Here is a 263,996-nt window from a genome sequence, read left to right as displayed (position 1 = left end):
AGCCTTGACTATATGGACCTTTGTTGGCAAACTGATGTCTTTGCTTTTTAATATACTGTCTAGGTTTGTCGTAGCTTTCCTGCCAAGAAGCAACTGTCTTCTAATTTCTTAATTGCAGTCACCATCCACAGCGATTTTAGAGCCCAAGAAGAGGAAATCTGTCAATGCTTCCACCTTTCCCCCTTCTATTTGCTATGAAGTGATGGGACCAGATGCCATGAGCTTAGTTTTTTTAAGATTGAGTTTTAAGCCGGCTTTTTTACCCTCCTCTTTCACCTTCATCAAGAGGCTCTTTAGTTCCTCTTTGCTTTCTGCTATAAAGATATGCAGATATCACCTGCATATCTGAGGTTGCTGATATTTCTCCTGGCAATCTTGATTCCAGCTTGTAACTCATCCAGTCTAACATCTCGCGTGATGTACTCTGCATTTAAGTTAAATAAACAGGGTGACACTATACAGCCTTGTTGTACTCCTTTCTCAATTTTGAACCAGCCAGTGGTTCCATATAAGGTTCTAATTGTTGCTTCTTGACCCGAAAACAGGTTTCTCAGGATGCAGATAAAAGTGGTCTGGTATTCCCATTTCTTTAAGAGTTTTCCACAGTTTGTTATGATCCACACAGTCAAAGGCTTTAGCTAGTTAATGAAACAGAAATAGATATTTTTCTGGAACTCCCTTGCTTTCTCTGATCCAGCAGATGTTGGCAATTTGATCTCTGAGGTTCCTCTGCCTTTTCTAAACCCAGCTTGAACATCTGGAAGCTCTCAGTTCATGTACTTCTGAAGCCTAGCTTGAAGGATTTTTGAGCATAACCTTACTAGCATGAGCTGCTGCTGCTGCTAAGTCGCTTCAGTTGTGTCTGACTCTGTGCAACCCCATAGACGGCAGCCCACCAGGCTCCCCCGTCCCTGGGATTCTCCAGGCAAGAATACTGGAGTGGGTTGCCATTTCCTCCTCCAATGCATGAAAGTGAAAAGTGAAAGTGAAGTCGCTCAGTCCTGTCTGACTTGTAGCAACCCCATGGACTGCAGTCCACCAGGTTCCTCCGTCCATGGAATTTTCCAGGCAAGAGTACTGGAGTGGGGTGCTGTTGCCTTCTCCGACTAGCATGGGAGATGAGTGCAGTTTTACAGTAGTTTGAACATTCTTTAATACTGCCTTTCTTGGGAATTGGGATGAAGATTGACCTTTTCCAGTCCTGTGGCCACTGGCTGGATTTTCCAAATTTGCTGACATGTTGAGTGCAGTACTTTGATAGCTTCATCTTTTAGGATTTGAAATAGCTCTGCGGAATTCCATCTCCTCCACTAGCTTTATTGGCAGCAGTGCTTCCTAAGGCCCACTTGACTTCGCATTCCAGGATGTCTGGCTCTGGGTGAGTGACCATACCATCATGATTATCTGGGTCATTAAGATCTTTGTTGTATAGTTCTTCTGTGTATTCTTGCCGTCTCTTCTTGAGCTCTTCTGCTTCTATTATGTCTTTACCATTTCTGTCCTTTATTGTGCCCATCTTTGGATGAAGTATTCCTTTGACATTTCCAGTTTTTTTGAAGAGATTGCTAGTCTTTCCCCTTCTGTTGTTTTCCTGTATTTCTTTGCATTGTTCATTGAAGAAGGCCTTCTCATCTCTCCTTGCTATTCTCTGAAACTCTGAATTTAGTTGAGTGTACCTTTCCCTTTTTCCTTTGCTTTACACTTCTCCTTTCCTCAGCTATTTCTAAAGCCTCCTCAGACAACCACTTTTGCATTTCTTTTCCTTTGGGATGATTTTGTTCACTGCCACCTGTACAATAAATATTACGAACTTCTGTCATTGTTCTTCAGGCACGCTGTTTACTAGATCTAATCGCTTGAATCTATTTGTTGCCTCCACTGTATATTCATAGGGGATTTAATTTAAGTCATACCTGACTGGCCTAATGGTTTTCCCCACTTTTGTTAGTTTAAGCCTGAATTCTGTTATAAGGAACTCATGATCTGAGCCACAGTCAACTCCAGATCTTGTTTTTGCTGACTGTATACAACTTCCCCATCTTCAGCTACAAAGAATATAATCAACCTGGTTTTGGTGATGTCCATGTGTAAAGTCATCTCTTGTGTTGTTGAAAAATGGTGTTATGCTATGACCAGTGCATTCTCTTGGCAGAATTCTGTTAGCCTTTGCCCTGCTTCATTTTGTACTCCAAGGCCAAATTTGCCTGTTACTCCAAGTATCTCTTGACTTCCTATTTTTGCATTCCAATCCCATTGATGAATAGGGTATCTTTTTTTGGTGTTAGTTCTAGGAGGTCTTGTAGGTCTTCATAGAACTGATCAACTTCAGCTTCTTCAGCCTTGGTGATTGGGGCATAGACTTGGATTACTGTGATGTTGAGTGGTTTGCCTTGGAAATGAACAGAAATCATTCTGTCATTTTTGATGTTGCACCCAAGTACTGCATTTCTGACTCTTTTATTGATTATGAGAGCTATTCCATTTCTTCTACATGATTCTTGTCCACAGTAGTAGATATAATGGTTATCTGAATTAAATTCACCCATTCCCATCCATTTTAATTCACTGATTCCTAAGATGTCAGTGTTTACTCTTGCCATTTCCTGCTTGACCACATCCAATTTACCTTGATTTGTGGACCTAACATTCCAGGTTCCTATGCAATACTGTTCTTTTCAGCATTCAGTTTTTCTTTCATCACCAGACACCCACAACTGAGCATCATTTCCTTTTTGGCCCAGCTGCTTCATTCTTTTTGGAACTATTAGTGGTTGTCCTCTGCTCTTCCCCATTACATATTGGACACCCTCCAACCTTGGGGGCTCATCTTTCAGTGTCATATCTTTTTGCCTTTTTCTGCCATTCATGGGGTTTTCACGGCAAATATACAGGAGTGGTTTGCCATTCCCTTCTCCAGTGGATCACATTCTGTCAGAGCTCTCCACTATGACCTGTCTGTCTTGGGTGGCCCTACACGGCATGGCTCATAGCTTCACTGAGTTATGCAAGCCCCTTTGCCACAACAAGGCAGTGATCCATGAAGGGGGAATATACCTACTGCAACTAGAAGTAGGCTGTTATCAGAGGCTGCAGATGGGTGACCTGAAAATATATTGTTTATCTTTTTTTGGTTAATTTTTTCCAAATTATTTGACAACAGTAACAGTATCACATTTTCTGTAATATAAATTTTGGGATATATTGGATAGGCAAACTGGTTGGATGAAGGAGCTTGGAGCTGTTTTGTAACACTTGACTTGACATAAATGTGAGAAAATGACAGTTGTGCATATCCAGGAGGCATGATAAAGATGATGAGGAAGGAGTGGACCTCTCTCCCTGAAGAACACTATCTTAGACAAGCACTCATAGATATGAGAGGTTTTGTGGAAGTCCAGGTTTACAGAAGAGAAATTCCTGCACATAGTTGGAGCATAAAAATATACATTTGAACACACTGGAGAGCTAAGAGGAACAGTTTGACTGTACCTGCATCACTTTTCCTCCAAACTGACATACCTCAGTGCCAAGGAATCATTTTCTTGGCCAGTGATTTCTCCTGCAGGGTAAAGTTAGAGTGTGTGAATGAGCACCTAACTTCCCCAGCTCTGTGGGATCGTGCCAAAGAAGCCATTTCTCTCTTGTTCCATCCAGAGTACTGAGTTGTGAGCTACATGACTGGGGGTGGAAAGAGGCTGGGAGAGAGCAGAGCAGAGGACATTAAAGGGACATGGATCCTACTGAATGTCACAAACTCCATTTAGAAGTCTGCCCACAAGCTGCTGAGGACACACTCCCCCCAAATGACTTACAGGTACTGCCAATGCTCCATGCGCCTCATCTACACACCTCCACCCTGTGTCTTACCTCCCTGCATGCACTCCTGATGGTGATGAGAATAAGCTCAGGCAGAAAATGGTAGGCATATGTAGAAAGCTGGCCTAAATCTGCTGGCCAGGGAGAGATCACAAACTTGAGCTTTAGCTCTACCCTTCAGAAAGCAAAAGGGAGTCTGTCAGCCTCTGGTCTGGTACCTTGCAGGACGGAGAGAAGCTTAAGGTTTCTGCCACAAGAGTGAACAAGGAATGTTCCCTATGGACTAGGCATATCCACAGTAGGTCTGAGGAAACCTCAGAATTCCCAGCAGGGCTGACAGAAGGTATTTCTCTCCCCAAGTCAATGTATAAAGACTGGAGGAAGTGACTGTTACTTCAAAGGTGAAGACAGCATCATGAGACTTCAAGGAATATGAAAATTCAAGGACATATCATACCACTAAAGGATCCCAATAATCTGGTAACTGATACCAAAGACATGAAGACCTAAAATTTACCCAATAAAGAAGTCAAAATAGTTGTTTTAAGGAAGCTCAATGAGCTGCAAGAAAACATAGAAAGATAACTGAACAAATCAGGAAAATGATGCACAAACAAAATGAGAACTTTAACAAAGAGAAATCATACAAAAGAACCAAACCAAAATTCAATACAAAGAATACAAATGAGTGAAATGAAAAGTGCAGTAGAGAGTATCAACATCAGAATGGATCAAGAAGAAAGAATCTGGAGTTAGAAGACAAGACCTTTGAAATTATACAGTCAGAGGAAACAAAGAAAAAATAACATAAAAGAGTGAAGAAAGCATGTGTCATCCATGGGATAATATAAAAAGAAACAATCTGCAAATTATTGAAACCTCAGAATGAGAAGGTGTGGGCAGAGCAGAAAACTTACTTTAAAAAAATAATGGCTAAGAACTTCCTAAATCTGGAGAGAGATTTAGCTATACAGGTTCATGAAGCTCATAGGTTACCAAACAATTTAATGAGATCTTCTCTAGGACATATTATAGTAAAATTGTCAAAACTCAATTTTTTTTAGACAAAAAAAAATTATAAGGTGCAAAAAAAAAAAAAAAAGCTTGTAATTTATAAAGGAATCCTCATAAGACTCTCAGAGGATTTCTCAGTAGAACCCTAGCAGGTCAGAAGAGAGGGAGGTGATATTTTCAAAGGGCTGGAAGGATGAAACTGCCAAATGAGAATACTCAATATGGCAAAGTTGTCCTTCAGAGATGAAGAAGAGGTAAAGACCTTCCCAGACAAAGTTGAGGGAGTTTATCACCACTAGACCTGTCTTGCAAGAAATGCTGAGATGAATTCTTCAAGTAAAATGAAAGGACACTAATTAGCAACATGAACATATACAACATACTGATAAAGACAAGTATATAGTGATGGGATCTCCCTGGTGGTCCAGTGGTTAAGACTCTGCTCTTCCAATGCAGGGGGTGTGGTTCTGATCTCTGGTTGGGGAACTAAACTCCCACATGGTGCAAAGTGCAGCCAAAAATTTTTTAAGTACATAGTCAAACTCAGAATACTCTAATACTGTAATATGGTGATATAGTAACCACTTTACTATACAGGTTAAAGGACAAAAAATTAAAATAACTGTAGTTATAATAACTTATTAATGAATATGTAGTATTAAAACATTTAAATTATGACATCAAAAACATAAAAGGAGGGGAGAAAAATAGAGTAGAATTTTTATATGTGATTTAAGTTATTATCAGCATAAAATAGACTGTAACATCTATAAGATGTTTTATGTAAGGTTAATGGTAACCACAAAGCAAAATCTATAGTAGATATATGAAAGGTAAGTATAAGGAAATCAAAGCATATCAGTACAAAAATTTAATTCACAAAGAAAGGCAGCAAGAGAGGAATAAGGAAACAACAAAACATTTAGAAAACAATAAGATGGCATTAGTATTAAATTCTCCAATCAAAAGGCATAGACCAGCTAATGGATAAAAAGACTCAAACACATGCTGCCTATCGGAGGTTCATATCAGCTTTAAGGACATACACAGCCTCAAAGGCAAGAAATGGAAAAAGACACTCCTTGAAAGTGGAAATGAAAAGATAGCAGAAGTAGGTATACTTATATAATACAAAATATACTTTAAAACAAAAACTATAACAAAAGATGAAGAAAGTCATTATATAATGGTCAAGGTGTTAGTTAATCAAGAACATATAACAACAATAAATATATATGCATCCATCACTGAAGCACCTAAATATATTCAGCAACCACTGATAGGTCTGAAGGGACAGATAGACAACAGTACAATAAAAGTAGGGGACTTCAATATCCTACTTTCAATGATGGATAGATCATCTAGACAGAAAATCAACAAGGAAATATAGGACTTGAACTACACTTTAGACCATATGAACCTAAGAGACATATATAGAACATTCTACCCAACAGAAAAGAATACACATTCTTCTCAAATGCACATGGAACCTTCTTCAAGATAGATCAGGGTAGGCCACAAAACAAGTCTTAGTGATATAAAAAAATTTAAATAACACCAAGTACCTTTTTCCTTGAAGCTTACAATGGAATGAAACTAGAAATCAAAAATAGGAGGAAAGCTGGAAAATTAACAGATATGTAAAAGTGAAACAACACACTCCTGAACAACCAATGAATTAAAGAAGAAAACAAAAGGGAAGTTGTAAAAAGAAATCTTGAAATAAATAAAAATGGAAAAACAGTATACTGAAACTTATAGGATCAACAAAAGCATTTCTAGGAGGAAGGTCTATAGTGACAAACACCTATATTTAAAAAAAGAAAAATCTCAAATAAACCACCTAACTTTACACCTCAAGGATCTGGAAAAAGAAAAGACTAAGCCCAAAGTTAGCAGAAGTTAGAAAATAACAGAGATCAGAGATGAAATAGAGACCAGAACAATAAAAAGATCAACAAAACTAAGAGCTGTTTGTTTTTAAAAGATGAATAAAATTAACAAAGCTTTTGCTAAACTAAAAAGAAAGATAAAAATAGATGAAATCAGTAATATAATGAAAGAAGAGACATTACAACTGATACCACAGAAATACAGAGGATCGAGGAGGCTACTATGAACATTTACATGTGAAAAATTGGACAATCTAGAAGAAATGGTTAACAGCAAGAAACATACAGCCTACCAAGATAAAATCTTATGAAAGTAGAAAATCTGAACAGAATGATAACAAGTAAGGAGAGTGAATCAGAATCAAAATTCTCCTAACAAAGTAAAGCTCAGGACCAGATGGTTTCCCTGGCAAATTCTACCAAACATTTAGGGAAGAGTTGATATCAATCCTTCAAAATTCTTCCAATAAATTGAAACGGAAGAGGAGGGAACACTTCCAAGTTCAATTTACGAGGCCAGCATTACCCTCATACCAAAGCGAGATAAGGACACTGCAAGAAACCAGCATCCTTCATGAATACAGATGCAAAATTCCCCCCAAAAATATTAAAAAATTGAATTCAACAGCTCATTAAAAGAATCATGCATCAAGTTCAAGTGGGGGATGCAAGGAAGGTTCATCATATGCAAATCAACAAATATGATACACCACGTTAATAGGATGAAAGGTAAAAATCATATGATTACCTCAATAGATGCAGAAAAATTTTACAAAATATAACATTCTTTCATGATAAAAACTCTCAATTAAAAAAATTCTCAATAAATTGGGTATAGAAGGAGCATATCTCAACATAATAAAGTCTCTATAGGAGAAGCCCAGGGTCAACATCACACTCAGTGGTCACAGGCTGAAAGCTTTTCCTCTAAGATCAGGAATAAGACAAGGGTTCCCTACTCACTTGGAAAAGGAAATGGCAACCCACTCCAGTATTCTTGCTTGGAGAATCCCATGAACAGAGGAGCCTGGCAGGCTACAGTCCATAGGGTCACAAAGAGTAGGACATGACTGAGCGACAGTACACACACACGCCCCTCTCACTACTCTTGTTCAACATAGTACTGGAAGTCTTAGCCAGAGCAATCAGGCAAGAAAAAGAAAAGGCGTCCACACTGAAAAGGAAGGAGTAAAATCACCTTTGTTTGCAAATAATATGATCATGCATGCATGCATGCTCATTGCTCAGTCAAGTCCAACTCTTTGAACCCCACGGACTATAGCCTGTTGGGCTCCTCTGTCCATGGCATTCTCCAGGCAAGAATACTGGAGTGGGTTGCCACACCATTCTCCAGGAGATCTTCCTGACCCAGGGATCGAAACCAGGTCTCCTGCATTGGAGGCAAATTCTTTACCATCTGAACCATGAGAGAAGCCCTGATATAATCATATATATATATGCTAAAGATTTCACACACATGCATACAAACTGTTAGAACTAACTGATGATTTAGTACAACTGCAGGATACAAAGTTCACATACAGAAATCAGTTGTCTTTCTATACACTAACAGTGAAATATCGAAAAAGAAATAAAGAAAACAATCCCACTCACAATAAAATAAAATATTTAGGAGTAAATTTAACCAAGAAGGTAAAATATCTGTACACCAAAAACTATAAGACTGATGGAAGAAATTGAGGAAGACACAAATAAATGGAAAACTTCCCCAAGTTCATGGATCAGAAAAATTAATTTTGTTAAAATTTTCATACTACCCAAAGCCATTTATAGATTCAATACAACATCTATCAAAATTCCAAAGACATCACAGAAATGGGGAAAAAAATCCTGAAATTTGTATGGAACTACAAAAGACTGAATAATCTAAGCAATTCTGAGAAAGAAGGACAAAGCTAGAGGTATCACACATCCTGGTTTTAAACTATAACTACAAAGCTATAGTAACCAAAACAGTATGATACTCTCATAGACCAGTGGAACATAACTCAGACACACACCCTCACATATACATTCATCTAATATTTGACAAGAGAGCCAGGAATACTCAATGGGAAAAAAGCTGTCTTTTCAATAAATAGTGATAGAAAAACTGGACAGTCACAAGCAGAAGAATGAAACTGCAACACTGCTTTATACCATTCAGAAAAATTAACTTGAAATGGACTAAAGATTTAAACATAAGACCTGAAACTGTAACACTCCTAGAAGGAAAAAGTTCTTGACATTGGTCTTAACATTTTTTTTTAATATCACTTCAAAAGCATATGCAATAGAAACAAAAATGAATAAGTAGGAGTACATAAAACTAAAAATCTCCTGCACAGCAAAAGAATCAATCAACAAAATGAAAAAGCAATTCATGGAATGGGAGAAAGTATTTGTAAGTCATGCATCTGATAAGGAATTAATATAAAAATATATAATAAATTCAAACAACTCAAGAAAAATTGGATTTAAAAATAGGCAGAGGACCTGAAAAGACATTTTTTGAAGCCAACAGATACATGAAAAGATGCTCAACATCACTAATTATCACAGAAATGAAAATCAAAACCATGATGTGATATTACCTCACACCTGTTAGAATGACTACAATTAAAAAGATAAAAGATAACAAGTGTTGGAGAGGATGTGGAGAAAAAGGATCTTTATGCACTGTTGGTAGGAATGTAAACTGGTACAGTAACTATTCGAAAGAATATTGAGGTTCCTCAAAAAATTAAAAATAGAAATACCATATGATCCAGCAATTCCACCTTTGGATACATATTTAAAGGGAATAGAATTACCATCTTGAAAAGATATACACACACACCCCTTCCATGTACACTGCAGCATTATTCACAAAATCAAACACATGGAAACAATCTTAAATGTCAGTCTCCAGATGAATGGATAAAGAAGGTGATAAAGACTGACACTGGTGGCTCAGTCAGTAAAGAGTCTGCCTGCAATGTTGGAGACCAAGGTTCAATCCCTAGGTTGGAAAGATCCCCCTGCAGGAGGAAACAGCAATCCATTCCAGTATTCTTGCCTGGAGAATTCCATGGACAGAGGAGCCTGGTGAGCTACAGTCCATGGGGTTGCAAAGAGTCGGACATGCCTGAGCAACTAACACTAGATGGATTGACACAAATACTATTTACTCATAAAAAATAAAGGAATTCTGTCATTTGCAACAACATGGATGAACTTGAGGTACTATGCTAAGTGAATTAAGTCATACAGAGAAAGACAAATACTGTATGATCTTACTAAAATGTGGAATCGAAAAACACTGAACTTACTGAAACAGAGTAACCAGAGATTGTGGAATGAGGAGATTTGACATGTTGGTCAAATGATACAAATTTGCAGTTAGAAGAAGAAAAAGTTCTGGGGATCTAATGTATAGCATAGCTACAATAATTTACAATACTATATTGTGTACTTGAAATTTGCTAAGAGAATAGACCCTTAAATGTTCTCACCATACACAAACACACACCCACAAAAAAATGATAGGTATATGAGGTGATGGATGTGTTAACTAACAGTAATATGGTTACCATTTCATAACATATATATATATCAAATCATCACACTTGCACTTTAAACTTATACAATATTACACAATGTTATCTGTCAATATATCTCAATAGGTGGGATTGGAGGTGTTTTTAACTTTTATACATCAAAGGATACCATTAAGACAGCCTGGAGTCTAGTCTGGATAGAACTTATAAAGAATTCTTACAATTCCACAACAAAGAACAAGCAATTCAATAAAAATTAAAATGAGCAAAGGATCTGAGTAGAAATTTCTCCAAAGATATACAATAGCCGATAAGCACATGAAAAGAGGTCCAATATTATTAGCATTGCTGCTGCTGCTAAGTCACTTCAATCGTGTCCGAATCCGTGCGACCCCATAGACGGCAGCCCACCAGGCTCCCCCATCCCTGGGATTCTCCAGGCAAGAACACTGGAGTGGGTTGCCATTTCCTTCTCCAATGCTTCAAAGTGGAAAGTGAAAGTGAAGTCACTCAGTCGTGTCTGACTCTTAGCGACCCCATAGACTGCAGCCTACCAGGCTCCTCTGTCCATGGGATTTTCCAGGCGAGAGTACTGGAGTGGGCTGCCATTGCCTTCTCCCAGGGACATGCAAATCATAACCACATGAGATACCACTTACACTCATCAGAGTGGCGATAATTTTTTAAATGGTAAAGCAACAAATGTTGATGAAGGTGTGGAGAAACTGGAACCCTCAACATTGCTGGTGAAAATGTAAACAGAGCAGAGGCTGTGGAAAACATCTTACAAAGGTAACATAGAGGGAAAAAAAAAAGGTAACATAGAGTTACCATATGGCCAAAAATTCTACTTCTAGACAATTTAAAAGACATGTTCACACAGAAACTTGTACCTCAATGTTCATAGCAGAATTATCCCTAATAAGCAAAAATAATAGGAAACAACCCAAATATCCATCACCTGATTAACGGATAAACAAAATGTGAAATATCTGTACCGTGTAATATTAGTCAGTAGTGAATGAATAATAATGAAGAACTGATACATGTTACCACATGGATGAAATTTGAAAACATTAAGCCAGGGAAAGAAGCCAGACACAAAAGGCCACATATTGTATGATTCCATTTATGTGAAATGTCCAGAATAAGCAAATTCATAGAAACAGGAAGTAGATTGATGGTTTCCAGGCGCTGGGGCTGAGGAGTCATGAGGACTAATGGCTTAATGGGTGGGGTTGCTTTTAGGTAATAAAATGTTCTAGAATTAGATAGTGATGATGGTTGCACAATTTTGTGAATATACTAAAAACCTTTGAATTGCATTCTTTTAAAAGTTTTAAATGGTTACTTTTATCTTATATGAATTTTATCTCAATCTTTAAAAACCTACACGTTTTTATGGTACTGGAATACACAATGACATGAGTAATAATGGTAATAGAATCAGGAAACAAAGGACATCACCTCTTTACTGAGCATTGGTAATCATCAGGAAAGAAACTAATCTTTCCTGAATAAATTGCATTCCAGGACAACCAAATAGCTTTCATTGATAAAGGAAAGTTCTTCCCTATAGAAATGTTGCAGGTAATAAATGTGGAAGAAAGGAATTAGAAAAAGAATTAGAAAAGCTACCTCCTTGCCACCCCTACTGCAGTAACTGAATAAGGGAATAACTGATGGATGAAGCATTTGGTTGAGAGATTGATGGGTAACTTCACAATGGAGGGATCAGACTGAACACATTGATTCCCTATGCCTCCAGGTTACAATATGCTGACCAGACCTCTGATGAGGTTATCTTGCTATAAAGAGTCGAACCTGGTTCTAATTAGGCTTTAAGAGGGTATTTCCATTTGTAGGTATTCAAGAAATCAAAGTAAAAGTTAAGTCACACTCTAAGGAAGAAAATAGGTCTCCCAGGAGCAGAGTTTGACCCTCGGATTCTCTTTTTGAGAGCAAGTGCTCTCGAAAGAAACCTGCAGGGAAGTGAGGGAGGCAGAGGAGAACAGGGGAAGAAAGGGCTTCCCTGGTGGCTCAGATGGTAAAGCGTCTGCCCACAATGCGGGCAACCTGGGTTCGATCCCCGGGTCTGGAAGATCCCCTGGCGAAGGAAATGGCAACCCACTCCAGTACTCTTGCCTAGAAAATTCCATGGATGGAGGAGCCTGGTGGGCCACAGTCCATGGGGTCGCAAAGAGTCAGACACGACTGAGCGACTTTTCAATTCACTTCACTTCAACCAAGGAAACCAGAATTGAAGGAGACACATGTACTTCAGGGCTCATTGCAGCACTGTTTACAGTAGCTAGGACATGGAAGCAACCTAGATGTCCCTTGGCAGACGAATGGATAAGGAAGTTGTGGCACATACACACAATGGAGTATTACTCAGCTAAGAAAAGGAACACATTTGAGTCAATTCTAATGAGGTGGATGAAACTGGAGTCTACTATACAGAGTGAAGTAAGTCAGAAAGAGAAACGCCAATACAATATATGAACACATATGTATGGAATTTAGAAAGACGTTAGTGATGACCCTATATGCGAGACAGCAAAAGAGACACAGATGTAAAGAATGGATTTGGTCTGTGTGGGAGAAGGTGAGGGTGGGATGATTTGAGGGAACAGCATTGAAACATGTATATTACCATACGTGAAATAGATGACCAGTGCAAGTTCGATGTATGAAGCAGGCACTGAGAGCCGGTGCTCTGGGACAACCCAGGGGGATGGGGTGGAGAGGGAGGTGGGAGGGGGATCCAGGGTGGGGACACACATGTGTACCCATGGCTGATTCACGTCGATGTATGGCAAAAACCACCACAGTGTTGTAAAGTAATTATCCTCCAATTAAAATAAATTGATTTTTTAGAAAAAGCAAAAGTGCTTTCAGCTGAAGCCAAGGCTCTGCCTAGTCCCCTGGAAAGCTCTAGAACATGAGCACCACTACAGTACTGTCCCACCTCGGGTCAGGAAGTTAGGTTTCAGTTGTTGCTGTTCCTTTGCCGCTAAGTCCTTTCCAGGTCTTTTGCAAACCCATGGACTGTAGCTCGCCAGGCTCCTCTGTCCACGGGACTTCCCATGCAAAAACACTGGCGTGGGTTGCTGTTTCCCCAAGGGATCTTCCTGACCCAGGAAGAGAACCCGTGTCTCCTGCATTGGCAGGTGGATTCTATACCACTGAGCTACCTAGGAAGCCCAGGCTTCAGTACCCCCGTCAGTCGTTGTCTGCGAGCCATGTGGAGAGTGAGCTCAGGTTGACCAATTTCTAGAAGCAGTTCCCTTGAGTAGAAGGCACCTGTGAGCCCTTAGCATCCCACATTCACTGTAGCCCTGTAGCCAAAAGTTGGGTGTGCCAGTAAAGAGAATCTGGGCGAGGCAGCAAAACCATCAACTATACAGACAAACAGATTGAGAGCCATGGACAGGGTCGTGGCGGTACAGGACAGCCAGTGTCAGCAGCACTGGCCACCGACCCAGAATAAAAGCGAGAGCACTGTCCATCAAAACAGACTTACAGAGATATCACAACCAAATGGTGGGCTTTACACACCAAACAGTAGCAAAAGTACACCAAGGAGATTCAACTATGAACTAATACTCGTTGATACCAAAGAACCATTGTTAATTTTGTTAAGTATGATAATGGCACTATGGTATGGAAGTAACTGTCATATTTTTGACATACCAAGGTACTTAGAGGTAAGATGACAAAAATGTCTGAGATTCACCTTAAAATACTTCAGCAAAAAAAAAAATAGTGACAGAGTAAATACAGCACAAATTAGTAATTATTAGTAATTATTCACTCTAGAGAATGGGTACATGTGAGTCTGAAGGAGGAAACCGAACAGGCTCTATCTTGAAAGCAGGAGTCCATCTTGGGCCAGACTGTGAACTTTGAGCGATATGCCCAGTATCTATGGAAACGACATACCAACTGGAAAAGCAGGCACTTTTCCTGGGAAAGCAGGAAGGAAGAGCCCCAGGGCTCTCTGTTGCTAAAAGAATACTCTAATGATCTGTATAGCTGAATAGAATCATACAGTTCTATTATGCTTATTGGTGTATGACCACAGGCCTATTGATAATTGTCCACTGTTAACTACCTAGGCTTAAGGCATATGCTGCTGCTGCTGCTAAGTCATGTCAGTCGTGTCCGATTCTGTGCGACCCCATAGACGGCAGCTCACCAGGCTCCTCTGTCCCTGGGATTTCCCAGGCAAGAGTACTGGAGTGGGTTGCCATTGCCTTCCCCATAAGGCATATGAATCATGGGTTAACTTTGATTGTCAGGGAATTTGGGGAGGTGGGTTTGTGCGTGTACACTTAGGGTATATAAGGTTCTCACAAAAACTGGTCGGGGTCCTTGGCTAAGAGGAGACTCTGCCTTGGGCCCGCCGGTGTAATAAACTGCACTCCACCATCTGCATTGTCCTTCTGAATGAGTTTGTTTCCCAGAACGTGTGGCTACAAGTCCACTGTTATATGTCTTTACTTGTGTATGTTTTCAGGGATAAATGAATCAGACCTGATTAAACACAACTCTTCGACCACCACCCACTCTTTTCCAGTTCCAGGAAAATTCCCAGATAATCTGCTCCCTCTGTCTGTGACTTTGGGACTGGAAGAACTGACAGCAGGCAGTCACGAACCCCTGCATAGAGGGAATCCCAACCTGGGCTCCCAAGGCTCCCTCTCCTGCTCTTCCCAGGCCCCTGCTTGGCCTCCTTCCTCATTGGGCCCCAAAGAGCCTCTCGCCAAAGGAAAGGCAAGACACCTCACTACCTCAGGAGCCTCATCCCTTCCCTGCCCACCTGAGGCTTCCTTCGCACAGCAGGTACCTACCTTGAGTCAATAGTCAAATCCTTTGCTGAAGGCTGCAGAGCAAGGCTCAGGGCTCAGCACCAAGGCACCCTTACCTAATCTCACCTAAGCCTCCCAGACCCACCTAGGCACTGAGGGAGGCAAGAACACCCTGCCCAGCTCAGAGGGAGTCTGTCCTCGACCTGCCACAGGCCATGCAGGCCTCCGGTCTCCATCCCTGAACAGAAAGGAAAAGTAGAACTGGAAGCAGGCCTGGAGGACTAGTCCTGGAAGTTGAGGGTTATGGAGGGAGGAAGGAGGAGAAAGGAAGTGGGATGGGCAGATGGAGAAAGGCTTCCAGCTTGGAGAAAAGGCACGATGAACTACAAGAGAGGAAAGCAGAGCCTGTGCTTCCTTCTCTATGTTCCTACCTTCCAGTCTTTTGTTTATGCTTAAAACAGACTAGCGCTGAACAAGAAGCTGCCCCTAATTTTGACAATGGGGTACAGATGACTAAGACTCTCTCTTAGGAGAAGAGCTTCTGGGGGCTTGGAGAGACAATCACATAAAGAGAACTATGCCCAGGAGTCAGTGCCATATTGGGAGGTGACTGGTGTGCTCTGGGCACCCAGAGGAGGCACGAAAGTAACCCTTCACTGTAGGGTGGGCCTGGAAATTTCCCAGGCATACAGCAGAAGGTAAAAGCCACAGCCCTAGAACTTCCAAAGTGATGGTGAGTGGTGATAAGCCCAAACAGGATTGCCACGGGGCAACATGGCAGAGTTGCACGGTGGGACAGAAGCACTAGGACATGCCGATGTAAGCTCTGCACCGAGGCTCAGGCTAAGGGAGAATGAAGAGCAAAAGGGGAGGGGAGCCAGGTTACAGCGAAGCAGGGGGCAGGGGGAGGCTGTGAAAAGGCTGCGGTGAGGACAGCAGTAGCTGTTTCACAGGTGCAGGTAGGTGGACACCAAACAGGAGACCAGACGGCCTGGAGAACTGGCTCTGCTGAACTGGAAAACACAAGGCTGAGAGCCCTGGGCATTGTGACTTCAGGTATTATTGTTGCAGAGAAGCCAATTCTGACTCCGTGTTGGAACTGTTTCTTTGACTTGCTTTTCATTGCTTTTGTTACCATAATCATACAGAATGGTTTGCCTCAGATAATTCTGCCCCTCTGCCTGACTCTTGACTAAAGTGCCTTTGTTCAGAATCCTGTCCACCTGTGGCAGGAAGGCAGAAATGAACACATCCCCTGCCTGAGGCTTGCCATTCTAGGAGATGTTTGCAAGATTAATGGCCTTTTTACTTGGCTTCCTCACCTCCTGGCCATCTCTGATCTATAAAAGAACCTGGCATCCAGCCCCCATAAGGTGGGTTATTTTGGAGCTTCCCTGGTGGCTCAGACAGTAAAGAATTTGCCAGCAAAGAGGGAGACCTGGGTTCAATTCCTGGGTTGGGAAGATCCTGTGGAGAAGGGAACAGTTACCCACCCCAGTATTCTTGCCTGGAGAATTCCATGGGTAGAGGAGCCTGGCAGGCTACAGTCCCTGGGGTTGCAAAGAGTCGGAGATGACGGAATGACTTTCACTTCACTTTAGCCTGCCATCTGCTTGGTCAGCCAGCTCCCCGAATTGTCTCTTTCTTGCCCCAACCCCTCGTATCTTGGATTCATTGGCCTGTTGTGCGGCGAACAGACGACCTTGGACTCGTAACATTACCAGCCTCTAGCAGCCTCTCAAAGAACTCTGGTCCCCTCCAGGTCATAGTGCTCCAGAGAGAGGGGCCCAGGCCACCGGCAGTTAGACAGACCTGCAGGGACCAACAACAGCAGCACCAGGTGGGAGATGAGTGTTCCAGTGACTAAGGGCCCAGTCCTGATGAAGAGCTCCGTTCCTCCCACAACAGTATCACCCCAGTTATAACTGAGAAGGAGATGAGGCAGAGAGAAGAACCCAGTGTTGATTTCAGATAGGTGCAAACACTGTGACAAGTGTTTTACACCCATTGCTCTTTTATGTAAAGTAGTATTTCTGCCTTGCTGTAAGATAACTGTTTGCTACCACGTTATGGAGATGGCTGACTTTTCTCCAAATGCAGAGCAATGTTTGGCATAGTTTGACTTGAAATACGAGCTATAGAATACAGTTAAAATTTGGTTTTAGAGGCATCAAGACATTTATTTTTACTATCATAAGAGTGGGTGGGTGGGGGATACCTCTGTAAAGATTTTGAGCTGAATACAGAAATTTACATGTATTTGAGTTTGCCTGCATTTTATAGTAAGGAAGGGTGTGCTAATCTTCATTATTTTTTCCCAAGCATTTACTTTGGGTCATTCTTTTATCAAAATTACATATAAGAAATTATTCCTCGACTTCCTATCTGCCTCTTTCTCCCAAACCCATCAAAAGTAGCAAAGAAAATGAGAAACAGCAGTTTTCTGTCTTTGATTAAATGAGGAAAACCTCAAACTCCAAACTCTAAAATAACTGAGAAAAATTGCCGAGGGCAGAGAACAGTGGGCCATCCAGGGAGACCTTTATAGCAGGGCCAGTGTGGGACTGACCCATGCAGGTGGGTGGCCTGCCTGGGGTGGGGGTTGGGACAAAACAAGGACACTGGATACAGTAAAGTAGAAGGAGAAGGTGCTTAGAGAAATAGGAGGTTACATGAAGGACCTGGCAAAGGGCTGCCTCGGCGACATGGGGAGCAGGAAGGGCTCAAGGGGAGACAGTAGCCTGGCAGCTGCCATTCTTGGTCAGCTCAGCGGGGAAAAGGTCAGCAGCCTCAGTCACACGCACTTGTCTTATGAGACATTCCATGAAATAATGCAAATACCCTGGGCCCTCCCCAACACCACCCTTATGAAAACAGCTCATCCAAGAAGTCAACCACAAAATGAATAGGCAAAGAGTCTATACTGCAGGGGAAAACAGAAAAAAAGTGGAAAAATAAAGAAACAAGTGAAGAACATCTCTCAGGCCTACTGAACCTGAGTCTTACGATTTCCAGGTGAATCTTAAGAACATAAAAGTTGGAAAAGCTCTGTTCTTAGAAGACCATTTTCAGCCAAAGAGGAACAGAAAAACTAGTAACGACAGCAACAAAGTGACTGCTGAATGCATTCACATGTACAACTGAGCCACAAACAACTGCAGCAATTTTAGTTCCAGAAAATAGAAATAATCGAAGAAATTGTCTTCAGTAGAGTCGGTAAAGGAGAAGCAGAAATGGTAACAGATAGTACAAATATGTTGATTTTCTCATCTTTCCCAACACAATAGTAACTAGATACTATCTTAAGCTAATAAACAATAAAGAGTATATTTAAAGGAATAAGATAGGGTGGCAATACCAAAAACATATAAACGCTGAAGGCAGGAGCCTAGAGGGCTCCTCACTGGGGAATCTGACCCCCAACAATTGGCTCATGTCATCACCCACTCTGAACCTCCCATTTGGCAAGGCCCACCATTATCTCAAAGACCCTAGTTAGTCCCCATTCTTAATCATGAGCAGAGAGTCATAAATTGCTAGACATCTGAGAAAAATGTTGAACACACTTAAGAGAAAAAAAGCAATCTGGAGGAAACACACTATACAGGGAGAATATTTTATGTGTGTGTTAAAACTCTTCAGGGGACTTCCCTGGTGGTTCAGGGGTTAAGACTTCACCTTCCAATGCAGGGGGTGCAGGTTCCATCCCCAGTCAGGGAGCTAAGATCTCACATGCCTCCCAGCCAAAACACCAAAACATAAAACAGAAGCAATTTTGTAATATATTCAATAAAGACTTCAAAAAAAACCTTCAAATTACACACCCCAAATAGTGAATACTACCACACGTAAATTTTTAAATTAAGATTTTTAAAACTATCACTGAAATCTTTAAAAAAAATTAAATACCCTTAAAACGGTAAAAATGCTATTTCTAAAAAGAAGGATGGAAGGAAAGGAGGGAGAGAGGGATGGAGGAAAAAAAAGAAGGAAGGAATAAAGATTCAGAAGAACACAAAAATAGGTCTTGGAAATTAAAAATCTGATAGCATAAATGGAAAATATGTAAAGTAAGAGTTGGAGGGTAATTTGAGAAACTTTCCCAACAAGCAGGGCAAAGAAAAGGGATGGAAAAGATGGGGAAAATAAGAGAAATTTTCCAGGAGTTCAACCATCTAAATGAGAAAATAGAGGGGAAAAACAGTCAATGAGCCCCCAAAGTAATTTTAGAAATGTTGCCAGAACTGAAGACCTTGACTTTTAAACGTTGGAAGAACCCTTGAAAAAACCTATAGACCCACAATAAGGAAAGTTACTGTGAAATTCCAGAACACTGAGGACAAATAAAAAATTCCATAGGCTAGAAAAGAGGAAAAAAACAAGACACAGAGCGATCAAGGATTACGATGGCTTTAGATTTATCAACAACCATTCCGGAGGCAAGTGGACAAGAGAGTAATCATTTCAAAATATTGAAAGAAAATTATTCCCATCCTAGAATTTCATATTCAAGACAAACCAGTAACCAAGTAAGACTTCCCTGGTAGCTCAGATGGTAAAGAATCTGCCTGCAATGCAGAACTGGGTCCAATCCCTAGGTTAGGAAGACCCCTGGAGAAGGAAATGGCAACCCACTCCAGCATTCTTGCCTGAAGAATTCCATGGACAGACCATGAGGTGAGAAAAAGTCGGACATGACTGAGTGAATAACACTTTCAACACTTCAGTAATTAAGTGGGAAGGTTGAATAGGGATATTTTCAGGCATGCGAAGTCTGAAAAATTGACCCCTAAGTACCTTTCCTTGAAAGGTTACCACAATGTTCTCCACAAAAACAAAAGAGATAAACAAGAAAGGGGAAGAGATGGGTGAGAAGAACCAGAAGATCCAACAATGAGAGAAGTGATGGAAATCCCCAAGAGAACATTGAAAGAGAATCCCTGGGTGCCTCTCATTGCACCACCTTTATAACTGGAAGACACGCGGCCTGCTGAGCTGGTCGTGAGTCTCATCTGTACTTGTTTACATAGGAGGCACTCCTGCTCTTTTCCATGCCCTGCTGCTTGCATCAGTGGCGGATGCTCAGCCCACCACACAGAAACAGCCCCTTCCTCCTATCCAATGCTGCCAGATGTGCAGCTCCTGCAAACCCCAGAGACCTGTGGGATTTCCCAGCTGGGATTTCTCTCTCTGGGAAATTCTACCCATGATCTTGCCCACCAACTTCCCTGAGTGGGGCCCCAGAGACTCTTAAGGAAACTGAAGCCAAGGGTATGCCTCAGAACCTCTGTTCAGTATATCCTCTGGAGCTTCATCAAACAGTGGCCATACTGCCCTTTCTTCCCACAGATGGGTTTCAGTTCAGATCGGTTCGGTTGCTCAGTTGTGTCTGACTCTTTGTGACCCCATGGACTGTAGCACGCCAGGCCTCCCTGTCCATCACCAACTCCCAGAGTTTACTCAAACTCATGTCCATCAAGTTGGTGATGCCATCCAAGCATCTCATCGTCTGTCATCCCCTTCTTCTCCCTCCTTCAATCTTTCCCAGCATCAGGGTCTTTTCCAATGAGTCAGTTCTTTGCATCAGGTAGCCAAAGTATTGGAGTTTCAGCTTCAGCATCAGTCCTTCCAATGAATATTCAGGACTCAGTTCCTTTAGGATGGACTGGTTGGATCTCCTTGCTGTCCAAGGGACTCACAAGAGTCTTCGCTAACGTCACAGTTCAAAAGCATCAACTCTTAGGCACTCAGCTTTCTTTACAGTCCAGCTCTCATATCCATACATGACTACTGGAAAAACCATAGCCTTGACTAGACAGATCTTTGTTGGCAAAGTAATGTCTCTGTTTTTTAATAGAGACATTAAAATGCAGAGACCTAGATTGGTCATAATTTTTCTTCCAAGGAGCAAGCATCTTTTAATTTCATGGTTGCAGTCACCATGTGCAGTGATTTTGGAGCCCAAAAAAATAAAGTCTGACACTGTTTCCACTGTTTCCCCATCTATTTGCCATAAAGAGATGGGACCGGATGCCATGGTCTTAGTTTTCTGAATGTTGAGTTTTAAGCCAATTTTTTCACTCTCCTCTTTCACTTTCATGAAGAGGCTCTTTAGTTCTTCTTCATTTTCTGCCATAAGGGTGGTGTCATCTGCATATCTGAGGTTATTTATATTTCTCCCAGAAATCTTGATTCTAGCTTGTGCTTCATCCAGTCCAGCATTTCTCATGATGTACTCTGCATATAAGTTAAATAAGTAGGGTGACAATATACAGCCTTGATGTACTCCTTTCCCAATTTGGAACCAGTCTGTTGTTCCATGTCCAGTTCTAACTGTTGCTTCTTGACCTGCATACAGATTTCTCAAGAGGCAGATCAGGTGGTCTGGTATTCCCATCTCTTTAAGAATTTCCCACAGTTTGTTGTGATCCACACAGTCAAAGTTTTGGCATAGTCAATAAAGCAGAAGTAGATGTTTTTCTGGAACTCTCTTGCTTTTTCGATGATCCAGTGGATGTTGGCAATTTGATCTCTGGTTCGTCTGGTTTTCAAAGCTGTACAATGCATTCTTTAGGAGTACATAAGTAAGGAGTAAAACCACAAAGGAAAGCAAGGAGGACATATGTAAGTGAGGCTAGGAGGAGGTTAGGGACCTTGAGTGGTTTGTGGGGGAGGACACACGGAAGAGTAGTTATGGTTCTGGTAACAGTCTATTTCCCAACCTGAGAGATGAGTATGTGGCTATTTATTATTTCCTCTTTCAACTGAAAATGTACCTTTGCTATATTCTTCTCTATGTATGTTGCATTTCACAATAAAGTGTTTTAATTTTTACATACATGTATACAGATATTCCTTGCATATTTTTGCCCCAAAATTATAACTCAAAAATTAAAAAAGGCACCTGGCAGATGATAGCTGTTGTTTCCTTGTAAAAGGCTACGCAAATAAGCAGACACTGCTCTTAACTTTCAAATACAAGCGCCCATTGCAGTTGATGGGGAGTTTGGAGCTCAAAAAGAATTAGAGCCCAAGCCTCCAGATGTTGAGTTTGCACTCCCTGATGAAATGAAAGCAACAAACTGGACAAGGATCAATTCCACCATAATACCTCCCAATCCAGAGCCTCATTTCAAACCCCGTACTCTCATACTACCTGCCAGCTAGACTCACACCCTTCAGTCACTCACCATAAACAGTGGAAGAAAGCACACACCTCTCCTACAAGACCATTCTCATCTCCATGCTCAGACTTCATGGGGCTTTATAGTGAGATATTATTCAAAAAACATCAAATACCCTTTCAAACTTTGAACACCCTTTCAAGCTTTTCCAGTGGTAATTCCCTCTGACTGAAGAGTTATCCAGCCCCCACCCCCATCAGTATGACAAAATCCTACACACCCTTGAAAGTGAGAAGTGAAGGTGTTAGTTGCTCAGTCATGTCCAACTCTTTGCAACCCCATGGACTGTAGCCTGCCAAGTTCCTCTGTCCATGGAATTCTCCAGGCAAAAATACCGGAGTGAGTACCCATTCTCTTCTCCAGGGGATCTTCCCAACCCAGGGATCGAACCTGGGTCTGCTACATGGCAGGCATATTCTTTACCATCTGAGCCACTAAGGAAGCCCACACACCCTTGAAGGCTCACTTTGAAGTTCTCTCCCTCACAGAATCTTCCCAGGCCCTCTGGACTCCCACATCAACAAGTGATCTGAATGTCAGCCTCTATCACACTGCACTCAATGGCCTTGTCTCTCTGTGCTCCCTTTTCTAAACCAAGAGCTCCTCAACCAAGAACAGTATCTTTTTCTTCTAAATTTTTACCCATCACCAAGTCAAGCTATGACATGGAGTGCTAACAAAGGCCTAATGAATAAACAAATTATTTTTCAATAGGACAAATTGGAAACACACAGATGCTCTCTTATCTGAGTGATCCATTTAAATCAAAGAAAATCAAGTGGAAGCTGGAAGAACCCTCATGGGGAACCTAATATCCCCGGTGAAGCCAGTTCTATAGATAAGCTTGGCCCAGGAAATGTCAAACACCCGTTATGCGATGGTCTAGGGCTATGGCTTCCAAAAGGGCAGTATTACATTTCCAGGAAGAATACTCTTTCCTTCAAGGAGACAGTTTTGTCAACTGCAAGAAAATTAATGCTTCCTTAGCAAGGTGAGCTTCCTTTTCAGGTAAATTACTAAAAAAAAGACTGTGATCCACACAGTCAAAGGCTTTGGCGTAGTCAATAAAGCAAAAGTAGACCTTGCTTTTTCTATGATCCAGCAGATATTGGCAATTTGATCTCTGGTTCCTCTGCTTTTTGAGGAGATGCAAAGAATGGGATCAAGAAATCCGTTCCTGAAAATACCTAACTATCTAAAGACCTGTTCCAGCAGTTTCCGTGGAGCACAGAGTGCCTCACTCTCCACCCTGAATCTCCTTTAGGGGTTGCTGAAGGTCAACAACTGCAGCAGCACAAGGTTCAATCTCTGCAGAGGCAGATGGCAAATGCCCTTGTTGTTCAGTTGCTCAGCGTCTGACTCTTTGTGACCCAATGGACTGCACCACGCCAGCCTTCCCAGTCTTCACCATCTCCCAGAGCTTGCTCAAACTCATGTCTATTGAGTCAGTGATGCTATCCAACCATCTCTGTCATCCCCTTCTCTTCCTGTCTTCGATTTTCCCAGCATCACGGTCTTTTCTAATGAGTCAGTTCTCTGCATCAGGTGGCCAAAGTATTGGAGCTTCAGCCTCAGCATCAGTCCTTCCAATGAATATTCAGGGTTGATTTCCTTTAGGATTGACTGGTTTGATCTCCTTGTAGTCCAAGGGGCTCTCAAGAGTCTTCTCCAACACTACAGTTAAAAAGTACCAATTCTTCAGTGTTCAGCTTTCTTTATGGTCCAACTCTCATGTCCGTACATGACTACTGGAAAAACCATAGCTTTGACTATATGGACCTTTGTCAGCAAAGTGATGTGTCTGCTTTTTAATATGCAGTCTAGGTTTGTCATAGCTTTTCTTCCAAGGAGCAAGTCTCTTTTAATTTCATGGCTGTAGTCACCATCTGCAGTGATTTTGGAGCCCAAGAAAATAAAGCCCATCCCTGTTTCCACATTTATTTGCCATGAAGTGATGGGACCAGATGCCATGATCTTAGTTTTTAGAATATTGAGTTTTAAGCCAGCTTTTTCACTCTCCTCCTTCACTTTCATCAGGAGGCTCTTTAATTCTTCTTCGCTTTCTGCTGTAAGGGTGGTGTCATCTGCATATCTGAGGGTATTGATATTTCTCCCAGCAATCTTGATTCCAGCTTGTGCCTCATCCAGCCCGGCATTTCACATGATGGACTCTGCATATAAGTGAAATAAGCAGGATGACAATATTACAGCCTTGACATACTCCTCTCCCAATTTTAAACTAGTCTGTTGTTCCATGTCCGGTTCTAACTGTTGCTTCTGGACCTGCATACAGGTTTCGCAGGAGGCAGGTAAGGTGGTCTGGTATTCCCATCTCTTTAAGAATTTTCCACAGTTTGTCGGCAAGCCCCAGTTTGTAATTGACAGGTCCTTAACAGACATGTGAGTGAGAACAAGCAGCCAAAGGGGATCAATGACACCACCATGAGCACCTGCGTGAATGGATGCCCTGGAGAAGTAGGTTCAACCCACAACCATGCATGCACACACACTCTCTCTCTCACTCACAACTGAGTACTAAATAAGGCTCCAGGGCCTTAAACACAACCCAAGGGAAAGGGTAAAACCCTCAATTAGCCAAGCTTAGGTTTTGCCACTCCAGCAGAATGGGAGTTCAAAGCAGAAATTGAGTTATAGAAAACTTTAATTACTTTTTTTTGGCTATGCTGGGTCTTCGTTGGCTGTGCACAGGCTTTCTCTAGTTGTCACGAGTGGGGCTACTCTCTTGTTGTGGCGCGTGGACTTCTCATTGCAGCGTCTCCTCTTGTTGCCCAGCACTGGCCCTAAGGCAACACGGGCCCTAGGGCAGCAAAGTCTCAGTTGCCTCACGGCATGTTGGATCAGAGTTCCTGGACCAGGGATCAAACCCATGTTTGCTGAATTGGCAGGTGGATTCTTAACCACTGGACTACCAAGGAAGTCCATATTTCTTGCACAGATGAATTTATGAACAGTTTCCTCCTTGCTGCAGTAAATATTTTGGAGGCAGAATCAACAAGACTTGGAAGCCTGATGTATGATGCAGTGGTGGGGAAGAAATCTCTGTCCCCTCTGAGATACCTGTCTCTCAAATGCCCCAGGCAAATTCAGGTCTTCAATTCTGTCTGCAAAGTCTTCCTTCCTTGCTTTGATGTTCTTCTCTCACAGCCTATAACATAGGTTCCACTGCTCTTGCCCAGTTAATTAATGATCAGGAGCTATTACTGGTTACTCTAATAAAGCAATGTATTTACTAGCAATTTACTATTTACTTCCTAGAAAAAGTATCTGAAAATTGCCCCATTCAGACTTTTGCACAATAGTCACTTAAATTAGTCCATAGGGCTTGGAAGAGGTCAGGGCAAATTCTCAAATGCTCTGCCTCCATGAGTATCTCATCTGGACCTTTCTGTTTCATTCTTTTCCTGTGCTTAAGCTCCACTACCCTCACAGAAGGTCCAGTCCTCACCCTGGTATTTGAGATTATTTCCCACTGGATCCCATCTCTCGTCCTCTCAGCCTTATGTCCTTTCCTCTAAACCTCTCTTCCTCTCTGGGGAGGTGGGAAGGGTTTGTCCCAGGCCTTCCTGCCCAAGAGTGAAAAGGCACTTCTCAAGTGAAGAGGGAGGAGAATTGAAGGAAGGGAAAGGAGAATTAGTTACCTCCCTCAAAAAGGGTTCATAAATTCCTTAGGTGAGCAAGGCCCAACTCCAGGACTCAAGGAGAGGAAGGCACCCTGATCTGACAAATTCCTCCCAGAATACAGCCCCAGAATGAGGGTGGCAAGCTGGATGGGGCTCAGGAACTGCACTGGGGCTGCCTGAAGCACACACCTGTGTGAGGCCCATGATGCCCAACCTCACCTGTGCAGACGGGACACTATGCTGAGACGGTAATCTGGTTGGCATCATCCTTATCATTTCCCCTTTCCTCCTCTCCACTCAAGCAGCTGGTTCTGTAACTATTGCCTTGAAGTAGGAATAAAGTACTACTTTATTGGAAAGTGGAAAGTAGAACTTATAAACCATCCTGGATTTTGTGTTTCGAAAGTCCAAGCTCTTACAGACTTGATGGTTGAGGTTAGTGGCCTGCAAACTTTTGCTTCCTGCTTGCTTCCTGCTCTACATGCCTTTTCACACGCCTTTTCACACAGGACTAGCTACATAAACTGGAGTACCTAGAACAAAATGAGAATGTGGGCCCCTTGCTTAAACATTATTAGGAATTTCAAAGGACTTCCCTGGTGGTCTAGTGTTTACTTACAACTCTGTGCTTCCACTGCAGGGAGCCCAGGATCCATCCCTGATCAGAGAACTGAGATCCCACATGCCCCGCAATGTGGCTGGGGGAGGGGAGGGAGGGATAGGAAGCAATTCAAGAAGTGATGGCAGACTGCTAAGCCAAGCTCAGAGTCCTTCTGAATTAGCAGTCTTGAGTGACTGTGCAGGTTACACCTCCAAGAAGCTGGCTCTGCTCTCAAACATTCTTAAGTTAGTGTATAAAGACATATATATAACTTTAAGCAGTTGCAAAAGATGTGATTTTAGTATCCTGCATACTTGCTTTAAAAATATTTTCTTCCTGGGACTTCCCTGGTGGTCCAGTGGTTAAGACTCTGTCTCGCCAATCCTGCCGACTATGCCAATTGTCTTGCTGTATCTCACTGTGTACACGGTTCGTTGAACCCATGGTAGGTAAAGCATGAGTGGGGAAGCTGGAAGAAAACTCAAGGAGCCATAGGAACTGCAGACATGTTTATTCTCTCCAGACTGGCACAGCAGCCATAGCAGCACCAGACATGCTGTAATCTGCATTCTCATGCTTGACCCGGTGGACACAACCATAACACGACCTTACCACCATAACACAGCCATAAGGTAGCTGCAAGGGCTTTTTCAGGTGGAATTTATGTGTGCTTACAGAACAAAAGTAGCTTGTGGCCAAGGGAGTATCTTGTGAGGCACATGCGCAGTGCTATAAGTGACCTCAGCTGTTACATAATCATTATTTACAAAACAGGGGTGAGAGCCAGAAGGCATGGGGTCAGAGAGCCTGACCACCACCATCTTGGCTGATTTGCTGTTTCCCTACAGACTCTGTGCTCCCAATACAAAGGATGCAGGTTTGATACCCGGCTCGGGAAGACTCCCATATGCCATATGGGGCAGTCAAAAAAAAAAAGGAATAAAAAATTTTTTCTTTCAGTTCTCAGAGCAGTATAATAAGTTAATTCAATGTATGAGAAAGATCTGTCATGACTATTTATCGATGTTGAATGAATAAACAAACTGCAGTACTTCTATACAAGGGAGTACTACTTAGTATTAAGAAGGAATGAGCTATGGATACATGCTACAACATGGTTAATTTGCAAAATAATTATGCTGAGGGAAAGAGGTCAAACAAAACAAAGTGTATGCTATATGAAAATGCAAAACACGCATTAGAGACACATCGTGGTTGCCTGGGGAGAGGGAAGGAGTGGGAGGGAAAGATTACAGTTAGGTGGAGCCATGTGGCTGAAATCTCCCCAACAGAATGAGTGAAAGTGATATATAGTCATTAATGGGTATTGCTCATAAAAACAGCCCATGCAACTGTTGTTCTACCTTCTTTCCCATCCTCTCATTGAATGGAGAGAACCTAGATGAGGGCAGAGCCACAAGACAGAGAGAGTAGACCCCTAAACGACAGCCTGAAGCAAAGTCTCCTTCATCCAGCATTGGACTGTGACATGAACAAGAACTAAGTTATTATGGTATTAAACCCCTGACATGTTGGAGTCTGTTGTTACAGCAGTTAGCCAACACTCACTAATACAGAGTCTAATGTAAGCTCCCTGCCAGGAGATAGCAAGCTGGTTCCCTCAAAGTAAGGTTCTGCCTGGGGGCTCAGGTTGGTTCCCCAAGGCTTGCAAATTGGGCTCAGCACTGAGAGTAGGTCAGCTGAGGGAGGGAGCATTTCTTAATACTCGGCCAGTTTGCTCATAAACCCATTGAGCCAGTCCTGATATGGCTAGGGAAGGAGCCAAACTGCCCACCAACCTGCTAAGAAGTTCTTCTGTAGTAAGACCCTTTGGTGACTATTCATCTGGCATACAAATAACCCTAGGCTCTGAAGCCATTCTGGGCAGTTTATCCACATTTATCTTCCTCAAAACTTCTCATCACTAAGCCTTTAGTCTGGTTCCTTTCAAGTCCCTGACCAACAGACCATACCATTAACCAATGGCCAGGAATCAGTGCATCTTCACTTTGGGGCCTCTGGGCACACTTCCCTTTTCTAGGTCCCTCAGGCCTTCTCAGAGGAGAACTAGAAGACCCTAACAATCCACTTTAGCAGGAGCCAAAATAATGTACAAAGCCATTTATAAACAAGGCTTTAGGTTTTTCTTCCTTAATCAACCCATCACAAACAACTCTTTAGGAGCAGAACATCAGTTGCAGAAGAGGAAACAACTTGCTCGGGCAACTTACTTGTGCCTTTAAAGGCTGCAGGATCCCAGCCATATATGTCATGTCCTCTTCATGAAGGAGTGAGGCCTGGTCATCCCTAGTTCTATATCTAGGTAGATCAGATACCACAGTAGCTCAGGTCATGTGGTCACCTGCTGTGCCATGATCAGGCATCCAATTTCTACAGACTCCCTGGAGCAAGGCAGAAGATGTTTCTCAAAAGGAAAATAACTGTTGCAGGAGGTCATAACTTTGCTCCAAAATCCAATGCCCAAACATAATAGGTCAAAGGCAGAACCATCTCCCCTACAGCCTGATCCAGTAAGAAAACCATCTCTACTTGTATGGCCCCCCTTAAAGTTGATAGTTTTCAAGTGATCCAGTAATAGGTAAAAATAATATACCTAAATTTGGTATATTTTATACTGAAGTCTAAAGCTAAAGAAATCCACAAAGTAGTATACCTCTTTTTAATAGTCAGGAGTGTGGTGTTCAGCAACTTGTCCTTTATTTGGCACAGAATATTACAATACACCCCAGAACCCGAGACAGTTCACTGAGTAGACAGACCCCTATGTATTTATGGGATTTGTTATCTGCCCTCCGGCACACATTTGTGTGCTTACCAAATTATCTAGGGTGTCCGCCACTTCCTGTTCTCAAGCTCCATCTGGATACTGTCATCAGTATCGCAGTACATTAGCCTGATATCCCCTGGAATGGTGATCTGTTCAAAAATTCCTGTAAACTGAGTATATCCAGACAGTGACACACCCCTGAAGCGAGACAGTAAAGGTCTATTGCTGTCCCTGCTGCTGCTACTGCTGCTGCTAAGTCACCTCAGTAGTATCCAACTCTGTGCGACCCCACAGACATCAGCCCATCATGCTGCCCCTGATAGAGGAATACAAACTATTCCCGAGCTTTGGTATGGAATAAAAAGTATTGACCTGACCTATCACTGTGGGCCAACAACTGTGCTGGTTTGCTCCAAGAATGACTACTCTGAAAAAGTCCCTCAGTCGGGTTCCCTACCAGAATGAGTTTATCATAATGCTCAATCATTTTTTTTCTTTTTTTTTTTTTTTAAGTCCTACCACTTTATTGCTACCAACCTATCTCCCTCCACCCTCGTGCACACATGCTCAGTCATGTAACCCCATGGACTGCAGCCCGCCAGGCTCCTCTGTCCATGGACTTTTCCAAGCAAGAATACTGGAGTGGGTTGCCATTTCCTTCTCCATCGATCAGTTTTTAAGACCATCTATCTTCTCTGTTGAAGTATGAATGGATAAAGAAAATGTGATATAGACAGACAGGTGTCTTATATAAAGAAATATATAAGTATATGCTATATATATATGAGTATATATATAAGGAATATACAAAAAGTATATATAATAAATATAAAAGAATATTATTTGGCCTTAAAAAAAGAAGAGAATTCTGCCATTTGCACATGTATGAAACTTGAAAGACATTTTAAATGAAACAAGCCAGTCACAAAAAGACAAACACTGCATGATCTCACTTACATGTGGAATACTTTTTTTAAAAAAAGCTAAACTCATAGGGCTTCCCTGGTGGCTCAGTGGTAAAGAATCTGCCTGCTAATGCAAGAGTCAGGGGTTAAATCCCTGGTCTTCGAAGATCGCACATGCCTCGGAGCAACTAAGCCCTTGTGCTACAACCATTGAGCCTATGCTCTAGAGTCCAGGAGCTGCAACTACTGAAGCCTGCACGCTGGAGAGCCCGTGCTCTGGAACAAGAGAAGCCACTGCAATGAGATGCTCACACAGCAGCGAAGACCCAGCACAGCCAAATAAATAAACAAATATTTTTTTAAAAAGCTAAACTCATTAAAAAGAGAGTAGAACAATGGTTACCAGATGCAGCAGTGTAGGGCAAAGGGAAAGGTTTTTTGTGTTTTTTTTAAAGCAGAATGCTGGTTGCCAAGGGCTGTAAGGATAGGAGAATGGGACCTTATTTAATGAGTATAGAGTTTCAGTTTAGCAAGAAAAGAGTTTTGGCGCTGGAGGGTGGTGATGGCTGCACAATCATTTGAGTGTATTTAATACAAATGAACTGTACACTTAAAAATGGTTAACACAGTAAGTTTTATGTTACACATATTTTACCACAATGAAAATAAATGGAGAAAAAATGCCATCTATCTTCTGTTCTGGCCAAACTGAAGAGTTAATGTTGATATAGTGGGAATCACCCTGAATCTTTCAAATCTTTGACGGTGGTGCTAATCCCTATAACGGACATGAAGTATTATTTTTTCATTCCGTAGTTAGGGAGAGCTCCAGGGCCTTCCATTTAGCCCTTCTCAAAATAGCCCTTACTCCCTGAGTTAGACCAATGTCAAAATTGTGCCCTTGATGGAACAGCAGCAGCTCTACATATAACCACCATAAGGTTTCAGGATACCACTGACCCTTGCATGAGACAAGTCGCACTCAAAGCTATTTTTTAAAAATTTGTTCTACGAGCATGTCACATATTCAAAAAAGAGTAAATATTCCATTTTTAACAATTAAATACATAATCATTACACTTTTTTAATGTTCTTTTGTGTATCACTCAGAATCCTCTCACATACACATATATATACTTTTTTGAAAACACTGACCCAGTATGTGCCCCAGTCATCCCATCTTTAATCACACTTGTAATTGTGTATTTCAGAGTCCACTCTTCCCACCAGGCTGAGGAGCTGAGTCTCCCTGCCCCAAGCACCAAACGCTGGACTCCCCGTGGACCATACACTGAAAATAAGCATCTAGACAATCCCTTCGCCCCATTCAGCACAGGCTGTCCACAAGCCCATGAGTTCTGGCTGGCTGATGCTGAGCAACCGTTTCACCTTTTGTAGCCCCCGTTTTCTCCGCTGCAAAATAGAAGCTCTCGCACCTGTCAGGTCGTGCAGGTACGAGAAGTCAAGTCACGGCTGTGAAAGTAGCGGAGCACTACAGAAATTATTAATATTACTAACATTCACTCATCCATTTAACAGCCAGTTTTGAAGCTCCCAGGACCGTGCAGCACGGTTACAACAGCGCACACCCACTCCTTGCGCACGTCTCCTCCCCGGAATCCCGAAATGAGGAGGGCGTTTCCTCACCAGGTTTACTCTCCGGCGGAACTCCGGGTAGTGACCTTATGCAAAATGGCGCAGGCGGCCTCGGGGGCTAGTGCGGCGGCGCGGACTCCGCGTGCCCTCTGACCTGCTGGCAGCGGCGGAGGGGGAGCCGGGCGCCGCCATATTGGCTGTTGTCCTGTGTGGGGAGCGGCGGTGGCGGTGCGAGGGAAGCAAGGGAGCGGCGCGAGAAGCAGCATGACTCGGAGGCGGAGCAGGCCGAGCGGCGGCGCGGGCCGGCGCGAGCGGGCGCGGGCCACGGGGCCGCAGAAGCCCCAGGCGCCGGAGCCCCCACCGCCGCCGAGCCTGGAAGCGGGAGCGGGTGCAGGGCCCCCGGAGGCGCCGGCGGAGCCCTACCGCGACGGCCCCAGGGAGGAGGACGAGCCCAAGCTGGCGCCCGGCCCCCAGGTAGGAGCGAGCGAGGCGAGTCTGGCTGCTCGGGTGCTTTTATCTCCCCGGAATGGCGCTGGGACGGGCTTGGGGATGGACCATCCCCGGCTGGGACCAGAACCTTAACCCTCAGGGCCAGGGCTGAGGCTTTCTCCCCCAAGGCGGGAGTGAGCCTGGACCCTTTGGTCCAAAGCCGAGGCACGGCCCGTCCGGTTCTGAGTGAGACCAGCCTCCCTGCCCTCTCCCGCCGGCTCTGGGATACATTCTGGTCGCACACCCACTAGGACCGCTCTCCAGTCTTAGGGCCACAGCTTAGCTCTGTGCCGTTCACCTTCCCTGGGCCCACCTGCTCCCCTCCCTCCCACCCACCCACAGGCCACGTCGGGGCTCTGGGGCCTGGAAAGCTGCAGCCTGTTCCCTCTCCACCCCCTCGGGAGCAGCTCCACCCCTTCCCTTCGCTGCTCCCTCAGCAGCTGTGCCCCCAGCATCTGTCTCCCGGGCGCCCTCCCCCTCACCCCCCGCCTTGCCCAGCTGAGCAGTGGAAGCAGACAGCCAGGCTGCCTAGAAGACTTATTTGGTGGGGCTTCTGACTGAGCTGGAAACCCAGCAAAGCCTGCCCTTTCTCCCCGCTACACCCCCGACCTACGGGGCAGCCCACCCAGATCCTCAGATCCCTGGGTTTGGCAAATCCTGCTGAAAGTGAGCAGTAGGAGGACTCTCCAAGGCTTCCAGCTTGCCACCTGGAAGAAGGTCACTTTCTTTTGAGCAAAGGAGATAATAGGAGGTACCCTGCCAGTGTTCACTGTGACGCTGGGGTGGCATGAGCCACAGTTGCTCTGGGAGGGTTGTGGCACCTGGGGCTGGGTGGCTCGCCCTAAGCTTGCTCTGACAAAAGAGTTTTGAGTTGGTTTTTTGGATGAGTCTGCCGAGGAAGGCAGGCTCCTGCAGGAGTCTTGGAGGGTCGGATGCAGCGCCGGATGAGGATGAGGCGTGGCGGAAGATGCGTTTGGCTCTGCAGACACTGCATCGGGCAGCAGGGGACTCTGGGAGGCTGGTGCAGCCAGAAGGCATGGCTCTTGACAGCCTTCTAGTAGAATCTCTGGAATTGTGCATGTGAGTGGGGATGCTGTTTGGGGTACCATTCCCAGAAAGCCTTTCCTGACCTCCCCAGCTGTGTCAGGTGCCCCCTCTGTCCCACAGCCCCCATGCTCTCCTCTGGTAGCACTCCCTGTTCTACAATGACATAGTCTGTTGATGTGTCTGTTTCCCCCACTGAACTGTGAACTCCTCAGGGCCACAAATCATGCTGTCTGGCTCCAGCCCTCCACACCTAGCCCTGGGCCTTGCTGACACAGAGTAGGAATAATTAGGTGAATGAGAGAGAATGAATCCTTTGAGAACCTGAAATTACTGTAACCCAGTTTTTATACTGTCTCCTTTGTATCTTAGATCATAGTAAGATATTTAATTAATGAAGATGTCACCACTTAGTGTGACAAGTGCCCCCTTCATCCCTATCCCCTACCCTGGGCTGAGACTGTTTCCAAAGGACTCCTCAAGTTGAGAACACAAGTTGGACCCCGCCCTTGCCTAGTCTAACTTCTCACCCTGAAGCTGTTTCCCCCTCTAGCCTCCTCTGGACCCCTGGGAGTGCTGTTCTCCCGAAGAGGAAGGTAGGGAAAGGGAGGGTCAGGGAGCTGTTGTCTTCTCTGGTTTACCATTCGGGTTTCCCTGCCACTTAACCAGCCTGTAGTACTCATGGCGAGAAAGTTTGGCTGATGGCATAACCATTCAGCTTTTATTTAGGTCGCAGTTTTAGCATGATAGATTCCTACCTACTCCACTGCTTGACCTTTCAGTTCATTCATTCATTCATGCTAGGCATTTTACATACCTTCCCACCACCCTGTGTTCTCCTCAGCATTTAGCGTGAATGTGATGAGTTAACCATTGATATAATTATTTGTCTGCTTTTGCTTTGTAAACTCTTGAGAGTGTAGGAACCAAGTTAGTCACTATTGTACCACTAAGCCTGGTGATTGATAAATTCTAATGAATGAAGATATAAATACTATTAATCCCATTTTTCAGATGAAGAAACGGAAACTCAGAGAAACTAAACATTTGCCCAAATAACTCCTACTATAGGTACACCTACCACCACCCCATAAAGTACCTTCAAACTCTAGCTGTAATAGGTGAAACAAATGGACAAACTTCTGATTGATCCCCATTTTTGCTGGGGAAGGGGGTTCTGGGTGCCAGAAGCAGGCCTTTGTGCCTTGGTGAAAAGCACCTGCTGAAAGAATTGGGATCAGTCCTTGCTCTGCCCGCAGGAATACCTTTGGCGAGGACCTCTGGCTCCCACCACCACTTAGTCCCCTGTCTTAAGTACTTAGAGTGGGTAAGTAAGGTGAAAGTCAGTGTCGAATACCACACTGAAGCCAAAGCTGGAGAATGGGATCACTTTCAGTCCACACACAGGGTTTAATGCCCCAAGTCACATGTTTTGTTTCTTTTTTTGTTTTCATTTGAGCCAGTATTTTTAAAAGTCAATTTCCCACAAAACTGGATTTGTGCCATCTGCTGCTAAAAATCTGGTGCTGCTAGGCCCACATTTCCAGAAGGTAGTCATCTGCAGTCTCTGGGAAGTGTCTGCCCTCTTCATCATATGAAGGACACCTGATCTGTGCCAGTCCCTGGGCTAGCTGGAATACAGAAGTGAATCAACTGTGGACCCTCTTCACAAGGGGCTCATTTGGTCTAGAAAACATGTACATAGTAGTCATGGTAAGGCTAGAAGAGCATTGCTTTCTCTGAGTTAAGGCTCATAGGCCTCTCTGGTTCCATCCAATCTCCTTTGCTTGACCTTGAATTTAATTGGAATCCCAAAAGCCCTTTCTTCTAATTGTTTAGGCCCCTAAACAACATTGATACATTCACTAAAAACCCAAATCCTTGTTTGTTTGGGTTTTTCCCCCCACGAGAAGACTAAAACAGTTGTAGCCGCCTTAGTGAAGGGTGGGGGGTGGGGGGTCGACGAATTACAAAGCAGTTGAAGGAGGCAGAGAGACATAGTATTTAATCTTACAGACTTGGGGTGAACTTCCTGCTCAGTCCCCTAGCTCTAGGCATGTCTGTTCCCATCTTTAAGACTCTATGCAGCTTCACAAGAGAATGTGGAGCAACCCACAAGGCATCTAGTGCTCCTCATGCCAGAGCTAGAATTGGATGTGGCATGTGGCAGGAGCCATTTGGCCATCCAAAGCCTGAGTGTTCTCACCTGCCAACTCCGCTGGCTATTTCTAGTTCTCTTGGACCACTCAGCTGGTAGTCCAGGTGCACACACACTCAGTAAACCCCCAGGAGACTCGCTAGACTGTAAACTGGCATTGGTAGGGGTTGAGCGCATCCTGTCCTTCCCGTCTCTCCTCTGCAGCTTCCCATGGGACTTTGCCCAGCCTAGTTTAAAGGAACTCTAGAGACCTGGCTCTATCACTGCTCAGAGTTAAACCTACTCCCTCATGGGACAGGAGCAGATGACAGTCAGTATCTTTATTAAAATCATCTCATTATATTTAATCCACTCAGCAAGTATTAATAACCTCTGTTCCAAGGCCTTTATTCAGAGCACACAGATGAATGAGATAATCCCTGTACCCTGACACTTCCCCCTTAAAATCACTGCCCACCTAGCCATTTTAAATGCAGGTAGGAGGAGATAATGCTGAGTAGAGATCCCTGTCACCTCTGGTCCTTTGTAAACCAGTAGGGCTTCACCATGTAGAAATGCCAAAAGACCTTTGAAGATTAAAACTTAATTCCTAAAATTTTAAATTTCCTTAAAATTTCCCAGAACTATTAAGTTTAATATATGTTAGATGTACTATTAATATCCTAACACCTTCACTTACTAAGCCTAGAATCTTGTGAGCTTGGGCTATGTTTTTAATTCATTTCTGGAGTATTTATTGCACATTGTCCTTATGTGCTCAATGAGTGGCTCTTAAACTATAATAAAAGAAAAGTTAGGTTTCTGGCACCTTATTCTTACTGCCTGCACTGCTAGGCCAGGCTGGCAGTCACTCATTCATTCAGGCCCATTACACACGCACTATGCCCAGCCTTCCTTTCAGCTAACCTGGTGTTCACTTATTCTACCAACACTAACAGACTCCTGATCTATGCTGGGTCCTGGGCTAGCTGGTAATATGGAAGTGAATCAGACATGGTCTCTGCCCACAGGGGCTCATGGTCTAAAGAGCATGCATGTAATAATTACAGTTAAGCTAGAGGAGCATCACTTCCTCTAAGCTGAGTCAAATTCTAGTTCCTGGTACACACCTTGAGAAGTGTTTCAGCCTTTTGTTTGGCTTTCTGTGTATAAAATGACAGTGATACTGGACTCAAACTAGGGTTCAACAGGCACTGCGTGTCAAGCACTGAACACATGTAGTAGCTATGATTAGTATAGATGCTTTGTTTTGAGGATGCACAGATTTAATAGCCTAGAAAAGGCTTCTTGGAGCTGAGGCTTCAAGGTCAAGTAGAAAGTCCTCCAGAGAAGGTGAGGCAAAGCATCTGGGCAAAGCAAGCAGTGTAGACAAAGATCCAGAGTCCAGAACTGCCCAACTCATGGAGAGTGGCGAGAAGTCTGATAGGAGAGTTTAGTAGGTTTGGACTTTATCCTGTAGGCTATGAGGTGTCAACAAAAGATGTGGAAAAGTGAATGAGAGTGTGGGAGGAAGTAATTTTCAGTAGAAGAAGCAACTGTGATTGCTTGATTCTACCTCTCTCTCACCCCAACCTAACTAATGATCAGATCCCCTGTGCCTTGCTAGACCCTATCCCAGACCTAGAGTCTCTAGATCTGGAGACCAGGAACCTGTTCTTAAATTGCCCTAGATGATTTCTGATGTGTGGCTGGGTCTGGGAACTATTTAACTGAGGGTGCCATGGGGATCTCTGTAGAGGCCTAGAGTATTCTTTAAAGAATGGAGCTTCCTGGGGAAGGAGAGAGCTTTTCCCTAAGCAGAAGAAGAAGCAGCCTTAGTTTTTAAAGAAAAAAAAAAAGCAAACTTTTTCAGGTTTGCCATTTGTCCATATTTTCCAACTGCTAATCTTTCTTTGTGTATCAAAACACGTGCTGCCATCTCTGCTGAACAACTGGGATGCAGTGACTCATGGGAGACAGGCCCTGCCCTTGAAAAGCTCACAGTGCTATGGAGAAGACAGATTTTGACAATCAGGGTACACGTGATAACCTCTGTGCAGGAGACATGTAAAAAAAGTGTTAGGGCATCCCCTAACACAGAGCAAAGTACAGTTTATTTAGCCTGTAGACTTAGGAGAATGTAATACCCAAACTGAGCCTCAGTAGGGAGAGGCAGAGAGGACAGTGTGAGTGGAGATACGCTTTATGAATTGGGGAAAGGGAATGAATATTGTGGAAAGGAGTGGTTCATGGTTCTTCGTGGCGGAATATGCAGAGCAGAAAAGAACTGAGGAGAAGAATGCTTGTGTCCTCGGGAGGACCCTGTGTTTGCACCTTTCAGTTCTGTGCCCATGTTCCCACCCTCATCCTTCCAAGTGCAAGATGGATGAACATGGTGCTGTCCTATAGGCAACCTCTCCTTTATTCCCTCCCCAAGACTCTTAGCTACCCAGCTCCCTTCATGGTTTCTCCCGCCATTCTGAAGTGAGTAGATATAGAGTAATTAAGGCAGAAAGAAGGGCCTGGAAATATTGAAGGTTCTTATTGTGAAGTTGCAGCCAGAGAACATGGGCTGGGGGGTTAGAGGCCTTGAAGGTCATCTGTCTAGTCTTCTGTCCAGTGCTTCAAGTCATAACTTTGGATTGGGCAAGTCTCACTTAGTAAGTTTCCCTGTCATTTCTTCCAGGACAGAAGAGGAAAGAAACTAACGGGTATTGAGCACCTACTGTGTGCCAGGCCCAGGCCAGGTACTTTACATAATTTATTTCCTTCTGTCCTCACGACTCTGTGAAGTATGGTTTTATTCTCATTTCATAAATGAGGAAATTGAGGCTCAAAGAAATTCAGTAATCATCCAAGATCATACTGAAAATGGCAAAACTTGGATTTGAACTCAACAGTCTGTCTTCAAAGGTCATTCTCTTCCACCCGTGAGAACTCCGTTGCCATTACAGAGTCATAAGGTTTGCCTGAGGTTCCAGGTAAATAAGCAGGAGCTTAGGCCTTCCCATGACTGATTGCACCCAGGAAACAGGTTCAACAGGTGAACTAGCTTTCGCAGGTAGAGGGCCACTGGGGTCAGAGAGACTCACTGCTCTATCCCTGACTCAGCCTGTACAGCCAGAGAGAATTCTCCACAGACTGACTTTATGTTGTGAAACTACCGTCCTATCTCCTGGAGGGACCTGAGCCAACAGCCTGAGTGGGAGTTTGGGTGAAAACTCAGGGTGCAGAGGTGTGGTTGTATTGGCTCCCTAAGAATTAACTACACCTCTGATGGCCAGCATTAGAATGGTCTGAGATTCTTAGCACTGATGCCTTTCCATTAGTGACCTGGAGTGACGCAGCCATTTCTTTTCAGCCTAGTATGTTGGGCTAGTTGGGCTGTGTTTTAGTTCCTATCCTTTGTGTAGAGCATCTGAGACATAAGCCAGATGGCTTAAACATTCATTCATTTATTCAGTGAATGCCTGCTATGTGCCAGGCCCAAGCCCAGCCTAGTTCCTGGACTCATTTAAATGGCCAGGGTCCACTCCCTGCCCCCAAAGAGCTCCCATTCTACAGGGGTTTGGGAGTGGGCAGAGGATATGTGTCTATGGCACAATGCGATAGACGCTATACTAAAGGAATTCTGCTTAGCCTGGTCCAGCAAAAGCTTCATCAACCTTTGACCAAGATCTTAGGGGATAAGTAGGAATTTCCTGAGGAGCAAAGCTGAGGTTTGATGGGGCATGGTGTATCTGAGGGATAGTACAAATAGAACCTATGGCTCAGCGTGTTAAGAGTGGAAATGGAGTATGGAGAGATCAGCTGGGGCCATGTTATGAATGCCACAGGCCAAAGAGTGTCATAGTGAGAGTAGTGAGCTCCACCCAGAAGGAGCCTAGAGATGAAAAGAGACCAAGGTAGGAAAGAGGAGGTAAACAAAAGAAATCCTCAGACTGGATAGATCGGTGAGAAGGCACGTTATCAGCTTAACCTTAAGGAGAGAATCCCACTGTCCTAATTGGTTGTTTTAAATTTATATTTATTATTTTGTTTATGGATTATAATTGTATATTATTTTAATACGTGTTCCTGCCTGATTCTCCAAAATGAATATGTGGCATCCTGGGAGTTTGGGAGCATTGACAGCCCGAGCATGAACCTGCCTGCTTTTACGCGTGTGTTAAGGCAGGAACTCTTGTTTCCCAGCACCTAGCACAATGGTTGGCACCAGGTAGAGGCTCTGAGAATGTTTGTTGAATGAGGGAATGAATGGGTGAACGGAAGAGTGAGTGGTCATGACTGGGCTGACTAAGTTTTTCTAGGCTGGGGAACTAATCACTTTCTCTGCTTTTGGAAGGGAATTTTAACTGTTGCCCTCTGCCTGCCTCGGTGACAAGGAGGCTTTTGGAGTTGGGCCATTTCTGAATAGAATTTAGAAACTTTCACAGGGCTCCTGGGTAGATACAGCACTATGTCTTGGGGGAATCCTCTATAAACATACACTAACTCTTGGGGATAAAAGGATCCCATGAAAGAAATGAGAGCAGGTTTGGTTTTGGAAATTAGATCCAGCTTCAGGAGCAGTCCTTAATAGCCATCTGGCCTGGTGACACGTAATTCCCAAACTGTGGCCAGAAAGGCTGTGGTGCAGCTTTTTCTCATGACCCCAAACGGCTCTTCAGGTACACCGTGAACTGCTCTGTGATTGCGAATGGTCACTGTTGCTGACAGCACACCCACTGGCTGACAGGCACTGTTAGATACTGTACATCAGCTGTTCTCAAAGGGTTTGGTCTTGGGACCCTTTTACATTTCCAAAAATTTTTGAGAACCCAGAAGGGCTTTGTTGGTTAAACTATTGAAATTTACCAAGTTAAGTATTAAATTTGAGAAAGTTTAAAAATAATTTGGTCACTCATTTCAGAATAACAGTATTAGATTTATCTATCATATTAACATAAATAACAATTTTTAAATTAGAGATAACAGTTTTCCCAAAAAGTGAGAAAAATGGTCTTGTTTTCACTTTTGCAAATTTATGTCTATCTTAATAGAAAAAGTTTAGATTCTCTTACATGCTTCTGGGGCTTCCCAGGTGGTGCCCGTGTAAAGAATCTACTTGCTAATGCAGGAGACACAAGGGACGTGGGTTCAATCCCTGGATCAGGAAGATCCCCTGGAGAAGGAAACAGCAACCCACTCCAGTATTTCTTGCCTGGAAAATTCCATGGCTAGAAAAGCCTGGTGGGCTACAGTCCATGGGATCGCAAAGAGTCGGACACAGCTGAGTATGTACACACACGTGTGCTTCTGTATTCAGTCTGTTGGCAGTACATTATTTTGATGGAATTATGTTTTTTAAAAAAAATCAACTTCACACAGATACATAGTTGGAAAAGAGAAAGGTATTTTGATAGCCTTTTCAGATGATTTGTTGGTATTATTCTTTGCAATATGGAATCTGAGAACATACCAATAAAGTCTTTATACTCATTTACGTTAAAATCTGTTGGTTCATCTAATACTTTGGGTGGACTTTATACCAGTGCATGACTCTGTGGCATCATGCTTTGATCATTTGGAAAAATAGGTTCACTGAGTTACATAGATCTTCCAGATGTTTTCCTGTTTCATTTTATAATATCAAAAAATAACATTTGTTAATATCACTGTCAGTTTCATCATAAAGTCTTTTAAGTATTGGGAAGCTGTCAAGCTCATGGTTGTGGATGCAGCTTTTTCAAAATTCTAATTTTCGCCTAAAACTTGAATTTTTATCATTGACCACAAATACAGAATAGTTTTCCTTGGGGGTGATAGGCTTGTTTTGTTCATTTTCTGAGAAAATGTCTGCCAATACCCAAGTTTGAATAACCATAGTTTGTCAGTTAGTCATTCTTTGAAGTAAAAATGCTCCGTGAAAAATTGGCTTTCCCTTTCTTTGACTTTATCTCTTTTTTCCCAGGAGAAACTAGAAAGTCCTAGCATAATGCTCTCAGACAAAAACAGAAAAGTCTTGGGCCTGGTCAGATGAGGGCTCAGGTACTAGTTTTAATGGGTGTGTATGGCAGCCCCCTGGGCTGGGAGTGGCCACAGTCTAGGGTCTTGGCTCCTTGAGAGCTCTGGGGATGTGCCTATAGTACAAATACCCTGTGTGAGTAATTCCACACGTCCAGAGATTTGGGGTTTGCCCAGAGAATGAAGCAGAACTATCTTGGAGCTTTTTTAGCAGATCCCAAATCTAGAGAACCGCTAGAACCTTTCCATTCACTCCTCCATCTTTTACCTAAGGCTAAACTGGAATCTGGAGAGGCTCTGAATTTAACCTGAGGTAAGAAGGAATAATTAGCTGCTGCCCAGGGTCGCTGGGTTGAAGTATCAGTTCCAACAGCCTTTCTGATGAAGAAACATGGTTGGAATTTTCATTCATTCGGTAAACATGTATTGATCATGTTCTTCATGTGAGATTACTGTAAAATTGTGCTAGCTGCTAAAAAGTACAGCTTGAGAGCAGCTAGTTGAAAGCCTGAATTGACTACAGGGCATACAAGGTCACGATTTCCAATAATTTGGAAAGTGGCAGGAGATTGCAGTCAAAGGGAACTATAAACCAAGAGCTTTTCTGCCAAAGCAAAAATTTGATAGTATTAACTGTATATAATATCGCCAGGGCTTGGGATTCTCAACACCCTCTGGCAGTTAAAGTAGAGATGAAAATGTCAGAGAGAACAGTCCACAGGCTCCACTGGGAATTTTACCCAGAGGTAGGCACCAAGGCTTAGAGTTAACTTTGAGGATGGCCCCCTAAAACTTCCTGGGCCTAGAAATAAAGAATCTAATATACCAAACTCAAGACAGCTAGTTTCCAGTGTAGACTTACTTAAGAACAGACCAAAAAAAATAAAGACCAGCCCAGGAGCCTAGATAATAGATTGAGCACATCCTGTATGGATCCTTTGAGCTAAGTGCTTTGCATCTCTAATGTCACTTAATCCTCTGGGCAACCTTATGCAACATAGGTGGTATCATCCCTGCTTCAGTTTGTACTTAATTAGCTTCCCAGGCCTTGTGTTTCTTCCTTTAACTAGAAAGACAGCCTGCCCTGTAAATTCACTTCCTTTGATGGCTAATCTTATTTATCATGTGTACCATTTCAGCTCTAGGGAAAGTCACATTATTTCCGTTAATAAGCAGTCTCATAATCCCTGAGGAATACAGTCTTCCAACCATCTTCCACTGTTCCACACTTGGGATTGGAACCATTTGGTTGGAGGTCCAGGGTGGGAAGACGACCTTTTTCTATGGGAAACAACAATTTCAAGCCATGTCTCACCAAACTGCCTGCCAGGTGTATTGCCATGGGGGTACTTAACAAGTCTGACTTGGCCACTGGATGCCCAGCTGAGCCCATGCCCTGTGCTGTACTGTGAGGGGTCCAGACAAGAATCAGACCTGGTACTTGCCCTCTAGGAGCACAACCTAGTAGAAGGGACAGACGATACAGGTAAATAAGTTAAGGAGAAGGCACAAATCTTGTCACCAAGGCCCAATGTGCTGTGGGGGTATGGAAATGGGAAAGAGAGGTGAATTGTAAGGGGAATCTCTAGGAAAGCTTTGGTGAGATTGGATCTAGGCTGGGCTTTAAGCCCTGCTCATCTACCTATTGGTAAAGGTGGGGAGGTAGAGCGGTTTAGGCAGAGGATCCCCTTTAGCAAAGGTGTGACTTAGGAGAGCACAAGAAGTATTTGGGGAACTTAAGGAGTTCCTTAGTGGAGTGGGGGATTAAGACGTCAGGCGTCAGGGATTAAGACGCCTGAATGTCACCTTCACTTCATTATATATGAGAGACTCGCATTCTCATAAAACACAGTGACTGTATATTCTATGTTTTCAACCCTAGTCCCGATTTTAAATATTTTTCCTATTGCTCCCATCATGTTCATAGTTAGTGCCATCTGTTGAGTAGCATATATGCCTGGCACTGGGCTAGGTGCTTTATCACAGTGCTCACAGCCAACTCTACAGGTCAGAACTTAACCCCATTTTATAGATGGGGAGGCACAGAATAAGTAGAACTTGCCCAACATTATACAGTTGGTAAGTGATGGAGGCCCAGGATTAATGCCAAAGCCAGTATTGTTTCTTCTACACCCCAGCACCTCCCACAAGTATTTTAGCATCAAGTACAGTCACACAGGTCATATATTTACCTTATAAGAATTGTTTCACTTTTAAAAGAAAACAGCAAATAACACTACACATTGTCATTTACATTGTACATTTGCGTTCTTGGTTGTTCCTATAAAACCATATATACTGTACTTTACAGGCCACATTAAAAATTTCAAGAATTATTTTACTCACCCAAGATTTTTGTCTTCTATAATAACTCTAGAACCTAACACTGGAAAATGAAGCTCCCTTGTAGTAAAATTGCACATCCTGGTGTTTGCCTAAAAAATACAGTCACTTTACTCTTTCTCACAGGGAAAAGGACTTGGGCATTGGTCTCACCTCCTCCTCCTGGAGTTATTAATACTATGGCATCTTGTAGCTATGGAAAGTTTCCTGGGTGCATGTCTCCTTTACCTTAACTTCTCTATCAGCCTTTCACCCTTACCATGAGATACTCACCATAAATGGGTTCTAGAATGCAATTTTCTTTTGTAGCTGCCACTAAGCAGCTGACTTGCTCACTGAACTGTCCTCTTGGCACAGACTTTAGGCAGCATCTCACATGAGTTCCATATGTAAGATTTCTCTCTCTTTCTCTCTGATATTCTTTCCCAAGGTCCTTGTAATTCCCCACATGTTTCAGTATGCTACTGGTGGCACTAGTGATAACGAATCTCCCTGCCAGTGCGGGAGATGCAGGAGACCCAAGAGATGTGGTTCAATCCCTGGGTCAGGAAGATCTCCTAGAGGAGGAAATGGCAACCCACTCCAGTATTCTTGCCTGGAAAATTCCATGGACAGAGGAGCCTGGTGGGCTACAGTCCATGGGGTCGCACAGAGTCGGACACGACTGAGTGGCTGAGCACCCATGCACAGGCTCAAACACGCATGCTTCTGGTGCTGCTGTGTGTTTTCTTTCTTTTTCTGGAAACCAGGGACCCAGGTCAGTTTAATTGTAACATTACAAATTTAAGGATACCCTGATGCCAACTTATTGTGAGAAGGTGATTTTATTTGAAAAAGATGACCCATTTATTTTATTGGTAGGATGAAAGTGATACTTGTATTATTCCTTTGCTTAGGTCTCTGCAAATATGTCTTGCCTAGTGGTGGGTAAGTTTGGAAGGTATATCAGTTAACTATTATGTGCAACAAACCACCCCAAAACTTAGTGGCTTAAAACAATACCATTTATTATTTGTCATGAGTCTCTCGGTTGACTGGGTGTTTCTGCTGATTGGGGCCTACTTGGCTGATCTCAGGAATCCTCATGTATCTGATCTACTGGCCAGTCAGCTAGGAAGACTCAGATTTCCCCACAGGTCTCTCACATCCCTCCAGCAGCTAGCCTGGTCATGCTTATGTGGCATGGCAGAGGTGCAGGAGCGAGCAAGTCCAGCCATGCAAGGGAGCAAGTAGAAATGCATACACACTTTTCAAGCTCATGCTGGCAGCATGTTTGCTGACATTCCGTTGGCCAAAGAAAGTGACCTGACTGTCAGAGTGAGAATGGACTGCAGTGCAAAGTTGCAGGATATAGGAAAGCCATTGATGGGGTCATTAGACACAATCAGTCTCTCAAGTCACTACCCCTCAGTGTGGCAGAAAACCTATAGACTTATATTTCTAGGTCAGGTTTGTCCTAGAAGGAAAAGGAAAAAAATAATAGCAATAATGGCTGTATGCTAGGACTGTACTATGGACATGCACAGGGCTAGGCACTTGCCTTGTTTATGCACCCCCTCATAACAGCTCTGCGCAGTAGGTAGGAAAGCAGAAGTTTAATAACTTGCTCAAGGTCACCCAGCTCATGTGTGGTCAAGGAGGGATTAGAACTCATGTCAGTCTGACACCTGAAACCCAGTGGTTTTTCACCACACCTCCCTGCCTCTCAGAAGCCCCTGGGTCTGCCTTACTCTCCAGCTTGAGACGTTGGGGCACTAGGGTATTTGAGCATGAGCTTTGGAGTCAGCCTCACTGTGGTTCAAATCCTATAGGGTTCAACCACTCACTAACTCTGTAACCTTGGGCAACTTATTTGACTTCTTGAAATGTTTCTTCTTTTAAAAAAAAAAGATGAGAATAATAACACATTTTGCAGAGCTGTTTACAAGGACTAAAATTGGGTAAATAAAGTGCCTAACCCAGTGCCTGGCACATAATATGTGATGTCATCAGTATTGTTAATATTGTTTCTAAGCAGAGCCTTTCCCCTTCTGGGAAACCCTGTTTCTGTCTGTTGGACAGGTTCCCCCTACCACCAGCCAGTCTGTGCAGACTTGCTGCCTGCTGTGTCACCGGGAACGCAAAGGCTGGGAAGAAGGCCCTTCCCAGAACGGACTGGTGTTGCAGGGTGAGAAGCTGCCCCCTGACTTCATGCCAAAGCTCGTCAAGAATCTCCTAGGCGAGATGCCTCTGTGGGTCTGCCAGAGTTGCCGAAAGAGCATGGAGGAAGATGAAAGGCAGACAGGTCGAGAACATGCAGTGGCGGTAGGTAACCGCTGAGAAGGGGTCCCCGAATGCAGGAGCGCTGCCTGCCCAGAGAAGTCAGGCTGTTGAGCTGTGGCTGCCTTGTGCTCAAGTGGCTGTCCTCAGGTAGCACCTCCGCCCAGGTGCCAAAGAGGCTGCACCTATGCAGCATTAGCAGCTTGTGGCCCACATTTGGGGGAAGAAAAGAGAGGTTTCAGGCAGCCCACCAGCCCCCAAGGACAGTGCACCGTGTGATGGCCGGCTTGGAGGCACTGGTAGATCGAGATCCTGACCCTCCCTGTGACTGTGCTGCCTTCAGCTCTGTGGCAGCTCAAAAACCAACCAGTGTGACATGGAAGGCAAAGGTCAGTTTGAGGGTCTGCAATGCCTCTGTTAGAAGGCTTCCAAGATGCCCGGGAGCCATCTAACTGCCATCTCCTGAATCACAGAGGTCAGACTCCTCATTTCTCATTCCCCTCAGTCCCTCTCTGTAACCCAGAATCAGTTCAGCTTTGGGATTCCTGACTTAAAGACCTTTTTCCTCTCCTTGGCAGCTCTCAGGACTCCCCAAAGGCCACAGTTGACAGACAGTCTCTGCCACTACCAGAATCTCTCATCACATCCACATATTTCACTTCATGGGGAGCATCACAGCCCCTCTTGGCAAAGGCCTGGCCCATGTTTGCCCTTGCACCTGGAGTTGTGGGAACTGTGCCATGGCATGGGGACCTGGAGGAGGAGGTGCCCCTGGGGAAGCCAAGGCAGCAGCGGGTCAGCCCTGATGTTTACTGTTTTACCATGAGCCTTTTTCTCCCCCAGATCTCCTTGTCACACACATCCTGCAAATCACAGTCTTGTGGGGGTGATTCTCATTCCTCTTCGTCCTCCTCTTCGTCGTCCTCTTCCTCATCCTCCTCCTGCCACGGGAACTCAGGGGACTGGGATCCTAGTTCGTTCCTGTCAGCACATAAGCTCTCGGGCCTCTGGAACTCCCCGCACTCCAGCGGGGCCCTGCCAGGTGGCTCGCTCGGGAGCCCTCCTACAATCCCTGGTGAGTCTCCAAGCTCAGAAGAGAGCTCTCTCCATAAATGGAGAGAGTTGTGTTTTCCTAACCATTTTGTTCAAACAAATCAGATCGGTTATTAAATAAAAGTGGAGCTGTTCTGGTGGAAGCCAAATAGGGAATCTAGCCCTTGACTATCTTGGTAGAAATCCTTTCCCCAAAACTCTGAACTTGAAAAATACTGCTGGCATTGGCTCTGATAACTGTTCCCATTGGATCCAAGAGGGGACCTGGTAAGCATTGGCTGAAGAGAAAGTAAAGTCTGCAAGGGCCTTGAAGGAATTAGGACTCAGATCACCTGACTGCTGCAGCAGCACAGAGGGCCTGGGTGTCTCCTCTTCTCTATCCAAGGGATGGGTGCTTTTATAAAAGCACTGCCCTTCCATCTGCAGTTGGCAGTGTGAGCTGCATTGATTATTAGCCAGTTATGCAGCTGTGTAAGCCTTTTTTAGACCTTGGGATAATGTTTAGCAACCCAAAGAAAAAATCTTGAGTTATTGCTGTACTTTGTAAATATGAATTACTGTCTACTTTTAAATGGAGGACCCGAGTTCTTCAAAGGGGTGCTACCCCCAGAATTGTGAGTGGAGCGATACATAATTCCAGTTACTTTGGTGCATGAATCAGAGAGAGTCATCAAAGTGCTTTCCCACTTGTCCTCTGAAATTTGGGGCCACCCGAAAGTCTGGCATATCCTGGCTGCCTTGATGCATGTGGCCCAGAAGCAGAGCCTTGTCAGACAGGTTCTACAAAAGCACTCAGAGATAGAACATACAACCCCTGTTTATGCCCAGCAGAGGTTTTATGACCTTGCATGGGGCTGGCCTTCCTGGTGCCTTCTCCCTCAGGCCTGGCCATCTTCAGCCTGTCCAGCTGCTGCCTGCAGAGAAATCTCTCCAGCCCAAGGTACTGCTAGGCTTTTCCAAAAGCTCATGGGTCCACCATGCTGAGAGACTGTGCCCAGGCATGTTGCCTCTGGTCACAGTAAGCAGGCTGCTGCAGCAGCGAGCCCTTGGGCCTCCTTCCCAGGATCTGGGCTCCCACTCTGACACCTCTCTCCCCCATCCGCCCACAGGTGAGGTTTTCCCCATCTCGGAGCACCACCGGCACTCAGACCTCACTGCTCCACCTAACAGCCCCACCGGCCACCACCCCCAGCCAGCGCCGCTGATCCCATCTCACCCCGGATCCTTTGGCTCACCACCCCACCCGCACCTGCTGCCCACCACCCCAGCAGTGCATTTCCCTGCCCAGGTTTCAGAATGCCCTGTTGCTGTGGCTGCTGCCCCCCACACCCCAGGGCCATGTCAGAGCCCCCACCTTCCCTCCACCAGCATGCCGCTCCTGAAGATGCCTCCTCCATTCTCGGGTTGCAGCCACCCATGTAGTGGTCACTGCAGCGGGCACTGCAGCGGGCCCCTCCTCCCACCACCCAGCTCTCAGCAGCTCCCTAGCACGCACAGGTGAGTGGCACAAAGAGCAAACTCCCTGACAACTTGAACTTAAGAGTTTGGGGAAAACTTTGGGGTGAAAATTAAAGGGTATACTCTGTTTATGTTTTTTCTATAGTTTTTCCAGATATGAAAGAAATATGTTTGTTTGTTTTTTTAAAAACTTGGGAAAATTTATAAATGTATAAAAATTTTAAATACATAAAAAAAGAAAAAAATTCCTGGCAACCTAAAGATAAACTTTAGCACAACAGCATATTTTCTTTTTTTGATGTTTCTCTATATCCATAACAAAATGAGGTCCGCATCCTGTATCATTTTTGTGTGGTTACTTTTTAACATTATACCATCATCATTTCCCTAGTTAAAATTCTTCAAAAACTTTGTCAGTGGCCACATGTTTTATTATACAGCTGTGGCATAATTTATTTTATTATTACCTATTCCTGGATATTCAGGCATTTGTAGATTTTTTTGTAGACTGTAATAAGCATCCTTGCACCTAAATGTCAGGAGTTCTGTCCTTAAAGTAGATTCCTAGAATTAACTCTTAAGTACTGAGAAAGTTTGTTTTAATATATATTTGAAAGATACAGTGTTTTGGAGAAGATCTGTCTGTTTATAAATCAGTTGTGTGTTGATGATGTGTTTCTATTTGCCCACTCTAAAATCCCACCACCCCGATACAGCGCTCCTAGCAGTGTTCTCTTGAGTAGCTTTCCCGTGTGGTAGTGGTGGTGTCCGTGTGGTTTTTCGTCATCTAGTTTCACTTAGCGCTGTTAGGTTCCCACATGGCTTCTGAACCTCAGCTTTAAAGGCTGGGAAATGCTTCGCTCTTCTCCAGTTGCTGAACATTTAGGTCATCCCAACATTTTAACATTATAAATAATGTCTCTTAACGGTGTCTTTGCCTAAAGCTTTTCACTCTTTTGGATTTTTCTCCTTGGATAGATCTCTCAGGGTGAAAAAAGTTCTCAGTTTAAAAGATATGAGGGATTTTTTTGCTTTTATTTTATTGAGAAGGACTGTTAATACATACTGATAAATTGCTTTCCAAAGGGGTCTCCAAATTGATGTAACCACCAGTATTAAAGCACTAGGAATTTTTAACTGGGCCAATATAGTAGATGAATAATGGTCAGTTGGGGTTAAGCTTCTCTAAGCACTTTCTTATTTTGCACCACCCAATATGCAGGATTTTAGTTCCCAACCTGGGACTGAATCCATGCCCCTTGTAGTGGAAGTGTGAAGTCTTAACCACTGGGCCACCAGGAAAAGTCCTCTAAGCATTTTGATAATGATTCCTGCCCCAGGAAACCTCCTTGGCTGCTCCTTGCCCTGCCCTTCCTCCTGGCTCCCTCTGACTTCAGCCCTGGAGCACTCCCACTGCTGATGGCCAACCCAGGACTCTTGACTCCTCTAGTGTGAATTCTGGGACCTTTCAGACCTGTCTCTTCCTTACCCTGGGAAATTAGTCCATATTACAGGATGCTTCCTGAAATCCAGAGGCAGAGCAGTGCAGTGGGAGGGTGAGTCCTAGCTGCTCCTTGGGCAAAACAGTGAAGCACCCTGAGCCTCAGTCTCTTCTGTTGCAGCATGGGGATGGCAAAACATGTTTTGCAGGATTTGGGGGATTGTTAGAAATAATTTGCTGTATACAATACCTGGCACAAACAGTAGCTCAAAATATGGCCCACAAGGCACATTTGCTTTCCTAACCTCAAGACACCATGGCTAAGGCAGCTCTGTGCAGTGGTGCGATCTCAATCTGAAGGACCTTTAAGCATGATCCACTGTCACTTCCACTGTCAGGGGCCCAGATTCAATCCCTGGTCAGGGAACTAAGATCCCAGAAGCCACACGGTATGGGCAAAAACAAAACCATAGTGTCAGGGTGAGGGGAACTGATAGAGAATGAAAGGACATTGACCTCCTTTAGATGTTCCAAGGAGCCATCAGCCCACTAATCTGTTCAGACACCTACTTCCTGAGCACTTACTGTGTATAGGCTTGTGATGGTACACACTGGGACCCAAAAATAGAAGTGGCATAGTCCATATCTTCAGGGAATGCACACTCTGGTCTGGAAGACAGATGGTAAACAGACCGTCACTGTAGTGTGTGATAGAGGAATACTTGGTGTCCTCAGAGTCCAGAAGGCTCACATGGTAGACATGGGGAGGGGAGGCACGGGGAACTTTCCAGAACAGTGCCATTGAGGGGGGCCCTGAGGAACAGCGAGGTTTGCCTTGTTCTTACAAGGGGCTCATTCTGTCTGTCTGCCTTGGTCTTTGTGGGATGAGGCAGATGAAGGCGATGGTGCGGCTGCTCCCCAGGCTCCTCACAGCATGCTCCTGCCCTGCCTTTCCTCACCTTTGGGCCTGTCTTTTCTCCCAATTCAGCAGGGACCCTGGGTGCAAGGGGCACAAGTTTACCCACAGTGGCCTGACGTGCCAGCTTCCCCAGCCATGCGAGGCAGACGAGGGGCTGGGCGAGGAAGAGGACAGCAGCTCGGAGCGTAGCTCCTGCACCTCATCCTCCACCCACCAGCGAGATGGGAAGTTCTGTGACTGCTGCTACTGTGAGTTCTTCGGCCACAATGCGGTGAGTGAGCCTTCCCAGGCCAGAGCAGGCTGGGGGCCAGCCGAGGGGAGCCAGGGGAACACCTTGCTCTTCCCAGGGCCCCCCTTGCTCATGGAGCTAATAATTGTGCTTGGACCCTGTGAGTCCTCACCAGCGTCTGCTTGCTAGATCCTCACGGCATATGGGTGAGGTAGAGATTTTTCAACAATTTGCTACCTTTGCTCTTCTCATGGTTTCTCTTAAGATTGACTTTTTTTCCTTAGGCAAAAAGAAAGGAAGTGGCAGAGGAAAGCTATGACTCTGATGAGTATGTATACGTAACGTGCGTAATCACAGAGAAGTGAAGGCTTGTGCGTGAGGAAGGCAATGGAGGCCAAGGCTCTCAGTCCTCAGTGTGGGAGCCAGCCACGGGACAGGCCGTGAGCACAGATGGCACCAGGAAGGAGGCTCAGAGCAGAGTTCAGGCTGTCTCTGGACAGGGGGAGAAAGCAGTTCAGAAGTCTCATAAGGTGAAGAGGAAAGGGCTTCTGGCTAGGGGAGAGCAGTTGAGGACAGAAGAAATTCAAGCAGTTATGTTGCTGGTCACCTTTGAGCTAGAAGTTGTTATCCTCATTTTAGAGATGACAAAATCGAGGCTCACAAAGACTCAGTGAACCTGCCCAAGGTCATACAGCTTCCGAGTGACGAAGCCTGGGCTCAGACCTGCGCTCCTGGCTCCCAAGTCAGCATGCTCGCAGCACTGCTGCATACCTCCCACTCCTCCGCCCCCCCGCTGCCTTGGCTCCGAGCCTGGCTGAGGGTGAAGCCATTTGGCCTCTGTGGCTGTGGTAGAAAGAACAGTTGTCTTGCTTCTCACCACATGCTTGGTGCCCGCGGGTGGGAGTGCTCCGGGCTTCCCAGGCCCAGGGTGTAACGTCAGCACCTCCCCTCCCCCAGCCACCCGCTGCCCCGACGAGTCGGAATTATACCGAGATCCGAGAGAAGCTTCGCTCAAGGCTGACCAGGCGCAAAGAGGAGCTGCCCATGAAGGGGGGCGCCCTGGGCGGGATCCCTGGGGAGCCCGCCGTGGACCATCGAGATGTGGATGAGCTGCTGGAATTCATCAACAGCACGGAGCCCAAAGTCCCCAACAGCGCCAGGGCTGCCAAGCGGGCCCGGCACAAGCTGAAAAAGAAGGTGGGTGTGGGGGGAGCACAGCTCTACCACCTCTTTTCCCCCGAGGAATCCCTCACCCCCAACCCCCAGGACTTCTCGGGCATGAATAGTACTGGCTGCCAAAGGCCTTGGCAGGGCTCTCTTCTCTGAGAAGGTCTGAATGAGTTTGGGAGGCATCGGGGTAAGGGAGCCAGGGGACCAGTGATTGGAGGAAAAACAAGTCCTGGTGTCAGAAGCCGCTTGCTGGATTCCTCAAATCTTAGGACTTGCTTCAGTCAGTCAGTCATATGTTCATTCAGCAAACACTTCTGCAAATACTTGGAGCCAAATATGATGCAGTTAGGTTCTTACCCTAGAAAAGCTTGGTCCAGTGGAGAAACAACACTGGACAAGCACATTAGTGTGCAACAAGTGCTGGGGTGAGGGAAGCCCCCATCCTGCCTGAGGCACTGGAAATGGCTGGACCCCCAGGCTGCCTGGGGATCCGTGTTGTAGAGAGTGAGTACAGATTCATCAGGAGGACCCTCCTGGCGACGGGCATAGCACATCCACAGCAGTTTTTGAAGTCAGAGCTCACACCCAGGAGAAGGCAGACAAATAGAAGTGAGGGAATGGTACTGCTCAAGAGCTCTGACTTGATCCTACAGCTGAGGGGGGCTCACCCAAGGGCCTTAATCACACAAGGCACTCACCAGATGTGCTTCCCAAGATGACTGTGTAGCAATATGGAAGGCAGCCTGAAGGAGTGATACTCCGGGCCAGAGAACCAAGAGCCAGGGGAGAGGTGATCGATAATGGGCCTGGAGCAGTTTTCAGAAGAGGCAGGTGATCTCTTCATTACAGGACAAGGAGATCATAGAGTCAGGGATACCTCCTAGGAGTTTGCCAGGGTGGCTGGCAGGATGGGATACCTTACTGAGCACAGGTGGAATTGGCAGAAGACAGGAAATTCAGTTGGGGCACAGTGACTCGGAGATTCTCATGAGAGGTCCGAGTGGAGATGGCGATGTGGGGCTGGGAGTTGCTGGCATGGAGATGTAATTGAAGCCATGGGAATGACCCATCCTGAGGACTGAGTGAACTCCTCCCAGAAGGCCGAGGACAGAACCAGGGGAACTGTTCCCGGCAGCCCTGCCACCAGGCAAGCAGCAGAGCTTGATGGCTCGTCCCCTGCCACCTCATTACCTCTTAGCCTGCCTGCCCCCAACTGTGTCTGCACAGTTCCACACTCGGGAGCTCAGCAGCTGAAGAGAATGGGTTTGACAGCCAGCTAGCTCCAGGTCCTGGGTGGTCAAACAGCCCTGGTGCTCTGGAAAACAGCAGTGCTTCTCCATCTTTTTCCAGCCCAAAGGACAAATCAGGACCCCTTCCCTGCACCTGAAGTAGTAAACCAAAGGGTCTCACCGCTGCCTTCAGAAAATGGTCGGCATTTGCTGTCTCCCTGCCAGCATTGCCTGGCCAGGAGTGTGCAGTGGGCAGAAGTGGTCTCTCTGACCTTTCCTGGCCTCCCAAGGCTGTGGTTCCCAGTTAGGTACCAGGGAACACACTCACCGTTCCCAGGCCTGGTATGTTTTTCATAAATTTCTGCCTGGATATACTTTCTCCTCAACCTCTGCCCCCTCGTTTTCCTTCTAAAAACCTCCTCCCAAGCCCAGTTCAGATGTTTCCTCCTCCACAGTCTTCCTCGGTGACATCCAGTGTGCTGTGGCTGCACCTCACACGTCTCTCTGGTCTGCCATTTATCATTCTCTGCTCGCAGTTCAGAAATTGCCTGCATACTCCCACCTGCCCCACCCAGGACAGAGGCCAGGATACAACACAGAGTAGGCAGTTCTGATGTCCTGTAACTAGCGATCATGTCATTATCTGTTTATACATCAGCCTCCTCCACAGTACCCCTCCGTCACCTCCCAGGCTTAACTACAATCCACCAAAAACACAGCTTCCACCACGAAAGCCATCTACCTACTGCCTACCTGGGGAGACAGATAAAGCTGGGTATTTTTCTGTTCCCTCATACCATTTCTGGACCCTGACTCTTTAATGTCCTAACCCTTGCTCCTTTGAAACCGACCCTGGGTCTGTCATCTGTAACCTCCCACCACTACTCCTCTTCATCCACTGAAGACTGTCACCTGTCTTCCTTCTTTTCTCAGACCAGTTGAGATCCCTTGAGTATCATTCGTTCACTCTCCTACCAATCCTCTCAGTTCCTCATTGTCCTTCCATTATACCCACTTAGAAAAACCACAGTCCTGGCTTCAGCCCGAGCCTGCCTCTCTCCTACACCTTGAGGAAGGTGCTAGATTGAATCTGTCTTTGGCACCCCGGCCAAATGGTCTCCCACCTGCCTGAGCCCCCACTTTGCTGTTCTCTAGTCTTCTGACTCCTCATCATTTCCATTCACCCCAGCCCCTTTGTTAGACCTCCATTCTGCTCCAGCTGCCAGACTCTCCCCACTCCCACCTTACTTTTTGGCAGATAACTCACTTCCTGTTTCAACAAGGATTAAAAACCAGTGGAGAGGCACTGTCCTGCAGAGTTCCTTCTTGCATGAAGGAGGAGTTAGTCCTTTTCCTACCTAAAGCCTGTGCTGTCCTTCCTGCCTCCTCAGTCTAATACCACTTCCTGCTGGGTGGCTCCAGCCTCTCACTGTGCCCAGTACTCTGTTTTTTGAAAGCAAACTGTCATTTGAGTGTACAGCCTCTTTTAACCACCCTGGTCTCGTTCCTGACCACACAAAAATGTCAGCTGCATTTACTCCTGTCAGCTCACTGCAGATTGTCTTCTACCTCCACTCCTCCGTAGAGCCACTAGTGACTTCTTTGTTGCCAAATCATTTTCTCCTGTTCCATCTTCTTTTCCACTAGGCAGCATCTCACCCTTTGTTCTCTTTTTCAAACACTGTTTTCTTTGGCCCCTCCAACCTTATTCAAGTGGGGGCAGGGAAGGGGAAAGGGGAGGCCACATTCTCTACATTTCTCACTTCCTCTCTGCCCTCTGTCCTGTCTCCTTTGTGAGCACCTCTTCCTCTGCCTGGCCCTCCCCCTTCAAGACAGCTGCCTGGGAGAGAGCCATCTAGATAGTGTTTCCTCCCAGGTCATTATGTCTCCCTGTTTCCCCCTGTGCTTCACAGTAACATATCCTACCACTGGTGGGTACCTCCTCACAGACATTCTACAGGTAGCCAAACTCAGCGTATCCCAAACTGAGCTTGTCACCTTTCTCCAAAAGAGCCCACTCTTGCTTCTCCGTTGTCTGTCTAGTTAATAACACCACCATTCACCCAGTTGCCTCAACCAGAACCCCAGATGCCATCTGGGGAGGACCGCATCATGGTGATGGAGAGCAGCAGGCCTTGCAATTGGACCAGTTTGAAACCCGGCTCTGCTGTACTTGCTGTATGACCTTGGGCAAATCACTTAACCTCTAAGCCTCAGTTTCTTCCTCCATAAAATGAGAATAACGTAGAAGCTAATTCATGGCTTTCGCAAGAATGAAATGGAGTGATGCACAGAAAGGTTGGGCAGAGTGAACAGAGTAGCTGCTGCAGAAACAGTAGTGATGGTTGATGATGTTTTCATGACTCATCTTGTTCTCTCCACCACCCGTCACCGAACAGTCCTGGTCATGTGACACCCTCCAGCAGCTCACACCATCCACTTCTTTCCCCCCTACTGACACTGTTTAAAAAGCCTTCAGTGACTGAACATTGCCTGTAGGCGCAAATCTAGGATCAGATATGGCCTGTGGGGCTCTTGAGGATCTAGCCCCTGCTTAGGTTGCCAACTTCATCTCTCAGTCTGCCCCTGTGGCTTCCCTGCCCACTCTGCTCCACCCAGAAGAGATCTGTGCTCCAGCTGTCCTTCTAAGTATTTGCATTCCCTAAATATTCTACATTTTCCCATTTCCCAGCCTTTCTTCTACTTTTTGTCTAGAATATGTTTGTCTCACACTTCCCAGGATAATCCCACTTACCCTTCAGTGCTCAGTGAGATACTGCCTCCTCTGGGAAGCACCTCCTGATGGCCCAGTCTGGGTCCCCAGAGCACCCCGTGCTTTTTCCCCTGTTGCTTTTCACACTGTCACTCAGAATTAAACAGCCTGTTTGCACATCCATCTCCCTCAGCAGACTCAAGTCAGTGAACAGAGACTGTCTATGCACAGCTGAGTTCCCAGAGCCCAGCCCAGTGCCTCATATAAGAGTCACAGGTCAAGAAATGATTGTCAAATGATACTTAAAAACATGAAGATCACCCCTGGGTATGCCGTCCTGACTCACCACTTAACTAGCACGTAATCTTGGGTCAGTTCCTTAACTCTTTCCAAAGTCAAGTTTCCTCATCTATAAACTGAGGATAATGACACAGCAAGGGCAGTTGTGGGGATTAAATGAGGCAACGTGGGAAGGTACCAGGCTTATGGTACATAGCAAAAATGTGTGGTTCCATGCTTTTTCCTTCTCTCATTACAAAATTATACACGATTCCACATCATTCCCTCTACACCAGTCGTTTCACACTTGTATAGCAGAAGTCCTTTCTGCAATTGAAACTGTCCTCAGGCCCTCAATTCCTAACAAATGAAAGCAGAGCTGTTCTGACACAGAGGAAGAGCAGAGTGAAGGGCCTTCCGGTTCTTTGTCCATCACCATGGCCTCAGCTCTGCCTGTAGCCTTGAACTCCACGGCTTACAGCTGCTCCAGACCTGAGTTCCTTTCTCACCTGAGCACCACTGTGCCAGGGCACAGCCTGATTATTGCCCAGGGAAGGGGACACACACCCACTGAGGTGTCCTCATGGTGGCCTGTGACATATATAGGTTGGTTGTTTTTCTCCCAAATTTATAAATGGAGATCATAAGGTTCAGGGAGAGTAAGTGATTTGTCCAAGGTCCCACAGTTGTGGTCCTAGTCAGCTATAGAACCAGCCTGTTAAAAAGATGAGAGAATAAATGTATGCCCCCTGGGGCAGAGGGTCGCCCTCTTAAGTTGACATTGTGGTGGCAAGCCCTCTTCTCACATAACTTTTCCTGTTCCTCCCCCTCCATTCCCAAATCAGCTGTAAACAGGTGAGATAGTGAAGTCAACTGGCCCCTAGCACATCACTACCACCTCATTCCCATTGGCTTTTGAAAACTGTATCCTGTCTCCCTCTAAAGACCTCCTCAACCTGCTGGTGCCTTGAGGCTGGGACAGAGCTGGTGCCAGAGATTAGGGGTGGGGTGACTCAGAGCCCACAGACTTGCTTTCACTCTCCCGATCTGACTGTCAATGCTGAGTGGCAGAGTCCAGCCTTCCTCAGCCTCCTGGTCCTCACCTGGGCAAAGGGGCTGCTTTTACCTCTTGCTGTGGGGCCTCTTGTCTGCCACTGGGCATGCTTTAGGTGTGCCTTTGATTCCTTGAGGCCATCTAAGCAGTGAGTGGCCTTCCTATGGGAACTTGGCCCTCTCCAATAGCACCCATAGGCAGCCTCAGGAGGGCACACACATTTCCCAGCCACCCAGAACAGTCTGATCTACCATGGTATCTCACAGCCCCACATCTTCCTTCTTGGAAGACCTACATGTTGTCATGGCTTTTTTTCTCCTGCCACCTGCAGAATTGAAGAGAATGCCTCCATAATACTAATCTTCCTTACACATATCCCCACTTTGGTCTTCACTCCAGAATTACTGTCCCCATTTTGCAGATGAGTCCACTGCTACTCAGCAAGTGAGTGAATTGCTTAAGCTTATGCCTGGGAGGGAGATCCTATAACCCTTTTAGGCCCTAGGACTGATTCTAGGGCCCTGGACGAACAAGATGTAAAAACCCTACCCTCTGTTGGTGTAAATGCCTCCATCCCCACACATGTACCTGTTGGATTGCATTTCATCCTTGTTACTGTAGGGTGAGCAGGCCAGGATTGCCAGGCCCTGCTTCTAGCCAGTTAGTGGCAAAGCTGGGCTGGAAGCAGACGTGTCGGGTGTCACACTGTGCCTGGCAGCTGCCAAGCCCCTGCTGAAACTGCCTCTTGTCTTGGCAGGAAAAGGAGAAGGCCCAGTTGGCAGCGGAAGCTCTGAAGCAAGCAAATCGTAGTGTTTCTGGAAGCCGGGAGCTGAGGCCTGCCAGGGAGAGTCTTTTGGGGTGGCCCGACCGGGAGCTGGATCGGGTCAACAGCTTTCTGAACAGCCGTCTACAGGAGATCAAGAACACTGTCAAGGACTCCATCTGTGCCAGCTTCAGTATGTGTGAGCTCAGCGTGGACAGCAATGGCTTCTCTAAGGAAGGGGCCACTGAGCCAAAACCTCAGAGTCTAGCCCCCTCAAACCCCAGTGGCTCCTCAGAACAAAGGCCTGACATTAACCTTGACCTGTCCCCTTTGACTTTGGGCTCCCCTCAGAACCATATGTTGCAAGCTCCAGGAGAGCCAGCCCCACCATGGGCAGAAATGAGAAGTCCCCACCCACCATGGACAGAAGTGAAGGGCCCCCCTCCTGGTATCCCTGAGAATGGGCTAGTGAGGAGGCTCAACACCGTGCCCAACCTGTCGCGGATGATCTGGGTCAAGACACCCAAGCCAGGTAACCCTGGCTCTGAGGAGCCAAGCATAAAGGAGGCCCCTGGTTGCAAGCAGGAGCTGTCTGAGCCTGTGGCCTCAGGTGGGAAGCCACGGAAGGGCAGGAGACAGGGTAGTCAGGCCAAGAAGAACGAGGTGAGCCCAGCTTCCCAGCCCCCAGCCTGCCTTGAGACTCCCAGTGCCAAGGGCCAGGCCCCTAGCCCCAAGCAGCCAAGCAAGGCCCCAGAGCCTCCCAGAGTGGACAGCGGTGCTGAAGCTGGAGAAGGGAGCCAGGGGGCCCAACCAGGACCAGGCTGGGCTGACAGCCCCAAAGCTGACAAGGAGAAGGGCAGCTCCTGGCGAAACTGGCCAGGTGAAGCCAAGGCACGGCCTCTGGAGCAGGAGTCTGGACACCCCCCAGGCCCAGCAAGGCCGCAGAGCTTGCAACAGGGCAAGGGCCGCAGCCGCCGGAGCCGCAACAAGCAGGAGAAGTCCGCCGCCTCCTTGGGTGAGTGCACCAGGAACTGACTGACTGATCGGCCCCCACCCAGCCAGGCCACGGGGTGGAGGGCAGCCCTTACCTGTGAGCAGCAGTGCCCCAGGAGCATGACTCAGAGGCTGCTGTGAGCACTGAGCCCTCCTGGCTATGTCTTCCTAGACGATGTGTTCCTGCCCAAGGACATGGATGGGGTGGAGATGGATGAGACTGACCGGGAGGTGGAGTACTTCAAGAGGTAGGTGTGAGGCTGCCTGCTCTCCCACTCATCTCCCCCGCCCCAGGTAGGGACACAGGTAGCCAGGATGGATCATCTGGGAAGGTGCAAGGGACTGGGAGCAGGAGGGATGTCAGGCCCCAAGAACAAGGGCTTTCTCCAGTTTTATTCACCTGCATTTCTCTGCTCTTGCCTGGGTTGAGTTTTGGGGGCAGTCTTATCTAGGTTGGAGGAGAAAGCCATATACATACAATCCAGTGATAAGAGCTATTAGAGGAGTAAAGACATGGGGCTAGAGCCTAGAAATGGCCAAGCTGAAGGATGGGGTGGCCAGGGCAGCCCTCCCCAAAGAGGTGGTAACCAGACTGAAACCTGAGGAATAGGAATCAGTGGGCCAGGCAAAATGAAAAGGGTTTGAGGGCAGGAGAAATACATCATCCTGGGAGAAACAGAAGGCATCCCAGTTTAGCTAGAGTAAAATCCAGGGTGAGGAGGCTGGCTGTATGCTAAGGCAGGTCACTCTGTTCACACACTGCCCCTTAGGCGTGTGGGTACCTCACCCGGACAGCCCCTTACTGTTAGACCGAAACACCTGGGTCCGAGGGGTTGTACAGAGCTGACCTGGTTTCCCTAGTGGCCAGGGCTCACAGGTCTGGAAGCAGGTCCAGTGGGGAGAAGAGAGAACCTCTGGATTGTTCCCCCACCCCACCCCCTGCCTGGGCATCTCCCAAACCCAACAGGTTCTGTCTGGATTCTGCAAAGCAGACGCGTCAGAAAGTTGCTGTGAATTGGACCAACTTCAGCCTCAAGAAAACCACTCCCAGCACAGCTCAGTGAGGTATCGAGACCCCTCGAGTGTTTGTGCACCCCTCCCTCCCATGCTCTGCCACCTTTTGTGCCGCTGCCAGGCCATTTCATGCTCTGGAGCACAGGGAGTTGGACTAGGTGCTTTGGCGGCCCCATCTCCTCTCCTGAGGGCCCTCCTGTCGGGCCCTTCCAACACTGCCATCCCCTGGGGTGTCGCTGCCAGGCCTCTAGCTTTCCTCACCAGCTGCCTGCCAAAGTGCCCAGGGGGCCATGGGCCTTAGAGGGCAGCGCCCACCCCTGACATTATCAGCCTCTGGGTTGAATCTCATTGGCCTGGCCTGGCTCCTCCATGCAGGCACCAAGGTGCTTCCCAGCTGAAGCCATGCAAAATGGACCCAGCCCCAAGAGAACAGTGAGAGGGCAGTCCCGCTAGACCAAGGCCTTGGAGGTCATTTAGGCGTAGAGGCTAGGTCGGCCCTCTTCCTCAAACAGGATGGGTTCCATGAGGAAACCGGTACTGAAGCTCCCTCCTGGAAGAAGAGTCTGGCCCCCAGCTGGGCTCTGGTCTCCCCTCCCAGCCACCTGCATAGGTCTTTTTATCTGAAATATTGACACATCAGATGTTGTTCCAGGCTAAAAACAGAAAACTGAGAAGGCAGTGGGCTGGGAACCCCCAGGGCATAAGAGAAGACTGACTGGCAGGCCTTTGTCCTGGGCTTGGGGCTTAATAGCTGTAGAGTGCCATAGTTCACCCTAAGATGTCTGCCCGTGGCCGGGCCTCTTCAGGCTGGCAAGCATACAGCTGCCTTTGAGGCAGTAGGGAGCTGGGGCAGGTGGGCTGAGCTCACCCCTCAGGAGAAGGTCCTCTCTTGTCTCTTCCTCCTTTTCCCAGTGCCAGGGCAGCAGACTTCTTGGACCCTTGACTGAGTCCCCGAGTCCCCTTTTGAGTCAGGATCCTTGACACTAGTCTCTGCTTCCCGGGGGCAGCCTTCAGGGCTGGGCTTCCTGTAGGCTGGTCACGTTGGCACTAACCCAGGGTCAGGGCAGTCCTCGGGCTCGCCTCAGCTCCGCTGCTCTGTGGGCCTGAGCTCCCTGGTCCTTTGGCATGGTATGTCCGCACCCCCCAGGAGCTGCTGCCAGGGTCAGGGTGCCATCCTGCCTTTCTTCACCACCTCCACAGGAGCCAGGGGCTACCAGAACCCCAGGCACCTTCATCTGTTGCCCCTTTTGAGAGAAAACAAGTCACACTGCCTCCCCCAGCCCAGTGCCTCTGTTACGTAGGAAACCTCATCCATCTAAACCCCATCCATCCACCAGCCATCTTCTGTCTCTCCCTCTTGACTGGTCTCTTTCTCAAGACGGGGGTGCTCCCAACCAATAAATGCCCTCCAACTTTGACCTTCTCCACCCTTCTCGTAGCCTTGCTTGTGAGCCCGAGTGTGTGAGGGAGCATTGCTGGTGCAGGCTGGGGGCCCAGCCTGGGCCAGGCACCTGGAGCCTGAGGCAGGAGTCAGAGCACAGGTGACCTCTCCACGGTCAACGGGAGAGGCCGGGCTCTTCCTCCACCCTCGCCTACAGCAGGGGGCTCTGCGTTCCTCTAGTGTTGTCCTCAAGTCCTTGAGATTTAGGATGATGTTCAATGGGGCGGGGGTTCTGTCTTAACCTTCGTCCTCTGCTGGAGGTGATGGGGAAAGTCTGTTCACTGTTTTCAGCCCAGCGGACAGAAATAGCAGGCAACTATTCCTGCCTCCATGGGGACCTGTGGAGACTCGGAGCCAGCACAGGGAGGCTGCCTTGGGGCTATTTCTCACCATGTGGCCGTACTCTTCTGTTTTCTCAGCCCCTGCCAGAACCAGCTTCTTAAGGGTGTCCTGAGACCCCAACTGCCAGCCGAAGGTCTACAGTTTTCTCCATCACATCCCCACCTACCTGCCCAAGACCCCACTCCCCGGGGCTCCACCATCCTGGACCAACCAAAAGCTGAATAGATGCTGTTCATGCTGGGGCCCCTCAGGACCTCTGCAGAGCCGCTTCCTGGTGCTACGCAGCCCCCACACTCAGAGCCCGGGGGCTGGGCTGGCCTGTGGGCTTGGGGGCTGATGGTACTGCTGGCCCAACACTGCTCTTTTTGTGTTTGGTTGTTTTGTTTTTGTTTTACTTGTTTTTCAATTCTTTACTTTTGATACTGTGAAAATCTTTCCTGCCGAAAGATAAAGCAACATTTGGACACAGAGTCGGTGTGTTGATTGATGGTTTACTCATCTGGGTGGGGCGTGAGGGTGAAGGATGTACTCTGAGGCATTGCAGTCTGCCTTAGTCATTAACCTTCCTAAGCACATGCTACCACAAGAGGTTGGCATCGATTCCACTTAATTCTGTCAGCAATGCTAAGTGGAACTATTAGCCCATTTTATGGATGACGAATTAAAGCCAAGACAGCAAAGAGACTCCACTGAGCTCAGTTTGGCCAACTAGGATCCCAGGTGGTGCAGTGGTAAAGACTCTGCCTGCCGATGCAGGAGATGCAAGAGACTCAAGTTCGATCCCTGGGTCAGGAAGATCCCTGGAGTAGGAAGTGGCAACCTGCTCCAGGATTCTTTTTTTTTAATCGAAGGATAATTGCTTTACAGACTTTTGTTGTTTTCTGTCAAACAGCGACATGATCCAGCATTCTATAACTGGAAAATTCCATGGATAGAGGAGCCTGGTGGGTTACAGTCCATTGGGTCTCAAAGAGTCAGACATGACAGCACACACACACAGGATTAAAGCGTAGGTCTGTATGACAGTAGCATCTGTGCCATGCCCTCCTGTTAACAGGATGCCAGTGTGGAAACCCAGAGCAACCCCTTCCCCACACTGTGTCTCAGTTTCCCTGCCTCCAAGATGGGTGAGTTGGAGGGGGAGAACTTGGTCTCTGTGCAGCTGATGTGAGAAGCTATCAGGAAGTCTTGAGGCCTTTGTGGATTGTGTGTGTACCTATAGCCTGGATGACAGAAGTTGTCGGGGAATGTGGGTAAAAGTAAAGGTGGAGTTTTATCAGTTGGATCTGAGTTTACAGTGGGTATGGATGTGTTGCCAAAGTACTTGAGTGTTAAGAATGAATTCTTGTGTAAAGCAAACTACCTCATCCCCTGCTCCCCACCACAGATCATGTTTGTGAATTCAGATTTTAATGTAACAGTTTTGCCAGAAATGCCTCACACACACTTTTGCCCCAAATCCTCACCTCCAATGCCATTTTCTCTGCTAGAACAGTTCTTAGCTTGTGCTCATGTGGGGAGTGACAATGGCAGCAGCTACACCCTCACTAACAGGTCTCTGTGGAGTGTTGGGACCAGGATCCAAAACCACTCCCTCCTTCCCCACCAGGTTGAACCCTTCCCCACCCCACAACACACACGCACACACTGGGCTAGCAGTACCACTTCTTCCAAAGAGGTGAAACAGCACTGACCACAGGCTCACAATTCTTGATCCCTTGGCCAATCCTCAAGGAAGTGTGGCCACTTTTCTCTGAAACCTTTCTCTGTATATTTATTAACCTGTGCTTCTCGCCTTCAACTCTTACACTGGGATCCTGCTCAGCAATTGAATTGTCACAGCTATGAAAAATTCTGCTTCATCTGCAGAGTTGCAGATCTGATCAAGCAGCTGCTTTACCCACAGAAAGTGAAAGTCAGTCATTTCCGACTCTTTCCGACCCCATGGACTATACAGTCCATGGAATTCTCCAGGCCAGAATACTGGAGTGGGTAGCCTTTCCTTTCTCCAGGGTATCTTCCCAACCCAGGTCTCCCACATTGCAGGCAGATTCTTTACCAGCTGAGCCACAAGGGAAGTCCAAGAATACCGGAGTGGGTAGCCTATCCACCGGATCTTCCCGACTCAGGAATTGAACCGGGGTCTCCTGCATTGCAGGTAGACTCTTTACCAACTGAGCTATCAGAGAAGCCCTTTCCCACAGAAAAAGAGCTCTATGAATGGTGTTCAGGGTCGTTCAAGTCTGGTTCCTGCCTCTGGCACACTCCAGCCACACCTGATGACCTGTCTCCAGCTAGGTCTGGCACCCTCAGGGCTCCTGACTTTTGTTCACTTGTTTCCCTCTTCTGAAATAACACTTTCTTACGAATACCACCTAATCCTTCACATTCCAGCTGAGAAGCCACTTTTTTACAGTTTACCCTGTGTGTGTTAGTTGCTCAGTCGTGTCCAACTCTGCGACCCCATGGACTGTAGCCTGACAGGTTCTGTTTATGAAATTCTCCAGGCAAGAATACTGGAGTGGGTTGCCATTTCCTTGCCTTTATGCTAATTCCAAAAGGGATACTTTGTGTGTCTTAGGAGAGTTCTTAAACTCAAGATCAGTTTATCTCCACCTAATCTCTTTGGGCTTAGATGGTAAAGAATCTGCCTGTAATACAGGAGACCTGGGTTCAATCCCTGGGTCGGGAAGCTCCCCGAAGAAAATGGCAATCCACTCCATATTCTTGCCTGGAGAATTGCGCGGACAGAGGAGCGTGGAGGGTTACAGCCCGCGATATTGCAAAGAGGCGGATATGACTGAGCGACTAACACATTCTCACTGTGCACAATGTCCAGTACACACTCTATCATACAAAGGAAGAAAAAAAACAGCACTAACCTATCCTCTTTAAAAGTTGAAATTATCCTGACAGTCAGCCCTGCACATTCATTCTGGGTCTACCTTTCCAGCCTTAACTCTGCATTATCCTATCCTACACAGGCCACATCTCTTTGTTCACTAAGAAACTTGGGCATGGCCAGAACTTAACTCCTGCTAGACCCTCTATCTAGTTGAATGGTTATCAGGCCTGAGTGGTCTGGCTGTCCAGACAGGGCACCTTTCTTTTTGTTTTTAAACTCATGTATGCAGAGTACATCATGAGAAACGCTGGGCTGGAAGAAGCACAAGCTGGAATCAAAATTGCCAGGAGAAATATTAATAACCTCAGATATGCAGATGACACCACCCTTATGGCAGAGAGTGAAGAGGAACTAAAAAGCCTCTTGATGAAAGTGAAAGAGGAGAGTGAAAAAGTTGGTTTAAAGCTTAACATTCAGAAAACTAAGATCATGGCATCTGGTCCCATCACCTCATGGGAAATAGATGGGGAGACAGTGGAAACAGTGTCAGACTTTATTTTTTTGGGCTCCAAAATCACTGCGGATGGTGACTGCAGCCATGAAATTAAAATACGCTTACTCCTTGGAAGGAAAGTTATGACCAACCTAGATAGCATATTAAAAAGCAGAGACATTACTTTGCCAACAAAGGTCCGTCTGGTCTAGGCTATGGTTTTTCCAGTGGTCCTGTATGGATGTGAGAGTTGGACTGTGAAGAAAGCTGAGCACCGAAAAATTGATGCTTTTGAACTGTGGTGTTGGAGAAGACTTGATAGTCCCTTGGACTGCAAGGAGATCCAACCAGTCCATCCTGAAGGAGATAAGTCCTGGGTGTTCATTGGAAGGACTGATGCTGAAGCTGAAACTCCAATACTTTGACCACCTGATGCAAAGAGTTGACTCATTGGAAAAGATCCTGATGCTGGGAGGGATTGGGGGCAGGAGGAGAAGGGGAAGACAGAGGATGAGATGGCTGGATGGCATCACCAACTCGGTGGGCATGAGTTTGAGTAAACTCTGGGAGTTGGTGATGGACAGGGAGGCCTGGCGTGCTGCGATTCATGGGGTCGCAAAGAGTCGGACACGACTGAGTGACTGAACTGAACTGAACTGACTGAGACCCTCTATCAGGAAGCCTCTCCCTCTCCTGCTCTCCCAGCAGCTCTGAGATTCCTCACTTCCCTATAACTTCAGATCCAGGTCTCCTCAAAGTCTTCTTTGGTTCCCCAGTTACTCTCGCAGCTCTATTATGGCATTTAGAATGAAAACCGTTTGCGTACATATACAGGCCCTCAGTTTAAAACCACAGTCATCATTTTGTTTATCCCTCGCCACTCTGAACATAGGTGTTTCACACAGATAACACCACCAGTATTCTCACCAGTCAGCGGCAGCGTGTGTGTTGAGTCACTTACTCTGCAAGCCCCATCCTGCCCTGCCTGCCTTGGCCGGTGCGGGTTAATAGGAGCCGGATAGAGTCCAGGCCGGCATTCCAGCTAGCCTGGTCTCTGAGCTCCCCGGCCACGAGAGGGCGCAGTGTCCACGAGCGAGGGCGTGCCGAGTGACGTCACGCCCTGGGCGAGGCTGGGCCGCCGGCAGGCCGCCCTCTTCGGGAACGGCGGTTTCCACGCTTCTACCCGGCTCGGTTTGAGCTTTTAGCGCGTGCTCGAAATCCTACAGAGTCACACAATGCCTTGCCTGACGCTTTCGCCCTCAGCCCCGGCAACAGCTGCGTAGCCGCCTACAGTGGGCGGGGACACCGTACCGCACGACCGACGCTTAGGAGAAAGTTTGTCCTTCTGCGCGATCCGGCACTCAGAGGTCGTTGCTAGGTGCCGACGTCCGCTTCCTTATATCTGATTGGGTCTCATCATAGGTGGGGCGGAGCTTTACTGTGGTGCGCATGCGTGCAGCAAAGGATGGCGGAATCGGAACCTGAGCGGAAGGTGGGAGAGAGGTTGGGGTCCGCGCGGGTGGAGAGCGAAGGTAAAGGCTGGGGGTCCGGGTCTGACTCGTGTGTGTCTGCAGCGGGCTCGCACCGACGAGGCGACTGCCACAGGAAGCCGCTCCGAGGCAGAGGATGAGGACGACGAGGACTATGTGCCGTACGTGCCGTTGCGACAGCGCCGGCAACTACTGGTGAGGGCCCTGGGTCGCGGGAGGAGTGAGGGCAGGAGATGGTGGTTTAGCGATGCGATAGAGGGTGGCCCTGGGTCCGCGGAGTGAGGTGTCAGTACGCGGGAGCGTGGTCCCTAGGCAGACGAGGAACTGGCAATCTCATCTGAGGAGTGGGGCAGCTCTGCGCCTCCGAGCACAGGACACTCTCCCAAAAGCCAGGATCCTGACGCAGGCCCCCGGGCCCGATGCCCCACTTTGCGTTGGGCTTGGCTCTGAGGGGCACTGGTGGAACCTCAGCTCCAGAAGCTGCTGCAGCGAAGGCGCAAGGGAGCTGCGGAAGAGGAGCAGCAGGACAGCGGCAGTGAGCCCCGAGGAGATGAGGACGACATCCCGTTGGGTCCTCAATCCAAAGTCAGCCTCTTGGATCAGCACCAGCATCTCAAAGAGAAGGCTGAAGGTGGGCTGGGCAGCAGGCCGGAGGCTCAGGATGGCGCCCGGCTTTGGTGTCTCTCTGACACCTCCTGCTTCTTTTGTCAGCCCGTAAGGAGTCTGCCAAAGAGAAGCAGCTGAAGGAAGAGGAGAAGATCCTAGAGAGTGTGGCCGAAGGTCGAGGTATGACTGTAGCCAGGGCAGAGAGGAGGTGAACTGAGCCTCCTCCCTCAACCCCAGGCATGTTCCATTTCAAGGGGCCTGGCCTCTGGGAAGCAGGAGCCAACCTTGAGCCACATCTGTTTCCTCAGCTTTGATGTCAGTGAAGGAGATGGCTAAGGGAATCACATACGACGATCCAATCAAAACTAGGTACGTCTTTCCCGTCTGCAGTTGGTTCCTCTTACTTGGGATGGTAGGTGGCTGAGACTGGAAGGGACACCCCAAAGCCAGGTGTGCCCAGGGGCTGTCTTGACCCTTGTCACCCACCCACAGTTGGACACCACCCCGTTACGTCCTGAGTATGTCTGAAGAGCGGCATGAACGTGTCCGGAAGAAGTACCACATCTTGGTGGAAGGCGATAGCATCCCACCGCCCATTAAGAGCTTCAAGGAAATGAAATTTCCTGCAGGTACCTGGGAGCCGGAAGCACCAGCACATTATATGCAACAGGCTGTGCTGGGTCTTTTGTTCTGTGCACAGGCTTTCTCTGGTTGGAGCTCGCAGGGGCTACTCTTTGTTGCAATGCACAGGTTTCTCATTGTGGAGCTTCTCTTGTTGTGGAGCATAGGCTCTAGGCACTCAGGCTTCAGTAGTTGCAGCACACAGGCTCAGAAGTTGCGGCGTGCGGGCTTCACTGGTTGTGGCATGCAGGCTCAGTAGTTGTGGCACACAGGCTTTAGTTGTTCCACAGCATGTGGAATCTTCCCACACCAGGGGTTGAACCCGCGTCCCCTGCATCGGCAGGCAGATTTTTATCCACTGTACCCCCAGGGAAGTCTGCAGTACCACATTGTGATCATGAAACATGCACCACATTTTGATAGTGAAGCATCTGTGAGGTTGCATCCTAGGCCCCCACCGAAATCCAGAAGCTGCTGCATCAGGTCTAGTCAGTGGAGAAGGAGGAATTCGTCTTTATGCTTCTTTTTCAGTCATTCAGCTGTTCATATTTTGTAACCTCTGCCATTAGGGAGCTTTGGTGGGCAAGTGATGATGGCCTTAAACAGAACTGGGTGTGAATCCTACCTCCACTTAGCCTAGAAGCCTTGGACAAGTTTGTGTGTCTGTCTTTCTGTCTGTCTTAGTTTCATCGTTTGTAACCTGAGGGGCATAGTATCAATTTTATAGGCATTAGGGGCCTGTGTCGCTTATCCTGTGAAACACAAAAATGAAGCCAGGTTGTTTTCTGTAGCCATCCTGAGAGGCCTGAAGAAGAAGGGCATCCACCACCCAACACCCATTCAGATCCAGGGAATTCCCACCATGTGAGTACGAACCTGACAGTCCTGGGGAGGAGCAGTCACTGGATGAGAAGCAGTCTTTGTTTTCCACCAAGCCTGACCCTCTGGCCTCTCTTCTCTCACCAGTCTGTCTGGCCGTGACATGATAGGCATAGCCTTTACCGGTTCAGGCAAGACACTGGTATTCACTTTGCCTGTCATCATGTTCTGCCTGGAACAAGAGAAAAGGTTACCTTTCTCTAAGCGTGAAGGGCCCTATGGACTCATTATCTGCCCTTCGGTAAGAGAGGCTGGCCTGGAGGGCAGGGTGCAAGAGGGAGGGAGGCACCTTCTGGTGCCAGCCACTGCCCCTGTACCTGCAGCGGGAGCTGGCCCGACAGACCCACGGCATCCTGGAGTACTACTGCCGCCTGCTGCAGGAAGACAGCTCGCCGCTCCTGCGCTGCGCCCTCTGCATCGGGGGCATGTCCGTCAAAGAGCAGATGGAGACCATCCGACAGTGAGTCTAAGTAATCCTGCCCCAAGGGTTTCCTCGGAACCCCTTGACACGCCAAAAGACCCTTTGCTTTAGCTACTCAGCAGAGCCTTGCAGAGGCCGCCCATGGGCTCAGCCCTCAAGGAGCCCCCAGTCTAATGGGGAGGTGGGTTGGGACAGAGGAAGGTGCTAAAGTACTCTGGGACCACAGCAGATGGAACAGGGGCATCTGGGAGGTAAGGGAGTCAGGGCATTCCAGGCGGAAGGCAGAGAGGTGGAGGGCCTGGGGTGTCCAGGACGATCAGGTTGTCCAGTGTGATCTATGAAGGAGGCTGAGGCTCTGGGGTGTGGCTAGGCCTGTGCCCTTTACACACAGTGCAGTTCCCGACAGACAGCACATCACTACCTGTCCAGGGTTGCAGACAGACCAAACCCAGTCCCTGTTTCATAGGCATTGTTAGTCAGGGAAGATGCAACCATGGAAAAGATGAGTTCAGTGTACCAGGAAGGTGATCCCGCTGAGGCCTACAGAGGGAGCTGTGGATGCACAACTGAAACTATCTGAAGATTCAGCCCTCCTAGGGGCAGAGGGGTGATCAGGGGACGGGCGTGCGAGGCAGAGGTGACCACATGGCTGGGGTCTAGCAAAGAAGGCTGTAGTGCTCTCCAGGAGAGCCTTGTTCTGTTCAGAGAGCAAGGTGGTGGCAGTGACAAGGAGGGACAAGCAAGGAGAAACAGGAAGGAAACTGGAAGGCAGAACAAGGCGGGCTGCTGGCCTCTAGGTAAGGTCGAGCAGGTGGCTCTGCCTTAGTGTCTCTCCTTGGTCCCCAGTGGTGTGCACATGATGGTGGCCACCCCTGGGCGCCTCATGGATCTGCTGCAGAAGAAGATGGTCAGCCTGGACATCTGTCGTTATCTGGCCCTGGATGAGGCTGACCGCATGATCGACATGGGCTTCGAGGGCGACATCCGCACCATCTTCTCCTACTTCAAGGTGCCCTTCCCCACCTGGCCAGGACGTTCCCCCACCGTTCCCCCCACCACACACACCACATTCAACTCCGAAGGGCCCTGAGGCCCACCCACTGTCCCAGCTGCTCAGCCTCCCTCCCCACCCCCACATGTCCTCTTCTTTCTCAGGGCCAGCGACAGACCCTCCTCTTCAGTGCCACCATGCCCAAGAAGATTCAGAACTTTGCCAAAAGTGCCCTGGTAAAGCCTGTCACGATCAACGTGGGGCGTGCCGGGGCCGCCAGCCTGGATGTCATCCAGGTACCTGCTAGGCAGTCTCGCCTGGGAGGGCGGGGTCTTCCAAGGCTCCCGGGAACTGATCAGGGCCGGGTGGGTACCAGGGGTTTCATTCACAGCCTTGGCCCTTAGCAGGAAGCCTTCTTATAGTGCCCCGCCCTTGGCAAGAGGCTTCTGGTCACCTCCCAGCCAGGACTGGGGACCCATTCTCTGTGGCAGGGCCAGGGCTGGTGAGCCTGTTCTCAGGACCACCTGACCTGATCCCGGTGGTGACAGGAAGTGGAGTACGTGAAGGAGGAAGCCAAGATGGTGTACCTGCTTGAGTGCCTGCAGAAGACACCACCGCCCGTGAGTGCTGCCAGCCACGCTGGCCCGGGGGCAGCATGCAGGGGGAAGGTCACAGGGGGCACCCAGGAGTCAGCCCCTGTGACCAGAGTTGGCTTTTTCCGGACAGGTGCTCATCTTTGCAGAGAAGAAAGCGGATGTGGACGCCATCCATGAGTACTTGCTGCTCAAGGGAGTGGAGGCTGTTGCCATCCATGGGGGCAAAGGTCAGGGTGGGATGTCCTAGGCAGGGACCCCACTGCCATAGCAGCCCCTCATCTTATCCCTTCCCCACCTGGACAGCCTGCCACTCCTCCCCAGACCACTGCTCTCGCCCTAACAGTTCCTGCCTGACCCTTTCCAGACCAGGAGGAACGGACCAAGGCTATCGAGGCATTCCGGGAGGGCAAGAAGGATGTCCTTGTGGCCACGGATGTAGCCTCCAAGGGCTTGGACTTCCCTGCCATCCAGCACGTCATCAATTATGACATGCCTGAGGAGATCGAGAACTATGGTGGGGTATTTGGGAGGCTGGGGTTGAGGGCTCAGCCCTAGCCCCTGGAGAGGGGGCCACATGCTCTGTTCCCTCTCTCTGCAGTGCACCGTATTGGCCGAACTGGGCGCTCAGGAAACACGGGCATCGCCACCACCTTCATCAACAAGGCCTGTGGTGAGTCTGCCACCGAGGCCACCAAGGCCGTTCCTGGGTCCTCCACCTGTGACCTCTCAGGTTCTGGCTGCAGGGCCCAGGGTTGGACCTGAAGGCTCCCCACTATCCCCACAGATGAGTCAGTGCTGATGGATCTCAAAGCCCTGCTGCTGGAGGCCAAGCAGAAGGTTCCACCCGTCCTGCAAGTCCTGCACTGTGGGGACGAGTCCATGCTGGTCATTGGAGGTGACGCGGGGTGGAAGGACCCTAGTCCAGTGGGGACAGTCGAGAGCCCCATGGAACAAGTGCATGCTGCCCCTTGGTGGACTGGGAGTCTGATGGGGGGGGCCACGGTCTGGGGTATGGAGGCTGGCCCCATCAGCGTGCTGACCACCCCTCCCCTGGTCCCCTATTCCCACAGAAGAGCGTGGCTGCGCCTTCTGTGGGGGCCTGGGCCATCGGATCACGGACTGCCCCAAGCTCGAAGCCATGCAGACAAAGCAGGTTAGCAACATCGGCCGCAAGGACTACCTGGCCCACAGCTCCATGGACTTCTGAGCTGGCTGCCACCCCTCCTTCTTGCGAGGGGCCTCTGTCCCTGGAACTCCAACCATCACCACCACCCCCTCCCCCCCGCCAACACACAAACACACACACCTGCCCCGTGGACAAGAAGACAGCAACCTCGGCTCAGCTGGTCTGGGTTGGGCCAGGCTGGACCTGGCTGCCTGCTCGCTGTGCCCCCCAGAATTACTATTTTTGCTCCCCTTTACCCTAGCTGCCATTAAAGCACAAGCCTTTCTGGTCTCAGCCTCTGTGTTTCACCTTGTCTGCCCCGAGCTCCCTGGGCAGGCCTCACCCTCTGACCTCCAGCGCCCCTTCTGAGGTGGGACCTTGGTATCTCCCACCACCACTGCCAAAACCTGCTGGTACTGAGTTGTGGAAGGAGCTGATTGCCTAGGGCCTCCTGTGGAGGCTTAGGGTAAATTTCCTCTATTGTGACTCAGAGAAGGACCACCCCGATAGACCAGAGGGAAATGTTTGGTTGGGGTTTCCGGTCTTTCTGGTTGGCTGTTAGAACCTCCAGCCCTGCCCCAGCCTCCCTCTTCCTGTCAGTGGGTAAAGTTCCCCGGGGCTTCTCCTAAGGCCCTTTGGAGACATCCTGCCTCAGGCCCCCTGCCCACACAGGCTCTCAGTAGGGAGGCCTCTGCTGTTTGCCAAGCGGGCAGCAAATGCCATAGGACTGCCACATGCATCCAGGCCACATGCACCCACTGACCCAGCTATGTGCTGGGCTCAGGACCTAGGTGAGTCAGACAAATGCCCTCTGGGAAGTTCACAAGTGAGTGGGACAGAAGATTAGCCGTGAATAAATGCAGGCCGCAGTCACGGGACTGCTAGCAAATGGGCCAGGATTTCGGCATCTTGCTATGGGTAGAAAGAAAAGCCCAGGTGGCAGCTCCTCTGTGCCAGGCACTGCCTGTACAAGGCCACATGCTTATCCCAGCAGGACAGCAGTTGTTTGAGTCATGCTTGTCACTTGGTGTGTGGCCTTGGGCAAGTTACTTAATGTTTCTGAGTCTTGATTTCCTCATCGGTGAAATGGCAATGAGAATGCAAAGGACATGGTGTCAGGCTGCTGGGGCCATAACGGGCCCAAAGCCGGGTGAACGAGGCCCTGGATTTCCTGCCTGAGAAGCTGCACAGCCCACATGTGGCCCCCAAACAGTATTTGGCCTGTTCACACATTCCTTCGTAGAAGTGGCACGGGATAAGTGACACGAGGCTGTCTCCAGAATTCAGATTCATAAGCAGAGCTCAGATAACTGGCCTCCAGCAAGGAAAGGCTTAGAAAGAGCCCCAGCAAGAAGCAAAGCTTAAGAAAAAAAAAGCATGTGAGCTCTCCAGGGAACCCGGCAGGGGCGTGCCACCCTCACTCACGTGGCTGGGGCTGTGCTGTGAGGGCTGGGGCCTTTGTGCTCTCAAGATAGCGTGGGGTGGTCCAGGGAGACCTGAAGGAAGAAGGCCAGAGGAAGGAGGCCCAGTGCCCTGAGGAGCACGGTGAGAGGCGCCCTGAAGGGGCCAGGCGTGGGGAGGTGGAGGAGAGAATACTCCTCGAGTGCTGGGCCCAGGAGTCCAAGCTAGACCTGAGGGCACTGGAAGCCAGGCAGCGTTTCGGAAGGGGAGGGATGGGTTGGTGTGGGGATGGCAGAAAGGGCCGGATGGGCCCAGGTGGGGCCATGGTTCAATGGGAAGATGCCAAGGCTGGCAATAGACAGGAGCTGTGAAATGGAGAGGATCAAGTGATTGTTAGAACTGTTTTCCAGCATGAAGACAGGCCGACCAACTAGGACTCTTGAATGGGAAAGCAAGGAGTTTGCCCATCTGGCTAAAGGTCCTGGGGTGGGACCAGGCTGTGGGCATGCCAGGCCCCAGGGTACACAACTGCCCCAGGATGGGGGAGGAGTCAGAGCTCATGACTCGGGAGCCAGCCTGCGGTCAGAGGCTCACACCCAGCTGGCCGGGACAGGCAGGGATCATCTGCCCTCAGGTGGTCTGAGGCCCCTGCCTGGCCCTAGTGGGGTACCTGGAACCCCAAGGGAGAAATGTGGGATGCCCTCCCCACCCCATTCTATCTCTTTTATGGTAGGCAGGGCTCCCCTCCCCCAGGCCTTGCAGCTGCCTCTCTGGACAGAGGGAGGGGGAAGTGGCCAGAAGGGGAAGTGTGAGGAGTTCCCCTCCTGCCCGTCATCAGTCTCCTCAGGTCCTCGGAGTGGCGGCCCTGGGGCCCGGCCGCGGCCATGGAGCCTCTGGAGACCCCCGTCAAGGACGGCATCCTCTACCAGCAGCACATCAAGTTCGGCAAGGTGGGGACCCTGGCTGCCAGGCGGCCGCCTAGGACAGGTGGTGGGCCTCTGCCCCAGACTCGGACAGGTCACTAGGACTGGGAGAAAGCGGGTAGGCATCAGGGTGGGGAATCCAACCTGGGTGTGGAGAAGTTCAGCCTCAGCGAGACCCTGCCTCATTTACAGGTGGGAAGCCAAGAGCAGGGAGCCGGTAATGCCACCCTTGGGGCAGAGCAGAGGTGAGGGACCGGCTAATCCAACAGCCTTCCATCCCATCTCCTAGTGGCACTGTGGTCCCTGAGAGAGCTGGGGGCTGAGCTGGAGGAGCCCCTAAAAGTGGAGCTCCATCCTGCCAAAGAAGGCTCGACTCTTCCCAGGCCTGTCCTGAGATCCCTGGCCCTGCACACCCATAGCTCAGCTGCAGCTGCTGCCCAGGCAGATAAACCGTCTGTTTCCTTTGCTCGGAATTATTTGCATGTTTCCTTCCTTGCCATCATGAGACCGAGGCCTCCCTCCCACCCCAGCCCTTGCCCTAGCCTAACTGACCTTTTCTTTGCAGGTGGTGGGGGCACTGACAAAGCAGGGGTGTCGGGTGGTCTGCTCCAGCCACTAGATATTATCCAGTAGAAGCCCCAACCTCATGCGGTCTCACAACCTTTTGTTTTTTAAGTATTTTATTTTATTATTTATCTGGCCATGCTGGGTCTCAGTGGTGGCGTGCAGGATGTTTTGCTTGCCACATGTGGGATCCAGTTCCCTGACCAGGGATCAGACCCAGGCCCCTGCATTGGGAGCATGGAGTCCTAGCCGCCGGACCACCAGGGAAGTCCCCCCTCATGACCTTTGAGAGACAAAGCTACTAGTGCTTATGGGGGTCACAGTTGGGAAAGCGTGGGGGTAGATGTGAACCTAGGGCTGACTGACTCCAAATACAGACTGTCCCCCTTGCCAGGCCAGCTCTGGCAATGTGTCCTGGGCTTCCCTGGTGGCTCAGACGGTAAAGAATCTGCCTGCAGTGCAGGAGACCCGGGTTCAATCCCTAGGCCAGGAAGATCCCCTGGAGAAGGAAAGTATTCTTGCCTAGAAAATCCCATGGCCAGAGGAGGCTGGTGGGCTACAGTCCATAGGGTCACAGAGTCAGACACAACTGGGCGACACTTCGCTTTCACATGGCCTGAAGAGTAGGAAGGTGGAGTGGCCAGGAGCACTGGCTGACTGGCTTGTGTGGGGTTGAGCTGCAGGTTGAGAACTGCCAGTTGAGGGTCATCTCCCCCATTTTTATCATCTGCAGAAGTGCTGGCGGAAGGTATGGGGTCTACTCTATGCAGGAGGCCCCTCGGGTGTGGCCCGGCTAGAGAGCTGGGAGGTCCGGGATGGTGGCCTGGGGCCAGTAGGTGACAGGTCGGCGGGGCCTGGCCGGCGGGGAGAACGGCGGATCATCCGCCTGGCTGACTGCGTGTCCGTGCTACCGGCTGATGGCGAGAGCTGCCCCCGGGACACTGGTGCCTTCCTGCTCACCACCACGGAGCGAAGCCACCTGCTGGCTGCAGAGCACCGCCAGGCATGGATAGGCCCCATCTGTCAGCTGGCCTTCCCGGTGAGCACAGGGCAGGTGGGTAAGGCATCTAGGGGCGGGCCGGGGAGACCATTTCACCCACACCTTGTTCATCCCCATGCTCATCCACATCCCATCACTCAGCAAGCACCTAGAAGCCTGGGATACAGCCCAGAAGCCCACAGAACAAATCTCAGATGGCCATGCATGCTATGGAAAATCTGAGAGGCTGAGTGGGACCATGAATGAGTAGAGGGATGTTAGACAGGATAGTCCAGGAAGGCTTCTCAGGAGAGGACAAATAACCCACCAGGCAAAGATCTGAGAAAAGAGTGTCCTAAACACCAGTCTGAGAAGGCTCCTGAAAAGAGGGAGCAGCGTGGGCAAGGGACCTGAGGCAGGGAAAAGCTTGATGTTCAAGGAGCAGAAAGGCCAGTGTGGCCACAGGGTAAGGAGGGAGAGGGGACCCAGGAGGAGGCAACAGTGGAGAACTTAGTGGGAGCCAACTAAAACTGCCCTGGGCCACTTGTGGAGTCTGGGCTTTTATTCTGAGCAAGAGGGGAAGCCTCTGGGGAGTTTGACCCAGAAACTGAGTGTTTTAAAGCTTTGCAGGGTCTCTGATGGACCAAAAGGAAATGAGTGGCAGTTCCTCAAAAATTAAACAAAGTTAACATATGACCTAGCAATTCTCCTCCTAGGCGTAGACCCAAGAGAACTGAAACAGGTGTTCAAACAAAACTTGCATGAGAATCTTTAGTGCAGCATTGTTCACAGTAGCCCAAAGATGCAAACCACCCACATGTCCATCAACGGATGAATGGATAAACTGAATGTAGTCTATCCATACAACAGAACATTACTTAAAAAAGAATGAAGCACTGGTACACGCTACAACATGGGTGGACACTGGAAACATGCTAAGTTAGAACAGCTAGACACAAAAGGCCACACACTGTGTGATTCCATTTACATGAAATACCCAGAATAGACAAATCCAGAGTTACAGAAAGCAGCTTATGGGTTGCCAGGGCTGAGGAGAGAAGGGAATAGAAAGCAAAGACTTGATGGGTACAGGATTTCCATTTGGAGTAATGAAAAAGTTCTGAATTACATCTCCATCCACTTTAAAATGGTTAAAATGGTCAGTTTTATGTTGTGTATTTTACCACAATTCTTTTGATTTTTAAAGAAAAAAAAAAGGTAAATAAAAAGGAGCAAAGAGACCAGTGGGAAGCCATTGCATTTGACCCTGGCTATGGTATCTTGGGGCTTCCCTGGTGGCTCTGACGGTAAAGAATCCACCTGCAAGGCAGAAGACCCGGGTTCAATCCCTGGGTTGGGAAGATCCCCAAAGGAGGGCATGGCAACCCTTCTCCAGTATTCTTGCCTGGAGAATCCCACAAACCGAGGAGCCTGGTGGGCTATGGTCCATAGAGTCACAAAGAGTCAGACACTGAAGTGACTTAGCGTGGCATGGCACGTGGTATCATGGGCCAAGGTGGTCATGATGGAGACGCTAAGGGTCAGAGCCTGAAGAATGTCGGGGAAGATGGGGAGAGGTCAAAGATGGGAGGAACAGCGGCCATTCACTCATGGGGCCCACCCTTGAAGCTCCCACCCCTTTACTGCTCCAACGTGTCAGGGACACAGACAGACTGGCCCAGTCCCTGGCCAACCTCAGGGGCGATGGAGGACATCTTCATATGTGTCCTTCACTTTACAGCTCTCAGCACCCTAAAAGGGGCAGTCGGTGGGGAAATAGGCTCAGAGTGGGGCCCAGGGCCGTGCACTGTGTCACGGGCAGAACTGGGACTGACACTCAGGTCGCTGGGTGCCCCTGCTTGTCACAGACCCCAGGGAAAGGATATGGGAATGGGGAGGAGGGGCACTAACCTCTGACCTTGTCCCATTCCCTAGGGCACAGGGGAGAGTTCCTCGGTATCTGGGGAGGTGGAGGCTCGGCAGAGGAGCCTAGTCCCCATGGAGGAGAACTCCATCTACTCTTCCTGGCAGGAAGGTAAGTCGCGGAGATTACAGGGGCAGCCTTAGCCCCAGCACAGCCGGGGAGGGAAGCTTTCTGGGACCCCAACCCAGGAGTCTGTGCTTGTGGCCCTCACGGCCGGTGCTTGCAGTGGGCGAGTTCCCGGTGGTGGTGCAGAGGACGGAGGCAGCCACCCGCTGCCAGCTGAAGGGGCCCTACCTCCTGCGGCTGGGACAGGACGCTCTCCAGCTGAGCGAACCGGCCAGCCCGCAGGCGCTCTACACCTGGCCCTACTGCTTCCTGCGAAAGTTCGGCGCCGACAAGGTGAGATGCTGGGCCGCCGCCCCGCTGGTCCCGCAGGGAAGGGTGGCGGGTGGCGCCCAGCCCCTCAAACCGCTGACTCCTTGTGCCGCCCCCTGCCCAGGGCGTGTTCTCCTTTGAAGCCGGCCGCCGCTGCGACTCGGGCGAGGGCCTCTTCGCCTTCAGCAGCGCCCGCGCCCGCGACCTGTGCGGAGCCTTGGCCGCAGCCATCGCCCGCCAGCGGGAGCGGCTCCCGGGGCCCCGGCCCTGCCCTCTGCCGCGGGCCACCTCGCTGCCCTCGCTGGAGCCTCCAGGCGAGCTGCAGGAGGGGCCCCCGCGGCCCGAGGCGCCCGGCTCGCGGAAGATGCGCACGGCCGAGCCCGGGCCACAGAGTCTGCCGCCGCTGCTGGGCCCCGCGGTCTCCGAGGAGCCGCCGGCATTGCTCTACGCGTCCGTGTGCAAGCGGGCCAGCGGGCCCCCAAGCGCCGCCGCGGAACACCTGTACGAGAACTTGTTCGCGCCCGACGCCGGCTGCCGGGAGCTGGTGCACGAGGGCCCGGGCGGCGGCAGCCCCCCGGCCAGCCCCATCTACCACAACAGCCAGGACCTGGGCTGGCCCGGCGCGGCCCACGACAGCAGCCTGGAGGCCCAGTACCGGCGGTTGCTGGAGCTGGAGCTGGCGGATAACGGCGACGAGGCGGCGGGGTCTGGCCGCCCCGGCGCGCACTCAGGCTTCAAGGCCAAGCTGGTGACGTTGCTGAGCCGAGAGCGGAAGAAGGGCCCGGCCCCCTGCGACCGGCCCTGAACCACTTGGCGTGGCCGCCCTAGGAGAGGGGGGCGCTCTCCCTGGGACAAGAAGGCAGGGAGGACCACGGACATCTGGGGACGCAACCCTCACACTCAGTCTAGCCTGGAGGGACAAGGCGGGAGGCCCCCCTGGTGTATAGTGTACAGATTTGCTGGTAATAAAGCCTTTGTAGTTCTTCTCTCTGTCCAGCCTCCTGGCCCACAGCGCCATCTCCTCCCTAAGGGTTTCCCTGGTGGCTCAGATGGTAAAGAATCCAGCTGCAATGCCAGATTCCTGGGTTTGATCCCTGGGTCGGGAAGATCCCCTGGAGGAGGGCATGGCCACCCACTCCAGTATCCTTGCGTGGAGAATCCCACGGACAGAGGAGCCTGGCGGGCTACAGTCCATGGGGTGGAAAAGAGTCAGACACGACTGAGCGACTAAACACAGCAAGGCTCCCGGCAGCGGTATGCCCAGGTCCACACAGATCTTCAAACACAGGGGTTGCAGCAAATGCCAGTGTCCGGTGCTGAGTTCCAGGGACATATGTGACCCAGCGCCAACCTCTGCCACCAGTAGGTTCTGGTCCACTGGAGCAGGCAAGTGGAATGCAGATAATTATGGCTCCATGTGGTCCTTGCAGTGGAAGTGACTCAGACAGTAGTAGGGCAGAGGGAGAAATAAGGCTTGCTGATGGGCGATGTACCCTCTGAATTGAGCGTAAAGGGGAGGCAGGGCTTCCCCAGGCTGGCACTGAGCCCTGGAGCTTTCCAGGCTGAAGGTAGGCATGGTGGTTGCAGAGAGCAAGGGAAGAGCATGCACCAGAGGACTCCTAGGGGCTTGAGGTTGAGTTGGCCGCTCATGAGAGGCCTGATCATCCTACAAGGAGCTGGGTCTCATCCTCAGTGGAGGGACACAGTCAGACCAGGGAAAGTTGTGTGGAGGCTGATTTTGAGGGACCGGAAAGCCTGAGCTGGGGAGGAGTGGGAGTGGGGAAGAGGCAGGGGGCAGGGACTTCAAAGATGTGCACACCTAAAACAGTCTCCGCTGAGACTCAAAAATGCACAGACTAAAAAAAAAAAAAAATGCGCAGACACTCCTGGGAAGTCTCTGGCCTCAGTCTCTTCCCTAGCCGTCAAGGATAAAGATCAGATTATACACCAGACATGCATTCATTCGAGTCTCACCAGTGCCTACTTTGTGGCAGGCACTGAGGACCCATGGCCATGTTCATGAGAGCCGCAGTACTGTTTTCAAGGAGGCCACATTCCAGAAGGAGATAAGGAGTCTCTTGAAGACTTCATTGCCTGCCTTACTGTCCTCCCCTTACCGCTGCTCCTGTCACCATCCCTGGGTCTCCATGCATACAAGCATCAATGCCCCCAAAGATCCAGCCTCCTGGCCCCTTGAGCTCAGCACCACCTCAGCTGCTCACCCCTTTGACACATCCCGAACTTCATCTTTATGATGGTGACGCTCCATCGTCACTTCACAGTGATGCTGTCTCATTTCAAGTGTCTGCCTCTGGCTACCTGCTCTCCTTCTGGCCCACTTCCTCTAGTGTTGCCTATGTGGCTGCTCGCCCTTCTCACTGACCTGCACTGACCCTTTTCTCATTATCTGCACTACTCCAGTCCGTAATCCCATCCTTGCACTACTTGGATTCAGCCTTCTGCTCCCCTCTCCTTCCATCCTATTTTTGGGGCACAGTCCCCAGCCTCAGGTGAACCCAATTCTCTATGCCACCATATGAGAAATTCCCATAACCAGGCTGACTGCATTCTCTTTAACAATGTGATCTCAAACCTCAAAGAGATAGGCTCTCCTTGCTGCCCAGAGATCCTGTGCCCCACAGTGGCTGCTTTTCTCCTCCCCAAGGCTCTCATAGCTTCTGCTCTCCATCCCTGACCATTCTCACATTTCTACTTAGGAAATGGCAGCCAACAGAAGCGAGCATCCTTGACCTCCCATTGCTTCATCTACAAGAGCAGCTGTATCTGCACCAGTCTCCCTCCTGCCCTACAACGAAGAGTGTCTGCTCCCGTCTCCTCTCACTTCCCCATGGCTTGGCAAATGGAGCCCTACCCTCTCTCCTTGACCTGTTAATTCCATCATCATCATCATCATTTCCAGCCACACACAAATATGCTCTATAATTTCTTTAAAACAAACCTCCCCTCGACCTCTTATTCTCCTTCAGCCACCTCCCCATTTCTCTCTTCCTCTTCACAGAGAAATTCCTCAAAAGAGTTGTTGATTACTCTCATTTCCACTTTCTCACCTCCCATTCTCCCTTCAACCAAATCCAATCTCCTGGTGGTCTCCACAACTCCATTCCATCGCTCTTATTAGGATCACCAACCTCCTTTTTCCCCAAACAAAAGCAACTTGGACTCTCTTTGTGATCTAGACTCTCCTTACTTCTCAGCAGCATTCCACACCCCTTCTTGGAATGCGGTCTTCACTTGGTTTTCCTCCTCCTTACAGGTCTCTCCTTCCCAGACTCTTCTGTCACCTTCCCTGCCTGAGTTCTGTGCGGAACTTTGGCATCAGACACAGTGTAGTTCAACCCTAGCTGCATACGTAATCACCTATTGTTGTTCAGTTGCTCAGTCATGTCTGATTTTTTTCGACCCCCTGGACTACAACACACCAGGCTTCCCTGTCCTTCACCACCTCCCAAAGTTTGCTCAAACTCATGTCCATTGAGTCGGTGATGCCATCCAACCATCTCATCCTCTATCAACCCCTTCTCCTCCTGCCTTCAATCTTTCCCGGCATCAGGGTCTTTTGCAGTCAAGTTGGCTCTTCGCATCAGGTGGCCAAAAGATTGGAGCTTCAGCTTCAGCATCAATCTTTTCAATGCAAATTCAGGATTTATTTCCTTTAGGATTGACTGGTTTGATCTCCTTGCTGTCCAAAGGACTCTCAAGAGTCTTCTCCAACACCACGGTTTGAAGGCATCAATTCTTTGGCACTCAGCCTTCTGTATGGTCCAGCTTCCACACCTGTACATAACTACTGGAAAAACCATAGCTTTGACTATACAGATCTTTCTTGGCAAAGTAATGTCTCTGCTCTAAAGTAAATGTCTCTGCTGTTTAGGTTGGTCATAGCTTTTCTTCCAAGGAACAAGCATCTTTTAATTTCATGGCTGCAGTCACCATCTGTAGTGATTTTGGAGCCCAAGAAAATAAAGTCTATCACTGTTTCCATTGTTTCCCCATCTATTTGCCATGAAGTGATGGGACCAGATGCCATGATCTTAGTTTTCTGAATGTTGAGTTTTAAGCCAACTTTTTCACTCTCCTCTTTCACTTTCATCAAGAGGCTCTTTAGTTCCTCTTCGCTTTCTGCCATAAGGGTGATGTCATCTTCATATCTGAGGTTATTTCTCAGATTTCTCCTGGCAATCTTGATTCCAGCTTGTGTTTCATCCAGCCTGGCATTTTGCATGATGTACCTGCATATAAGTTAAATAAGCAGGGTGACAATATACAGCATTGACGTACTGCTTTCCTAATTTGGAACCAGTCCATTGTTCCATGTCTGGCTCTACTGTTGCTTCTTGACCTGCATACAGGTTTCTCGGAGGCAGGTAAGGTGGTCTGGTATTCCCATCTCTTTAGGAATTTTCCACCGTTTGTTGTGATCCACACAGTCAAAGGGTTTAGCATAGTCAATGAAACAGAAGTAGATCTTTTTCTGGAATTCTCTAGCTTTTTCTATGATCCAACAGATGTTGGCAATTTGATCTCTGATTCCTCTGCCTTTTCTAAATCCAGCTAGTACATCTGGAAGTTCTTGGTTCACTTACTGTTGAAGCTTGAAGTAGAGCCTTTTTAAAATGCTGATGCCTCGGCCCATACATATGGTCTCAAATTTCATCTGTCAAGGCAGGCCTTGGGAACCACTTTTTCAGCTCCCCAGATAATTGTAGTATGCACCCAAGGCTGAGAACCACAGTCCTAAGTGAGTCAAGGTGGTCTCCAGATCTCACAGGCCATCTAAATATTGATGACTCCTAATGTAAATCTTCAGCATAGATCTCGCCCCTGAGACCCAGATTTAAGATTCCAACTGCACACGAGAGTTCTAGGTGTCTAAAAGGCATCTCCAAATGTAGTGTATGAAGGGAGGTTGTAGGGAGGTGCATTCTGTGCTATCCCATGGTGTTAGTGCCCACACAGGACAAAACCCAGAAAAATGTTGGAAACACTGAGAGGCAGATTTCAGCCCTACTTACAGACGGTCCTCCTGACAGGCAAAGTCTTCCCATGATTGATCAGGCTGCTTGCAACAGAGCAAGCTGAGGCTAGGAGGTGTCAGGGTACCTTCAGCAAGGACCTCTTGGCCCCACAGTGGCAGGTCAGCTCCTGCCACCTCACAGAATGCCAGGACACACTGGAGGTTATCTAGAGAGTCAAGATCTTGGCCAGAACTGGAATCCTTGGTCTGGCATGCTTCTTTTTAAAACTGTCTTCTAATACTTTCATAATTTTACTTGTAAAAGTAGATTTTACTTTATTTTCCCAAATATTTATTTTTACTTATCTATTTGATGGCACTGGTCTTTAGTTGTAGCATGTGGAATCTAGTTCCCTGACCAGGAATTGAACCCAGGCCCCCTGCATTGGGAGCGAGGAGTTTTAGCTACTGGACCACTAGTGAAGTACCATAAAAGTCGATTTTAATCTATATGTGATATATTTTTATATATGGTATGAGGTGGAGCCTTGTTTTTTTAAGACAATAACCAATTGTTCCAACACAATGTACAGAATGGTTTTTCTTTCTATTTTAAGCAATTGAATGTTCTTTTAAAATTTATTTTCAGTGTATATTCATTTTTAAATTGAAGTGTAAAAAAATAAAATAAAATAAGTTGAAGTGTAGTTGATTTGATTTATAATGTTTCAACTATACAGCAAAGTGATTCAGTTATATATACATATATATGTATGCATACATAAATATGTTCTTTTTCAAATTCTTTTCCATTATGGGTTATTACAAGATATTGAATATAAATTTCTGTGTTATATGGTAGGTTCTTGTTGCTTTGGCATGCTTTCTTATTACAAATCTAAACCTTTTTGTTTCATGGCAATTTTTGTGAGGTTCCAATCAGACAGTAGAAGAGAAAGTCTTTGGAAACATCTAGGGACCTGGCCCTGCAGCTACAGGTATCCTGACCACCAGGGGGCACTGTGACCTAGCCCACGGCCTGTTCCTCCCTACCCAGGGGCTGCCTGTGCAGGGAGTTCTGGTGGCTCCACCTAGGTCTGAGCCCTGCAGGAGCCCAAGGAATGGGATCCCTGGCCCTCCCTGTTGGAGGACTGCCTGGAGCCCCAGGCTGCCACTTCGCCCTTTTCTCATTTACTGTTTCACTTTCTCAATCCTTCCTTCATCTATTTATTCATATCCGCTGTGTGCAGTCACTGGGGAGATGGTGAACAAGACAGACAAGCCCCTGTTCTCATAGGACTGACTTTCTAATGCAGACAAAGAGCAATGAAGAAACAAACACTTAATATAATGTCAAATGGTGGTAAGTGCTATAGGGAAAAAATAAGGCAGGATAAGGAACTAGTGTATTATGCAGGTGAGGTGTCGGGGGCTGCTGTTTTAGATAGGATGATCAAGAAAAGAGGAGGCAACATCTGAGCAGAGACCTGAACACAGTGAGAGAGCCTGTTGTTTTGATATCTGGGAGAAAGTGTTTCAAGCAGAAGGAGTCGCAAATACATTTTCTGTGTTGAAGGAACACTGAGGAGGCCAAGAGACTGAAATGGATGGAGTGAACGAGGAGGTGAGTGACCCAGTTTATTGTGTCATGGTGGATGAAGTTTATTAGTGTCATGTACATCTCAAACACTTTACTTTCAAGTGTGATACCAGCCCACTGGAATGCTAAAAGCTGAGGGTGATTTGATGTGATCTCTGCTTTAGGGGGACTTTGGCTGCTGCATTGAGAGAACTCTGGACTGGGTAAAAGTAGTAGCAGAGAGCTCTATTAGGAGACCGTTAAAATGTCCAGACATGAGAGAAGTGGCAGGGACATACATGGAAGCCAAATGTGGAGCAAATTCTGAAGGTGGAATTTGCAGAATCTGAAGTATGAGACAGAAAATAAAGGAAGGAAAACATAACTTTTACTGGACCAGGCAGATGAATAATGCTGCTCTTTAAAAAAAATTTTTTTTTCTTTTTTTACTTTACCAAAGTGAGGAAGGAGTTAGGGAGGTGGAGAAATAGCAAGTTTAAATTGACTGATGCTGAAGCTCCAATACTTTGGCCACCTGATGCGAAGAGCTGACTCATTGCAAAAAAATCCTGATACTGGGAGAGATTGAAGGCAGGAGGAGAAGGGGACAACAGAGGATGAGATGGTTGGATGGCATCACCGACTCAATGGACATGAGTTTGAGCAAACTTCGGGAGGTGGTGAAGGACAGGGAAGCCTGATGTGTTGTAGTCCATAGGGTCACAAAGAGTTGGACATGACTGAGCGATTGAACAACAACAGTGATGATCTGAGATACACATCCTAGGTTTGACAGACTGTTGGATATTGGAGTCTGGGTTTGTTGGAGAAGGCCAGATCCAGACATATAAGTTGGGAGTCCTTGGCATATAGGTGTTATTGATAATCACAGAACAGAATGTGGTCCCAGAGAGTGAAAGTAGAGAGGGAAGAGCTGATGGCCAAGTTGGAAAGCAAATGAGGAGCTGCGAAAAGAGGTGGAGAAGGAGAATTCAGTAGGGCAGGAGAAAGGATGGTGGAGAAGAAGCAGTTAGTGGGACAGGATGAAGTCACGGAGAAAAGGGAGTGTACCCTGACCAGAGCTGTTTCTAGGTAGGGAAAGAGGAAAGCTGAGAAATCACCATTGGTTGAATAACCTGGAAATCATTAGAGACCTTTTGAAGAGGGAATTAATTCAGAGGACTGGTGGGGACAAGAGCTTGACTGAGTGGGTTCAGGCTAGAATGGGAGGAAAAACGGGGAGGAAGGGTGATAGACAACTCCAAGAAATTTTACCCTCAAGGAGAGTAGAATAAAAGAATAAAAGAGAGATTGCTGAAAAGTGATGTGAGATCAAGAGAAAATTTCTTTAAAGATGAGAACTCTTACATCAGTTGATGTAGTGAGGGGAATGATGCAGAAGAGGATGAAATATGATAATAGTGGAATGGGGAGAATAGCATTGGCCATGCCCTGAGGCGTGGACATCTGTTCACTCGCAAACTTGGGTCCCTGCTCAGTTTCCCCTGCTGCCTGAGCTAGCCGCCTGGGCTGAGCACTGGATCAAAGTGGGGGCTCTGACACCCTCATTGGGGTCGCTGCCGGCTCTGGAGCGGGTAGCAGGACATAGTCCATCAGGACAGTCAGCACTTAGGTGGGGTCGCTGGGCTGCTGGCCGCTGACTGCGGGGGGTCGGCGGTAGGAATTGGTCAGGATTGAGAAACGATTGGGGCCAGAGCCCAGGGTCCCTCCACCTGTGTCGGCTGTCATTATTTTCTGCCTTCGGTGGAATGTTCTGCAAACTTAGCTTCATGCTCCCCTGTGTCCTCCTCAACTAAGCCCACCTCGAGCACCCCCCCCCGCCCCCCCACTAACTCTCTACCAAATCCGTCCGATTTAGAAATTCTGGAGCCACCGATGGCTGTGCCTTACGGCAAACTGTGCCTATCTTCACGACGGCCCTGTGAAGCGAGTATTATTGTCCCATTTTTCCGAGTTGGAAACTAAGGTTCACAAGCCGACTCAGATCCAGATCTGTCTGGTTCCCAAGTAGACTTTCTTTTCGCTCCGCCAGCTGGAGGCGCAAAGGGCCAGGAACGCGGAGGATTAGGCTCCCAAACTAGGTGTCCAGCAGCCGAGACCCGGCCCAGACTCCGCCCAGGCCCCGCCCCATCAACGCGACGAAGGAGGGCTGTGTCTTAGAGCTCAAAGCGAGATGGGACCTGATGATTGGGTGGGGCGGAAGGATTGGGTGGGGCTTCCCTCTGCCCGGGCGACCGCGACGTTGAAGGGGGCGGGGCACCTGGCTCCGCCCCCCTATGCGGGCTCAAAGCGGCTGGCAGCGGCGGGGGCGGGGTCAGAACTCGGGCGGCGGATCCCAGCGCGGCTCTCTGGAGCCCGCCGTGGAGCAGCGCCCCGGCGGGGCCCAGGAGGTACTTGCGACAGCGCGGGGCGTCTCGGGCCGGATCAGGTGGGGGGCAGAGGCCTAATGGGGACCACAGAGGGGGCTGGGGGTCGTAGCCAGCTCTGCACGTCCTCCGGTGGGCCGTCGCCCCTACCCCCGCCCCCGCCTTCCTGCGGCGAAGCCGGCTGCGGCGGGGCTGATTGGCGCCTGCGCCGCTTCCTGCGCCTGGGACTCGGCCAGTGCTTGGGGCCCAGGCTAGGGCCCGGGGGAAACTGAGTCACGTTGGGACGGTAGCAGTCGTGTGTGGGAGGCAACACCCCCGCAGGGGTGCAGGATAAATCCGCTTCCTGGCCATGCTTTGGAATCCCAGCCCCCACCATTCCCCCCGGGGGCCGCGCCCCCGCCCAGAACCCAGAGCTCCCAGGGGTCCTGCCCTGGCTCTCGGTAGCTTCGACTGGGCTTGGAATGCCTAGGATTCGCTCCAGCCGCCTCCCTCCACCCCTCTCCACCCCTCCCCCTCGCGGCCCAAGCCCCCGTGTTCTCTCCACACAGTGTCAGTTTACACGCCTTATATAGTCCGAGCAGGCTCCAGCCGAGGCCTGCCTGTCGGGACCTGGGGGCGGGGGAGAGGAGCGCCGGCCCTGGACTGGCATTGCTGTCCAGACCAAGGCTCAAGACTGGCTGGGAAGGAGGTCATGCAGAGTAGTCCTGCGGTCCACTCCTGGATGAGAGGAACCTGAAGACTGGATGCGGGCTCCCTTCACCGCCCCCCCTCCCCCACCCCAGTCCTTTGGGGAAGGGGGGGTTGCCCCTGTCTTTCCAAAGTGAGTCTGCCAGCTAGCAGTCCAGCCTGACCTAACAGGGTGCCCGCCTACCCTCCCCCTGGGTGTGCTCAGCGTCTGCCAGTGCTGGCCTGGCGCTAGTCCAAGGCTGGTGTCCAGAGTCGGGCCTGCCTGTGCACCCACCATGCATCACTCACCTTTTCTCTCCTCTCAGGAGCAGCACTATGGATTCCTTCAAGGTGGTGCTGGAGGGGCCAGCACCTTGGGGCTTCCGGCTACAGGGGGGCAAGGACTTCAATGTACCTCTCTCCATCTCCCGGGTGAGCCTAGATTGAGGGAAGGGTTCCCCTAGGGGTCTCTGGGTGCGCAGATCTCCAGTGGGTGGCAGGAGGAGTCTGAGCAGGAATGAGACCAGGAGGTGTCCAGGTCCAGAGCTGTGGGCACCTGCCACAAGGACTCCCAACTCGGTAGATACTGGGAAAGGAGCCCTCAGACTTCCACAGCACTGCACTGCACCTTCTAGGCTCAGGAGTGTGCCCATTCTTCAGGAGGTGAGCCTGAGGTCTCCAAGAAGTGTCTATAACTGCTTGAGGAGCAGTGCCTGGTGCTCAGCCTCTGGGAGGGCACTCTGACTGCAGGAGCTCACTTCATCCTCATCGCCACCTAAGGGATAGCAACTATCATCCTGTTTATTCAGATGAGATAACTCAAGACTCATTGAAGGGACTCTTTCATCAGTTCCATGGCAAAGCAGGCATGGGGCTTCAAACACAGGGTTGGCCTGCAGTTTTTGTGGGTGGATAAGCTTCTCCCCAGCCCAGGTGAGGACTTTTATCCCATTCACTGGTCCCATTCAGGATGCAGTGCTCTTCGGGTCTCTAGGGCTCTGACTTCCACCTCCTGAGAGCCTGTCCTGGTGGGGGTGGAGCTGGAGGCCGGCTCCTCCCTGTGGCAGGGGGATTGCCTTATAAGCCCAAGAATGCAGCCCCATGCTGGGGTAGCCAGCTGGTGGCTGGAGTCTGCAGAGCTAAAGAAGGCTGGCCTGGGCCTGGAACTCCGAACCCCATCAGTGGGCCCCTCCGCCCATCACCAGGCTGTGGCTCTGACTGTGGGATCAGTTGTGAGACACAGGGAACAAAGTATCTGCCCTGAGAGAGTGAGGCCAGCCCTTGGGTTGGTGTCTCTTGACTGTAGTCTGGGGGTCAGGAGAGGGCGGGGACTTCCTGTCCCCATATCCGCTTGTCCAGAGAGGCCCACCCAGGCTCCTGGTCGGCAGGCAGCTATTGGCATGAAGCCCAGGGCAGGCACAGCCTGGAGGGGTCTAGAGGAGCCCAGCTCGAGAGGGGCCCAAGGTAGAGTCTGTTGTAGTTGGGCTTGGTGGCCAGGACCTGCAGGCAGTCGCTGTTCCCAGGGACCCTTCCACGGGGTTTCCTGGAAGCTGCTTTGCCAGCAGGGTAGCTAAGAGCACTAGTCTCCCTACTACATACCCCCAGCCCGTACATAATACTCAAGCCTTGCCAGCCCTGGGAACCCATCCTATACTCCCCTTCCTGGGAAAGTGCTGGTCAGTGTGGCTGGGAGCTTGGCTGACCTCTGAGCCTCAGTTTCTTCATTGGTGGGGATGGGCAACAAAGCAGCCTAAGGGATGGACTTTCAGATGTGGCCTGTTGGGGGCACCCTGAGCTCGGGCTCTGTTAGCAGCCCCAGCATGTGGGTGGGGCCACCAGCTGAGCCCAGCCCTGGAGTTGGACCTAGGCCCTGGTGGGTGGGAGCGAGGGTGGTCTTTTCTGAGCTGGGCTGGGTCCCCTCCCTCTCTCCTGACCCTAGCATGGAGGAGGAGAGGGAGGGGCTAGGGCTGGCTGTAGGCCCAGGCCTGGGAGATGAGGTAACGTCTGGGACTTGGGGGTTGGGCTGCTCAGTGGAGCCCTCAGGCTGACTCACCCCCTACTCCATGTAGTGTCCAGCCCCCTGGCTTTTTCTCTCCTTGGTCCCTTGGGCCTGCTTGCTTTTCTCTCCAGACACACCCCACCCCCCATCCCCAGGTCTCTTCTGTTCCTGTCTCCACCTCTGACCACTCCTCTGTCCCTCCTGTGTCCTCCTGTCCTCCCCAGCCCAGAGAAGGAAGTAGTTGCCAGTTCCCCATCCCCTTTCTGGGAGCCAACAGCTCCAGCTCAACCGGAGACCCCCACCTCCGTGGGCTTAGCCCACACATCCTGGGAGCCAGCCTGTGTGGGTAGGGAGTGGCCAGACCAGGTTTCTCTTCTACTGACTCACTGTGACCTTGAATAAGTCACTTCCCCTCAAGGGCATCACTTCCCCATGCCTATTATAAGGGGTTGGATTGAACTAGAGGTAAGATAGGGGATCCAAGCCCCAAACCCAGCTTGAGGATCAGATAATCTTCCCATTCAGAGGGCTGTCCTCTGAGCCCCAGCTCTCAACAATTCCCTGGTGGCTCAGATGGTAAAGAATCCGCCTGCAATGCAGGATACCTGGGTTCGATCCCTGGGTTGGGAAGACCCCCCTGGAGAAGGAAATGGCAACCCACTCCAGTATTCTTGCCTGCAGAATTTCATGGACAGAGGAGCTACAGTCCATGAGTTAACAAAGAGTCAGACACAACTGAGGGACTAACACTTTCACTTTACTTTTCTCAACAGAGGTGGCCTAATAGGGTGGAGCCGTAGAGTCAGGGTCCTGGCCCTGCCTCTTGAGTTGCTAGCTAGGCAACTAGAGGCAAGTTACTTAACCTCTCTGTTTTCCCATGTATAAAATAGGTATATTCCCAGACTCTCCTCCACAGGATTTTTGGAGGATTCAGTATGTGGTAATACTAGGTACTTGATAAATGTAAACTGCTGTTAGTACTTAGCAAGTAAAGAAGGGGCCACCCAGCTGTCTTACCCTTCTGACTTCTGAAGCGTGAGGTCGAGCCATCAAACTGAGCTCTCCCTTCTTACCCTAGTTCAATCAGTCTCGGTCTAATCCCTCTGCCACCTCTCTGAAACCTCTTACCTCCTCTCCCTGCCTGAGCTCCTGAGTATCGGCCCACCTGAGGAGCCTTATGGGGTCACAGGCAGCCTGTACTCTGCAAACCTCCCCGACTTGTGAAGTGTGATTCTGCGTCCCAGTACTTCCCCACAAGCCAGCTCAAGGCCAAGCCCGTTGCCAGATGGCCAGGCAGCCCTGTGGGCTTAGACTTATGAACCGCAGTGCTACTTCTGCCTGTGTTGTTGTCACTAGGCTAGAGGACTAGGAGGGCCCAGTTGGGTTCTTCAGGGTCACCTATATCAAGACCCTGGGAAATACCCACCCTGGGCCTTAAAACTGGTGCTACCTAACCTTGAGAACAATTCTTTCAGCACTTGAGGTCTTCATAAGTATTGGATTCTCTTACACCCTACACAGCCCATTGCACTGTGTTTTCGCCAAAGCCCACCACTTCCCAGAAGTCATCTTCATGGTTTCAGCTCATGCTGCTGACCGTTCCTTCCCGCCTATTACTCAGTTGCCACAGGAACCAGGGATTCCCAACGCGGAGCGCAAAGGATTGTGGGGAGAGGCTGATGTGGCAGTCGAGGGCTTGGGCTTGACACCCATATTTACAGCCCGTGAAGCCCCCAGCTGACACTCGGCCCTGTTTGGGCACTGATCACTGGGAACCTAGAGGTGATGGGGGGTATTTCTAGTGCTCCAAGGGTCCTGGTGGATCCCTGCAAATGGCACCAGGGCTGGGTGCTAGAAGTGTAAGAGGTGAGTGAGCGCTCAGGGAGGAACTTTCCACATGCACAAGCCAGAGGGCAGGTCTGGTGGGTGGAATGACCTGGGCAAGAGGCCAGCAGAGACCTCAAAAGCTTCAGTTAGAGCTGAAACACTTGTGTTTTAGCCTGAAGGTGGCTGCATATTGATGTCAGCAGCTTCTGAACCGTGAGGAGGGTCCCTGGAGGTGAATGAATGTGTAAGCGGAGTGCTTTAGGTGATGGTGAAGCTCAAGCGAGCTCCACCCCCTCTCAGATGGCTTTAGTATCCAACAGTAGTCCAGAAACACGTTGAATGAAGAAACCCCTGGGTTCTGCGAGTGGGGCAGCTGAGGAAAGGCAGGGTTGGCTGCTATTTGCCTGAGTTTGGTCAGCAGAGTCTTGGTCCTCCATGACCCTCCATCTCTCCATAGCTCACCCCTGGGGGTAAAGCTGCACAGGCCGGCGTGGCCGTGGGTGACTGGGTGCTGAGTATTGATGGCGAGAACGCGGGGGGCCTCACACACATCGAAGCCCAGAACAAGATCCGTGCCTGCGGGGAGCGCCTTAGCCTCAGCCTCAGCAGGTAAGCCTGAGCTGAGCAGCCCTGACAGGTGGGCATGCCCTTGGGCGTGGCCCATCATCACCTCTTCCCCTTCTCTTCTAGGGCTCAGCCGGCTCAGAGCAAACAGCAGAAGGTAGGGGATGGGCTTGGGATATGTGGGCAGCAGCGGGGTGGGACTGGACATCCAGGCTCACCTGCCCTCCCTGGTGCAGCCTTGGTCTCCCCCCATCCCTGGCCGGGAGTAGAGGGTGGAGGCCAGAGCTGGGGAGTCTGGGAACTGGGAGTTGGGCCAGGGACTGCCGCACGGTCAGAGCACCATGCATGTCTGCCTGTCGGTCCATCCGTCTGCCTGCCTGCCTCCTTCCCTCTCTCCCGCCGGCCTGTGCTGCAAGCTGCACTAGCCCACCCGCCCTCGGACTGCGTGGGCTGAGATCATTGCTCCCAAATGGGTCCCTTGAAACCTGAGTCTACCCCTCCCAGGAGCCTCAGGCCAGATGTGTGGGGGTAGGGCTGGAGTACCGCTGGCCTCTTTGTGCCAGGGGACGCCCCACTCTGGCCAGATCCCCCGCCTCCTCCCGCCCTGCCCGCCCTCCCCGCTCTGTCTCTGCCCAGGCCCTGGCCCCCGCCGCGGACCCCCCGCGGTACACCTTTGCACCCAGCGCCTCCCTCAACAAGACGGCCCGGCCTTTCGGGGCGAACCCGTCCGCAGACAGCACCCCGCAGCAGAATGGGTACGTCTGTCCTGCCCGTCCACGCTATGTCTCCACCTCCGCACGCCCGCCGGCTGCCCGCTGCTGCTCTGTCTGTGCTGCGCCCCAGCCTGGCCCGAACCGTGCGACAGCGACCCCTGGTGGCTGGGGCGGGTACTGCAGGCACAGGGATGTGGCTCCTGCCTTGGCCCGGCCCCCCTGGGGGCTGTGAGCAAGGCAGCGCCGCCCCCTACGCGGTGGTCGCCGGGGGTTGGGATTTGATGTTGGCCGACTGAGCCCAGATACTCAGTGCAGCCTTGCCCCTGGCTATTCTGACCCCTTGCCATCTTTCTTCCTCCCCTTGTCTATCTCTTTGTACCTTTATCTGTCCATCTGTCTTATTTCCTTCACAGGTGCAGACCCCTGACAAGTCAGTGAGCCCCCTCTGCCTGTCCCTCTCTTCCTTCCTTTTGGCACTCTGGGTGGTGGCCCCTCCCCACTCTGGCTGCCGTCCTTTCACCTTGATTGCCCTCCTGCCCTCTCACTTCCCTACCCCACCCCTCACCCAGCAGGGCCCTGGCCTTGCCCACCCCTCTTCCCGTCACTCGCCCACCTGTATCAAGTCCGGGGAGGGGCCGCCCCTGCTGCCCGTCCAGGCATGAGGTTCTGAGCCCCACCCTCCCCACAGACAGCCGCTCCGACCGCTGGTCCCAGATGCCAGCAAGCAGCGGCTGATGGAGGACACAGAGGACTGGCGGCCGAGGCCTGGGACAGGCCAGTCCCGTTCCTTCCGCATCCTCGCCCACCTCACGGGCACCGAGTTCAGTAAGTGCCAGCCCAGGGAAGGGCGGACCCCCCTCCTGGTCCCCCAGCCCGGGCCCGGGCTTCCGGCACCCTGTGACCCTCTACCAGGGCTCAGGGCTGGGGTGGCCTTCTGTCTGCTCTTGGTCAATGCCTGCCTCTGCCCTGTCAGTGCAAGACCCGGATGAGGAGCACCTGAAGAAATCAAGGTAACAGGACCAGCTCCAGCCCCTCTTTCTCATTTCCGGCCTCTCCCATTCCAGCCCTGTCTGCTCCTGGCCATCCCTAGCCAGGGTTAGCCATTCTCCTTCCTTCCTTCGGGCCTCCCTCCCTGCCTCCCTTCCATCTCTCCTTCCTTCCACTTCCTCCTCCTTCTCTCTCTACCCCTCAGGGAAAAGTATGTCCTGGAGCTGCAGAGCCCACGCTACACCCGCCTCCGGGACTGGCATCACCAGCGCTCTGCCCATGTGCTCAACGTGCAGTCGTAGCCTGGTCCTCGCCGGCCGGCTGCCCTCTCTGCCTCTTTCTTGCTGTTCCTCCGCCCCAGGGCACCTCCCCTTGGCGCCTCCAGCTTCTGCCTACCTCACCCATCCTTTTTCTGCCCCTGGACTGAGCCTCCTGCTGGCCTGGCCCCAGCTGCCCTCCTGGCACAGGGCCCGGCTCCATCTGACACTGCTGCCTTCACTCTTTGCCCCTATGGTACTGCTTCCTGCCAGGTCTGTGCTGGCTTTTTGGGCACGGAAATAAACATTCTCAGCCCTGCTTTCTCTGCCTCTCTTCTCTATCTTCGTGGACTTGGTTTGCATTTGGGGTCGGGGGTGTTAGATGGTTCAGATCCAGTGTGGGCCCTGCCAGTCTGGGTCTCAGTGGGTGGGGGTACCCAGCAAAAGGGGGCTCTGCCAGCAGAGAGACTCTCGTGAACGGCCCCAGAAGCGAGAGCCCTGCTTCACCTCCCAGCCCTGTGCGACTGACCAGCCAGCTGGAACCTGGCCAGGAGAAGTTGCCCTACCCATCCCTGCCCTGAGGGGACCTGGAGTCCTCTGCTCTCCTGCACCCAGGCATCTCTCATGGGGCCAGCAGGACCAAGCTTGGGGGGTGGGGCCATGCCAGGAGCCTCGGCCGTGCAGGGCCTTGAATGACAGATCTTACAGCCAGGTGCCCAGGATGGAAGCCCCAACCCCAGCCTCAGCTACACCCCAGGAACCCTGGCCTGGTGAGAGAGCGTGGGCTTGGGCTTGGGGAAGGGTGGGTAACTACCAGAGGCATGGGGGGCGGGCCCCTCCAAGCGGCCCCGGGCTCTCCCCGCTGTTCTGTGGTGTCCCCGGGCACCCCCATGGAGCCACTTTTCCTGGCCTTGGCAGGCCCTACCACCCCCAGTCCCACGAGCCGCCCACCCTGGGCTGTGGACCCTGCATTTGCTGAGCGCTATGCCCCGGACAAGACCAGCACGGTGCTGACCCGACACACGCAGCCAGCCACACCCACGCCTATGCAGAACCGCACCTCCATCGTGCAGGCCGCTGCTGGAGGGGGCCATGGCGGGGGCGGTGGCGGCGACGGCAAGACTCCTGTGTGCCACCAGTGCCACAGGGTCATCCGGTGGGTGGCCCCGTTCCTTCCCACCCCGGTCTTTTCCTGAACTGGAACTCCAGCCCTGGTGTCTTTCCGACCGCTGCTCCTCCCATCTGTCTCCCTACTCATCTCAGCTGCCCCCTGCTCAGCCTCTCTCCAACATTTGCCGTGGTGAAATGGAGGGGGTGCCAACAACACAGCCAAGCTGCAGCCCTAGACTCGCTGTTCTCTGGCCAGGAAGGGCCTCCCTGCTCCCAGCCCCCTCTGCCTTTCTCCTTCCTGCTCACTTGGTCTCTCTCTGCTAAGCCTCTTAAGTCCCTCCCTCTCTGCACTGCTCCCCAGGGACCAGCAGTCCCACAGCCCCCAGAATCAGATCTGTGTCAGGCCCCAGAGCCTTCCTAGTTCTCATCCCAGGCTCTGCCCTGCTCTCAACTCCTGTCAGCTCTTAACCTCTGGAAAGCACCCCCTCGTTCAGACATCCCCATTTATCTGGGATGGCCAGGTCCCTCTCCAGGCCAACGGGACGCAGTGGGCACCAGGCTCAGCTCAAGTGCCCACTGGCCTTCAGGGCTCATGGGTACTCCAGGCCTGCTGTCTCCCAGGACACCAACCCCTTGGGTTCAACTTATTAGGCTCAAGTCAGCAGTCCTCACCCAGTGTCACCTTCCTCCCTTTTCTGACGCTTCCCTTCTCCCTCACCTCCTGTCATCAAAACAGTGCAGCTTTTTAAAATATTTATTTGGCTGCATCTGATCTTAGCTGCAGCACTTGGAATCTTAGTCGCAGTGCATGGGCTCAGTTGCCCTGAGGCATGTGGGATGTCAGTTCCCTAACTAGGGATTGAACCCGTGTCCCCTGCCTTGGGAGGCAAATTGTTAACCATTGCACCACCAGGGAAGTCCCACAACAGTCAGCTTTGTCTTGCTGTGTGATCTTAGGCAAGTCACCTTTCAAGCCTGTCTCTTCCCTATTTGGAGATGAAGAGAATGAACATTCCCTCCAAGGTTTCATAATAGGTGTGGGGTAAACCCTGTGGGGTGCTGGCCAGGAACCCCGACTTCATTTGCACCCACTCCTGCTCATTGCCCTCGCTTTCCCCTGCAGGGGCCGCTACCTGGTGGCACTGGGCCACGCATACCACCCTGAGGAGTTTGTGTGCAGCCAGTGTGGGAAGGTTCTGGAAGAGGGTGGCTTCTTCGAGGAGAAGGGGGCCATCTTCTGCCCACCCTGCTACGATGTACGCTATGCACCCAGTTGTGCCAAGTGCAAGAAGAAGATCACCGGCGTGAGTTGGGCTGGCGGCTGGCGGGGGACTGGGAAGGCAAGCCTGACTCTTCAGCATTGAGGAGTGTTGAGCAGCTCCTGGGCTGGGGGGGCTGTCCCTGCAGGTTGGAACCTTACCAGCCTCACAATCAGGCTACTGTATCGATCTCACTTTACATTAGCCAGGACTGTCTTAACAGGTGACCTAAATCCTAACTCTTAGGGGCTCAAGCAGGAGAGAATTGGTGCCAATAATCAGAAAGGCTGAGGGATGCTAACTCCTGGCCCAGCTGAATGCAGATCCTGAGGTTGTCAGGAGTCTTTTCTGCCACTTGCCTCTGGTTTCATCTGTGTTGGCTTTGATCCCAGCATGCTTTTCCCTAGAAAGCGGCAAAGATGCTGCTACATCAGTGGCTCCAGGGTTAAATCTCCCCAGGTTAGCACCACAGAGAGAAAGAGAGCAGCTCTGTGCCATCGAGTCCCAGTGCTGATGCTCATTGGCCTGGCTTGTCACATGCCCATCTCTGAACGAAGCCCTGTGACTCTAGTTGGCCAGGCCCAGGTGACACTCACCCCTGGAACAGGGTCTGGTGACCTTGCCTGAACCATAGGACTGGTTCCTTGAACATAAAACCAGGGTGACATTACCCCAAGAGAGGAGGTGAGTGCTAGTCAGGCCAAAGCAAGAGATGGCTACTGTGTTAGGATTGCATTCAGCTTCAGTAATAGAAAAAACTCCAGTATAGAGATTGAAACAGAAGAGGTAATGTTTACTTCAATTGCAAGAATTCCAGGGGTGGAAGAGCAGCTCATGGATGGCTTTAGGCTTTTCCTGTGTTTTAGTTCTGAAATCCTTAGCCTCTAGGCCTTTGTCCTGAAGTTTATGGATGCCAGATGACTGCTCAAGCCCCAGGCTCACATTCTTGTTGCAGGTGGGAATCCGAGGGAAGGAGCAGGAGTCTTCTTTTAATGAGGTTTTGCCTCTTGGCTCTGGAAGAAAAACCAGGAACTTGCATCTTTATCTCAGTTGTTGGAATTGTTATTGTATGGGCACCTGGGCCAGTGAGGGAAGCTGGCAAATCCAGTATTTTAGCTACTGTCCTCTATAAGAGAGGAAGGCAAAAGAGGGGGTTGTGACTGGCTTTTGAGAGGCTAATGCAATCTGCTGCCCTGAATGCGAATGCGTATGAAAAACGGAGTCTCTGAAGATAGGCTTGAAGGACACAGAACTATTGATTTGCAAAGGCAGAAATGTAGGTTCAAAAACTTGTGATTCAAAATCCTATTCTTGGTGATTTCCTGGTGGTCCAGTGGCTAAGACTCTGTGCTCCCAATGCAGGGGGCCTGGGTTCGATTCCTGGTCAGGGAACTATATCCCCTGTGCCACAACTAAGACCCCATGCAGCCAAATAAATAAATACATATATTAAAAACCTATTCTTAAAAAAAAGTCCTGTTCTTCCTACTGAGTCTAAATATGTAGCAGAGCCTGGCCTGGTCTCCTGGAGGGCAACCTAGCTGCCACCTGGAGCTGGGCCTCGGACTTGGGTCAGCACGGGTTATGGGCTGAGAGTGATGCCCTGTCTACCATCTCCCATTCATTGTGGACAGTGCCCCACATTGGGAATGCCCTGTGAAGAGACAGGCATGGTCCTGCCCCCAGGAACTCACACAGAGGAAGGGGACTCCAAGAGTGTCGAGGGTGAGCAGCCTAAGGAAGGAGGAGCGTAACAGGCAGGGTGACAAGTTGAGGGGGGTTCAGCTGTGCCTGTGTGGAAGCTGAAGTGCAGAGAGAGGCAGAAACTGCCCAAGGCTACAGAGCATGAGGGCCAAACCGGAGCAGCACGAGGCACTGCGGACTTCCAGCACTCATGTGTCTCCCTATTTTTGGATCCATGGGCAGAGCTTCCGGATGTGGCCAGAGAGCTCTGTGCATGTGTGTGTGCTAAGTCGCTTCAGTCGGGTCTGACTGTGACCCTATGGGCTGTAGCCCACCAGGCTCCTCTGTCCATGGAGACTCTCCAGGCAAGAATACTGAAGTGGGTTGCCATGCCTTCCTCCAGGGGATTTTCCCAACCCAGGGATCGAACCTGCGTCTCTTACATCTCCTGCATTGGCAGGAGGGTTCTTTACCACTAGCACTACCTGGGAAGCCCAGAGAGCTCCGTAGTAATGGTCATATTACAAGGCAGTGATAACTGCCTTGACCACAAGTGACAGAAAAAATAATGACAGCTGTTTCTCACCTAAGGAAGTGGAGAGGTGGGCAGTCTGGGACATGTAGGCAGATCCAGGCTCCTGTCTCTTGTTTCTCCGACATCTTAGCGTTGACTGACTTACCACTCATAGTCCAAGATACGTCTTGAGCTTCAGGCAAAATTTCCATGCTCCACTCGGCTTGCTGTTCAGTTGCTTAGTGGTGTCAAACTCTTTACAACCCCATGGACTGCAGCACGCCAGGTTTTCCTGTCCTTCACTATCTCCCAGAGTTTGCTCAAACTCAGGTCCATTGAGTTGGTGATGCCGTCCAACCATCTCGTCCTCTGTCATCCGCTTCTCCTCCTGCCTTCAATCTTTCTGAGCATCAGGGTCTTTTCCAATGAGTCAGCTCTTCATATCAGGTGGCCAGAGTACTGGAGCTTCAGCTTTAGCATCAATCCTTCCAATGAATATTCAAGGTTGATTTCCTTTAGGATTAACCGGTTTGATCCCCTTGCAGTCCAAGGGACTCTTAAGAGTCTTCTCCAGCACCACAGCTCAAAAGCATCTATTCTTTAGCGTTCAGCCTTCTTTATGGTCTAATTCTTACACCTGTACATGACTGTTGGAAAACTATAGCTTTGATTATACAGACCTTTGTCAGGAAAGTGATGTCTCTGCTTTTTATTTTATTTTTTTTTTTTACTTTTATTTGCATTTATTTTCTGCGGCATTTATTCCCGGGCCATAAGTTTTTGTCTTTTTCAGTTTCTTCTGGGATATCTTTTTCTTCTGTGCAACCTCCTCTTCTGGTTTAGGAACAATCTGTTCTTTTTCAGTAAGGATCATCTCGATGTGGCAGGGACAGTTCATGTAGGGGTTGATCCGACCGTGAGCTCTGTAAGTCCTGCGCCGCATCCTGGGGGCTTTGTTCACTTGGATGTGCTCAATGACCAGAGCATCTACATCTAAGCCCTTAAGCTCAGCATTACTCTCTGCATTTTTGAACATGTGTAGTAAAAATTCAGCACTCTTTTTGGGCCACCGACACTGCGTCCAGCCCCACTGTTTGGCCTGTGCACACCTACCAACTCCACCATTGTAACGACGGAATGGCACACATTGCTTCTTTAAAGTGACATCCTTCAGATACTTGGTGGCTTTTCGAATATGCATACCCTTTATGGCCTCGGCAGTTTCACGAGTATTCTTAAAGTGAACACGAAGATTTGAACCTCTTGATTTGCATGATTTTGTGGGGTTTTCTGGGTCGAGTGAATAGTGCACCATTTTTAGGGGTCAGCTGCTTACCGGAAAAGCGATGTCTCTGCTTTTTAATATGCTGTCTAGGTTCATCATAGCTTTTCTACCAAGGAACAAGCACCTACCTGTCTTCTAACAAGCACCTGGCTGCCGTCACTGTCCACAGTGATTCTGGAGCCCAAGAAATAAAATCTGTCACTGTTTCCATTTTTTCCCAGTCTATTTGCCATGAAATGGTGGGACTGCATGCCATGATCTTAGTTTTTTGAATGTTGAGTTGTAAGCCAGCTTTTTCATTTTCCTCTTTCTCTTTCATCAAGAGGCTCTTTAATTCCTTCTTGCCTTCTGCCATTAGGGTGGTATCATCTGTATATCTGAGGTTGTTGATATTTCTCTCAGCAAGCTTGATTTCAGCTTGTGATTTATCCAGCCCGGTATTTTGCATCATGTACTCTGCATTTAAGTTAAATAAGCAGGGTGACAATATGCAACCTTGACGTACTTCTTTCCCAATTTTGAGCCAGTCCATTGTTCCATGTATGGTTCTAACTGTCGCTTCTTGACCTGCATACAGATTTCTCAGGAGGCAGGTCAGGTGGTCTGGTATTCCCATCTCTTTAAGAATTTTCCACAGTTTGTTGTGATTCACACAGTCAAAGGCTTTAGCATAGTCAATGAAGCAGAAGTTTTTCTGGAATTTTCTTGCTTTTTCTATGCTCCAACGGATGTTGGCAATTTGATCACTGGTTCCTCTACTTTTCTAATCCACCTTGTACATCTGGAAGTTCTTGGTTCACATACTGTTGAAGCCTAGCTTGAGGGATTTTGAGCATTACCTTGCTAGCGTGTGAAATGAGCACAATTATGTGGTAGTTTGAACATTCTTTGGCATTGCCCTTTGGAATTAGAATGAAAACTGACCTTTTCCAGTCCTCTGGTCACTGCTGCATTTTCCAAATTTGTTGACATATTGAGTGCAGCACGTTAATAGCATCATCTTTTAGGATTTGAAATAGCTCAGCTGAAATTCCATTACCTCCATTAGCTTTGTTCATAGAAATGCTTCCTAAGGCCTACTTGACTATACTCCAGGATGTCTAGCTCTAGGTAAGTGACCACACCGTCATGGTTATCCAAGTCATTAAAACCTTTTTTGTACAGTTTGTATATTCTTGCCACCTCTTCTTAATCTCTTCTGCTTCTGTTAGGTCCTTGCCGTTTCTGTCCTTTATTGTGCCCATCTTCACATGAAATATTCCCTTGCTATCTCTTAATTTTCTTGAAGAGATTTCTAGTCCCATTCTATTGTTTTCCTCTATTTCTTTGCACTGTTCACTTAAGAAGGCTTTCTTATCTCTTCCTGCTAGTCTTTGGAACTCTACATTCAGTTGGGTGTATTTTTCTCCTTTGCCTTTCGTTTTTCTTCTTTTCTCAGCAGGAAATTAGAAAAGGAAGAAGGAGTGGAAGGTTCTTAGGAGCCATCTTTAGAAGATGAGTTCACTTCAGTCGCTCAGTCGTGTCCATCTCTTTGTGACCCCATAGACTACAGCACGCCAGTGAAGGACAGGGAACTGTCCTTCAGCTCCTGGAGCTTGCTCAAACCCATGTCCATCGAGTCGGTGATGCCATCCAACCATCTCATTCTCTGCTGTCCCCTTCTCTTCTTGCCCTCAATCTTTTCCAGCATCAGGGTCTTTTCCAACGAGTCAGTTCTTCGCATCAGGTCGCCAAAGTACTGGAGTTTCAGCTTTGGCATCAGTCCTTCCAATGAATATTCAGAACTGATTTCCTTTTGGATTGGGCTGTGGGTGCCATCCAACCCTTCTGCTTCCATCCCATAGCCCAGAACTCAGTCACATGACATTACTGAGCTGCAAGGGAGGCTGGGAAATATAGTCTGTTTGGTACAGCTGTGTGCCCAGCAAAAAGTGAGGATTCCATCAGTAGACTGGAAGGGGAGAAAGGATGTCATCACAGTTTTGTGTTGTGGGTCATTTTCTATGTGTGGGCATCCAGCTTGACAATTATAGTATGAAGTCAGTTTGATTATTCTCATCTTACAGATGAGGAAATTTTGCCCAAGATTACAGTCATTTCCCCACCAGCCTAATTGATACCGTGTTGGACTGTTCTATCAGAATGGGCTGGCACCCAGGACCTTTCATTTTTAAATTTTATTTATTTTTGGCTGCACCAAGTCTTCCATTGCCGTGCAGGGTTTTCTCTATTTGCAGCAAGCAGGGGCTACTCTCTAGTTGTGGTGTATGAGCTTCTCATCGAGGTGGCTTCTCTTGTTGCGGAGCACAGGCTCACTAGTTATGGCACACAGGCTTAGGTGGCCCGTGGCATGCGGGATCTTCCCTGACCGGGGATTGAACCAGTGTCCCCTGCGTTGGCAGGCAGACACTTAACCACTGGACCACCAGGGAAGTCCCCCCAGGACCTTTCTTAAGCTGGCATCTGGATTTGCTTCCCACAGATCAAGGCCCTTATGTTCTGTTCACTGACAGCCCCGCCTGCATTACATCGCACTCTCATCCTGCCCTGCCCCAGTTCTAGGTGGACAAAGTTATTGCCCAGGCTGCAGCTACAGAGGCAAGGCTGACAGAGCCTGACTAGCTCCTGGGTCCTAGAGTATGCCCAGAGTGAGGTGGTGAGCCCTGCTCCTGCCCCAGCCCAGTGGTTCCACATGTGGCCCAGGAGCACTCAGCTTCCCCTCTTGCAGGGGCTGACAGACCACACCCTCCAGCGGGGTCGGTGGTGGGGTATGTGCGGGGGGATGGGCAGGAACCTACCTGTCCCAGTTTACCAAGGGCTTCAGGCTCTTAGAGCTCAGAGCGTGGGGAAGCACAGGACCATCTGGTTGATTCAGCAGACTTGGAGGGGAGCTTTGGGGGATGGGATGGACACTTTAGAGGGGACATGTCCTAGTCTGAGGACCCTCTGGAAGACTGTTGTCAAGCCTTACCACTCACCATCAGCCCCCGTCACTCCGGTGCTTCACCGACACAGGCAGCTCCATCTTGCCAGTGCAATGTTACCTTCACCGCAGGGCCTTTGCACGGGCTGTACTCTGCTAGAAATACCCTTTAGCACTCTCTTTACCTCATTCCTTCTCATCTGCGATTCAAATAACACTTCCTCAGGGGCACTTTCCCTGATACCCACCCTCCCACCTGGCCAGGCTCTGCCCTGTTTGCTTACTACCCTCCAATCCTTTTGTCCCATCTCTTCTCCAGTGTGAAATTCATGGGCCGGGACCAGGGCTCTTTTGCTTATGTGTAATGCTGTACCTCATGTATAGGAAGGGCTTCCCTGGTGGCTCAGATGGTAAAGAGTCTGCCTGCAATGCATGAGACCTGGGTTTGATCCCTGGGTCAGGAAGATTCCCTGGAGGAGGGCATGACAACCCACTCCAGTATTCTTGCCTGGAGAATTCTATGGACAGAGGAGCCTGGCAGGCTACAGTCCATGGGGTCGCAAAGAGTAGGACGTGATTGAGTGACTGACACACAAACACATGTATAGAAAGTGGTCACTTAATACTTGAAGGAGTGAGTGCAAGTGGCCTCTAAGCTGAACTTAATCATCACTAGGAATTAGCTTGGACAAGGGTCAGGAGAGAATGCTCCAAGCAGAGGGAACAGCTTGTGTCACAAGGCAACACCCGGGGAGGGTGTGAGACTAGGTGGAATTCAGGGCAGGGCCATGTTAGGGGTTCCGGAGCTGGGGAATGCTGAGGTCAGATGTGCCTCAGTGTGCTTCCCCTGGGGCAGGGGGAGACAACTGGAGGAGGGGAACGGAACTGCTAGGCCTGGGTTAGGGTGATGGGACGGCAGGGGCAGACAGATGTAGGAAGCTTTGGGCATAAGGTAGACATGGAGAACTGGCTCAGAGACCTGCCTCCCTGCCCACACGCCCACTGGGCCCAGCTCTGGGCTCCCCATGCTCCTGCCGAGACCCTGTCCTGTTGACCCACAGCTAAGTTCCTTCCCCCAGCCCTTGTCTTCTCCTTGCGAAGAGGCAACACCAAGCAATGGGAAGAGCCAACTTTGGAGTGAGCCAGGCTTGGGCTTGAAACACATTTCCGTCATCTCTTGACTGTGTGATCTGGGACAGATCACTTTCTCTGGACCTTGCTAAAATGGGAGTGGCAATAACTTCCTGGCCAGGCTGGTTGTGAGGTATATGTGAGAAATGACAGATTTTTTTTTGGACTGTGCCACATGCCTTGTGGCATTTTAGTTGCCCAACCACGGATTGAACCTGCACCTTCAGCAGTGAGAGCGGTGAATCCGAACAACTGGACCACCAGGGAATTCCCGCGACAGTTTCTGTAGTGGGCGTGGACAGGCCAGCTGACAGCTAGGTGCTCCCCATACTTACGTCTTGCTTTGTCCACACTGTCTCTTTCCTTATTATTTTTTTTAATAGTTTCTACTTAAAACTTATTAATTTTTGGCTGTGCTGGGTCTTCATTGCTGCTTGAGAGCCTCCTCTAGTTGCTATAAGCAGGGGCTACTCTTCGTTGTGGTGCATGGGCCTCTTCCTGTGTCGGTTTCTCTTGCTGTAGAGCAAGGACTCTGGGGCACAGTCTCAGTAGTTGGAGGCGTATGGGTCTGGCTACCTCTGCAGCAGGTGGAATTTTCCCTGACCAGGGATTGAACCTGTGTCTCCTGCATTGGCAGGTGGATTCTTAACCACTGGACCACCAGGGAAGTCTTTTTTCCAAGACTTGTTTATTTATTTATTTTTGGCTGCTCTGGGTCTTCGCTGCTGCGCACAGGCTTTCTCTAGTTGCAGTGAGTGGGGGCTGCTCTCTGGCTGTGGTGCACAGGCTCCTTGTTGCGGTTCTTCTCCTGTGGTGGCACGTGGGCTCTAGGGCACGCAGGCTTCAGTGGTGGCAGTTTGAAGGCTCAGTAGTTGTGGCGCACAGTCTTGGTTGTCCCTCGGCATATGGGATCTTCCTGGTCCAGGGATCGAACTCGTGTCCTCTGCATTGGCAGGCAGACTCCTAACCAGACCATGAGAGAAGCCTCTGTTTCATTTTTAAAGTAATAGCCAATATTGAAAAATTGGATTTGACTTTAACATCTGGATTTCAACCTGAGCCTTGTAGGCATTCCTGAATGAAAGCAGTCAGCACCACCCCTGCACACGGAACACGTGCTCTCCCATGATACAGTCCCCACCTTGTCCCACTGTGTATGCCACCTGGCCTTGGCAGGCATTGGGTCTGGTACCCCTGGCCTCAGATATGGGACCATCCTTACGGCAACCCGGCAAAGCTGGGATCAGGCTCCCAGTTCAACAGTGAAGGAGCCAAGTGCCATGAGGAGGTAAAGCTGTTGGGCAAGCCACCCAGCTAAGATCTGGCTGAACCCATGATCTGACATCCCCTGGGGCTCCACACTGCCTTCTGCCTGCCCCAGGAGTGAGTGCTGCTCACCTGGTTGGCCCCAGGGAGAGCTCAGCCCACCTGTGCCCCCTGCTCTGTCAGGCCTCCAGTAGAGCAGGTTAACTTAGCTCACAAGCACTCATGAGGTATGGGCCAGGCACTGTTGGGATATACCAGCTAACAGAAACGTTAATAGTTCATGCCCTCAGGGACCTCATACTAGATCGGGAAGAAGGCGGTGGGGAGCAGACAATAAGCAAGAGACATAAGAGGTAAATTACCTGGTGGTATGCTAGTATGGGGGGCTTCCCTAATGGCTCAGATGGTAAAGAATCCGCCTGCAATGCAGAGACCCAGGTTCGCATGGGTCAGGAAGATCGCCTGGAGAAGGGAATGGCAACCCACTCCAGTATCCTTGCCTGGAGAATTCCATGGACAGAGGAGCCTGGCGGGCTACAGTCCACAGGGTCGCAAAGAGTCAGACATGACTGAGTGGCTAACACACACACACACACACACGTTAGTATGGGAAGAAAGTGCAGGGTTCAAGCTATTGGAAGCATGACTTTGGGAAGCGGGGTTGGCATATGAGCTGATCGTGTCAGCGTGGGCCTCAAGGAGAAGGTGATCTTTGGGCAGAATCTTGAAGGGGGTGAGGGCTGAGCCTAGCACATATCTGGGCCAAGCAGTCCAGGTAGAGGGGGCAGCTGGTAGGAAGCCCTAAGATGGTGTGCCCAGTGCATCAGCCATGGACAAGAGGTCACATGGGGAGAGCAGAGGGACGGAAGCCAGTCTTGCTGGCCTCTGGGCCTTTCCCCGGGCTTTGCCCTTTGCTCAGAGCAATGCGGACCAGGCAGGGATTCAAGCAGAGGAGAAGCTGGCCGAGCACAGGTTGATATCAGGCTGTCAGGGGCAGAGGAAGGAGCACAGAAGCCAGTTTTGTGCACTTATCCAGGTAAGAGGTGCCCAAGGCTCACATTCCACATCAGGGAGGCTGTGAGAAGTGGCCAGTATCTGGATGCATCTTGAAGGAGAGCCTGGCCGGATTTCAGAGTGGATCCGAAATAAGGGACAAAGCAAGGAATTTGTTCCATGCAGATGGAGTCACCATCCATTGAGATAGAGATGCTGTGGGAATGTGCAAGGCCTAGTGTGTGGAGATTGGGAGCAGAACTTCAGATGCAGCATAGTGAACAACCACCAGGCTTCCCTCGTAGCTCAACTGGCAAAGAATCCTCCTACAATGCAGGAGATCCCAGTTCGATTCCTGGGTTGGGAAGATCACCTGGAGAAGAGATAGGCTGCCCACTCCAGTATTCATGGGCTTCCCGGGTGGCTCAGATGGTAAAGAATCCTCCTGCAATGAGGGAGACCTAGGTTCGATCCCTGGGTTGGGACAATCCCCTGGAGGAGGGCGTGGCAACCCACTTCAGTGTTCTTGCCTGGAGAATCCCCATGGACGGAGGAGCCTGGCGGGCTACAGTCCATGGGGTTGCAAAGAGTCAGACATGACTAAGCACAGCACAGCACAGTGGATGCCTCGGGGTTGAAGAGAGAAAGTGGGAGCAGTGGATGTGCAGATAAAACATTTATCTGGAAAGAAAGAGGGCCCCAGCCAGCCTGCCTATGTCCTGGACTCTGGAGAGGAGGGTGCCAAGTTACCAAGTGACTGTTGCTTCCTCATAGGAAATCATGCACGCCCTGAAGATGACCTGGCACGTGCATTGCTTCACCTGTGCAGCCTGCAAGACACCCATTCGGAACAGGGCCTTCTATATGGAGGAAGGGGCTCCCTACTGCGAGCGAGGTATGGGCTGGGACAGGTGAGAAGGTGGTGCTGGGTGAGGGGGCGGGGTGTGGGCAGGGGAGAACCCAAGTTCCTCCCCCCCCCGCCCCACTTTTCTTCTCTCTGTGTCTCCAGACTATGAGAAGATGTTTGGCACAAAATGCCGAGGCTGTGACTTCAAGATTGATGCTGGGGACCGCTTCCTGGAGGCGCTGGGCTTCAGCTGGCATGATACGTGCTTCGTGTGCGCAGTAAGTACCCCTCTTCGGACTCAGGCCCTGTCCCCAGAGCCTCGTGTTCTTCACCTGCATCCCTCCCACCCCTGCCTCTGGGATTCCTAAGAGGTTGGGAAGGGCCCTCTCCTGCTTCCCCCACCCCTCGTAACTGCACCTTGGCCGTTCCCAGATATGTCAGATCAACCTGGAAGGAAAGACTTTCTACTCCAAGAAGGACAAGCCCCTTTGCAAGAGCCACGCCTTCTCCCATGTGTGAGCCCCTCCCACTCATTGCTGCCCACCCCAGCCTAGCCAACCCGAGGGGTTTGCTGATTCTGGAACCATCGCCCCAGATTTCTGGGTAGGGCTAGAAAAAGTTGCCCCGACCCCAACTCCTGGCCTGAGCCTGGGGTCCCCTGGGCCCCACCCCCATCACCTCCCCCGACTCCCTCCACCACCTCCGCACACTGGTGCTGGCCACACCGGCCCCTGCTCACGTCCAGTGCTACAATAAATCTTTCTCCAGCTGCATCTGGTGTGTGCCTCCCCCTGTGCATCAAGAAAGGAGGGATCTGAGGCCTGTAGCAGGGTGGAGATTAAATTCTCCAGGGCTGACCGTCCTGGTGGTCCCATGATGGGGACAGGGAGGACTCACGGTCAGCAGGAGAAGGCAAAGGGGAATCTCATGTGCTGGGCCCAGGACCCACAGAAGTTGGGGGTGCCTGGTCTGGCTTGGCTTGGCAGTCAGAGAAGAGGAGTTGGAGGGACATCCTCAGGAGTGTAACGTGGAAAATGGTACACCCAAGTGAGGGTCCAGAGGGGCTGCTGCCATTGTATGCTGCAGGCAAAGAAAGGGGGCTGGAGAAAGCAGCCTCCCAGTTATGGAGATGCCAGGATACCTGGAAGTGCCAGGATGAGGAGCTGGGACTGCTTCCTGAGGGCACGGTGGGGAGAGCCAGGCAAGAATGTTCAGATCTGTGTTGTAGAAAGAGCCCCTGGGAGCCATGAGCAGAGCAGAAGGAGGGAGCCTGGGAGGAGGGGCAGGGCTCAGGGGAAGGAAGGTGCAACAAGTCACATGGCAGCAACTGTTCCAGGCCTGGAGCAGGGACGTGGGGGATAAGAGGTGAGAAGAGGAAGGATGGCACCGGAGTATACCAGTCATTCCTCCTGTTGTCTCACGCAGCAACCCTGTGGGGTGTCTGCATGTAGTCTCATCTTATAGATGAAAGCTTAGGAGACCTGACCAGAGCTGCACTGCCCCTGAGCACACGAGCCAGGCCTGAAGCTGGGCACACCGTCCTGAGACTGGCTGGCGCTGAGCGCCACGCTCCTGGGATGCCTCTGCAGAGCTCGCCTCTGCCTGCTGCCTCCAACGCTGGAGGCTCTGGCGGTGGCCCCATCTTTCTCTGGGGCCTCCTGCATCCCACTGGTGCCCTCCACTACCCCAAGGGGACTGTCATCAATCCTACTCCAGGCCTGAACTGGAGGGGGACTGAGGAGAGGCCCCAAACTAGACCAGGAGAACATGGTGCGCCCATAGCCACCTGTCCTCCAGGGCTCGCTGGCATGAGGAACTTTATAGCACATCTGAAGTTGTTGGCGTTCTTAGCAGGTACCCAGGCCTGTTCCCTTTAAGAGAAGAGCAGGGCCTCTGTGCCGTGTCTTCTCAAGGACCCCTGGAGCAGGGGTGTAGGACTTTGCGTGTCACTTTCCTGATTATCTTACCAGCGTCTAAAACAGTGCCTAGAACACAGTGGATGCCCAATGAATGTTTGCTGAATGACTGAATGAGGTGCCTACAAGACATTTAGGAGACAAATCAGGAAGCAACTGAAGATTCAAGTCTGGATACACCTTGGATTAAATTTGGGAGTGAGTTCAGGGCAGTTATTGCAGATATTCAACCATTATCACAGATGCTCAGAGAGGGGCCCCGGCAGGTCACATGAGGAGTAAAGCAGGTAGGATGTGGTTTTCTTTCAACATTCCTAGCATATTCAGTGAAGAGTATCTTACTTCCACAAGGAAGTGTACTCTCTCCCTTTTCTCTTGAACCATGAAGACCTCCCAGTCCATCCTTGGTTTCCATGGATACAAGCCAGCAAGAGCACAAGGGCGGATGGTTAAGTGCTGGTCTGTGGGGAGCCTTCTGGGGGCAGCCGTGTGGGAATGCTGAACTGTGGCCAGACCTGCCAGTTTACCAACAACATCCAGAGATCGACACTTTTATGTGAAATTTGGTTTTTCAATGTTGGCAACTAAGAGATTTTTTAAAATCTTATTTAAAAAAATAGATAACATGGACCAAACCCAGTGTGATGATGGCCAGGGCCCCAGCCTGGAGAAGATAGGCGAGATGGGGAAGCAGCAGCATCACAGGGCAGGACAGAGAAAGCAAAAGGAGCCGCCAGAAGTGGAGGACCACAGTCTCTGGAGGGAGGGAGTTTGGGGCAGGGAAGCCCGGGTGGGCAGGAGTGTTTCTAGAAGTGTCAGCCAGGCAGATAAGGCCAAGGAGTCCCCATGGCATTTTGCAACAAGGTGATGTTTGCCATATCACTTTTGCTGAGAGCTGGGGCCAGTGCCAGGATTGGAGGAAGAAGGGGAGGGTGTAGAGAGTGAGTTGACAAGAGAGTGTGGACAGCTGTCTTAAAAGGCTTCACTGTGGTGGGCCCTGAGGACCTCTAGCAGCTGTGGTCAGCTGAACTGCCAGGAGGGGTGGAGGAGGCAGCTTGAAGGCCCCTGCCAAGGGGAGGTGGTTGAAGAAGCTGGAGGGCAGATGTAAGGGGAGAGTAAAGGGGAAAGCAGGGAGCTGGGGACTGAAGCTCTGGAAAGCGGAGCTTTTTAGATGGAAGTCAAGCATGGGGCACTTGCTCTGAACAGCTACCTCTCTGCTGGAAGCACAGAGCAATCGCTTAGATGTCATTTAATCATTAAAACATGCTTAAAAGAGATGTCATTAAAGGCACGTTTCAGAGGAGGGACCTGAAGCTCAGAAAGGGGAAGTGACCTCTCCGGAGCCAGCCAGCGGCCCAGGTCCAGTCCCTGCTTCCCAGATTAAAGGCGGAGCTGCTTCCCACTGCACCTCCCAGCTCCCCACCCCTCTCCAGCACCGAGCTGCAGGGATCACTGTGTTCTCAAGTTTCAGGTGCAAGGCTATACAGGTGGAGGCCAAGGGTACTGGGAAATGTCTTTGTACCAGGCACGGGAGGCCATTAGCTCCCCGGGAGTGTGCAGTCCCCCCAACCGAGGGGGCAGAGCCCTTGGCAGGGGGCTGAGTGGGCAACTGGAGAGACAGCAGGCCAGGGAGGGGCTTTTTCCAGTTCTGAGCGGCTTGCACTCATTTGAAATCAGCAGGGAGACAGGCGGTGGAGAACAGGGTACACAGGCAAGGACTGATGATTCTCGATTCCGGTGCAGCTTCTCTGTGCTGGGCCCCACGTGGGCCTTGGAACACTCACACGGTACACAGGGTCCTGCTACAGGAAGGGAGCTGAGGCCAGGGACTATGAGGCCTAGCCCCATGGCACACACATGGAGCAGCCACGAGGCTGGGATTTGAGCCTGAGTTGGCCTGAATCCAAAGCCAAACCTGAAACTGGAGGAAGAGCTCCTCCCCAGCTAGGACCTAAAGTGGGGCAAGGAAGGGGGTTCTGGGGGCTACTGGTGGGGCAAGAGGCAGCTTTCTGGGAACCTGCAGAGAACTCAGGAGGCTGGGGCCAGCCCTGAATAGCCAAGGAAGGTCCCAGGACCAGCCTAAGTTCTCCCACTCAGGACCTGGGGGCACTAGAAAGTCAACTTTGTTTTCATCCTTGTTTCTTGCCACTAACAAAAATGACTATTACTTGGAGACTGGTCAACTAGGAAGGACTCTCAGCTGCAATTCAAACTAGTCTAAGCAAAAAAGAAGGGTAATTTGTCTCATTTAACTGAAACGGTCAGTGGCTTCAGACACAGGAGGATCCAGTACCCATGGATGTCAGGATGTTTTCAGGAGTCTGAGTCCCCGCCTTCCGCCTTTTCTCAGTTCTGGCTTTAGTCTCAGGCAACTCATCCCATTATCAGCCAAAATGCCCCTCAGCCAGCTCTAGGCCCACATCCTGCCAGCTCAGCAGCCCATCAGAGACTATTGATGGTTCCAGCAAAAAGTCCCAGGGCTGATACCCATTGGACTTAATGGGATCATGTGTCCACTTCTGAAGCAGCCACTGGTTCTGACCCACTGGCCTGAATCACATGCTGTTCTCTAGAGCCTGCATTGGAAAATCAACTGGAAGACAGGCAGGGATGGCTGACCATGGATGTCCACTGCACTGGGCAGACATCTCACTCTCCACACTCAGGATCCCTGCCCCCCAGACTCCTTCCCTTGGCCCCACAACTGTAGCCTCAGGAACTACTTCTGACCAAATTCCAGGCCAGGCTAGCCCCTGGATGTAGAAATAGGGGTGCTAGAAGGAGAAGCAGGGAGAGTGTGTGCTATGCTGAAAGGATGCAGGACAGACAGGTTTCTATACGGACTTTGCCACTCTGAGCCTTACAGGGCAAGTCACTGCCCCTCTTTGAGCCTTGGTTCTCCCATTTGTGAAATAGAAATGATAGCCAGCATGTCAATAGCACCTACTATGTGCAGCTGCTGTTTTAAATGCTTTCTAGATACTTCTTAAATCCTCAGCAAATCCTATTGATGTGGATACCATCAGCATCATCCCCATTTTACAGCAAGACAAGAAAGGTCAAGCAGAAGAGTCTAAAGTCCCACTGTAGCAAGGTCTGTGCAACTCAGGAGCAGAGCTAAGTGGTGAAAGTGGCTGGGCCCATGCCAGGGGCAAGATCTGAAAAGTGATGGGAGCATTGTAATGATTAGCGCGAAACTTCTGAAGGTATGCTTGATAGGAACCTGCAAGAGACAGGGTGAGGGCAGAGAAGGCTCCAGGCGCTGAAAAAGTCCTGAAACCTACCTGTCAGCCTTGAAGCCTTATCTGAGAGGTGTGGGGGAGCAACGAGCAGGAAGGTGGGCGTGGGAGGGTGGGGCTGCAAGGAGGAAGGGGAAGGGGTTTTTGCTTTCTAAGCCTTCACCCTGTCACATTTTATCCTCACAATACGTTATCAAAGAGGAAACGTAGGGAAAGCATTTTACTCAAGGTCAGACAGCAAGTGACCAGCCTAGGGACGTGAATCCTCCTTCTTTCTTAGCTTTTCCACTCTGGGGACTGAGAAGCCATTGGACAAGCCTCCCAATGCTGGAGGGGGCAGGGGGCGCAGCTGGGAGAGGGGACAAGCTCAGGATCTTGGGGAGGGAGAGACTTGGAGGGTGATCAGTGCTGGGAGTGTTAGACATAAAAGCCTGGTGGGAGAGCCTCCAAGGAGGCACCCAGCATCCACCCACCATGGCTGAGCATGTGGGTTTCAGGGCTTTGCAGAGGAGGGAGTGATCATTAGTCACCCTGTTCCCACTGGTTGAGGAAACTGAGGACTACAACGGGGCCACCGAATTTGGCAATTTAGGGGTCCCTGGTGACCTCAGCCAGAGAAGTGCCAGAGACCATGTGGGAAGGAGGCAGAGTACAGATAAATTATAGGATGATGATGATGTGAAGGGGTGAAGGGTGGGCTCCAGGGAATATGAGCAGGGAACCTCCCTGCTCCTCTGAAAATAGAGAAAACTGGGCATGGGGCATATGGGGACTCTCTGCACTATCTTTGTAATTTTTCTGTGAATTTCAAGCTGTTCTAAAATTAAAAGTTTATTTAAAAATATAGATGGCAAAGAGGTAAGAGTGGGTGTGGCTAGAATTTGTAGGTGGCTGGGGGAGGCAGGAATTTGAGAAAGAGAGCCCGCAGGTGCAGGTAGGGCTTCTGTGTTTTGGATGTGAAACTGAGCAGGAGGCTGGGGAGGGGGCTTTGGGATGGGGAAATGAAAGCTGGGAAAAGTCAAAGGAAGCAGGAAGGGACTGAGGCCTGAGATCCCTCGACCTACCTTTCCCAGGCACCCTTCAGCCCCGCTATAGGGTCTTCCTCTCTCCCTAGAATCCCACGGACTCTGCTTGGGCCTTGCCCCAAGTAGGGGCCCTGGAGAAACTGACAGGGCCGGGGGTCCAGGGGTATAGTGCTGAGAATTCCCCAGGTGGGGGCCTGTGGAATCTTTTTAATTTTAAGGGGTTCTTCATACTCTAAAATGCTGGGGTCCACTGCTGGAGATCAATGTGCATACTTCTTTCCTCTTCTTGGTCCAGTTGGTTGGTTACCCAGCTCAGAATTTGGAGGCCCAGCCCCACCACCTCCCAGATTGGACCAGAAAAAGTTTGCTCAGGTTCTGCCACCTCCTCTGGGAAGACAGGGGTGGGAGGCTTTGCAGGTGGTGGTCAAGGCTTCTGAGAGCTGCAGAGGGTTTCAGGAGCCCAGCTTAGGAGCAGAGTTGCTCCAGGAGGCCCTGGCAGTGGTGCACACTTCTCTGCAAGAGACTCCTCTGAGGAGTTTTCTGTGTTCAGAGCTTTGGGAACTAAAGGTGCCAGGGGACTGGCCCTAGAGAGTCCTTGGAGAAGCCCTGCCCTGGGAGTCTGGGGTTAAATGCTGCTTCCGGAACTCTACTTGGGATTCCTCTAGGAGACCCGAGGCTTGGGAGAGAAGGCAAAGGATTTCCTAGGCTGGCCTCACTGGAGAGGGCTCAGGGGGCAGCTGGTGGGGGAGGGGTGCTCAGTATAGAGCGGGGCGGAGATGAGTTAGAGGTTGGGAATGTCCGAGTAGGAAGCCGAGAATGGTCTAGGAGGCAGGGGTGGAGGAGTGTGGTTGGAACAAAGATCAGAATAAGAACAGCATAGGCTGGAATAAGGAAGGTGCAGCTAGGGATGGGGTCTGACGAATGGGTAGGGGTTTGCGCCAAGCATACGGTTGGGAGTGGGGCTGGTACTAGGAGGGGAAAGAAATGAGGATGGGCTACAGATGGGCCAGGGGTTGGGAATGGAGGGTGGGATGGACCAGGGATGGGGGTGAGGCTGGGGTGGAGGGAGATAAATGAAGGACAGAGTGGGGCTGGGCCGGATGGGAATGGAATGGATTTGCGATTGGGACGGAGTTGGGAAGAAGAGGGCTGAAGTTGGGCCTGGATAGGGCTTGGTGAGGTGGGGATAGGGAGAGGGGGATCAAGGCGGGGGGCGGGAACGGAGGCCCTAAGGTTTGTGGCTGGGGACGCCACAGGGGAGAACTGGGACGTGGAAAGAACGAACGGCCCCTGGGTGCGGTTGCGGAGAGGTAGACCCGCCTGGGCGCGGCGCGCAGGGGCTGGGGGCGAGGGGCGTGAGGGCGCCCCGGGGCAGGCCGGGAAGGGGGGGCGGGCCTCCCCCTGGGCCGGACCGGGGCGGCGCTAGGACCGAGCGCGCGGAGGGAGCGAGCCGGGCGGAGCCAGCGCCCCCCGCCCCCCGCCGGCCGGCTCCCCTCCCCCGGCCGCTGGCTCGCTCGGCTCGCAACGCTGCAGAGGCTCTGAGGCGGCGGCGCGGCGACTCCGTCTTTCCCTCCCTCCTTCTCCGTCCGCCCGTCCGTGCGTCTGTCCGTTCGGCCTCGGTCCGGCCCGCAGCATGGCCGGCGTGAGCTTCAGTGGCCACCGCCTGGAGCTGCTGGCGGCGTACGAAGAGGTGATTCGGGAGGAGAGCACGGCCGACTGGTGAGCCCCCCGCCCCCGCCCCTCAGCCCCTTTGTCCCCGCGCCGCCGCCGCCGCGCCTTTGTTTCCACCCGGCCCCGCCGCCCCGTAGCCGGGAGGGAGGAGGAGACCCCGAAATGCTGCAGCGGCCCGGGAGGGCCAGGGAGGAGCTGCCTTTGTGCGCGCCGGGGGAGGGGCCGGGCCGGGCCAGGCGGGGCACCCGCGGTCCCCGAGCACCCGGAGGCGGCCCCAGCTGCGCGGTGGGAACGCTGGTGGCTGGACGCAGGCTGGAGAGGCGCAGGGTCCAGATGTGTGGCCTGGGGCTTCCTGGCCTTGCAGAACTCCTCCACCCCCTCCTCTTCGCCTTGGGCCCCGGTGGGGGGGACAGGTGTGCACCGGGAGGCCAAGGGCACCTTCTACACCTTTGGGCGGGCGGGGACCGAACCGGCAGAGCCGGAGCTGTCTACCCGGCCCAGCCCAGCCGGCCACCGCACAAAGGAAAAGCTAGGGCGGGGGAGGAGCGGCGCGGAGTGGGCTGGGGGCCGGGGCGCCCCGCCCACCGGGGGGCCTCTCGGAGTTGGGGTGTGATGAAAAGACGTTCGCTGCCACACGGCCACCGCCGCCGAGTGCCTCCTGTTCCCCTCAGGGGTCGAGGAGGCAGGGCTAAGTCTCCTGCCCGAGGCGAAGAGGGTTGCAGGAACTAGGCACCCAGGCTGGGACGTGCCAAAGGAACTGAACTGCCTGTCTAGGGTGCCAAGTGGGGTCCCCGGGAGGGAGCCCCCAGGCGGACCATTGTGGAGAGAGTGGAGGGAGTTTTCTGAGAAGAATGAGGGGTGAGGAGATCCAGGAGCCCCTGTCCTGGTGGCCCAGTGGCGAGGGGCTCTCAGCTACCGCGGGGATGGGGAGGAGCTGGGCTGCCCTCTCTCCCTCTCCAGCTGTTGTCTCCCCGCTAGGTGGTGGGTGGCGACGGACCACCTGCTCTGGGGCTGGAGTCCCCAGAGTGGCAGAAAAGCCAAGGGGTTCCACACTGCCCCATCAGGAACCATCATCTCCCCGAAATATTCTTCTCCTGGGGCAAGTGCCCATTCTCTTCCCTAGGCCTTTTCTCCCCTTGGCAAGCAGGAAACACAAAAGTGATGTAAGATCTGAGGGGCCACACTTGGGCTGGCCTCACCCTCATGCTGGGAAGATACTGACCTGGGGGCTGGAGGAGGGGACAAGATGGCCAGGCATCCATGCCACAGTACTGCAGCACTGGCGGGCGGCCAGGCCTGGAGGGATGGACAAGGCAGACAAGCAAGCTCTCGTGTCCTGCGGGTCAGTCACAGGAGAGGCCAAGACGAGCTAAGCAGGCAGGCAGCCCACCCTCTGTCCCAGCCCTGTCCCAGGGGGGCTGAGATCATGGGAGGAGTTGAGGGCAAGTGGCCGGCTTGGCCTGGTGGAGGAGCTGGCCATGGGATATGGGCCGTGCCTGGAGAGAGGCACAGCCCACCTCAGAATGCTCTTCAGTCTGGGGGTGCTGCCTATCACCACCCCATTTTCCCCCACCTTCCAAAAAGCAGAGCTCCCACAACCACTGCTGGCCCGCATCCTGCTCAGCGGAGGCCTGGGCTCCCACCACCCAGCAGCATCCATGTGGCTCAAGCGAGTTATTATTCATCACTGGCGTGCGTCAGCCCCCCCCACCCCACCCCGATCTGGGTTGTGTGTGGGACACTCACAGATGTACACATGCACCCTCGCACATACACACATTTGCTCACTCCCAAGGGCCCAGATAAACATTTGGTATAAAGGATGTGAGAATCATCAGGGACATGAGGGCCCCTAGCACCCAGCATAGAGCCAGGGTACAGTGGGGTCTTCAGACTCAGGAGCAGACTCTGCACTGAGGCTGGAGGAGGGTCTTGGATAAAATCACCGTCTGGGCAAAGGGGGCTTGGCACTGCCCTCCTCTGAATGGGGAGTAAGGGCGGGGGGAGATCACACCCAGGTGGCTTATTCTGGAATAAACTGCTACCTGATGCTGGGAGCAGGGGACCATGGAACTCAGATTGTGTAGTGAGAAGAACTGGTGTTACCCTGGATGTGACCTGACTCACTGTATGACCACACAAGTCCCTGCTCCTGTTGACAAGCAGGAGAGGGATTTGGGCTCAACCATACCCAGGATGCTCAAGGCCCTTTCAGTTCTAATATCCTGAGAGTGTAGTTGTCCTGAGGAATCCACCTGCCCTGCAGCCCCCCTCCTCAGCTCAACCCAGAATCTCCCTAGAGCTGCTACATTCCATCTCCCACTCATCCCAGTCCACTTTTTCTGGCTGAGATGGTTGCTAGATGGCAGATACCAACTAGAACTGCTCTGTGCTGTCTTGAAAGTCTGAGTTAAGTGTGCCACCTTCACGAAGCTTACGATTTGGAACGGTGTCTATCTCCAGGGGTTGGAGGTGTAGATTCCTGCCCCTCTCCCCCGCCAAAGATTCCTTTCGGTTTCACCAGCTCCAGCCCACCCGAAGCTCAGGTCACCTCTTAATGAGTTTGAGAAGCACAGGTCTAGTGAGATCCCAGGCAGCTTCAGGTGCCTCTTCCCATCCTTGCTGGGGTGTGGTCAGCACCCCAGGGAGGGAGGTGCAGTGCAGGGCAGGGCTTCCTGGGGAGCTGGCATTGGGTCCCTGAGGGGTTTCAGTCAGGGGTGGGCCTGGGATGGAGAAGCAGATCTGGCCTTCCTGTGAAGGCATGCATACCATGCAAAGGCTCTAGGGTGAGAAATGCCCAGAACTGTGCTGGACATCAGGGAGCCATCCAGTGTGATCCAAGTGTATGGTACGGATTCGGAGGTCTGGCTGGAAAGGCAGGTGGGGTGGAGCTCAGGGATGAAGGCCTGCTGAAATCTTTGAACTTAGCTGTGGTTTTCACCAGTTAAGGGCCAGGGCCGCAGCACAGAAAGGTGACTGAAGGTGGGTAGACAAGGAGTGAAGAGTGGAAGGGGCAGGACACGTGTTCTTGGGAAGAGCCACAGAGAGCCTGGGAGAGTCTGACAAGTCACGCTGGGGAACTGTGACTTTATGGCTAGCGCAGTGTCTGGGAACCAGAGTTGTGGAGTCCTGCCTCAGTTTCCCAGCTGCGGGGTGCAAAGGGGCAGATCCTTCTTCTCTGAGGGCCTTTTGTTTCCCGTGGCAGCTTAGGGCAGCCAGACAGGTGGTGGGACAGCTGTGTGGAGAAGGCAGCTGCCAGGGTTGGGGCCCAGGCAACAGTTGGACGGGGAGTTTCTGGCCCCACAGCCCACCTGTGTCCCTTTTAGGAGGGAAGAGATCCTGAGACGCGGGGAAGGGCTGGGGGCCCATTTGGCAGTGACTTGTGCTGACCTCATGGGGCTGGGCCTAGACCAGGCACTCCTTCCGCCCTCCTCCCACCCTCCCTCCCTTCTTTCTCCCTCTTCTCTCCTCCCTCTTTCCTTCCCACCCCTTTCCCTCCCCGCCTCCTTCATTTTCTCTTCATCCCTTCATGAATGCCCCTCCCTTCCCTTGTCTTCTGTTTCTGCCTCCTCTCCTCGCTCGCTTTCTGTTCTGCATCTCGCTGGTCTCCTCCCTCCTCTCCTCCTAGCACCCTGCCTTGGCAGTCGGGAAAAGGGAGCTTGAGGGAGGGGCTGAGCCTCCTTGCCCCTCCGGCCTTTCTTCCCGGCCCTAAGCCTGTCTTCCTCCAAGTGGGTCCTGGGAAAGAGACATTTCTCTCTTCCCTTGTGTAAAATGGATGTTGAGCCACTCCTACCTGTGGAGAAAAAGCTAGGGAGGAGGAAGGCTGCTGGGTCAGCTCTCTGCCAGAGCTGAGAGGGAAGGAAAGGCCAGCAGTCTCCGGAGACCAGAACCTCAGCTAGGGCAGAGGCAGCCTAGGGCTGGAAGGCCAAAAAAGCGCCGCCGCCCAGAGGCCAGAGTCCAGGCAAGAGTGGCCATGGTGACCTCATCCCCATTTCAGAGAGTCTGAGATTGAGGATGAGGGTGTGTCCCCGGGGTCCTTTGTGTTCAGGAGAATGCAGCTGGGTGGGCAAGTCTCGTGCCAATTGCTAGGTTGCCATGGTTACCAGGGGGATGCCCAGAGCTGAACAGCACCAGGTTCTCTCTCCCTGCCCCCCCTTGTGGTGGGGGGAGGGGCAGTGGGTACCGAGGCACGCGCCAGGTAGGTTCCTGGCAACCACCAATGGGGGATGAGGAGCTGTAGCCAGGGAACGGTAACCAAGGAACCCGTCGCCTTGGAATCTCCATCTCACACCACTGGCTGGGTTGCAGGCTGCTAGGGCCAGGGCTCTGAGGACACAACACATTGGCTTACTGGAAGCCAGCCACTGGCCAGCAATTCCTTCCCCCTTGCCTGCTTTCCACCTGATCCAGGCCTCCCTCCATCAAATCCCAAACTGTCCCCCACTGAGTTCCAGCCTGAAACGGTGCTTAGCTCTGTTGTCATGGTGATAAGGCTTAAGTGCTAGGCTGGAATCTCCCCTCCTGTCCTGCCCCCTCTGTGTCCCTCCTACCCTCCCAGAGCCATCTCCACCCAAAATTGGCTGCCTGGGCCCTGACAGTTCTCCGAGCCACCCCTCCCTCTCCCCAGGGCTCTGTACACATATGAGGATGGCTCAGATGACCTCAAGCTTGCAGCATCAGGAGGTAAGAATTCCAGCCATTCCTTTGTCTTCCTCCCCGCCCCCTCCTCCGGTTGTTTTCTTCCCCACCCGTCTGGCTCCAGGCCACTTCGATGCTTGCTTGCCTGCGTCCAGCAGACCATTATTTGTCTGGCAAGTGTCCTTCCTCCAGTCATCCCTAAGATCCCCAGGGTGGGGAGGGAGGGAGATTGGTTTCCTGTTTGATTATGAAAAGACAGAGCCTCAGAGAAGGAGTGTGACTTGCCCAAAGTCACACAGCTAGGCGGGAAGGGGCCTGACAGGGATGGCCCGGATCACCCCACTTTCTCCAGAGCCCAAAAACGTTTTAATTTACCTCAGTGGGTGCTAGCACCACGTGAGACTTGATGTGTGAAGAACACATCCTCAGTTCTCCAAGGTCCTGGGGGATTAAAAGGCAAAACTCACACCTGCCTGCTGCCTCTTTCACACCAGCACAGAACTCTGGGACTTGTAGATCTCTGGGGGTGTCTGCAGAGCCCTTGCTTTGGATTCCAGGCCCTTTGTGGGGGAGGGGTTCAGGAGATTGGGCCTGACAACCCTCCTGATTCCCCCAGATGGGGGCTTGCAGGAGCTCTCCGGCCACTTTGAGAACCAGAGGGTGATGTATGGCTTCTGCAGTGTCAAGGACTCCCAGGCTGCTCTGCCAAAATACGTGCTCATCAACTGGGTATGCACCAGTGGACTGGGGAGGGGAGCTGAGGGCCCCAGAACAGTTCTCCTCCATCCCACTCTACTCACTGATGCTGTGGGAAGAGAGCTCCAGGCTTCAGCCTGCCTCCAACTCTTGTCTTTTCCCTATCCCCCTTTGCTGTGACTTTGCAGGTTGGTGAGGATGTACCTGATGCCCGCAAATGTGCTTGTGCCAGCCATGTGGCTAAGGTGGCCGAGTTCTTCCAGGTGCGCGTGGGGTCAGGGCTCTCGGGGGTTGGCGAGGGCACAAGGACTGGCTGCCTGAACCTGCCATCTTCCTGCGGCAGGGTGTCGACGTGATCGTGAATGCCAGTAGCGTGGAAGACATCGATGCGGGCGCCATCGGGCAGCGGCTCTCCAATGGGCTGGCTCGGCTCTCCAGCCCTGTGCTGCACCGACTGCGGCTCCGTGAGGACGAGAATGCCGAGCCGGTGGTCAGTGTGTGGGCCCTGCCTAGCGCTCCGCTGGCCAGTCCCCTCTCGGTCCTCCCTGTTTCGTGGGAGGGCAGAGGGGTGCTCCCGAGCACTTGGCCTGTGGGCTGCCCTCACACCAGGCCCCTTGACTCTGCAGGGCACCACCTATCAGAAGACTGATGCGGCTGTGGAGATGAAGCGGATTAACCGCGAGCAGTTCTGGGAGCAGGCCAAGGTGCAGACCCCGACCCTGGCCTGCTGTCTGGGTGGCTCCTCCCTGTCTTGACCCCACAGGGCTGCTCTGGCTCCTCTCCTAAAGTCCCTCCTTTCAACAGCAGGGCCCATCCCATGTGCTCCCCACACTGAAAGCCCCTGAATTCACAGAACCCTGGGTCAGGGATGGGGGTGGGGTGGGGTGGGGTGGGCCACAAGCTCAGGGCCTGCACTGCCTTGGCATGGGGGGTACTGCAGAAGGAAGAAGAACTGAGGAAGGAGGAGGAGAGGAAGAAGGCCCTGGATGAGAGACTCAGATTTGAGCAAGAGCGGATGGAGCAGGAGCGGCAGGAGCAAGAGGAGCGGGAGCGCCGATATCGGGAGCGAGAGCAGCAGATTGAGGAACACAGGTGTGCCCGCAGCTCCACCCCCACCTTGGGCCGCGGCCGCACGTCGGCCAGCCCTAAGGGCTTGCCTGCACCTTTCATTCCAGGAGGAAACAACAGACTTTAGAGGCTGAGGAGGCCAAGAGGCGGTTGAAGGAGCAATCTATCTTTGTAAGTTCTTAGCCCACGGTTTCTCTCTACTGGTCAGGGAAGTGGGGATGGTCCCTGAATTACTGGGCCCCTTGGGGGATAGAGTCTTGGGGACAGTGCTGAGCATTCAGGGTACCCCTGCATCAGCATGGGATGTCCTGCCATGTCAGGGCTGACCCCTGATCATGTGGGGTTCTGTCCCCTGGCTGTGGGTAGAGACCTCTTTGGAGAAGTTTATACTCTAGACTGAAAGAGAAAATCTACATTGACCCAAACCCTCACTGACCAGGCTCCTCCTGCCCCCTTCCAGCAGGACTTGAGGGGCTCAAGGTAGATGAGCTGTGCTTCCTGTACTTCCTGAAGCCTGGTCCCCATTGTAGTAATGCTGTAGAGCCTCTGAGAGAATCTGGGCTGGTGCTCTGAACATCCGTATACAAGTATGTGGAGTGTCTCCTTTAGGGCAGGCACTTATTCCAGGGGTACTTGGCTGAACCTCCAAACATTGGGATGGCCCTAGGATCATCATGGATTGACCCTTTCACAACCACAGTGGAGACATGTCTTCATGTTTTGAATTGAATTTTACTTTTGGGAAATATCGAAGATCATTCTGTGCTGAGCATGGTACAGTTTGAGACAGGAGGTAGGCAATAGTTGTCTGGACTGAGACTATGGTGGGTAGCTGTTGAGCCATGGGGACTCAAGCAGACTTCAAGGTCACACCCACAGGAGGCTGGGAGGGAGGTGGCAGGACAGTCCTGCAGACACTGGCATTAATGGCTATCATAGATCATTCCACTCACATTAGCCCCTAGAGGGTGGAAAGAATGTGTGGGTAGTAAGCTCCAAAATCATTCATTCAACAAACTCTTGCCACCTCCCATGTGCTGGTGTTGGAAATATGGTGGAGAGCAATATGAGCAAGGCTCTTTTACAATTTGCTGATGAAATTAACTGCAGCAAAAGGTGCATAACATAAAAGGTACCATCTTTACCGTTTTTAAGTGTGTTGTTCCATGGTGTTAAGTGTATTTATTTTATACAGCTGTCACCACTGTTTATCTCCAGAGTTTTCTTCATCTTCCCATACTGAACGTTGTATCCATTAAACACTAACTCCCCATTGTCACCTTTCTCAGCCCCTGGCAACTGCTCTCTGTGTCTGTGATGTGACTAAGTACCTCATATGAGGGGAATCACGCAGTTATTTTACCATTTATGACTGGCTTATTTCATTTAGCATAGCATCTTCAGGCTTCATCTATGTGTCAGAATATCTTTCCTTTTGAAAACTACTAGTATTCCATAGTATATGTATACCAGATTTTGTTTATCCATTCAGAGCAAGGTCTTTTGGGGAAAAAAAAGAAACTTATTTTTATGGAAAATTTCACATACATGCGCACACAAAAAGTAGAAAGAATAGTGAAACTTTGACTTGATCCCTTATCTTCACCAATTACCAATGTTTCAGGCAAAGATTTACAGTGTGATACCATTATTTTATAGTCTCATCTGGCCCTTCAAGTGTGGTTCATGTGACAGTGACAGTAGGAATTTTAACAGGTCACTGTGGTGACCCTACAACTTCAGGTCCCCTGAGGAAGGTCCCACACAAGAAACTTTGGAATTTACAACCGTAAAATGCTTTCTTTTGACTTAAGGAGGTACTCTGCTTTCTCCCTTCTGATAAGAATTGCCTTCCTTATGTGAGTTCTCTTTTTGCCTGGGATACTAGGAGTTTTCCTTTATCTGAAGATTCTGAAGCACAGCAGCACCATTGTCCTTTCCAGTTACTGTGTCGATGTGTCTCCTACCCCCAGCTCTTGATTTGTTCTCATGCTTCTCACAGTGTTGGTAGTTAAGGCTTTTGTGGTAAGCTGCCTCTGGTCCTTTTTTTGAATGAGGCAGAGGAACCTAGTCCTGTGACACTAGACAGGGGTGGCATAGCAGCAGAGGCTGGTGGGATGTATGTTTTGAGGGAAGGCAAAGAGCTTGACTGGAGTCCCTTGGAAAGTTGGAGGAGACAGCGAGGTCAGAGGAGGAGTTCAGACTTCCTTCTGGGAGACAAGAAGTGGTGGTGAGGGTGACAGCCCTCGAGGCTGTTGGTGCGGTGAGGTCAATTGAGGAAACAGGTGCCATTGAACATCAGGCAAAGCGCTCACACACATACATAAGTTCTCATCCTGTGTCACCCACAGAGGGTGGGGAGATAATCCAGAAACAGGAAATTATGACACAGTGTAATCGGTGTGTGGCTGGAACACCTCATGGGGGCCCAGGGAAGGAAATGACCTGAATAGGCCAAGGGCCCCTTCCCCAGGAGGCTGTGCCGAAGCTGAGGCCGGAAGCAAGAAGAGCTGGACCCAGGGTGGGGGTCAGGCACATGGGCAGAGAGATTCATTTCCTCTGCCAAGGCCCAGAGTTGCGAAGTTGTATGCATGTTACAGGACCTACAACTCCATTGTGCTGAGGACTTGCTGTCTGCCTCTCACAGGGTGTGGGCGAGTCAGGGCAGGAGGGGAGTGTTGGGAGAGATGATGGGCTGGATCAGACAGGGAGAGGGGGAGGCCCAACCAAGGACCCCCACCTATCTTTACTCCTGGGGCTGCAGTCCCAAAAGAATGTGGGCATGTGAAGGGCAGTAGGGAGTGGTGGGGACTGGCAAACAGGTTGCTGCACTGCAGTTCTAGTTGAAAGCTGCTTTGGGGCACACAGGCCTGTGTTGCCAGGGCTGCTGGCATTTTCAAGGGAAACTGAAGACCCTGATTTCAGTAAGAAACTTGATTTTTGAGTGAGTGAGTGATAGTTGCTCAGTCGTGTCCAACTGTTTGCTTCCCCACGGACTGAAGCCCGCCAGATTCCTTTGTTCATGAAATTCTCCAGGCAAGACTACTGGAGTGGGTTGCTATTTCCTTCTCCAGGGGATCGTCCCGATCTGGGGATTGAACAGAGGTCTCCTGCATTGCAGGTAGATTCATGATTTTTAAGTGATGGCAATTAAGGTTTTGGAAAGATCCTTTCAGGGTCTATAGAGAAAGAAATAGGGGGAAAGAGCAAGGAGGCAGGGGACTAGTGAAGCCTCAGTCATGATACCAAGATTCAGGCTGCACGGACGGCCAGGTCCTGGGGTAAGAGGTTTGAGAAAAGTTAGCTACAAAGCTGGGAGTGTTCCTGGATGGCCCTGGGTGCCCAGGGGCTTGTCTGGACTGGAGATGAGGCAGCTGAGGACCTTGCAGATGAAAGGTGCTGTGGGAATGGTTCATGAAAGTGGTTTCTGATAGTGAAAGAAGTGGGCTGTAAGAAAGCCCAGAGTTCCTGTGGGGGTAGAGTGCTGAGTACACCATCCCTTTGGTTTCCAGGGTGACCAGCGGGATGAGGAGGAAGAGACTCAGATGAAGAAGTCAGAATCAGAGGTAGAGGTGAGCACTGTGGAGGGGACCAGGCATCTGAGTTTGGCTCGGCTGCCTCAATCCGGCCCCGCCTGGCCTGACTCTACGTGTGCCCCCAGGAGGCAGCAGCTATTATTGCCCAGCGACCTGATAATCCACGGGAGTTCTTTAAGCAGCAGGAAAGAGTCGCATCGGCCTCCGCAGGCAGCTGCGATGTGCCCTCACCCTTCAACCACCGACCAGGTAGTCCCAGCTCCCACACCCTTACCCAACCCCCACTCCTCAGGTTTTGGTCTTGAGCCTCTTTGGGACCTTCCTCGGAAGGGAAACCTTGCCCAAGGACCTCCTGGAGAAGCCAAGGCCGAGCATCACGTGTGCTTCCACCCGCCGCCTCCAGGTGGCAGGGCTGAGAAGGGCTTGAGCAGGGCCTGGTCTGAGCAATGGGTGGTGCTAGAGGCCATCGGGGGCTGAGGGATCCCCCTGGCTGCTGTGAGTGGCCCTGCTGGGATTGAACTTGTCTTATCTGAAGAACTGTAGGTGCATGGGGAGTGGGGCCTCGTCCTGTCCTGAGACTGAGCAGCCTGGAGCTGTACTCCGGGTTCCCTGTTTGGATTCTCCCTGGATGGCTTCCAGCTCTCCTTGAAGCACCTTTCTGCTCCCTGTCTGCTGGCCTGCTTGCCCCTTCTGTGTGCTTGGCTCAAGTGCTAGGGCTCTAGGGGTGGAGCAGGCTGTTCCTGGGTACGGGCGGCCCAGAGGCTGGGGGACTGGCTGCATCGTGATGTGTCAGGCTCTCTACCGTGTGTGGCTGTTGCTGGTGGCAGTGGTCTGATGGCTTGAGGCTCTGGTCCAGCTTGGCTGAATGTGCGCCCTGGCTGAAGGCAGCTTGGACATCCAGGGCCGGCCTGGGGGTGGGTGAGGCCTCAGGATGGGGGTGGGGGAGACTGACCCTCTCTTGTCCTCTGTCTCTCTCTCTCTGTCTGTCTCTCTTGGCAGGTCGTCCGTACTGCCCTTTCATAAAGGCATCGGACAGTGGGCCTTCCTCCTCCTCCTCTTCCTCTTCCTCCCCTCCACGGACTCCCTTTCCCTATATCACCTGTCACCGCACCCCAAACCTCTCTTCCTCCCTCCCATGTAGGTAGCAGTCCCAGGCCTCTGCGGGAGGGGGTAAGGAGGGCCCCGCTTCCCAGCAGCCCCCCTGCCCTCCCCAAGCCTGATCGCTGATCTCTGGTGTTTATCCCCAGAGCAGGTACTGCCTGCTTCTTTCCCCTGGCCCTGAAGGGGCACTGGCCCTCCGGGGGCCTGGCTTTCAAGGTCTGGAGCTGTGGTCTGGCCCCTGGGGGGCCTGGGGAGCTCCCAGCCCCCACCCAGACTCCAGAGAGGAGGGGCTGGCCAGGCCCCAAGTTGGACAGTCCTGTTTCTTTCTGGCTCCTTGGCCCTCACTGATCAGCCTGGGGTTTTCTGTCCCACAGGCAGCCACCTGGACAGCCACCGGAGGATGATACCTACCCCCCTCCCTGCCCGGAGCCCCTCTGACTCTAGCACGGCCTCCACCCCTGTTGCTGAGCAGATTGAGCGGGCCCTGGATGAGGTCACATCCTCGCAGCCTCCACCACTGCCGCCACCACCCCCAGCAGCCCAAGGTATGTGAGGGGGCCCTAGCCCCTGGACTGGGAACTCCAAGTGGCCGCTCTACAGCCCTGAAAGTGGCTGGGGCAGGGACGAGCCCTGGTCAGACCTGCCTTCTCTGGACCTCAGTGTCTCCCTGGAGTGGGGACTGGGCCTTCCTCCCAGGGCTGCTGAGCAGTTTAAAGACTACGGGTAAAGGGGCAGCAGGGGCCAGTGGGTGTTAAAAGGCACTCTGCATGGAAGTCTTAGTGGAGGCCTTCTTTCCTGAACTCTTCAGTGGGTAAGCAGGGTACTCTCGGGTGGCTGCCCAGGGCCCGCCTCCTTTTCTGGGAGCTGATCACATGTCTCCTCTGTCTTTGCTTCGACAGAGACCCAGGAGCCCAGCCTCAGCCTGGATAGTGAAGAGACCAGCAAGGAAGCCAGAGCAGCAGCCCCTCAGGCCAGGGCTGGCCCCCTGGAGGAGTCCCCTCAGGCCTCGGAACCTCCCGAGGGCCAAGGCAGCCCCATGGAGGAGAACTTGATGTTCATGGCATCTACAGAGCAGGCAGACCTGGCTGCTGCTCTAGAGCCTGCCGTGGCTGGAGCCTCTGCAGCCGACAGCCCAGCAGCTGATGCCATTGAAACCGACACTGCCGCTGCTGACACTGCTGTTGCTAACACCGTCACCCCTGCCGCTGCCAGCCTCATTGACCTATGGCCAGGCAATGGGGAAGGGGCCTCTGCACCCCAGGCTGAGCCTCGGGCCCCCACACCACCTTCAGGTGCCGAAGTCTTGCTGGCGGAGGTGCCCCTGCTGGATGAGGTGGCTCAGGAGCCACTGCTGCCAGCAGGAGAAGGCAGTGCCAATCTTCTCAGTTTTGATGAGCTGCCTGAGCCGCCAGCCACCTTCTGTGACCCAGGGGAGGAAGTAGAAGGGGAGCCCCTGGCTGCCCCCCAGGCTCCAACTCTGCCCTCAGCTCTAGAAGAGCTGGATCAGAAGCTGGAGCCAGAGCTGGAACCAGAGCCCCACCTGCTGACCAATGGCGAGACCACCCAGAAGGAGGGGACCCAGGTGGGGCTGGGGCTACCTGATGGGAGGGGAAGTAGTCAGGGCTGGAGCAGGGGGCTGACCCTTGATTCCTCAGGCTTGCAACAGTACCCTGCCACCTTTTTCTGTGACCCACATTGTTGGGGGGAAGCTATTTCATTTCCCCTCCATGGGCCAGCTCTGCTTTTATTCCCAGGGTAGGCATCTGTGTTTCCCTGGCAACCACTGATGGGCTCACTGGTTGCTGGGGAAACGAGCTCAGGCCTGGTAGGTCAGCCCTAGTCCTGCTGGGTGGGGCCCAGTGACTTGGAGCTTTTCTCCTGCAGGCCAGTGAGGGGTACTTCAGCCAATCACAGGAGGAGGAGTTTGTCCAATCAGAAGAGCTATGTGCAAAGGCTCCGCCTCCTGTGTTCTACAACAAGCCTCCAGGTAGTGCTGGGATGGATGATGGAGAGGAATTTGGGTGGGGGTGCTGCGTTCAAGTGTGGCCAGGCAGCCCTTCCCCCATACACAGTTGGGACAGCTTGCTGGGGTTGGGATGGACACAGGCAAGGATCTGCTGAGCCATCCTAACTCCCTTCCCTTCCCCACATCATAGAAATCGACATCACCTGCTGGGATGCAGACCCAGTACCGGAAGAGGAGGAGGGCTTCGAGGGTGGTGACTAGTCGTGGTGCCTGCCCTTAGGCTGCCCTCGCCAAGGCTGCCCACCTGCCCCGTCTCTGGCCAGATGGTCCACAGTGCCTGCACTCGCAGCAGCTCCGCCTGGCACCCACTCTGGATTCTGGCCCTCGCTGGGAACTTGGCCGCATCCCTACCCACAGGGCCCTACTTTTACAGCTTTTCTTTTTTTTTTTTTTTTTTTTTAAAGTTGATAGGAGACTTGTACAGTTGACTGGTTTTCCTCCCGTTGGTAGTTAAGACGCTGTTGCAAATTCCACCCCCTTCCCACCCGGTCCAGATTGTAGCTCTTAGTCCTTCCTGCTCACTCACCTGGCCGGGGTGGAGGCCTCACCTGGCGTGGGGGGGAAGTTCTGGTGGGAAAATGTTCCCCCCACCTCTTTTCCTAGTTTTCTGTTTCTTGGAAAAAATATCACTTTGTATTCTCTGTCCAGGGCTTCAGATATTTTGCACGAATTTTAAAACATGGCAATAAATGGCTCGTGGGCTCTGGCTCCCTGGGACACCCCTCCCCGCCCTTCTCTTGACCCCTCCCCACCTGGCCCAAAGGAAGAGAAGCAGGCCTAGCTGGGGCCTCTCAGCTTCCCGGCCCTTTCCTGCCCCCTCCTGCTGGGCAGGTCCCAGGCTGGAGGCCCTAGGCGTGATTCAGGTCAGGGCTATGGGTGGCCCCTCTCCACCTCCTCCCTCTTTGCTTGGGTTCCTTTTTCACGTTCAGTAACTGTTTTTTGGAAAGCACAAACTTCTGTAACAGGTCGTGCTCATGTCTGTTAATAAAGAAATCCAGATCCCTTCAGGCCTGCTGCTCCGGGCCTCCAGGGGCTGATCTGTGGTGGGCCGCCTGCCCCGACCCCATTCCCAGCTCTTACTACCTCTAAAGCTGTGAGGGCATCCTCACCAAGGCCCCCAAGGAAAGTGGGGTATGAGACTCTCAGGGGAACCAACCAAAGGTTTGGAGCAGGCTGACCTCAACTTTAGCTCTACAGCTTGTTTTGAGCCGATGAGACCGGCCACACCTGGCCACCAGAACCTTGGCCGCAAGCAGTGGGCACCCCCTCCGCTTGTACCAAACCAGATCACACACCTTTATTATCCTCAAAATGTAACAAACGGGGTAAGAAATCCCTCCCTCCCGCCCCACCCTCCCACCCCCCCGCAGTCCAAGGGAAGCATTTAAAAAGCCCCGCAATCAGGCCAGGAGTCCGCGGGTGGGGCTCGGGACGCCGGGCGCCCTCTATACGGCTGTAGTCCTCCCGAACAAGGGGATGGAGACCGGTAGGCGCCAAGCTCCGTGCTCCAGTGGCTCTCTGCTGCTTAGCTCTGAGTCGGTCCAGCTGGGGAAGACCCGGCGGCCGCGGTCCGCCTGCAGACAGAGCGCAGGGCAGGGCGGCGCGGGCCGCGGGGCACTGGGCAGGTGCAGAGCCGACGTGTAGCCCCGATCCAAGAAGAGCGGCTTGTAGCTGGGTGGCGGCTGCTCCTGTTTCTCCGCGCTGTCGCGGCGGCTCAGAAATGGCGTAACGATCTTGCGGTAGAGGCCGCGCGTGTCCGTGAGCACCTCGCTGTAGGGCGGCGGCGGCTCGGCCATCATCACCGCCTCTTCGTAGCACGGTGGCTTGGACATGTCCGATTCCGCTGTGAGGTGGGAAAGCAGTCCGCGGGTGTGAGGCCGACTCAGCCTCCCGCAGAGGCCTCGGCCAGCCCCAGCCCCAGCCCCAGCCCACTCCCTCTAACTAGGTTCGCTGGAGAGGCTTTCCCGTGGAAGCCCCGCAGGAGAGCAGCGAGCCCTCCTCTCTCCGCCTGCCGAGGCCTCGCCCACCCTAATGAGCGGGCCACCCCCTGGCGCACGCGGTCCTTACCTTGGCGGGGGTAGCTCCAGGGCCGGGGCGGCACGGATAGGTGCGGCGGCGGCGGGTGCGGAAGCGCGTGGTGGTGTGCGTGCGGGTGCGCGTGTGGCTGCGCGGGCCCGTGGTGCAGCAGCGGGTGCACGTGCACGTGCTGGTGGGCGTGCGCCGGCGCCTCGAGACGGCCGCGGTGGGGGGGTGGCGGGGGCGCCAGGCCCGGGGGACTCCCTGCCAGGCTGCCCTCCAGCTCAAGGGGCTCCAGCTCAAGGGCGCGCAGGTTCTGCTCACGCAGCCGCTCCTCCTGGCGCCGTTTGAGGCGGCGGCGCAGGAAGCTGCAAAAGCAGCAGAGTAGGACGATGAGGCCCCAGATGAGCCAGAAACCGGCAAAGCAGGTGAGGAACGTGTAGGTGCCCTGGGACATAACCATGGCGGCGGCGCGGGCGGCGGGTCCTCGGCTGCTTCACTGGACAATGGGTTCCTCGACGTGGCCCCGGGCCCGCGCCAAGCTCCCAGACGCCGCCAGCGTCACTCGAGGACCCGCGGCCGGGGGCTGCCCGCAGCTGGGCTCAAGTCGTGCGCGCGCCGGCGGGGAGCAGCAGCAGCAGCAGCAGCGGCGCCCGTTCCTTCCCATGGCGCCGGCAGGCGCGCTGGCGGGCCTCACCCGGGACCGCGTGGAACCTGTAGGACAGACAGGGCGCGGTGAAGGCGCGCTGCAGCCCCCGACGACTTCCTTGCCCACGCGGGTGCCCTGCGCATTCCCGGGGAAGCCTCCTCTGCGGAACCCCCGCACTCCGCGGGGGCCCGGTGACGTCACCAGGGATGACGTCACGCCCGAGGTTTCCCCGGTAGGGCTTTCCCGTATCTGAGACCGGGCTGCCGCCACCGCCGCCTCCCATCCGAGGTGATTCCAGGCCGGCCAGCAGGGGGCGGGCGAAGGCCAGGTTCAGCTTCAGTGTTCCTGAGAGATTCTCCATCCGCATCTCGCGGGTGCAGGGTACCCCAGCTCCAAAAGGGCTTCAGTCTGCCCATAGGCAGACACCCAGGGCGCTGAAGGGGAGCCACTGCGCGGTTGCTTTGCGGCGGGGAAAAGGTGGTTCACCTCCTAGGCCCCACGAGCAACCCGCTGGGGCCCAGCTTCAGCCCGTGCATACGCACCTGGTAACGTCTGGCGTCCTAGACCTTGTTCCCGCTCCCAAACCTGGCTGCCCAGAGCTTGGAACATTCCGGCCCGCACCGCGGCCTCCTGGTTGTCTCAGCTTTTGTAGGGGGGATCAGGCGGACGGTTCTTAGTGGCTACTGCGTGCTACCAGCTTGTCTTTGTCTGAGCCGAACATGCCGCCGAGCGTGGGCCGTTCCCTCTTTTCCTTTCCTCTAGGCGCCTCCGCTCGCTGAATCCCATCTCCGTCTCCGCTTCCCGAGCTTCCTACCCATGCGCAGCCCGACTTGGCCCTGCCCTTCTAGCTCCAGGCCGCCATGTCCCTTCCCCCAACTCCTTTCCCTCTCTGCAGAGGGTAGGAAAACTAGCTCAAGTAATTGGTACCGCCTGGGCCCACATCACTTCAGATGAGCACTTCCAGTTCCACTTCCTCTCCACAGTCAGGGTTGAGAGGGGAAGCTTGCATCGTAAGAGGTATGTAGGAGGGGAGCCCTGACTTTGGAGGGGCAGTGGCAGGCAACTGTTCACCACCCCCTCAGAACAGGAATGAGCTCTTCTTGAATGCCTCACATCCAAGGCGTTTCACATACAGTAACGTTTTGGAGTAACGAATTATTCCTGTTTTACAGATTTTACACAGTTAGCAGCTGTGTGGATGGCAGGTGATGGTTCTATAATTTGAATCCAAGCCTGGCCACAAAACCCTAGCCTGGGGTGTTAGTGCTGCCTCCTGAGCTATTTTGTGGGTCTCTTTGGACTCCCTGTCCCCCATCCTCAGCATGCCCAGCCAAGGCACACATATATTTAGCTCTGGGCATCACAGTGGGCCTGAGCCCCAAGCGGAGGACCCCACATTAAACTTAGACTGGTCTGAGAGCAAGCTAGGGGGAAGCCAGGCCGCCCAGTATACCCCACACTTCTCCCCAGATGGCTCCTGTCTGACTCCGCGGCTGCTCTGTGCCATGTGCCACTTGGTGCCCATGCCAGTCCCTTTCTCCTGGGCCTCCATTCCAGAACAGACAATGGCAGGAACAATAGCTCCACCCGCCCCCTTCACAACCCCACCATGAGGCTGCCATGGCGACGCAGCCCAGATAAAAACACGATGCTGCCAGTCATTGGGGGTTAATTAAATCTGTTCTCCTTTTCCTGAGCCCACAGGAATTTTCAGGAATGCTCTGAGGAAGCTGGCACTAACTAGGTGCCTCCTTGGCTTGCAGGACCGGAACAGCTCTGGGTCACAGAAGCACTTCTGGGGCTGGAGGTGATGCAGTTTAGCTGACTCCCAACGCCAAGGACTGTCTGCTGTGTGAAGCCTCGTTTTAGAATCCTTCCATGCAGAATAATCTTATGTAATCAATACCACCTTCCTACTGTGGGGGTCATGCCCATCTGATGGATGAGACAGGCTTAGAAAAGGAAATGACTTGCCCAAGGTCACACAGCTAATAAGGGGAAGAGCTAGGATTTAGCCTGACTCTGAATCCAAAGTCTGTTGAAACACTTTCCCCTAAATGATGAGTGTGATGTAAATAAGTATGTGTGAACACTCAGCACACGAGATTTGGTACCTGTGGGGGCACTGGCCAGGTTGGCCAGCCTGTAGTCAGAATGCACCTTCCTGTACCTTTTCACCAAAACTTGGTGCTTCTGCCGACCAGCCCTCAGTTCAAGAGTGGGAAAAGGCTACAGGGTGAAGGAGAGGTGGAACGGTAGCTCTAGGGTTAATAAGGAACAAAGGACAGGGACTGTGCCCTGAGGGGTCTAGCTCAGCTCGTTGGGCGTTAGCGGGACAGACAGGCCAAACCCAAGACCTGCTGGGTGCCACTGTCGACTCTCTAGTCTACCAAATGGATGTGATCCCCAGCAAGAAGGTGGTGTTGAAGATCATGTTAAGACGTGATCATCAACGTATGATCATGTAAGATCATAGAAGAGGCATAGAACAAGGCCTGACACACAGTAGACAGGCCTTGGCGGGTATTTTTATTTCTATTTAGCTAAATACCAGCCAAGTGACAGAACTATTGCTGAATTGTACAGACTTGGCCACTGTGGTTCTGAGAGAGAAAGTCTGCATACAGTCTCAGCTGAGTTGGCCTTCTGGCCTCACACTGACTCCAGTGCCTAATGTGGAGGGGAGCAATGACAAATGCCTCTGGGGCTGCTGCTTCATCCTGGTGGTCCAGCAGGCCCAGATGGCAGGAATCCTGCCTGAGCCTCCCTCCTGATCTGGAGGGAGTTGCTCAGTACCATCTCATCTAATTCACAGTAGGTGCCCACTACATAAATGTCAAGGGATTCATTCAGACTTTTCCAAGGGCTTTTCCTAAGCCAAGTTTCTCAAAGCCTTTCCAAAGGATTATTCCTTTACCCCTTCACTCCTCGTGCATGCTCCTGGCAGGTCTGGAAAGCCCTTCAGATGCAGACCCTCTGCCTGTTGCTTACAGCAGCTCATCTTCTCCATCCTCTGCAGACACATGCCTGGTCCTTAGTAAATACCACCTCGAGCTGTGTGCTGGGAGCAGAGCCTTCAGCCAGGCTTATCCTTAAGACTGCTGTTTTATGCTTTGTTTTCTGTTTGTTTCCTCCTCATTCTCTTTACTTACCTTCTTGTGGGTTATTTAGACATTTTTCAGGGTTCCATCTTGATTTCTTTGTGGAGTTTCTGAGTATATCGCTTTGTAGGGTTTTCTTAGGCCATGCTCTCACTGGGAGCATGGCGGGGGATGGGACTGAGACCTGGGGAGGGTTATGTTGTCTCAGTTTCCTCATCAGCGGAGAAGAGTGAGCTAATCCATGCAAAGGGCTTAGAGACACCCCAAAACATAAGCACTGCTGCCCACAGTTTCAGAGCTGGGGGTGCAGAGATGTGTGCCCCAGGGCTGGATGCCACAGAGTTTTCTCTCAGTCACCTTATAAACTAGGTGAGCATTCTGCCCATCTGACAGATAAGAACACTGCTCAGACAGATTAATGGTCTCTGGGGCCTGGTACACTGCTATGTGTACCTCCCACACTGTTCCTCTGCATAAAGCATTCCAGCACCCTAACCTTAGACCCCAAAGATCTGCTGCTGGGTCTTTTATCTCCGCAAAGTGCCCACCATTTACACCATCTGCCAAGTCCTGTTGTTTTTAGCCCTCAGAGTTATGTGTCTTCATCTGTCCACTTTCTTTTGTCCCCCTGTCACTGCTGGCTTGGCCAAGCCACTGTCCTCTCTCACCTGGGCTTCCATGACCATTGCCACCACTTTCTCTGCTTCCACACGGTGCTCCTGCTTGGCCTGCCATTCTCCACACTGCCTGTTTCCCCCAGGCCTTCAATGAACCCAGCTGCAACACGGCCTCACTGCTCTGGCCCCAGCACTTGCTCCTCAGCCTCTTGGTCTCACCTGTCACCTCCCTGGACGTGTCAGTTTCCAGCTCCCTCACCGCCCCCCCAGGGCTGGCTGAGAAGTCCAGCAATATTGATCACAGTGTTCTGTAGTCACTTGTGTCCAACACGAGGGCTACGTCTGTCTTCATCATCTGGCATATAGTAGCTCAAAAACCACTTGTTGTAGGAGTAACTGGAGGTGTTCAGTTACCTGTTTGGTCTTTTACCTGTCTGACAACGTCTCAAGAGCTAGGTCTGCATCTAGTTCATTCCTGGGACATGTTGCCCATTCACCAAAACATCACTGATAACCAAGCTATCACCAGCTCTCAGCCCTCACAGGGAGGGTTTATAAACAAGCTGAGGATACATACATCTACATGAATAAAAGGAAAAGTCTACGTGGAGATTAAGATGTGTACCAGGGGCTCTGAGGTGGAAAGAGGAAAGGGGTTCTGGGTCACAAGAGGAAGGCCTGGACATGAGCCCAGAGCTGCTAGTCCTGTGAAGGAAGAGGAATTCAGGCCAGGGGACAGAGGAGAGAGGGGGGAGAGTGGTATAGAATGAGGGTGGGGTAGGAAAGGTGACCACTCACCTGTCCTGCGTGCCCTCCCTGCATATGCCAAGTCCCTTGCTAACCTCTTTACATTCATTGCCTCAGGCAGGAGGGTGCTCAGTCACTCAGTCGTGTCCAACTCTTTGCAACCCCATGGACTACAGCCTCTGTCCATTGAAATTTCCTCTGTCTATAGGATGTTCCTCTGTCCATAGAATTTTCCAGGCAAGAATACTAAAGTGGGTTGTCATTTCCTACTCCAGGGGATCTTTCCTGGCCCAGGGATCAAATCCGAGTCTCCTGCATTGGCAGGCAGATTCTTTACCACTGCATCACCTTGGGAGGTAAAGTTTGCATGCGTGCATGCTAAGTCGCTTCAGTCCAACTCTTTGTGACCCCATGGACTGTAGCCTGCCAGGCTCCTCTGTCTATGGGATTTTCCAGGCAAGAATACTGGAGTCGGTTGCCATTTCCTTCTCCAAGGCAGGAGGGAGATGCTGTCATCCCCACTCTACAGGCAGGGAGCTGGGGCCACTTCAGGCTCACGTGGCCTGTGGGCTTATGAAATCCAGGGAACTGTAGAATCTGGCAGGAAGGTCATTTCAGGGAAGCACTGGTGACATTTTTACACTTCTCTCACACCAAGACAAATAAACTGAAACCAGAGAAAAGTGACAGGAACCGTCCCAGCTGCCACCATCAGCCAGGCATGGAGCTGGCCAGAACCTTATTCCCAGCGAAGCCAAGGTACTGGCTTGACACACTTCACCTGCTGGCATCTCTGTGATCCAACCTCGGCACCGGGCCAGGAACCCGGGGCTTGGGAAACTGCAAATGGGACAAGAGATGGGGGCCCTAGGGCATTGGTGTCTACTCAGATCTGCCCCTCCAAGGGAGGTGGCCACAGCTTGGGGTGGGGGGGGGGTAGGGGGAAAGCAGAGGGGATTATACCCTCCTTTGATGGGCTGCCTGGTGAACACACAAAGCACTAAGCAGGGAGACCTGGGTTCAAATCCTCCTTCTGCCCAGCTGTGTAAACCCATCCCACTATTCCCATGCCTGAACTGAATTTTCTTCACCTATAAGACAGAAATGATGAGACCAGCCTAGCAGTGCCAAGGGAGGAGAATTGATGTGGGATGTGAAAATACTTCAAGACCAGCATACACAGCTGCACGTGACAAATGAAACTGCCAGCACCTTGCAGCCTTAATAGTTCAAATGTGTTAACTGGCCATGGTGCCACATCTACACAAGCCTGGAGGTAGTCCAGCAAAAACTGCCTTCACTTTCTCATGGGTCAAAGGTCTCAGCCTTGTGACTCAGGCTGGACACTGTTCGTGGACATGGTTTGTTGACCCATAATCATTTTTTAAAAAAATATTATGATTAGTTGTCAACATTTAAAAATCAGGAGATTTTTACATAAACGTCTGGATTTTTGGTTCACCTTGAAAATTGGACAACTTGGTCATACCAAGTCCACATTCTGACATGGTGACCTAGACTGTAGCTGATTAGTGCTCTAGTCCACCTGGGTCCTGAAGCCATTTGGGTTTCCAATCCCTGAGCTAGACTGAGCACCCACAGGGGCCAGCAGTGCATGGGCCTATTATTGCTAAATTCCTTCTGCTACCGCCAAGGTTACAAGCTGACCAGGCCACAGAGCCCACAGACCAAGGAATGGAGCCTCAGGGATTTCCAGGGGACTGAGGTAGCCCTCACTGCTCAACTTCTACTAGAGAGAGGGAGGGAAGGAGGCAGCCCGGCAGTAGCTGGTCCTATAGAGCATCTGGAGGAGCAAGAATCTGGCTGCTATTGCCAGAAAAAGGAAAGGGGTACCAAGATCTAAAACATAGGTAATATCCTCACTGGAGGAATGTGGAAGAAGGTTAAGAAAGCTCCTCTAGAAGACTCTACAGTTCTTTTCTGCCTGGGTCACAAGAGATGTATGAAGCAATACCATAGCAGACAGGGGCCATGCCAGTAGAGAAACTAACACTGGAAACCTAGCTCCACCACTTACTGATTGCGCAGCCTTGGACAAGTCACTTCACTTCCCTGAGCCTTGGAGTCATCATCTCTAAAGTGGGGATCATAAACTTACCTTGCACAATGTTGTAAGGACTAAGGAGATCATGGATGCAGAGCGCTCAACACAGGTCTCCGACAAAGCAGGAACAGAATGAAAGGAGCCTGTGAGTAATTCCAAAGGCACTCCTGCCTGTGGGAGATTCAGGCCTGACTTAGGACACCACCCATCTAAGGGCATCTTTGCCTCAAATGCCTAGCTAATGGTCACCTGTGATACCCAGGACACCTCCCTGGATGGGAAAGGAGACCCCAGGGTGGTTGTGATCACTGGGATATTGGGTCCAAGGCCTGCAGTCGGGGCTGGCATCTGCTGAGTCAGGCCTGGGAGAGCTGGCAGGAGGGCCCTTTCTCTCCCCCAGCAAGCTGCCCACTTAGGGGAGGTTGGGAGGGGAGCCAGAGGTCATTTCCTCTGACTCAGCAGCCATTCTGCCCTCAGAGGAGCTCCCCTGGAGGACAGGGCATCTCCATGTGGCGCTGGCCTGCCTGCTGGCCAACCTGCATGCCACCCAGCACAGTCTGGGCTTTGTGCTCAGACAAGAAAGGGACACTTGTGATCCAGACAATGGGCTGGGTGCTCCCATTTGGCCTGGGCTTCAGCTTCCCTGGATCAGCTGTGTCCTTCGCTCCTGCCTACCCCGCTCCTACCCCTCCCTGGAGAATGTGGCTTGAGAAGAGGAGCAGAGAGACCCACCGTGGGCCCAAGCTACCATTTGGCACATGCTCTAGCCATGAGGAGGAGGGAGGTGAGCATCTTTCCTCTTCCCTGGCAGGGACCGTCGCCTCTCAAGCGCCCAACTCATGGCAGGCCATTTCGCGGGCGGTGGGTGCGGTAGGGTAGGGGGATAGGGGAGGGGGTGGGAGGTTGGTGTGGCGGGGTACGGACCCCGGACCCTTGCCTCCTCCTCCCATGGCAGGCCCAGTGGCTGGGCCGCCCCCACGTTTGCTGCCACCCCAGGAGCCCTGCTGCGACGACTGTAGCCACGTGGGAGCCAGCTCGTGCCCACGGGGCCGATCGCCCCCCACCCCCACCCTCGACGGCTGTGGAGGCAGGCACATCCTGACAGGGCCAGAGGGGCGAAGTTCCCCCCACCGCGAGAGGGAGAGTCCCCCTCTTCCTGCGCCCCTGGGATGCGGCCCCTCGTGAGGTGGGGGAGGGGGCGTCGCCGCCCTGCAGCCGCGTTGCCGGGGAGCGCAACCCCGTTGCTGTGGCAACCGTTTCCAAGCGAACCGGCGGCGGCTCGCTCCCCGCTCCTCGGCTCACTGGCGCCCTCCCTCTCCCCTCCCTCCCTCCCTCCGCTGTGGGCTGGGGGAGGGGCTGGCCGAGGCGGGGGTCCGAGGCGGCGACCCGGGGCCAGGGAGCGGAGCCACCCTCGGGGAGGGGCTCAGCCCCGGGACCATCTTTTGCCTGCGCTCCGGACCCGATCGGCCCGCCGCCGCTGTACTCACGGGCCCAGGCATCCTCCTTGAGCTCGTCCTCCTGGCTCAGGGCGAGCGGCGCCGGCCCCGCGGATACAGCCCCAGACCCGGGGGAGGCGGCGGCCCCAGGGAGCTGACTGTGGCAGCGAAGGCGGCTCCGAGCGCTGGGCTGGAGCCGCGGGGCGCGCGCACGGGCGCGTACACGGCGCGTACCGAGTCCGGCGTGCGCGCGCGCGGCAGCCAGCAGAGTGCCCCCACCCCCGTCCCTCGCTGCCGAGGAGGCTGTCCCGGGAGCGAAAGGCGGAGGACCTGAAACCCACCTGCCGCATCCGAGACTCAGCAGGAAGGGCGCCAGGCTCACCCTGCACAGGGAATGCTCACCCCACGCCCCACAACTGGCAACAGGCTGTCTGGACCTGGCACACGCTGGCAGACCCCGTGCAGGCCGTCGTCCGCCGAACACACAGTATGCTGAGACAAGCAGCTGAGATGGAATACCCTGACACACACACAGTCTCACACACACACACAGCTGAGATGGAGAACCCTCTCTCACACACACACACAGCTCAACGCGGAGAGCACACACGTGTCCTGGCCCCGGTCACGTCCTGACAGGCACAGCACACACCACGCGCATTGGGCAGGAGTTGGAGCAGGCGGGCACCCCACTGAATCTCCAACTTACAAATACATGGTCCACTCCCAACTCACATCAGTCCTTCCAATGAATCAAGCCTGAATTTGCATTGAAAGGACTGATGCTGAAGCTGAAGCTCCAATTCTTTGGCCACCTGATGGGAAAAGCCGACTCATTGGAAAAGACCTTGATGCTGGGAAAGATTGAAGGCAGGGGAAGGGGACAACAGAGGATGAGAGCTTGGATGGCATCACTGACTCAATGGACATGAGTTTGAGCAAACTCAGGGAGATGATGAAGGACAAGGAAGCCTGGTGTGCTGCAGTCCACAGGGTCGCAGAGTCAGACTCTACTGAGCAACTAACAACAGCCCAACTCACAGCCCTCCCCACTATGTTCCCAGCACACACTACGACATGTCTAGTAAGAAGTAGCACATGGAGTACTAGTGCTAGATCTGTACGTCTGGCCTCCAAGGGGTCTGTTCATCTTCAGGGAACAGAGGTGAGCTCTAGTCAGGGCCTCCACTGCCTAGGCTGAGTCTGATCCTGACTGTCCACCAGCCTCTTAATTGGGTTCTCTGTTTCCAGTCCAAATTCTCCTCCACACTTAGGGTGGTCTTCCAAAAAACATCCTGTACTCTCATGTTGGCCAGAACATTTTGGGTTGCAAGTGACAAAACCTCAAAATAAATAGGCTTGAGGCCTATTTGTGTAATGTAACTTTCCCTGTAACTAGACTGTCCAGGGGATTTTAAGCTATGGTTACAATTGGTTCCAGGTGTTCTAGCAATGCAATGAGGCATTTATCTGTTCTCTCCACTCAGCTTTCTTCTGTTTGCATCATTTTCAGGTAAATCTGCCTCCATGTGGTGGTGATGTTGACCCCACAGCTCTAGACATAAGCCATCCATCCCTAGAGATGGATGAGAACACTGTCCATCAGTAGTTCAGGCAACCCCCCAGGCTCCTTTTGGATTTGTTTTGGCTAAGTGTACATAGGTGAACCAATCCAGGTATGGGCGAAGGGATATGTGTTCAGTCACCCAGTATCCATTCCCTTTTCTTTGAGCACCCTTATTTCACTGTGGGACTCACCACACCCCCATCACTGGGGTACAGTACATCACACTGTACCCCTGATGTACAGTGGGTAGGTTCCCAGCCTGATCATTTGGACTCCTTCGATTTGAAGCTCAGTAGTGCAGACATAAACATGGCTGTAGCATCTTGCTTCTGGGGGTTGTGCTACCTGATGAGCTGCCTAAGTCCTGGTTCTCTCAGCTCCTCTGTATCATTTTAACACGTTCTAAGTTAGCTATAGGACAGCTGTCACTTGCAACCAAAGACCCCTGACAGTGCCCCCGGGTCACATGCTCTAAGTGTATGTGTATAGAGCAAGTCCCAGCCCAGTCCCATCTGAACCATGATGACTAAGGGGAGTTTGCCCAAAGGAAACATGGGGTGCTTTTGTACATGTTAGGCAGAAACCCTAACACAACCACCTAAAACCCTTCAGGACTGCTCCCACCTTCCAGATGAGACCCCACATCCTAACACAGCTTTCAAAACCCAGCATGGCAGTCTCCTTGATCTTGGCTCCAGCCACTGACCCACTAGAGGCTCTAGATCATTCATCTGACTCCTTTTCTGGGAACATCTGATTTTGTATCCTGGAGGGTCCCAACTGGACAAGTTTGTGACAAGGGGCCTCCTCCCTTGCTTTGTGTTGGCCCTCAGTCTCAGCCCTGTGGCAGCCCCAGCAGTTCCAGAATCATCTCTGCTATAGTGCTGATCACACTGGGTCCCACTGTTCCCACGTCTGCTTGCCTACCAGACTGAGTTCCAAGCTGGCAGGGGGGCCTCATCTCCATCTGGGTTCCCAGCTCTGATCACAATGCTGGATGGGGAGGAGATGAACTTGGGGAAGACTTGTTAGTAAGTAAATTCTGGAAGTTTCCTCTGCCAAGGATCCACTGTGGTAAGAACTTTAAAGTGGGTTGAACCCTTGCCAAGAAGTTCCCTGTGTGCCTACCTAGCCTAAGGGGAGTCTGGTTGAAGGTTTGCATGCATGCATGCTCAGTTGTGTCTTTGTGACCCTTTGGACTGTAGCGCTCTAGGCTCCTCTGTCCATGGGATTTCCCAGGCAAGAATACTGGAGTGGGTGGCCATTCTCCTCCCCAGGGGATCTTCCTGACCCAGGGATCGAACCAGCATCTCCTGCATTGGCAGGCAGATTCCTTCCCACTAGCACCATCAGGAGGTATGGACCTACCCGTCTACCTGGCATTCATTCACCCTCACACACCTGCCCAGAGCTGGGCTGCAGCCTCTGTACACTAATGCCTACCTACCCTGTCCTCAACCCGCCACAACAGAATTTGCTGTGCCTCAGGCCCCTACCTCTCACCTCCAGTTTCTTCACCTTCAGTTGGCTTCCTCTCAACCCTGCAATGGCCACTCACCAGCTGGAAGACCTAGGCAAAGCCCTCTCCCTACCCCATTGCCCTCAAATCAACAGAAGCAGTGGTGCATACTGCACATGCTGTCAAGAGCTGGGCTGCCGGTGACCCAAGGGCTCAGGAGGGTGACTGTACTTAAGTGAATTCGCATAGATGCTCTGTGAGGCAATGGGAAATCACACCCATCTTTCCAGACAAGGGTAGGGTCTATGCAAATACAGCTTGACAAGTGGCCAGGCTGGGACTTGAACCCAGAGCTGTCCAACTGCAAAGCTCAAGTGGCCTCTGTGGCTCTGGGTACCTGGCCCAAAGGCCAGGAACAAACCATTATAGGTGGTTGTAGCAGGAGCTGGAGTCATTGGGAGGCTACAGGAACAGGTCTGTGTAGTCTGGGACAGACTTGTGGTCAACAGGCTGTCAGTCCCGTCTCTGCGCAGGTCTCCTTCTAGGCCCAGTTCAACTGCTACCTTCAGAGAATTCTCCCTGATGCCCACATGGCTGGTCCGCACCTGCCTCTGCCATGACCTCACTTGCAGCATCACCGGTGTGCATTTCTGCCCAGCCACATTTCCTGCTTCAGAAGCAGAGCAGAGGAATGGCTCTAATGCATGTGTACCGGCCCTGGGCAAATCATGGAGGTGTCCAGACAAGAGAGACTGAGCAGGTGTTCCCCACAGGAGCTCCCACCCTACTCCACAGGTGGCTCCAAACCCACAGCTGGTGGCCAGGCCGCCTTGGTCTTGGAGGATACTGCCAGCTGAGCCTGCCTCTTCAGCACAGGCGGAGTCAGACCCATACCCTAGTGGGGACCCAAAGGCCACCAGAGCTTGGAGAGGTTACCCCAAGATCAGTCCTGAGGCCTTTAGGCCTTGGTGGAAGGGCAGCCTCCACCAGCCCCACTTCCAACCCCTTCCCACTTCCAGCAGGGCCAGGGAAGCAAGGAGATCCCTGGACCACCAGGGCCAAGAAAGAGGCAGGCAGGGGCAGCTAGCCAGGTTTGTGCTCGGACTGTATTCACACAGAGACACGTGGCAGCTTACATTGGACAAAATGAGTAATAAAAATCGGCCTTAAATATGGAAAAACTGGGGCCCTGAATCCCACATTACCATTAACACTGGGACCAAGAGGGCCATCAGTCTGGGAAGGGCTGGGGCTGGGATGCAGGCACACAGCCTCAGCCTGCCCCCTTCTTTCTCTCTCTCTCTCTCACACACACACACACACACACACACACACAGGGAGGGGCGGATTATTGCTGGGCACATGTGTCTGTTTCGAGGGGAGTCTGGAATGTTTGAGGGTTGGTCAGTGTCACCCCCACCCCTTCCCTTCCTGTGGCCTGGGCTGGGCTGTTCTGCAAGAGGTGACTCCAGGACAGGGCCCAGCACAAGGGACGAGGTGTCCCGGGAGCTGGAAGGCAGAGGCAGACCCGTCTGGGACAGCCTGGGCAGTGGACTGAGGGGTCCCAGGGGCAGCCCAGTCTCTCGTCACACTTTGGCACAGGCCTAGGGGACCCAGTGGTCCCAGATCCAGCTCTGACAGGCGCTGAGAAGGGACGGTATTGGGCCCCAGAGGTGGCGGCCTAAACCCAGGGTGGCAGCGGCAGGCACGAGTCTCACTCGGAGGTCGGCGGTGGCAAGCACAGTGCTGAGGGCCCAGGGGCCTGGCCTGGCCTGGCCCAACTTTGCCCATCCAAGTTGGGCCTGAGGTGCCTGGAGTGTGCGGCAGCAGCCCTTCTGCCGGCTCCAGGGTGAGTCTTAAGAATGCTCTGGTTGCTATATACATTCATACAAAGACATAAATACAGAAAGCCCCGAGCTCCACAGACAAGAGCTGAAGGGACGCACCTTTGTCCCAGGGGACAGCCCAGGCCTTGACCACTCAGCCAGACCAGGGGCTCCGGGACAGAGGGCACTGGGGACAGCTCCGACTTTGTCTCCCAGGCCATGACTTGAGTGGACAATGGGGAAGACCACTGTGCAAAACTGTAAACAGCGTTCGCAGTAGCTGCTACCGCCAACCGCCCGGGGGGGCCTCAGGCTGGGGGCTAGAGGCGGGTGGGGAGCTCGAGGCGGGCGGGAAGCTCTTCCTCACTGTCGCTGCAGTTTCCACAGCAGTCCTGCAGGGCAGGGGAGACACGGAGGGAGAGAGGCAGAGCACGCGCAGTTAGCCACCAGGGCCTTTACCTGGCCCGGCCCTGCCAGGGCCAACCAGGAGCTGACCAGGGCTGTGCTCCATGGAGGGGGTTCCCCACGAGGGGCCCAGAGCAGCAGCTCAGGCTGGACACGTGTGGACACCAGTGCAGAGGCTGCTGGCAATAGGCTGAAGTTAAGAGGGACCAGGTGGATCCCAGGCTCTGCCAGGGCCCTCTATCTGGGGCTGGTGGATGCAGGGCACGGGGAGACAACACGGCTAAGCAAGGCTTGCTGCTTGCAGGTGCCAGGTGCAGGGCACGGCAGGGGAGGGGGAAGTGGGAGAGGAAGGGTGGGTAGGGAGCGGGCACCAGACTTCTTTCGCCCACATGTCGCCTCTGCCATGGAAGGGCTGCCTGTGGCTCCCCGGGGCCGGGCAGCAAGGCCAACCCACGGGAAGCCCACACTGCTCACCTCTGGAAAGAGAAAAGAGGCCATGAGCCCAGCCAGGGGTGGGGGACAGGCGGGAATGAGGCCAGAGACCCTGGGCACCACTGACATGACCGGAGGTTGCCCACTCCCCCACATACGGGCACCAGCTCTGCCTCCCACCCGCCATCCCCAGGAGCTGGGCTCGGGGCCAAGGTAGGACACTGCTGGGGATTACCTGGCGACTGAAGAGTCTCTGCAGCAGTCCCTTTTTGGGGGGTGCTGGCGGCTGGCCCTTCCAGTCTAGGTCTGGGGGAACCGAGCCATCCAGCCCGAAGACGTTCAGCTCCTGGAAGCACTCGGTCTCCACCATCTGCCACAGAACAGGCAGCTGTGAGCGCTGACCCAGAGGTCACCCCCCACCCGAGACCACCCCCCACCAGCCGGGCAGGTCCCCACCTCATTCTGCCAGGGGATGGGCACACTGCCCGTGGCAAATTTCTGGTAGAAGTCCTGGTCAGTGGGCTCTAGCTCCACACCCTTAACTGTGGAGAACTGTTCAATGTCCAGAACATCTTTGCAGTAAATGGCCTGGGGCTGGGGGAACAGAGGCAGTGGTCAGACAGGAAGACCCCACAGGAGACCAACTCAGCCCTGAGCTGGGGCTGGGTGTGCCCTGACCCTTGAAGCTTCCTGGTGCCCCAGTGTTCACAGCAGCACTATTCACAATAGATAACATATGGACACAGTCTAAATGTCTGTCTGATAGATGTCTGTCTGATAAATGTCTGATAAAGAAAATGTGGTATGTTTGGGTGTGTGTATATATATAATGGAATATTACTCAGCTATAAAAAAGAATGAAATAATGCCATTTGCAGCAACATTGATGAACCTACAGATCATCATACTAAGTGAAGTAAGTCATACAAAGATAAATATAGTGACATCACATGTGGAATCTAGAAAAATAGATTCAAATGAACTTATTTACAAAACAGACATTGAAAACAAACTTACAGTCACCAAAGAGGAAGGGGAGAGGATAAATAAGGAGTTTGGGATTAGCAGATACACATGACTATATATTACATAAATAAACAACACAGTCATACTATATAGTGTGAGGAGCTATATTCAATACCTTGTAATAAACTACAATGGAAAGAATTTGAAAGAAGTATGTGTACACATGGACATAAACACGTACATGTATCTTATCTGAATCACCTTGCTGTCTAGCAGAAACTAACACACAATACTGTAAATCAACTTTACTTCAAAAACAAAAGTGCCCCAGGCACTTCCTGAGCATGACAGTCCCTTCTGAGGCCCAAGTTTCCCTCTAAACTAGGGATGATTACCCCTCTCTGCTCACAGACTGATGAGGCTGCATAGCTGACCCGTGACAGTCCATCAGTCCCCACAGTGCCATATGGAATCAATAATAGGGAGCCCCCACCCCTGCCTGTACACAGCTGTCTGGGGGTAACTGGTAAGGGGAGAGCAGGCTGAATCTCAGCTGGCCCCTTCAGCTGGATACCCCATGCAGGTCCCTCTGTCCTGGGATGTCCAATGGCATACTCCATCTCCTTCTGCTTCACAGCCAACAGTCCCTGTGCCCCCAGCCCCCTGCCAGGAGCCCACCTCACTCCAGAAAGCCACTTCTTTTTTCATCTTTACATTGTTTTCTAAATCCTACTGTTAAGGATGTCAAAACATCATCATGTAAAATCATACAGCTGCTTTTCAGAAAAGTCAGCAGTTCTCCCAAGGTTAAACATGTTACCATAGGAGCCAGCATTCAACTCCTAGGTGTATGTCCCAGAGAAATGAAAACATATGTCCCCACAAAAACTTGTATGTGAATGTTCAAAACAGCATTATTCATCATAGCCCCATAATGAAAACAACCCTAATGTCCATCGATGGATGAATAAACAGAAGGTGCAATATTCATAGAATGGAATATTATTCAGTCATAAAAAAGGAATGCAGGACCAGGAAGAACTACAACACAGGTGAACCTGGAAAACATTATGCAAACTGCAAGAAGCCAGTCACAAAGCACCACATATTATATAATCCCGTTAACATGAAATGTCCAGAAGGGCAAATATAGAGAGACATAAAGTAGATTAGTGGCTGCTAAGGGGAAGGGGAATGAGGAGTGACTGCTAATGAGTAGGGTGTATTTGGAGGGGAGGGGTGATGAAAATGTTCTAAGATTGATTTTGGTGATGGTTGCATCTTTATGCTAAAAGTCATTTAATTATATGCTTAAAAGAAGTGAGTTGTATGGTATATGAACTCAATAAAGCTGTCAAAAACTGTATCACCATCAAGCACACTTTGCTTCTAAAAAAGTTAAATTCCAGGGCACTGATTTTCAAGATTAACTGAGATGATGTGCAGGGAAGCTGGAGTAAAGTTGAGTGGGACAGCCAGCTCTAAGGCAGACTGCAGAAGTCAGTTCAACTGCCCATGGCAAGGCCAACACCTCGGGGCGCTGGTGAGCCCCACCTACAAGATGCAGTCCTCTGGAGGCAGGGGCCTCCCACTCCCACTTCCCAGCTCTATGGCCCCACCACCCGTCCCCACCCCTCAACACTCATGCTCCACATTCCCTCTTTCCCTGTCCACACTCACTCCAGCCACACTGGCCTCCACTGCTGCTCCACCTCTCAAGGTTGGTCCCTGGACTAGGACCTCAATGCCTGGCTGCTCCTTCCTGGAATGCTCATGCCCCAAATCCTGGCACAGTTCTCTCCTACACATATTTTAGGTTTCTACTGATACTTATCCATCAGCTACTCAGAGGCCATCCTGTCCAAAAATACTCCCACCCCTCCACCACTCCTTTTTCACTTACTGGTTTATTTTTCTGTCTTTCCACTAGACCATGAAGGTAGGACTGTGTCCTACTGACCCTATGAATTCTGAGATCTGGCACATACTGGCACTCAGATATTTTGTTGAATGTGTAAACAATCACATGCATGATTGACAGCCACCAATCTGGCCTGCCCATCATCACCTTCCTTCTTCCCCTGTGTTCCTGGTGAACTGTCAATCACAGGACTCAGTCCTCTTACACATGAGGTGAGGGCAAGCACATGACTTAATCTTGGCCAGTCAGAACCTTCCCTATGACTTTATACTGAGAAGCTTGAATTCAGTGGGAGAACAGTCAACAGGTGACAAGCAGTGACAAGAGGTGGAGTCCTGGCAACACAGTGTGAAACACTGATGCTGGTCCTACTCTGGGACTTCCTGGCCAAATGAACCAAAAAGCTCCATGTTGGGCCTAAGTTTGAGTTGGACTTCTCCCACTGAGAATCTGATGACCCCAGGATGTTTCTGCCAGCAGATGCTTGATCCACTGAGAAGCTCAGTAAATGAATGACACTATGCAGAGGGCAGTGTTCTGATCACAGATGGGAGGTCACCATTGCCAGGTGTAGGGGGAAGTGGATGTTTTGCCAGTCCAGTGGCCTTTCTCCCTGCTGGCAAGGAATCTTGGTTTCCCTTTGGGAAGACCAATCTTCCCCACTTGAGTGGCTCGGGTGGGCACGTGGTCCTGACGTGGCTGCTGAGGGGCCTCCAAATAATCAGGCAATGAGCAAAGAGGCACTCTTTGTCTACCAGGGTGGCTGAGTTATTAGGAAGAAGGCCTGAAACTCGGGGGACAGCTGCCCAAGCGAGAAGCCTGCACACAGCCAGTAGTGGGGAAGAGCAGGAATACAGAATCCCTACAGCACTGCTGGAGCCCCGGATCCAGTGTGCCAAAAGCCAGGCCTATTCTGGGGCCTTTCATTTTTAGGAACCTGGTGAATTATTTGGTTGGTTAACCCACTTGAGTTTTCTAATGCTTGCACCGAGAAGGTCCCAATCAATGCTCCAAGAGCCCCCAGCTCTGCTTGGGCTTGGCCCTGCCTTCAGCAGGAGTGGGTGGCACTCACATCAGGCTTGAAGGGTGGTTCCAGCATGCCAGCTCCCAGCCGCTTGAAGTTCAGCTTCTTGAAGAGGGGGTGCTCCTTCACCTCTTGGGCGCCGCCCCCACCACACCCCAGGCGTTCAGAGGGGTCCTTGCAGAGGAGCTGCAGCAGAGCAGGGGCGGTTAGGGCATCCTTGGGAGAGGTACCCCCAGCCCCAGCCCCGGCTGGTTGGGCCTCCTTCTGGCGGCCGTACCTGGGAGCAGAGTGAGCGGGCCTGTGGGGAGAAGTGCTCAGAGTACTCCTCGGGCACCTCCTTTACCAGCCGCTCCACTTCCTCCCGCTTGATCTTCTTTTTCCTCTGCTGGAAGGGCGACTGGCCTGCGATCATCTCATACAGGAGGCAGCCGAGTGCCCACCAGTCTGGGCTAAAGGTGTACCGTTCGTTCTTTACCACCTCTGGGGCTGGGAGGGACAGCAGGAATTAAGACTGGGCGGGAGGCAGAATTAAGCCCTGGGGCCCTGGGAATGCCCAGCTCGCACGTCAAGCCCAGGGATCAGTTCAAACACCCACTGGCACCAACCAGCCGGCAGGAACTATCAGCAGCCTGGTGGGGACTGCAGGGAGTAGGGCAGCTCACACCCACCAGGAGGAGCTGGTATGGTCTTGCAGGGTGGGGTGGGGGTGGGGGGTCAGGTCTTCTGAGCTTTCAAGAGAAGTCAGAAATCATGTTTTTAACGTGAAGCCATCTGGGTTATCAAATGCTGGTGACCACGTCAATTGTTTGAAAAACAATTTGATTTAAACACAGGTGGAGGCCAAATGAGACCCAGTGTGGCTACCAGTTTGCAACCTCTAGCTTCAATGTCAAAGAGAGGAAAGGAGATGGCAACTCATTTGCTGGGTGTCTACTGCCTGCTAGAGTGGGCAGGTGGAGGGTATCTCTACTGCCTCTTCATCTTCAGGGCAGCCCTGGGAGCAGGCTGCAGTCAGGGAAAGTGAGGCCGAGAGAAGCAGAGTGTGGCCCTTGGACACATAAGGAGACGGTGGAGCGCGTAGCTGGAGCTCTGTCTACTGTGTCAAGTGCTCTCAAGGGGAATTCGGGGCCTCATCATGGCCCCTACCGTAGATGGGCACTCCCTCTCCTATCACGGGCAGGTTGGGGCAGTGGAGGACCAGGGCTATGGAAAACCGGTGTGAGGCCCTTGTCTTTCCCTGGTAGCCACCTTCAGGCCCAGTTGGTAGGAGGGGCTCAATGACTATGCAAGTGCGTGAACGCTGTGGATTCACAGTGTGTGGGGCCCTGGCTGAGTCTTGGTCTCCTCATCTATAAAAGAGGAACATCAGCTCTTTCTGTTCCGTGAGGTACAGGAGATTTCCCAACAGAAGTGGTGGGACGGGACACATGACAACAAGAGGACCCAGGAGGCTGGCGGGTCAGGGGGAAGGTGGACTCACCCATGTAGCCCACGGTGCCCACACGGCCTTTGATCGTCTGGCCTTCGGGTACGTGCACAGCCAGCCCCAGGTCAGAGATGCGGATGTGACCTGAATGTGGGTGGAGAAGCAGGGAGGCCCATTAGGCAGATGGGCACACCTCTCCCATCCTTCCCCCACCCCTAGGGGCCCCTCACCCACCATGGTCATCTAGGAGGATGTTCTCTGGCTTTAGGTCCCTGTAAGGAGAGAACGGCAGGGTCAGACGCTGCTCAGTGGGCCGGCCAGCCAACAGGGCCACCCCCTGCTGCTGTGCTTAGTCGCTTGGTCATGTCTGACTCTTTGCGACCCCATGGACTGTAGCCCGCCAGGCTCCTCTGTCCATGGGATTCTCCAGGCAAGAATACTGGAGTGGGTTGCCATGCCCTCCTCCAGGGGATCTTCCCAATCCAGGGATCGAACCCAGGTCTCCCACATTGCAGGAGGATTCTTTACCAGATGAGCTACCCGGGAAGCCTGAAATCATTACTAGTAATAGTACTAGGCAGAGCTCCCCACTGCCATGTTGTGTGTACTTTCCAGCATTATCTCATTCATTCTCTACAAGCTGCGAGGCAGGAATTAGGATCTTTGCCTCCCAGAAAAAAAAAATGGTGTTGTGAGCAGGGAGTTGACTGGCCAAGGCCACATAGGGGTGACAGTGCTGGGATTCACACATAGGTTAACCAGACCCCAGAGCCTGGGTTCTGAGCCATGCTGAGCCTAGTAGCCTAGGCATGGGTGAGTGTGGAGCCCAAGCTAAGGTCCGACAGACTTGTGCCCGCAACAGCGGTGCCAGCACCCCAACATCCCTCTGCAGCCTCTACCCCAGCCTAGCTGCGGCCCCTGGCCGGGAGGGCCATGCCCCTGCACCTGTACACAATACGTTCCCGGTGCAGGTCCTCCAGGCCACAGCAGATCTCTGCCGCATAGAAGACAGCCCGAGCCTCAGGGAAGCCAGCCTGGCCCATGTGGTAGATGTGGAACTTGAGGTCACCTCCGTTCATCAGCGTCAGCACCAGGCAGAGTGCGTCCTTGGTCTCATAGGCATAGGCCAAGCTCACCTGTGACCAAGGGGACACGACCCCTGAAGCAGAGGTTGTAGGATGCCTGGTGGCGGGGCTAGCGCCAGCCACCCAAAAACTATTCTTAGTGCCACTCCCTGGGGCCATCTTGCTTCCCAGGCCGGGTGTCAACATCCCAAACCCGCCCCTCCCAGGCCATCTCTGAGGGCAGGAGAGGTAGCGGTGCCTGGAGGGGACGGGTCAGGGAGGGAAGAGGTCTTAGTCCAGTGAGTGGGGAGGGCCAGTGTGGCCGTGGGGGAAAGGAGGGGTCTCCTGTCTGTACTTACTACAAACCTACTGTTCACTTTCTCCAGGATCTGCTTCTCATTGAGTGCCATGGCTTCCCCTTTCCGCTTCTTGATCCGCTTCTTCTCCAGCTTCTTGCAGGCGTACATCTTGCCTGTGGCCCGCACCTGGCAGGCGCATACCTGTAGCCAGGATAGATGGGGCAAATGGGGACCAGCTGTGGCCTTCCTGGGGGTTACAGGCTCAGAGAGGGTAAAGGGATGGTCAGGGTCCCCTCTACCCCACCTCTGCACTCTGCTGGGCTCTGGCCTGGCCACTCACCTCCCCAAAGCCGCCTTTGCCCAGGACTCGATACTGCCTGAAGGTGTTTTTGGTCACTGGCTGCCTGTGGACAAGGGGTTGGGAAGCAAACACTAGCTGAGCAGGGGCCTGAGACCCATGAGAACTCCTTCAACCCGGCCCACCTGGGGCCAGCCTTCAAGGAGCTCACCTTTCCAGCCACTTCCACTGCAGAAAACGGTTGAAGTAGATGCTGTCGAGGTAGTCGGCAAAAGGGGCCACGCTCAGGTACTCATGGGTCAACCTGTCGAGAAGGCCCAGCCTCTGGTCAGCACCTGACACCCCCCCCAGGCTCCCCTCGATCGCCCAGGCCCCCTGTTATGTGTATGCTCAGCCTAAAAGGCAGAATCCTTGGCCAACCCTCCTGCTAGCCCACCTGCGGGGGAGACGGATATCCGATGCTAAAGCCCAGGATGCCACAGAGAGGGGAGGCAACCTGATCAGGGTCACAGAGCAGGGGCAAGGCTGGGCTGAGATAGTGAGTTTGCTCGCCACCTGCTACACTGTTTATAGCCCTCTGGGTCTGCAGAAACCCCCTCCTCAGGACACAGCCTGAGGGCAGGGAGAGGCTTACCGAGTCAGCTCCTGGAAGAGGTCTTTGCAGGGTCCCTCCTCCAGCCGCTGGGCACAGTTTGTCACCAGTTGCCGGGGGACCTCGGGGATGAGGTCGGGACCCTGGAGACAGGCCACAGACAGGTCAATGCAGGGACCTGCCCACCGCCAGGGCAGAGATCTCGGGCTTGTGCTGGGTGGCCAGGGGTGCACAGCCTGCTTAGTGGCTGAATTTTCTGCAGCTCTCCTTGAGGCATGGTGAAGCAGAGCTGCTGGGCCCAGTGCCCCGGCCCATCCTCCTGGGCTCCCTGCCCACGGTGCCGCCTGGTGAGCCTGGAGTAGCTCCAGGGGCACTCTCTGCACAGGCAGTGGTCATTCCTCTCACCATCACTGAGCTCTGTCCACTACCCTCATCCCTGCACCAGTGCTAACTCACCGTGTGGCTCAGAAAATTCTGCATGAGCCGTAGCCCACACGCCTTCCGCTTCTCATCAGGGGTCACTTCATACTCGGCCTGTGGGGGTGGTGGGGGGAGGCAGAGAAGGCTTGGGGTTTGGATGGATAACAGGTGTGAGGAGACGGGACACACATGTGGCCCGGGACCTCTGCCCACCCTCGGTGTGGGGCTGGGCCGCACTCACCACCCCGTCCAGGAAGGCAATGCAGCGAGTCAGCTCAGGCCTCGTGGCGCAGAACTCTCGGAACAGAAGGCGCCCAATGGGCTGCCGCTCACACAGGCTGTGGTAGTCACGCTCTGCAGGCAGAGGTGGGAGCTGCTGGATTCCTGGATTTGGAGCCTGCCGGCCAGGCACTCCTGTCCACACCGCCAGGCCCGGAGCCCCCGCCAACAGCTTCCAGCCCTGCAGTATGGCAGCCACTGTCTCCTTTAGAACCCTCACCACAGCACTGACACAACACCACTGTTACTGCCATCGGGAGGCTGAGTAATTAGCCCAAGGTCACACAAGCAGGAGTGTGGCTCCAGAGCTGGGGTCCTCACTTCCGGCTGCTGACTTCCGGTTCACACTACTTGTACATACGTCATGGTTGGGGCTGGGTGTGGTCTGTGTGGTTCCGGCCCGTTTCTGGCCCAGCCCACACCTGCTGCCTGCTTGGCGAAAGTGTGGGAGGAAGCTGTGGCTTCCGGCAAGTTCGAGGCTAGGCCTCCTTCCCAGCAGTGGAAGCAGCCATGGTGTACTCCTGGCTCACGTGCAGGCCGTCAGAGGGGGCTTGGGCCCTGCTGGTCAAGGCTCTGTTGGGCACCCCCAGGGCCAGGCTGGGTAGGGCTGCGCACAGGCCTGGGTTCCGCCACCCCACCGCCCCAGACGGTCAGTGTACGAGCTGACTCCAGCCCCCTCTGCACATTCTGCTCTGTCCTCCGAGCCCTGCTCACCCGAGGCCTGGTCCTCCCTTCTGCAGCTTCCCTCAGACCGCCCCCAAATCTGACTTGGGGCTTCTCCCCCCACCTACCCCCACCGCCCGCTGCTGTCCTGTGTGCTCTCTGCCCTCCACCCAGCCTGGACCCAGGAACTGAAACTCAGCTGGGTGGTGCAGCCTCCATCTCTCTGCTCCCCGAAACCCCAACAACCTTCTGCCCGGAGGCTAGGTCTCAGGGGAGGCTCCCCTGGCACACCAGGACTCTCTTGCCTCTGTACCCCACCCCACCCCACGGTCTCAACCAAGGCCTCACCGAGGCTGAGCCGCAGCTCTTCGCACTGGCTGATATGGGGGAACTGTAGCATCTGCCGCCATTTCTTGCTTTTGCCTTTACGATTCCCACCGCCACCTGTGGAAGCAAACAGGCACTAGTTCTTGAGTCCTGCCATTGCCGGCCTCCCTGCAACCCTCAGCGTGGTCCAGAGGCTTTCAGGGTCCAGCCTAGGCCCAGTCCACTCTGAGAGGCCCCGTGGGCCTTCCTTCTGCCTGCAACATGCTCTTGCTGGGTTTCAGGACACACATGGGCCCCAGGCCTTCCTGCTAGGGGCTCCTAGGCTGGAAGAGCCAAGAAGGGATGGAACAACCAAGAAGGGCATGAGGCCAGGCCACGGCGGGGGTGGGGGTGGGAGGTGGGGTTTCCAGTTAGCTTCAGCAAGCCTCAGCTGCTTCCAAGCAGGTAGGAGTTTCCCTCCCAAATGAAGAGAAGGACACAATAGTGGGGGGAACTATGTTAAGTCCAGGCCCAGAAGCGAGACGTCCTGGGACATGCCTGAGAGATGGCAGAGGGCAGCTGAGTCACGAGGGAGGCTCCAGGCTCCTATGACGGGACCCTGCATCAGAGGCAAAAGAGGTGGTGGCAGGAGGCCTGGCACTCAGAATTCTTACTCCTACTTTCCCGGTCCTGACACCCACCTCATTTTACCTAGCTGATCCCTCATCTGCAGCCGCTGGGCAGCAGCTCAAATGCCTACAGAATCAGACAGGTGCGGTAAATAGGGACCAGATCGGAGACAACAGTGAGTGGTGGGGAGTGTGGGAACCGGACCCCTCAAACGGAGACAGCTGCAGCACAACTGCAGCTGACTGCTTGATCCTGACTAGGCAGGAATGCCAGCTCAGTGCGGCCAACTCTTCAGACTTTTCAAAGTCAGCCGAGAATCTGGACTGTTACACGAAATACCGGTTCCTGTATTATTAAAAAAAAAAAAAAACACTGCAGCCAAATACATAAAACATGTTAGAAAGCTAGACAGGTGTGGCCTGTGGGTCCTGAGGTTGAACATGGTGGAAGGGGCCTGAGTCTTGGCATCTTACAGATTTGGGTTTGAATCGGCCCTTTACACTTCAGACTAACTTGCTCTCTTGTGTTAGTCGCTCAGTCGTGTCCAACTCTTTGTGACCCCTTGATCTGTCCATGGAATTCTCTAGGCAAGAATACTGGAGTGGATTGCTATTTCCTTCTCCAGGAGATCTTCCCAACCCAGGAATCAAACCTAGGTCTCCTGCATTGCAGGCAGATTCTTTACCAGCTGAGCTGCCAGGGAAGCCCCTAACTTGCTCTCTAGGAACCTCAGTTTCTCCATGTGGACTTCAGGTCCTCCAGAAGTATTGTGAGGATGACTAACAGAGTCTGTGTCCAGTACTCAGTAGAGCTGTGGCAAGGGGTGGGTCCCAGCTCCAACAAGTCAGTGGCAATCTCCGGCCATCACTTTCCCTCACCTGGCCTCAGTTTCCCCTATGGCTTATGCAGTTTGTTTCTGTCTAGCCTGGTTGAAGGCAGGTAGGAGGGGCCGCCTTCCAGGGAGGGGGCAAGGCTGGGTCCTCTAGTGGGCTGCCTCACCTAAGCTGCCTAGAGGAGGAAGTGTTGCAGGGTACCCCATTGGGAAACCTGGTAGCAGCCCTCCCGCAGCCTGAACCCAGCACACCCCATAGTCATTGCTCCACTGTGAGTGAGCAACAGACCCCCACCGTCAACCTAGGGCAAGGCCTCCCCAGAAGGGGAACTCCTCCCCCACCCCCGCAAGTACCTCACCCAACCCTCCATCCGCCTGCTACCCCCACCAGTTACTTCCTCCTCCCCCTCCTCTCAGCCACATCAAGGCAGCGGCAAAGAGTCACATGCAAATATCCTGTCCTGGAACTGCCACCAGAGTCAGCAGGGCTCCTCCCACCCCCACCCCAGCCTGGACCCTTTCCCATGTCTCTGGGGGTCTGGGGAAGGGAGGAGGATTAAGTGAGGGTTCACACCCCCCAATGCTGTCCCACTTCATTCTCACAGCAACTCTGACAGACCTGGCTCAATTTTATGAGAAAGCTGAAGCCCTGAAATGGGGAATCAATTTGTCCAAGATTACAAAGCCTGGAGGTCCCAGAGGCAGGATTCGAACCCAGCTCTCTAGGACGCCAGGTCAAGCTCTTTTCCAAACCCAAACAAGCCCGGCATCTATCAGGTGTCAACTGAATACATGCAATTCCAAATCACTCAGGGCCTCAGATCACTTGGGAAACTGGCAAAAACCTAGGGCCAAACTGTCAATCAGCTCATGAAGGGATTCCAATGCACTCAGTCTATAGACCAGGGTTCAGAACTCAGTGACAACTGGGATTTCCTTTAGTTTTCAATGTCCCATCCTCAACCATGCCACAAAAAGAGTTACTGAAGTTCAGAGAGAGAAGACTTGTCTAGAGTCATCAAGGTGGGAGGGACAGGGCCAGGTTGGAGTAAGGATTCTCCAGTGAAGGAACTGGTCCTAGTCTGGTCATAACCTCCTATGCGTCGCCAATGGCCTAAGGAAGCCTGTCAGAAGGTGCCTATATTCTCTGGCCAGACAAGGCAGTGTTCTCAGTAGGCCTGAGGCCTGAACTGGCTACAGCCCTAAGGAGGGAGGCCTGGCCAGGCTCTCCCCTCCCCTCCTCCCTGGCTGGCTGGATGACGAGGCAGAACAGAATCGGCAGATGCCCCCAGAGGCTGGGAGGAAGGCCTAGCCCCAGGACTCAATAAGGGACAGGAGATAAAGAAGGCTCTGGGCACCGAGGACCCAGCCTACCATGCCTATTTCCAGGCAGCACCTCCCCGGGGTCAACATGCATAGGGCAGGCAGGGGGCACCAGATGCTGTGCCAGAAAGCATCTGTTTCCTACAGGCTGCACTGGGGACATGCTGTGTCCTAGGCCTGAGTCAACCCATCTTGCTGAGTCCTGGGGGCCAGTTCCTGATCTGAGCCTCAGTTTCCCACTTGTAAAAGAGGTCAGGGAGGCAATGCAGATGGCTCTACCTGCCTGAAAGCCCAGCAAAGAGTCCTGACCTCCCTGCCCTAGCATTTCAAAGAGAAATGTCTTCTTCTTTACTGGTCCCCAGCACCCTGGACAGGACAGGGTACAAAGTAGGTGTTTGGTGATTATGTTACTGAGGTGAACAATGGCAGGTGAGGGGCAGATGGGGTCTGGTCCTTATGCATCCCCAGGGCCCTCATAGAGCAGGTGTCTAGTAACATAGGCAGTCAGTAACACCAGGTTCACTAGACAGGCTCCCTCTGCCAGGCCTTGCACTTAACAGTCCTACCAGCCTGGCATGCTCCCTTCCTTCAAAACTCAGCTTCCAGTTATTTCTGTGCCATCTGCCCCACTAGTCCTGAGGGCAGAAACTGTTACCCATTCCCCTCTGTCCCCAGTGTACTGAAGTTCCAAGCAAGTGGCAGTCATGCAGGTAGCATAAATGACCAGCAGTTTCCCAGCCTCAGGTGGGCTCTGCTATGGCAGAGCCTCGGTTAATTCATTCTCCAAACCTTTTACCCTGCACCAACTTTGCGCCGGCCAAGGCTGGGCGCAACCCAGGCTGAATCTGGGCCCGGGCACGTGGGGTAGGCTGGCTGCCCCTTCCCCTTCCCGAGGCATCTTCTTAACCTCTCACCTGGGAGAGGCCTCAGAGAGGCTCTCCCGGGGCTGAGGTCCCACCCTTCCCTCTTCCTTCCTGTCTCCTTCTCATACCCTCTCACCACCACCACCACCCTACTCGCCGCGAGGGCGGCGGCCTGACCCCCGCCCCTTCCTGGGCTCCGGCTCCCGGAGGGCAGGTGCGGAGGAAAAGGACCACAGGCCGGAAGCGCTCGTGTCCGCGAGAGGTGCGGGGCATGGAGCTAGCTGCCCTAGGGGATCAGACGGCTGAGACACCCCGCCGAGCTCGGAGGCCGCGCGCCCGCTTTCTCTGCACCCGATAGCCTCACCTTCCCGGGCCTTGAGTAGCACCGTGTTCGCTACGATGTTCTCGAGCTCCATGGGCTGCGGCGCCGCCGGGCCCGCCGGGCCGCGCCGCCGGCTAGGACTGCGCGAGGGGGCCGGGGCCGGATGGCGATCGGCGCGGCTCGGATCGGCTCGCAGTGACCGCACCGCGGCCTCCGGGGCCTCCCGGGCCGCCGCCGCCGCCCGCCGCTCACTCTCCGCCCCCTCCCGGGGGCCACCCGGGCTCCGGCACGCCCCGCCCCGGCCCGCCTTCTGTTTACTTTACTTGGCCAATAACTAGGCGAGCGCTCCCCGCGCCGTCTTCCCATTAGACAACCCCTTAATCATCCCCCGCCCCCGGAGCTAGGGATTCGTTCAAAGGAACAGGGCGGGCAGGACCTAAAACGTCACCTCTTCCTGGTTGGTCTGCGGTGGGGTTCAGCCCCTACGTTCGAATTTCAGCACCTTCGTAGGATACCGAACTGCCAATTAGGGTCGAGCCCTCCTCGGGGACAGCAGAGGTGGGATCTCTGGATCACGCCCCAGACACCTGGCATTTGATTGGATGAACGAAGGTCAGTCATTCTCAGCACTGCACTCTGATTGGACCACTCGGTGTGGGTGTGGTCCCGTTGGTTCACCCTGGCTTTTCCAGGGTTTAAAGGGGATGCGTTTGGCTTTCTAGGCCTTCTGCGGGCCGGCCTCAAGCGAGTTCGGTCAGGATGTCCGTCAGTATGCTTTTGAGTTGGCCCATCCTGGAGGGCGTACATCGGAGTCAAGGAGAGGCCTAGATGAGGCTGGCGGCCTCCCTAGTTGCGACCCGACCTCCGGCCTGCCCACTGCGGGCGCCCCCGCCCTGCCCCCACAGCCGGATGTTGTGATTTCTCTCCACCCACACGGCTTCGCCCGCCCTCGGCCTCTGCTGCCTTATAAGGCAGCGCTACCACCCCAAGCCGCAGGCACGAGCTCACACCCATTATACAGGTGGGGAGCTGAGGTCCAGTGGCTGGCTTCAGGCCTAAGACTAGGAAGAAAACAAGGTTGAAATTTTACAGCTAATCAACACCTTCTAGTTCAGCATCCTACTCCCTCCACCCTCACTTCACACACCAGGAAACGGAGGCTTGCCCAAACTTGCAAGTAAAGCAAAGCCAGATTCAACTAGGCTTCTCTGGTTCCTATCCATTCATTCATCCAAAAATGCAGAGCACATATTTCGTGCCAGGCACCGAGCCAGGAGCTCGGGAATACAGTAGTGCTAGCAAGATAGTCAGTCTCTCTGCCTACCTGCAAGGAGGATCAAGATGGTAATCCTATGAGTAAACAAATAATTGGGGTGGTCTGAGAGAATGATAAATGCTATTATGACAGTAAGACAAAATAGTGAAGGGAATTGGTCTCAGGGTGTGACATTTGAGCAGATCCAACCACCCAAAGATCTAGAACAGAGTTTCAAGCAGAGGCAATAGCAAGTGCAAAGCTCTGAGCCTAGAGTAAGTTTGCTATGTTCAGGGAACAGGAAGAAGGCCTGTGTAGCTTCTGAGCCCAAAAGTCTGATATGAAATGAAAGAGCAGGGATTTAAGTAGAACCTGGAAGGCTTTGCAAACCATGGAGAAGAGTTTGTTTTTCTTAAGTGAAATGTGAAGCCTTTGAAAGATTTCAAAGCCTTTTAGAAGATTACTCTAGCTAGTAGACTTTCAAGGGGACGAGAATGGAGACAGAACAAGCAGTTGGGAGGCTCTAGAATTCCAGGAGACAGGGGATGATGACTTGGACTGAGAAGGTGGCAGTGGAGATGTGGGGAAATGCATGGATCTAGGATACTTTGGGGACTAAAGATAAGTACCTTGAAAGAAGGAAAACCAGTGGTCAGTAGGACAAAGGACAGGTACCTCACCCACTGAAGGCTGTCATGTCCAAGTGAGACCGGAGAGTTAAGTGAGAATGTGCAGTTTTCAGAGGTAACTGGTGTGGGAAGGAAAGAGCTCTGGCAAGAGGCAGCACATGTTCAGAGTTCTATCGAGGAAGGTGGTGAGAGCTCGTACATTTGGCCCCTGAGGGCAGAGCACTGAACTAGAGTTTCAGGTGCGCATTGGGGTATGCATGATGAGGGGTGGGGGCAAGAAATGAGGCTCAGGCCTTCAAAAGAGGCCTGAATTAGGGAGCTTCTTGGAAGCTCAGCAAGTTTAGACTTCATTTTGAGGGTAGTGGGGAACTGTCCAGAGTGTGTTAAACCAGGAAGTAGTTTGATCTTATTTGCTTACTGTGTGCCATACTAGGGGTGGGGTGAAGGGTCAGGAGAGAGAGGCTTAGGCTGTCTTGTAAACACCTATTATTTTGGTGCCCAGCATCTGAATACCCCTCCACTTTAGGAGGAAACCTATAAAATGCAGAGGCAGACCCTGTTCTCCACTAGGGAAATCAGAGAAGAGGCAAAATTTCCTCTCCAGGGTCCCTAGTACCTGGAGCATGTTTCCAATGTTTGCAAGCAGGTGTTGGAAATCCAAAGCAAGTGATTCATATCAGACATTAGAGGACCATTGAGGGTTCATTGTGGTGACAGTAGAAGAAGAAGGGGAGGAGGTCGAGCCAGGCCTTAGGAGGGTAGGTGGATTCAACAAAGCACCCAGTCAGTTCCTTGTCTGCCTCAGTTACCCAGAATTGGCTTCATTGTTGAGAATCACGTATCCTGAGTAAGGGCTTTCCTCATAGCTCAGTCGGAGAAGGCAATGGCAACCCACTCTAGTACTCTTGCCTGGGAAATCCCATGGACAGAGGAGCCCAGTAGGCTACAGTCCATGGGGTCGCTAAGAGTCGGACACGACTGAGTGACTTCACTTTCATGCACTGGAGAAGGAAATGGCAACCCACTCCAGTATTCTTGCCTGGAGAATCCCAGGGACGGGATTGGCCATCCCAGGGTGGGCTGGCGTCTATGGGGTCGCAGAGTCGGACACAACTGAAGCGATTTAGCGGCAGCAGCAACATAACTCAGTCAGTAAAGAATCTGCCTGCAATGCAAGAGACCTGGGTTCAATTCCTAGGTTGGGAAGATCCCCAGGAGAAGGAAATGGCAATCCATTCCAGTATTCTTGCCTGGAAAATCCCATGGACGGAGGAGCCTGGTAGGCTGCAGTCCATGGGGTCACAAGAGTTGGACATGACTTAGCGATTAAACCACCACCACCATCCTAAGTAAGACAGGCAGGAGGTCCTTTTAAGAGGAACTATTAGAGAGAGGAATGATACCCTGTGCTGGGGAGGTGGCCAGGGGGTGCAGAGAAGTGATCATATTGAGAGCTATCATGGAGATGGGATGAATAAGACCTGGCGACTGATAAGAGATAAGGACAGGAAGGTATCTCACACAACTCCCAGAATCTGACTCTTCAACCCATTCTCTGCTGCTGCTGCTGCTAAGTCGCTTCAGTCATGTCCGACTCTGTGCGACCCCATAGACGGCAGCCCACCAGGCTCCACCATCCCTGGGATTCTCCAGGCACAACCCATTCTCTATCTATGGCCAAAATGATCTTTTTATTTATTTATTTTTTCAAAATGATTTTTTAAAAGGGAGATCAGGGGACTTCCGTAGTGATCCAGTGGTTAAGAATTTGCCTTACAGTACAGGGGAGTCAGGTTCAATCCCTGGTCAGGGAACTAAGATCCCACATGCCACGAAGCAACTAAGCCCTAAACGCAGCTATTGAGCCCAAGTGCCACAACCACTGAAGCCTGTGTGCCTAGGTCCGTGCTCCACAAGAGAAACCACCACAATGAGAAGCACACAGACTGCAACAAAGAGTAGCCCTTGCTTGTGGCAACTAGAGAAAGCCTGCATGTAACAACAAAGACACAGCACAACCCAAAACAGGAAAAGACAAATGCAGTGAAAGTGACGAAAGATAATGAAATGTCATCCTCAAGTCACTGACCTGTGTCAAGGCCTACATGATTGGGAACTGAAGTCTCTGGCCAACCATCAAGAACCTGAAGTCAGTAGCTTTATGAATGAACTTGGAAATGGACCCTCCCCCAGTTGCACTATCTTTGAAGTGCCATAAAGTGAGGTATGCCTGTAAATGTTTGTAATTTAAGTTACTAAATTTGGGAGCAATTTGCATCTCTTATTAGCTTCAGTAGATAACTAATTCACTTCCCATTACACTTATAAATAAAACCCAAACTGTTCCCCATGACATATTAGGGCCCAACTTGATCTGGGCCCATGTAGCTTTCCAACAATATTTCATACACCTTTCTCTCCTGTCACACTGTGGAGCTGTGTTGTCCAATACAGTAGCCACTGGCCACATGTGCTATTTAAACTTAAATTAATTAATGAAAATCCAGTTCCTCAGTCACACTAGCCAGTTTTCAAATGTTCAATAGCCACATTTGACTAATGGCTATAGAATATTTCCATCATCACAGAAGTTCTGACAGGCAGCACTCGTCTGGAGGAAGGAGAGGCTTCCATTTGTACAAAGGTTCCATGGTGACAGCCTGAACAACTGGGAGAAAAATGATGCCACTAAGTAAGGAGGAATGAAGGATGGTGGGCTGGGTACCTTCTGACCCCCTAAACTTGTCTTTGAATAGGTAGGTCTGCCACTTCTTGAAATCTTCCTTCCAAGTCCCTGCTATGAAGAAGGGCTGTCTATGTGTGTCTGTGTGGATCCAAGCACTTGTGAGCAGGAACTTGATAGTTTCTCCCTTCTGATCCCATAGATGCTCCAGCTGTGGGAAGACAGAAACCTGAGTACCTTTCTGCTCTGATCCAAAGCAGATGATAAGGGACCCAGATGTTCAGGAGGAGCTGGGCATGTGTGTAGAAACTGCTAAAGTGGGGGTAGAGGTGTCCACATGGAAAAGTTTCTTTCTTTTTTTTTCTTTAAAAATTTTTCTTTCTTTTTTTTTTTTTTCTTGTTTCTCTTTTATATTCTTTCTAGGGAAAGTTTCTTTGTAAACTCCTATAGACTGAGCCCCAATCATATGCCAGCTTGGCCCTTTCACATGAATTCCCATTCAAGCATCTCAACAAGCCATGCTTGTTGGTCTGAGTGCCATTCCCTCCCTAAAGAGGTATGGTAATCAAGGTTCAGGAAAGCTGAGCATCTGACCCAGTGATCACACTGGGGGTCAGTGGCCAAGATGGGATTTGAAGTTTTCCTGATTCAAGTTCACTGCTATTTTTTCCCTCCAGTCCCTACTTCTAAGATCATTGTCCTATTCTTTAGGGTACTGACTTACAGAGCTGATCACTAGGGGTTTTGTTTTCTTTTGTTTTAGGAACTTGATGGTAACAACGTATAAATTCCTGCTTGCATCAGTTGGGAATTTTTAATTGCAACTAAAACTGGCCAAGGTAAAAGAAAAAAAAAAAAAAGAAATTTATTGATTTAAGTAATTTAAAAGTATAAGTCGTGGTTCTGATTACAAGTGTCATTGCATCTCAGATCTCAAATTGCGTCACTCAAAATTTGTCTTTCCCATACCCTGACTCAGCTTTTAAAGTGTTATCTTTATCTCAGCCCGTTCCTGAGATGTTAATGGCTGCCAGCAGCTTCAAGCTCACTTCCTACCAACAGGGCTACTTTTATAGAAAGAGAAAGACTCTATCTTGATTCTAGCAAAAAATCCTGGGGTTGCCTCTCATTGGTTTGATTTGGGTCAGGTGTTCCTTTTGAACCAATCACTGAGGACAGAAAGAGGCAGTGTTCTTTTTTTTAATTGTGAAAACGTCTTTAAGAAAAAAACTAAGAAAAAATTTAATGTTTCATTTTACAAAATACACCTGAAAGAAAATCACAGTATAAAGAAAGTTTTAAATCAAGGCGTCGCCAATTCCTACAGTATTAGTAATGTGTCTCAATTTCCAAAAGTAACTTCTAAAGAGCTTAAATTTAACCAAAAAAATTTTTAAATGAAAATAAACTAGAATGAATAAACATGAGAAACATTCTTCCCTGAATTAAGGATCTAAGCATCTTGAGTTTTCCAAAAGAGGCACTGTTCTAGTTGGCCAGGCCTGGATCACATGTCCACTCCACCCTCAGCTGAGGGAAAGGGTAAGCTTTCTTCAGTCCACTTGATGGAAGGGGGAATGGGCCCCTCCCCAAAGGAACATTGAGGGCTCTTGCTAGATAAAGGGAGAATGGATGCTAAAGAAGGGAAGTGACAGATGTCCACCAGAGGTTCTCAAATTATGTTCCAGCACTGTTGATACCTTGATTTTTCTGGAAGTCAAAGAAAGAGGCAGTAGGAACGGAGAGAAGTGGAGGATTTTGAGAAATATGTGGGCAGTGTAATGAACAGAACTTGAAGCCTGGTTAGACTTGAGGGATAAGGGAGAGTGAAAGCTTTTGTCTAGAAGCACTGGAATATGACTCTAGCTACTTATACAAAAGGGAATTTATATCATGGGAATGCCCTCAACAGTTCATAGCATCAGCTAGAAGGAATACACTTGGAAATAAGTAGGAATAAAGGACCACTAGAGGACCAGAATGTAGGAATTACAACTGTGGTTGTCTACCTAATGTCTATTTCTTCCTCTTTTGCAGAGTCCTAATTCTGTTCCTGTGGCCACATGACCTGCATGTCTCTGACTTGGCTCCAGGGTTGATTGGCCTAAGACAGTTATAGAGAACCCCTTACCCTTGCTAGAGATTGGTTAGGAGTAGCAGATAACCCACTTGTGGCCACTGAGCCACAAGAGGAGGTCTGCTTGGGAATTTTGGGGAGGGAACTTTCCTCATTTCTAAGAATGATCTAATGGAAGGGAAGGTCCTTTTTCACTGGAGTTTAGACATGATTCTTGGAGCTGTTGTAGTCATTTGGTGGCCATGAGGGAATCAGCTTGAAGTATGCACACCGAGGACCATAGTAAACAAAAGAAAAAAGAACTTGGGTTCTTTCTTTCTTTCTTTTTTTTTGAGTATAATTGCTTTACAATGTTAGGTTAGTTTCTGCTGCACAAGAGTGTGAATCAGCCAAGAACATGGACTCTTGATGACATTGTTAAACCACTGAAAGCTCTGTTCCTGGAGCCCTTCCACTCTAGAGCTCTTATGATACGAAATGATAAATTTAAATTTCCTTGCTACTTAAGCTTGGGTTTTGGAAGGCATCCTGACTTATACCATGGAGCAGGGACAATCTGGCCAGGGTACAGTTGGTGAAATGGCAGACCTCCAACCCTGGCACTTTTCACCATCCTTGTTTGTGTGGCCTGTTCAGGATTCAGAATCCTAGGAGTGAGAGCCTGTTGGCCCAGTTTAGGTCTCTCTGATTACCTTAATGTAGGGAGAGGGTGATCTAGCCCGTTAGGCTTCCATAGTGGGAAGTGGTCACTGGAAATTACCCTTCCCCCACACAATAGGGAAGTTGTTGTTGTTCAGTTGCTAAGCTGTGAAGAACAACTCCCTTATTGTGTAAGGGAAGGGTAATTTCCAGTGACCACCTCCCACTATGGAAGCCTAATGGACTAGATCACTCTCTCCCTACACTAACATAGTCAGAGAGACCTAAACTCAATCAATGGGTGCTCTCCCCCAGGATTCTGACTCTTTGCAACTCCATGGGCTCCTCTTTCCTCCACTGTCTCCTGGAGTTTGCTCAAACTAATGTCCATTGAGTTGGTGATGCTATCTAGCCATCTCATCCTCTGCCGCCCCCATCTCCTTTTGCCTTCAATCTTACCTAGAAGCAGGGTCTTTTCCAATGAGTTGGCTCCTTGCATCAGGTGGCCAAAGTAGTAAAGCTTCAGCAACAGTTCTTCCAGTGAATATTCAGGGTTGATTTCCTTTAGGATTGACTGGTTTGATCTTGCAATCCAAGAGACTCTCAAGAGTCTTCTCCAACACCACAATTTGAAAGTATCCATTCTTTAGCAATCAGCCTTCTTTATGGTTCAACTCACATGTTCATACATGACTACTAGAAAAAACATAGCTTTCACTATATGGACCTTTGTTGGCAAATGATTTCTTTGCTTTTTAATATGCTATGTTTGTTATAGCTTTCCTTTCAAGGAGCAAGCACCTTTTAATTTCATGGCTGTAGTTACTGCCTGCAATGATTTTGGAGCCCAAGAAAATCAAATCTGTCACTGTTTCCACTGTTTCCCCATCTATTTGCCATGAAGTGATGGGACCAGATGCCATAATCTTAAGTTTTTGAGTGCTGAGTGAAAGACAGCCAGCCTTTTTGCTCTCTTCTCTCACCCTCATCAAGAGGCTCTTTAGTTCCTCTTCATCTTCTGCCATTAGAGTAGTATTGTCTGCATATTTGAGGATGTTGATATTTCTTCCAGCAGTCTTGATTCCAGCTTGTGATTCATCCAGCCTGGCATTTCCCATGATGTCTTCTGCACAGAAGTGAAATAAACAGAGTAACAATATACAGCCTTGTTGTATTCCTTTCCCAACTTTGATACATGTCCTGTTCTAACTATTACTTCTTGACCCAAGTATAGGTTTCTCGGGAGACAGGTAAGGAAGTCGGTACTCTCATCTCTAAGAATTTTCCACAGTTTGTTGTCATCCACACAGTCAAAGGCTTTAGCGTGGTCAATGAAACAGAAGTAGATGTTTTTTGGAACTCCCTTGCTTTCTCCATGATTCAATGAATGTTGGCAATTTGATCTCTGGTTTCTCTGCCTCTTCAAAACCCAGCTTGTACATCTAGAAGTTCTTGGTTCACGTACTAGGCTAAAACCTAGCTTGAAGGATTTTGAGCATAATGTTGCTATCATGTAAAATGAGCGCAATTGTACAGTAGTTTGAATGTTCTTTGGCATTGCCCTTCTTTGGGACTGGAATGAAAACTGACCTTTTCAGTCCTGTCACCACTGCTGGGTTTTCCAAATTTGCTGGCCTATTGAGTGCAGCACTTTAACAGCATCATCTTTTACAATTTGAAATAGCTCAGCTGGAATCCCATCACCTTCACTAGCTTTGTTTGTGGTAATGCTTCCTAAGGCCCACTTGATTTCACACTCCAGGATATCTGACTTTAGGTGAGTAACCACACCCTCATGGTTATCCAGGTCACTAAGACCTTTCTTGTATAGTTCTTCTGTGTATTTTTGCCACCCCATCTTAATCTCTTCTGCTTCTGTTAGGTCCTTGTGGTTTCTGTCCTTTACTGTGCCCATCCTTGCATGAAATTTTCCCTTGATATCTCTCATTTTGTTTAAGAAATCTGTCTTTCACATTCTATTGTTTTCCTATATTTCTTTGCATTGTTCATTTAAGAAGGCCTTCTTATCTCTTCTTGCTGTTCTCTGGAACTCTGCATTCAGTTGGGTATATCTTTCCCTCTCTCCCTTGCCTTTTGCTTCTCTTCTTTCCTCAGCTATTTGTAAAGATTTCTCAGACAACCACTTAGCCTTCTTGCCTTTCTGTTTCTTTGGGATGGTTTTGATCACTGCTTCTTGTACAGCATTATGAACTTCCATCCATAGTTCTTCAGGCACTCTGTCTAGCAGCTCTAATCCCTTGAATATATTAATCACCTCCACTGTATAATCATAAGAGATTTTATTTAGGTCATACCTGAATGGCCTAATGGTTTTCCCTACTTTCTTTAAGGTAAGCCTTAATTTTGCAATAAGGCACTCATGATCTAAGCCACAGTCAGCTCCAGGCCTTGTTTTTCCTGACTGTATAGTACTTCTCCATCTTTGGCTACAAAGAGCATAATCAATCTGATTTTGGTATTACTCTCTGGTGGTGTCCATGTCCATGTGTAGAGTTGTCTCTTGCGTTGTTGGAAGAGGGTGTTTGCTATGACCAGTGTGCCCTGCTTCATTTTGTACTCCAAGGCCAAACTTGCCTTTTTTCCCCAGGTATCTCTTGACTTCCTACTTTTGCATTCCAATCCTCTATGATGAAAAGAACATTTTGTATGTGTGTGTGTGTGTGTTAGATCTACAAGGTGTTGTAGGTCTACATAGAACCAGTCAACTTCAGCTTCTTCAGCATCAGTAGTTGGGGCATAGACTTGGATTACTGTTATGTTGAATGGTTTGCCTTGGAAAAGAACTGAGATTATTCTGTTGTTTTTGAGACTGCACCCAAGTACGGCATTTCAGACTCTTTTGTTGACTATGAGGGCTATTCCATTTCTTCTGAGGGACTCTTGTCTATAGTAGTAGATATAATGATCATCTGAATTAAATTTGATCATTCCTGTCCATTTTAGTTCACTGATTCCTAAGATGTCAATGTTCAGTCTTGCCATCTCCTGCCTGACCACATCCAATTTACCTTGATTCATGGACCTAACATTCCAGGTTCATATGCAATATTGTTCTTTACAGAATCAGACTGTACTCTCACCACCAGACACATCCACAACTGAGCATCATCTCTACTTTAGCCCAGCTGCTTCATTCTTCCTAGAGCTATTGTTAATTGCCCTCTGCTCTTCCCCGGTAGCATATTGGATCACAGGCTTGTCATGGCAAAGGGACTTGTGTAACTCAGTGAAGCTATGAGCCATGCTGCGCAGGGCCACTCAAAATGGATGTATCATAGTGAAGAGTTCTGAAAAAATGTGGTCCACTGGAGGAGGGAATGGCAAACCACTCCAGTATTCTTGCCTGGGTAACCCTGTGGACAGTATGAAAAGGCAAAAAAGACATCATGCTGGAAGATAAACCTCCCAGGTTGGAATGTGTCCTGTATATCCTGGGGGAAGAGTAGATGGCAATAGGGGTGGGGTGACCCCACATATGAGCTTTCCAGGTGGCACTAGTGGTAAAGAACCTGCCTGTCAGTGCAGGAAATTTAAGAGACATGGGTTCAGCCCTTGGGTCGGGAAGATCCCCTGGAGGAGCACATGGCAACCCACTCTGGTATTCTTGTCTAGAGAATCCCATGGACAGAGGAACCTGGTGAGCTACAGTCCGTGGGGTTCAAAGAGTCAGACACAACTGAAGCAACTTAGCATGCACACACAACCCCAAATAGAAACTGGCGGACTAGAAGAGGAGGGGGGAATAGATGTCGAACATCCAAATACTCATGAATATCCATCTCTGGTCCCAGCAGACTGGTTGTCTCATCTCACATTCCATATAAAGCAACCAGTGCTTACCATATTCTCCATCTGACATGCCACATTCAGGCTTCTGTGAAGCTGTAGTACTTGCCTGCCTGGAAGCCCTTCTCTCCCTTTCCCACCTGCAACTTCCTATTCTTTGTGAAGATGTGTTTAAAAGGCCCCTTCCATTTGGAGGGAGAGCTGGTTTCTCATCAGATGGAAGGAGCCAGTATGGGACCAGTTCTGGGCCACACACTGTATTCAGGAACTGAAATCAAGACCTGATGAAGGTGCTTTCACCTTAATGAGTCGTCTATATATCTCACGGTTTCACTTTCATCATGGTCTTATTAGCCATTACTTCCACTTTTGAAAACAATTGTTGAAGTGGTGCCTCTACTCCTAGCCTTCCTGTTGCTGTGTTTCTGTCCCAGGAGATCTTCCATGACCTGCCTCTCTTCCATCAGAATCAAGAATTTGCTATATTCTGTCTTCACTTCATTTCCCACAGATTACTTTGGACCAGTCAGGACTTCTTTGATTGAAAATGATGGAAGTCCATTCAAATTGATTTTAATTGGTACATGTAACTGAGAATTCTTGAGGCTATCTCTAGTTTTGGGATCCAGATTCTCAAACAAAATAATCGATAATCACTCTACCTGTGTTATCAAATGCTGGGTAGCAAATAATCCTAAAATTTATGGCTTAAAACAACAAAAATCAATTAGGATTTTCACAATTTCAGAGGTTCAAGAACTTAGGAGCTGTCTAGCTGGATGGTCTGGCTTGAGGTCTCTAATGAGGTTGCAGGCCAGATGCTCGTTGGGGCTGCAATATCCATGTCAAAAGTGTTCATTCACATGACTGTCCAATTGGTGCTGATTGTTGGCTGAAGACTTTACTTTCTTCCCTCATGGGCATCCCTGAAGGGCTACTTGAGTGTCCTCACAGCATGGCAGCTGGCCTCCTCCAGAATGAGTGATCCATGAGACCAAGACTGAAACTGCGATCCCTTTTATGATCTGGGCTCACAAGTCAAACATAATCATTTCTGCCATATTCTACTGGATACAGAAGAGCTCTGACCCAGTGTAGGAAGAGACTATTCAAGGTCATGAATTCCAGGAGGCGAGGGTCTATGGGTACCATCTAGGAGCTTGCTTCCTATAGCATTCTTCCATCCTCCCTTCCCTGTTCGCTCTACTATTCCTATATGTATGCTTCATTCTCAGGCAGGCATATGTATGCCTCCCCAGGCAGTGATAGAGATGGCCATCAACATCTCCAGGATTGCATTCTTAGGGACTCCAAGAGGAAGAAAGTACCTTTATCCTAAAAGTTGTGGTGAAAAGTCCTAAAGCTGACTCCGATTGGCCAAACTTGTGTATGGCTTATCCCTGAACCAATCCCTGTGGTCTAGAAATACCATACTCTGATTGGCCAGACCTAGGCCACACCCCCAGCCCTAGAACTGAGGGTAGAGTGGGCAGCACTAGAGACTCATGGAGGGGATGAAGGAGGAATGATTTTCAAAGGAAAAATCAGGGTATCCTTACTGAACCAAGATAAATGGCTGTTAGGAAGGAAAAATAATACATGCTGAACACATCTCCCTTCCTTGTGCTCCAATTGCATATTTTAGCACTTCTTGGTTTAGTAATTTTGGTATTTTTTCCATGGGATCATTTACTTACTTTGTAGGTAGAACTCTAAGATGGCCCCCAAGACCCCACTGTAAGCATACCTTCTCCCAGTTATTTAATCAAATGCTAATCTAGAGGCTTCTGTACAAGAATGCTATGAATATAAGTAAGGTCCTAAATCAACTTGACCTTAAGAGAGGGAGATTTTCCTTAGTGGGTCTGACCTAATCAGATGAATCCTTAAAAGGGACAGGGTTCTTCCTAACAGAGGAAATTCAAAGGATGAGAAAGAGTCAACATGGCAGAGATTCTCTGTTGTTGGCTTGGAAAATTGAAGGGACTCTATGGCAAGAAATGCAGGAAGCTTCTAGCAGTTGAGGGCAGCCCCTAGCTGATGGCTTGCAAGGAAACAGGGACCTCACTTTCTATAAATGCAAAAAACTGAATTCTGCCAATGACCTGAATGACCTTGGAAGGGAATTTTTCCCCAGAGCCTCCAGAGAACTCAGCCTTGAACTCAGTTTTGTGAAACTGAGCAGAAAACTGAGTCACGCAGTGTAGGACTTTAGACCCAGAGATTTGTGAACTAACTATGGGTATTATTCTAATCTGCAAAGTTTGTAGTTAATTTTAGACAGCAATAGAAAATGAATACACTTCCCCATTGGAGAAGGAAATGGCAACCCACTCCACTGTTCTTGCCTGGGATATCCCATGGACAGAGGAGCCTGGTGGACTACAGTGCATGGGGTCGCAAAAGAGTTGAATGTGACTTGGCAACGAAACAACAAGATATTTCCCCATGGACTCTCAGATTCCCAAAGTAGGGAGCCTCTTTTGGATTTCCTTACCCTCCTCATCCCCAGTAGGACCGGAAATGAGGCAATCTCTCTTCCTGCTTCCAGTTCTACTATCTGAGAAAGATGGGGGGAGCCCCACTCCTTATTATTCTACTGCCATCCACCAGCTCCCAGCTTTACCATCCTTAGGGGTTCATCAGGGAAACTCTTTGCTTGACTTCCCATAAACAGCCTAGAAGGGCAGCTCAGCCAATCTCTGCTCCCCAGGCCTCAGGGACCTTTGACCAGTTCTATTGATCTGGACTCCTGGTCAAGTGGTTGGACCAACAGAGAGACGCCATGAGGGCTCTGCTGCTCCTGGGGGCCCTGCTGGTGAGCCTGGAGTCAACGGTTTCGGTGAGGACTGTGGGAACCAGGAGGGTTATACTGGGATGGCCCTGGTGGGTTCCTGTCACAGCTTTGGCCTCTGACCATGACCTTTTGGCCCAGGAGATTGGAAGTCCTGTTTGGAAAGATGAGGCAAGCCCATAAGGCCCAAGTAGAGGAGAGAGAGAATAGACAGACTGGTGGCTATCAGAATGTGGCCTGCATTTCTGGGGGAGAGGGAAATTGAGGAGACAACAGGAGGAGTGAAGAGGGGTCCAGGCCTTTGGAGGAAATCTCTGCAGTTCGGGGCTGTGAGAGGAAGCTGGGGACTAGCATGGGACGGGAGCAGGCAATGACTTTCTGGCAAAATTCCCTCTCTTCTTCTCTCCTCCGTAGACTCCACCTTGGAAAGGCCCCAAGAAGCAAAAACTCACAGAGAGTGAGCACACAGTGGGTAAGTAGCCTGGGACCAGGTAAGAGAGCCTGGGCTCTCTCTCTCTCCAGAGAGAGCCTCGGACAGGGATCAGTCATGGTAGGGGTGTGCAGATTGTTAGTCTCTGGCCCTTGGAGTGGGAGGGAGGATCCTGGGCACTCTTCACTCTTACCCCCAGAGTTGTCTGGCTGGCATTCAGACCTGGGTGCATGCTATGTGTCGAGTCTTGTGCAAGTGGGTGTTGCAGACCCAGAGTGATAGTGAGCTGTGTGCTCCTTGAGGGCAGGTCGGGGCTGTATCTGAGTGCCTGGCCCAGCCCCTGCTCTTCTTCCTCAGCTTCCCAGGCCTGTCTCATCCTTTCCTCTTCTAGATGTATCTCACAGGCATCAGGCAGGCCACACAAAGGCCAGGGCCCTTGACAGACAAGAAAGAACTGAGAGCAGGGCTTTAGAGCCCAAATGCTTCTAAATCCCAGCTTCATCACTCATGGACTGGGTGGCTCTGGGTCAGTGACTTGACTTCTCCAAACCTAAATTTCCCCACCTGTAAAACCAGGCTGGTAATGGTAAAACTCTTAAAGTTGCTGAGAAGGAAAAATGAGTCATTTATCCTGGTGAGACACTCAGCCCGCATTTTGGTGCATGGTAAATGCTTAAAATATATTGACTTTTATTATCAAGTTTCCTTTTAGATGGGGGATATCTGCCATCTCCCCCTAGCTCCCTATTGTCTTTATTCTTCTAGACACTAAATATTTACCTAGAGTTGCAAACTAGAGCTTGCTCTGGTAAGCCTGGCCTGGTGGGATGAGACACAGTCCCTCAGCATGGCCCTGAGGCCCAGCCCAGACAACCCTGACTACCTCATCTCCTCTCTTCAGCACTTTGCACCCAGCCAAATGGCTCTCCTCCCTCTAGTCTGACCCAACCTAGCTGCTCTGTCCTTGCCTAACCACCAACTTAAGGTTTTCCATTCCATCTGGGCTTCCCCTGTGGCTCAGCTGGTAAAGAATCTGCCTGCAATGCGGGAGACCTGGCTTCAATCCCTGGGTTGGGAAGATCCCCTGGAGAAGGGAAAGGCTACCCACTCCAGTATTCTGGCCTGGAGAATTCCATGGACTATACAGTCAAAAAGAGTTGGACACGACTGAGCGATTTTCACTTGCTTTTTTTTTCCATTCCATTTGCATTTTAAAGGTCTATCTCAAATGCTTCTCTCTCTTTCTTTACTATCCTATCCATGATTTGGCCCTCAGCACAAGTGCCATATACCTTTAAGGACAAAATATGAGCTAATGTATGTATATCAAACACAGACTCTCAATGTTTTACAGACACAATCTCATTTAAGTTTCACAACACTCATTTGAAGTATATACAGTCAGTTCTCATTATTCCTAGCAGTCGTGTTCTATAAAGTCACCATGAACACTGAATTAGCAAAAATCAAACCATTACTCCTAGAGGAAATATAGGGTTAGGTTCCTGTGAGCTCTGGTTACATTTTCATCAACCATCAATACATAACCTTGCCTTATGTGTGATTTTTTTTTTTTTTTTTTAAATTTAGGAGGACAAGAGGTAGCAGGAGAAGAGGGGGTGGGCCGGCTACCTTAAGATACTTCGTCAAAACCATCAGCTGCCCGGGCCTCCCCGGAGCGCGTCCTGCTTGGCCCCCGCATGGCGCCGTCCCCGGCTGCCTGTGTGATTTTGTTTAAAGACACTTTACTTAATAGATGTTGTTGATTCATTGATATTGAGCTCATGGCCAGCGGCACTATTAGCTCACACCTGGATGAAGCTTATCTAGTCCGAAAATGTCCTCTGTAATATACATCACAGCCCTCTTGTGCTGTAGGAACACTGGACCACACTCCAGCACTCTACTTGGCAGCCATTTTCAAGCAAAATCATTTACCAAAAGCACAAAATTTGAAAATGTGGCACTAAATAGAGTGTGAAAAGGACACTTGTTTATAGTAGGAGCTGAACAAGAAGCAGAACATCACTTCGTTTGACCTTAGCTGGTAATGTGCACTTCGGGTGACTCAAATTGGTCACCACTCTGTACGTGTCTACAAATGATTGTGAAAGCACCTTGAGTATTGGTTTGAGGTTACAGATAAGTTTTAGCGAGACATGTAGATAAGCAAAAACAGAATCTGAATAATGAAGCTCAACTGTACTATTTTTAAAGAATTATGATAGCAATATTTTTATTGTAAAAACTACAGAAGTTACAGAAATAGAAGAGAAGGAAAAGTTACCCACAATCCACTATCTTCCAAAAACCACTTTTACAAATTTTGGAGATATCCTTCTAGATTTATTTTTTTATGCATATGTAAAAATACTTGTAAAAAATAGGACATGCTGTTTTTTACTTACTTTATTTAAAATTATGAATATCTTTCTGTACAAATAGACCTATATCGTTATTTTTTTTATTGTGGTAAAATACACATAACATAAAATGCTCTACCTCAGCTATTTATTTCTTTGGCTGCACTGGGTCTTTGTTGAGGCACATTGGGACCTCCCTAGTTGCAAAACCTATGATTTAGAGCACAGGTTCAGTAGTTGCAGCACTCAGGACTTAATTGCCCCACAGCTTGTGGGATCTTAGTTCCCTGATCGGGGATCGAACCCACATCCCCTGCATTGACAGGTGGACTCCTAACCACTGTATCACCAGGGAAGTCCCTATCTCAACCATTTTTAAGTCCAGTTCAGTGGTATTAAGTATTATAGTATTGTTGTGCAATCCTTACCACCATCCATCTCTACAATTGTTTTCATCTTGCAAAACCTAAACCCTTCATCTTAACTATGTATTATTTTTGCCACTTTAGACATGAGGCAAGTAAGGCTCAGAATGGTCAAGTAACTTCAACATTCAGCAAGTATTTATTAAGTGCCTGCTTTGTGGCAAGTAGTCTTCTAGGCCTGGGGGCTGCAGATTTGTCCAAAGTCACCCAGTTAGTAGTTGGTGGAGTCAGGAGTCCACTCCAGCTGTCAGACTCCAGAACCCAACTCTTAAGCAGGATGTGGTCTTGAAGGTAGGGCTTCCCAGGTGGCACTAGTGGTAAAGAACCCGCTTGCCAATACAGGAGACGTAAGAGACACAGGTTCAATCCCTGGATCCTCTGGAGAAGGGCATGGCATCCCACTCCAGTATTCCTGCCTGGATAATCCCCATAGCGTGCACGCATGGTCTTGAAGGTCTTTTCAAAGGTCTATCCTTTTTCCAACCAGACTCTGAGGGTGGTCCTTGGTCAATGGGGGCACAGGAAAAGGCATTAAGGAGTGTGTTATCCTTACAGTTCTCACTGTCACCGGGGAACCCTGCCACTTCCCCTTCCAGTACCACCGGCAGCTGTATCATAAATGCATCCACAGAGGCCGGCCAGGCCCCCGACCTTGGTAAGACTACCCACAAAGGGCTGGAGCAGGGGCCTTCTGTGGACTCTGCCCACCCTTCTGTCCAGGGAACCCTGCTTGAAGAGAGGGGGTTGTGATAAGGGAGGTGAGCCTAGCCTCTTGGGCAGAGCAAGGAAGCCTCATCTCTTTCTTTTATTTATTGAAGTATAGTTGATTGACAATGTTGTGTTGGTTCTAGGTGTACTGCAAAATGATTCAGTTTTATATATATATATATATATATATGTATGTATATATGTATACATGGGCTTCCCTAGTGGCTTAGCTGGTAAAGAATCCACCTGCAATGCAGGAGCCTGGGTTCAATCCTTGGGTTGGGAAGATCCCCTGGAGAAGGGAAAGGCTACCCACTCCAGTATTCTGGCCTGGAGAATACATATGTGTGTGTGTGTGTGTGTGTGTGTGTATGTTATTATAAGACATTGAAAATAATTACTTGTGGATGGGGAACACATGTAAATCCATGGCTGATTCATGTCAATGTATGGCAAAAACCACTACAATATTGTAATTAGCCTCCAACTAATAAAAATAATTGGGAAAAATAAAAAAGAAAAAAAAAGAAAATAATTACTTGTGTTAAACAGTAAATCCTTGTTGCTTATCTATTTCATGTATAGTAGTTTCTCTCCATTAATCTCATATTCCTAATTTATCCCCTTCCTTTCCACTTTGGTAACTGTAAGTTTGTTTCCTATGTCTGTGAGTCTGTTTCTATTTTGTACATAGATTCACTTGTATTATTGTTTAGATTCCACATATAAGTGATATCATATAATATTTATCTTTATCTGACTTGCTTCACTTAGTATACTAATTCCCTAGGTCCATCCATGTTGCTGCAAATGGCAATATTTTATTCTTTTGTTATGACTGAGTAATATTCCATTGTGTATGTACCACCTCTTCTTAAACCAATCATCTGTTGATAGGCACTTGGGTCACTTCCACATCTTAAGTTTCCTCTCTTTCTACAGGTGTGCTACCACCCCCAACTTTGAGAAGGACCAACGATGGGCATACTGCCTGGAACCCAAGAAAGTGAAAGGTGCCATACAACCTTTGGAGTAACCCAGGGCCCTCTCCCCACCCCTAGCTCCTCTCCTGGGTATCATCAGACCCAAAATACATGGGATTCTGGGCCCACCTATCTCCTTCTCCCCCAGAGGGAGAAGTTCTAAGAGTGGGTAGCCTCATTTTGCAGATGGGTAAACTAAGGCTTGGAAACTTGGAGGGCCAAGGTCAAAAGACAAGCACGTTTGGGTAGGGACTTGGCCCCCATCTGTCCGACTCAGGCTCCCTGCTCTTTCTCCCTCTGTGTCCATCTCTCAGACCACTGCAGCAAACACAATCCCTGCCAGAAGGGAGGGACCTGTGTGAACATGCCCGATGGCCCACACTGCATCTGTGCAGATCACCTCACTGGGAAGCACTGCCAGAAAGGTGAGGAGATGCTGAGGCCAGGGATGGGGGCACTGGGGAACAGGGGCAGCCTCAGACCCACTGGAGAAGTCCTGTGGATTCCTGGAGACTTGGCATGGTTCCTCTTCTCCTTTTGTCCCCAGAGAAGTGCTTTGAGCCCCAGTTTTTCCAGTTCTTCCACGAGAATGAAATATGGCATAGGCTTGAGCCAGCAGGTGTGGTCAAGTGCCAATGCAAGGGTCCGAATGCCCAGTGCAAGCCACTGGCCAGCCAGGGTGAGTAGACTGGCGGGGAGCTGGGCAGGGACCAGAGTGGAAGGTGAGGAAGAAAGGCTGGCAGGAGGCCAGGTGGTGTGCTAGTGTAAGAGGGAGCTCTCTGAGCCGTCTTTGGGCCTAGGGATGACTCAGAGTGCTCCTTCTCCCAGTCTGCCGCACCAACCCGTGTCTCAACGGGGGCAGCTGCCTACAGGCGGAGGGCCACCGCCTGTGCCGTTGCCCTGCTAGCTTCGCGGGACGTTTGTGCGATGTAGGTGAGTTAAGGTCTCTAGGAAGCGGAAGCCCCACACCACGTGGGAAGGACTTGCAGAGAGGGAGGAGGGGGAGTGGCGCCGTGGGTGCGAGGGCGGCTGGGGGTAGGGGGGAGGGGCCAAATCATCACCTAGCGGCAGGGAGCCTCCTCTCTCCCCAGACCTCAAGGCGAGTTGCTACGACGACCGCGACCGCGGACTCAGCTACCGCGGCACGGCCAGGACCACGCTGTCCGGGGCACCCTGTCAGTCATGGGCCTCCGAGGCCACCTACTGGAATGTGACCGCAGAGCAAGTGCTGAACTGGGGACTGGGCGACCACGCCTTCTGCCGGTGCGCGCGTGGGACGCGGCTGGAAGTCCCCTTCCGCTCCAGGGCCCTTCTAGGGCTTCTCACGTTCAAAACAGCACCTCCACCTCACCTCGTGGTTACAGGAACCCCGACAACGACACCCGCCCGTGGTGCTTCATTTGGAAAGGCGACCGACTGAGCTGGAATTACTGCCGCCTGGCACTTTGCCAGGCCGCAGCTGGGCACGAGGAGGTCTTCCCCTTGCCCTCGCCGTCGGCTTTGCAGAAACCTGAGTCCACGACCCAGACCCCACTTCCATCCCTGACTTCAGGTAGTTGGGAGGGGTCGAGCGGAGAGGGCGCAGGACGAGCTATATTCCAACCGATCGACCGTGGGCCTCCAGGTCCTCAGCCTGGGCTCTTCCCACAGGCTGGCGCCCGCCGCCCGAACAGCCGACTCCTCTGGCCGGCGCAGGCCCGGGGGGCTGTGGACAGCGGCTCCGCAAATGGCTGTCCTCGCTGAACCGCGTCGTCGGAGGACTGGTGGCGCTCCCCGGGGCGCACCCCTACATCGCCGCGCTGTACTGGGGCCAACATTTCTGCGCCGGCAGCCTCATCGCTCCCTGTTGGGTGCTGACTGCGGCTCACTGCCTGCAGAACCGGCGAGTGTGCTCGAGCTCAGCTCCCCGCCCGGGACCCCCCTAGCGTCTCTCTCCTCTGCGCCCAGCTTCCGCGCGACACCCGAACTCGTGCCTTACCTCTTTGCGTCCCCGCCCACCTTTGCCCCCTTCTCCCTTTCAGAGCTTCCCAGGAGGAAGCCAAAACCTATTTGGGGGTTCGGAAGAAGGGGGGCTCCCGCAGGATGCCTGTGGCCCGCTCTGAGCGCGCTTTCTTTTCCCGACGCTGTCCCCAGACCTGCGCCGGAGGAGCTGACCGTGGTGCTCGGCCAGGACCGCCACAACCAGAGCTGTGAGCAGTGCCAGACGCTGGCAGTGCGGGACTACCGCCTGCATGAGGCCTTCTCGCCCATCACCTACCAGCACGACCTGGGTGCGTGGAGGAACGCCCGCGGGGATCAGGGAAAAGGGTGTGCAGAGCTCGAAGTCCGGGCGTCCCGGTCTCACGCTTCTCCCCGCGCGGGTTAGCTCTGGTGCGCTTGCAGGAGAACGCGGACGGCTGCTGCGCGCACCCGTCGCCTTTCGTTCAGCCAGTGTGCCTGCCGAGTAGCGCCGCCCGCCCCGCCGAATCCGAAGCCGCAGTCTGCGAGGTGGCCGGCTGGGGTCACCAGTTCGAGGGTAGGCAGAATGGCTGGAAGCAGGAGGGAGGCTTCTGGCCACCGGGGTAGGCAAGAGAAGCCTGCAGGTAGAAAGGTGGGGCCTACCTGGTGGATTGTGGGGACGTGCAGGGCCCCTGTCTCTGCAGTCTGCTTCTCCAAGGGCTTGAAATTCACTGTTGGGGGAGTGGGGGAGTCCCCAGAACTCCTGTGGCGAAGCGGGAGAACCGCACGTTCTCTGGGTTCCCTCTGGGCACTGGGCTGCAAGGGCTACTAGAACGCTGACCCGCGTTGGAGCCTCAGGTGGGTTGGATGGGGAGCAAGGTTTTGAGCCACTGGATGGGAAGTGGGGGTGGGGTTCAGAAGCAGTCCTGTTTCCTCCTGGTCGGTTCTCATCACAGCTCCTCTCTGGCTTCCTGTCTATGAAATACGTGTTAAAGGCAATTCATTCCCTCCCGGGCTTGCTGCGAGAAGACAGGAGATTATAGCGGGTTTGAAAGAGCCTGGTAAAGCCAGGTCCATGGTCTGGGCGTCAAGCAGACTCTGGAGGGGTGTGAGGAGGGTGCTCTCGGTTCGCAGGTGGGGAATATTCCAGCTTCCTGCAGGAGGCTCAGGTGCCCCTCATCGACCCGGAGCGCTGCTCCGCCCCCGACGTGCACGGAGCCGCCTTCACCCGCGGCATGCTCTGCGCTGGCTTCCTCGAGGGCGGCACTGACGCTTGCCAGGTGAGCCTGGGGCCCGCTTGGCACCCTTCCCCAACCCAGTCAAGGGCGGACTCCCAGCCAAGGACGCTGAGCCGCGTGTCCCCAACCCAGGGTGACTCCGGAGGCCCTCTGGTGTGTGAGGATGAGACCCCTGAGCGCCAGCTCATCCTGCGAGGCATAGTCAGCTGGGGCTCAGGTTGCGGCAACCGCTTCAAGCCGGGTGTGTACACCGACGTGGCCAACTACCTAGCCTGGATTCGGGAGCACACGGCTTCCTGACAGCCCGGCGACTGTCTTTCCCTTCTGAGCAGTTCTGGAACGGAAGCGTGGCTGACGCGGGGGATTATGGATAGCAAAGATTGTTTTCCATTCTCCCCAGCGCTTCCAGCCCAGGGCCGGGCATGGCATAGGCACTCAATAAAGTGCTTTTGAAGATGCTTGAAAGGTTCAGGTCTTCAGGGTCCTGCTGGGAAACGCCAAGACAGTTTGTGCCCTGTGCTTAGTCGCTCAGTCTTGTCCGACTCTTTTGCAACTTTTGGACTGTAACCTGTCAGGCTCCTCTGTCCTTGGAGATTCTCCAGGCAAGAATATTGGAGTGGGTTGCCATGCCCTTCTCCAGGAGATTTTCCCAACCCAGGGATCGAACCCAGGTCTCCCTCATTGCAGGCAGATTCTTTACCCAAAACAGTATACCAGTACTCAAATTCTTCAGACCCAGAGTACAGAATCTATTGAGATCTGATGCAAGATTTAAATCCATGTCCAGCTGATATTTACTAAGTCACACTGTGTACCAAACCAGTGCGAGGTGATTCCATGAATATGAAACTAATATTTTAAGTTTACAGGAGTTCTCAACCTTGACTGTACATCAAATCACCTTGGGGAGCTTTTTGAACCTATGCCCAACATCCACCTCAGGTCAACTAAATCAATATTTCTAGGGATGGGGGTGGGTGGCCGGATGTTTTTTAAAACTCCCCAGGTGATTCTATCCACAGTGGAGGTTGAGAACCATGGTTAGAGGTACTTAATATTAGGGAGTTCCCTGGCAGTTCAGTGGTTGAGACTCCATGCTTCCAATACAGGGGGTGCAATCCCTGGTAGGGAAACTAAGATCCTACATGCTGCTACCAAAAGATATATACATATATATATATATATATATATATATATATTTTTTTTTTTTTTTTCACACACACATATATAAAGTACTCAACATTAAAACAGTGGTGTGAGCTCTTAAGGCTGCTGGCGTGGAAGCCCCTTCTGCTGCTTCTGCTGCTAAGTCGCTTCAGTCGTGTCAGACTCTGTGCGACCCCATAGATGGCAGCCCACCAGGCTCCCCCGTCCCTGGGATTCTACAGGCAAGAACACTGGAGTGGGTTGCCATTTCCTTCTCCAATGTAGGAAAGTGAAAAGTGAAAGTGAAGTCACTCAGTTGTGTCCGACTCTTAGCGACCCCATGGATTGCAGCCTACCAGGCTCCTCCGTCCATGAGATTTTCCAGGCAAGAGTACTGGAGTGGGTTGTCATTGCAAGGAAGCCCCTTACCCCTGCCCCAGTTCTCACTAGGGCAGTGGATCTCGAAGTGTGGTTCCTGGACCGTCAGCAGGGAACTTGTTAGACACACATTTTCTCTGGCTACATCCCACAGTACAGGATGAGAGAAAATCTGAGTTGGGACCCAGCAATCTATGTAACAGCTTTCCAGGAGATTCTGATACTCCTCGTGTCTGAGAACCACATTCTTTAGGATTGAATGGTTATCAGGCCTGAGCGGTCTGGCTGTTCAGACAGGGCACCTTTCTTTTTGTTTTTAAAGTCATGTATGCAGAGTACATCATGAGAAATGCTGGGCTGGAAGAAGCACAAGCTGGAATCAAAATTGCTGGGAGAAATATCAATAACCTCAGATATGCAGATGACACCACCCTTATGGCAGAAAGTGAAGATAAACTAAAAAGCCTCTTGATGAAAGTGAAAAAGAAGAGTGAAAAAGTTGGCTTAAAGCTTAACATTCAGAAAACTAAGATCATGGCATCTGGTCCCATCACTTCATGGCAAGTAGATGGGGAGACAGTGGAAACAGTGTCAGACTTTATTTTTTTGGGCTCCAAAATCACTGCAGATGGTGATTGCAGCCATGAAATTAAAAGATGCTTACTCCTTGGAAGGAAAGTTATGACCAACCTAGATAGCATATTAAAAGGCAGAGACATTACTTTGCCAACAAAGGTCCATCTGGTCAAGGCTATGGTTTTTCCAGTGGTCATGTATGGATGTGAGAGTTGGACTGTGAAGAAAGCTGAGTGCCGAAAAATTGATGCTTTTGAACTGTGGTGTTGGAGAAGACTCTTGAGAGTCCCTTGGACTGCAAGGAGATCCAACCAGTCCATCCTAAAGGAGATCAGTCCTGGGTGTTCATTGGAAGGACTGATGCTGAAGCTGAAACTGCAGTACTTTGGCCACCTCATGCAAAGAGTTGACTCGTTGGAAAAGACCCTGATGCTGGGAGGGATTGGGGGCAGGAGGAGAAGGGGACGACAGAGGATGAGATGGCTGGATGGCATCACTGACTCAATGGACATGAATTTGAGTAAACTCCGGGAGTCGGTGATGGATAGGGAGGCCTGGTGTGCTGCGATTCATGGGGTCGCAAAGAGTCAGACACGACTGAGCGACTGAACTGAACTGATGCTGTTCTTGAGGAGAAGGCAATGGCAACCCACTCCAGTACTCTTGCCTGGAAAATCCCATGGATGGAGGGGCCTGGTGGGCTGCAGTCCATGGGGTCGCTAACAGTTGGACAGGACTCAGCGACTTCACTTTCACTTTTCACTTTCCTGCATTGGAGAAGGAAATGGCAACCCACTCCAGTGTTCTTGCCTGGAGAATCCCAGGGACGGGGGAGCCCGGTGGGCTGCCGCCTATGGGGTCGCACAGAGTCTGACACGACTGAAGCGACTTAGCAGCAGCAGCAGCAGCATGCTGTTCTTCGTGGATCATTTAAGCGCTTCGTTGTTGTTGTTTGATAGCTAGACTGCTGTGCAGTTCCCTCCTTCAGGCCAACTTTAAAACTTCATCAGGCAATAGGTACGAACGCGGCCCCACCCCCACCCTCACCCTATTCTCCAGCGTAGGCAGCCCCTATGTGATGTCACGGTTGCCTCAACGTCATAACCACGCCCCTGAATACGTCATAGTGTCCTGGGCATTCGAGGCACGTGGTGCCGCTGGACAACCCTGGAAAGTGCGAAGCGAGGGGCGCGCTCTGAGCCGGAATGGGAGACTGGAAAGGTTACATCAGTGCAGTGCTTCGGGACCAGCGCATCGACGACGTGGCCATCGTGGGCCACTCGGACAATCGCTGCGTGTGGGCCTCGCGGCCTGGGGGCCTGCTGGCGGCCATCTCACCGCAGGAGGTGGGTGTGCTCACTGGGCCAGACCGGAGCACTTTCCTGCGGGCGGGGCTGTGCGTGGCGGGCCGCCGTTGCTGCGTCATCCGAGACCACTTGCTGGCCGAGGGCGACGGAGTGCTGGACGCGCGCACCAAGGGTCTGGACGGGCGTGCCATCTGCGTGGGCCACACGCCTCGGGCGCTGCTCGTGCTCATGGGCCGGCGGGGCGTGCACGGGGGCATTCTCAACAAGACGATGCACGAGCTGATCCATGGGCTGCGCTCGCAGGGCACCTAGCAGGACAGCCGGCCAATCCAGAATAAAGTCTGACCTGGGCGTGTTAGATCACACTCCAGTTGTGAGGGGGAGTAGGGGGAATTGCCGATGAGGAAGGTACTTTACTAGGTCCTTGCAGAAGGTGTCTGATGAGGTTGGTATTATGAGTCCGGAGGCTTCCCAGCCTTCTAGGCTCTAATCTCAGGACCTCCCATGGGTGCCCTGCCTCTGGACAACTCCCTAGGCCAGAGTCTGAAGGCCTTGGTGCCTCCCCAGGGTCCCTAGGGACACCCAAGCTAAGGAGGGGGTAGCCTCAAACGCTCCAACTCAGACCTGAGTATCCTTTCCCATAAAACTTCCACAAGTCTGTGTGGGACAGACTCTAAAGGAAGTCCCCTCCCCACCCTCCCACACCACTCCCTAAGCTGGGGCCAGTGCAATTCTCACCTCCACCTAGCAAGAAGAAGCACTAGCAAGGGCTGTGGGTGGGTAACATGATGGGGTTGGTAGCTTGGAGAACAGCTCTGGGGCTTCCAGTCCCTTGCATCCCCCCACAACGCTTCAAAGGGGATGGATGTAGGGGTGGGGAGGCAAGTGTTGTAGACCATCACAACTAGATACCGGGCCCCACAGTCTTCCTGCCACTTTGGGGTCCAAAGGCCCCAGAGATGTCCCTGGACTAGAGGGAGGAGCTTTGGCATTGCCCAGCCTTTGCCTCTCCTTCTGCAGACCTCCCATGGGGGAGGAGGAATTGAAAAACTTGGGTGGGCTTAAATGAAGCCTGGTTTACTGCCCAAAGGCAGAGTATAAAGATGGGAGGGAAAGTGACTGGTCTCTGCCCGCTGTGCACTGGGGCCCAGGGCATGGCTTCTCTTGCCCATCTCCACCCTCCCTCTCCTTCCTCCAGTAGCCCTGATGGGGCCCCACCTGTCACTGGGTTTCTGGAGAACTGATTTTATCCCAGAGTAGGGGAGGGAGACAGGTAGAGAGCAGAGGTCAGCCTGCTGGGGTTGGGGGATAGAGGTGCACGGAGCCCTCCTTCCACTTGCCTTAAGGTAGCCCTCACGGGGGCTTCCAGGGAGTTTGAATTGTGGATTGGACTCATTAGGCAGGGTCAAGAAGATTGTTGGGGAGAGCTTGTTGGCTGGCTTTTCCAGGGCACAGCAGGCTCTCTTTGGGAGGGGAGACAGTACTGCTGAGCCCCAAACCATGATCTGTTCCTCCCCTCCAGATGGAGAGCAAGCAGATTTCCAAGTGCACAATGAGAGTTTCATTTCTTTCTTTTCTTTTTAATCAGGCAGTGTTAGGAAGGGGCTTGTAGTGGAGATGCAGGAACCCTGGGTGAGGATGAGGAGAATGGTATCATGGAGGAAGGAAAGTGGCAGGGAGGGGGTGAGAATTCAGGCAGTGACTCAGGCACCCACATCTTTGCCCCAGCAAACAGCTGTAGGTCACACACATGGACTCACCCTCACTCCCACCCAGCCCAGTCAGAGTTGCGTGTACACAGGGACACAAGTTCAGGGCTTCCAAATACATATGCAAAGGACTCAGAATCATACCCAGATACCTTGCAGTTGGCATGCGGCGTCCCCACATGTGCACATACACTGACTCTCAGCTGCGTCAGCCGAGACCTCCCAGGACCTGTACAAGCACTGGCGCATGCCCAGATGCACCCCTCTGCCCTTGCACCCTGGGAAATCTCAGACACAGGCCCCTTCTGGCTCCAGGCAGCCGTCTGGGCTGGAACCTAGAGACGGGTGGCGTTGTGGTGATGGGGCATGGCAAGGCGGGGGGAGGGTGTGGCAGGGGGCAGTTCCTCCAGGAAGACCCTGGCGGGCAGTGGGGGTGAGCGGGGCTCGGGCCTGGCGCAGCACAGGGTGGCGCGGGTGATGAGGCGATCCAGGGGCTTCAGGGAGTGCATCCATGGGGGCAGGAAGTCCCACGTCTGCAGCCACTTGGGCAGGCACCCGGGGCTGCGACTCTGCAGCGCGCTGACAAGCACCACGAAGGCCAGCAGGGCCCCGAAGGGTGCGCCCACACCTACCATCGCCCGCCAGCCTGCCATGGAGAGCCCAAACACCATCGAGGGCAGCAGCAGGAAGCACAGGAGGAGGTAGAGGACAGCGAACCAGCGATACTTGGCCGTGCGTTTGCCCAACGCCTTGGCCATGCGGATAGGCAGGCGCGTGCAGGGCACGGGGTACCACAGCAGGATGCCAGAGATGTTGAAGAAGAAGTGGCAGAGGGCAATCTGCAGGGGAGAGGGCAGAGGGGTGGAGGCGGGCACGGGCCCTAGCTCCCGAGTCAGGATTAGATCACAGGGGACCACCAGCTCTGGGCAGCAGGAAAGTCAGCACTCAGGGCTAGCATGCCCCCAGTGAAACACTGGTACACTTCTGGACCAGTGGGTACATAACTGCTGCCCTAAACCCTCCACATTTCCCCTCACTAACCCCTCTCTCAGGAGTTCCCCAGCAGATCCCATTCGGATCCAGGAGCTGAAAGATTCATACTGATTTCTGGTTCAGAAGCTCTGGCCTCCTGAGTGAGCAACATCCTGGCTTATCCGTTACTCCTTTGCTCCTAGAAGAGCAGCCTCTTTGCTGTCTGCCCCTCAGTCCTTGATCCCCCAGATGGAGCCAGGCCCCCTCTTAACAGCACCCCTTCCTTAGAAGGTGAATCCCGCTGACTCTTGTTCATTGATTGGCATGTGTGCATGCGCACACGTTCAGTCGCATCTGACTCTGTGTTCTCAGTAATGTCTCCCTTGTTAGACTCTAAGGTCTTGACGGTGGCATGAGGTATACTTTACCCATATGATTTCCATAGAGTCTGGCATAGCAGGTGCCCCCTACTAGGCAATCAAAACTGTTTGGTACACACTGTGTACATTGGGTCAGGCTTCCAGTGCCAGTCCTAGCCCTGTCCTCCCTCTGGCAGGGCTCCTCTCCCAAGCTCACCTGGAAAGCGCTGGACAGCTTCTCCCGGGGGCTGGCCAGGGCAGCCAGTATGGCTGTGGTGGTGGTACCGATGTTGGAGCCCAGTGTGAGCGGGTAGGCGCGCTCAATGCTGATCACACCGAGGCCTGGGGGCAGAGGAGAGGACACGGGCTCCCCAGCTCCCTCCTTTAGCCTTTCCCTGCCGGCCCCACCCCACCTGACCCTGCCTCCATGTGAGGACTCACCAATGAGTGGGGTGATGGCTGAGGTGAACACAGAACTGCTCTGGACAACAAAGGTCATGCTGGCCCCTACCACCATGGCAAAGTAGCCTGTGGCCCAGGTGAAGGGGCTGGGAAAGTCTGCGAGGAAACCATCAGACATCAGAGTAGGATCAGGGGGAGGGGATTGAGAGGGGCGGGGACGTTTCTTGGGGAGGAGGTCTCCGATGCCAGCTTCCAAGTGACACCTTGTCAGTCTCCTGCTCAACTGCGGCAGCTTCTCCTGGTCTTCCTTGATCTTGGATTGAAGACCCTTTTTAGCCTGCTTCCATCATACTTTTGCTCCCTTGTTCCTTCTGCCTGGGATAGCTTCCTCACTCCTAAATATTCATGCTCAGGACTCAGCGTGGGTATCACTGCCGCTGGAGAGCCCTCCCTGACCCCAGCTCCCAGGCAGACTTTGCTTCTCCTTCCTCTGAACTCCCACAGATCCACAAATGCCCCTATTCCAGCATTTGTCATACGGCCTCTGCTCATGCCAGGTGGGGTCCCCAAAGCTCAACATGAGGCCTAAATGAAAGTCAGATAATGTCACTGCCCAAACCCCTAAGTGCCCCCATCGCCCTGGATCAAGTCCAGGCTCTAAGTGCAGCCTGCAGGGCCCTGTTACCTCGCTGACCTCTTCCTGCCTCTGTCCACCTCACTCACCGAGCTCCCACCGCAGGGCTGGTCACCTATCTGGGCCACAAGCCTACCCAGCCAAGTCCTGCCTCAGAGCCTTTGCATGTACTGTTCCCTCCACTCAAAAAGCTCTTCGGCCACGTCTGACTGCTTCATATTTAGGTCTCTGCTCAAATGTCACCTCTGCGCAGAAACCACTGACCCCCAATCAAAAGCAACTCGTCCATACTCTATTTGCTGTTTTTGCTTTCTGTTTGGCAGTTCCTGTTCTCTTTCATCTGAATTTATCCCCCCTCGATCATTTTTTTTTTTTTTTTTTTTGCTGTCTACCCGTGTGTGCTGTGAGCCCCCTGAGGACAAGAGGCATCTCTGTGAGGCTCACCTCTGTATCCCTCACACCACTCTCTGCTTGGCACACAGAGGGGACTTGATGACTATTTGTTAATTGAATCAAACAATGGCCTCTGGGAATCCCTTTGGAGCCACCTGCTAAAACGGAAGCAGCCACAGATTCCCAGCTTGTCAGCATCTCAGGGACCTCATATATCACCCAGTCCAACCTCTTCTTTGTTCACATGGGGAAACTGAGGCTCAAAGATGGTAGGGCTTTACCCAGATCACACAGTATGGCAGTGGAAGGATTAACAAGATCCAGAAGGCCCGTCCTGGGGCCTGCCCACCCACTGCTTGGGGCTCACCAGTGTTGATAACCTTCTGAATGACCTTGGCCACCTGGCCCTTGAGCAGAGAGTTGAGCATCTTGACAAGGAGGATGAGACAGGTGCACAGGAGGGCCAGGGAGCCAGCCAGCAGGATGAGCCCCACAGCCAGGTCAGGCAGCCCCGTGTCCACAAAGATGTGGTTGCCTGTGGGGTGGGGGAGTGGTATCAAACTGCTGTCCCCTCAGTCCAGCTCCCAGCCCCCAACCTTTGCCACCCTCTTGGACTCAGAGCCTCGTGTTCCTTCAACCTCTACATGAGAGCCTGACCCCAGCCCAGGAGCTAGGCTGGCCAACAGCTGTCCTTCTGGGCTGGAAGCAGCAGTGGCCAGGTGGAAGATGGCCCTGCCTCTGCCAGGCTCTTCCCTGCTGGGCTGGACATCTCCCATACTAGGGGTACTCACATTTCTCCAGGGTGGCATTTCTGACCATCCGGCTGGTGTTGGCCTCTGCCCTGGGCATAGGAGTGGGAACCTAGATTAAGAGAAGAGGTCAGTTCAGTTCGGTTGCACAGTCGTATCTGACTCTTTGCGACCCCATGGACTGCAGCACGCCAGGCTTCCCTGTCCATCACCGACTCCCAGAGCTTGCTTAAATTCATGTCCATCGAGTCGGGGATGCCATCCAATCATCTCATTCTCTGTCGTCCCCTTCTCCTCCTGCCTTCAATCTTTCCCAGCATCAGAGTCTTTTCTAATGAATCAGTTCTTCGAATCAGGTGGCCAAAATATTGGAGCTTCAGCTTCTGCATCAGTCCTTCCAATGAACACTCAGGACTGGTTTCCTTTGGGATTGAATAGTTTGATCTCCTTGCAGCCCAAGGGACTCTCAAGAATCTTCTCCAACACCTCAGTTCTATAGCATCAGTTCTTCGGCACTCAGTTTTCTTTATGGCCCAACTCTCGATCCATGCATGACTACTGGAAAAACTAACTTTGACTATATGGACCTTTGTCAGCAAACTAATGTCCCTGCTTTTTAATATGCTGTCAAGGTTGGTCATAGCTTTTCTTCCAAGGAGCAAGCATCTTAATTTCATGGCTGAGATTGACATAGCAAGTTTAGGAACATGCGTTCTGTGACTGGGGCTAAAATGGGGGGTAGGGAGAGATGAGGGATGGAGAGGATACAGGTGGTCCCTGTGACTACCTGCCCCTGGGTGCTTTGCCTGCCCTCTGCTTCCTCTAGTGATGAAATGGGGGTGAAACATCTACCACAGGAGAGTCTGGCTGCAGTTGGCCCTCAGAATACTCTACTCCATCAGCTCACTGATCTGGCTCTCACCGGGGCCTGCAGGGGCCTCCTGATCAGAGGGCGTCTTGTCCATGTTTCTCCCACCTCTCCTGGGCCCTGGATGCTGCTGACCATAGCCCACTTCTGAAAACTCTCCCTTTTCCATCATTTATTATCAATCCCTGCCTCAGTGCCCCCCTCTTCCCTGGTATCCTTGCCCCATCCTCTCCCCTCAGGCATCTTGCCCAAGTTCTGGAGTTTTCCTCAATTCCTTGTCCAGAGAGGATGGAGCAGAGGGTCCAGGCCCAATATTTCTTCCCTCCCCAACTAATGTCAGTGAAGAGGAGAGGGTTCCTGGGGAGGTTTCTTTACTCAGAGGGCCCAGGGCCAGGCAGGCAGCCTAGACGAGGGGCTCAGGTTGTGTGGAGTTGTTGGGAAGCGTGATGGGCCTAAAGGGCAGCTGCTGAACTCCAGGCCACTGTCAGCGTCCAGAGATGCAGCCCAGCTCAGCCAAAGGGCCTGCTTTTACAAGAGAAGCCACAACTCTAAACATGTAGATAAAATCTTCCAATCTGTAAATGTTGGCAACCACTTCAAGATGTACTTTACAATTCTGTGAAGGCCAGTCTGGCCTGGGGACCACTCCTTTGTAGCCTTCTTAAGTTAGGAATTTTTTTTTTTTCCTGGCACAGCTTGTGGGATCTTAGTTCCCTGACCAGGGATCAAACCCAGGCCCTTGACAGTGAAAGTGTGGAGTCCTAGTCCCTGGACTGCCAGGGAATTCCCTAAGGAGTTCTTTTTTAAAAATGCAACCTAAGGCTCCTTATCTTTCCCCCAGGATCCTGTCAGTGAAAGGAGAAAGTGGGCCAGGCTTGGCTTCAGAAAAGCCATGTCACGAAGGACGACTTGGGTCCTGGAAAGGGGTAGTGACTCCTTGGGCCCCCAGCAAAATGCAAGAACCACAGCGTCCGTCACCACATTCTGCCACCTGTGGGAGCTGGTATAGACGCTGATCCCATTCTCCCTAGGGGGTCAGCAGCTCACACCCCTCTGACCTCCCTGGGTGCTGGGGGGAGGGGCTCAAGTGGGGTATGGCACTTGGGTTTACAGCTCTTTTATGTTTTATTCTAAATTGTGTCATGTAAAGATGTTAGAGATGGGCTTCCCTGGTGGCTCAGAAGATAAAGAATCTGCCTGCAATGTGGGAGACCAGGGTTTAATCCCTGGGTTGGAAAGATCCCCTAGAGAAGGAATTGGCAACCCACTCTGGTATTCTTATCTGGAGAATTCCATGAACAGAAGAGCCTGGTGGGCTAGAGTCCATGCGGTTTGCAAAGAGTCAGAGTGAGTGACTGAGTGACTAACACACACTTGTTAGAGATAAGAACTATTTCTGGCACATGACTTTGAGTCGGGGCTTATTTTAGCGGCATGTACTCCCTTGAGTGGGGCAGCACACTCATTTGTGCACCCATACCAGAGCCCTGGAGCACCTTCAAGCCTCGGCCATAATCACAGGCTGAGAAATCAGAGAAAATGGTCTCTGATGGGCTTGATTGCAAAAGCCTGCTGGGAAAGCAATGGTAACTGGGAGGGAGCCAGGTGTTTGCTATCAGGCAGATCTGAGTTCAGTCCTGCTTTTTATCCCAACTACCTTGCGCAGGTCATGCCACCTCGCTGAGCCTGTTTTCTCTAAAGCGGGATAAGAAAAGAGCTGTGCTCAAACCCCAGCTGAGCACTCCCTGCTGTGTGACACTGGACCAAACTTGAAACCTCTCTGAGCCTCCGTTTCCTTGTCTGCAGCGTGCAGTCCATAATGTAGCCCACTTCTCCCTAGGGGCTAGTTGTGAGAAATCTGGAAAAAGAAAGTGTGGAATTTATGTACCTGAAGAGACAACCCAAACCAAGGAGACCTCTGGCAACTGAAAATGTGAAAGCGTTAGCTGTCAGTCATGTCTAACTCTTTGTGAGCTCACGGACTGTAGCCCTCCAGGCTCCTCTGTCCATGGGATTCTCCAGGCAAGAATACTGGAGTGGGTTGCCATTTCCTTCTCCAGAGGATCTTCCCAACCCAGGGATTGAACCCAGGTCTCCTGCATTGCAGGCAGACTCTTCGCCATCTGAGCCACCAGATTAAGCTCACAGAGGGATGTGAGCTCCAAGAATTCTACCCCCCCCCCCCCCCCCCGACCCTGGCAGGAGGTGGGGTGGGGAAATAGCGCAGTGTTCAGGCCTGTACTGCAGCCTCTCCTCCAGGAGAAGGGGGTGTTCTAGGGTCTTTGCTTTTCTGGAAGCAGAGCGTGAGTGCTGTGCTAGTGGCGCCATCTGGTGGCAAAGCGGAGAATTCACTTTTACAGCCCTACCTATCACCCCGGAGGGTCTCCAAGTGGCTGTGGTCACCTCGTGGCATTCATGCCCGATAGGCAGAGTGGGCAATGGACACATAGGGTGGGATATACATCTGGAAGAGAAGTCGAAATGGAGAGTCAGGAGTGTGGGGTGTAGTTTCTGCCAGGACTTTGGCCCCCCCTCAGTTGCATAGACTTGGACAAACCTGTCTGAGCCTGTTTAAAATGGGGTTGTGAGGGACTTCCTGTTGGTCCAGTGGTTAGGAATCTGCCTGCCAAGGCACGGGACACAGATTGGGTCCCTGGTCCTGGAACTAAGATCCCACGTGCTGCAGAGCAACTAAGCTTCTGCATCACAACTACTGAGCCATCGAGCTACAACTACTGAGGCCCAGCACACCCAGAGCCCGTGCCCTGCAACAAGAGAAGCCACCACAGTAAGAAGCCCACACACCACAATTAGAGCATAGCCCCCGCTCACCGCAACTAGAGAGAGCCCACGTGCAGCAGCGAAGACCCACCACAGCCAAAAAGTAAATAAACTTTTTAAAATGGGGTTGTGATAATCCCTGCCTCCCAGGTTGCAAGTCTTTGGAAGAAGCTTCTTTCATCCATGCATGTAGGGTTGACAATCCACAGGGTGACCACACAAGAAGGTAATTCCCAGGACAGTGTCAGGACCCCCTGAGCATCAACAGTTGTTGGAATACTAATACCACCTCTGGCTTTTTCTTTCACCATCTGGAGAATCCCAGACTGCCAATCAGATAGGTGCCCTGGAGGCTGGCTCAGGCGAGGTTGGGCCTGGCTTGGTGAAAGCTGGAGGCAGTGAGAACAGGTCAGAAGGGAACAGGGAGACTCAGTGGCCAAAGGAAAAATGTGCAGGAGGAGCTGCCAGGGCACATGATTATGAGCCACTTTCCTGAGGGGACTCAGAGAGAGGGCCAGAACTGGGAGCTTACCTCCCACCCCCTGCTACTCTCCAGGCCAAGGAAATTGTGTATGGACCCTGCTGTCAAGGAAAGGTTTCCCCAGGAGGGCTGGGGTGAGAAACCAGTGAGCGGGCGAGTGGTAGCAGGAGCCATAGAGGAACGTGTGAAGACAAGGAACAGGGCAGCTTGCTTCTGGTCGCTGGACCTCAGGTTCCAGGTGGATCATGTCCGCCTCACCAGCATCACTGAGGGTTCCATCAGGTGAGGGCCCCGTTTGCATCCTGCAAAGGGAGACTGGCCGAATGCAGCTGCAGGCAGGCGGTGGGGATTTCAGTAAGAGAGGATCACCACGGCTGAGGAAATCCTTTCCACAGCTCGCTTTTTGATCAAAGTGTGTGACTCTGGTCTTTCAGGGTTTGCAGTGAAGCAGAGGGGATTTTAGTGATTCAGAGCTCTCGGAGAGTGCCCAGGGTGCTTGTGAGAAGGAGAGACGTGTTAGTGGGGTCATAAAGCCACTGTAAAAGCTGTCCGCATGCGCTTTTTGATCTCAAACTGCCTGAACACTCAGCACTGAGTTGGAGCTGTGTGCCACTCAGATGCAAAGGAAGCTTGCAGGGCCGGTTGAAAGAATGTTCTCTGTTCACGCTGGGATAAAGTCCGGGAACATCAAGTAGGGAGGGAAGAAGCTGTGCTGTTTCCTCGTCTTTCGTTCTCAATGGTGTTACTTCTTGTATGTCACAATCAAGGGGAAGTAGATACTGTGGATTATGGTTTTGATGAAGCATTTTCCTTTTTTGATGGCTGAATGAGAAAGCGCGGTAATTGCCTGCTTCCTTGTTAGCCTGGTATGATGGCTGGTCAATGAGTGTCCAACTGATCCAAACGGAGCCTCATCCCCGGCGTGAGAAGCCAGGAAACAGCAGGAAGAACACACAGGACAAGGGGACACCGGCCTGCGGCAGTCTCCGGCAGAAGGAACCCAGTATCAGTACCAGTGTCTCCAGTGAGGTCTCCATGGCCTGCTTGCCCTGCTCCTGGGCTGGTTCCCTGTTGGTCTTGGTTTTCTCAGGCATCCTTGTAGCACTCTCTCCCTACCCTTCTCTGCACATTACCTGGGCCCCCAAACACGGCAGAGCTGTCACTAAGCAACTCCCTAGATCCCAATGGGGAGAGACAGCCCTAGACTGCAAGACCCACGCTCGGGGCCTTGAAGCAGTAAAATAAGCTCTAAAGGGTTTTCTAGCCTCTTGGAGCCTATTTCTTTACCTGTGAAACCACGGAGTTGAGCCAAATCAGTGGTTCTTCAACTAGTGGGCTTGTTGAAATGTAGACTGCTGGGTGCCACCAGATTTTTTTTTTTTTTTTGTTCTAATTTAGTGGGTCTAGGAAAGGGCCAGATACTTTGTCTCTAGTGGGTTCCCAGGTGATAGGTGTGCCATTGGCCCACATTTTGAGAACTGATATCTGGGCTAATTCAATGATATGCTAACTCTAATTGATTAGCAATGGCTGCCTAAAGCTGGTGTGAGGCTGGGAGGGTGTAGCAATATCCGCCACAGGTACAGTATCCCAGCAAAAGTGTCCCCTGCCTGTCCTCCCAAGCTAAAGGATTGCCAAGGTCTCTACGGAGCTTTTAAACAGACCATGACTCTAGCAGTCAGCTGTCTGGAGAGGGAGTCTTCTCACTGAGGCTGGACCCGGTACTCACCTCTGTGGGGTCTGGGTAACACCAGACCCGGATGAGGCTGTGATTTCTCAGGGACTCGTCCCCCGAGGCAAGGCTGGTAATCACAGACTTGTCCAGCTGTGGGCAGTGTGGGCGATGGGTGTGAGGGTGAGGTCCTACGATCCCCCAGGGCCCCACCCCACGCCCGCCCTGCCTCTACCTGGATGATGAGCTTAGTGAAGGGCTCCGTGATGATCTTGAGCAGGTCAGGGGCATTGCGGCCGCTGCGGATGTTGAAGGAGGCCACCACAAGTCGAGTGATGTGGTGCAGGTACCCCGTGGCAGCCTCCAGGGGCAGCAGCACCAGAACTGACAACCAGTTAAAGCAGTCGTGTATGGTGGCCCCCGCGAAAGCCCTGGGCAGGGAGGCCACATTGAAGGGCAGGCTGAAGCCAGGAGACGCTCCGACTAGGGGCTCCTGGCATGGGGGACCACCCTCCCCCAACAAGGACAGGCCCCTCACCACTCCCCCCTCACCGCCGGAAGTCAGTTCTGTCCCCCGCCTGCATCAGGGCCACGATGGTGTTGGTGACGGAGGTGCCGATGTTGGAGCCCATGATGATGGGGATGGCAGAGCTCACCTCCAGCACTGGTAGAAGAAGGCAGAAACTGGGAGGGGCTGCCACCCAACTCCTGCCCCCACAGTTCCTCCTGTCAGACCCGTTGCCCACATCCCCGCCCCAGCAGGCATTCCTGCCATGCTGCTGACTCTGCTCAGCCTTGGCATCACAGGTACAAGGGGCATGTGCTGTGTGCATGCATGTAAACTGACGTTCACATATGCATACTGCCCCTGTGAATATGTGAATGTGTGTGTGGGTACGTGTCCATGAGGACACGGGTCCTATATGCAATTGTGCCTCTGTGCTTGTGTGTGCACATATGTACCTGAGTGTGATGTCAGTTTCATGTATCAGCTTGGCTAGTACCCAGTTACTCAATGCAACTCTGATCTAGATGTTGCTGTGATTTCCCTCAACCATCAGTTGACCTTAAGGAAATGAGATTAACCTCAGTAATCTGGGTGGGCCTCATCCAGTGAGATGAAAGGCCCCAAGAGCAAAACTAAGGCTGCCCCGAGAGGAAATTCCACCTGTGCCCTGCAGTATCGGCTTTTGCCTGTGAGTTCTGGCCTGCCCTTCCCCATGGCCTGCCCAGCCTGCCTCGCAATCGCGACAGTCAGTTCCTGGCGATAAATCGTAGATGTCTCTATACCTCCAGCAGGTTCTGTTTCTCTGATTCCTCTGGTTCTGTCCCCCCAACTGATGGAATGAGTAACTGTGTGGTGACATGGAGGTGAGCCTTCCTGGGCCTGTACTCTCCACTTGCCACCCTTCCCAGCTCCTGGGCACCCCACCTGGCTGAGACTCGAGGCCACACTTTGGAGAATAGAGTGGGAGATGCCAGAGCTGCCCATTGTCCTCTGCCCCTGTCTCCTGCTATTCCCACCCAGAGCCCCAGGTCCAGCATCGAACCACCCCCACCCCCCGCACTCTCCCTGACCCTGGTGGGCCAACTCACAGCCAGAGGAAACCATGCTGACCACGATGGATGTGGAGGTGCTGGAACTCTGTACCAGCACAGTCACCAGGATCCCCACCACCAGGCCCGCCACCGGGTTGGACAGGATGGCGTTGTCCTTGAAGATGTCACCAGCCACCTTCCCTGGCGAACATAAGCCAGCATTGTCCGAGATGCTTTGGGCCCCTTCCCTGGCCCCCTCCCCTCCGCCCTACCTCCAGCCAGCTGGAAGGCCGAGCTGAGCACATCCAGGGAGCAGACGAAGAGATAGAGGAAGGAAAGCATCAGCGGAACCTTGAGGAGCGTCACGCCAGCCCAGCGCAGTTTCTGGACCAGGCCAGGTTCTGGAGATGGGCAGTCATGAGCACAGGGGCTAGAGCGTTCTGCCAATGACCGCCAACACCCCTGCCACCCCAACCCAGGCCCACCTGGCTTCCGCTCATCCTCCAGGGCCAGCTTGGTAGGCAGTGGGTCATGGAGCTCCACAACCTCCCCGTAGGGGCAGCCATGCTCTGGGAGGGCCATAGGGCCCACGCTGGGGAAGCCATAGGCTGAGGTCCCTGGAATCCTGTGCAAGACTGGGGAACGAGGCTGATCAGGATTTCCCTGGGGCCCCATTTCCCAGAGAGGGTTGGAGGGGTTGGGCAGAGGGCTAGAGGCCTCCCTCCGGGGTGGGGACGTATGCAACAGAGGGCAAACAGGGTCCAGGGGTGGGAGTAGCACTCACCCTGTGGGCTGGGCACGTAGGCAAAGGCCGCTCCATGCATCATGTGCCCGCCACGAACGGGGAGTGGGGAGACAGCCCGGCCCCCCAGCTTCTCTCTGTAAGACATCATCTCAGGTGCACACTGTGGGCCTGCATGTCAGAGGCATAGCAACACTGAGTGATGACTGCTGTGTCCCGGAAACTGACACACACTCATCCCTCTACATCCACACCCATACACCCGCTTGCACAAATGCCCGTGGTGTGTGATCCCGAACACACCCCCAGTGAAGCACACCCTCCACCACCACACACACCCAAAGAGGCACACAGGTGCTCAGCACAGATTTGGGGATTCATTCATTCAGCAAGTATTTATTGAGCATCTACTCTTTCTAAGGCACTGGGCTCGATGCTGGAGTACAGCTAGCTAAACAGGTACAGCTTCTGCCCCCAGGAAGCTCAAAGTCTAGCAGAGAAACAGATGTCAATGAAATAATCCCTCAGATCGATGGAACGTGGCAACAGGAGCAAGCATTCTCATGACAGAGGAAGGTACCACCAGAGGTGTCCCAGAGGTACAGGGGTTCACCCTCACAAGTGCACCTCTTTCCCTATCCATCCCTACCCTCCCCCGCCCCGCCCCAGCAATAAACAAACACTGACGGGACTTTCTGCCATGTATGAGGCTCAAACCAGGACTGGTTTAGTTAAGGAGGGTCCCCACCCTGACCCCAAGTCTAGGAAGTCTCCAATTTGCTTTAGGACCCCTGGAACTGCCCCAGGAGTTCTAGGCGGCTGTTGGGGTGGGAGTACCCCCATCTACTTCAGCACCCCCACCCTCTACCCCCAACCTTATTCCAAGGGTCCTGACTGTTGAGGTTGGGGACCATGCAGAGCTGAACTCCAAGCCCTGGAAGAGCATGAGTCCATTCTACAGACTCTGAGGCAGTGAGCCAGGCTGGGCTGGGACCGAGATGTTACAGGGGATGGGAATGGGAGCACAGTAAGGACAGAGGTGAGCGGCCCATTTTCTGCTGAGATGGGGATGGGATTGGGATGTGGGGACTCTGGACTCACCTTGGTGTTCTGTGTTTCGGCTCCTGCCCAGCAGCTCAGGGAAGCCCTAGGAGCCTGAGGAGAAGCTGGGACCTTCTCTTTATACCTTTGGGTCAAGGGCAAAGTCCCTAGAATCCTAGCTTCCCTCCCTCTGTTCCCCAATTAACTTCATCCCAGAGATTCCTCCTGGTTAATTGCTAATCGTCAGCTCTGCAGGGGGAGTCTGTGAATAGGCTCTTTCCTCTCCCACAGATACCCAGCCTGAACTGTGACTTAACCAGCAAGGAGGGCACAGATGATCCCGTGTCCCTAGGCAGAGATCCTGATGCCACTCAGGCACCTCATTCCCAGAGTCCCCAGAGATGCCATGGCTCTGGCCTCTTTCCCTCATTCTTGGCCTGACAGTACTCCCCAGGAGGTAACCCAAACATACTTTATACTTGCTTTGCCTCTGGGTGTCCTTAGGGACATTTAAAGGAGAGAGACTGTGTGATGGAGGAAACAACAGAAGACAAACTCCAAGGGGCTGTGTAGTGCTCAATCGTGGGGGGTCCACGACCCCAGATCTGAGATATGACCCAAGAGAATGTGAAGCCGCTACCTGGATGGGGCAGGGCTGGTCTGCATTTTAGAATGGTCCTGGGTGTGGGAGGGTTGGCATGAGGCAAGGGGAGTGAGTCTGGAAGCAGAGAGACCAGGTAAGAGGGTGATAAGATGGTCCAGGTGAGAGAGGATGAGGTCTGAATCTAACTGGGAAGAAAAGGAACAGAGAGGAGAGTGTGCACTCCTGGGGTGCTTTTTATTGAAATTTGAAATTGTTAGGCCCTAGTTGTATTCTTTGTGACCCCATGGAATATACAGTCCATGGAATTCTCCAGGCAAGAATACTGAAGTGGGTAGCCATTCCATTCTCCAGGGGATCATTCCCGACCCAGGGATTGAACTCAGGTCTCCCGCTTTGCAGGTGGATTCTTTATTGTCTGCCCAAGCAGTTGTTATGTTTGGGCAGAACAACTGGTGTTGGGGAGGTGGGTGGGAGGGGAGGTATATCACAGCTGGGCTTCTGGATCAAGAAGCTGATGATGACCTGAGGTCTCTTGAGGAGTCCCTGAAATGCAGGGAGTCTTTGAAAGTTTCTTTCCCTTTTATAGGACCTTGAAGCCTGAGTTGGGGGCCCATATTCACATAGGGACATGTGATTCTCTTCTAAGGGATTTAGATTTTATCAGATCCAGGACTGGTGAATTCCATTCAAGATCTAGCTTGGGCAACTGTCTGAGCAACCTAACTTCCACCCAGTCAGCTACGTGTCTATCCATTCATTTCTAAGAACAGTAGTTGAGTTCTTATCCCATGCTGAGCCAAGAGCTAGCTTCTCTCTTGATCCAAGAAACAGTCCATTCCCTGAGTGGTCCTGGGATCCTAAGTCCTCACCTCTCTGAGCCCTAGTTCCTTCACTTATAAAATGGCCACGAGTATGGATTTGTCTGGGAGCTGTAGGACTCAATGAGCTAAATGACCCATCTCAGTGCCTAGAACAAAGAACCTCAGCATGTTTGTTCTCTTCATGCTCTCATGCCCTTTTCACTGTTTCTAGGATGGCTGAAGTGTCCCTGCCAAAAAAATGGTCCCAACTTCTCTAGATTCTCAGCCCTGTTTCAGGTCAACAGCTCTTGGCTCAACAGCCCTCTGATTGCTCAACATCTTACACATCTTAGGTGACACAGACCCAGTGTTTTCCTTCAAGGAGGATGGACATTTTTGTCCACTTCCCTCTTTAACATTAGTGCTTTATTTGCAGAGCTCTGTGGAATTATCCACTGCATAGAGTTCACAATAGGCTATTGAAGTGCCTAAGAGCAAGGAAACAGGCCAACCTGCCTTTGGATCCTAGCACGGCCACACTGCGGCCATGGTAGTTCAGGCCACAAAACCCACGAGGGTGAGGGGGATGGAGGCGTGGCTGGGACTGCTTTTGAGTAGAGTGATTATGAATCCCGGTTTGCCCAGCCACGTCTGATTTATGACTGTTGGCCCGGAGTCCCCTTTCATTTTGCAAAGTGCCCTGGTTTGGAGGATAAGCCATATGGCTTGTTCTGAAAGATTCAGAGGAACTAAGGCAGGGAATCAGCCACCAGGTGCTTACTAGAAGGGTCTCCATTCAGAGCAAAAGGAAAATAAAAGCAATCCTGTTACCCAGAAACATCCCTGTGGTGTCTAAGACATTGCCTTTCATCTTTTTCCCTGTGCCTATTTTGGATTATCTCTAGAAGACTGCATCTTGCTTTCTTTCATCTAACATTCTAACACAAGCCTTTTCCTCTGTCTTTACACTCAGCACACATATTGTTTTTAGTGATTGCATCACATTCAGTCATGAACCCTAATTTACATGTTGAACCCATGGGTGTTCTAGAACCTCTCTTACTTGGAGGAAGTGATTTGGGTAAGATTGGGGTTCATGCACGGGTGGAAGGGGTGTTGCTTATCCAGGGAAACGCAGTTAGAGTCATCCTTAAGCTCAGAGGCCCTGATGGGTTTGGAGGTTGTCTGGGTACAAACATCCCCACCCACAGTGGTTCCAGGGAACCCCACCCACAGGCGTGGTCCTCTCTCCTGCCTGGTCCAGTCAGGCTCCGGGCAGGAGCAGCGGTATCCAGGGTGCTCCTTATGAACTGGAGGCACGTCTCCTTTTTAAGAAGGTTTGGATTGTTGACAGTTTTGAAGCCTACCTCCCCTGCCCTCAGGGAGCTCAGGGTTTAGCAGGGGGAGGCAGTTATTAATGAAATGGCTCACAGGAGATACAATTACAAAATGCTGTGGACATCCATCAATTCCAAAAATATTTTGGGGGGGAATGGGGCTCCTTGGGTCTTCCCCGGTGGCTCAGAGCTAAAGAATCCGCCTGCCAGTGCAGGAGATACAGGAGACGCAGGTTCGATCCCTGGGTCGGGAAGATCTTCTGGAGGATGGCATGGCAACCCACTGCAGGATTCTTACCTGGAGAATCCCATGGACAGAGGAGCCTGGTGGGCTACAGTCCATGGGCTCACAAAGAGTCAGACATGACTGAAGTGACTGAGCCCACACGCATGGGGCTGCCACAGCCCTAGCAAAAGCATAGAGGTGATCAGAACTGCCTTTGGGACTTTTGAGAACAGTGGAGAAGGTGGGCACACCCCAGCCCCTAAACCTCTCAGCCCCTCTGCTCATCTCAGCTTCTGCTCACAGCCTGCCTCCTCTCTGTCTGTGACAGACTGTGTGTTCCCTGAATGGTGAGTCACACCCTGTCTGCTCACCTCTACTCCAGCCACGGCCTCCCCCAGACCTCTGGACCTGTTGCCTGGGTGGTTGGCGGTGTCTCACACTGAGAAAAGGCACCCAGGAGGAGCAGTTTTAGAGGGAAGATGCCAAGATCTGTCTGTTCTGAACTGTACTGCTGTGTCTGAGATGTCTCTGGTGCAAGCAGTTGGAGTTGCCGGTCTGAAGCACATGTCGTGCTCCAACCCCTACATGGGGCCTCCTGCATGTTCTGACCGCAGTGAGCAGCACATGGGCCAGACACAGACCCAGACCCAGACCTGGAGCAGGCATCTTTTTTTTTTTTTTTAATATGTATTTATTTATTTGGCTGCACCAGCTCTTAGTTGCAAGCATGTGGGATTAGTTCCCTGACCGGGGCTTGAACCCAGGCCCTCTGCATTGGGAGTGTGGAGTCTTAGCCACCGTACCACCAGGGAAATCCCCAGGAGCAGGCATCTTTGACATGTGTTCTCCGCCACCTCCTTGTCTCAGATCCATCCCCCTATTTTCCCAATTTTCCTTTTCCAGGAGCTCCCTAATCCTTCTGCCACCTCCCTGTCCTAGCCACCATTTCTTAGCTGGCTTACTGCAATAGGCTTTCTGTCCGATGGCTCCCCACAGTCCAATCTCCAGAAAAACTGCCAGCCACCTTTCAAAAGACAAATCTCACCATGTCACCTCTGTTGCTCTTAAATCCTGTCCCTGCTAGCCTTTAGACCAGCATCCGGTCACAGCTCGGGGGCCCGGTGTGACTTGACTTACTGCCTGCATGGCCTCAGGTGAAGATGCCCCCAGGGAGAGTGGGCACAGTGAGGAGACCCCCAGCTGAGCACCTGAATTTGAGGGAGGACACAGGACGAGGTACAGGAGGAACCGGGAGGAAGAGCAGAAAAGCAGGTGCCCCAGAAGCCAGGATCGCCCACGTTTTGAAAGAGACACCCTGGTCAGCATGATCAAATACTGCTGAGATGTCAGGAAAGGTGAGAACAGGGCAGACTGAGTGACCGGGGAGAGCTGAACCGGGGCAGTGCTGGGCAGGGGCAGGAGCAGCAGGTAGGAGCAGAGACAGCGTAGCTAACGTGAATGGGGCAGGTGACAGACTTGGAATTTCATCCCGTGGATGACAAGGGCCTCTCTAGGAGTCGCATAATTGCTGAATGGAGTGGAGAATGGTACCAAGAGCCAGTGTGTGGATCAGAAAGAGTGCGAGCCTTGGGATCCGGCACAGCCAGCTCTATTTCTGCAGTTCTCTGTTGAGATTCATTTTCTCCTTAAATACGCACTGTTTGCTTCACATGAGTTTTCTGTGGGACCTAAAGTTTGACAATAATCAAAGGAGGAACAACTAATATTCCAGTCCATGGGGTCTCAAAGAGTCGGACACGACTGAGGGACTAAACGCTGCACCACACTGGGTCTTCATTGCAGCTCGGGCTTTTCTCTACTTGCGGCAAGCGGGGGTTACTTGCTCATTGCTGTGGCCTGGCTTCTTACTGTGGTGGCTTCTCTTGTTGTGGAGCACGGGCTCTGGGGCACACGGGATTCAGTAGTTGCGGCTCCCAGACTCAAGAGCACAGGCTCAGTAGTTGTGGCGCACTGGCTTAGTTGCTCCACGGCATATGGGATCTTCCCAGATCAGGGATCAAACTGTGTCTTGATCATCGGCAGGAGGATTCTTTACCACTGAGCCCCCAGGGAAGCCCTGAACCGGACTTTTTGAGGGGATCTGGTTAATGACCATAACAGGGTTTCCCATCAGCACAGTTTGGGAAACTTGTGCCTCTTCTCATCCACATTGATTCATTCAACCAACATATAAGCCCCACAGAGGCAGTGCAGAGCTGGACACTGGGAATACGGGCGTCAACATTCCGACCCAGCATGTGGCCAGCCAGACTGCACACTGACCCAGCATGAGTGTGCATTGCACACGTGGATGCCTCATTTTTGTATCTGTGGTCAAGGCAGCCACTCTTACCAGCAGGCTGAGTGACACAGTAGAGGTCACCTGTCACCTCCCTCTGGGAACAGAGTGATCCCTCCCTCCCCAGTCCTCTTGACGGTCCTCTCATAGAGAGCTGGATTTTGATCTGAGTTGACCGGCACAGAGCAGGCAGAGCCCAGAGATGTTGTTCCATCTGAGCCCCACTTTCCAGAGTAGGGCCAAGACTGTGTTAGATCCTCTGTGTCCAGGTCAGGGGTGGCTGGCCTGAGGATGCTGTGTCCTTGTTTGGGGGATTTGTGCTCCGTATAATGATTAATCCTGGTGGCGCAGTCACCAGTCACTCATTGACTGACGAGGCCAAAGTCTGTGGCCGAAAGAGCTGAGGCCGCTTTGGGCTTTTCTCAGAAATCACCTCTTCCCCTGCAGCTCTGTTCCTTATGTGTCCCCAGCTCAATGCCCTTCCTGCTGGCCTCAGGAGTAGGCCTGAATGGGAGGCTATGAACTCACAGCTGGTGGTCCCAGCCTCTGGCTTCTGGATTCCAGACCTGAAGCTCGGGGGTTGGCTTCAGACTTCGGGTCCTGGCCTCCATGGTCTGGATGTGGAGCTTGTCTCCAATTTCTGGGGTCCCCACTCTGGTTCTGGCCTCCAAGTGGGCTCTGGGATCTGAGTTCTGGTCTCCGGCTCCAGTTTTAGGTATCAGATGTCAAGCTCCGGGCTCTGGTTCTTGGCTCTGGACTCCAGGTTCTGAGTCCTCATCTCCAATTTCAGATCCAGATGCCAGGTTCAGCTTTCCCCTCTTGGCTCCCTGTTCTGGGTCGGAGCTTCAGTTCCCAGATCCAGGCTTTGTGCTCCAGATCCCAAGTTCTAGTTCCACCGTCCAAGCTTCAGGTTTGGGGTCTAGGTTCTGTGTTCCTTCGGCGCCTCGGCAACGGGGCAGGAAGATGGTGGCCTCCTCCTCCACTGGTGGGGTTACCTCGACACATCCACCTTAGTTGGCTGCTTCCTCCTGGCAACTGGCACTTCGGGTCAGCCTGGAGGTCGGACGCTCAGTGGGGCTTTTCCTTGGCTTTCTGTCCCTCTCTACACACAAGCCAGTTCTTCGGAGATAGGAGCTGAGACGGTCACAGAGCACTCCTCGCTCAGCCCCTGCAGGAGTCACTGGACACACACACACGTCCATGTCCCTTCTTCTCGGACCCTCAGGACCATGGTGGACATGAACGGCATCCCCTGCAGTTGTGCAGGGCTAGGGTCCTGTGCCCAGATCTGGTTGCATTTGATTCAGTGTAACCAACCATGTGTGTTCTTCCCTATCTGGGCCTTCGTTTCCCTGTGGAAGCTGCATTCCAGCCTTTAATCCCCCAGAAGTCCCAGTCACCTGACCACCAGGCCAGGCCCCCTGCCGGGTGTACCCTGCACTGCCCTTGGGGGTGGGGTGGCTGTCCCCGGAGCACCAGACCGCGGCCACGTCAGCACTTGCAGCCCAGCTCCAGGTGAGCAGCCAGGGCCTCTACCCTGCCCCCACCCTGGCTCAGAACCAAGGTCCCTGTGTCCATCCCGTACTCCAAGGCTGTTAAGGAGAGTAGGGGGACAAGAGACAGATTCTCTCTTAGAGGCTTGGAGCCCCATGGGCCAGGGCCCCTGCGTATCCCTGAGGAGGTCACGCCTGCGCTCTCAGCCTGTGAAGGCTGTAGGATGGGGGTGGTGGGGGCTGCAGAGGGGTCAAACGTGTACTCTCTCGCTGCCTTCACCCTGGGCACTGGGTGAACAGGCCGACTGCCCCCAGGGCTGCCCCGCTGGTAGCATGAGGACAAGCAGCTCTGTGACGTCACCCACCCAGAAGTCTGTGCAGTAGTTCTGAAGCATGGTCCAGGGCTTGACCAGCAGGTGCTCCTTGCACCCGTCTATCTGTAGATGGGGCTTGGCCAGGCTGAGATGGACGATGAGGGCTCAGGGCTACCTCTAGGGGTGTGATGGGGAGGGGAGCATGAGGGGACTGTGGCAGAGGGACACACCCAGCTGGTTAAAATGGGCTGAGGGGGCAGAAGACCCCTGGGCTGAAGACCCTAAAGGAAGAGTTTGGTACCACTCTTTGAGAAAGAGATGGCAGGCCAGCAGTGACAAAGAAGTGGTCTTGAGTGCTTTGTGATAGTATAATTATTTTTAATTGTGTTCTTTAAAAGCAAATTAAAGGCAAAAGTCTCCTTTGACTACTATTCCATCATGGTCTTCTTCCCAGCTCCTTGTCAGTTTGATATGCATCCTTCTAGAACATTCCTCTCCTGTCTGTACACTTATCAGTGCCTAGTGTGTTTGTGGTTTATATAAAGGTATTGTGCCATGTTCATTGCTGTGCTTTTTTCCTTTTTTTTAACCAAACAATAATATGTCTTGGAGAGCTTTCTGTAGCAGGACGTACCCAATTCTTTATCTGCCCTGTGGTATTGGACAGCACGTGTTGTGTAACCCCACCCCCACCCCATCCACTTCCCAGTTTTCAGGCAATAGACCACCCTGCAGGGATGGGCCCCTTTGTGTCCATAAGTGAGGGATTCTCTAGGGGAATTGCTAGAGTCACACACTGCATGTTTTTAAGTTTTAACAGAAATTCTCAAAATGCCCCCCAGAGTAGCCATATCAATATATCCTCTTCTGAGAGGGCCAAGGCTCCCCAACGGGGGTCCTACAGTATCCAGGCCCTCCTTGGTGTGTGTCCCCGAATTAGACAGAGTGCGTGCTGGTGACACCCCAGTGACAATTCCCTGTGTGATCCTTGGACTAGTCACTTGGCTTCCTGCAGCCTGGATGTCATCCACACCAGTCTGTTTTGTTGTGAGAACAGAATGAGATAAAGGATGAAGTATTTCTAACTTGGGGACCTTGGTAGATGTGAAGTCCTCCTCCTGCAGGGCTGACCTTTACAGAGGCTTTTCTGCCTGGCCCACGATCCCCTTTCTAATGGGATAATCTTGTTGGTCCCTGAGAGTAAGAGGCATCATCTCTGGGAGTGGGGATGGAAGTCTGTAGGAGAGTGGACTTGGCTTGCAGGATGTTCCAACTTTGGGAAGATACCCCATCTCTCACCTGGTGTCCCCACCTCTCTATCCCAGGGCACGTGGGAGAATGCCACAGAGGAGAAGCTCCAGGTCCTGGGACATACGAGCGAGGTTCTGCAGCTGACCAGGGAAGGGATAAAGCTTGCCTCCCTGCCTCCATGTCTGGCCCCAGACTGACTCTGGTGTATGTGGTCCCCTGCCTGGCACCCCCACTGCCCTGCTGTCCTGAATTCTTCACTGGGACTAGATCTGTGGACTGTGGCATTATCTGTCAGCCCACTAGGCCAAGCAGACACAGCAGTGACTAAGATGGACAAGGTTCCTGCTGACATATATCATTCTGTCAGCAAAGTATAAATAAGTAAACAAGGTCATTACATACTGGGCTGAGTGCCGTGAGGGAAGAAAAATGGATAAAATGGTAGAGAACAGAGTTAGGAAGCACTTGGGATTTTTCTGGTGGTCCAGTGGTTAAGACTCTGTGCTCCCAATGCATGGGGCCCAGGTTCAACCCCTGATCAGGGAACTAGATCCCACATGCCACAACTAAGACCTGGTGCAGCCAACACACACACACACACACACACACACACAAGTTGGGAAGCACTTCATATAGACTATCATAGTCTGTTTGGACAGCTCTAACAAAAAAAAACCCAGCAACTGGGGGGCTTGTAAACCACAAAAATTTATTTCTCACAGTTCTAGAGGTCGGAAGTCTAAGATCAGGGTGCAAATACGGTGGAGTTCTGGTGAGGACCTCTTTCAGGTCGTAGACAGTCAATTTCTGTGTCCTCTTATGATGGAAGGGGTCAGGGAGCTCTCTGGGGTCACATTGTAAGGGCACTAGGGCACTAATCTCACTCATGAGGACTCCATTCTCATGACCTAATCACCTCCCAAAACCCCACCTCCACATACCATCAACTTGGGGATTGGGATTTCAACACATGAATTCAAGGAGACATAAATGTTTAGACCATAGCACAATGTGGTCAGAAAGGCTCCTCTGAAGTGTGGAAGCTGAGACCCTCAGTGAAGCGGGACTCTATGGTTGTAAGTCTTAGAAACTCACTCAGAGTCACGAACACACACGACCAGTCATGACCATTGGCTTGCCTAATGAGGAAGTCTAGAAGTGGCTGGGTGAATTTAGGAGTTTAGATCCTTTTCATCAAGAATCGCCATCCATCAGACCTGCTTTCTTGTGCTGGTTTCATTTGCACCCATGTTCTCTCCCTGAATGTCTTTTCTGCAAATCCCCCAAAGGACAGTAGAAAATGACCAGGATCGGGATTCTGATTGGGGTCAGAGGATCATTCCTGAACCACACTCAGTAGCCAAGCCTGGCTCATGAGACGACCCCAACAGCCAAACAAAATGGGCTGAGGGGGGCAGAGGGCTGAAGGCCCCAAGAGGAAGGCCTGTACTCAACTTCTAGAGTTGCTGTTCAGTCACTCAGTCATATCCAACTCATGCACTGCAGCATGCCATGCTTCCCTGTCCTCACCATCTCCCAGAGTTTGCTCAAACTCATGTCCATTGAGTCTTTATGCCATCCAACCATCTTGTCCTCTGTCGTCCTCTCCTCCTGGCTTCAATCTTTCCCAGCATCAGGGTCTTTTTCAGTGAGTCAGCCTTCGCATCAGGTGGCCAAAATATTGGAGCTTCAGCTTCAGCATCAGTCCTTCCAATGAATATTCAAGATTGATTTCCTTTAGGATTGACTGGTTTGATTTCCTTGCATCCAAGGGACTCTCAAGAGTCTTATCCAACAGTTCAAAAGCATCAATTCTTCAGCACTCAGACTTCTTTATGGTCCAACTTTCACATCCATATACGACTACCGGAAAGTGAAGAGGAACTAAAGAGCCTCTTGATGAAGGTGAAAGAGGAGAGTGAAAATACTGTTTTAAAACTCAATATGCAAAAAACTAAGATCATGGCATTCAACTTCTAGAGAAAGGCCAGCAAACCGCACTCATCTCTTCCAGGAATTTCAAGGGTAAAAAGTCAGTTACAAGATAGGGGGCAGGTATGGGGAGCCCCTGGCAGAGGGTGAAGAACTGGAGTTGGGAGGAGAGCTCAGCCTGTTAGCGGTAGTCACGAGTGCCCCTCACTCCTCCCAGTGGCTTTTCAAGCCTCCTGTGTCTCCTTGTTTCTCTATCACAGAACACTGGGATTGAATCTGGCTTTTCTGCCTGAAGGCTGGGGCTCTCCTTCCTGGGTTCTCCCTGATTCCAGATTACAGGAGGCTAAACAGACATGATGATTACATGTGATACCTGGCCCTAGACTGAATCCTATATTAGAGGGGGAAAATGCTATAAGAGACTATTAGGTCATTTTATAAACTGGAATATAGATTGCAGAGTAGATAAAAGTATCTGTCAATTTCATGTTGATAACTACTGTGGTTAGGTAAGAGAATATCCTTATTCTTCAGAAGTACACACTAGAGTTTTGGACATAACTTACCCTCAAAAGCTCTAAAAAAAACAGGCACTCACACTCACATGGATACACACTCAGAGTAAATGCTAGAACAAACAGGTATATGGATGCTCCTTGTACTATTTTTATTTTTGCAACTTTTTACAAATTTGAAATTGCTTTAATAAAAAGTCAAATTAAAGTGTGCCAGTGGAAAAGAGAGACATGATTCCCCTTATTTGCAGATGATATTGAATATCTATAAAACCCTAAGAGGATCTAGTTAAAAATGAAAACAAATAAAAACAACCCCACCCAGAATTAATAAGAGAACTTGGCTATATACAAGATAAATATATAACAATCAATCTCAGATTATTCTCCATCATATATTATTATAAGATTTGAATATAGTTCTCTGTGTTATATAGTAAATCTTTGTTGCTTATCTATCTTAAGTAGCTTGTACCTGTTAATCCCATTCTCATAATTTATCTCATAAGCTGAAAACAAAACAAAACGGAATCACTTCTGGTTTGTGTTCTCTTCATGATAATTCAAGTTATATAGTCGTGACTTCTCTTCTGTATGTTTGCTATACCTCAGTTAAACTTAAAACGGAATCACTTTGCTGTAGACCTGAAACTAATATAATGTTATCAATCAACCATACTTCAATTAAACAAGAGTGTGTCTCTCCCCAAAAGAATCACAGAATGTTAAAAGAGATCGTTGCTTCTCCTCCTGGGTGGGCTCTGGGCTTCCCTGGCTGCCTGGAGAGAGGGAAAACCAAACAGCCAAAGCAGGTAGGGCCAGAACCTGCCCTTGCCACAACAGCCAGTGTCCTCCTTGAGGCCTTCAAGGAATCCAAAGGAGCCCAGTGCCATGTCTACAGAGACATGTTCAGTCTCCACTAGAAAAGGAGTTGAGTGACCAGACACTGTACTCAGATTCAGAGACCTAGGAACAGCACAAGGACACCAGCAGAGGCACAGCTCCCCAGAGGGGTCTACCCTCCCTTCCCTTCCCCCTCTTCTCCCCTTCCTCCCTCCCCCACTTCCTCTGTCCCTTCCTCCCTCTCTCTGTCTGTCTCTGTCTCTCTCTCACACTCATACCCTATACTCCCATGCAATCAGGAAGAGAGGCTCTGACAACAGGAAGTCAGAGGGTACATCCTGAGGCCCCCAAGAACTTCCTGGCACTGACCTTAGTGACAAAGGCAATGCAATTTTTGGGTGGGGGCGGCGCACAGTGTAGACTGGCACACAAGGAAGACACCTCATGGCAGAATAATAATTATTATAATAACAATATCATACATCCAGGACAAACCCAGCCGCCCCAAGCCAACCGCACAGTCCAAGTCTCTGGGTAGAGGGAGGGGCTGCCTGCCTGCACCCCCAGGCCTTACTCAGACCATCTACTGGAAGAGGGGCCAGCCCCTCCTCCTGCTCCCTGCTGAGGCCTGGCACGCGCTGGGGAGGCTGGCACTGCCAATGCCTCCCCTCCGCGCTGGGCACACCTGCACTGGGGGCTAGGCCCACCTCCCCCTGGTGGCCTGGCAGCGAGGGCTGGATGAGCAAGCCCGTTAAGGGACCAAGAGGTGCCAGCTGTGGGGTGTCACTCCTCTGAGTCTCCTCTCTGCCCCTCCCACCTCTTCCTGCGGGCCTGCCCGTGGCAGGAAGGGGCCAGGGACACTCACGGCACAGACAGGGCATGCAGAGCGGGCCCATGGCATGCTTGGCCCGCCAGGTGCCATGCAGCCAGCCTGGACTGTTGGGTAGCTGTCAGAGGGCAGAGTGGACAGTGGAGTCCGAGGCGCTCCCCTTGGGCTGGGCTGCTGATTCCACTTGGGGTGGAGGCTGCTGGGAGTTGGGTCCTTGGGCAGGCAGCTGCAGAAATTCTGGAAGCACTAGGTCCTCTTTGCGCAGAAGGCCCCTCTGGTCATGGGCTCCACAGCTCTGCACTCGGTTCAGCAGCTCCACCAGGCCTGGGGGTGGTGGCAGAGTCAAGGGGCCCATGGATGCAGACCTACCTATGCTGGCCCACCACAGACCCACTGCCCTTACTATGGCCACAGTCTCCCTAAACCCAGCACTAATGCTCCCTCCCTGCCACATCCTGGCCTTTCTGATTCCTCAATTCCAGGGGACCCTGTTCCAACCTCAGTGACATCCAGGCCCCTGCCTCAGCTCGAGGCTCTCTGAGGCTACCAACCCTCAATAGTCCTCAACCATTCTGGTCCCTAGCCGCCACTGCTCCCAACGTACCTTCAATGTCACAGGTCTGCCGCTTTCCAGTGATACTACTGGGCACTTGGGCCAGTGAGTTCAGGGACGGTGGAGGGAGGTTGGTGGCCTTGTCCTGGATTCTAGGCGGTCCACCCTGCGAGAACGTGGGGTTGAAGCCATAACCAGGAGGGGAGACTGATGGGCAAAGGAGGGCACCCTGACCCTGGCTCACCTGGCTGTGGCAGGGGGGTATGTCGCCAGCCTCAGGGATCTTCACACCTGCAGCAGAGAGCGCCACCATTCCTGTTTGTCTCCTGCCTGGACCTCTTGGGCCAGAGGTATTCTGGGGGACCAAGCCATGAGGCCAACATCCCTTACCTGGGAGAGTGTCCAAAACCAGTCTCTGGGAGGCCACCGAACTCACTAGCTTCTCCAGATCCAGCGGCTGCTTCTCGCCTGGCTGAAGGGACAGGTCAGTAGCCCGCGGGACCAGCAGCCCGCCCCGCTCCGCCCCGGTCCCTCGGCCCGGCGGCTTACCAGGCGCAGCGCCACCTGATGCGGGCTCAGGCCGTGCTTTGTCAGGATGGGCTGCAGCGCCTCCTGCAGCCGCTTGGTGGGCTTGGCCGAGATCCGCACCAGGCGCTCCAGCGCCGACACCTCGAGCCTGCGCGGGACCCTAGAGCTGCGGAAGGGTGGAGAGCCCGCCGCGCCTCTCCCCCAACCCACCAGGGACTGGCCCGAGAGGGGGCGGAGCCTGAACGGGGGTGGGACCGATGGGAGGTGGGGCCTCAGCCTAGGGGGCGGGGTTAGTACAGGGGCCGGACTTGGAAGGACAACAGCAGCCCGAACTGAACTGGGACCCCAGTGAGTGCTAGGACCCTGGGCTGAGGTGACAGACACTTACTCGAGGGTGATTCTGTTCTCCAGCCGCACTTCCTGGTCTGCCAGCACGGTGCAGTCCTGATCCAGGACTAGGGCCTTCTGCAGACGCAGAGGGGCAGAGTCTCACAATTCCTTCTCCTTCCCTCTCCCCCACCCCAGGTCATCCTCACGTTCTTCCATGACCACTCTGGAGGCTTCCTAAGGGTCAGAGGGAAGGGCTGATGGTCGGGTGGGCCATAGAGATGCGGATAGAGTAAGAGACCAGGCTGGATCAGAGCCTAGAATGGCCCAGACCAGGGAGAAGGGTGGCAAGAATGCTGGAAAGACTTGGAAAAGGAGCAGAGTTATGGGGAAAATGGAGGTGAGGTAAGCAGGAACTAGTAATGGGGCTGCTTGGTAAAAAGGGTCGGCTTAAGGGCTGGAAAAAACTACCTCTTCCTGAGCCAGGTGAGGATCTGCCCCCTGGACAGCTGCCCTTTGTCCCTCAGGCATGTGAAACTTAACCAGGCCAGCTGGACACATTTCCGCCCTCACCACCCACCTTTGGTCAGCCACCCAGGCCTTGTCCTTATTTTTTTACACTTGTCCACTTCTCTCCACTCCCACCTACTAAGGACACTTCTTGTTTCCTCACTGCAAAAAAAGAGCTCGTCCCTCCAAGACACCTGTGAGGCCAGAAGGATGTGAAGTATCTTACACAGTGCCTGACACACAGTAGGTACATAAAAGTAGTGGTAGTGATCACCACCTGGCGACCTGCACCAGCCCAGGGCTGGGAGGCAGCCTCTCCCAGGGAATAGGCCTGTGCTGTCTGCAGGGACAGGTGGAGTGTGGGTGGGGAAGTTATATTTAGCAGACATGAGAACCCATCTGGGTTGTGGAGGCTGTCTGGGTGGCCAAGAGATGGGCAGAGTTTCTCCCACTGTGGCCCTCACACTCCTGTGCCCCAGGCCTCTGAATGTGCCCAGCACTTCTTAGATCCCCCTATGCCCTAATGTCCTTCCCCCACAGCTCTGCCAGGAGAACTCATCCTCATCAACCACCACCTCTTCCCTGAAGCCTCCTGGGACCACCCAGAAATGCCTACCTTGCCCCAGAAACTCTCTGGAGGGTCAACTCCTCCTCCCTGATCACATTCTGCCTGGCTCACCTCCAGCCTTTGGACCTGGAAGACCCTGGGTCCCTCTGCTCACTCACCTGGCAGGGTGAATGATATTCTGACAGTTCTCCCTGGGATATAGCATCCTTCCTTTAGATTCCCCCTTACTGGATGGTTTAGTTTAAGTTTAAAGCTATGCTAGTTTGTACCAAAAGGAAAATTTTTCATAGGTTGGATGAAGTTGGGCTTTCCCGGAGGGAGTGAGGGGTCTCCAAATGGCCACTTCAGGAATGGGCAATCTGAAGTCTGGGGGTGACAGGGAAAAACCCAGCTCCAGCAGTGGTTTTCCCCCACTCTTGCTCCCAGAGACTATCATAGTCTCTGGATATGGACGAAGCTAGAAACCAGGATGGGAATGGGATGGGGCCAGGATTTTTGTGGGGCAAGAGTAGATACCTGAATTTGAGTGAGGAGTTGGTGCTGGATTGATTTGAAGTTGGGCATGGGGCTGAAAGTTGTAGCGAGGGCTGGAGTCAGGAAGGGGCTAGGGATGGGAGATGGGGTTAAAGTTAAAAATGGAACTGGTGTTGGGTCACGGCTGAGCAGAGACAGGAATGGGGGGGGGGGGCAGTTCAGGATCAGGAAGGGATTTAGAGTTGGAGACCAGGCCAGATTCACACCTGCTCATTGCCCACCAGGTAGACCTTGATGTCAGGTAGAGAGAGGCCTCGTTTTTCACAGATGCCTGCCAGCATGTCACGGATGGTGAGGCCGGGTCGGGCCAGGGCCAAGGAGGCTGTGCCATCAGGCAGGTATACGCAGCAGTACTTCCCTGGTCGGCTTTCATTCTCACCTTCTGAGCTCCCAAAGCTCTTCCGGTGGCTCTGATCCAGAGCAGATGTCAAGGGAAGTGATGTGTACACATGCAAGGACACAAAGACAGGTACACAGGTGAGCTCACTGGGGCACACACGTGCCCAAGGGCACATTTGCAGGCAGGCAGGATACATCCTCCTATGGGAATACATGTATGCTCACCCAAGCCTATGGGCACCCCAGGGACTGGTCTACCCACCTATTGCTACACACACGCTGTATACACCTGGTCACCCACACATGCACACACAGGCTGAAGAGTTCACCCATAATATGCATGGGGCCCAGTGCAGTGAGGACAGGAAGAAAGTAAGGAGGCTGAGTTGTTGGCCATATGGATCAAGTAGGGGATGAAGTGGGGCTGGTGACGGAGAATGATGGTGGCCACTCAAAGGGGTAACAGTCAGTGACCTGGGTCCACACCTAGTCTCCCCTAGCAGTTGGCTTACCTCAGATTTGCTGCTGGCAAAGGCAAGGTAGCCCAGGTCCAGACTGGCGGAGGAGTTGAGCGATCCCTGGGACTCACGGCGCAAGGCTGAGTTGGCCGTCCCGCCGGCTAGTTCTAGAGGAGAGAAAGAACTGAGAGGAGGACAGGCCCCCTCTCCTCATCCCTCTGCTGAGGCTTCTCCGCACCCGAGCAGACCCTGTTGGAGTCCTTTTGCAGGGGTCTAACGGGGTTTGGGTTCCGGGAGGCTTCGCTACTGACAGGGGCTCCCCAAACTTCTGGGCTCTAGCGTGGGAAACGAACCACCAGGGGAACGTAGCGGGGTGGGGCTGGGGGGTCCACAGGGCCCTGCATTTCGATTTTCACTGACTTAAACTGCGGGACCAGTAGGAGGAAGGGAGTGTTTGTTCTCCAGACTTGCCCAGATTCCTGCCCTCGCTATCTCTGCGGCCCGCTCCTGCCCTCACCCCTGCGGAAGGACTTGCGGAGCTGGCGGCCCTCAGCAGGTGGCAGCTGCCCCAGCTCCTCCACGCCCAGCGGCAGCGACTTCCCGGGCTTCAGCTTCGGCTTCTGCAAGACACACGCAAGGCACTGGCACTGCGCGGGGCGCCAGCCCGCAGGCCGACCGTGGGCACCCCCCGCAGATCTGCACCGAGACACCGCCCCCCACAACCCCGCGTGCGCACCTTTCTCGTGGCGTCTGGGCTGCCGGGGCGCCAGGAGCCAGGTTCCCGCAGAGGGCGACCCTCGGCCTCCGCCAGGAGGCACTCGCGGTACAGAGGGGATTTGACGAAGCGCGCATAGCTGTCGAACTTCATCAAGTTGAAGATCTGCGGAGGCGGCGCCGGGCGGTGAGCTGCGGAGAGCACTCAGCGAGCCGCCAGGGTTCCAGACCCGGCCCTGGGGCTTGGTTGAATCGCCAACTTCGGGGACGAGCCCCGAGCCCCTCCTTGCCCCAGGCGCCGCCCCTCAGCCCTTCCTTTACAGTAGATTCTCGTCTTCCCTCTGACCCACGCCCTGCCCCTACCTTTAGCCGAGTGCCAGCATCCAGATCTGCTCTCTTCCCCACCCCACCCCCACCATCTCTGCCGCTCAGGCTCCGCCCCTGGATCTGGCCCCGCCTCTGCTCCGCCCAGCTCTCTTCAGAGGCGACGCCCCTTACCCAGGCTCCGCCCCCTGGGACCAATCACCTGAAGCTGCTGGGCGCGGAACATGTCCGGTCGCGGCTCTGCCAGCACCTCCTCGCCGAGCCAGGCCTGCCGGTCGATGTTCACGGGGCTCAGCGCCTGGCTGGACAGGAACTCCTGGTAGATGTTGCGGGCCTCCTGAGCTAACTGGGGCAGGGATGGACAGGAGAAGGTCAGGGGCATGGCTCAGGGCTTGGTCCCATCTCTCGCAGCCTCAGCTCCCCCTTCTCCGCACCTGCTGGGTGTCGCTGGCCGGGATCTGCTGGAAGCGCTCGCAGGCCTTCCAGAAAGTCACATTCTCAGCACTGAACTCCTTCTTCAGGAACTCCTGGGGGTGGGGAGAAGGAGAGGCAGGTGGAGTCCCAGAGACCTAGTCAGGAGATGTGGTCAAAGAGATTGGGATAGAAAGAGGGCCCAGAGGCCAAGCCAGACAGACAGATGGGATCAGATCCAGAGGCACAAAGAGGAAAAAGAGGCAGAGAGAAGGAAACTTCCCAGTTGGGAGAAGAGCAATGAGTGCCCAAAAAAGGCTGGATGAGGAAGCCGACAGAGGAGTCCAAATCTGGCCAGCCTGAAACTCCAGCCATGCCCTCTCCCATGCCCCTCCACCCCGCCCTTCCCCCCATGGTGGCCACTGCCGTCCGCCCTCCCTATCCCACCCCAGGGCTTACAGTGAAGTAAGCCAGGCCCAGTGGGTCCTGTAGCAGCCGCTCGAAGGACAGGCCCCAGCTGGCCACAGGCTGCTCCTCGGTGGGGAAGGGGCTGCTGGGGCCACTGGGGAGGCTGTGGATGCTGAGGGAGCTGCCTCGGCCCTCGCCCTGGCCCTGGGGCCCAGTCGTGCTGCTCAGCTCTGCAGGGGGATGGACAAGTGCAGGTGAGCCTTGCGGCCTTCCCCAGCCCCTGGCCCAATCCCATCTCAGGTACTTTCCCTGGAAAGACAGCAAATGGCAGGGGTATCCCCACCCTTTCTCCAAATACACCCCCCTTAACCCCTACCCCCAACTCCAGCCAGGCTTTCTCTATACACTTTCTCACTTACCTCCATCGGAGACAGCCAGAACCTACAAGAAACCCAAGGCAGAAAGTCAGAGGAGAGCCCCGGGTGGATTCTCAAGGGACAGTTTGAGGCCCAGCTCCTGGGACTGAAAAGCTGTGTTCTCATCTGCCTGGAGGGCCACGCTGGGCATCCTCAGCCAGGTCACTGCTTGCTCAGGGTTTTGCTCAGGCTGCCCTGGGCTCCCCTTCCATCACGTGCCAATCACCTTGTGTGCTAGGACTTAATGCCAGGTACCCTCCAGTCACTCATGGTTGACCCCTAGCTCCCACTGGGTGAGCCTGGTGTTGAGCATGGTGGGTAGGAGCATAAAGTTTGAATCTTGCTTCTGTTACTTCCTAGCTGTGTGACTTTGGGCAAGTTACTTGTTTGTCTCCATCTGTAAGTGAGGGGGGATGAAAGTAATAGTGACTTACTTCCTGTGCCTGCCGTTGAGGGTCAAATCAGCTTAATATATTCCCAGCATCTACAACAGTGGCCAGCATGTGGCAAGTGATATATGGATGTTTGCTGTTTTCTTTGAGAAAGGAGAGATTACCTGTGTAACTGATGATCTCCTTATTGTAACTGTTTCTTCTTGGAAACACCCTACCTTGGGCAGGGCATGGGGTTCTATTTTATAGTAGAGAGCAGTGGTTCTCAAATTTTAGTGTGCATTAGAACGATGGAGGGGCATCTCTGGAGCTTCAGGCTCTCCATTTCTACCATCTGAGCCACCAGGGAATCCCCCAAGGCTCTCCATTTCTAATAAATCCCAGGCAATGTTGATGTGGCTAGTTATGAACCTCACCGTGAGTAGCTACAGAGGTCAATCCCATCCTCTGTGCCCCCTCCCTCACTCTCCACCCCGGGTGCACAATTCTGACTTCTCTGGGAATCCCAACCATTAGTGAAACAGAAAAACCCTCCTTTCAAAATGACTCTTGCAGTGGTTTCCCTTGGTCTTCCTACCTTCCTAGCAGCTCCTCCAGCTTCCTCATTATCTATACATGCAAGGTGGCCTTTACCCTTCTCTGACTCTGTTCTGGGCCCTTTCTCCCTCCCACATCTCCCCAGCTTCAAATACACATATAGCCAACTTCCTGCTGACATCTCCACCCGAATGCCCCATAAGCCCCTCCAGCTCAGCCAGTCCCAAATGGAAGCCACTTCCTGCCACCACCAATGCAGGGCAGGGAACCAGCTTCTCTGCGTCTGATTTTCTTCCCATCACCGGGGTTTGACTAATCCCTGGTTCCTTCCTCCATCGGCCCTGCTGCATTTTTACCAGGTCCTGTCACAGGAGCTTCCACCACCTGCCCCTTCACTCCCTCCCTACTGGAAACACGTCTGCAGATGTCTCCTCCCCAGGAAGCCTCCCCCTGCCCTCCTGGCTGGAATCTCCCTCTTTGTCCCCCACTTCTACCTGGGAGCACCCGGGTCACACATCTGTGGGCCAGAGCTGGCCTGCAAACAGGTAGGATGTTATTAATATCAGAATGTTCTTTTTTTAACTTTAAAGGGGTTTCCCACATTTAAAAGTCAGGCGTTTTACATGAAACCCCAGTTTCTGCCCTAGCTTCCCTGAGCTTCTTCCCAGCATGGCAACCCTGGCTGTTCCTCAGCAACAACTGGTTCCTCTAGAAGGAGTTCACACTCTCCTCAGAGGACTCTGGGGCCAGTCTGATGCATTTCTGTTACTTACAGAAGCAGGTCCCAGACAACCTGAGTTCGAGTTTGTGCTCTGTGACCTTGGACAGGATACTTCATCTCTCTGTGCCTCACATTCTCCCTCTGTACGTGCTAAGTCGCTTCAGTCAACGTCTGACTCTGTGCGACCCTATGGACTGTAGCCCGCCAGGCTCCTCTGTCCACGGGACTCTCCAGGCAAGAATACTGGAGTGGGTTGTCATGCCCTCCTCCAGAGGATCTTCCCGACCCAGGGATTGAACCCTCCTGTCTTATATCTCCTCTGGGACAGGCAGGTTCTTTACCACTAGTGCCACCAGACTGGGCAAATAATGGTCCTGACTTCAAAGGCTTGCTGTAATTAAAGAAATTAAATATACATAGAGAGAACTCAGAGCACCACCTGGCATGTGGTAAATGTTCAAGGAACATAACTATTATTGTTGTTGCACTAGTATTGGTGTCTGACCCTGCTTCAACTTTCAGCTTTGCCAAGCCCTGCTGCAGAGGGAAAAGCCCGGTACTGGGTCTGTTGGACCTGGATTCAAATCCTAGCCTTGTCCTCTTCTAGCTTTACCACTTTGGCCCCTCCCTGAGCCTGTCTCCAAGCTGGAGTGTGGGGATAAGACGTTGCTGAGGAGGAAGGAAAGCTTGTGCAGAGGGAAGCCGGGCGTAGAACCAAGCCGGGTGCCCTCGCCTGGCCACCCTAGCCTTCTCCCAGCTGTCTCTGCGCTCTCCCATCTGACAGCTTCATCAGATTTCTCCCCTGGGGCTGCGGGACAAACTCCTGGGGTGTGTGAAATGGACAAGCTGAAGCTCAAGATTCCTTCCAGCTGTTCTTTCCCTTTCCTGGCAGCTGCCCTCATGGGCAGGGCTTCCCAGGTGGCACTAGTGGTAAAGAAATTGCCTACCAGTGCAGGAGACCTAAGAGACACGGGTTCGATCCCTGGGTGGGGAAGATCCCCTAGAGGAGGACATGGCAACCCACTCCAATGTTCTTGCCTGGAGAATCCCATAGACAGAGGAGCCTGGTGGGCTACAGTCCATAGGACAGCAAAGAGTCAGACCCAACTGAAACGACTTAGCACAGACTCGCGCCCTCGTGGACACCTGCCTGCCCCAAGTTCTTCCTCCCCAGGCTGCTCTGTGGCTGTTTCCAGCATTGGTCACGAGGTCAGGTCTCCAGGAACCATCCTGACTTTCCCCTCCTCGTCCACAGTGGCCATCTGTCCCTCCCTCCTCCCGCGCCCAACACACACTGGCCTCTCTCTGGCCCGCCCTCCAACCTGGACTCAGCCTCTCCCTTGCTCAGCGCTCTCCACTGCACTCTCCCCTGGTTGGGGGGTGGGTGGTGGAGTAGCAGGATGCTCATGGGCAAGCCAGGACCTCAAAGAAGGCAGAGGGGCCTGGGCTGGCTTACACTTGTTTTGTTCTTTACATCTTGTTGGATGGACTGTGTCTTTATTTATTTATTTTTTTAAATATGGAACGCTTCACGAATTTGCGTGTCATCCTTGTGCAGGGGCCATGCTAATCTTCTCTGTATCGTTCCAATTTTAGTATATGTGCTGCCGAAGCGAGCACTGGACTGTGTCTTTAGATGGGGCTGGCTCCCAGGTCCTCTTCTGGTCCCACTCCATCTGGGAGGCAGAGCAGTTGCTGGGTTACAGCTGAAGCTCTGCCCCGGGCCTGACTAATGAACCTCTTCAGCCTCCCCCATGGCCTCCCCCTCACCTCCACCCTCTGCTTTATCAGACTTTTATTTTCCCCACACCCCTTCACACTCCTGCTTCCTGCTTTGCTGTTTCCTCTGCCTGGTATCTGCTCCTGCTCCTACTGCCCTACCGCTCTCCAGTCTCTGCCTGTTGACATCGGTTATCCCTAAACACCAGCTGCCCTGATGCCCTGTCCAATGCACGCTGCCTGTTTATGTCTGGACCGCTCCTCTTCCATCCTGTAGCTCCTGGAAGGCAGGCCTGTACTACAGGAGAGAATTGGCCTGAACTCCCTCCATAAGGAGCACTAGCCCAAGTGCTCCCGAGCAGCCATGGGGGCCCACGTAGCCCTCCTCTGCCGTTGCAGGAGGCACTGGCACCCCTACATCAGGGATGCTGTGGCTCCGGACCCCCCATCTCTGTGGCCTGCAGTTCTTCCTGGCCCTCTCTTGCCCCACTAGATGTTAATCCCATAGAGCTGGGGCTGAGACAGGAGGTGACAGGGAGTGGGGACGGAGTCAAATTCCAGATCCACCATTCCAGGGCAAGGCACTTCCCTTCTCTGGGCCTCAGTTTCCCCCAGGGTAGTCTGAGGCTCAGCACTCGCATCCTTCGGGGTTGCCAGGAAGGGATGTGGTGGGCGTGCAGCGAGGAGAGTGGCTGCTGCTGCTACTCAGGGCTCTGACCTGTCCAGGCTCCTGGGCCTGGGGAAGTTGTGCTGAGCCAGGCTGGCCTTGCCCCACCCTGGCCTGCCCGAGGAGAAGTGGTGAGTGAATGGGAGAAAAGGGGAAGAAGGGATGAGGAAGGGTGTGGTGGCCAGTGGCGCCCCTGACCCATGATGTGGCTTCAGTTTGCCATAGCTTTTTCCTTGGAAATGGGCGCTGGGGGAGTCACTGGTGTCTGAGAATACCAGGTGAGAGTGGCCCGATGTTTCCTGTGCCCTCTCCGACAGCAACAGCACACAGCCACGTTCTCCCTCCATCCTCACCTGGGGTGGTAGGTGTTATGGCTTCCGTTTTACAGATGAAACCCAAAGAAACTACACAGCCAGGGAGCACCCGAGTTGAAATTAGGGCCCCAGTGTGCCTGCCTCGGGAGCCTGAGGTCTCACCTCCATAGAGTTTCCTCCCTGCGTGCACAGGAGACGTACCAGGGAGATGAGATCAGCCCCTGGGGTGTAGTTGGGCAAGGTTGATTGGGGTAAACAGCTCAGGGGCTCCTGGATGAACTCTGCCCTCTGGAGGGGGTCAGACTTCAAAAGGAAGGCTGATTTACTGAGCAACTTCTGAACCAGGCCCTCTATACCAGCATCTCATTTCATCCTGGCTTGGGGTGACTAGGCCCCAAGGTCCTCTCTGGGAAGACCCACGGCTGCCCAGCTCTGCAGCCTGAGTCAGCCCAGTGGAGCTGACCCCTAGCCCTGAGCTGGATTCCAAGGTGCAGTGGGCTCTGCCTTGCAGGTCTTCCCCAGCAGGAAGACTAACTGGGTGCCCTGAGAGTGACAAGACTCAGCAACTCCAGGCTTTAGGCTCACCAGCCCCCAGGCCTGGTCCGTGTGCCCACATCCTGTTTCCCCGAGTCTAGGCATTTCCCCAAGCTACTCCCCGCTCTGGCTGGCACATCCTTTCAGGACACCTTCCGCACCAACAATGCATGAAGCGACTAGAAAAGTTGGTTCTCCCTCCCAGGTCCTCCTCAAGCTTTCTCTCTTCCTGACCCACGCTCTTACCCAAGCCTGCATTTTATCCCAGCATTTCTGCTCGTGCCTTCTGTGCTTTGCCAGACCAGGAGCTGTTTGAAGGCAGGGGCTCGGGCAGTGGGCCTGGGTCCTAATGCCTGGGACAGGGCCAGCACTGAGCAGGCCCGAAGGAGGGGTTGTTGAATGAATGTGTGAGTGAACAAATGAAGCAGCAGCTGGGACTGTGTGAAGGCCTCTCTGGGAGGGGGCTGGAAGCCATCTCTAAGTGACAGGTTGCATTGCAAGCGCCTGACAAGCTGAGTGGCAGAAAGATGAGGCTGACAATTGAAGCTGCCTCAGCAGGGAATGACAGGTGGGGGTGGCGGCAGGGGGAGGTAGGGGAGGACGAGCCAGGCAATTCTGGGAGGTGGAGGAGTCCTGGCATCGAGTCAGATCGGCCAGGTTCACAGGCAGGTCCCTCTACCTGCCAGCTGCCTTTAGCACATCATGTCCTCCTCTGAGCCTCCCTCAGGAGATAACTCATGGAAGGAGGCTGACAGATGGACCACATCTGTGGATATCTGAATCTGATGCCTGCCTGTCCCTCTCCATTTCGGCTGAGCATGGCTGCAGAAGCCTGCCTGAAGGCCAGTGAATGGCTGATCTGTGACCCTCGGGATGCCAAGAGGTAGCACAGAGAGTCAGGATGGAGTTGGGGAAGGGCAAAGATAAACCTGAGTGTGAAAGTTTCTGAGAGGAGCTGGGGTGTTCATGGATTTAAAGAAGCTCTGGGTTGACATGCGATGGGCAGAAGCTGGGTGTCTCAGCCCCGCAGCTGCCCTGCAATTCTGGGCACTGCTCAGAAGCATCAAGTCAGCTACCTCTGGGGTGGGCGTGGGAGTGGGCATGTTCCTCCTTGGCGTGGATGCCCTAGGTGGCGTGACCCAAGCCCCATTCCTCCAGGGAGTGCGAGGCCCCTGCGTGCTCAAACTTTCAAAGTTAGGTTGATGGTAGATAGTGAGGTGGGGGACTGGGCCAGCCTGGAGGGGTTTGCCTCTCTCCTGCCTAACAAAGAGATCCTGGAGGAAGAGGTGTGGAGATGGGTCTTGGGAATTAGTAGGAGTAGGGGTGGGGAGTGGCTCAGCTTCTTGGTGAGGCAGGAGATCCTTGAAGAGGGGCTGAAAATGAGGGGGGCATTGTGCTGACATTTAATAGAGACTCCCCAATGGGTCAAGGACCTCAGATTCATTATTCCACTTAATCATCTCAAGTGGAGGGAACTGAGGGTCAGTCCCTAGTCAGGGACAACAGAGCTGAGATGAGAACCCAGGTCTCTGTGGACAGTACTAGGCTGGGGCTGGGTCAGAGACTAGGGCACTGTCTGGACTTTTTGGAGTTTTTAGGAGGAGCAGGGTCTCTGCCAAGTGGGCTGGTGTCCAGGGGAAGAGACGAGAAGAGAGCCTGTCCCATCTGCTGAATGAATAAAGAAGCTGCCTCTCCAAGGGCATCTCTAACCTGGACGCCAAGCCACCAGAGGATTTAAGGGGTGGGGCAGTGGCAACAGCCAGGGCCATCCCAGGGCTCAGCTCCCCCCCAGCCTTCCTAGCAGCCCAGGAGTAGAACAGACAGGAGTTGCAGGGACCTAGCATGATCCTGCTGACCCACCCCAGGCTGCCCAAGGACTGCTAGCTGTGGCAGGAAGCCTCTGGAGCAGGTCTCAGTGAGGGTGGTGACCCCGTAGGAGCTGCCCCTCACCTGATCATGGGCATCAGGATACCAGGTGAGGGAGGGGGCTGAGGCTAAGTGAGGTATGGGGGTTCAGGTCCCCATGGGGGTCTACAGGGGGCAAAGGGCATGCCAAGCCTGCCTGCTCCCCTAGGAAGCCGGCAGCCCCAGGTGGTGCCTAAGTAGCAGGTGAGAGAGCAGCGGGGACTGGGCCAGAAGCCTACGGCTGTTCTCCTGCACTCTCATCCCCAAGGTGGCCCCAGGTCCCCATCAGAGCCATCTGGAAGGTCCTGGAGTGAGGGCAGTAGGTTCCACCACCTGCTGCTGTCTGTCCACAACTTCTCTAGCCCAGCCTTGCCGGGTGTGCCTGTTGGGCTCCACCCTGGGTGTGCCTACCCCCTCCCCGTGGGCCTGGCCCAGAGCCCGCACTCACCATGCGTCCGTTGGGGACACCCAGGTGCTTGGGCTTCCCTGGCATGCCGCTGCTCTTCACGGGTCCCCGCCGCGGGGGGCGCCCACCATGGGGACTGCGGGCAGCTCCGGCCAGAGATTGCACGATGACGGGCAGATGACAGAGAGAACCCAGGTCTGCTCCTGCGGGCCCTCACATCCTGAAACACCAGCTCACTACCTCTTTTCTCTGCCACAGGAAGTGTCTCTATAGAAACCGAACCACAGAAAGAAGCAAGGTCTAAGAGAGCGAATGTTTCTTCCTACACACACACACACACACATACACACACACACACACACACACGCAGGCGCGCGCACACATTCACGCGCACACACACATGCCGCCAACGCACCCTTGGCAGTGCCCCACGCAGGCACCAACACACGGCAGAGGCCTCTGTGTGCCCAGTGAGGAGCCCAACCCAGTCTGGCCCATCTGTGGAGTTCCACGGGCATGTCTGCACACTCAGAAGTACATGTTCACACACCTGGGCGCCTTTGTACAAGCTGCAGGGGCTCCCGTGGACACCAGGACGTATGTACTGTGATCTGAGTGTCCGCGTGTGTTCCTCACTTGGCACACACCTATCCCACACCTGCCGTGTGCTGGACGTGTGCACACTCAGCGTCTTTCCCCCTGGCAGTTGTATACATACAGTTACCACTTCTGTCCTGAGACAGCTCCAGGCTGTCCTTCCCGGGCCTGTTACTGTGTGTGCAGAGAAATGTCTGCATTGCAGGCGTGGTCACGCACACACACCTCCTTTAGGTGTGTGGGGCAGACTCGCAGGTTCTCCTTCATCAGGAATATCTGGGCATTCAGTCATGTGAATGCACAGTCCCTTGGACATGTGCGTGTGACAGTCACACATGTGCACAGGCACCTGTGAATTCAGGCACCCCAGTGACAGGCACATACAATCAGGTATGCACACACTCACCCACCTGGGCAGGGAACAAGTCAGGTTCCCAAAGACACCCGTGCATTCAAGTCACATGAGAGTCTCACCTTCATGGAATATTGTCGACTGAAGAAGGGCACCCTGCCTCCACGGCCTGGCCCAGGCCCAGATGAACTCAGGAACTTCAGAGTCTTTGGTTGGCCTCTTTTTATATGTGCGTGTATCCAGCATGGGACTTGTATTTTACCTCAGTGTGGGCTTACTTGGGACTTCCCTGGTGGCTTATCAGTAAAGAATCTGCCTGCAATGCAGGAGATGCGGGTTCTATCCTTGGCTTGGGAAGATCCCCTGGAGGAGAGCATGGCAACTCACTCCAGTATTTTTGCCTGGAGAATCCCATGGACAGAGGAGCCTGGTGGGCTGCAGACCACGGGGTTGCAGAGTCGGACACGACTGAAGCGACAGAGCATGTACACACACATGGGCTTATTAGAGCTCTCAAGTCGCTTGCCACTCCAGTTTGGGCCCCTCTTTCTACAAGGATAAGGTGACACGCCCTCTTTCATACTATACCCTCTACTCTATTGCCCGCTTCTAGGGCCATGACCTGAAAACTTCAAAGGCAGAAACCAAGTGACTCTTCATGACAGATTTATGTCCTCTTCTTTGGCACACGGCTAAGCTTTAGTTTCCCAGGCTCCCTCACAGTCAGGTGTGGCCCTGCACCAACTAGTTCCCATCAGCTGAATGTGGGTGCAGTGGAGGGTACCAAGGCTTTTACGTCCCGTGTGTCTTCCACATTCTTTCCTTTCTCTTTAACTGACTGTATACAGAAGATGATGAAGCCCCAGGGGCTTGTGGAACCACAAGAAGGAAGGAGCCTAGGTCTCCACGTTAATGTAAGAAAGTAAGCCACCAGTCAACCAGGAACACCAGCTTTGGACTGTTCAGAGAGAGAGAGAGATCAACTTCCTCGAGCTGCTATACACATGGGGTGTATTTGCTATAGTAGCTAGCATTATCCTAGTTAATACACCTCTTTGCCCAGTTCTAACTCACTTCTTTCTAGACGGCTTGCTCCAGGCCACCAGATTGTCGTTGCTCAGTCACTCAGTTGTGTCCAACTCTTTGCAACCCCATTGGACTGCAGCATGCCAGGTTTCCCTGTCCTTCACTATCTCCTGGAGTTTGTTCAATGCTCAGTCTCATGTCTATTGAGTTGATGATGCTATCCAGCCATCTCATCCTCTGTTGCCCCACTTCTCCTCCTGCCTTCAGTAAGTCATACTTGGTGTGTGTATTGGAAGTTGCATCTGGAGCATTGTCAACGGTGGTCTTAAGTTCTGTGACAGTGTCAGTATATCTGTGACAGGGGGTGGTAGGGTGTGTGATGTGAGTGGCAGCTGCCTGCCTGTCCGCCGTGCCATGGATCTGGGCCCAGATTCATAAGGCTTTAAAGTTTACAAAGTCTTCCCCCAACAGGACCTCCTTTAATCCTCACAACCTGCTTGTGAATGATGCTAATTGAATAATCCTACAGTCAGGAAACTGAGATTCAGAAGTGAGTTGCTGGGCTTCCCTGGTGGCCTAGTGATTAAGAATCCACCTGCCAATGTAGGGGATGTGGGTTTGACCCCTGGTCCAGGAAGATCCCACATGTTAAGCAACCAAGCCCATGCTCCACAATTATTGAGCCCACATACAGCAGCTGCTGAAGCCCGAGTGCCCTAGAGCCTGAGTAACAAGAGAAGCCACTGAAGTGAGAAGCCAATGGTTTGCAACAAAGAGTAGCGCCTGCTCAACACAACTAGAGAAAGCCCGCCCGCAGCAAGGTTACACATCAAGGTAGAACTCTGCTGAGCTGTGGGTGTGTGTGCTTGAGGCGCTAGGAGCTGGCCCTGGGCCACCGCTGGTCCAGGTTCCAACAGCTCATCTTCTTCCCGCAAAGACTAATCACCCAGGTCCTGCCTGGAACCCCCACCTCCCCGCAAGCACATTCCCCCCTTGCTGCTGCAGAGATATGTCTTCCTACCACTATCACAATGGATGCCAGTTTTGGCACAGACTGAATCTTCACCCCAGGGACCTCTAGCCAACCCTAGGACTTCCCACCTCTCAGCCCTTGTTTAGTTTTCTCCTCTCCATAATTATGGTGATACTTTGACGTCACAAAACACACTTCTCAACTTTTCTTGCCCTGTCTTCCCATAGGGGATTTGTTACTGACATCTAGTTTCCCTGTGGACTTCTGTTCCCCCTTCCCTGTGGAAACCTTCCTGGCTCAGGCCCACCCTCTCTCATCTGGTCATAACACCTTACTTCACCTGTAACCTCCCTCCAGTCTCTCTCGCTGTAGCCAAAGAAACTCATGATTGGTCACCCCCATGCTTAAAACCATCCCATTGCCTTCTACTCCACAGCTGGAATTGAAGGCTCTTTGAGTTCTGGCCTCAGCCATACTCTTTCCCCTACCACTCCTCAGCCATTCCAAACTGTAATTCCTTTTGCCTTCAGGGATCTTTCCTGGTCTTTGCATTTCCTGTTCCCTTTGCTAAGGATGCCTTTCTGGTAAACTCCGACTCATTCATCAGGGTCTCTTTCCAGATTCTAGACCAAATATCCATTCTTTTACCAATTACTTATTAATCACCTTCTGTGTGCCAAGCACTTTTCTAGATGCTGGGGATTTAGTAGTGACAACAGCTGATAAAAACCCCAACCCTCATCGAGGTCCAAGTGTATGCATATATCCTTGTTTGCATGTGTTTGCTGTGCATAGTCGCTCAGTTGTGTCCGACTGTTTAAATATGGATATTTCTTTGGGAGTGTATACCTCTTGGAAGAGGACTTTTGTTGTATATACATCTGATGTTGTTGTTTAGTCGCTAAGTCATGTCTGACTTTTGTGCCACCACATGGACTATTGCCCACCAGGCTCCTCTGTCCATGGGATTTCCCAGTCGAGGATACTGGAGTGGGTTGGCACTTCCTTCTCCAAGAGATCTTCCCGACCCAGGGATTGAGCCCACATCTCCTGCATTGGCAGGTGGATTCTTTACCACTGAGCCACCAGAGAAGCCCCATATAATTTTAAAAAGATGTCTTACTGCTTAATCCTGAAGAAGTTCATTCATTCAAAAAGGCAACTTCTTGAGACTTCCCTGGTGGTCCTGATCTCAGGGAGGCAGCCGTGAGTGGTGGCATGAAGTGAGATCTAAATTCCCTACACAGTAATCGAACCTGGGTAGTCTGGGTACCAGGAATCTTAATTGCCAGACCAGCAAGGGCTAGAGGCTAGAAGCTATTTTTCCCTGGATCTTTGCCCCCAGTGAAAAATGCACATATCACAGAGGCAGAAACTGTAAATGCAGGTACAGAGTTTATTATTGGAGACATAGCACAACAACAAGTGGGAGAGCAAACAGAGAAATGCTTTGTTAAGATAGAAGCAAGGCAGAGATACACACTGGAGAGAAAGGGTGTGGGTGTCCCCATTAGTGAAGAGGAACACAACAAACAGGCAGTTAAGTCATTTATATAGGGCAGTTCTTCCAGGTCTTTGTCTTCCTTCAGGCCAATTATCTGGTTTCTTTTTTCACACCTGGCCTACCCTGGGATACTCCCCTGGGTGCGCTTGCACCCTTCAGCCAAAATGGATCTCTAAGTGAAGACTTCTGACAGGAGCAAGACTCACTATGGCCTGGCATTATCCCCTGATTTTTGACCCACAAGCAGACTTTCTGCACAGGTGTAACATCTCCCTTGTCCCAAAAGAGGGGGGAATGGAGATCCTTTAATCCTTTACTCAAACAGGGTTTTGTTCCTCTTTGTCCTTGCCACGACTGTTACCTTAAGGTGTTTACAAGAGGAAAACACTGGTTATTTACCCTGTTTCTGCTGTTACTTCCGTTTTGGAGGGCAAACAGGAAGCTGGTTGTAAATGCCTTAACTAGAGTCCACCTATCTCTTGTCTCAAGAAGTGCTAACAGTTGTTAGTATCCAGCCTGAAGTCCACTTCTTCATGCCCTATGAAATGCAATTGTATTGTAATGCAGTTGTAAATGTCTAACCTGGAGCCCATCTATCTCCTACATTGGTCCAGTGGCTAAGACTCTGTCCTCCTAATACAGGGGGCCTGGGATCCATCGCTGGTCAGAGAACTAGGTCCTGCCAACTAAGAGTTCACATGCTGCAGCTAAAAAAAATTCCCACATGCTACCACTAAAGATTGAAGATCCTGTGTGCTGCAATTAAGACCTGGAGCAGGCAAACAGTTTTTTTTTTTTTTTTTTTTTTTTTCTTTTAAAAAAAGATGTGTTGTTGAGGCAGAGAACAGCAATTTAAAAGAGAGGGGGGCCAACTTTTTAAAGGAGCAAGCAACCAACGATTCCACCCTGTGATCTATAACAGGGGTTATTAATTCAAGTGTCTAGGGGGCCAGGCAGGTGCTGTAAATTAGTGGCCAGAGTGGACAGGAGCTTTGAAAAATAAGGCATTTTTAGCAGGGCATCCCCATGACCCAAGTGTGGTTGGGTCTTCCGATTTTTCCTGAGAAGCTGGAAATTTGGATTTTTAATAACGATTTATCTCATGATTTAAAATATTAGTAGTTGAGCCATTTACTGAAATAGCATCAGTAAGAGCTCTGTTTAGCTGTGGGCCACCTGTTTCCCACCTTTGGTCCAGTCAGCATCCCTGGATCTTTCACGGAGGGGACCCGCTACAATCATTTGGATATGAATGGGCCCCAGCCATCACAGGGATGGGACTTCGGGCCTCCTCCTTCTGCTGAAATCCAATTGGGCCTGATGAGCTGGGAATAGTGGACGCCAACAAATAACAGAATTCTAAGTTTGCAAAGGCTTGGAGCCACAGACGACAAAGCCCCGCCTGAGATCTAGACGGCGCAGAAGTTGGAATTCAGGCCTCCACCTTCAATTTACAACTCCTTTCTCCTCTGACTGGGAAAGATTACCCCACAAAGCTGACCAGTGGCCAGAGGTCAAGTGTTCTAGGGGCCCATAAAAACTACAAGTTCCAGCATGCCCCGCTTCACAGACGACCCCGCGCAGCCGGCCTACACAAATCATCCTTCCGCTCCCCGTTGGCCCGCAAACCGAACGTGCTGTTCCATGATTGGTTGCTGCTCTTGTCGCACCTAAGAACCCATTGCTGAGGCTGGTTGACAGGTGTCTCGCAGTCGCCAAGGCACTCGACCAGGATAGGGGGCTGCTTAGCAAATAAAGCCGTCGTCCACTCGGCAGCGAGCCTTTGCTTTTGCTGGGAGTTCCCAGATGACACTAGAGTTGGTGGGTTTCGGGCCGGAGGCTATTAGATGGAACACCCGGAAGGCGGAAGTCCTAGGACGGAAGTGGCCGAGAGGGACAGAGAATGGCGGCGGCGGCGGCAGCAGGCTGGATTTGGCTCTGGGGCTGGGGCCGGCGGTGCCCAGGGAGGTCTGGGCTTCGCGGCCCCGGCCCAGGCCCCACTATATTTCTGCCTTTCCTCTTGTTGCTGGGGCCGGTGGCTGCGGATATAACTGACGGCAACAGTGAACACCTCAAGCGGGAGCATTCGCTTATCAAGCCCTACCATGGTGAGGCCTGTTGCGGGAATGAGTTTAGGGTAAGGTCGAGGCTGGACGGGGTTGGGGAAGGGATGCTCTTTCTTCTGATCAGGGCAGCCCTTTGGGTTCCCTGCCTCGGCAAAGCTAGTCCTGGCCCGGCCTCTTAGGCAGCTGTCTGCCCTTGTCTCTGTCCGCAGGGATCGGTTCCAGCTCCACGCTCCTCTGGGACTTCCAAGGAAGCACGATGCTCACGAGCCAGTATGTGCGTCTGACCCCTGACGAGCGCAGCAAAGAGGGCTCTATCTGGAACCACCTGGTGAGTGGTTCCTAAGAGGGGAGGCAGACCATGAAGTAAGCCACTGCAGTTAGTCTTCAGCAGGCCTGAGCTTGATTTGAAGGCCCCCCTGCTCCCCCGCCCCCTTGGTCCCTTGCCTTAGTACTTGCCAATAGTAACAGGTGATGGCTGTTGAAGTTACCACATGTCAGGAGCTGTTCTTGACACTTTGTGCACCTGTCTTTTTATTCCTTCAAAAGCCATGTAAAGTAACTGATGTTATCTCCGTTTCGTTGGCTGAAGAAGCTAAGACTCAGAGTTGAAAGTGCCTTACTCAAAGTCACATAGCCAGCAAGTAGTGGAGCTGCTTCAACTGAACCCTCTCATTAGTGGGATAAAGGGAAGGAGTGGGGTATTTTATGTGTGTTAAGCACTGACTTTAACGTGCCTTATTCCACTTAGTTCTCAGACTGGTATAGATGGCTTTCGTGACTCTGCATAAGCAGAGCAAACACAGACAATGAATGGCTATAAACAACATTTAAATTCTGTCTCATCTCCAAGTCCAGCCATTCACTTGCTACACTTGGCCGCAGCCTGGATGGTGGAGGAACCCCTTAAAAATCCTTGCAGACATTAGTCCTCTTTTTCAGTGCTTGATTGAGGGTCTGGCCATCAGTGGACTCATGGGCAGTTTTAGTTTCTGTGACCTTTGCTGCAGAGGTTACGGACTTTCAGGGGTCGCAGGCATGTCATACATAAGCAGTGGCCGAGATCTGCTGCTGCACAGACGCCACACCAGGGAAGGTCAGGAAGGGGTGCAAGGGGAATAACGGGGGGCAGAACCTACTCCTCTCAACCTGTCTGATCCCAACCCTTCCCATGGCCTAAGCAGTTGGCCAGTGTCCTAGTTTTCTCCATCACCCCGCTCTTTGGTCTCTCTGAATGACTTCCCCATGTAGTTCTGAGAGCCCACACCGTCCTTGTGTTGCCTCGTCTGCGTGTGACTTCTCCTCCTCCTCTCTTTCCTGCTTGGGGGATCTGGAGATACTTTGCTTAGCTTTCACTCTGATCCTCAGAGCCTGGGGTCTCCTGTGAACGGATAAACATGCACTGTGTCTGCACGATCTGGCCCCTAGTGCCTCGCATCTCCAGTCATCCTCGGTTAATGTTCTTCCAGCCTCTCTGGCTGCCATTTTGCCTCATGACCTTTGCACTTGTAGCTTCTGTCTGGAACACCGTCTCCTGGCTCTTCATGCTTGCTTGGTTTCTCCTCATTTGTTAAGTTTTAGTTCGAGTGCCACCCACTCAGAGAGTACTTCAGTAACTACCCTGTTTCCCCTGGAGTCACATTCTCTCACTTTATTCTGTCATATAACTTTAAAAATTTTCATTTTATGTTTGTTTGGCTGTGCCAGGTCTTCCGTTTAGGTACAGAGGTCTTTGATCTTGCGATATGCAGGATCTTCCCTGACCAGGGATCGATTGATCCTGAACCCCCTGACTTGGGAGCGTAGAGTCTTAGCCACTAGACCCCCAGGGAAGCCCCTAATTTCATTTTATGTTATGGCTGATTTACAGTATTGTGTTAGTTTCAAGTATACAGCAAAGGGATTCGTTTATACATATATCCATTTTGTTTTCAGATTCTTTTCCCATATAGGTTATTACAGAATATTGAGTAAAGTTCCCTGTGCTGTATTGTAGGTCCTTGTTGATTGTCTATTTTATATATAGTAGTGTGTATTTATTAAGCCCCAACTCCCAATTTTTCCCTCCCCCTACTACTTGTCCCCTTTGGTAACCAAAAGTTTGTTTTCCAAGTCTGTGAGTCTGTTTGTTTTGTAAATAAGTTCATTTGTATCTTTTTGTTTTTTTCCTTAGATTTCATATAGAAGTGGTATCATATGATATTTGACTTTTGATGTCTGGCTTACTTCACTTAGTATGATCTCTAGGTTCGTTTATGTTGCTGCAAATGGCATTATTTCATTCTTTTTATGGTTTAGTAATATTCCACTGTATATATGTACATTTTCTTTATCCATTTCTCTGCTGATGGACATTTAGGATGCTTCCATGTCTTGGCTATTGTAAATATCGCTGTGATGAACATTGGGGTGCATGTGTCTTTTTGAAGTATGATTTTCTCCAAATATTTCCAGGAGTGGGATTACTGGATCATATTGTAGTTCTGTTTTTAGTTTTTTAAGGAATCTCCATGCTGTTCTCCATAGTGGCTATACCAGTTTACATTCCCACCAGCAGCATGGGAGGGTTCCCTTTTCTCCGCACCCTCTGCAGCATTTATTATTTTTAGATTTTTTTTGGTGATGTCCATTCTAACTGGTGTGAGGTGATGATACCTCATTGTAGTTTTTTTTTTTAATCCTTAGGTAGCTTTTTATTATATCCTCCAAAAGATCATATGATAAGAGTCAGAGCAGTGGTATAAAGTGTTAAAGAAGTTCAGGAGAGAGTTGACTTATTGTCTTCAGGCTGGGGTGGATGTGGCTTCACGAAAGAGGTAGCAGTTAAACAGAAGGAGGTTCCTTCTTTCCCAAGAAACCAAAACCCCTTTTGCTTTCTCCCATACGTACATCCATTAAGAGTACTCTTCTTTGCCAAAAGAAAAGTTTGAAGTCATCTGAGGCCATCAAGGAATTACAGGGCAGAAATCATGATAGGCTTCCAGTTTTCTTCAGCATGCAGGGTTATCTGCTCCTTCACAGAAGCTCCACTAGTGGTGGCTGTGCTCTCAGGTTCCATGCCTGGGCCAGTGGAGGCAGTTTCCTGGCAGGCCAGTGGTCGTCTCTCCTCCCCCAAGGGGGCCTGCTCAGGAGCTGGCGTTCCTCTCCCCAGGTAGGCAGCAGCCAGCGTCGCTCTGGGGACCTGGAACATCACCGCCACTGCACCCAGAAAAGCTAGAAAAATGATACCTACCCCTCCCTCCCCAACCTGCCCCCTGCCCCGAAGCGGCTCTTTGACTACCCTTGGTGGTGATGGCAGTGGCGGTGGCCAGCTTGCCCCTCTGCGCCTTGCCCATGGCGCCATCTCCACACTGGCATTAGCGAGGACTCAGCCCCAAGCCCCCTCTACTGCTCAGGCTGCGCTGCCCGCAGGGCCCTCGTTGTAGTTCTGATTTGTATGTCTCTAATAATGAGCGATGCCGAGCATCTTTTCATGTGCTTTTTGGCTATCTGTCTGTCTGCTTTGGAGAAATGTCTATTTAGATCTTCTGCCCTTTTTTTTTGATTGGGTGGTTTTTTTGATACTGAGCTGAATGAGCTGTTTGTATATTTTGGAGATTAATCCTTTGTGGCTTGCTTCATTTGCAGATGTTTTCTCCCCTTCTGTGGATTGTCTTTTTGTTTATGGTTTCCTTTGCTGTGCAAAAGCATTTAAGTTTCATTAGGTCTCAATTTGTTTTTGGATAACTTTTTTTTCTTTTTTTTTTTGCTGCACGGCATGTGGAATCTTAGTTGCCCAACCCGGGCCCCCTGTGGTGGAAGCACGGTGTCCCAGTGGCTGGACCGCCAGGGGGCTCCCATGCGTTCGGATAACTTTTATTTTATTTTTTTTTAAAAAGTTTATTTATTTTTAATTGATTGATGATTGCTTTACAACATTGCTTTGATTTCTGTCATACATCAGCATGAATTAACCATAGGTGTACATGTGTCTCCTCCCTCTTGAATCTCCCTTCTCCCTCCAGCCCATTCCCACCCCTCTAGGTTATTGTGCAGTGCTTAGTTGATCAGTTGTGTCCAGCTCTTTGCGAACCCCGTGGACTGTAGCGCCCCAGGCTCCTCTATCCCTGGGGATTCTCCATGCAAGAATACTGGGGTGGGTTGCTGTGTCCTCCAGGGGAGTCTCCCCGACCCGGGGGTGAACCCAGGTGATTACAGAGCCCCAGTTTGAGTTCTCCGAGTCATATAGCGAATCCCACTGCTGTCTACTTGTGTATGTGGTGTATGTGCTTCCGCGCCGCTCTCTCCTTGGAGAACTTCTAGTAACGAGCTATAGAAATGATCCCTGAAAGTATAGTCTTTGGATAACTTCTAAGAATGATATTTTTCAAGGAAGTGAGTTCAGCATAGCGTACATTTTTTTTTTTTTTAAGTGAGGTGCAAATTGTGCTGAAACTGCTAGAAATTGGTTCAGTCACAAGTAACTTAATTATGATTGGAGGTCACTGGTGGTTGGTAGTGTCACTGGGATGAGAGAATTCTGCACTTGCCATCATCAGATTTTCAATCTGGAATATAATTGTCTTATCTTCCTGTTGAGTGGAATCTAAATATTGCAATTTGAGATCCGCTCTTTTAAACACTGTGTGCGTGTGCTAAGTCACTTCAGTTGTTTCCCATCTCTTTGCAACTCTATGGTCTGTAGCCTGCCAGGCTCCTCTATCCATGGGATTCTCCAGGCAAGAATACTGGAGTGGGTTGCCACGCCCTCCTCCAGGGGATCTTCCTGATCCAACCCATGGCTCCTGGATTGCAGGCAGGAGCTGAGCCACCGGGGAAGCCCTTTAAACACAATTAATAAGCCCAAATTGTATGTCATTTTTTAAAATTGAACTTATATTTTCATTTCATATCCCACACAGAATTTTATCCTAATGCAGTGTATGTAATGCTTGAAAATCTTATTGATTAGCCTATCATGTTCTTCTGTGACTAAGTGTAATAATTTAAGCTTTTTAACTTTGTTGGGACCTTGAAATTAAGTTTTAATATTTTCTTTGGGATTATTATAGTTACCACTGGTATACAATTGATCGAAAGAAATGCCTTACACATTACACAATTTTTGAGTAATTATTACACCAAGTAAACACTTTTTGAAATGCATCTCATTGAGCTGTCATCTCCCCATTCCCATTTGATTGAATGTCATTGTCAGAATGAGAAGCTTAAGCATGACCTCTGCTTTTTGTTCATGTGAATGCTGAAAATTTATGTTCGCTTAAGTAGTAGATGGAGATTCAAGGAGTTTTGTTATAGCAGGGGTCATTCAATATTTTGAACTCCTTTGATTTATAAACCCCAAATGTAGTGATCTTTCATCTTTGATTTATAAACCCCAAATGTAGTGGGGTTTATCACTTTCATCAGAAATTTTAATGGAAAAAAATGTTAATGATGTATCAGCTGACTCTTAGATTAGCTCTGCCTTTCACTTTGTTGCAAGCCAAGACATAGAAACCACCTAGCTGTAAAATGGTTCATGACTGCCAAGTGATTGATTCTGATTTAGTTGGCCTGGGGCATTAAGATTTCTCAGCTCCCCACATGGCTTAGCTGGAATGGAGGGCCATGACCATGTCATGTTCTGCCCCCCAAAGCAGCTTTACATTAGTTCCAGCCCATACCTCATCTGCTTAAAAACCTTCTTTGTACTGTCTTTATCACAGTATTCTATCTGATGATCTGCAGTCTTACCTGTAGTTTGGGGAGACTTTCCAATGCTTGGATAGTCTTGGAGGTATCAGTTTCTAGGTCCTCAAATTCTGTGTGTGTCTGCTCTTTCCTAGAACTGATCCCCCTGCAGACATGTTGGGGGCGGGAGGGGAGGTCTTCCTTTCCCATCCTCCGGTGCACAGTGGCCCTTCTCAGAGGCACACCTCCTGCTCGCTCGGGGTCTTACCTCAGTGCCTTGTTCCCGGGCACAGAAACTCATGGGCATCAAAGAGGCCATTTGAAATACTGGCTTCTGGGCTGACTTTTGTGTATGTAAGTTACATTTGTACATTTTTTTCTAGTTGTCTTTATTTTTTAAGTTATTATTGATACCTAGTTTAATTTCTTCATGGTCAAGAAACGGATTCTGTGATTTCAATCCTTGGACATCTGTTGAGACTTGCAGATGGTCCTTCAAGTGATCAGGGTTTGGGGGACACATTCATGTGTGCTTGCTAAAGATGTAGATTCTCTGCTGGTTGAGTGAAGTGTGCCATTTAGATCTTTAGGTCTGTTTGCTGACTGGGCTCAAATTTCTATATCTTTCTGACATTTTGCTTGTTTTTATCAGTTATTAGAAGAGGTGTATTAAAATGTCTGTGTGTATTTGCCTTCATCTTTATAGTCAGTTTCTACTTCCTATATTTTTTTTTCTTTTTTTTTTTTTTTAATTTTTTTTTTTATTATTATTATTATTTTTTTTTTCCAGCTTCCTATATTTTGAGACCAACATTTTCCTGGCAAATGGAGTCCTTTGTCATGGAGAAGAGTCCTCTTCTAAACTTTGTTATCGGCACAGCTGCACAAGCTTGCTTTTGCTTAGCATTTGCATGTGCTGTCTTTTTTTGTCCTTTTCTTTTCCCTGCCTCTTTTAGAGTTGTCTCTTGTAAACAGCATATAACCAGGCTTTTGGATGGTTATCCATTTATTTTTTATTATGATAAAACACAGTAACATAACAATTTGCCATTTAACCTTTCTTAAAAAGAAGTTTATTTATTGGTCTTTGCCTAGACTTAGCTGCAACATGAGGGATCTTCGGTCCTTAGTTGCAGCATGTGGATCTTTAGTTGTGGCATGCGAATCTTAGTTGAGGCAGATGCTGTCTAGTTGCCTGACCAGGGATTGAACCCAGGCCCCTGCATTGGGAGCCTGGAGCCTTAGCCACTGGACTACCAGGGAAGTCCCCCATTTAACCTTTTATTGTTTTTTATTTTTAAACAGTTTAATTTTTCAAACCATTCTCTTCTGCATGATACTTAATGGCATTGAGACAGTTTTTAAAAGTGTAAATGGTCACCACACAGGCGGTAAGAGTATACAATGGGAAAAAGACAATCTCTTCAGCAAGTGGTGTTGGAAAGTTGGACAGCCTCATGTAAATCGGTGAAGTTAGAACACATGCTCACACCACACACAAAAATAAACTCAGGATGGCTTAAAGACTTATATATAAGACATGACATCGTAAAACTCCTAGAAGAGAACATCAGTAAAACATTTCTAACATAAATTGTACCAGTGTTTCCTTAGGTCAGTCTCCCAAGGCAATAGAAATAAAAAGCAGAAATAAACAAATGGGTCCTAATCAAACTTAGAAACTTTTGCAAAGGAAGCCATAAGCAAAATGAAAAGATACCTATGGATTGGGAGAAAGTGAAAATGACTCAGTCATGTCCAACTCTGCGACCCCTTGGACTGTAATCCATGGAATTCTCCAGGCCAGAATACTGGAGTGGGTAGCCTTTCCCTTCTCTAGCAGATCTTCCCAACCCAGGGATTGAACCCAGGGATCTCCTGCATTGCAGGCGGATTCTTTACCATCTGAGCCACCAGGGAAGGCCAGGAATACTAAAATGGGTAGCCTATTCCTTCTCTAGCAGATCTTTCTGACCCAGGAATCAAACTGGAGTCTCCTGCATTGCAGGCGGATTCTTTACCAACTAAGCTACCAGGGAAGCCCGGATTGAGAGAAAATATTTGCAAATCATGAGACCAACAAGGGTTTAATTTCCAAAATATACAAACAGCTCATTCAATTCAATAATAATTTTAAAAAAAATTTAAAAATGGGCAGAAGACCTAAACAGACATTTCTCCAAAGAAGATATACAGATGGCCAATGCCTGTGTGTATACTCAGTTGCAAGTGAAGTCAGATTCTTTGTGATCCCATGAACTGTAGCCCCCAGGCTCCTCTGTCTATGGGATTTTCCAGGCAAAAATACTGGAATGGGTTGCCATTTCTTTCTCCAGGGGATCTTCCCTGTGCAGATCCACATCTTCTGCGTTGGCAGGTGAATTCTTTACCACTGAGCCACCCGAGAAGCCAGTTATTAGAGAAATGAAAATCAAAACTTGAGTGAGGTTCCACTTAACACTGGTCAGAATGGCCATCATTAAAAAATCTACCAACCATAAGTGCTGGAAAGGGTGTGGAAAAAAGGATCCCTGTTACACTGTTGATGGGAATGTTAATTGGTACAGCCAGTGTGGAGAGCCCTCAGAAAACTAAAAATAGAGTTGTCATATGATCCAGCAGTCCCACTCTTGGACATATACTTAGAACTCTTAGTTTGAAAAGATACATGCATCCCTATGTTCCTTAAAGCACTGTTTACAATAGCCAAGACATGGAAACAGCCTAAATGTCTGTCAGCAGATGAATGGATCAAGATGTATGTGTGTGTGTGTGTGTGTAAACACATATACACACAAACGGAATAGTACTCAGCCACAAAAAAGAACAATGCCACTTGCAGCAACATGGATGGACTGAGGGGTTTTCTCAGGTGGCACTAGTGGTAAAGAATCTACCTGCTGGTGCAGGTAAACATAAGAGATGCGGGTTTGATCCCTGGGTCAGGAAGATCCCTTGGAGGAAGGCACGGCAACCTACTCCAGTATTCTTGTCTGTAGAATCCCGTGGACAGAGAAGCCATAGGGTTGCACAGAGTTAAGACACGACTGAAGTGACTTAGCATGCATGCATGGATGGACCTAGAGATTACCATGCTAAGTGAAGTTAGCGAAAGACAGGTATCTTATGATATCACTTATGTGGAATCTAAAACATGACACGAACATATATACAAAACAGACTCACAGACATGGGGAACAGACTTGTGGTTGCCAAGTTGTCAGGGAGTTGGGGAGGGAAGGATTGGAAGTTTGGGATTAGCAGACACAAACTATTCATATAGGATGAATAAACAACAAAACCCCCCTACTGTATAGCACAGGGAACTACATTCAGTATCCTGTGATAATCCGTAATGGAAAATACGAAAATATGAAAAAGACTATGTATGTATAACTGAGTTGGTTTCCTGTATAGCAGAAATTAACACAATATTGTAAATCAGTCTACAGTAAAATTTTTTAAAGTGTAATGTCTACCAACAAAAGATTAGTTTCAATTACTATAAATATGTATCTACATGAAAAAGAAAATTTAAAAATTTCTCAAATATTTTTATTGTGGTAAAATATACATGACATAAAATTGACCATTTTAACCATTTTTAAGTGTACAGTTTAGTGGCATTAAGTACATTCATTTTGTTGTGCAGCTATCACCACCATCCATCTCCAGAACTTTTTAATCATCAGAAGCTGAAACTGTACTCCTTAAACACTAACTCCCTGTTTTCTGCCTCTCTGCAGCCCCTGGTAGTCACTATTCTACTTTCTGGTTTTGAATTTGACTCTTCTAGGTGCCTCACATAAATGAAATCATAGAATATTTGTATCTGACTTATTTCACTTAGCATAATACAGGCAAAGTGCATCCATGTTGTAGCATGTATTAGTATTTCATTCTTTTCATGGCTAAATAGTACCCCTGTGTGTCTGTGTGTGTGTGCACCACGCTTTGTCCGTCCATTCACCTGTGGGCGGGCACTGGGTCGTTTGCGCCTTTCGGCTCCTGTGTTGCTGTGTACGTGGGTGGACAGAGGTGGCTACTGGAGTGCCTGCTTTCGCTGTTCTTGGTAAAGACCTAGGAAGTGGAATTGCTGGGTTATATGGTAACTCTTTTTGAGGACCACCAAACTGTTTTCCACAGCAACCACACCATTTTACAGTCCCACCAGCAATGCACCAGGGTTCCAGTTTCTCCATATCTTTATAATACTGTATTTTCCATTTTTTTAAATAATAGTCATCCAAACGAGTGTGAAGTGGTATCTGGTTTTGATTTACATTTCTCTAATGATTAATGATGTTGAGCATCTTTTATATGCTTTTCATATACAAATTATTATCTTTGAAAAACATGTCTATCTAAATCCTTTGTCTAGTTTTGGGTTGTTTTTTGTTGTTGAGTTTTAGGATTCTTTATGTATTCTGGACATTATCAGTATATGATTTGGAAATATTTTCTTTCAATCTGTGGGCTGTCTTTTCATTCTCTTGATGTTCTTTGACATGTGAAAGGTTTTAATTTCGATTAAGTTCAGTTTTGTTTGTGCTGTGGTGGCATATCCAGGAAATTATTGCTAAATCTAGTGTGTCCCCTGTTTTCTTCTAAGAGTTTTATACTTTTAGCTCTTTAGTTTAAATCTTTGATCTATTATTTATTTTTAAAATTAAACTTTTTTTTGAGATAATTGTAGATTCACATGTAGTTGTAAGAAAAAATAAAGAGATTAAGAAGTACAGAATTCCAGTTGTAAAATTAAATCATGGGAATGTAATGTATAGCATAGGAAATGTGGTCAGTAATATTGCAATAATAATAGTCTTCCAGTAACTTTCTTTGGTGATGGATATTACTAGACTTGTGGTGATCAATTTGTAATGTATGTAGCCATCAAATCTCTATGTGGTACACCTGAAACTGATATTGTATGTCAACTATGTTTCATTAAAAAAAAAAAAAAAGAATACAGGGAGATCCTGGGTACCCTCACCAGCATTTAGTCTGTCTACATTTTGTAAAGTCATTGATACATTTGGGTTTAATCTACCATCTTACTCTTTACTTTCTGTTTGTATTGGCTGTCCTCTGTTCACTTTTCTCTCTGGTCTTGGCTTCTTTTGAGTTGGTTAGTTTTTATTCCACTTTTATTCTTCTGTTAGCTTGAAAGTTCTGTGCTTATTTTCCAAGATTTTGGTGATTACTCTGGAGTTTAAACACAGATTATGTTTTACCAAAGAGTACTGATAAGGTGTACTTTTAACTCCTTCCGGGATGATGATGGGCTTTTAGGATGCTTTAACTTCTTTTACCTTGTTGTTATTAATCTTTCTGTTTTAAATCACACAAAACATTATTGTTTTATACAGCTAAATATTTATTTGTATTTTTAGTCTCATACTTAATCTAGTCATTGGTCTTCATTCCTTCTTGAATCTTTGACTTCATGTCTGGATCTGGATCACATTTCTCCCTGAAGAATGAAAGATAGTTTTAGTGTTTTTGTCGGAAGATGTCTTAATTTCACCTTTTTTTTGTTTTTAAAGGGGATTACATAAGTTTATCTATTTATTATCGGCTAGCAGTGGTGGTGCTTCTGCTGGTCCTGCAGTTCCTTCATCTGAGGCCTGCCCTTCCTGTGACGGCAGAAGTGGCGATGTTGGTTCAGGCACCACCAGCTACTGTTCTCATAAAGGAACCACAGTGGCAGATCCCCACAGCTTGTCTCTTCATCTTGGTTTTGTTACAGGAGCAAGTGTACTTGTGCTGGCTGCTTTCCATTCTCTTCACCATTTTCCTGAGGGAAATAGCAGATCCCACATTTACTGAATATTCTTAGTGTGTTTAGCTCTATTGCCAAAAATTAGGTCCAAGGCCAAAGAGCACCTTCATTCTTGAAGGATACACGTGCTAAGTATAGAATCCTATGTTGATTGTTATTTTCCTTCAACTCCAAATATATCAGTCTGTTGTCTTATTACTCCTAGTGTTTCTGTTGAAAATTCTAGTATCAGGCTAATTATAGCTCCTTTGAAGTTAATCTTTTTTTTCCTTCTGGTTACTTTTAAGGGTCCCTGGGATGGTGATGGCGGTCGTTGTTCTCTCTCCCTCCTTGCCTTTCTCTGTGTTTTGTTCCTATCTTGTCTCTTCATGTGCCTGGTATTTTTGGTTGTGTCCCAGATACTGTGTTTGTACAATGTTTTGTTAAAAGTATGAGGCCTGAGTGAGTCTGTTTAGTCTAATTTCAGGGACTGTGAGAACTCATAGCTGAGCTGCAGCCCCTGGGAGCTCTTTCTCATTTGTTCTTACTTTTCAGTTGTGATTTTTGTCACCTCTATCCAAAGCAAGACTGATTTACCAGTCCTTCCAACCTCCTCAGCAGGTCTTGGACTCAGATTCCTTGCACATCTGTCATGGAGACCTGCTTTTTATCACCTCACAGTTGCCCAAATCCAGAATCTGCAGGGTCTCCCAGAGCCAGTGAACTGTCAGAAACTGGGAGGGCTGACTTCACACTGTGTCAGACTGTCGTGCAGGTGCCTGCTGACCCTGTATTCTCAAGGGCCGAGTCTTCTCACCTGAGCTCCTGGTGCCCAGGCCCAGAACAGTGCCTGGTGAATCAGTGATGCACAAGCCACGATGGGGCATAGGGTTTTTTATTTTTTATTTGAGTTTTTCATGATTACAGAAGTAATATGTTCAGTATAGAAGGTTGAAATGTAGAAAGTAAGCATTCCCCTCCCAGAGTTAGCTTTCATTAATGTTGGTCATATTTCTTTCATTTCCTTCTTTCTCTGCACAGAGACTAATATATATATATATTTTTTAAGTGGGCACATAGCGCTGATACTATTTTCAGCTTATCTTTCCTCCTAGTATCTTTGACATCTTGATCTTGACTTGTAAGAGCTTATGGTTCTCCCTCATTTTGTTAAAAAGCTGCAACAGCCAGATTGCTCCCAAGAAAATGGGAGCATCCGCTGTCCTCTGGATTTAGGCCGTTTCTCTTCATTCTTGTCTGCATTGCTGCTTATGATCTCTTTAAGCCTTGCCAATCTGATAAGTCAGCAATAGCTTGTCTTTGCCTTTCAGCTGGGCCTTTGTTTAATTACTTGCTCACACACCCATCTGCAGACTTTCTCTAAGCAGATTCTTGTTAGAGTGTCAATGCCATAGTTTTCATGAGCAGCTTCCTGGTAGGCAAAGCCATGCTGGTGTCCTTGCTGTGGGCCCAGCTTTGCACCTTCCTGACTGCTGGGAAGTACTTCCTTCCCTCACATCACAGTAGCCCAGAGGCCCCAGAGCTGCCCTTCCAGCCCCCAGGCCCGATACCAGCATAACCACCCTCAGGCTGGGCTGAGACCACAAGAGGCAGGTGCTATGCCGGCTGAGAGTCCAGGGCTTCGAGTCTGCCAGACCTGGGTGTGGGTCCCTCCGTTTGAGGGAACACAGTGGGGATGGAAAGCCAGAAAGGAGTTGGTGCAGCTTGTGTTACAGGCCTGAAGGCCATGGCAGCTGTAGGCAGCAGCAGAAGTTTCCGAGTCAGACAGTCCTGGGTGTGAGTCAGGACATCCACTTACCTACTGTGAAGAAGTTATTTCGACTCTGAATGTGTTTTCTTTTTACAAAATATGTGACTCAAATAGGGATAGTAATCCTTCCACAAGATCCCAGGGGACAGGAACAGTGGGGATGGAGAAGAAACAGGGCTAACAGGTTTGGCTGGTATCAAGGAAAGTGAGTCAAGGTGTGAGAACCAACCCAGGAGAAGACTGGGGCCAGGGTGGGTGGAGTCTGGGCCTCAGCAGCCTTGGGACAGTCTGTGGCCTCCCTCTCCCTCCCTCCTGAGACGCTTGGGGATCTGTTCACCAGTGATACTTGGGATCCTGCTGCCTGGCCCTGTTCTGAGTGTCCCGACTCATTCTAGGGTCTGTGCTGGGTCACTCCCAGTGAGTAGGCAAGCCTGGGGAGCTCTGACAGCCCTCTCTGCTCTCCCTCTAGCCTTGCTTCCTCAAGGACTGGGAGATGCACGTTCACTTCAAAGTTCATGGCGCAGGAAAGAAAAATCTCCATGGAGACGGCATTGCCTTGTGGTACACCCGGGACCGCCTGGTGCCAGGTAGGGTGGTGCTAGCACAGGTGGGCTGTCTGTGGCCAGGAATCCTCCACTCTGCACTCCTGTTAGGGTGCTGCTGCTCCCCTTTGAGGAAACATGAGGCCTGGGGAGTAGCTGGAGGGAGCGTCCTGTAGAAGATGACCCCATGGTTAACTCTGTGCCCAGTGTGGCCTGGTCTTCTCCACCAGCTAAGAGGGTTTTACCATCCTATCATTTTAAGAAGGAAAAAACAAGGAAGACTGTGACAGAGACCATCTGTGGCCCACAAAGCCTAAAATCTTTGCTCTCTGGCCTTTGACAGAAAGTTGGTGACCCCTGGATTCAGGGATGGTCCTTACTGCATGACCACCTGGTTTTTTACAGATTAGGTATCCTCTTGCCCCTGACACCTCAGAGCACATAGACAGGTGCTGTTCCTTCACAGTTCAGACTTCAAACTAGAGTCCTTTCTGCCACATGCCTGAGACTATCCTTCCACCCCCGGCCCCATCCCACTTAGAGTGCCCTTCTTTTTCCTGGGAGCATGACCGTGGGCTAACCTCTTTTGACCCCATCCACGCTGGCGTTGCTCTGTCCTTCAGGTACCCATCGGGCAACTCCCAATTTCTCCCATCACAGGAGCATCTCCTTCTAATTCTAGGGCCTGTGTTTGGAAGCAAAGACAACTTCCATGGCTTAGCCATCTTCCTGGACACGTACCCCAACGATGAGACCACAGAGGTAGGCCCTTGCTCTCCTGCAGAGCAGGACGGGACTTGTCCCTGGGCCCTGCGTGGGAGCAGCCTCCAGGGATCAGGGTGGTGGGTTCCCTGCGGCCTTCCACTGGCTGGGCTGCCCTCGGAGTGACCGGTGTCTTGTCTCAGCGCGTGTTCCCGTACATCTCCGTGATGGTGAACAATGGCTCCCTGTCCTACGACCACAGCAAGGACGGCCGCTGGACCGAGCTGGCGGGCTGCACGGCTGACTTCCGCAACCGCGATCACGACACCTTCCTGGCAGTGCGCTACTCCCGGGGTCGCCTGACGGTGAGCAGGCAGGAGGGGCGGCTCTGCGGGGCTTGGGAAGGCAGGCAGGCCGGCCCTGGGCCGCCCTTGACCTGCTGGCTGACTGCAGGTGATGACTGACCTGGAGGACAAGAATGAGTGGAAGAACTGCATTGACATCACGGGAGTGCGCCTGCCCACCGGCTACTACTTTGGAGCCTCTGCTGGTACCGGCGACCTGTCCGGTGAGTGTGCGGGCAGTGCAGGGCATCCAGTCTCAGTCTGACCTTCCCTGCTTTCGGGAGCTTGTGACACGGCAGGTCCCTTTCCTCCTCAACCTGCCTTCATTTGGTTCCACACGTGCCTGGTTTTCTTCCCCCTCTTCCCGTGTGTGTGCAGTCCTTCAGCCATCTTCCCTCTCTGTCACCTGTGAGCGGGGGCGGGGGGGCTGAATCTGGTGAACCCAGCGATGGACCCCCACGTGTCCCTCTCCAGACCTGAGTCACCAGCCACGTGCCCAGCAGGCCTGTCAGCCTTCACACGCCCACAGCCAGAGACAAACGAACCTCTGTTCTAGTGGTTACCTGGGTCAGAGCACCTTGGTGATATTCCGGCCTCTGCTTTTTCTCTCACCTGCCACCTCCCATTTGTTGGCGTGTCCTGCAGGCTGTGTCTTCTTTTCACCCTGCAGCAGACCACTCTTCTCCCTTCCTTTACTGCAGGCAGGTCTGGGCTACCGTCCTCTCTTGCTTGGACAATTGCAGGAGCCTCCCAAGTGTCCGCTCATCCCAGCACCACAGCCAAGCTACTCCTTCCACCTCACTCAGAGCTGAGGATGCTCCTCTCCCCTCCCAGCAGTGGTCCTATTGCCTTCCACCACATTCCCTCTGCCCCGTCCTCTCTGCTGACGCTGCCCCTAGCCACTCTTCAGACCCACCCCTGCCCTCCTGCCTGGGGCCTTTGTGCCTGCATCTCTCCAGGTCTTGCTCAGATATCTCTTTCCCAGTGAGGCCATCCCTGATTCCCTCATTTAAAGTCGCACACACACAGACCCCAGTCGCCTGCACACTTCCTGTCGCCTTTTCTAGCTTTATTTTTCTTCATAGCATTTAACCTGGTTTCCACTGTGTCATTCATTTCATTGTCATGTCCCCCTCACTGAATTGTGAGCTCCATGGAGTCAGGGCTCTGTCTTGTTTGGCCCATGGTGAGTGCTGTAAGCTTTGGGGTGCTCCCTGCCTGTACAGGCCTCTTGGGACCACCAGGCCTGGGTGGCGCTTGTTGGTGGCCCTTGGCACCGGTCCCTTCTCAGGGCCCTTGGGAGGCACCATACCTGGGGTCAGCTCTTGTTGACCAGAGCTGAGAACAGTGTGGCAGACCAGACAGAGGCTTGTTTGTTGTCAGGATAGATGTTTCCAGGGCCTATGCACCAGCCACTGTCCAGGAGCGTCCCGGTCACCATGGAAGTGTCTGGGTCCATTTGCTTCCCGAAATGTCTATTGTTTTAAGGTTTCTAATATGGAAATTCCAATTGTATACCCACAAGAGGGAAGATGGTGTGATAAGCCCCTTACTGCTGTTACCCAGCTGCAGTAATTACCAGCTCATGGCCTGTCTTGTGTCTTTTGTGGACCCAGTACAACCCTTCCCTGGGTTACCTGGAATTCCATCTGACAGTGTTTCAGCAGGTGTCATGAGAAAGTTCTGGAAACAGAGCCAGGTCTCTGACAGGGGTTATTCTCTGAGTCTGTCTGGAGAGGCCCTGGGAAGGGCGATGGAGGGGCCTTGCCTGCGGTAGTGTGTGACCCTTAGGCAGAGGGGCGTGCATGCCAGCCTCCCGCCAGGTGTCTCATGGCTGTTCTTAGGTAGGTCGCTGTCTCTTTCCCCTTTTGTACAGCTGAGACCATTGGGCATTTGGGAGTTGGAGGGAGTTGAATGTCAAGTACAGGCACCCAGGAAGTGACAGAGCTCAAATGGGACCTGCTGTCTGACTCCAGGGTCTCTGTGTGTCCCTGGGCTTCCAGGGCTGCACACACCGGTGTCTGGTACACTGGTCTCTGCCTGACCTGGCCGCAGGGTCCTTGCTCTTTACGCTTTCCCCCTTTTCCTGGCCTTTATTCAGATTCCAGTCAGTTAGCTGAGCTGATAGCTGGTGGCAGGCTGCCTGGGACCCTCGTCTCAGTTCTGAGCCTCAACCTCTCCATCTCAAAACGGGATTGTCAGTTACTGTCATTGTCAGGCAGAGGTCCTCTCCTGCCCACACTAGTGGACCAGGGCCTGCCTCACGTCTCCCCAGGTACAGTCAGTGACTGTCACAGCCGAGCTGTCAGCACTTGGGTCTCTGTGACAGAGCGTCTGGTGGCTGCCCGCCCCCGGGAGGGTCAGGCTTCTCAGCCAGCCATGCAGCAGTGTGTGGGTCTTTATCCGGTTCTGTTTTCAAGGACATACTACCTCTAGGCAGTATACCTTTGGCCCTGTGTGTGCTTTCTCATTTACATGCCTCAGTAACTGCAAGATGGAGATTACCACCCCCATTTACAAATGAGACAGCCTCAAAGAGGGTAGCAGAGCCAGGATCAGACCCAGCGATGCTGATTGTAAAACCTGTGCTTTTTCCTCTCTGCTCTGCTGCTTCCCAGGTTTCTTATTGCTGAGTTTGGAGTATTCCAGCCCCTGGAATACTGCTTGCTGGAGGCTGCTGGGTTCTCTGCAGGGGACCTGGCCACTCTGTGGTGGGGGGCGGGAGAGGGTTGAGCCACGTGTGCCAGAGTGGCTCCATGCCCCTTAGAAGCTAACTCTCATCATGATTGCAGACAATCATGACATCATCTCCATGAAGCTGTTCCAGCTGATGGTGGAGCACACACCAGACGAGGAGAGCATCGACTGGACCAAGATCGAGCCCAGCGTCAACTTCCTCAAGTCGCCCAAAGGTATGCTCGCACAGCCCCTCCCGATGGGGCCCGGGCTGGCTTAGGAGCTGCTTGAGGTCCATCTGCCCTTCCCTGGACCAGCTCAGCCCTTGAGTCAGCAGCTAGTGCTGGTGAACAGGTGTGTGAGCCCTTGGCATCTGCATCGTCCTGCACTCAGTGCTGGGATAACGGCCAGTGAAGCCAGAGGGGCTGTTTGCTGGTGCAGGCGCGCTGATACCTCAGTGCGGGGCCTCAGCGAACAGCCTGCAGTAGGTCCTACAACTGCTAGGGGAGCTGATCCTTAGGCTTCCTCAGCTAGAAAGAGGTAAAATGGCGGGATGCAAACTTGAGTTTTGGCAAACCTCCAGGTCTGAGCCCTTTGCAGGGTAGCCGTCAGCCACCACTCCATCCTCACAGAGAGAGGGTTTTCAGGATGGATGGGGAGTGAGGTCCCTGTGTGTGTGTGTGTGTGTGTTGTGAGCTCTACTTCAGGAGCCCCAGAGTCGTGTGTGTGGGCCCAGCGGGAGATGGAGTACCACTGGAACCCAAAATTTTATGTGACATTTCACTTTTTAAAGATGCAAGTTGCTTTTAAATGTTTGGGGGCCAAACAACCCCTGCCGTAGACCACTGATTTGCAACCTTCCGTTGAAGGCTTCCTGCTGCCGAGGCTTTTGGACACATCTGCTCCAGCCCACCCAGCAACCTATGCAGCTGGCCTGGCAGGGGTTGATTCCTTGTCAGACAAGTGGGCCCACTGGGCTAGAAGGTCAAAGCGAAAGGACGGAGGTTGGGGGTCAGGGCCCTGGGAGCATACCCAGGAGGCACCGAATGCGTCCACATGTGAGGGAGGGCAGCCTGTGGCCAGGGCCATGTTTCTTCAGCTGGGGACCTCAGACCACTGCACTGGACTGGGGGCGGTCTTGGGAAAACAGGTCCTGGGCCCGCCTAGGCAGACTCAGGCTGTCAGGGAGATCCCAGGTGTTCAGTGTTCACCAGCTTCTTGCAGCAGAAGGCACCTCAGCCTGGATCCCAGGGAACCTTGGTCCCAGTGAGATTGTCGCTCTGTGCATACTCCTGCCTCTCGCTGGAGCCGTGCGAGCAGGCCACAGCTGCTGCCTCGAGGGTGGGGTGGGGGGCCTTATCACGCTGTCTCCAGGGAGCCCATTCGGCCTCTCATTTCCCCCTCTCTCCTCCCTCAGACAATGTGGACGACCCAACGGGGAACTTCCGCAGCGGCCCCCTGACGGGGTGGCGGGTGTTTCTGCTGCTGCTGTGCGCGCTCCTGGGCATCATCGTGTGTGCCGTGGTGGGGGCCGTGGTGTTTCAGAAGAGGCAGGAACGGAACAAGCGTTTCTACTGAGCAGCCAGCCCGTGGCTTGGGGAAGGGCCCTGGCGCTAATGTGAACTTTTTTTTTTACTAGGATTGTAAAAGGAAAATAAGATGACCTTATTTCTTAACCATTTCAAAGAAATAATTAAAGTATTTTCATATATTTTGCTTCTTGCCCAATGGGGAGTAAGGCTGCAGGGCTGGGGAATAAGGGTTTTCCATGCCCACAGCTGGGGGCAGAGGCCCCGGCCCTGTGCAGGCCTCTCAGGAGCAGGGGGTCTGTGCCTGCTGCTAGGCCGAGAGCCTGGCAGGTGGCTGTGAACACTGGAGGGCCCCCCAGGCCACACTGGGGTGGGCGCCTGAGGACACAAGCAGTGATCTTGTTCTGTGCTGTGTGGTATGTGTGGCAGAAGAGGAGGCCAACTGGGGAGCCTGGGTCTTCACGCTCCGAGCTTCTTCCCAAGGCAGACCCTCGGGTGAGGCTGGAGGAGCAGTTTGGTGGTTTGCTAAATAAAGTGAAATAACCAACCTCAGTTGTGTGGCTGCCCTAAGAGGTCTGCTTTTCCTTTCTTCGAATGACTTCCGGTGCTTTCCAGCTTCAAGCCTCATCCCCTCAGGCGTGGCATGGCCCCAGGAGGCAGGTGCTGTGTTCTCCATTTCCCAGTTGGGGAATCAGTTGTTGGAGGTAAGCAAAACTTGCCGGGTGATACACAGCCGCTGGCAACATGGGGTGGGGCCTGCACTCTCTCCACGCACCCTGGGCCTCTGTGAAAGCACCCACAGAGGGGAGGATGTGGTTCCCACACGGAGGATGTGACTTCCCACCCAAGGGCTTGTGGGTCAGCAGTGGTGTTCCCATTGGTGTCATGGCTGGTCAAAGGTGGTTTATGACGTGAAGAAAGCCCACAGTGGTAAGTGCCACATGTTGCAGCCTCTAAGGCTCACTCCCAGTGCAGGTGGCTGCTGCATCCAGTCATGCCTGACCCCCGCCTGCCACGGGATGGGTCCCCTTCCAGCCCAGCGCCTTCCCACTCACAGTTAAACATTTTAGCCACCACTGACTTCCTCATAATGTTCGTTTTCCACAAAGAGAGTCATGGGACCTCCGATAAATTGAGTGTTTCTTCACAATCTCCTTTACTGTTTCCTCCAAGGACTTGGTTAGGTCTTTCAGACACGGAATAGCCTTTGTTCTTCAGCCCGTAGGTTTGCCTCTGTCAGTCCTAACTGGACGATCCTCCTACAGAAGGCTATAGTGGTGATAATGGCCACTTTCAGTAGCCAAATAGGTAGAATAAAACCCAGCACCAAACTGTTCTGTCACAGAGAGCTCTGTAGCAGCCTGCAAAGCCTCCATGAGTGCCTTGGTCCCAGACTTGGGAAAGCACCAGGGTTATCGATCAGCACATCCTTGGTTGTCCCCATTTTGGTGTCCATAGCCTTGAGGGTTTGATTTTACTCATCTGGAATGAGATTAATGTGCAGCTCTTACCCACATTTTAGTTTACTGGTGTCTCAATCTTTCACATCATAATTTTGTCCAGAGCATCTGATGATTTAGAAAAAAGCTCCCTCGGAGCTCTCTATTCGAGTGGTAGTTATTGCTGCTCAGTAACGTCAACTGGGTAATTGCTTCCTGAAAGGCAGACATCTCAACCTCCTCCTCTGTCGGCTGGTCTGGGGTCTGGGTTTTCTCAAACATCTTGGCTAAAGAACCACACGGATTTTTTTAGCATCAGTGCGGCATCAGGACACAGAAGCAATTGAACCTCCATCTTAAAGCAAGCGCAACCCTTGCTTCTAGTTGTGGGCAGGCTTTTTGTAATTGATGTTATCAGACTTTCATTGTAGAATAGGTAATGTAAAAGTAGATGAGGTGAAGAGTGAGAACTTATTTTCTCAGTCTTTCAGGCTCACTCCCAGAGCTCTTTGTTGGTCTACTCTTAACCATCTCCTGTCCCTCTCGATGTTTCCTGCGTGTATGGCTTAGGTGTCGAGAGATTGTTCACACGCTTGACTTTGAGAGGTCTGAGCTGTGTTTTTGTCATATGGGTTTGGGAGCTTGTTCATGAAGCCATAAGAGTAAACATGCTCCTCCTTACTGAAACATTTTATTAAGCACTTACCTCAAAATGGTTTCTTTACTCGAAAAGTCGCTAACATGGAGTGCGCACTGTGTGCCCAAGGGTTTGGTTCTAAGCAGTTGACATGAGTTAACTCCCTGCACTCCATGCCCTTATGGATGCAGGAAATCTGTAGGGAGAGCTCACTGAGGCAGAGCCTCATTGAGCATTTCCCTCGTGGAGGGGAGCGCCGTGACCACACTGACAAGCACAGCCGAGGCCTGGAGTCTGGACGCCCCCCCATGCCCACAGCAGACATGTCATCTGCAGCCCACTCACCGTACTCGGTGTCCCCTAAATTCCTGATAGGCAAGTTGGCACCTGGTACCCTATAATTCTCACCCTTGACCGCATGTTAAAGTCACCTAGAAAAGGAAAGTGAGCCTGCCTTCTTCTCCAGCTCTGGTGTAAGTAGGTGGGGCCTGGGCAAGGGCAGGCTTTTTTGGTTTTGTGTTTTAAATATATATGTATGTTTTAATAATTTTATGTATTTAATTTTTGGTGGTGCTGGGTCTTCATTGCTGCAGGCTCTGCTCTAGTTACAGAGTGGGGGCTGCTCTCCAGTTGCGGTGCTCAGGCTTCTCATTGTGGTGGCTTCTCTTGTTGCGGAGCACGGGCTTCAGGAGTTGCAGCTCCTGGGCTCTAGAGCACAGGTAAGTAGTTGTGCATGGGCTCAGCCACTCTGTGGCGTGTGGGATCCTCCTGGACCAGGGATGGAACCCATGAATCCTGCATTGGCAGGTGGATTCTTTGCCACCGAGCCAGCAGGGAAGCCCAAAGGCAGTTTTAAAAGCACTCCCTCCCCCAGCCGGGCGGTTCTGATGAGAATCCAGGCTTGAGAAGCAGCAGGTGTCAGGTCACTGATTTGAAGGCAGAGCGTAAAGTGATGGTGTTGGTTTTTGCTTGACTGTCAGGATCTTGTTTATATTCCTCTCAAAAGTCACACTCAGGGGTGCTTCCTCAGAAAATTAGATGGTTAGATGTATGTTCTTAATCTGTCTTTTCATACCCGTGGGATCATGATACTGTAATCATCATGATGTTTTTGCCAAGTGTGTTTAAAAATTGAGTTATTTGGTCATCTCAAAGTTATATATAAATGCATATCCCTGGACCTGCTATGCAGTGTGAGAAAAACATTTCAAAATGTTTGCATACCTCTTCATCCTCTGCCCTAAATCTGTGCCCTCTCCTCAGATGTGACCACTGCTGGTTCTGACTTTTTATGTATTTCTAAAAAATTTTACCATGGAAGTGTGTATCCTTCAGTACATAGTATTATTTTGCATTTTAAAAAATATAAATGGTACACAGATGTATTCCTCAATGTCTATTTGTTTATTTCTGGCCTCACCACTTGGTTTGCAGGATCCTCATTCCCTGACCAGGGGTTAAACCCTGGCCTGTGGCAGTGAAAGCGCGGAGTCCTGATCCCTGGACCACCGGGGAATTCCCTTCCTCAGTGTTTAAAATTCAGCGTTGTTTGTGAGCCTTTGGACTACATGTAGCTCAAGATGTGGCCGAGCAGGCTCTAGTCCCATTCTGCACCGCTGGACATTTAGGCGGTTTCCAGGTTTTGCTCTTAGAGCTCTGCTCTGCACAATTCATGAGCAGTCTTCACGCACAAGTGTACAGGAGCTACTGTTGTAACCCACATGAGTTTCAGTTTTATTACAGGTCAGGGTGCTCTCCAAAAGGGGTCGCATCCATTCCACACCCATGTTGGCTGCCAGCCCACTGCCACTTCTCAGCACTTGATGTTATTAAAGTGCTTAATTTTTGGTAGTCTGATGAGTATACAGAAGTCTTCATTTGTGTTTCTCTTCTTGTCAGTGGAGGATCTTTATATCCTCAAAGAGGCATTAAGAATTTGGGGTGCCCTTTGGTTGGGGCTCAGGTCTTCTCTTCCAGTCTCCATCCAGGACTTCCCAAGAGCAGAACCCAGCAGGAGGCTGACTGGCTAAGGAGCGTGACAAGCATAGTTTACAGAGTTCCAGACACAGCACCACAAAACAGTATAAAAATGTGGGCTTGTGGCTTAGAGACTATGACTAACCTGCAGACAGCAGGCTGCTGGGCACGCGGCTGCTTGGAGGGTGGCCCACCAGGGTCCCTGGACCCGCCACTGCTGCAGAGGGCATTCACAGGGAGAGAAGTCAAACTTGCATGCGTATGTAGTTTCCTTTTACTCATGGTTGAAATTAATTCTAACTCATGCAAGTGTGATCAGAAGGAGAATTTAATATGTAGAAGGAGGAACGACGTTAAATGGCTAAGTTGGTAAATTTAGTAGAAACTTCACTTGTCATTGAGAATGTGGGAGGGAGTGGATCTTGTGGAGAGGGGATGTTAGGAGGGGAGTGGGCAAACCCTGCTCTGCCTTGCTTGAAGCCTTGTGGAGGAGACAGCGATTCATAATAAACTGGGTGGCTTGAGGCAGACGCTCCCAGTCTCAGCTGATACACTCAGACAGCACTGCTTGGCTGAGCACTCCAGAAATCTCAGTGCCTGAACCGGGGTCCCCTCGGTATCCTGCGGTACTAATCTTAAGTAGTCAGCATTAAACCGGCATTCTGGGCGAGGGGCGGAACAGGAAACCAACAGAAATTGTTTGGGATTTTGGTTATAAATGGCTATTTTAAAAATATGCACTGACTTGCCTTCCTGGTGTCTCTGCTCTCCAATTCTTGTGTTCCAGGTCCTTTTGCATTTTGTTTTGTGGCATATGCCTATTAGATACTCTGTTAGAGTCGGTTCATGGGAAGTTATCATTCTGAATTCTCTGTCTGAAAACAGGTTTATTTTGATCTTATACTTGTGTTTAGTGTGGTCAACTATAAGTCTGATGTCATCTTCTGATTCTTGCTCCTCTCTGATTCTTCTTTCCAGAAGTTTTTAGGAGTAGTTCTGTTTGATGGTTTGAAACATGGCCAGGATGTGTCTGGGTCTGAATCTTTTTGCTTTTTTTCTCCTCCTTGGCACTAGGGATCTCCTTTCAGTTTGACACTTGTGTCTTTATTTCGCTCTGGGAAGTTTGCTTCTGTTACTATCGTTTATCATGGACTCTTCTGATGACCTGCTGTGTTTGTTTTATAGCACTGCCCGAAGTTCTTTCGTGTTTCTCCACTCAAGAGGCAGGGTCCACGCTCTGTCTCCCTGCTCCTTGCATCTGGGGGGTTTCTGTTTGCTTCTGTAAGCAGAATGTGGTAGAGGTGAGGTGCTGTGACTTCTGAGGCTAGCCTTAAAGGCCAGGCAGCTTCACCCACTTGCCTGAGACACTGGCCCTGGGAACCCTGAGCCACTATGGAAGCAGGCCTCCGGTCCCAGCCGGTCCCGTTCCTCAGCCTCCGGGTGCTGACATGTGAGGGAAGAAGCCATCCGGGCTCCTGCATCAGCTGGTCAGGTCCTCCAGCAGAAGCCCTAGATGTCGTGGCCTGGATGTGGAGCAATTCCTTTGTTCCTTCCGTATCCCTGGACAACAGAGTCCTAAAGGGATTGCTGGGACTTACCTGGTGGTCCAGTGGTTGGAACTCTATACTTCTACTTCAAGGGGCATGGGTTCAATCCTTGGTAGGGAAATTAAGATCCTGTGCATGCCATGTGGTACAGCCAAAAGAAAAAGAAATATTCTGGACGTCCATCAGTAAGTGAATGAATAAACAGATTGTTAACAACAACAAAAAGAGATTGCTATTTTACATCACCAAGTTTCAGGGTGGCTTTTTATGCAGCAGTGGATAATTGGACCATGCACACACCCCCACCACTGCTCCTCACCAACTCCTGGTTCTCTCCTTCTGAGCTCCAGTTGAGAAGAAAGGGCACTGAAGTGCCTTGGCCTTGATCACCCTGCTGTCCTGGGCTCTCGGTCATCCAGTTGTTGGAAGACAGTCATTTCCCCCAGCAGATGTGAACCTCTTGCCAATGCCTTATGTTGACTCTGTAGTCCAGATGGGCGATGTTTGGCCTGACATGTGCCAACCCTTGGGGACATCACTCCCGGCCTCCTCCCACTTCTGGCGGTGGGGAAGGGCAGTCCCTGCACATACAAAGCCACAGGGTGACTGTCGGGTTAAGTGGCTGCTGACCTCCTCCACCTGCTTTAACATACCGTAGGCATGCTTGCAGCTAGTAAAGGAGAAGTTCCTCAGAGCACTGGGTGCCAAAGCCCAGGTCTTTGAGGACCCTAAGTGTTCCCCTTTCCCGTCTTGGGAGGGCTGGGTGCAGACATCCAAGTATCAGCATAAGGTAGACCATGGCTCTCAGAGTGGGGTCTGGGGGGCACCAGGCCAACTGACCCAAACTGCTGAGGGGCAGAGCCTGGGAATATGCATTTTTTAAAAAAGAGGAGGCCTGTGCACACCATAGGTGCGGAGTCAGCTGTCCATGTTAGCATTCTCTGGTGACTTCCACAAACTCACTACAAAGCATTCTGAAAACCTAAGATAACAGTGAAACAGTCCAATAGAAATATTGCTTTATCTAGAACTGGGGAAACTTCAATATTCATCATCTTGGACACAAAATCCATTTGGTAATAGTACTTCCTACTCTCCCCCAGCAAGCAGACAAGCACAGCATTGTAACTCTAGAGCCCAAGCATCCATCTCCTTAACCAGTCTCCATTTAAGGGTGAGTGCAAGGAACAGGGTCAGGACAAGCCCCAGAAAGCACCCCTTGGCAGCTCATTCCTGCTAACACTCCAGTCAAATATTACCTAGTAAGAAAATTCCCAAACTTAGGATGGAATCATTAGAATTTTACTCTCATATTCTGTCTCTTGGAGAGAGTTCCCTCAGTTTCGAAGAGCATGGCCTCCCTTGAAGGGAACTTCATTTGGAGGGAAAGCCTCCACTTTTTCCGGGGCTGGTGTTTGAAGTCCCAGGTTTGTGGGCTGGAGCGATCTTTTGCGGCAGCTCTGCAGCCTTGAGCGTTCTGATTCAGAATTTTGATGAGACTCTAAAATCTACTTACAGAAATTTAAACCTGGAATGCAAAAATAAACGCTTTTAGGATGCAGCCTAATTCTTAACATTGCTTGAATTGCTTATGTTTCTGTTCATCCATGCACATCATCTGAGAACAAAGTTAATGTCATGCAGAGTGTGCACTGCAATACAAGTTCCCTTAAATAAGCCAGCTCACCGTCTAAGTAAGAAGGTGTCACCTCCCTGACAGACTCTAGAGAATCACGCCCCAGAAACATTTATGACTAAGAAAGGAAGAGACCCCCTCAAAGCAGAAACTTTATCAATCACATCAGGAACTGAAGTTTTTACCAAGGAGAGAAAAGACTTTGCTAAAAACAAACAATTACATGGGTTAATTGAAATAACAGGTAGTATCAATTCTGTTGTGTGTTTATTTTAAAACACATCAAATAGGGACTTCCTTGGTGGTCCAGTGAAGACTTTGCCTTCTAGTGCAGGGGATACAGGTTCGTTCCCTGGTTGGGGAGCAAAGATCCCAAATGCCTCTCAGCCCAAAACCCAAAAACAAAGCAGAAGCAATTATTGTAACAAATTCAATAAAGACTAAAAATGGTCTACATCAAAAACAAAAATAAAACCCACATCTAATAATACATGCAATGATTTAAAAATCAAATATATCAACGGGTATATAGCAGTGGCAACAAAAATGACCACTCTCCATGATCCCCAGTTCTGCTCTCCAGGGGCAGTGGTTTTCAACTCTTTTAGCTCTTTTTCCTGGCAGTTACTTTTGTGTTTCTAAATGATATGCCTGTTTTATCTGAATATCTAAGTGTTCAGCATTATGTATTCACTTCCTTGTATGATACTTGAGGTTCAGCTCTTTTACATCCGCCTTCTCCCCAGCCTCCAAATGTGATTATGTCCCTATTTTTAGCTAAATAAGTGATCATTATCACGATGCAAATGTATTCTACTTTCAAGCCAGGTAGAGCCACCCCAGTTACAGTGCCTGACTGTGCAGCTTTGAGCTTTTCCTTGCATTGTCACTTGCCTCGTTTTTAACTTGCAGTGTTTCCCATGTACAAATCCTCAGGTCTTCCTACAGCTCCTCCACATTGTCTCCGCCTCCTTTCCCAGTTGTTCCCCCTCCAGCCCGGGTGCCCCATGCCTAGGTTCTTTGCCCTCCTGAGTTGGAGCTCCTTCTGGGCTTCATTCTCTTTCTTCCTAGGCACAAGTTGCCTACGTTTGCTAAAATCTAAACTCTGACCCCTGCTGTGACCTTGGGTTGTCTTTCTCCTCCGGGCTCTAGAGAAACCACAGACAGAATTTCAATCAAGTGTCCACCTCAGCCTGTTACACGCATCCAGCAGCTCCAGACCCCTCCTTCCGAACATACCATAAAGACAGTACCTTGACCCACATGTTACATGTCAACTGTACCTCAGCAAAGCTGGGGGGAATTATGTGAAATTTTAGATTGAAATAGTGACAGGTGCAGTGGTTGTAGATTTCTGGCTGTTTGAATCCTTCCTTCACCCTTGCTCCTTGAGAGGAACAAGTTCAACTCCTGTGTCTCTGTGTCATCTTAATAGGGGGTCAGGTCCGTCTGCTTCAGGATAGCCGAGAGCAACACATGCGTGAACCCATTACATGGAGTAATAATGTCTATCTGCCAAGACAGAGCCCCCGGTAACTGTTACTATTAATACAAATTATGCTGCTCTTTCCTTCCATTTTGTAACATGGACTCTCTGGCTGTGGAAATTAGTTTTATGTCCCTCAGTAAAGCGGGTAGCTTTCTGTCTAAAAATTCCTATTTCTCATGAGTTTTATTCTAATTATTTTATTGTATGTTAAACTCAATCTAGTTTATTTATCAAATTTTTTCTAATATATTTCTTGATCCCTCTTTTAAAAAATAAGCAATTTTAATTTTGAGCTAATTGGAATCCAATAGCTTTTTTTTTTTTTAACTTTCTAATCATATCACCCTCAAACCATAAAAGATTTTCTAGATCTTAAAAATGAAAAATACCCAGAGGCTTCACACACTCAGCTGGGGGATGCTGTCTTGCGGATGTGTGGTGTCTCCTTCACGCCTGTCAAAACCTAGATTTAATCCAGGGTGACCTTTTCCAGCTCTGTTGTTGGTGGTGGTTGGAAGTTAGGGGGAGTCATCAAGTGGTGCTTCCAGAATGTTCTTTGAAGGGGCTGGCTCAGCCTGAAGCTCACCCTTCTGCCCCTGCCCCTGCTCCTTCCTGGGATGTCCACCTAATGTTTGGAAGTGCAGTGGCCATCCAAGAGGTGAACCCCAGGACAGTGTCCCATGTCACAGCGGAAAGGCAGAAGGAGTTGCTGGCTGCAGCAGTCCTGCCCACCCTGTATACCTGATGCTGAACACTTTGTTTTCTGAGAGAAAAGCGAAATATAACAGAAACAGACTGGGCCTTTTCTGGCAGTCCAGTGGTTAAGACTCCACACCTCCACTGCAGTGGGGCTTGGGATCCCAGGTTAGAGAACCAAGATCCCGCAAACTGCTCATTGTGCACCCCCAAAACCGAACAGAATCAGACTCACAGACACAGGGAACAAACTACTGGTCACCACAGGGTGGGGGTGGGGGCAGGGGTAGCATCAATGAAGGGGATGAAGAGGTACAAAGTACTATGTATAAAATGAATAAGATGCAAGGATATAATGTACAGCACAGGGAATATAATCAATATGTTATCATAACTTTGTATGGTATGCAATTTATAAAAATATCGAATCACTATGTTGTACACCTGAAACTAATATAGTTTAAGTCAGCCATACATCACTTAAAGACAATTAAAAGCTCTATGGGATTAAGCCACAGGTTGGCCTCTCACTGGCAGCCTAATCCAGTTTCTAATGGCATCACTGACTCGATGGACATGAGTTTGAGTAAGCTCCTGGAGTTGGTGATGGACAGGGAAGCCTGACGTGCTACAGTCCCTGGGGTCGCAAAGAGTTGGACTGAACTGAATGGATTCATGAGAGACTTCAACTATTTACTGAAAAGACTGCTTTCCCTAAAGGATGATTCTGAAGAGTCACAGTTAACTGTGAAGTGACGTACGTTTACACAAGAATGTGTCTGGGACCTAATTCTTCACTCGGGTTCACTCCCTGTTTGTTGTTTATTTATTTTTATTGAAGTATGTTGATCTACATGCTGTGTTAGTGTCTGCTCTACAGCTAAGTGATTCAGTTATATATATATATATATATATATATATATACATATTTATATGTTTATTTATATGTAATATATAAATATATATAAATTCTTTATGTGTGTGTATGTGTGCATGCTAAGTCACTTCAGTCATGTCTGACTCTTTGCAACCCTATGGACTGTAGCTTGCCAGGCTCCTCTGTCCCTGGGATTCTCCAGGCAAGAATATTGGAGTGGGTTACATATATATATATGTAAATTCTTTATTCTTTTTTTAAATCTTTTCCATTATGGCCTATCATAGGATATTAAATATAGTTCTCTGTGCTATATACAATAGGATCAAGCCATATTTGAAAGTAGAAAAGGAATAGCTGAATTTTCATGAAAAAATGTTTATGATTCTGCTGTCATCTCTTGTGTGCTGTGAGTCTCACCTAAAGGCTCACGTTTACTCAGCTGTTATGCTTCTGTTTCCTGTTCCCTGAAGTTTTTCGGTTCTTCCTAAAGCTCTCTACTCCCCCGAATGTTTATACTCAACCTGCTCTGGTCTGCTCCAGGATCTGCTCACTATTTGTAGAGGAAATTACATGCCCACCTCCCCAGACCAGACAGATGGAAACCAGTGTCTTACTTTAGTCCTCTCTCCTTGAGTGCTGTCCACCCGAGTCGCTTCCTACTTGTTCTCCTTGGCGTTGTGCTTAACCTCTGAATAGTCTCATCCTGTGGGTTTTGGGCTTTTTTTGGTGCTTTCATTTTTCTGTGAGTCTGTACTGAACTTCTAGAAATTTCGCTTGAAGTTATGGGATGTGTGTTTTCTAATGACTTTAATGGGGTTTTTGGAGAGGAGAGAAGTAGACGCATGTGCCTTTGCTTGGGATCTGGTCTGTATTCTTCTGGCAATGAGTTGAGCTTTTCTTTGTGGTGTAAAATGTAGATTAGCTTTTGCATTGTGATCCTACAGTTAGTTTTCAGAGGTGAAGTTTGATCTGTGTTAGATCAGCCTTATTCTATTCCTCAGATGCTCTGTATTTTTCCTTTTTGGTTTGTGTGATGAAAAATGAGAAAAACCAACTGAGGTCATTTGTTTTAGAATACTGTTGGTATTTCTGATAACTTTTTATTCATGCATGAACATAGGGGTATTTTTTTTAATGTTCTTTTTTCTGAGCAGCATATGAGGAAGAACTTGACCTTTTTTCTTGTCTATCTTTAGTCTTTAGCTTACCAGGCTGTGCTTGTACAAACTAGAATGAAGCAGTCTGTGAGTGATATATTGTTCCTACTGAATGAGAACAGTCAGTACTAAGGAAAAATATCCACTGGGAGAGCATGTCGATTATAGGCTAATAATCAGAGATCTTAATAAGATATTGATGCTTTGAAAATAGGACATATTGACTTGGCTTTATCTATAAAACTACCCAAGTTTGTGGTCAGTACTAAGTCACTTTACTTTTATAAAAATTTTTAATAAAATGTACATAACAGTAACCATTTTAACCATTTTTCAGTATACAGCTCGGTGGCATGAAGTTGTTCGTTCACAGTATTATGCAACCATCACCATCGTCCGTTTCCAGAACTTTTCCTTCATCCCAAACGGAAACTCTACCCATTAAATAGTAGCTCCTCTTTCCCCCACCTCTGCCCCTGGGAACCTCTGTTCTACCTTCCGTCTCTGAATTTGCCTATTGTAGATTCCACATTTAGTGGAATCATGTAATATTTATCCTTTCGGTTTTGGCTTATTTCATTTCACATGTTTTCAAGGTTTGGATTAGGGCTTCAAAGTTGACAAGTATCAGGGGGACTTCCCTGGCGATTCAGTGGCTAAGATTCTGAGCTCCCAATGCAGGGAGCCTGGGTTGAATCCCTGGTCAGGGAACTAGATCCCACATGCTGCAATGAAGATCAAAGATTGAGTGTGCCATGACCAAGAATTGGCACAGCCAAATAAATATTTTTTTTAAGGTTAATAAGTATCAGAAATGATGACTAAATAATATTCCATTATATGGATATACCACATTTTATTTATTTTTTCATCTGCTGATGGACACTCGGGTGGCTTGCAGCTTCTGACTATCGTGAATGAGACTGCTGTGAGGCGTCCCCGGTGACTCATTGGTAAAGAATCCGCCTGCCAATGCAAGAGAGGTGACTCAGGCCCTGGTGTAGGAGATCCCACATGCCACAGGGCAACTGAGCCCTTGCTGCTGAAGGGCCAGGGAGCCACAACCCCTGAGCCCACGTGCCTCACGCTCTCGAGCCCGTGCTCACAAGAGAAGCCACTGCAGTGAGGAACCTGAGCACCGCAGCTGGAGCAGCCCCCACTCACCGCAACTAGAGAAAGCCCAGGCAGCAGCGAAGACCCAGCACAGCCAAATAAAACCAAAAAGTCTACTGTGAATGTGGGTGGACCAGTGTTTCTGTTTGAGCCTCTGCTTTCAGTTCTTTTGCGTATAAACCTAGGGGTAGCATTGCTGGGTTTTATAGTAATTCTGTGTTAACTTTGGTTTAGCCTGACTTCGCATGGTGCTGTAATCTTTGGCAGAGGCCCAGCCAGGCTGCCTTCCTACTGCTGGATAGACTGGACTTGCGACTGTGACTCGCTCAGCCGTGTCCCACTCACTCAGGGCTGGCTGCCCTCCAGGGAGCACATGTGGAAAAAGACACCTGCAGAGTATTTCAGGAAGCTGACCTGCTGCTGGTTTAATGGCCTGTGCAGTCCCAGTCTACAGGCAGGAAGGAGGTCACTTCCTGGCAGGTCAGACGTGTTGGCGAACTTGGGATCTCAAGAAAGATGATACCCCTCTAGTTAAAGGTTATGCCCGTGAAATCTGGTAGAGGCTAGTTGTGACAGCCCTTGGTTCCTGAACTCAGAGTGGAGGAACTGATGAGAACCTTAGATAATACTTCTGGCTTTATGGAAAGTGTAGAAACTATGGCTGTGGGGGCTTTAGCAAGCCCCATATTCAGTGCCAGGGTGGAGTTTTGGCAGCTTCCTAAGGAGGCTCTAAGTATTAAAGCACAGCTCTTACCCTGTAGGAAAGGACGCCAAATAGCCCTGCACATCAAGGTAATTATACACATTCAAAACATGGTGAAGGTTCCCACCTCACTGGTGGAATTCTTGGTTCCCTGGTGTGGTGTCAGGATGAACAGGTTGGCTTTTCCAAGGAACAGTGGTGTTGGTGATCAAGTTGTAATAGTCTGAGGTACTTGCATGTGTATTGTGATTTTGTATCACAATATCTTATTGAGCAAATACTATTCAGTCCGAGCCTTTGCCTCAACAGGCACACGGTCGGTCCGAGGACAGACAGAAACCAAGCAACCCTCCATGCCAGATGCCCAGGGGTACCTCCATCCTCTTGGCCACTTTGAACCTCAGTGACCTACCGAGGTTACCGGGTCCCCGAGACCCCCTTGTATTTGTTGACTTCCTTGCCTCTCGCTCTCATTTCCTTGGCCTCCATTTCTATTTATTTGGATTGTTTATCAAAATAACCTGAGTTGCACACAAGCCCTGGTGGCAGCCACAGCTTTCAAGGAGGGGAATGACCTAGCCTAGAAACCCATCTAGTCCAACCTAAACACTGACACCTAATACTTGTTCCCATACCTGCCAAGTGCAGAATATGGCCAAAAGGAAACCCGAGGAAGGCCCTGACCACAGTAAGTGTTGGACTCTGTCTTTGTTTGGTTCCTTGCTCTGGGTTGGCTTTGCCACCATCAGCAGAGGACAGGCAACAAATGGACACAACTCCCAGAAAAAACAAAATGTCGTAGACTGGATAAACCAACACAGTCTTTTGGAAAACCGCAAGTTCACAGATTAGTAACCGGCCCAACCCAACCAGTCCTGAATGGACCACCCACAGGCTTCACTAAATGGACCATCCAGTCTTGTGTAGATTGTGGTTTTTGATCTTTGGGCCTTTGTAAGCTTTGCCCTTGTGCTTTGTTCAGGAGAAAGTCTTAAAGAGAGGTTGTTCCCTCTGGCATGAAAAACACTAGTTCTATGGTCCCCACCCTCCCAGGGAACAACTTTTTAAACTCTTCTAGTTGTTTCTTCCAACCCAGGAGAATAGCAGTGGGCGGACACAGGCCCACAGAGAGGCAGAGGCTTAAGAAGCACCTGCCCCGGATGAGAGCAGAATGACACAGGACTCGGGGTGGGAGTAGATCTTGGGGGTGGCAGCATCATATCCTGGGGACAGAATATCTGAGAAGAGAAATGTATTAGGTTAAGAAAAGTGCACACGAAATATATTGGGCTTTAGGGTTTATTAAGGTGTATGTATGTGATAAGATGGGCTTGGAAGTAGTCTATGATATGCCAGGAGAAACAGAATTAATGGATTCATGAGCACGTAGCTTGGTTCCTGTACTAGTTTTCTATTGCTGCTCTAACAAATGCCTGCAAATGTAGTGACTTAAACAACACAGGTTTATTTCTTACAGTTCCGTTGGTCAGAAGCTCAAGGTGAACCTCAACCAATTGAAATTGAGGTGTCATCAAGGCCCTGATTCTTTTTGGAGGTTCTAAATGAGAATGGTGTGCTTGCTTATTCAGGTTGTTGCCGGGATTCATTTCTTTGCAGACATAGGGCTGAGTCCCTGCTGTTTTGCTGGCTGTCAGCTTAGGGCCATCCCCTGCTTCTGCTTCCGGAGGCCAGCCACATTCCTTGGGTCATGACCTGCTCTCTCCATCTTCAAAGCCCTCGACAGTGGACCAATTCCTCTACACTTTGAATCTCTTCCATCACTGCATCTCTCCATCTTCTGCTGCCTTTGAGAGCCCATGTCATTACATTGGGCCAACATGGAAAATCCAGGATAATCATCCTATTTTAAAGTCAACTGATCTGCCACTCTTAAT

At 50.9% G+C, this 263,996-nt stretch overlaps 13 protein-coding genes and 1 non-coding gene across 38 annotated transcripts; 8 read left to right on the top strand and 6 right to left on the bottom strand.

Annotated features, from left to right (window-relative positions):
- Positions 1–32,015: 32,015 nt before the first annotated feature.
- FAM193B (family with sequence similarity 193 member B) lies at positions 32,016–62,637 on the top strand. Of its 9 annotated transcripts, none has more exons than XM_061151058.1 (11): positions 32,157–32,264; positions 38,147–38,207; positions 45,871–46,113; positions 46,912–47,143; positions 48,231–48,618; positions 51,009–51,210; positions 52,126–52,365; positions 58,371–59,391; positions 59,542–59,617; positions 60,337–60,434; positions 62,244–62,637. In XM_061151058.1, exons 3-10 carry the CDS (start codon positions 46,000–46,002, stop codon positions 60,431–60,433), a joined length of 2,370 nt encoding a protein of 789 aa, XP_061007041.1. In that variant the 5' UTR covers positions 32,157–32,264; positions 38,147–38,207; positions 45,871–45,999; the 3' UTR covers position 60,434; positions 62,244–62,637. The 9 variants fall into 9 exon arrangements, with proteins under 9 accessions (XP_061007034.1, XP_061007033.1, XP_061007039.1 ...); XM_061151054.1 differs by lacking the exon at positions 38,147–38,207 and adding an exon at positions 33,168–33,359 and having other exon boundaries at positions 32,159–32,264; positions 45,871–45,976; XM_061151057.1 differs by lacking the exon at positions 32,157–32,264 and adding an exon at positions 32,691–33,359.
- A 4,209-nt stretch (positions 62,638–66,846) lies between these two features.
- DDX41 (DEAD-box helicase 41) lies at positions 66,847–72,567 on the top strand. Of its 2 annotated transcripts, XM_061151048.1 has the most exons (17): positions 66,847–66,996; positions 67,079–67,189; positions 67,466–67,625; positions 67,706–67,780; positions 67,909–67,969; positions 68,093–68,229; positions 69,013–69,085; positions 69,188–69,341; positions 69,424–69,560; positions 70,368–70,530; positions 70,677–70,808; positions 71,061–71,132; positions 71,239–71,335; positions 71,473–71,622; positions 71,707–71,778; positions 71,893–72,003; positions 72,179–72,567. In XM_061151048.1, the coding sequence occupies exons 1-17, from the start codon at positions 66,970–66,972 to the stop codon at positions 72,313–72,315; spliced, it is 1,869 nt and encodes a 622-aa protein (XP_061007031.1). In that variant the 5' UTR covers positions 66,847–66,969; the 3' UTR covers positions 72,316–72,567. The 2 variants fall into 2 exon arrangements, with proteins under 2 accessions (XP_061007031.1, XP_061007032.1); XM_061151049.1 differs by lacking the exons at positions 66,847–66,996; positions 67,466–67,625.
- Positions 72,568–72,921: 354 nt separating this feature from the next.
- On the top strand, positions 72,922–79,429 carry DOK3 (docking protein 3). 4 transcript variants are annotated; one of them, XM_061151046.1, is made up of 6 exons: positions 72,922–73,064; positions 74,513–74,624; positions 75,895–76,215; positions 78,076–78,175; positions 78,291–78,463; positions 78,564–79,429. In XM_061151046.1, the coding sequence occupies exons 2-6, from the start codon at positions 74,559–74,561 to the stop codon at positions 79,242–79,244; spliced, it is 1,341 nt and encodes a 446-aa protein (XP_061007029.1). In that variant the 5' UTR covers positions 72,922–73,064; positions 74,513–74,558; the 3' UTR covers positions 79,245–79,429. The 4 variants fall into 4 exon arrangements, with proteins under 4 accessions (XP_061007029.1, XP_061007030.1, XP_061007027.1 ...); XM_061151047.1 differs by lacking the exon at positions 72,922–73,064 and adding an exon at positions 73,684–73,818 and having other exon boundaries at positions 75,895–76,200; XM_061151044.1 differs by lacking the exon at positions 72,922–73,064 and adding an exon at positions 73,684–73,818.
- Positions 79,430–87,298: 7,869 nt separating this feature from the next.
- Positions 87,299–108,177, top strand: PDLIM7 (PDZ and LIM domain 7). 6 transcript variants are annotated; one of them, XM_061151040.1, is made up of 13 exons: positions 87,299–87,404; positions 88,373–88,478; positions 92,330–92,481; positions 92,563–92,593; positions 93,563–93,579; positions 93,838–93,974; positions 94,123–94,159; positions 95,102–95,163; positions 95,312–95,549; positions 96,627–96,807; positions 107,332–107,452; positions 107,567–107,682; positions 107,837–108,177. In XM_061151040.1, the coding sequence occupies exons 2-13, from the start codon at positions 88,383–88,385 to the stop codon at positions 107,921–107,923; spliced, it is 1,275 nt and encodes a 424-aa protein (XP_061007023.1). In that variant the 5' UTR covers positions 87,299–87,404; positions 88,373–88,382; the 3' UTR covers positions 107,924–108,177. The 6 variants fall into 6 exon arrangements, with proteins under 6 accessions (XP_061007023.1, XP_061007021.1, XP_061007020.1 ...); XM_061151038.1 differs by having other exon boundaries at positions 95,009–95,163; XM_061151037.1 differs by lacking the exon at positions 93,563–93,579 and adding an exon at positions 93,073–93,191.
- LOC133062263 (large ribosomal subunit protein uL22-like) lies at positions 98,461–102,567 on the bottom strand. The gene has a single exon (XM_061151043.1). It carries the CDS (start codon positions 100,272–100,274, stop codon positions 99,693–99,695), a length of 582 nt encoding a protein of 193 aa, XP_061007026.1. The 5' UTR covers positions 100,275–102,567; the 3' UTR covers positions 98,461–99,692.
- Positions 108,178–115,096: 6,919 nt separating the features above from the next.
- On the top strand, positions 115,097–129,328 carry DBN1 (drebrin 1). Its single transcript, XM_061151035.1, has 14 exons — positions 115,097–115,303; positions 119,883–119,938; positions 120,510–120,622; positions 120,778–120,852; positions 120,933–121,079; positions 121,216–121,293; positions 121,530–121,681; positions 121,765–121,828; positions 125,170–125,229; positions 125,319–125,442; positions 126,669–126,839; positions 127,194–127,876; positions 128,179–128,281; positions 128,451–129,328. The coding sequence occupies exons 1-14, from the start codon at positions 115,218–115,220 to the stop codon at positions 128,519–128,521; spliced, it is 1,983 nt and encodes a 660-aa protein (XP_061007018.1). The 5' UTR covers positions 115,097–115,217; the 3' UTR covers positions 128,522–129,328.
- Positions 129,329–129,690: 362 nt separating this feature from the next.
- Positions 129,691–130,825, bottom strand: PRR7 (proline rich 7, synaptic). The gene is made up of 2 exons (XM_061151034.1): positions 130,388–130,825; positions 129,691–130,163 (listed from the first exon to the last, which is right to left on the bottom strand). Exons 1-2 carry the CDS (start codon positions 130,797–130,799, stop codon positions 129,766–129,768), a joined length of 810 nt encoding a protein of 269 aa, XP_061007017.1. The 5' UTR covers positions 130,800–130,825; the 3' UTR covers positions 129,691–129,765.
- A 12,240-nt stretch (positions 130,826–143,065) lies between these two features.
- Positions 143,066–158,065, bottom strand: GRK6 (G protein-coupled receptor kinase 6). Of its 3 annotated transcripts, none has more exons than XM_061151031.1 (16): positions 157,911–158,065; positions 153,941–154,036; positions 152,892–153,004; positions 152,687–152,764; positions 152,273–152,373; positions 151,850–151,942; positions 151,681–151,744; positions 151,401–151,541; positions 150,923–151,113; positions 150,212–150,249; positions 150,032–150,121; positions 148,829–149,037; positions 148,600–148,737; positions 145,097–145,234; positions 144,876–145,010; positions 143,066–144,195 (listed from the first exon to the last, which is right to left on the bottom strand). In XM_061151031.1, exons 1-16 carry the CDS (start codon positions 157,960–157,962, stop codon positions 144,124–144,126), a joined length of 1,749 nt encoding a protein of 582 aa, XP_061007014.1. In that variant the 5' UTR covers positions 157,963–158,065; the 3' UTR covers positions 143,066–144,123. The 3 variants fall into 3 exon arrangements, with proteins under 3 accessions (XP_061007014.1, XP_061007016.1, XP_061007015.1); XM_061151032.1 differs by lacking the exon at positions 143,066–144,195 and adding an exon at positions 144,204–144,684; XM_061151033.1 differs by lacking the exon at positions 157,911–158,065 and having other exon boundaries at positions 143,066–144,197; positions 152,892–153,110.
- A 251-nt stretch (positions 158,066–158,316) lies between these two features.
- F12 (coagulation factor XII) lies at positions 158,317–181,793 on the top strand. 5 transcript variants are annotated; one of them, XM_061151027.1, is made up of 16 exons: positions 158,321–158,480; positions 163,199–163,274; positions 171,672–171,800; positions 172,167–172,224; positions 175,526–175,625; positions 176,621–176,691; positions 176,976–177,086; positions 177,209–177,340; positions 177,490–177,594; positions 177,753–177,924; positions 178,026–178,213; positions 178,312–178,543; positions 178,795–178,931; positions 179,027–179,176; positions 179,734–179,879; positions 179,970–180,302. In XM_061151027.1, exons 3-16 carry the CDS (start codon positions 171,744–171,746, stop codon positions 180,135–180,137), a joined length of 1,827 nt encoding a protein of 608 aa, XP_061007010.1. In that variant the 5' UTR covers positions 158,321–158,480; positions 163,199–163,274; positions 171,672–171,743; the 3' UTR covers positions 180,138–180,302. The 5 variants fall into 5 exon arrangements, with proteins under 5 accessions (XP_061007013.1, XP_061007011.1, XP_061007012.1 ...); XM_061151030.1 differs by lacking the exons at positions 163,199–163,274; positions 179,970–180,302 and adding an exon at positions 181,684–181,793 and having other exon boundaries at positions 158,317–158,480; positions 179,760–179,879; XM_061151028.1 differs by lacking the exons at positions 163,199–163,274; positions 179,970–180,302 and adding an exon at positions 181,684–181,793 and having other exon boundaries at positions 158,317–158,480.
- An 812-nt stretch (positions 181,794–182,605) lies between these two features.
- On the top strand, positions 182,606–183,617 carry PFN3 (profilin 3). Its single transcript, XM_061149340.1, has one exon. The coding sequence runs from the start codon at positions 183,143–183,145 to the stop codon at positions 183,554–183,556; it is 414 nt and encodes a 137-aa protein (XP_061005323.1). The 5' UTR covers positions 182,606–183,142; the 3' UTR covers positions 183,557–183,617.
- Positions 183,618–185,288: 1,671 nt separating this feature from the next.
- SLC34A1 (solute carrier family 34 member 1) lies at positions 185,289–196,696 on the bottom strand. The gene is made up of 12 exons (XM_061149339.1): positions 196,588–196,696; positions 196,289–196,438; positions 196,076–196,204; positions 195,861–196,004; positions 194,817–194,928; positions 194,500–194,695; positions 194,322–194,417; positions 188,505–188,574; positions 188,081–188,248; positions 186,726–186,842; positions 186,502–186,626; positions 185,289–185,792 (listed from the first exon to the last, which is right to left on the bottom strand). The coding sequence occupies exons 1-12, from the start codon at positions 196,694–196,696 to the stop codon at positions 185,289–185,291; spliced, it is 1,920 nt and encodes a 639-aa protein (XP_061005322.1).
- Positions 196,697–209,645: 12,949 nt separating this feature from the next.
- Positions 209,646–223,557, bottom strand: RGS14 (regulator of G protein signaling 14). 2 transcript variants are annotated; one of them, XM_061151023.1, is made up of 15 exons: positions 223,357–223,557; positions 216,123–216,144; positions 215,755–215,933; positions 215,319–215,411; positions 215,087–215,230; positions 214,583–214,726; positions 214,364–214,466; positions 213,901–214,013; positions 213,256–213,459; positions 211,499–211,575; positions 211,132–211,258; positions 210,973–211,054; positions 210,827–210,873; positions 210,634–210,748; positions 209,646–210,353 (listed from the first exon to the last, which is right to left on the bottom strand). In XM_061151023.1, exons 1-15 carry the CDS (start codon positions 223,399–223,401, stop codon positions 210,151–210,153), a joined length of 1,698 nt encoding a protein of 565 aa, XP_061007006.1. In that variant the 5' UTR covers positions 223,402–223,557; the 3' UTR covers positions 209,646–210,150. The 2 variants fall into 2 exon arrangements, with proteins under 2 accessions (XP_061007006.1, XP_061007007.1); XM_061151024.1 differs by lacking the exon at positions 215,755–215,933 and having other exon boundaries at positions 223,357–223,549.
- Positions 219,283–219,389, bottom strand: LOC133062941 (U6 spliceosomal RNA). Its single transcript, XR_009694261.1, has one exon. It is a non-coding gene; the product is annotated as a U6 spliceosomal RNA (small nuclear RNA).
- A 6,076-nt stretch (positions 223,558–229,633) lies between the features above and the next one.
- Positions 229,634–249,379, top strand: LMAN2 (lectin, mannose binding 2). Its single transcript, XM_061151022.1, has 8 exons — positions 229,634–229,874; positions 230,042–230,160; positions 243,504–243,621; positions 244,259–244,338; positions 244,482–244,643; positions 244,732–244,846; positions 247,415–247,534; positions 248,716–249,379. Exons 1-8 carry the CDS (start codon positions 229,670–229,672, stop codon positions 248,874–248,876), a joined length of 1,080 nt encoding a protein of 359 aa, XP_061007005.1. The 5' UTR covers positions 229,634–229,669; the 3' UTR covers positions 248,877–249,379.
- Positions 249,380–263,996: the final 14,617 nt, after the last annotated feature.

The sequence above is a fragment of the Dama dama genome, chromosome 9 (genome assembly GCF_033118175.1).
Source record: "Dama dama isolate Ldn47 chromosome 9, ASM3311817v1, whole genome shotgun sequence".
Lineage (NCBI taxonomy): Eukaryota > Metazoa > Chordata > Mammalia > Artiodactyla > Cervidae > Dama > Dama dama.
This window is presented reverse-complemented; position numbering and strand designations above follow the sequence as displayed.

Excerpts from the sequence above, each read along its gene's own strand:
- FAM193B (XM_061151050.1), top strand. The coding sequence starts at position 32,055 with ATGACTCGGAGGCGGAGCAGGCCGAGCGGCGGCGCGGGCCGGCGCGAG. Across the intron at positions 32,265-45,870 it reads AGCTGGCGCCCGGCCCCCAG|GTTCCCCCTACCACCAGCCA; the intron begins GTAGGAGCGAGC and ends TCTGTTGGACAG. Across the intron at positions 46,114-46,911 it reads GTCGAGAACATGCAGTGGCG|ATCTCCTTGTCACACACATC; the intron begins GTAGGTAACCGC and ends TTTCTCCCCCAG.
- DDX41 (XM_061151048.1), top strand. The coding sequence starts at position 66,970 with ATGGCGGAATCGGAACCTGAGCGGAAG. Across the intron at positions 67,190-67,465 it reads GACAGCGCCGGCAACTACTG|CTCCAGAAGCTGCTGCAGCG; the intron begins GTGAGGGCCCTG and ends GTGGAACCTCAG. Across the intron at positions 71,133-71,238 it reads TGCAGAAGACACCACCGCCC|GTGCTCATCTTTGCAGAGAA; the intron begins GTGAGTGCTGCC and ends TTTTCCGGACAG.
- DOK3 (XM_061151046.1), top strand. The coding sequence starts at position 74,559 with ATGGAGCCTCTGGAGACCCCCGTCAAGGACGGCATCCTCTACCAGCAG. Across the intron at positions 76,216-78,075 it reads TCCCGGTGAGCACAGGGCAG|GGCACAGGGGAGAGTTCCTC; the intron begins GTGGGTAAGGCA and ends CCCATTCCCTAG. Across the intron at positions 78,464-78,563 it reads GAAAGTTCGGCGCCGACAAG|GGCGTGTTCTCCTTTGAAGC; the intron begins GTGAGATGCTGG and ends CCCCCTGCCCAG.
- PDLIM7 (XM_061151036.1), top strand. The coding sequence starts at position 88,383 with ATGGATTCCTTCAAGGTGGTGCTGGAGGGGCCAGCACCTTGGGGCTTC. Across the intron at positions 92,594-93,072 it reads CTCAGAGCAAACAGCAGAAG|GCCCTGGCCCCCGCCGCGGA; the intron begins GTAGGGGATGGG and ends GTCTCTGCCCAG. Across the intron at positions 95,550-96,626 it reads CAGTGCCACAGGGTCATCCG|GGGCCGCTACCTGGTGGCAC; the intron begins GTGGGTGGCCCC and ends TTTCCCCTGCAG.
- LOC133062263 (XM_061151043.1), bottom strand. The coding sequence starts at position 100,274 with ATGGTGCACTATTCACTCGACCCAGAAAACCCCACAAAATCATGCAAA.
- DBN1 (XM_061151035.1), top strand. The coding sequence starts at position 115,218 with ATGGCCGGCGTGAGCTTCAGTGGCCACCGCCTGGAGCTGCTGGCGGCG. Across the intron at positions 125,443-126,668 it reads ACCCTTCAACCACCGACCAG|GCAGCCACCTGGACAGCCAC; the intron begins GTAGTCCCAGCT and ends TCTGTCCCACAG. Across the intron at positions 128,282-128,450 it reads GTTCTACAACAAGCCTCCAG|AAATCGACATCACCTGCTGG; the intron begins GTAGTGCTGGGA and ends CCCACATCATAG.
- PRR7 (XM_061151034.1), bottom strand. The coding sequence starts at position 130,799 with ATGGTTATGTCCCAGGGCACCTACACGTTCCTCACCTGCTTTGCCGGT. Across the intron at positions 130,164-130,387 it reads CTGGAGCTACCCCCGCCAAG|CGGAATCGGACATGTCCAAG; the intron begins GTAAGGACCGCG and ends CCCACCTCACAG.
- GRK6 (XM_061151031.1), bottom strand. The coding sequence starts at position 157,962 with ATGGAGCTCGAGAACATCGTAGCGAACACGGTGCTACTCAAGGCCCGG. Across the intron at positions 154,037-157,910 it reads GCTACTCAAGGCCCGGGAAG|GTGGCGGTGGGAATCGTAAA; the intron begins GTGAGGCTATCG and ends TTGCTTCCACAG. Across the intron at positions 150,122-150,211 it reads CATCCTCCTAGATGACCATG|GTCACATCCGCATCTCTGAC; the intron begins GTGGGTGAGGGG and ends ACCCACATTCAG.
- F12 (XM_061151026.1), top strand. The coding sequence starts at position 171,744 with ATGAGGGCTCTGCTGCTCCTGGGGGCCCTGCTGGTGAGCCTGGAGTCA. Across the intron at positions 177,087-177,208 it reads TGGGAAGCACTGCCAGAAAG|AGAAGTGCTTTGAGCCCCAG; the intron begins GTGAGGAGATGC and ends TTTTGTCCCCAG. Across the intron at positions 179,880-179,969 it reads GCGGCACTGACGCTTGCCAG|GGTGACTCCGGAGGCCCTCT; the intron begins GTGAGCCTGGGG and ends TCCCCAACCCAG.
- PFN3 (XM_061149340.1), top strand. The coding sequence starts at position 183,143 with ATGGGAGACTGGAAAGGTTACATCAGTGCAGTGCTTCGGGACCAGCGC.
- SLC34A1 (XM_061149339.1), bottom strand. The coding sequence starts at position 196,696 with ATGATGTCTTACAGAGAGAAGCTGGGGGGCCGGGCTGTCTCCCCACTC. Across the intron at positions 196,205-196,288 it reads GGAGGATGAGCGGAAGCCAG|AACCTGGCCTGGTCCAGAAA; the intron begins GTGGGCCTGGGT and ends GCCCATCTCCAG. Across the intron at positions 188,249-188,504 it reads AAATGCCACCCTGGAGAAAT|GCAACCACATCTTTGTGGAC; the intron begins GTGAGTACCCCT and ends CCCACCCCACAG.
- RGS14 (XM_061151023.1), bottom strand. The coding sequence starts at position 223,401 with ATGCCAGGGAAGCCCAAGCACCTGGGTGTCCCCAACGGACGCATG. Across the intron at positions 211,055-211,131 it reads ATCAGGTGGCGCTGCGCCTG|CCAGGCGAGAAGCAGCCGCT; the intron begins GTAAGCCGCCGG and ends CTGTCCCTTCAG. Across the intron at positions 210,354-210,633 it reads GCAGACCTGTGACATTGAAG|GCCTGGTGGAGCTGCTGAAC; the intron begins GTACGTTGGGAG and ends CACCACCCCCAG.
- LMAN2 (XM_061151022.1), top strand. The coding sequence starts at position 229,670 with ATGGCGGCGGCGGCGGCAGCAGGCTGGATTTGGCTCTGGGGCTGGGGC. Across the intron at positions 244,339-244,481 it reads CCAACGATGAGACCACAGAG|CGCGTGTTCCCGTACATCTC; the intron begins GTAGGCCCTTGC and ends GTCTTGTCTCAG. Across the intron at positions 244,644-244,731 it reads ACTCCCGGGGTCGCCTGACG|GTGATGACTGACCTGGAGGA; the intron begins GTGAGCAGGCAG and ends GGCTGACTGCAG.